General features: G+C 44.6%; 5 protein-coding genes across 5 annotated transcripts in view; all 5 read left to right on the top strand.

The window, feature by feature from the left end:
• The window catches only part of LOC136633619 (sialic acid-binding Ig-like lectin 9), a 49221-nt gene extending 29658 nt beyond the window's left edge, over window positions 1-19563 (top strand). Inside the window, exons 5-7 of the mRNA XM_066609378.1 lie at window positions 12303-12431; window positions 16858-16907; window positions 19473-19563. Coding sequence (XP_066465475.1) covers window positions 12303-12431; window positions 16858-16907; window positions 19473-19523 — 230 coding nt within the window. The 3' untranslated portion in view covers window positions 19524-19563. The remainder of the gene's footprint in view (window positions 1-12302; window positions 12432-16857; window positions 16908-19472) is intronic.
• Window positions 19564-23814: 4251 nt separating this feature from the next.
• LOC136631366 (sialic acid-binding Ig-like lectin 14) lies at window positions 23815-99791 on the top strand. The gene is made up of 9 exons (XM_066605635.1): window positions 23815-23879; window positions 28814-28977; window positions 50268-50639; window positions 53004-53267; window positions 73426-73455; window positions 74905-74934; window positions 91408-91536; window positions 96350-96399; window positions 99614-99791. The coding sequence occupies exons 2-9, from the start codon at window positions 28911-28913 to the stop codon at window positions 99662-99664; spliced, it is 993 nt and encodes a 330-aa protein (XP_066461732.1). The 5' UTR covers window positions 23815-23879; window positions 28814-28910; the 3' UTR covers window positions 99665-99791.
• An 18759-nt stretch (window positions 99792-118550) lies between these two features.
• Window positions 118551-276169, top strand: LOC136633618 (sialic acid-binding Ig-like lectin 14). Its single transcript, XM_066609377.1, has 8 exons — window positions 118551-118611; window positions 122369-122740; window positions 125105-125368; window positions 145700-145729; window positions 169650-169679; window positions 273111-273239; window positions 273638-273687; window positions 275037-276169. The coding sequence occupies exons 1-8, from the start codon at window positions 118551-118553 to the stop codon at window positions 275085-275087; spliced, it is 987 nt and encodes a 328-aa protein (XP_066465474.1). The 3' UTR covers window positions 275088-276169.
• On the top strand, window positions 179041-185987 carry LOC136632279 (TYRO protein tyrosine kinase-binding protein-like). The gene is made up of 3 exons (XM_066607055.1): window positions 179041-179245; window positions 182300-182349; window positions 185810-185987. The coding sequence occupies exons 1-3, from the start codon at window positions 179089-179091 to the stop codon at window positions 185858-185860; spliced, it is 258 nt and encodes an 85-aa protein (XP_066463152.1). The 5' UTR covers window positions 179041-179088; the 3' UTR covers window positions 185861-185987.
• On the top strand, window positions 218647-270589 carry LOC136631690 (myeloid cell surface antigen CD33-like). Its single transcript, XM_066605981.1, has 6 exons — window positions 218647-218713; window positions 221427-221804; window positions 225628-225891; window positions 239678-239713; window positions 266648-266683; window positions 269016-270589. The coding sequence occupies exons 1-6, from the start codon at window positions 218647-218649 to the stop codon at window positions 269030-269032; spliced, it is 798 nt and encodes a 265-aa protein (XP_066462078.1). The 3' UTR covers window positions 269033-270589.
• Window positions 276170-288358: the final 12189 nt, after the last annotated feature.

Here is a 288358-nt window from a genome sequence, read left to right as displayed (position 1 = left end):
ACCTAAAGAATTACCTTATCACAGACAAAAAAATCCCTTTACGATAAAAAGTAACTTTTACTGATCAATTGTTAAACATATCTGAATCAAGACAAACAAACATAAAATAAAATGGAAATCTTAACCTCTCAAATTTACTTATATAGAGGGATCAATCATCTAAGTATGATCAAACCAGAATCAATAACCCTATGTCTTGGTTGTAGTGGCTGTAAAAGCTCAATCCATAGCTCTATTGGCTCCAATAGGTCAAAACAAGGTATACAACAGTCTCTGATACCATTCAGAATATTGGCTATAGTGTAGTGACTCTGTTGCCTTAATCACTAAAGCCCTCCAGAGTAAATACTCTAGTATATTGGCTCTGTTAGCTCGTGTACTGGCTCTATTGGCTCAACGCATTTCCTTTCTTAAAAATGTCATCAGGAACCCCAATTGTAAGAGGCGACATCACAGGAAAATAGCAGAGAGAAAAAAATTTAAAAATGTCATCTAAAAAATAGACAATATGTCTATCAGATCTTGAATAGAACTGGATATCACCCCTATGATAAGTAGTAAATAAAGCCGGTCAGGTAGAAAAATAAACAATGGATGTAAAGGCAGAGAGAAAGAGATAAAGCCACTAACCCTGATGGTGGACTAGTAGCACCTGATTAGTCTCCTGGAAAGTCCTGTTTGTACCCTCCCAGCAGGGAGGACCCAATCAAATTGAGTGGGCATCAATAACTTCTCCATAGCAACCATAGATTGCCATGGAGATCCATTATTTTACCTGACAACAAACAACACCTACCAGATCGCTGCTAATATAGCGCTCAACAGGTAAATAACAATTCTGCTGTAGTGCAAATAGTCATTCCAAGGCAGAATATACTGCCGATCTGTGCACACAATGAGCATAAACAGCGCGACTCCAGGTAGAGGAATTCAATGGTGTATATGTCATTTCAAGGGGCCATCCCCATTGTTAGGTCACATGAGTTGTCATGTGGAACATCACATGATTGGAGGCGCAGTTTCACAGAGTTGGTCATATGATTCATCCCATGACTGGTCACATGACAAGGGGTGTGGCTATCTGTCAGTGACACAATGTAAATGAGATTCCAGATAATGAATCCTATAAGACATCCAGTGACCCAAATAGGCATGGTTTCGTTACGATTTATGAAGATTGCATAGTGCAAGAATTGCTGAAAGCACACATTGATAATATTTAACAGAATCATTAGGAATAAGTAGACGTACAAGATACAGAGCGTATAATATCACTATAACATGTTCTAAAATAGAGAAAGTAGTAGATTTCATTATTATCTCCCCATCAAGAAATGTATAATGAAAGAGGGATATTTAACACTTCTCTTCCCAAAGAAATATAGAAAACTATATATTCCTAAGATTTAAACCCTATTGATATTGGTAAGTTGTATTAGAGTATAGTTGTAAATTTGCAGCATTCGAGACAGCGGATTAGAGTTTGGGCCTTGTCACAGTGGCTCTGCCGTCTCGCACCCGGAGGGTAACCGGTGACATGTCCAAGGGCTGAGGGCAGGTTATTACATGGGGAAACCCAATATTGGATTACCTTCATCTCTTTTGTCATGGGTGATGCCACTGTTTCTTCTGCAGCGGGGAATTTCTAGATGGTGGAGTAAATCTCTAGCGCAGTTTCCGTGGGAGAATTCCTGGTTGTCGGAGTAAATCCACACAAACACAGGTACTTTTTAAGACACGGCCTCTGGAAACAGATGGGTGACCAGTCGTTTAACTCAACTTTAGCAACAAATACAGTTCCGCAGTTAACTGGACAGGCGGTGTGAAAGGGAGAACTCATAGGACGTCAGGAGAAAGCACAGCCACAGTTATCTGTAGGTCCTCCCCGATACCACACTCTCTTCTCTCTCCTAATCCCTACCAGTCCAAACTCACAGTCAGGTTCACGCTCTGGAACTCCTGGGGATAGTAGTTCCTGACAGCAATTAGGTCATTCTCTCTGCCTCTTCCATTTTGCACCACACATGTTGAAGGTACCTGTGTGGAATTCCTGAAGACCTCTCTGCTGCAGGTCCACAACAGAACGCTCCAACAGACACACTCTCACTCCCAGATATATAGTACGGTCACATGACAGACAAAAAGATATATAACCCAATCAGTCAACCCCTCCAGTGCTGCAGCAGGGCAATACACACCATTCTTGCAACACAGAAGACACTGACAAGACAAATGCATGCATACAGTTATGGAGGGGCCCCGTGGTACTGGGCCACTACCAATTCAATAGTTTTTGACAACAAATGCAACAAGGTAAATATGTATCCGGTACCTATTTTATAATGCATCAACCTTAATATAGACGCGTGTAGTTTAATTGTGAAATCTCCTAAATACCCTTCAGTAGCAAGGAGTAGTCTAGAAGGGGATGGGTGTAAATCTACCTGTTAGCAAAGTCCTGTCTATCTAGAGGGGGAGGCATAATTTCCACCTCAATGAAGTTACAGAAATGAATTGAATGACAGTGTTTTATTAAGACCATTAGGGTGGACACAATTTATCCTGTAGATCCAGGCTGTTTCCTTCTGTTGTAATCTCTGGTTGAGATTACCCCGTTTACCAAAGGCGTAACCCTTTATCGTTTCAATACCTTAAAATTTTATTTGACCTAGGTTACCACTATGAACCACTCGCATTTTGGTTGCCAGGGGGTGTTGTCCTCTTTTCTTATGTTCCTTATATGTGCCAAAATACTTCTCCAGAATTGCTGGACCGTTTTACCTACATAATTCAAAGGGCAAGTACATGTAGCAATATACACCACGTTGGAAGAGCTACAGTTAGTAAACTCCCTAATAGTATAGGATGTTTGCATTGAGGCGCTCACAAAGCTGGTTCCTTTTTGAATATGTATACACACAAACAGTCCACACAGGAATAAGTACCCATAGTTTGTGATTGATTTAGCCAAGATGGATTTTTATGAGGACTTAAATGGCTCCTTCAAATTCCTACCCCTACGAATTGTCAAAGCTGGTGTAGCTGGTATTAAATTTTTGATGTCCTTATCCTTCTTTAATACATCCCAGAATCTTTCCATCTCGGGTACCCCATCATCAAATGTACCTATTATTCTCAAATTAGTGTCCGAGTCCTGTACTCGCGGACCAACAGATCAGATGTCTTCAGTCGGCTAGCAAACTGAAAGGTATGTTCCAAGATGTCAGTTAGGTAAATCTCTACCGTTATTTAGAAACTCAGAATCAGTAGTGCAGTTCCTCCTAACCCTTAAAAATTGACCTTTCGGTATCCCTCTTTTTAAAGGGGCTGAATGAAAGCTTCTCTAAGACAAGAGGTTGTTTATGGTGGTACATTTATGATGGAATATCGATACCAATAGGCCTTCTGCTGTTTTATTGATATTGATGTCCCAGAAGGATAGAGAGAAATTATCAATTTCAGATGTGACCCTGAGTTTTAAATTGCTCTTAATTGAGATGTTGTATGAAATTTTTAAATGAAGGGAAGTCACCAGTTCAAAGTAGGAACACATCATCAATGAATCTGAGCCAAGGTGGGATCATATTGGTCCATTGAGCACATTCATCAGAGAAAACAATTTTTTCCTCCCTCCAGCCCAGGTATAAATTAGCGTAAGAGGGAACACAAGGGCTTCCCACCGCAGTACCCCTGAGCTGGTGATAGTACTGACCATTACATAGAAAATAATTGTGGGTTAGGATGAACTTTAGAAGATCCAACATAAACTGTTTGTGCTCTTTATAAAGTGTACCTCTTTGCTTCAGGAGATAACTATTTGCCTCCAAACCCTCCTCATTGGGTATAGAACTATAGAAAGCCTCAATGTCTGAGGCTCGCTAAAATTGTATGCAGCTCCACATAAATATCCTCAATTTGTCACAGGGCATCAGTAGTATTCCTTACAAATGAGGGCAGAGATGTTACAAAAGAACGTAATAGCTTATCAATAGAGATGAGCGAACGTACTCGTCCGAGCTTGATACTCGTTCGAGTATTAGCGTGTTCGAGATGCTCGTTACTCGTAAAGAGTACCACGCGATGTTCAGGTTACTTTAACTTTCCTCTCTGAGACGTTAGCGCGCTTTTCTGGACAATTGAAAGACAGGGAAGGCATTACAACTTCCCCCTGCGACGTTCAAGCCCTATACCACCCCCCTGCAGTGAGTGGCTGGGGAGATCAGGTGTCACCCGAGGATAAAAATCGTCCCCTCCCGCGGCTCGCCTCAGATGCGTTGTGAGATAGCTGAGGGACAGTGGTATCGTGTTGGAGCTGCTGTAGGGAGAGTGTTAGGAGTTAGTGTAGGCTTCAAGAACCCCAACGGTCCTTCTTAGGGCCACATCTAACCGTGTGCAGTAGTGTGGAGGCTGCTTTTAGCAGTGTTGCACATTTTTTTTTTTCGGTATATCGCCCGTGCAGAGCATTGCGCCCTGCAGTAATACTCCAGGGAGAGAATTGTGTAGGCAGGGCCAGAAGACATATATTATAGATTGAATATACGCAGTGGTCCTTTGGAAAAAAATCTTGAAAAAAAATCTATTTGGGCTGCCTGTCACTGTGCTCAGTGTTCTGGGTCTGTGTCTGCTGGGGGTAGTAGTTCTCCAAATAAATACGCAGCCAGCTAAGTGTTACACCAGGCTTGCGCCAAATTATTTCCTGGCTCTGAAATCACCGGTCTGTTGCAGTTAATAACAGTGCAACACTGCAGTTCCGTCACACAGTCTAGGGAGAGAATTGTGTAGGCAGGGCCAGAAGACATATATTATAGATTGAATATACGCAGTGGTCCTTTGGAAAAAAATCTTGAAAAAAAATCTATTTGGGCTGCCTGTCACTCTGCTCAGTGTTCTGTGTCTGTGTCTGCAGTAGTTCTACAGATAAATACGCAGCCAGCTAAGTGTTACAGCAGGCTTGCGCCAAATTATTTCCTGGCTCTGAAATCACCGGTCTGTTGCAGTTAGTAACAGTGCAACACTGCAGTTCCGTCACACAGTCCAGGGCCAGAAGACATATATTATAGATTGAATATACGCAGTGGTCCTTTGGAGAAAAAATATAGGAAATAAATCTATTTGGCCTGCCTGTCACTCTGCTCAGTGTTCTGGGTCTGTGTCTGCTGGGTGTAGTTGTTCTACAGATAAATACGCAGCCAGCTAAGTGTTACAGCAGGCTTGCGCCAAATTATTTCCTGGCGTTCCGTAAGCGAACTCAGCCTCCAACCACAGGCCAATAAGCGGCACATTTAATTACAGTGTTGTGTTTCTGCATTCCTGGTAATACAGCATGCTGAGGGGTAGGGGTAGGCCTAGAGGACGTGGGCGCGGCCGAGGACGCGGAGGCCCTAGTCCGGGTGTGGGCACAGGCCGAGCTCCTGATCCAGGTGTATCGCAGCCGACTGCTGCAGGATTAGGAGAGAGGCACGTTTCTGGCGTCCCCACATTCATAGCACATTTAATGGGTCCACGCGGTAGACCTTTATTAGAAAATGAGCAGTGTGAGCAGGTCCTGTCGTGGATGGCAGAAAGTGCTTCCAGCAACCTATCGTCCACCCAGAGTTCTGCGCCGTCCACTGCTGCAACTCTGAATCCTCTGGCTGCTGCTCCTCCTTCCTCCCAGCCTCCTCACTCCATGAAAATGAGACATTCTGAGGAGCGGGCAGACTCCCAGGAACTGTTCTCGGGCCCCTGCTCAGATTGGGCAGCAGTGGTTCCTCTCCCACCAGAGGAGTTTATCATGACTGATGCCCAACCATTGCAAAGTTCCCGGGGTCCGGGGGATGAGGCTGGGGACTTCCGGCAACTGTCTCAAGACCTTTCAGTGGGTGAGGAGGCCGATGACGATGAGACACAGTTGTCTATCAGTGAGGTAGTAGTAAGGGCATTAAGTCCGAGGGAGGAGCGCACCGAGGATTCTGAGGAAGAGCAGCAGGACAATGAGGTGACTGACCCCACCTGGTTTGCTACGCCTACTGAGGACAGGTCTTCAGAGGGGGAGGCAAGGGCAGCAGCAGGGCAGGTTGGAAGAGGCAGTGCGGTGGCCAGGGGTAGAGGTAGGGCCAGACCGAATAATCCACCAACTGTTTCCCAAAGCGCCCCCTCGCGCCATGCCACCCTGCAGAGGCTGAGGTGCTCAAAGGTCTGACAGTTTTTCACTGAGAGTGCAGACGACCGACGAACAGTGGTGTGCAACCTTTGTCGCGCCAAGATCAGCCGGGGAGCCACCACCACCAGCCTCACCACCACCAGCATGCGCAGACATATGATGGCCAAGCACCCCACAAGGTGGGACGAAGGCCGTTCACAGCCTCCGGTTTGCACCGCTGCCTCTCCCCCTGTGCCCCAACCTGCCACTGAGATCCAACCCCGCTCTGAGGACACAGGCACTACCGTCTCCTGGCCTGCACCCACACCCTCACCTCCGCTGTCCTCGGCCCCATCCAGCAATGTCTGTCAGCGGAGCGTCCAGCCGTCGCTAGCGCAAGTGTTGGAGCGCAAGCGCAAGTACGCCGCCACGCACCCGCACGCTCAAGTGTTAAGCGTGCATGTAGCCAAATTTATCAGCCTGGAGATGCTGCCGTATAGGGTTGTGGAAACGGAGTCCTTCAAAAGTATGATGGCGGCGGCGGCCCCGCGCTACTCAGTTCCCAGTCGCCACTACTTTTCCCGATGTGCCGTCCCAGCCCTGCACGACCACGTTTCCCGCAACATTGTACGCGCCCTCACCAACGCGGTTACTGCCAAGGTCCACTTAACAACGGACACGTGGACAAGCACAGGCGGGCAGGGCCACTATATCTCCCTGACGGCACATTGGGTGAATTTAGTGGAGGCTGGGACAGAGTCAGAGCCTGGGACCGCTCACGTCCTACCCACCCCCAGAATTGCGGGCCCCAGCTCGGTGGTGGTATCTGCGGCGGTGTATGCTTTCTCCACTAAAGCACCTTCCTCCTCCTCCTCCTCCAACGCAACCTCTGTCTCGCAATCAAGATGTGTCAGCAGCAGCAGCACGTCGCCAGCAGTCGGTGTCGCGCGTCGTGGCAGCACAGCGGTGGGCAAGCGTCAGCAGGCCGTGCTGAAACTACTCAGCTTAGGAGATAAGAGGCAAACGGCCCACGAACTGCTGCAGGGTCTGACAGAGCAGACCGACCGCTGGCTTGCGCCGCTGAGCCTCCAACCGGGCATGGTCGTGAGTGACAACGGCCGTAACCTGGTGGCGGCTCTGCAGCTCAGCAGCCTTACGCACGTGCCATGCCTGGCCCACGTCTTTAATTTGGTGGTTCAGCGCTTTCTGAAAAGCTACCCACGCTTGTCAGACCTGCTAGGAAAGGTGCGCCGGCTCTGCGCACATTTCCGCAAGTCCCACACGGACGCTGCCACCCTGCGCACCCTGCAACATCGGTTTAATCTGCCAGTGCACCGACTGCTGTGCGACGTGCCCACACGGTGGAACTCTACGCTCCACATGTTGGCCAGGCTCTATGAGCAGCATAGAGCTATAGTGGAATACCAACTCCAACATGGGCGGCGCAGTGGGAGTCAGCCTCCTCAATTATTTTCAGAAGAGTGGGCCTGGTTGGCAGACATCTGCCAGGTCCTTCGAAACTTTGAGGAGTCTACCCAGGTGATGAGCGGCAATGCTGCAATCATTAGCGTCACCATTCCTCTGCTATGCCTCTTGAGAAGTTCCCTGCAAAGCATAAAGACAGACGCTTTGCACTCGGAAACAGAGCCGGGGGAAGACAGTATGTCGCTGGATAGTCAGAGCACCCTCCTGTCTATATCTCAGCGCGGTGAGGAGGAGGAGGAGGAAGATGAGGAGGAGGGGGAAGACACAGCTTGGCCCACTGGTGAGGGTACACATGCTGCTGGCCTGTCATCCTTTCAGTGTGTATGGCCTGAGGAGGAGGAGGAGGAGGAGGAGGAGGAGGATCCTGAAAGTGATCTTTCTAGTGAGGGCAGCCATGTTTTGCGTACAGGTACCCTGGCACACATGGCTGACTTCATGTTAGGATGCCTTTCTCGTGACCCTCGCGTTTCACGCATTCTGGCCACTATGGATTACTTCGTGTACACACTGCTCGACCCACGGTATAAGGAGAACCTTTCCACTCTCATACCCGAAGAGGAAAGGGGTTCGAGAGTGTTGCTATAGCACAGGACCCTGGCGGACAAACTGATGGTAAAATTCCCATACGATAGCGCTAGTGGCCGAAGGCGCAGTTCCGAGGGCCAGGTAGCAGGGGTGGCGCGGAGATCAGGCAGCATGTACAGCACAGGCAGGCCAACACTCTTTAAGGCCCTTGACAGCTTTATGGCTCCCCAGCAAGACTGTGTCACCGCTCCCCAGACACGGCTGAGTCGGCGGGAGCACTGTAAAAGGATGGTGAGGGAGTACGTAGCCGATCGCACGACCGTCCTCCGTGACGCCTCTGCCCCCTACAACTACTGGGTGTCGAAGCTGGACACGTGGCCTGAACTCGCGCTGTATGCCCTGGAGGTGCTTGCTTGTCCTGCGGCTAGCGTCTTGTCAGAGAGGGTGTTTAGTGCGGCTGGGGGAATCATCACGGATAAGCGTACCTGCCTGTCAACCGACAGTGCCGACAGGCTAACACTGATCAAGATGAACCAAAGCCTGGATTTCCCCAGACTTCTCTTCTCCACCAGCGGACAGCAGCGATACCTAAGCAATACGTATTATGCACCCGCGGATGGAAGCATCGTTCTGTATCCCCATCAAAAACGGGGACCTTTTCGCTTCATCAATCTGTGTATAATATTCCTCCTCCTCCTGCTCCTCCTTCTGAAACCTCACATAATCACGCCGAACAGGCAATTTTTCTTAGGCCCACAAGGCTCAGTCATATAATTTTTCTAAACAATTTTTATACGTTTCAATGCTCATTAAAGCTAGAGATGAGCGAACGTACTCGTCCGAGCTTGATGCTCGGGCGAATATTAGGGTGTTCGGGATGTTCGTTATTCGTAACGAACACCACACGATGTTCGGATGTTCGGGTTACTTTAACTTTCTTCCCTGAGAAATCTTTTCTATATGCGCTCAATGGGGCCGGCGGCAGCAGCGCCAACCCCATTGAGAACATATAGAAGACAAATCCTTCTTCTCTGCCACAGCTGTAACAGCTGTGACAGAGAAGAACGATGTTTGCCCATTGAATTCAATGGAACCGGCAATACAGCCGACTCCACTAAATGCAATGGGCTGCCGGCGATCGCGGGATGAATTGTCGGAAAGGGGTTAAATATATAAGCCCTTCCCTGCAATTCATCCAGAAATGTGTAAAAATAAAAAATATATATATACTCACCTGGTGCCGGCAGACGGAGTTCAGCGCGGCAGGCTGCAGTTCTCCTGAACTGCTCTGAACAGCTGTGAGTAGTATTCAGCAGCCGGGGATTTAAAATCCCCGCCTGCTGAATAAGATGCCTCTGAATGGTCACAGCCTGACCAATCAGAGGCCAGCCCTCACTCACACCCATTCATGAATTCATGAATGGGTGAGTGAGGGCTGCCTCTGATTGGCTCAGGGGCAGGAGAGCTGCCTGATTGTGAGTGAGGCTGGCCTCTGATTGGTCAGGCTGTGACCAATCAGAGGCATCTTATTCAGCAGGCGGGGATTTTAAATCCCCGGCTGCTGAATACTACTCACAGCTGTTCAGAGCAGTTCAGGAGAACTGCAGCCTGCCGCGCTGAACTCCGTCTGCCGGCACCAGGTGAGTATATATATATTTTTTATTTTTACACATTTCTGGATGAATTGCAGGGAAGGAGGAGAACGATCGTTATGCTGACAGTGCGGGGGGGGGGGGGGGTCTCACTCTTGCCGCTATTGTGGCTTAATAGTGGGACCTGTGAACTTGAGATGCAGCCCAACATGTAGCCCCTCGCCTGCCCTATCCGTTGCTGTGTCGTTCCCATCATTTTCTTGAATTGCCAAGATTTTCACACATGAAAACCTTAGTGAGCATCGGCGAAATACAAAAATGTTCCGGTCGCCCATTGACTTCAATGGGGTTCGTTATTCGAAACGAACACCCGAACATCGCGGGAAGTTCGTTTCGAATAACGCGAACCCGTTTTGGTGTTCGCTCATCTTTAATTAAAGCGTTGAAACTTTCACCTCAACCAATTTTTATTTTAACTGGGCTGCTTCTTGGCCTAGTTACCAATTAAGCCACATTAACCAAAGCGATTAATGGGTTTCACCTGCCCTCTTGGTTGGCCATGGCCAATTTTTCTGATGTACATTAGTACTGTTGATACAGCAATTTTTGGGGGCCCTCGCCTACAGTGTAATCAAATTAATTTTTAGCCCACCTGCATTACAGCTGACGTTACATCCGCTGTGTTGGGCAATGCAATGGGATATTTTTATGTACCGCCGGTGGGTTTCAGGGAGCCACCCATGCTGTGGGTCCACAGGGAGTTGTAAATGCATCTGTGTCCACTTCTAAAGAACCCCGGTCTGACTGGGGCATGCAGTGTGGGCCGAAGCCCACCTGCATTTCATCTGACGTTAGCTCTGCTGTCCAGGGCACTGCAATGGGATACATTTATGTACAGCGGGTGGGTTCCAGGGAGCCACCCATGCTGTGGGTCCACAGGGAGTTGTAAATGCATCTGTGTCCACTTCTAAAGAACCCCAGTCTGACTGGGGCATGCAGTGTGGGCCGAAGCCCACCTGCATTTCATCTGACGTTAGCTCTGCTGTCCAGGGCAATGCAATGGGATACATTTATGTACAGCGGGTGGGTTCCAGGGAGCCACCCATGCTGTGGGTCCACAGGGAGTTGTAAATGCATCTGTGTCCACTTCTAAAGAACCCCAGTCTGACTGGGGCATGCAGTGTGGGCCGAAGCCCACCTGCATTTAATCTGACGTTAGCTCTGCTGTCCAGGGCACTGCAATGGGATACATTTATGTACAGCGGGTGGGTTCCAGGGAGCCACCCATGCTGTGGGTGCACACGGAATTCCCATTGCGGAGTTGTACCTGCCTGTGACTATTTATAAAAAAACGCGGTCTGACTGGGGCATGCAGACACCTTGACAGAATGAATAGTTTGTGGCACATAGGTTCCCCATTGCTATGCCCACGTGTGCAGCTCCAGATGGAGGTGGCACAGGATTGGATTTCTCATTGCTTCTGTACAGCATTGTGGACTACCGCCCCGCCCCTTTTAAAGAGGGTCGCTGCCTTGCCGTGCCAACCCTCTGCAGTGTGTGCCTGCAGTTCCTCTGGCAGACGCACTTATAAATAGACATGAGTGTGGCGTGGCATGAGGGCAGCTGAAGGCTGCGCAGGGACAGTTTGGTGTGCGCTGTGGACACTGGGTCGTGCAGGGGGGGGTTGGTCAGCATGTAACCCAGGAGAAGTGGCAGCGGAGTGTCATGCAGGCAGTGATTGTGCTTTGTTGGAGGTAGTGTGGTGCTTAGCTAAGGTATGCCATGCTAATGAGGGCTTTTCAGAAGTAAAAGTTGTTGGGGGGGGGGCCCACTCTTGCCACTATTGTGGCTTAATAGTGGAACCTGTGAACTTGAGATGCAGCCCAACATGTAGCCCCTCGCCTGCCCTATCCGTTGCTGTGTCGTTCCCATCACTTTCTTGAATTGCCCCGATTTTCACAAATGAAAACCTTAGCGAGCATCGGCGATATACAAAAATGCTCGGGTCGCCCATTGACTTCAATGGGGTTTGTTACTCGAAACGAACCCTCGAGCATCGCAAAAAGTTCGTCTCGAGTAACAAGCACCCGAGCATTTTGGTGCTCGCTCATCACTACTTATCAACATAAATGCTAATGTTCTGTGATAGATTGTCCACACCGGAGTCAATTGGTCTACATTTCAATCCTGTATTGTAGTAGTGTCACAGCACATGAAACTCATCATTGCTATCTTTGTTGTTTGTACAGTTAGAGCCGTGGATTTCTCCATTATTTTTTGGATAGTTATTGGGAACATTGCCGCCTTCATTCTCATTAATGTGGCGTCCTATTTCTTCTTCCCAGCACTGGACACATTAGTTGGAAGCTCTTGGTGGGGGGATTTAAAAGAACAAGAGGGAGCTCCATAACAAGAAAATAAGTCATATCTAGAACATTTTATTTTAATTATTCCTATTGAAAAATTATGTATTGTATGATGTAGTAAAAGACTATAATATTAAGTGGTGGGACATCCCCTGTAATCCTGTATTGTATTAGTGTCATACCTGATGAAACTCATCATTGCCATCTTTGCAGATTGTACAGTAAGAGCCGTGAATTACACCATCATTATTGGGATAGTTATCGGGAACATCGCCGCCTTCATTCTCATTAATGTGGCCTCCTATTTCTGTCTGAACAGACACATGGAGAAAAGACAATTAGGTAAGGAAGGACAATATTTGGCTGCACTGAGCACAAAGCTCTATGGTTTTCGATCCATATAAAATGTTGAACAGCTTTTTAAACATTTTGCTAGATGATTATATATAAAGCGGCCATGGACGAGAAAAATGTGTAAAGATAGTTATAGATGTACTAGTAGAAAGCCCGTACAAGGATGGCGACTGCAATATATATTATATATATATATACCCTGTTTCCCCGAAAATAACAGGCGTCTTATATTAATTTTTGCTCCCAAATATGCGCTACGTCTTATTTTCAGGGGGTGTCTTATTTCGCTGCGGCAAATCCGTCTGTGGCCGCTAATCCCTTAATTGGCCAACTTTGTGGACGAAATTTCTCAGAAATCTCGTCCACATGGGACAACGAATCTGTCACGGCAAAGCTGGGAGAAGCCGGTGTTGTGGTGCGGATTCACGGGCCACAGAAACGGAAAAACGTGCAGCCAGGTCGCTTCAAAACAAGCAGCTGAGTGCCGTGGGTTTTGAAGCAGCGCTTTCCCGGCAGAAATCTCGCTTTTTATCGCTGTGGCCCAACTGCGAGATTTCCGCTGGAAATACGCTCTGTGAGAACCCAGCCTTAAGAATCACACACAGGTTGCCTGACTCACACACAGAGCCATAAAAAAATAAGGGCTGTAAAGTAACGTACCTGTCTGCAGACAGAAGTTCCTGTACCACTTGTAAGCAGGGATGGTATTGCAGCTTCCGGCCACCAGGGGGAGCTCATCCCAGCAGACATGTACAGCAGGAACTGAACGTACAGTATGGACTTTTCCAGCCAGCAAGGGGAGCTCACAGCAGCACACTCGTACAGCACAGCAGGGACAGGATAACAGCAGACTGTCTGCAGATCTACCTATACATCTGGAGGTAGGAGACAACGAGGATGGCAGCAGGGGACAGGCCTCTTGACTTGCCTGCACACTTTACTATGACTTACTATCAGGGGGTGCCTTATATTTGGGACTTCTGCAAATTTCAGGGGGTGTCTTATTTCAGGGGGTGCCTTATTTTCGGGGAAACACGGTGTGTATATATATATATATATATATATATATATATATATATATATATATCGATGCTCAGGAGCAACTTGCCTCAGCTTTGCAGCTCTCTGTTCTTCACTTCTGTTGGTTCTTCGTTGCCTCATTCTCCCTGCTTGTGCAGATCAGTGCTCCTACTATTATATATTAAAGAATGTACTATGATTTCACAGAACTTAAAGGGGTTGTCCCACTTCTAGCTGTTTTGCTGCAGGAAGCAGACAGCTCATTGCACAGTGACTCAGGTTGGTACTGCAGGCTGAGTCCCATTCACTTCAATAGAACTCAGTCTGCAGTACCAACTCGGGCCACTGAGCAATGTACACAGCTGTCTGCTTCATGCAGCAAAACAGCTAAAAGTGGAAAAACCCCTTTAGGTTAGGAATATGTTAAATCACGACTCTGCCACTTCATTAAACTATCATTGTAGAATCTCACTAGATGATTGATGAAAAAGTGAATAATTTTTTTATGTAGACTTGTGTGTTTGATTGAGAGAGGCAGCTTTGTGCCGCTTGGGCAAATGTGGTTGTTGTAAGGCATGATGTTTATTGTACAGGATGGACCACACAATGCATATAAAAGCTGTATAAAATAAGATCTTTGTTGCCCATAGCAACCAATCACAGAGCAGCTTTCTTGTTACCTCAGCATGAGGTATAGAGTGTAGTTACATAATGCATCCACATGAGGGAAGAGTTGTTTTTATAACAAACTCACCACATCAAGTTAAGATTTACCTTTTAAGCTGCTTTACAAAAAGTAAATGTAGGAGTGATTGCTAGGAGGAGGGGAAAATATATTCTCTCTCTCTCTCTCTCTCTGGCCGCCTGACGACGGGTGGGTCGGATCCAGCGGCGAGGATTCTCGCCGCGGGACCCGACCGGAGCGCCTGCAGAGAGAGGCGCACTTACCCGCGCCCGCGGCTCCGGCTGCCGGGTGAGTGACGTTTCTGTGCGGGGCTCGCAGAGAAATAGGACATGCCTCGGTTTGTTTGCCGCGTGACATTTTGCGCGGCCAAACCGCGGCCGTCTGCATAGGAGTGCGTATTGTAACGCACTGCTATGCAGGCTTTCAGTGGCGGAAATCCCGCCGCGGGATTTCCGCCCGTGTGCAGGCAGCCTCTCTCTCTCTCTCAATATATACATATAAATATAGGTAATGTCCTTCAGTCAGTAACTTGTAACTAAGTCAGCATGAATGTATTAAGTGTATACTTTTTTAATGGATAAAAGTGAATTCCTTTCCAGACTGTTCCTGTTCCTCCCCTTCCTGGCAGTTGCTCCTCCTCTCCATAGTCTTCCCTTAGCTCCACCTCTTCCTCCTCTCTGGCCCTGCCCATGCTCCCAATTCTTCTTTCCCCTTCTGAAAAGGGTTGAGTATAAGCCATGGGAATTTATTGTTATAAAATCCAGCTGCTGCAGAAACTCTTTCTATAGAGGCTGCCTGACAATCAATAAGTGTGGCACACAACACGCACAATGCCGATCAATCTCAATATTCTGCATAATAAGATAAAATATAATTCATGGCTGTTAGCAAAAATATATAATGTGCCCAGAGCCTAAATACTCCCCTTTCAGCTCTAGACACAAAGGAAACAGAAAGTATCTTGTTTCTCGAACTCAGATTTTCCTGAAAAAGACTCTAGTATAAATAAGGACTCAACGTGTTTCTTTGTTGATGCAGTGAAACGTCATCAGGAGTCGTTTAAATAACCTGTTACTTAGTAAATACAGTAGATCGTAAAAAACAAATAAATGAACAATTCACAGCGGATCCATTAGGGTTCAGTTCGTTGTATGTTGTTTGTCAGGGAAGTCAGCCGATGTACTGGAAACCACGAGGTAAGTACGGTAATCAGACACCTCCTGGAGGCTCACATGGGGCCACCTTGGAAATATTAACGCACAGAAAGTGCTTGTATGGTGTCAGAAAAGAGTAATGTAACAGATCTGTTAGTCCTCAACTAAGGTCATAGATTAAGGTTTAGTAGCCTTTATGCCTTGCAGTGTGAACACACACCATTCACACAGTCAGATGACCAAAAAGGTCCTCTTGATGTACAGCACCAATATGGTGGCCGACAGCAAAATTGGACCTAAAGAAAAACAGCTACAAAAGACTATCAGCTTATACCTCGGCCTATGGCGGGATCCATACGGGCTAGGAAATCTCGCTAGAAAATCATTGCTACAAAATGCATGTATGTGAAGCCCGTGGTTTCCAACAGGTTCTTTCACATGAGAGATGGTTTGTAGCCTGAAAGAATCCATTGGAAACCACGGACTTCACAGACATGGGTATTGTAGCGATGATTTTGTATCAAGATTTTGTAGCCCGTGTGGCTAACTCCCTTTAGCCATACAGCCCTAGTGATAGATTAACAGCATATTAGCGAGGTACTGACTAAACTGAACCCATCTTGTAACAGAGGTCACAGCTTCAAAATGAAAGAAAAAGAGCTACAGCAGAGATAGATGCCAAACAACCATTATGGTTGACTCATAGGCCAGAATCCCAAATACGCACGCAAAAAAAACCCACAGCCAGGGTCCTGTTCATTGAAATGGCTAATTAGCCTGATTAGTTTCATACCTGCAGGAAAATAGAACATGCTGTGTATTTTTTAGTACAATGGAAATGGTAGTAAATATAAGTTGGTGGTAAATACTCATCTAACAATACTGTATGGACATACAACTGACTAAAAAATATACCGTATATACTCGAGTATTAGCCGACCCGAGTATAAGCAGAGTCAACAAGTTTTACCACAAAAAAAACGAGAAAACCATTATATACTGGGTAAAAAAAACAAACCTCCATACTCACCTCCCAGCTTACGTCTATGTCTGTGCGGCAAGCTGCTTGAATTCTCCCCGGTGCCATCCCCACCATCCACTCTGCTCGGCTCTGTGAGCGCTGTGTAAGTAAGCACTGTGATTGGATTGAGCACCAGCCAATCACAGCCGGGCCTCGATCCAATCACAGCCAGTCGGTGAATGTCATTCATTGATTGGCTCTGAATGATTGAGCGCCGGCTGTGATTGGCTGGCGCTCGATCCAATCACAATGTTGATGGCAGGGGATGACAGAGCAGAGAGGACGCTGGGGAATGACAGCGGGTAGAATTCAAGCAGCTTGCCGCAGCGCCCCCGGGAACACAGGAATTCAAGCAGCTTACTGCACCACCGCCGGGAACACAGACGCCGGTTGGGAGGTGAGTATAAAGTTTTCTTTTTTTTTTTTTAAACTCTTACCTGACTCGAATATAAGCAGAGGGCGGCTTTTCAGCACAGAAAAATGTACTGAAAAACTAGGCTTATACTCGAGTATATATGGAACTTTCTTTTCTAGGAAATGGAACTCCTGACTCCAAGACAAAAGATAAGGAATCCACATATCAGGTACGAGCTGCTCAAAGGAAAATATTAATAGGAATCTATTAATTTCTTCCCTTCTCATTGGAACGTGAAACCTCATCTTCTTGTATAGAAAGTATTCCTTAATATACAGATGTGGCCTTCCTTAAAGGGGTTCTGACATAAAAAAAAATTTACTTACCTTGCCTGGCCAGGACCGATCGTTAGGCATGTCCCCTCCATCCGGCATCTTCTTCTGTAGCTTCTAGAAGCAGAGCAGGAGCAGTCAAAATGACCGGTTCCTGCTCTGCTTCATCCATCAGCCTCTTCCAAGGTGAACGGACAGGCGCCACGTCACAAGCAGTGCTTGCTGTGGGCGGCCCGTCCGTCCTGGCTGAACTTCCGAGATTCTGTGCGTACGCAGTGGAGATGTGGCCCGTCCTGACTCCTGTCAGAGGGCACCTCTCCACTGCGCATGCGCACAATCCTGGAGGGGGGTGGACCGTCCTTGGCTCGTCGGAGGAAGAAGACTGCCTGCTGGGAGATGACCCCTGATGACCACAACAACAGAACACAAGGTAAGTATTATGTTTTTATGCTTTAACAGCCAGAAATCGTGGGTTCCCTGTGTCCATTAGGCAGACCAGGGAACAATGGCTGTTAAAAGCATGAAAACATTATTCGTGTCAGAACCCCTTTAAGGCGACCCTCTGGTCCTGGACAAACAAAGATGGCCGACAGGGCCTGACCTATGAAACTGAGATCTGAGGGATATGCTGTCCCTAAGTGCAAGTTCACATGGCAGAAACCGCAGTTTTCTTATGCAAAAGCAATAGAATTTTCTAATGTTAAAAATGCATCGCATCACACTAAAATCACGAGTTTGTGCATTGCGATGCGATAAAAAAGAGGCTCCATATGGAAACATGGGCTAGAAAAAGAAAATTAAAAAAAATCACAAAGCGCAGAAAGATAGGACACACGGCGATTTTCAAATCTCGCAACATCACATTAGTCAAAACATCACAAATGAGAATTGAGCCATTGAAAATCATTGGTTACATAATTCTGCGATTTCACTCTCTCGCAACGCACGGAAATTGCCCAATTTTATCCCAAATATGAAGGTGCCCTAACTTGTCTCTAAACCCCATATATCCTGAGCTGTATGGCACTGAATGTTAGATAAATGTAGTGAATGGAGGTGCGATGCAGGTTTAGGATGGTGCAGCAGCTGACAGACGGAGGCTAGAATTTTATAATAAAATATAACTTTACTGAACTAAACCTGGTAGGCTGGGGTCACACGGGGCGAAATTACAGCAGAATTTCCATGCAGACTTTCTGCACGGAAATTTTGCCTGCAATTTTAATCCTGTGATAAAGCAGCAAAGTTGACGAGATTTGCAAAACTGATCCACTGCCACCAAGCCGCACTAAATTGACATGCCGCGTGAAAATCAAAGCCGCGGCATGCCAATTGTATCGCTTTTTTTCGCTGTGGCCATCTCTCCTGTCTAAGGGCACCTACCTACTTGCGTTTTTTTAACACTGTGATATCGCTGCGTTTTTTAATGCGGATGTCAATGGGAATTTCTAATGTTAAAAACGCATCGCAAGTTTGTGCTTTGCGATTTTTGTGTGATGCGTTTTTACCATTAGAAAGTCCCATTGACAATTGCGTAAAAAAAATGCAGCAATTATGCAACGTTAAAAAACACAAGTGGGTAGGAGCCCCTAAGGGGAGAGCTGACCGCAGGGGAATAAGCCGCTTGAAAACCAGCGACAAATTCCGCAGGACTTCAAACTGTGGAAATCTCGCAGAATTTCCGTGTGGACCCACTGAGGACATTCCGCGAGATTTGAACCCAGCCGTATACTATTTCTGCTCCACTATAGGTGGCCTCCGTACTTAAACATTACATAAGTTTTAACCAGCATTCCATATTAATAAGATGTCTCAATTCTTGAAACGGCAAGGCACCTCTATTTCTCTGGTTACTTTACACACACAGTATTTGTTATGATAGAATATCCAGTTCCCGCCCTGCGCCTCTTACGCCTCCTGTCTACGGGCGAAGACGATACCCTGCAGCAGATCTCCACCGCGGGAACCGCCACCGGAGAGCAGGCAAGAGCTGACAGCTCTGACAGATAGTCTCATCGCGGCTAATCGCAGCATGCTGTGATTTAAATCGCTATGATTCTCTGCTCGTGGACAGTGGGGCTGCGCTTTCCACAGTAAGTCTTAGGAAAGCGTTCACTGCGTTTCCCGCAGCCGGATTGTCGCTGCAGGAAACTCAGTGAAAAAAAAAAATCGCCCGTGGACAGGCAGCCTTACAATATATTTGTCCAAGCGAGTCAGTGCTTGACTTCAAACAAGGGCAAAACGTCTATCATTTATTAGCAGATGACCCTATACTGCACATCACCATCCTTCTATTTATGACCCCGCAGACTGTCTGATTATCTGGGACCGTCATCAGATAGCGGCTCCTAACTATCATCTTTAAAGTCCCATTTAGCTGAATGTGTTTTGCTTGTGAAAAAAGCAGATCTGGATATATTTATCTGCTGATCGGGTTTCTTTTTTCCATTTCTGTTTTCTAGGAATTATCAGGACAGAAAACTGATATCTACTGCAGCTTGAAAGCACGATAATAATAAAGACCTGCACTATTTTATTTCTCATTACACATGGAGCACTAACATGTCCTGTGATAGTTATTAATGACAGCGGCTGTATGTTTGGGGTTCTTGTCCTGCTACAGAATAAATTTAAAGTCGATCATATGCCTTCTTTTTTTAAAAAACTTTTGCTATCTGCAGCATTTTTTCACACCTACTGAAAACTCTTGCACAGTACTCTATGTAACCCAAAATGGTAGCCATAAAAACTACAGCCCATCCCGCCTGCTAGAACCTGGCAGACATTTCTGTGTAGGCGCACGGAGGTGCCAAGATGTGCCTAATACATGCCAAGACACACGGCTCCTCGTATATTAGATTCATCATGTGCCAGGTGAAATTTTACTGAGACCAGTGTTGGGAATGTACGGTTTAGTACATTTTCCCCTAAGGCTTTTGAAAGTGGAGATGCAAATCTCCAAAAATGGTAGGCACCATCTTTAAGAGGTTAATATATGACATCTTGCAACATTCTAGATCATGTCATTGACATACAATGTAACAACCCGTCATGAACAATCTACTATGTGGTCTTTGAATAACTGTACATTTTTTTTTTTTAAACTCAAAGTTTTTTATTGAATTTTTCAGGTTAACATACGCAATAGCCACATTACAAAGAAGAATTATTGGCTTTGTCCATGTAGCACAACTGTTTTTGAAAGATAAGTTCCTTCCTTCCTCAGGCCCCACCCGATGTCGGGGGCGAAACCGAGGGAGGGAATCAACAGAAAACACTATGAAAGATCCCTTTCGGGAGTAGGATGCGGGGAAGCACAGTCCTAGGATCCTCTCTCCCTTACCTTCCGCTCGTCGGAGCCCTATGTCTCAAGGTGCAGGTGCGTCACCGCTCAACGCCCGAGGCCAACCTCCTCGCTCCGAGATACCGTGTTGTCGCCCGTCTCCTCCGCAACCGGCAGGTGCAGGGGCGGGGAACATTTTGTTACAAAATTGCTGGCAGAATTCTGCAATTTTCAGTTCCACACCAAATTCCACACATTAGCTGTGCGGATTTTGAAGCTGAATAATCTGCAGAAGGGCAAATTTTATAATGCTGTTGCAGAATATTCCATCCCTTGTGAAAGGTCCCTGTTGGTTTCTTCAGTGCTTTCTTGTTGATTAATGCCCATTTACACGTGCAGATAAACCGCTCAAAGATCGCTCAAACGACAGTTTGAGCAACAGCTTTGAGCGATTATTTTGCATAAAAAATAATTGGTATTTAAGTAGCTACTCAGCTACTTAAATGACAATTATGTTTGCAAATGAAGCCTTCACTAAACTCAGCTTAATAGCCTAAGCCTTTGTTCTCCATAGGAAACAATGCTATCAGCACTTCCCCATGGAGAACTAATGATAAAAATGAGCAATTATTTTTAGGTGAGCTTGATTTTAAGGATCACTTAAAAGTGCCCAAAATGTGGGTGCCCCGCGCCCATTTACACGCACCGATTATCGCTTAAACAATCGCCGATTAGCGAATTTTTAGTGATAATCGTCCAGTGTAAATGGGCCTTTAGTGTCTGTTTGGATCCTATGTCCTGTTCCCTGATCTGTCCTATTGGTATCTGCTATGTTCTCCATCCAAGCCACCATAACAGTTTCTGCTCTAATTCTATGCCCTGTTCCTGTGTTCTTGCCTGTTTCTAGATTTGTTCCTGTGTGTTATTACTGAGAAGTGTGAAGCTTTATTTTACCAACAGTCCTGCTACATCTGCAGGTGTAGATTGGGAAATCAAAGTGGCCTTGGAAAAAAAATTACAAAGTGGCCCCACATTTTTGGTGGGCTCAAACTCGCTGTAAGTGGGGAGAATATAAGTAGGTAGGAGTCAGCAAATCAGCAAATCAGCCAATAGGGTGGTAGAAGGGGAGGAGCCTATGTGGCATGCATAGCTCACAACAGCACATTTACTATGAAGCACAGAACACATTAGGACTGGAGGTGTACATTAAAGTGTTGCCTATTTCTAACCTGATAAGCCTCCATGATGTAAATGAACATCATAGACTGGCTTGTCTTCAGCTTCTATGACAGACATTTATGTCTTATGCCCTGCGCCCATGTGATTCCTGTGCTGACTGACAGCTGAGATCTCACTGAGAAAAACTCTGTTCCCTGTCATTTAACTCCCTAGATGCCACTGTTAATAGCGACCTTGGTATCTAGGTGATTACACAGAGGGAGGAAGCTCCCTCTGTCTTCATCACCTTCCTCCCCGCACCCCGCCCCCCAAAAGGCAATCCCGGGATGTGGACAGATAACCACGAAAGCCAGAGGTCCAGGAAAGACCAGCAGACATGTCACGGCTTTTGGGCTGTTAGGATGATCCTTTGACACTACCTAATAGATTGCTTTGCAGTTTTAGACACATATGGAATAGTTCTTTGCTATACTGAGCATACAAAAGCTCACATTTTGAGTCTAAAAAAATTATGGAATAAATGTTAATAACGTTTATTAAAAATGTACGCAGTTAAAGAAAATATATAGTGTGTTGAAGTAAAGAAAAATAAAGCACACAGGTGGTGTGACTTTAATTATTATGACCTGCATAATTACCTCCATACTGTCACTGAACACAACTCACTATACCAAGACAACATTACCGATAATAGCACTATATGAGGGACAAATCATCCCGCCACACACTAGACCTACCCCCAGACCGTTACCACATAATACCATCAGTGTGGCTGAAAAAAAAACCCCACAAAGACCAATATTACACCCCCATACAGTAACCATATAGAAGCATTTACTAGATCTACACAGGCACTTTGAAGACTGTATAAGTAATTATAGTACCATTTATATCCAGTGATCACAGGTGATGTCCCCTCTGACTCAATTGCTCACTTTGCCTTTTTCTTCATCTGGCCCAGACCATCATGATGACTTCTTAAAGTCACAACTCGTCTGTTTAGAATCAGATACAGAGATCTTTGATACATCAATTTTCCAGGGAACTGGTTTAATTTTCAAAGCCACGCATAACAGTAATGCCACTAGAGGTAATCTACACAGTAATATTATCCGCCTTTTTGTGCTCCCTGTAGGCCCCACATAGTATCATTTTTTGTGTCCCATACACAGTAAAAGTGCCCCAGCTCAATAATAATGGTCCCCTTATGCCCCCTCTTAGAAATGCCCCATATAGGCCACCATTTAGTAATAATGCCCAATAGAAGCCCCCACTCAGTAATTATGCCTCTCACAGACCCCCACTCAGTGATAATGTCCCATATTGGCCCCATTCCTCAATCAGTAGCAGTGCCCTCATAGCAGCCCTTCCCGAGTGGAAGTGTCAGCTATACATAGTAAGTAAGTAAAACAAAATTACACTCACCCGTGTCACTCCTACCACTGCTGGCCTCTGCAGTTGGCATCCATTTAGCTCACCTGCTGAGATCTGGGTAGAGTGTGCAATCATATACAGGAAATGCCCAGGCTGTAACAGTATGGTCCATATCACTATATACAGGAGATGTTTAACCTATACCAGCTATACATATATTATTATAGTTGTACAGCTGTTATAACATATACATATAGTTGCAATATTATATATCACACACGTTACGGGGATGCTATTAAATTATTGGTAGATGTATGTCAAGTTTTATTACAAAACCTTTACACAGCAATTACATATTTTTCGGACTATAAGACGCACCCAGGATTAGACAATAGAAAATAGGCTAAAAATATTTTATGCTAATTAAAACTTCCCTTGTGGGCTAAAGAAGTGGAAGGGTAAAAACTGATAGATGTGTGGGGTCCAACTGATCTCGGGAATGGCTAACCTGTGACCTCCCTATTTAAGAGTGCAGTACCCTTTTCCTATTTTTGTAACGTAGTTGAGAATGGTCGGCTGGTTGGACACCTGCAGCTGCGGCTCCATTCACCTTAATGGCGCAGACAGATAGCCATGCGCTATTTTTGTCAGTCCCATTGAGATGAATAGTGCAGTGCTAATCCACTGACTGCAGTGAGACTGATGGAAATGGCCAAGCGCTATTAGTTATCTTATCATCATTAGCTATATCTCTACTTAAGCAGAACATGAGGAATACTACAATGCAAATATAATATCTTATGCTTCATAAAACAACCGCAGACAAGATTACAAAAGTGAAGGAAGAGCGGCCGGAGGAAATTACAAAACAGAAGAATGTTAAGCAATGAGTGCAAGCAAGAGCTTTCTCGTAAGCAACATGAGAGGAAGAGAGGAAGCCTGGTAAGAACTTTGTCAGTGGAAGGTAACACAGGACAGAGGGGTCAGTCAGAGATGCCATGCGTTATATTACTGTTATCTTACACATTACCAGGTGAGTGCTCCAGTCTACACTAAGTCATGCGATAATATAGTTTAACGGGATTTCATCTTTGATAAAGAGATGGTTTTCTTTCGACTCAAATAATGGAGCAAAATAAAGACAGATTTATACAGCTGGTATACATTTTAAGGAACCTGTAATGTCTGTCTAGTTTGCTCGTCTAGTGGTTGCAGAAGTATATATGTGTAACAAATCTGTACAAAGAGAAAGAGCAGAATCCATATACTGTAGTTAGATTAGTTTTTATTTTAATGGTATTTATTTGAGTTTTTAATTCCAAAACAGAATGCAAACAGGTAAGCAATCAACTTTCATGGACAGAACATGAATAGCATCGGTCTCAGTATTGCTGAAGTAAAGGGCAATTACACAATATATGCAATACTGTTACCCTACCACCACAATTCCTCCAGCAATTGGCCATGCAGTTGGGGTACATATGGGCCAGACGGATTGGTGTAGAATACTCACGTAAAGTTATTTTTGTTAATGTCTCCAACTGTGAGCTCAACTTAAGCGCTTTGTGTTCAGATAAAAGGATTCTTTCCATTCTTTGTCACTGAATACTTGGTATAACTCCCCCTCTTATTACCTTAGTGGATTTTTGAAAGGTTACATGATCATGCAGTAAGGTGTATATGGGTTTTATCCCTTTGGTGCCTCTGGAAAGCACGCATGTCTATATAAGTTGGAGGTTGTGTCCATACTAGAATCAGAGGCTGCATTAAAGTCGCCGCAGGTAAGAACTTTACCTTGTTCAACTATAGATAAAATGCATAGAATTTTATACGTAAAACTACGCTATTTCGTATTAGGAGCATAGGTTGAGGCTGGCGTGTAGAGAGTATTGTGTATAGATCAGACTATTATGACACCTCTGCCTTGTGTGTCCATTGTTTCATGGATAGGTTGAATGCAGTAGTGTGTATTATGGCGATTAATACTCCTCTGGCCTTAGAGGTGTAATGGAATTGAATTATGTTGGGTGTTTTATACAAAAAGCATTCTTTGAAACTATATGTGTTTCCTGTACACAAAAAATATCTGGAGATAGTGTTTTTACATTTTCCCACATATGCGCCTGTTTTTGTAGGCTATATAATTAATTGTATGATTACAAGGTATAGTTATGTAGCATTTCATGCATTCAGGGTTGTGGAAAGTTACCGTCTTAGGAGTGTCCGTCTTATGCCAAGTGAGTTAAAAGTGAGCAGGACAGCACCTCAGGAAATATTAGTATAAAAAAATATTTTAAAAAATCAAAAGAGGTAGAACAACTTATCCTGGTGCAAGCAGGAAGGCCCTTGGTTGGGGACCAGGCCACTGGCACCTGCAGTCGTGGTGAGCAGTAAGTAACCAACACTTTATATGTCCCACATGGCATCCAGAAAGATAGGAGAACAATAGAAAGACACAAAATTTGACAAAAAATATTGGTGTATAAAATAGAAATCAAACAATAAAACATTCTCTGCGCTCATAAGGGTTGGTAGAAAAGAAATTAATATTCATGTCACTTACATGAAGAGGATGGGGTACGAGACCAAATAGAGAAAACGCCGTCCCTTTTACCAGGCACATCAGGAAGAAATCCAATTATCCATAATTACATTTTTAATCCAGTAACAGGAAACAAAATAACTGGTAGAAATGGCATTCTACCAGGTACTGTGTTGCCCATTTGGAGAGATCATCCCCTATCTTTGTTTTGCAAAAGCAGAAGAAGCCACCAATGCCATGTAGATGTGCAGATGACGATGTTGTTGTGGAGACCCCCACTACTTTCCCTGGAATGCTCTCTGAACCACATTGTTTGGGAGTGATGGGAACAGCATGGCCTACATAGAAAGCTTAGCTTTTCGAAGGAATGGGGCTGTTTCCCTACCAGTGCTCAGCAGAATCCATACCCTCCGGAGATCGGTCTGCAGGCTCCGATACTGGAGAGCCGCCCTTTAAGCTTCCGGCAGCTCCATCTTGGTCTCGTTTAGGTGAACAGGAGAAATAAAAATGAATATGCTTCTCTGGCTTGGCAGATGTCTGCTTCTTCTACTGCAGCAAGGGAGGCCCAAGCAATCATAGATTTTATCACTGTAAAGTCACTTTTTCAGCCCACTTGGATCTGGAGCTTTGCACTAAGCAGCCATTTATTCTAGTGGCGGAACCACATCCCCTAGTTACAATAGTTTTAAATTAATCATGGTAAAATAAAATGTAATCATCGTAATAATGACATAAAATGTTCTGCTTTTTATTTGACTTCTATGTGACTAATAAAGGACTCTCAACAGGACAGACATAAAGTAAGAACTAACTTGTTACAAAGAATCTACAATCCATACATGATATTACCCTAAGGTTCATCTCAGAATCAAGATGAGGCAAATAAAGCACAGCAGCATGTGGGTTGGTTTTGTGATTATACTCAAGTACAGATTGCAGCCTGAGAACGCTATAGCCTGCACGCACGATATACATTAAAAAAAAAGTGCAAAACTGCTCCCAGCTGCCACAATAGTAATGCACACGGTCAGATGTGGCCCTAAGAAGCACCGTTGGGGTTCTTGAAGATGCCAACACTCTCCCTATAGCAGGAACAGCACTCTCCCTAATCTCTGCCAGCGTGTGTCTGAGGCGAGCAGCGGGCGTGACTGCTTTATATACTTGGCTGTCGCTTGATCTCGCCAGCCACTCACTGCAGGGGGGTGGGATAGGGCTATAGCAGGAACAGCACTCTCCCTAATCTCTGCCAGCGTGTGTCTGAGGCGAGCAGCGGGCGGGACTGCTTTATATACTTGACGGTCACTTGATCTCGCCAGCCACTCACTGCAGGGGGGTGGGATAGGGCTGGAACGTCACAGGAGGAAGTTGTAATGCCTTCCCTGCATGTCTATTGGCCAGAAAGTGGCGCAAAACATGCAGGGAAGGAAATGGAATTGACTCGAGTACAGCGCGGTGTTCGCCTCGAGTAACGAGCATCTCGAGTACCCTAATACTCGAGCGAGCATCAAGCTCGGACGACTACGTTCGCTCATCTCTAGTTAATATACCTACATCCTTGATGTAATTAGTGGAACTGAATTTTGGCTTTCAACATCGATCCCATTATATACCCTAATTGGGACTTAACCTGACCACTTCCTTATCCACTATATAAATGGAACTATCCACCCGTGTTACAGAAGCTCTCCTCGGAGTTGCATGCTGTCAAGATGAACCTGCTTCTATGTATATTATATTATATTTGCCGATCCCAATTCACAGGGGGGCCCTAACTAATCTACAGAGACTGACTTTCAAATTTATTTGGGCAAACAAACACCCTAGAATCAAAAGTAATATAATGCACTACCATAAAAGACAGGGGGAACTTTTGGTCCCTAATTTGATGAAGTATTATACAGCAGCTAGAACTGCTGAATGGTTTAAGACATTGGGAGGAGAAAGGGCTCTGCTGTGGGTCAGCCTGGAGGCATCCAGAATAGCTTCACACACATTTCCAAACCTGATATGGACAAATATTCCCATGGTTGCTAATCTGAGCAACACTAGCTTTCTCACCTATTACTCACTGCGAATTTAGAGGAATATTCGTTTCAAATATAATTTTTCTAATAAACCCTCTTGGCTGATGGCTTTGATACCGAATGCGAGCTTCCCACCAAGTCTGGATCTAATTAATTTCCAGTGGAGGAAAATTAATGAAGTGACAGATCTCCATCATTTAGTAGAGAGCTCCCACCTGCTGACAATAGCTTAATTTCAAGCCAAATTTACCCCCCCCCCCCCTCCCCTGTCTGAGAATTATTGGATAAATCAAGTCTTCCACTTTCTAAACTCACAACAGCTACCGAAGGTTTTCCCAGACATACGTTTGAGAGACTGTGTTTCTTGACAAAGGGCACCCTATCCTTAATTTACAGTATCTTGAATAACCCATCAAGAGAAGGTAAATTTTCATTTATGTCAAATGGGAGACGGGTCTGGGAATTAACATGTCAGTGTAAAGATGGGCCCATTGTTGTGAGATGATTTCTAAGGGTAGCTACCAAGTTACTCTAATGGAAACCTCTTTAAAAATAATACATCATACCTATTTGGTGCCAGCTAGAAAACACAAACTCTACATTGCGACTTCACCCTCTTGTTTCAGGGAATGTACAGAGGTGGGAACTCAACTACAGATTTGGTAGACCTGTCCCGAGGTGGCCCGACTGTGAACTCAGGTACATGGACTATTGCACAGACTGTTTATAGGCCCTTTTAGAAAAAAAACCTCAATGTTTCTCTTGGGAGACCGTCAGCCGCGGGTTAAATACCAGGTGCAAACTGATCCAGTTTATCTGCATGGCGGCAAGAGTACATATCGCAGCCAGGTGGAAGCAGCCACACCTCTCGTTTCAGGACATGATGGGTAAAATATCACAGATTGCACTATATGAAAGGCTACATGCTATAGGGTCAGATACGCTAGTAAGATATGGGCAAGTGTGGGGACCCTAGATAGAGCTGGTAGATATTACGGAATTCTTTTGTCTACCTAAAGTGTCCTAAGGGTCCGGATCTAGACCAACATTCTAATCTTAAATCTGTGGAACAGAAATGGATATTTGATAAAGGAAAAACAGAGAGAAGACCTTGATTTGGTTTAGTTAAGTTTTATGGTTTATTGTTAAAAGTTATAAGACAAAGAGAAAAGAAAATGGAGTGGAAAAATACAATCAAAATGCAAGTATAATTGTGCTTGTAGTAATCTTTGCATACGTATCTGTTATGCCCCCTGCGAGGGGACTATTATTGCATAACTGATGTAAGTTCCAAATTTTGCTACTCTAATAAAATCTCTTGAAACTAAAATATGTTGTAGTCCTCATAATAGTGATGTAAGATGTTCTGCCATATATGTTACTCCTGTGTTACTCTTATAGGACTCTCAACAGGACACACATAAAGCAAGAACTAATTTGTTACAAAGAATCTACAATCCATACATGACCTTACCCACGGGTTCATCTCAGAATCAAGATGAGGCACATAAAGCACAGCAGCATGTGGGTGGGTCTTGTGATTATCCTGCCTCTCTTCTGGAAAGGTAAGTACAACATATGGATATCTTGCTGACATAAATTTGGTCTCTTTTGATACCTTTAATAATAATGAAGGTAACGGATATAATCTCAGGGAGGTGAGATCTCCGGTCCTGTCTTGTAGAGTCTCATCTGGAAGAAGCACTTTTCTGTGGGTCAAACAATGAGCTGTACATTAAGGACATACGGACACGGCTTTATTGCAGATCTATATTACACATATATTATGAGCTCCCTGACAAATAGCAGCGTGTATTACAGGTTCCTGGGCCTCTATGTTTATGATTGGGGTGGACGACATGCCAATAACTAGGAATTGCCCTAAACTGTCAAATGTGAATTTTGTTTAGAACACTTTTAGTTTCATTCAGGGAATCTCTGTTATAAAATAAGATTTCTCTTGGAAATACATATGTCAACCCATGCATAAATGAGAGGGGTACCATAATAAAAATCACAATTAGGTGCCCCTCTATGGTACTGGCCTCTGCCCCCAAAACAGAAAGCCTATAGTTTCTGGTGGCCAATTCCTCTTCTCTTTACTTGATGACCTTGAGGTTCCTTTGAAGAAGGGAGTCCAGCATGGGTTCTCTTAATATCAGATTTTATGAGACTAAGCATTGCTGGATTCCTCTTCAAGATATACCCTTATCCAGATAAGTATTTACCGGACTATAAGATGCTCCAATGAGTTTAGCACCGCAGAAAGCTCACATAATATCAGGAATAAATGCCCCCTATAGGCCAAAATTTATAGTCACAGTCACAAAAGTCTTTAGAGATTCACAGGATAGTGTATTTAACATCAAACCCTCATGACCCCACCTGTTAATTTCTCAATATTGGATTATGCTAAGGATGTTCTATGTGCCATGTTGTAATGGAATGTTCCATATCGTAATGGCAAAACAATAATATAAAATATCCAGAAACACATTGCTATAAAGAGTTCATGCACCAAACATATTATTGCATCATTACCAATCCGATGTTACAGATTCCAACATTACATCATGAACGTGAATCATGTGCCTTTACGTGGGTTTTTGCACATATTACTGTACTTTTTGTGCTTGCAGGGCCATTTCACGTAGGCGCGGGACACAACCACACACTGATTTAAAAGGCTTTTTAACCTAATTAGTTCAAGACCTGGACTTCTATACTGCTGTATTTGGCTTGCAGAATGCACAAAAACGGGTGATGTGAATGAACCCATTAAAATCAATGGATTCTAACCCCTGCATATTGTGCATGCAAATTTTGTGTGCGCAAATACACATGCAACCATGCCTGTGTGAGTCCGCCCTAATTGATTTTTTTTGTATGTATTCTTTATTTTTCAATTGGTAGAAAGGGGGAGGGGTTACAACAGAAGTGAAATAAAATCAGTGAATAATCACATTGTAAAACAATTAAAGTTATGCTTAACAAAAGCAATGACAGTTCTGTTGAGAATGCAGTGGGAAACAGCAGATGAAGGAAATTAATCATGTAAAGGATAATCATTCGTGTAGAGCGATCAGATGGTGAAGTAATAGAAACTCAGTGATTAGGGGGCATCAAAAGCTTGTGGTGGTGGGCCAGGGTCTCTGCGTGTGAAGGAGAGCCAGGGGTTCCAGAGATGTGTGAACTTCTCTAAGTCTCCTTCTCGCCCAGCTCTAACTCTCTCAAAGTAACAGATAGTGTTTACCTCTTTATACCATTCCAAGATGGAGGGAAGTGTGCCGTCTCTCCAGTATCTGGGAATTAGGATCTTAGCCGCATTTATGAGAAGCGGGAGACTGGACTTGTATTTAGTTAGAAAGCCTGGAGCATTCAAATTTAAAAGGACAGTCTCAGGTGTAAGGGTGATGTTAGATTTGAAGATAAGACCAAGCAACCTCTGGATCTCTTGTCAGAAAGATCGTAGAAGCGGACATGAAAACCAGATATGGGTGTACGATCCAATACTGTGTGACCATCTCCAACATAGAGGGGAATAGTCTGGGTCTATTTTGTTGAGTAGAACTTGTGTTTTATACCATCTGGAGCAGTTTGGAATTTAATTCTTGGAACCTGCTGGAGGAAGAGGACGAATGTGACCTAGATATGATATCCTTTATCTCATCAGTGGTATTTAATTCAGATTCTCAACGGGGGATAAAGGAGGGTTGCTGTGCGTTCTGTGTCAAGGCCCTATAGATTTTAGAGATTGGGCTCTTGACGGGTTGGAGACTCCAAAATAATTTGTAAAATAAACAAATAGACAGGCATCAGTGCCACGTGTGGGGAAGGAGATACAATAGAATCCAAAATGGATCACACTCACTTGGTGCATGGTGGAATTCCCACGAGTGGGGAATACACCTGCACGTAGTGTCCGGGATTGATATTTAGAAAAAATAAGAATATACAAAACATAATAGCCCCATCACGACCAGAGGACAAGAATAAAAAGAGAAAATCTGAGAATAAAAATTTGGATCCCACCAGACAGAAATCTGTGATTTTTAAATGTTATAAAAGGAAATGTAAATGTAGTCAACATCTAGAGCAAGGAAGAAAAGAGATCGAGATGGGAGAGAATGAAGAAAAAGTGAAAATAAAAACAAGTTACAAATTTAGCTGTGAAAGTCAGTCGATTATGTACCGAATAGAATGCCCGTGTGGCATAAAATACGTAGGGAGAAATATTAATACATTAAGGACGCGCATAGCAAAAAACAGGTTTAATATCAAGAACAAATTTATTAAACATAGCATATCGTGCCATTTTATAGAAGTCCATGGAAGCAAGACTGGGAGACTTAGAATCACTCCATTAGAACATATTTCGGCCAAATCATCTGCGGAGGAAGGAAATGTTCTGGATTTACCAGCTCAAAACATTTACTCCTCGGGGTATAAACGAAGTATTAGAAAAAATTTAGGGGAAAAGTAAGGAAAAAGTATAAAAAGGAAAAAAATATATATGTATATGTGTTTTTAAGGGGAAAAAAAGTAAATTTATATCTTAGTCTGTCACTTTATAATAAGAAATAGGACGCAGTCAATGTAGTCCTATTTTGATAAGGGTCATATTTTGAGCATTTTAGGATGGTTTCTAATTAAGTTTTTATACCCAATATATGCAATTTTCAAGTCCATTTTATTGTGATTTTTTGGCATCATATGGATTTGTATAAAGGTTTATAGATACCTCTTTTTTATATTTATACTATTTACCAGCTGATATATCCGTCTTCACCCGAGTTAATTTGGTACTGGTGTTTATCTGGTGTTCACACGGAAAATCTTATGAAGTCATGGTTACTTTAGAAATACCGGAAAAACATATGTTCACCATTTTGCATAGTTCTCTGCGTTACCCAAGAAACACCACGGTGAGGTAACCATGCGACATTTCCTTTATATAAAATGACATCAGGAAGTGAGAGAATTAGATTCCATACGTAAAATTTGGACGCTAATTCTTTTGCACTTAGAATTGAATAATCGAGGTGGGACCCAATAACTTTTCCTATTTATGACATAATCAATGCCCGTTCCAAATTTCATGTTTCTATGACATCGGGAAGTGAGAGAATTAGATTTTGTACGTAAAATGTGGACGCTAATTCTTTCGCGCTTAGAATTGAACAATCGAGGTGGGACCCAATAACTTTTCCTATTTATGACATAATCAATGCTCGTTCCAAATTTCACATTTCTATGACACCAAGAAGTGAGAGAATTAGATTCCGTACGTAAAATTTGGACGCTAGTTCTTTTGCGCTAGAATTGAATAATCGAGTTGGGACGCATTAGCTTTTCCTATTTATGACATAATCAATGCCCGTTCCAAATTTCATGTTTCTATGACATCGGGAAGTGAGAGAATTAGATTTTGTACGTAAAATGTGGACGCTAATTCTTTCGCGCTTAGAATTGAACAATCGAGGTGGGACCCAATAACTTTTCCTATTTATGACATAATCAATGCTCGTTCCAAATTTCACATTTCTATGACACCAAGAAGTGAGAGAATTAGATTCCGTACGTAAAATTTGGACGCTAGTTCTTTTGCGCTAGAATTGAATAATCGAGTTGGGACGCATTAGCTTTTCCTATTTATGACATAATCAATGCTCGTGCCAAATTTCCCGTCTCTATGACACCGGAAAGTGAGAAAATTACATTCTGTACGTAAAATTTGGACGCTAATTCTTTTGTGCATAGAATTGAATAATCGAGTTGGGACCCATTAGCTTTTCCTATTTATGACATAATCAATGCTCGTGCCAAATTTAACGTTTCTATGACACCGAAAAGTGAGAAAATTACATTCCGTACGTAAAATTTAGACGCTAATTCTTTTGCGCATAGAATTGAATAATCGAGTTGGGACCCATTAGCTGTTCCTATTTATGACATAATCAATGCTTGTGCCAAATTTCCTGTTTCTATGACACCGGAAAGTGAGAAAATTACATTCCGTACGTAAAATTTGGACGCTAATTCTTTTGTGCATAGAATTAAATAATCGAGTTGGGACCCATTAGCTTTTCCTATTTATGACATAATCAATGCTCGTGCCAAATTTCCTGTTTCTATGACACCGGAAAGTGAGAAAATTACATTCTGTATGTAAAATTTGGACGCTAATTCTTTTGCGCATAGAATTGAATAATTGAGTTGGGACCCATTAGTTTTCCTATTTATGGCATAATCAATGCTCGTGCCAAATTTCACGTTTCTATGACACCGGGAAGTGAGAGAATTAGATTCTGTACGTAAAATTTGGACGCTAATTCTTTTGCGCAAAGAGTTGAATAATCGATTTGGGACCCATTAGGTTTTCCTATTTATGAAATAATCAATGCTCGTGCCAAATTTCACGTTCCTATGACACCAGAAAGTCAGAAAATTACTTTCCATATGTAAAATTTGGACACTAATTCTTTTGCGCATAGAATTGAATAATGGAGTTGGGACCCATTAGCTTTTCCTATTTATGAAATAATCAATGCTCATGCCAAATTTAACGTTTCTATGACACCGAAAAGTGAGAAAATTACATTCTATACGTAAAATTTGGACGCTAATTCTTTTGCACATAGAATTAAATAATGGAGTTGGGACCCATTAGCTTTTCCTATTTATGACATAATCAATGCTCTTGCCAAATTTCGAGTTTCTATGACACCGGGAAGTGAGAGAATTAGATTCTGTACGTAAAATTTGGACGCTAATTCTTTTGCGCATAGAATTGAATAATCGAGTTGGAACCTATTAACTTTTCCTATTTATGACATATTCAATGCGCGTGCCAAATTTCCTGTTTCTATGACATTGGGAAGTGAGAGATTTAGATTATGTGCGTAAAATTTCGACGCCAATTCTTTTGTGCTAGAATTGAATAATCGAATTGGGACCCAATTACTTTTCCTATTTTGGAGATAATCTATGCTTGTGCCAAATTTCATGTTTCTACGACATCGGGAAGTTGGAGAACTTTTGGCGAGTCAGTCAGTGAGGGCTTTCGTCTTTTTATATATATATATATATATATATATATATATATATATATATATAGATATGAGAAAGAATCTCATATGTCTCTTTTTTTTAAACTGAGAGTAGTACTACGTGAACCCAGTGCGGTGAGCAGGTTGACAAAAAGAATACACAATAAGTTGTAATTTTACCTTTTTGTAAATGAAAACGTAAGGTGGAACGCACGTAGCGTTTCAAGACACAACTCATGTGATTAAATGTGGGATGCACTTGGTTCTCGGCATGAATGAGAGCAGGAGATGGAACGCATGTAGCGTTACACAATCTGAATCACGTGACTCAGACCCACGTGCAACAATTGCTTCTCCTATAGCATGACGTCACCTCCACCGGACTGGTGTCGGCACCAACGGACGTAAGCACGTTTAATTTGAACAGGTCTATAAATGTATGGTTGCCACTGTTTAATTGTTTTATGCTTGAGAAAGGTGTTGTGTAACGCCGAAACGCGTCGCAGAAATAAAATAGTATTTTATATACAGACCCCTGGTCTATTATAGTCCTAGTCCCAGAGCGTGGGGATTTTTTTCACTTGTGTTAAACTAAAATAATTTGTGGAATAGTAAATTCTGGTCTGTACCTATAATATCTGGAGAATGCAGCACAACTGAATCCCTAATGATTAGAGATGAGCGAACACCAAAATGTTCGGGTGTTCGTTATTCGGAACGAACTTCCCGTGATGCTCGAGGGTTCGTTTCGAACAACGAACCCCATTGAAGTCAATGGGCGACCAGAACATTTTTGTATTTCGCCGATGCTCGCTAAGGTTTTCATGTGTGAAAATCTGGGCAATTCAAGAAAGTGATGGGAATGACACAGAAACGGATAGGGCAGGCGAGGGGCTACGTGTTGGGCTGCATCTCAAGTTCACAGGTCCCACTATTAAGCCACAATACCGGCAAGAGTGGCCCCCCCCCCCCTCCCAACAACTTTTACTTCTGAAAAGCCCTCATTAGCATGGCATACCTTTGCTAAGCACCACACTACCTCCAACAAAGCACAATCACTGCCTGCATGACACTCCACTGACACTTCTCCTGGGTTACATGCTGCCCAACCGCCCCCCCCTCCCCCCCCCACAGCGCACACCAAAGTGTCCCTGGGCAGCCTTCAGCTGCCCTCATGCCACACCACGCTCATGTCTATTTAGAATTGCGTCTGCCATGACGAGGGACCGCAGGCACACACTGCAGAGGTTGGCACGGCTAGGCAGCGACCCTCTTTAAAAGTGGCGGAGCGATAGCCCACAATGCTGTACAGGAGCAATGAGAAATAGAATCCTGTGCCACCGCCATCAGGAGCTGCACACGTGGGCATAGCAATGGGGAACCTATGTGCCACACACTATTCATTCTGTCAAGGTGTCTGCATGCCCCAGTCAGACCGGGCTTTTTAATTCATAGACACAGGCAGGTACAACTCCCTATTGTGAAGTCCCTGTCGACCCACAGCATGGGTGGCTCCCTGGAACCCACCGGCGGTACACAGAAATATCCCATTGCATTGCCCAACACAGCTGAGGTAGTAATGTCGTGCTTAATGCAGGTGGGCTTCGGCCCACACTGCATGCCCCAGTCTGACTGGGGTTCTTTATAAGTGTACAGATGTAGTAAAAAGTCCGTGTGCACCTACAGCATGGGTGGGTGCCAGGAAGCCACCGGCGGTACATAGAAATATCCCATTGCATTGCCCAACACAGCTGAGGTAGTAATGTTGTGCTTAACCCTTTCCAATCCAATTTGTATATGGTTTTCCTAGGGGGCTTACTCTTTTTCTGCTGTTATACAACGGCGCTATATGCTGGCTAAAGCCAGTACTGCATGAGCTGACACGTAGGATAGGCTCCGACAGCAGAGAGGCTGGCAATATACAGTAAGAGAACCCCGACGGACGTCTACCAACAACGGAGCTGTACAGCCTTAAACCCTAATGTCTTCACAGGTCACACAGTGGACTGGAAAGGGTTAATGCAGGTGGGTTTCGGCCCACACTGCATGCCCCAGTCAGACTGGGGTTCTTTACAAGTGGACACATGTAGGTTAAACTCCCTGTGGACCCACTGCCTGGGTGGGTGCCAGGAAGCCACCGGCGGTACATAGAAATATCCCATTGCATTGCCCAACACAGCTGAGGTAGTAATGTCGTGCGTAATACAGGTGGGCTTCGGCCCACACTGCATGCCCCAGTCAGACGGGTTCTTTAGAAGTGTACAGATGTATTAAAAACTCAGTGTGCACCTACAGCATGGGTGGCTCCCTGGAACCCACCGGCGGTACATAAAAATATCCCATTGCATTGCCCAACACAGCTGAGGTAGTAATGTCGTGCTTAATGCAGGTGGGCTTCGGCCCACACTGCATGCCCCAGTCTGACTGGGGTTCTTTACAAGTGGACACATGTAGGTTAAACTCCCTGTGGACCCACTGCCTGGGTGGGTGCCAGGAAGCCACCGGCGTTACATAGAAATATCCCATTGCATTGCCCAACACAGCTGAGGTAGTAATGTCGTGCGTAATACAGGTGGGCTTCGGCCCACACTGCATGGCCCTGTCAGACGGGTTCTTTAGAAGTGTACAGATGTATTAAAAACTCAGTGTGCACCTACAGCATGGGTGGCTCCCTGGAACCCACCGGCGGTACATAAAAATATCCCATTGCATTGCCCAACACAGCTGAGGTAACGTCAGCTGTAATGCAGGTGGGCTAAAAATTAATTTGATTACACTGTAGGTGAGGGCCCACAAAAATTGCTGTATCAACAGTACTAATGTACATCCCAAAAATTGGCCATGGCCAGCCAAGAGGGCAGGTGAAACCCATTAATCGCTTTGGTTAATGTGGCTTAAGTGGTAACTAGGCCTGGAGGCAGCCCAGTGTAACGACAAATTGGTTCAAGTTAAAGTTCCAATGCTTTTAAGCGCATTGAAACTTATAAAAATTGTTCTGAAAAATTATTTGAGTGAGCCTTGTGGCCCTAAGAAAAATTGCCCGTTCAGCGTGATTACGTGAGGTTTCAGGAGGAGGAGCAGGAGGAGGAGGAGGAGGAATATTAGACACAGATTGATGAAGCAGAAATGTCCCCGTTTTGGATGGTGAGAGAGAACGTAGCTTCCATCCGCGGGTGCAGCCTACGTATTGCTTACGTATCGCTGCTGTCCGCTGGTGGAGAACAGAAGTCTGGGGAAATCCAGCCTTTGTTCATCTTGATGAGTGTTAGCCTGTCGGCACTGTCGGTTGACAAGCGGCTACGCTTATCTGTGATAATTCCCCCAGCCGCACTAAACACCCTCTCCGACAAGACGCTAGCCGCAGGACAAGCAAGCACCTCCAGGGCATACAGCGCTAGTTCAGGCCACATGTCCAGCTTCGACACCCAGTAGTTGTAGGGGGCAGAGGCGTCACCAAGGATGGTCGTGCGATCCGCTACGTACTCCCTCACCATCCTTTTACAGTGCTCCCGCCGACTCAGCCGTGACTGGGGAGCGGTGACACAGTCTTGGTGGGAAGACATAAAGCTGGCCAGGCCCTTAAAGACTGTTGCACTACCTGGGATGTACATGCTGCTCGATCTACGCACATCCCCTGCTACCTTGCCCTCGGTACTGCGCCTTCTGCCACTAGCGCTGTCGGCTGGGAATTTTACCATCAGCTTGTCCGCAAGGGTCCTGTGGTATAGCAACACTCTCGAACCCCTTTCCTCTTCGGGAATCAGAGTGGGCAGGTTCTCCTTATACCGTGGATCGAGCAGTGTGTACACCCAGTAATCCGTCGTGGCCAGAATGCGTGCAACGCGAGGGTCACGAGAAAGGCATCCTAACATGAAGTCAGCCATGTGTGCCAGGGTACCTGTACGCAACACATGGCTGTCTTCACTAGGAAGATCACTATCAGGATCCTCCTCCTCCTCCTCAGGCCATACACGCTGAAAGGATGACAGGCAATCAGCCGGTGTACCGTCAGCAGCGGCCCAAGCTGTCTCTTCCCCCTCCTCTTCATCCTCCTCATGCTCCTCCTCCTCCTCCTGTATGCGCTGAGAAATAGACAGGAGGGTGCCCTGACTATCCAGCGGCATACTGTCTTCCCCCGCCCCCGTTTCCGAGCGCAAAGCAGCTGCCTTTATGGTTTGCAGGGAATTTCTCAAGATGCATAGCAGAGGAATGGTGACGCTAATGATTGTAGCATCGCCGCTCACCACCTGGGTAGACTCCTCAAAATTACCAAGGACATGGCAGATGTCTGCCAACCAGGCCCACTCTTCTGAAAGGAATTGAGGAGGCTGACTCCCACTGCGCCGCCCATGTTGGAGTTGGTATTCGACTATAGCTCTACGTTGTTCATAGAGCCTGGCCAACATGTGGAGCGTAGAGTTCCACTGTGTGGGCACGTCGCACAGCAGTCGGTGCACTGGCAGCTTAAAGTGATGTTGCAGGGTGCGCAGGGTGGCAGCGTCCGTGTGGGACTTGCGGAAATGTGCGCAGAGACGGCGCGCCTTTACGAGCAGGTCTGACAAGCGTGGGTAGCTTTTCAGAAAGCGCTGAACCACCAAATTAAAGACGTGGGCCAGGCATGGCACGTGCGTGAGGCTGCCAAGCTGCAGAGCCGCCACCAGGTTACGCCCGTTGTCACACACGACCATGCCCGGTTGGAGGCTCAGCGGCGCAAGCCAGCGGTCGGTCTGCTCTGTCAGACCCTGCAGCAGTTCGTGGGCCGTGTGCCTCTTATCGCCTAAGCTGAGTAGTTTCAGCACGGCCTGCTGACGCTTGCCCACCGCTGTGCTGCCACACCGCGCGACACCGACTGCTGGCGACATGCTGCTGCTAACACATCTTGATTGCGAGACAGAGGAGGAGGAGGAGGAGGAGGGTGCTTTAGTGGAGGAAGCATACACCTCCGCAGATACCAGCACCGAGCTGGGGCCCGCAATTCTGGGGGTGGGTAGGACGTGAGCGGTCCCAGGCTCTGACTCTGTCCCAGCCTCCACTAAATTCACCCAATGTGCCGTCAGGGAGATGTAGTGGCCCTGCCCGCCTGTGCTTGTCCACGTGTCCGTAGTTAAGTGGACCGTGGCAGTAACCGCGTTGGTGAGGGCGCGCACAATGTTGCGGGAGACGTGGTCGTGCAGGGCTGGGACGGCACATCGGGAAAAGTAGTGGCGACTGGGAACTGAGTAGCGCGGGGCCGCCGCCTCCATGATACTTTTGAAGGACTCAGTTTCCACAACCCTATACGGCAGCATCTCAAGGCTGATGAATTTTGCTATGCGGACGGTTAACGTTTGAGCGTGCGGGTGCGTGGCGGCAAACTTGCGCTTGCGCTCGAACACTTGCGCAAGCGACGGCTGAACGGTGCGCTGAACTACACTGCTGGATGGGGCCGAGGACAGCGGAGATGAGGGTGTGGGTGCAGGCCATGAGGCGGTAGTGCCTGTGTCCTGAGAGGGGGGTTGCATCTCAGTGGCAGGTTGGGGCACAGGGGGAGAGGCAGGGGTGCAAACCGGAGGCGGTGAACGGCCTTCGTCCCACCTTGCGGGGTGCTTGGCCATCATATGTCTGCGCATGGTGGTGGTGGTGAGGCTGTTGGTGTTGGCTCCCCGGCTGAGCTTTGCGCGACAAAGGTTGCACACCACTGTTCGTCGGTCGTCAGGCGTCTCTGTGAAAAACTGCCAGACCTTAGAGCACCTCGGCCTCCGCAGGGTGGCATGGCGCGAGGGGGCGCTTTGGGAAACACTTGGTGGATTATTCGGTCTGGCCCTGCCTCTACCCCTGGCCACTGCACTGCCTCTTGCAACCTGCCCTGCTGATGCCCTTGACTCCCCCTCTGAAGACCTGTCCTCCTGAGTAAGCGTTGCACACCAGGTGGGGTCAGTCACCTCATCGTCCTGCTGCTCTTCCTCCGAATCCTCTGTGCGCTGCTCCCTGGGACTTACTGCCCTTACTACTACCTCACTGCAAGACAACTGTGTCTGATCGTCATCGTCCTCCTCACCCACAGAAAGTTGTTGAGACAGTTGGCAGAAGTCCCCAGCCTCTTCCCCCGGACCCCGGGAACTTTCGAATGGTTGGGCATCAGTGACGATAAACTCCTCTGGTGGGAGAGGAACCGCTGCTGCCCAATCTAAGCAGGGGCCCGAGAACAGTTCCTGGGAGTGTTCCCGCTCCTGAGCAGGTGTTATTGTAGTGGAGTGAGGAGGCTGGGAGGAAGGAGGAGCAGCAGACAGAGGATTCGGATTGGCAGCAGTGGACGGCGCAGAACTGCGGGTAGACGATAGGTTGCTCGAAGCACTTTCTGCCATCCAGGACAGGACCTGCTCACACTGCTCATTTTCTAATAACCGTCTCCCGCGTGGACCCATTAATTGGGCGATGAATGTGGGGACGCCAGAAACGTGCCTCTCTCCTAATCGCGCAGCAGTCGGCTGCGACACACCGGGATCAGGAGCTCGGGCTGTGCCCACACCCTGACTTGGCCCTCCGCGTCCTCGGCCGCGTCCACGTCCTCTAGGCCTACCCCTACCCCTCAGCATGCTGTATTACCAGTGATTTGATTTCACAGGCAGGAAATAAATTGGCGCAAGACTGCAGGCCAAATATAATTTTTGCCCTTTTTGGAAAACGAAAGGCCCCACTGCCTCTAGTGAATGAATTATCTAAGTTTAATAACTGTGCTGTGTCCCTGCTTATGTGTCACAGAACGTGAGGGTAGCAGAGTTATTATAACTCTTGGAGAGCAGGTATTTTTTTCCCAATTAAGGAAAGCAAATGGCGAAGCCAGCAGTAAAGCGTAGCTGGGTGCGTCTGATTTAGCAATGTTGTTCAAGCAGCTCACACGTGTCCACCGCCCTTAGGACGGACAGAGGCTGGACAAATAGATTTGTTTTCAGTTTTTTTCCACCAAAAGGCAGCACTGCGTATATTCAATGAACATGAGAAGTTTAATAACTGTGCTGTGTCCCTGCTTATGTGTCACAGAACGTGAGGGTAGCAGAGTTATTATAACTCTTGGAGAGCAGGTATTTTTTTCCCAAATAAGGAAAGCAAATGGCGAAGCCAGCAGTAAAGCGTAGCTGGGTGCGTCTGATTTAGCAATGTTGTTCAAGCAGCTCACACGTGTCCACCGCCCTTAGGACGGACAGAGGCTGGACAAATAGATTTGTTTTCAGTTTTTTTCCACCAAAAGGCAGCACTGCGTATATTCAATGAACATGAGAAGTTTAATAACTGTGCTGTGTCCCTGCTTATGTGTCACAGAACGTGAGGGTAGCAGAGTTATTATAACTCTTGGAGAGCAGGTATTTTTTTCCCAATTAAGGAAAGCAAATGGCGAAGCCAGCAGTAAAGCGTAGCTGGGTGCGTCTGATTTAGCAATGTTGTTCAAGCAGCTCACACGTGTCCACCGCCCTTAGGACGGACAGAGGCTGGACAAATAGATTTGTTTTCAGTTTTTTTCCACCAAAAGGCAGCACTGCGTATATTCAATGAACATGAGAAGTTTAATAACTGTGCTGTGTCCCTGCTTATGTGTCACAGAACGTGAGGGTAGCAGAGTTATTATAACTCTTGGAGAGCAGGTATTTTTTTCCCAATTAAGGAAAGCAAATGGCGAAGCCAGCAGTAAAGCGTAGCTGGGTGCGTCTGATTTAGCAATGTTGTTCAAGCAGCTCACACGTGTCCACCGCCCTTAGGACGGACAGAGGCTGGACAAATAGATTTGTTTTCAGTTTTTTTCCACCAAAAGGCAGCACTGCGTATATTCAATGAACATGAGAAGTTTAATAACTGTGCTGTGTCCCTGCTTATGTGTCACAGAACGTGAGGGTAGCAGAGTTATTATAACTCTTGGAGAGCAGGTATTTTTTTCCCAATTAAGGAAAGCAAATGGCGAAGCCAGCAGTAAAGCGTAGCTGGGTGCGTCTGATTTAGCAATGTTGTTCACGCAGCTCACACGTGTCCACAGCCCTTAGGACGGACAGAGGCTGGACAAATAGATTTGTTTTCAGTTTTTTTCCACCAAAAGGCAGCACTGCGTATATTCTATGAATAATAACTGTGTTGTGGCCCTGCCTATACAATTCTTTCCCTGCAGTATCAATGGAGGGTGCAATGGTCTGCAGAGGCGATTTTGAGAAGCAAAAAAAAATGCAGCACAGCTAACAGCAGCCTGGACAGTACTGCACACGGATAAATATGGCCCTAGAAAGGACCGTTGAGGTTCTTGAAGGCTACACTCACTCCTAACACTCTCCCTGCCTATGCAGCACTTCTGTCCCTAATGCCAGGTGCAACGGTCTGCAGAGGCGATTTTGAGAAAAAAAAATTTGCCACTGCTAACAGCAGCCAACACACAGCTATCAGTGGCCCTAATAAGGACCTTTGGGGGGTCTTGAAGCCTACACTAACTACCAATTCTTTCCCTACAGCAGCTCCGGTACAAACAGCACTGTCCCTCATCTAACTCACACCGCATCTGAGGCGAACCGCGGGAGGGGCCGACTTTTATGTTCGGGTGACACCTGATCTCCCCAGCCACTCACAGCAGGGGGGTGGTATAGGGCTTGAACGTCACAGGGGGAAGTTGTAATGCCTTCCCTGTCTTTCAATTGGCCAGAAAAGCGCGCTAACGTCTCAGGGAAGGAAGTGAAAGTAACCAGAACACCGCATGGTGTTCGTTACGAATAACGAACATCCCGAACACCCTAATATTCGCACGAATATCAAGCTCGGACGAACGCGTTCGCTCATCTCTACTAATGATATAGATATAGATCTCTCTTTGCTTTCAAGTAAAGTGTCCCCTAGGTGGTTTAGAAACTGTAAAACATGGGGTGCAGACTTGTCCTTAACAAGGCAGCTACACTGTAATGTCTTTAAATAGGTATCTCTCATGATTTTCTGTTTAAGTACTCTAAATTTGTTAGGTATTAGTGCAAGGAATGGAGTATAGCTGCTGATCCGAGATACTAGTTTATGCTTCTTGTTTGCTTTACGCTATAAACTTAGGGTTAGTTGAGTGAAAGGGTTTTGGATCTCTTTCAGTTTAACTGTTACGACCGTGTGGGCAAACTAAGCACGGGGCCCACACGATCGCGACCAAAGAGGGATTGGGGAGTGGATGGGATGCACGCACACATGTTGCACCAGGTATTCACACGGGTTTCAGGCAACTGACCCTGTTCTACACGGGAGGATGGCATGGCCCTACCTAAGCGGGGATTCACCCCAATAAGGGGCGGCCCAGCGGTCTTCGAAACTGGGCCCTAGCTGATTCTAGGAACCACGAACCAGAACAGGAGACATACAAATGCCACATAACAGGGACAGAAGAACAGGACACACAGAGCAGAATACAGAGCATACAGCAGCCACAATGCAAACACTAATAGCAGATGATAAGCTGAATATAAATACCAGGTATTAGTTGACATTTTGTACAAAACATGAAAGTTAGCGTGCCACTTCACAGCTCCTGGTTATACCGCTAGTCACTAAACGAACCAGGAGTCCAGCAGAACTGGACAGAGTTCACACAGAACGCTGCAACAGGACAGGACACAGATCGCAGGTCATAAAGCAAACTGACACCAAACTGACAGAATTTAAACGTACAGACGGACATGAACCAGCAAGACACAGATCACATAGCAAGCTTGCATAAGGAACAGGACAGAGCACAGGGCACACAGCAAGCTGACAGAAAACTGACAGGAAATAAACATACAAATGGACATGAACCAACAGGTCACAGATGACACAGCAAGCTTGCAACAGGACAGACCACCAGGGCATGGACTCTACCAGCACGGACTTTACCCAGAGCTCACACGAACACAGATGAAACTCACAGCAAGTCTATATGTCCTCATACCAGGGGGATAGACAGTCAGCCCCAGAGTTGACATAGGGGACTGTGTCAGGGATCCACCAATTGACACACTGGAAGTAGAGAGACACAGACCTACTTGCAAACACAGATCAGAGTGGAAACAAGCTGAACATGACTGATAACAAGTTACAGAACACAGCAGTAACAGAACTGCTCACCTTGGGGCCCAGCCAAAGACTGAGCAGAAGCTGGGTTTATATGTCAGCACAGACCTAGGAGATTGGCTAGCAGGAAGTACCACACCCAGCCAGCTCAATTAACCCTCAACCACCTGTAGCTGTGCTGCTAGGAAACTTAGAACTACAGATCCCAGCAGCACACATGACATTAACTTTGTTATATGGGGTGGACCAGAGTGATAATTTCTGATCATTGTTTATTGACAGGAGTTCCAGCTCCACACTTTTCCTGTTCGGGGCTGACTGAATACTTTCCTCTACTTCCTGAGGGAAGATTGGTTTGAGGAGAGGTTGTAATTGGTTCATAAATACACTAGGGAGTTTGACCGATTCTAGGTAGTCACTTATTTTTTGATGTTTAATTGATAAAGACTCTATGGGGTTTTGATTGTTATATAAATTAGAGTAGAACGCAAGGAAAATATTTGAGATCTGATGTTTTGTGATGTATCGCATTGTTTTTATCTTTTATTTTAGGAACAAATGCTTTTGCGTTCTGTGTGTTTTAATTAGGGCTGCAAGCTTTTTCCCTCACTTATCCGAGAAAGCATAGTGCTTGTATCTTGCGGAGGAGAGGTATTTTTCGGATTTTTGATTTAGACGCTTTTTCAATTTGATACACAGGTTAAATAATTGTTTTTCATATTGAAGTGAGACATTTTTCTTATTACAAGTTTCTATATATTTGATCTGCTCAATGAAAGAAGTGATCTCTCGCTCTCTTTTTCCTTCTTTTGTCTTGCGCCCAGTTCCATAAACAGGCCTCTTATTACCTTATGGGCCTCCTAAAGGGTCACAGGATTGCATGGGTCCAGCGTGTTCTCCTTAAAATAGTGCTGTAAACCTCTTTGTATATATTCAATATCCTCTTTGCTCTTTAGCAGGTTATCATTTAATAGCCAGTTGGACGCAGATCTCCTTTTGGGGGAAATGGTCATCTTCATGAAAATTGGGGCATGGTTAGAGTATAGAATATGGTTGTAGAAAATTTTGGGTGATTGAGTCTAAAAGAGAGTGTTTAATATAAAAATAATCTATTCTCGAGTATTTTTTGTGAACCCGGGAGTAAAAGGAGAAGTCTTTCGAGTCTGGGTTACGAACTCTCCAAGGGTCTACCAGGTGAAGATCAGCCAACAATTTTTTAATTTTAGAAAATGGGACTGCTGAGGAGCCATTAGATGTATCCAGGGTGGAACTGAGCAGCATATTGAAATCCCCGCCCATAATAAAATCCCCCTCAGAAAATTCTTGCAAATGTTTGGTGACTATAGTGAAAAAAGGCGTATTGATGGGAGATAGGGGCATATATATTAGCCAAGGTACATATTCTGTCACCAATTGAGCCCTTGACAGAGATAAATCTGCCCTCCAGGTCAGCTAAGACACTTAACGTTTGAAAAGGAACTCTTTTATGTAAGACAATAGCTACACCTCTATGTCTTTTCAGTGGAGTGGAGGCATTGAACCATTTAGTGAAGGTTTAATTTTTAGTGACAGGGGTGTAATTTTTCTTGAAATGGGTTTCTTGAAATAAAATAATATCCTCACCCTGTTCCTCTAGGTAGTGTAATATTTGAGACCTTTTTTGCGGAATGTTAATACCTTTTACATTAAACAAAGCTAGGTGTATGTCAGCCATAGATAGGATTACGGGAAATATTTTTAGGCAGATAGTGTCAGCAGAACTGTCAGGGGAGTTCAGAACACATAAAAATAGAAACACATAACTATAACAGCTGGTCTTTGTTGGACCAGTAATGAACAAACTCATTATGACCTTTTGCTGCTGGACCAGATTTAGGGATAAGGTCCTATCCGGAGCCAGATTACCAAGCAGAAATTAAATGATTTGCGGGGACGTGGAGAGGGTAGTGCCGACATGGGTATAATTTTCTTTTCTTCTGTGATAATCTTTGTTCTTGTTGGTCTTAAGCAGTCAGGTGAGAATCTTTTAATTACCTTTACGCTTTCTGTTGGTATGTTAGGTGTTTTAGAGTTTTTGCTTGCTTCTGGTTTGGCACTTTTGGTGTTTTTTCTTATTTTATCTGCTTTCTAATGTCACTATGTTGGGAGGAGCGAAATCTTTGTTCACATTGGCAGAATGTTGTCTAGCAGTTGCTTTGTGGAGAAAGTCACTGTCATAGCCAAACGGTTTTTATTGTAAGGGGAGTAGAGCGACTGTGTCCTTCTGTTTGAGTGGCTTATTTATAAGTCCAGAGCTTTCCCTGTCTGGTGGGGTGAGATTAGATTTGTAAAACTTAGGCCGGCTTCCCACGACCGTCACGGCGTCCCCCCACAGACCCCAATACTTACCTCCGGATCCGGCGCCCTCCGTCCCGCATGATGCTTCGGCTGGCGGGGAAGCGGTTTCACGCTATCTTCCGCTGTGCTACAGTGGAAGATAGCGTGACAGACGGCTTCCATTGACTGCAATGGAAGCCGGCCGCGCGTACACCCGCGGCAAATAGAGCATGCCGCGGGTGAGGTCGGGTGATTTCACGGTGCGGAATTCCGCGATGGAATTCCGCACCATGAGGATTGAGCTATTAGGTTCAATAGAACCTAATAGCTGTGGGCAACGCGGCGGATTTTCGCCACGTATTACACTGCTGAAATCCGTCTGTGAGAAGGAGCCCTTAATATGCTCTGAAGAAGGGGTAAATGCAAAAACAAATATTGCATATATCGTTTTCAGCCACTAGATGGTGCTGCGGTCCACTAGCCTGAGGACAAATCTTAAAACTGTTTTCTGCAGATACGTTGAGTTGCTGTCTTGAAAAGGAGGTGTTCCGGGTTAATTACATCCAGCCCTTTTCATGGGACAAGAAAAGGCTTAGCAGAGTTGAAGATGTTGCTGCTTCTGCATAGGCTAGGAGAAGTTTGGAGCAGCACAATATACTAGATTTCAGGCTCTTTCACAGTCTAGTAATAACTTTCTTTATTGGTTGTGTGGCGCAGACTCTCTCTTGCACCTGTGCTGCTGCAGGGGTGTAATGTGTGGCCACAATAAGGAAGCCCTGGGCTGCCGGCTGTAAATGGGAGATCTCTTGTCTATCTCCCATTTACAGCCTGTAGTCCAGGAGATCTCCCTCACAGGACCCAGGGGGTGTTCTCCAAAGCCAAGGACAGAGGGGATTAGTATGTGGGACATTTGATCGACCTCACACAGTCTGGAGCTCATGAGCAGGAAGCTCTGATTATCTCTCCCACCCCCTCCCTCTGAGATGGTGGCTGCTGTAGCATTGGGACCCTCTGCAGGAACCCAAGATTTTACACCCCTGGTGTCAGAGTCCCTGACAGGACGCTCTGACTCCCCAATGGCAGACGGAGGTGCCAACAGTCCGCCCTCTCAGAGTGCCAGCGGCAGATGGAAGTGCCAACTGACCTCTCTCCCCGGTGGCAAGTGGAAGAACCGGCAGTCCTCTATCCCCAGCAGCAGATAGAGAGTCCCGGCAATCTTCTCCCCCCAGCGGCAGTGGAAGTACCGGCAGTCCTCAGACTGGAAACGGAGCCCCGCCGGGGCCGGCGTCTGTTGGGTGCCCGCAGCTACAAGCGGTGAGCAGGCCGCGATGCTCTGGCACTGCCTCGGGACACCGGCAGACACCCTGTGTGTACCTCTCCTCACAGGGTGCAGAAAGGAAGCGTTTGAGGCAGAAAGGGAGCACCGGAGGAGAGGATATCAGTGAGTCTCCTCAGGAGCTGATCTGTCATGCGTCCTTCTCCTGCAGATGCCAGGCCATGCCCACCCACGCTAATTGATTTTAATCATGGCTATAACACTAATGCACACTAGACTAGTAGCCGATGTAGAAGGTTTTCCTCCGGCTGCCTGATTCTCACCAGGCATCAAACTGGTCACATAATCATGAAGGGTCCTTCAGTCCAGGATCTTTCACCTCCTTCTCTGCTGCCGGATTTGTTCCCTTTTGTCCTTCTCAGTGGGATGTCAGTCCTTCTCTGCAGCACCTACCGTATATCTAACAGCTGAATGTGATGCGTCCTCTCCTGCCCAACACTGATTACACAGATCAGTGTCCACTGCTGCACAGTTCTCAAAGGGACCTGGGGGAATGATTGTTGAGGATGTAGTCAGGGTGGTCTGGCAATGGCAGATCCTTGTCACATCGCTGCCAGCTCACACATATTTCAGTTAGTCCTGACTAGTGAGGGTTAAACATCCCCCTATTGCTGTTTAGCTGGAGTTCTAGCTAGTGATTTACAGCTCTGTCAGCTAATCCTCATTAATTATGTCAGCAATCATGCTGTGTAAAGGCCCATTTAGACCCAATGATTCTCGTTAAAAAAATCACTCAGAGCCATCTTCTGAGCGAGAATCATTGTGTCTAAATGCATGGACATTGTGCAGTTTTCATACACGAGTCGTTCATCGTTCAATTCTAGTTTTCTTAAATTGAGCAATGAACTCTTATCAGCGGGGCAGGCTGCTTTCACAGTCGGCAGCGCTGATAAGATTCTTACAGCCCCTGTCTCGCTGGTAAATCACAGTGGGACGCCGGCTGTAATCGCTGAGAACAATTCAGCTGTTTGCTTTTGCAGAACAGCTGTATTGTTCGCCAAGTTATAGCGGCAGTGTCCCGTTCCGCCTACATAGCTCTTAAGTAGCTATTATAGACTATGCAAAGACAATCCTTCAAAACTATCACTTAAACTGTTGTTTGAGAGTCTTTTGAGCGATCATCTGTCAGTGTAAATGGGGTCTTAGAGGGTTGTCAATCAGCAACTTTCCTTTAGTCCTTGCATTCTAGTCCTGTCAGCACTCACAGCGTCCCTGGCTGTTGTCTGGCTTCTACTCTGAATTTCTGTCTGTCTTGTATTCTCTGCATTTTTGTCTATTGTCTGCAGTATATTTGTTTGTTGTCAGTTTTATTGCTGTTCTGCGTTTTATGTTCAGTTCCTCTCTGACTTCAGACCCTATCTCAATCAAGCAGTGGATTTGTCCCTTTTCGAGACGTGTCCTGTCAAAGAGGTTCAAGGTGTTTCATTCAGATCTGTACCCCTTTGTTTCCTCCCTTCCTGCGTCTAGCCACCATTAGTCTCGTGTACGCACACCTGTCCAGACTGCTCCATATCCTTGCTTACCATAGTTTTGTCAGCAGTCTTGGACAGATGTAGTGCAAACTCAAGAGGATTGTCACAAGTCTCTTTGCGCGTGCAATGAACAGAGAACAGGAGCCATTATTTTAATGGGTTCACTCTTATTCTCGCTTTTCCATGCGCATTTCAAAAAAACACAGCAAGTTTTATTTTGGGACATCAAAGGCACCATAGGAGTCTACGGGAGGTGCACAAACACGCACACAATACCCGCGTGATGGCACAATATGCTATGCAATTTTGCGGGGAATCGTAAACATCTGACACTAACTAGACAGCACAGACTTTTAAATCACAGCGCCGATGTGAACAATCCATGGTAGCACAAAAAATACAGAAAATGCAGATATGCGCGCAATTATGTGCGTTTTGCCCTTATGCTCATGTGAAGCCACTCAAAACACGGGCACTTTTAAGCAAAATATAGCACACACTACACTTACTGTGATTAGATTGAGTTTTATTGAGTCATGAAAGAAACAGATTAGGATTAAGAAAATAAATTCTCAATGTCTTTGTGGATTATTGGATAAATGTAAAATACCTGATATGGAATAATGACATATTTTCTCCTTCTACAGGTATCACATGTCAGTTGGCTGGCTATTCTATTAACGTGCCTCCTAGTGTCAGTGTACAGGAGGGTCTCTGTGTCACGATTCCATGTAAATTTACTGCTGATCATAGAAATACATTCAGTAATTCCTTTGGATACTGGAGGCTGGAACCGCCCGATTCATATTATATCGTAGCTAGTAATGATAAATCCAGGCCTGGGAGAAAACCAAACTTCTATCTGACGGGAAATGCAGATTCTGGAGACTGCAGCCTGACAATAATTGATGTCAGGAAAGAAGATAACGGGACATATTACTTTAGATTTGAAGAACGCAAGACCAGTAACGTGAAATATGGTTTTAATAATGATGCACTCACCACGATTATTGTAACCGGTAAGTGTGACAGCAGGGATCCTGCAGTAACAATAAGATGTAATTCATTTGGATCTATATGTACTACACTGTCATGAATGGTTGCAGTAAATTAAAGGAAATTATATTTTTGGAAATTCCTACATTTCTCAGTAAAATCTTTTTGATAAGAAAACATATTTGCTGAATACTGCAGTTTTTCCATAAAACTACAAAATGAGAAAAATATCTCTTGATTCATTCGTGTGTTCACAGACTGTTCTCTTTGTGCATCCGGGCCGTGTACAGACCATGATCTCATATTGTAGTAGACAACTGAGGGACAGAAGTTTTTTTTTATTCTTTAGAACTTCTTGTTTTATCAAATAAGTTGTACGAAATAAAACAAGTAGAACTTTCTATAATACCAGATATTAAGATACTCACTATTACAGATGTATTGATGTAATTGGTTATGCTAACTGGATCAAGCTGTCCAATAAAACATTAACAAAAAAGAAAACAGATGGCAAAAACTAAAAAGAACAATGACTTGTCATAACAAACTGCAGCAAACCCCCAGAACTGCTAGATAATCTGCAGAATACAGACTATGAATCTGGATTCCACAACTCCTTTGGAATGTTTTACTTGGATTATGTTGAATAGTAAACATTTTTCATACATGCAGGTATTGTTGACAATGCAGATGACTTCATTAGAGCGGCTTCACACGGGCATAGTTTCGCATGCAAAATCTGCGTGTGCAATACTCAGACAATAGAACCCATACGCATTTTAACTTCTTTATTGGGAAACCTCGCATCGAGCTTGCATGCACATCGTGTGATATGTTTTCCTGTCCCATTGAAGGCAATGGGCTATGAGTTCCAAGGGAAAACCTGAAGATAGGACATGCCCCCATGCCCCAAAAGAATGGGGTTCATATTTGTGAAAGATTTGTGCGTCTTGCAAAGCACAAATCTTGCGCTATTTTCACAACTGTATGATAGCAGCCTGAGGGCTCTTTCACGCGAGCACATAAACGGCGACAGCGGGTTACGTTTTTACTCCCGCTCCGTATAAGTGCCTGAATGGGCATTTTTTCCGCATTCACAACCAGCATTTTCTCGTCCATTTACACGACCGTGAGAGTGTTTTTTAGCGAAAAAACACGCTGCACACCAGAAATCCCTCGCTCTGCCAAAATCCTTGAGTTGGCTTCCAATGCCAATGTAGAGGTACCTGTAAACTTTTTGCAGCGTTGGTCGCTGCATAAATGCTTCCCCCTCCCTTCTCTTTCTCTGTTCCCATAGGAGTCTATGGAACCCGCCGTCGTATATTTGCCAGAAGATAGTTTGAGAACTATATTTTGGCTGAGCGTATATGCGTCGGCCGTGTATATGTTCTAATTTTCACGCTGCAGGCATATTTACGCGCCGTATATTCGCCTGTGTGAAGGGATGCATTGAAAATCAATGCCTCTCATGGGCTCGCATATGCGCCTGGGCATAAAAGTGCGTCGTATATGCCCTCGTATGAAAGAGCCTTTAATGTGTGGAAGATCAGATCTTTTTCCAGTGTTTAGTTAAGACGTCTTTCGTGAACATCAATAAGGGCTCATTCACAGGGATGTACGCGTATGTGAACGAGCCCTAAGTGGGCAATGACAGTTCTGTATGTTGTTGAAAATATATTTATATTAATGAATAATACGGCTTGACTCAGAGATAGTATCATGTTCAGATGAGTGAGCCTACTGATGAGAGTATTGGTGGTGCTCCATCGCTGTTGGAATAACTTACATTCCCATATAATGAGGACTAAAGAGCCAACAGAGCCCCAATTCTTTCAGCATTAGCAGAGCAAGTGGGCTATATTCAGTGCAGTTGGGTTGTAGTGAGATACCATCCTAAAAGTCTTGCTTAGAGTTTCTTGAGGGTTTGAGCATTTAAAAGTACTGTGTATCAACCTGAATGTTCTGCACCTTTGATCTGAAGAGGAACTGGAATTCAGGTTGATTTCCTCTTTTATCATGTATTTTGGTAGGGGGTTGGTGATTTTTTAGTTTTAGATTGTACAAAAAGGATATTCCTTTACATTTATGGTTGGTAGTAATTAGAAAGTGCAACACAGAGAAGTTGAAGTTGGTGTCATTAAGGGAATTCCATTGTAGAATCAAATTTGTAGAACTCTGTGTTGGGAAGTTGGTATTTTTTGTTGGTTGGTATTAAAAATGCAAAATAGTTTGAATCTGGTAAGTCTTGGATTGATGAAATTCCCTTGTCTCTCCAATTATCCAATCCTAGGTTGGGAATAAATTGATTCAGTAGTGATATAGGTATTTGGGAATTTTTGCATTTTGGGCAGTTTTCACACATATCTCACCGCTTGTTCCTCCTGTAGATCTCACAGAAGAACCAGTCATCTCAGATCCTGGGACAGTAATTGCTGGTATAAATAAGACACTGACCTGCACTCCTCCAGGAAACTGTGCTGCAACATCCTTAGTAATCCAATGGCAGAAGAGTAATGTGGCCGGCGTCTGGGAGAATTCATCTACTGTAACATTTACCCCATCTCTATCTGATCACAAGGAAAACATCACATGTCAGATGAGAAACTCCAATGGGAAGAAAACTGAAAAAACTATTGTTCTTCATGTTTACTGTAAGTACATATTATTTTAACAAATATCCCTCTTCGTGGTTCGAGACCCCCAGAGAGGGTCAGAGGATCCTACCGAGGGCTTGGATACTTAGACAAGAATGAGCCAAATTCCAGGAATGACAACCCTATTTTGAGTTAACTTTGATGCAATCGTTTGCCTCTTGGGTCTATTTCTTATGCAATTATTCACAAATATTCTGCTAGTCCTTATTTATGGTATGTCCTATGTGTACAGCAATAAGAAAATTATGCAATTTAAAATGGACGTCCACATTTAAACGTTGCTGTCCAAATTGACTGTGGCATTTAAAGGGTTAATAGTTCTGATCAGTGGCGGTGCTAATTGCAACTGTTGCTGGTGGGTGTGGACTGTTAGAAACAACTGGCACCCACATTGTATGGAGCATTATTGAATCCCCATCCCCCTCCATACAAACGTTGAACCTCCATGACGTAAATGTACGATCTTATCATCAGTGTGAAGCTGGCCTTAGGCTAATTTCACAAGGGCGAGTGCGACATTGAGCCATGAATCACGGCTCAATATCGCACTCGCCAATATGCGAATTTGCCGTGGATGCGAGGCATTTTTGTATCAAGAACATCTCGTATCACTTTGAGGAAGTAGTTTCAATGGGGAAACTTCACACTGCATCGCATGCACCTAGCACGTGGTACAATGCAGCTGTTGACCCCATTGAAATCAATGGGAAATGCAATGCAAGAGTAGGGCTGCAGAGACCTCATATCTCATGTATATAATTAGACTAGCTGATATAACCAGCTTCGCCCGAGTTAATTTGGTGCTGGTGTTTATCTGGTGTTCACCAGAAAATCTTATGAAGTCGTGGTTACTTTAGAGATACCGAGGAAAAAAATATATGTTCACCATTTTGCATGTTTTTTTGCGTTACCCAGGAAACACCACGTGGAGGTAACCATGCGACGTTTCCTTTATATAAAATGACATCAGGAAGTGAGAGAATTAGATTCTGTATGTAAAATTTGGACGCTAATTCTTTTACACTTAGAATTGAATAATTGAGTTGGGAGCCCTTTACTTTTCCTATTTTGGACATAATCAATGCTCGTGCCAAATTTCATGTTTCTACGACATTGGGAATTTGGAGAATTAGTGGCAAGTCAGTCAGTGAGGGCTTTCGTCTTTATATATATAGATGACATCGGGAAGTGAGAGAATTAGATTCCGTATGTAAAATTTGGACGCTAATTCTTTTGCGCTTAGAATTGAATAATTGAGTTGGGACTAGAGATGAGCGAGCCTACTCGGCCACGCCCCTTTTTCACCCGAATACCCCGATTTTCGAGTACTTCCGTACTCGGGCGAAAAGATTCGGGGGGCGCCGTGGGTGAGTGGGGGTTGCAGCGGGGAGTGGGGGGGGGGGAGAGGGAGAGAGGGCTCCCCCCTGTTCCCCGCTGCTACCCCCGCGCCGCCATGCCTCCCCCCGCCCCCCGGCGCCCCCCGAATATTTTCACCCGAGTACTGAATTACTCGAAAATCGGGGTGTTCGATCGAGCAATTACTTGAAATGAGTAGGTTCGCTCATCTCTAGTTGGGACCCATTAGCTTTTCCTATTTATGACATAATCAATGCTCGTGCCAAATTTCACATTTCTATGACATCGGGAAATAAGAGAATTAGATTCCGTACATAAAATTTGGACACTAATTCTTTTGAGCTTAAAATTGAATAATCAAGTTGGGACCCATAGCTTTTCCTATTAATGACACAATCAATGCTTGTGCCAAATTTTAAGTGAGAGAATTAGATTACATACGTAAAATTTGGACGCTAATTCTTTTGTGCTTCGAATTGAATAATCGAGTTGGGACCTATTAACGTTTCCTATTTATGACATAATCAATGCTCGTGCCAAATTTCAAGTTTCTATGACATCGGGAAATAAGAGAATTAGATTCCATATGTAAAATTTGGACGCTAATTCTTCTGCGCTTAGAATTTAATAATTGAGTTGGGACCCATTAACTTTTCCTATTTATGACATAATCAATGCTCGTGCCAAATTTCATGTTTCTACGACATCGGGAAGTGAGAGAATTAGATTACATACGTAACATTTGGACGCTAATTCTTTTGCACTTAGAATTGAATAATCAAGTTGGGACCCATTAACTTTTCTTATTTATGAAATAATCAATGCTCGTGCCAAATTTCATGTTTCTTTGACATCAGGAATTGAAAGAATTAGATTACGTATGTAAAATTTGGATGCTAATTCTTTTGCACTTAGAATTAAATAATCAAGTTGGGACCCATTAACCTTTCCTATTTATGACATAATCAATGCTTGTGCCAAATTTCAAATTTCTATGACATCGGAAAGTGAGAGAATTAGATTCTGTACGTAAAATTTGGACGCTAATTCTTTTGTGCTTAGAATTGAATAATCGAGTTGGGACCTCTTTTTTTCCCTATTTTGGACATGATCTATTCTTGTGCCAAATTTCATGTTTCTACGACATCGGGAAGTTGGAGAATTAGTGGCGAGTCAGTGAGTGAGTCAGTGAGGGCTTTCGTCTTTATATATATAGATATGTATAGCTGGTATAAGTTATTCATCTCCTGCATATTTTCCAGCAGGATATTGCTCGGCCGCACACACAAGGGGGTCACAGGAATGTGCCTACAACACTTCCATGCCCAGTCGCCAGATTGATATATAGGACCATCTGGGACTCCAACTTCGACAGCCAACGAGTTTGGATGATCTAGAGCAGTTGTTCCCAAACTTTTTCAGCCATGGAGCCTTTTTTGAAGCAAACGTTTATCGTAGAGCCCAGCAGAGGGTGTGGTCAGGAGAGTGGTTGGGGGCGTGGCTTATCACGTCATATGATTTTTATCTCCATTGTTATAAAAGGGACAGGGACATAAAAAAAAAAAAAACAGGGAGGAACGCTGAAGTACTGGATGGACATGTCCCGCACCATGTGTCAAATGCTAATCCACTTTGCTGCTACGGCTACTGTAAATTCTACAGCAAATCTGCCCCATATAGTAATAGTGACCCCATATATAGGTGGTCCCAGTAGTAAAAGCGTCCGTTATATTGGCCTCAGTAGCAATAGTGAGCCCCACAGTGGCCTCAGTAGTAATAGTGACCCCCCTATATTGGTGGCCCCAGTAGAAATAGTGACCCCTATATTGGCCCCAGGATTAATAGTATCCCCTATATTGGCTCCAGTAGTAATAGTGTCCCCCACAGTGGCCCCAGTGGTAATAGTGACCCCAAAGCCAGCACATGTAATCCACGTTGATATGCCGACCACAGTTCCTGCACGCTTATTTCCTCAGTACAGGCTGTCCAGACAGCACTATACCGCTGATTAGTGCCAGGACCCAGACCCTCCACGGAGCCCCTGACAATCACTCTGCGAAGCACACTTTGGGAAACCCTGATCTAGAGGCTCAGTAATGGCAAATGTGGAGCTATATGTGTCAGGATATCATACAGAACCTGTATGCCTCCATGCCCGCCCATATCACATCTTGTATCTAAGCTAGAGTCAGTACAACAGGATACTAGAGCCTCCATGCCTGCCAGTATCACATCTTGTATCCAAGCTAGAGGCGGTGCAACAGGGTACTAGTGCTTCCATGCCCGCCCGTATCACATCTTGCATCCAAGCCAGAGTACAACAGGGTATTAGAGCCTCCATGCCCGCCTGTATCACATTTTGCAGAGCCGAGTGTGTTGCAGCAGCATGTAGTCACAGTGTGTAGAAGAGCTGAGTGTGTGTATATGAGATAACCGGTAGTAAAACTATACCTCTCTGTATATCAGCCATGAAGAAGGGGGGACTTTTTTTCTCACAACATAAACATAGGACAGTCACATGGGACCAGCTCACCTAAACTAGCAGCTGTGACTCCGGAACCAGACCAGCAGGCAGCCACAGTGTGAGAGCAGGGCGTGCAGACGTGGGAGCAGGAACATCATGATGATGTCATCATCTGACTCCGCTCGGTACACTGCACCTGCCTTCCCTCCTCCTTACTCCTCCTCTCCTCTCAACAGGTGTCTGGCAGTCCTACCGGCCAGTAATGCACTCAATGTGCATTCTGTATATGGTGGGTGGGGGTGTTCTTGGCTCTCTCAGCGAAGGGGCCAGGTCGCATTTGCGACCTCTGATAATACGCTTATGCACTGCCGAATTTCCACTGTAAAAAATTCACAGCAAGTTTGCAGCGCAAATTGACCGCAGACCAATTTACACTGTAGATTTCTTCCTAGCTTGTGGATGAGTGTGGATAAATCTAATCCACATCGCTTGTACTGTAAAACATTATGGGTATGTTCATAAGGTGGATACTGCTGTGGACCTTTTCTGCAGAGAATTCATCTGTAAAACCGCGGCAGAAATCCTTGGCTGTTCTGCTGCGTCACTTCTTCATGCTGATCTGCAGTGAAACTCTACAGAAATTCCACGTAGAAGCGGATGAGAAGCCAGCAAGCCGGCACCGTCTTTCTGTTTAGATGCTCTGCACAAGCGCTGATGACTTTAGCTGTGATGTCAGCGCTTGTGCAGTTGTTTAAAAGACTGTCTGCCTCTGTTTAAGGGCCTATATACAGTAAGAGTCTGGTCACATAGGATGTAAATGTTGCCGAAAATCCACATTGAAAATCCACAGCATTTACAGTAAAAATTGCGTGGAAGAAATAAAAAAAAATTGTTCACATGATGCAGAAAAATTCTACACTGGTTAACATAAACTGTGGATATTAAATCAGCAGCGTGTCAGTTTTCTGCTGCTGATTTGAGTGCAGAGTTCACTCTTTACAATGCAAAGGGTGAAACTGTGACAAATCCGCACCATTTGGTACAGACTTGATGGCTGCACTTAGCTGCATATTTGCTGCAAAAAATTTGTAGCAAATATGGATCACATGAACATCTCCTAGGGGCCCAGCAGACAAAACACAGAGTACACCTTACAAGTGCGCAGAGTTACACTCAGGGCTTCTCCACGTGGGCGGGATTTGGTCTGGTTATGCAGCCGTGATAATCATGGCCACATAATGGGATGAAACCATTGATTTCAATGGTTTTGTTCTTAAAAGCAGTATTTCACTTGTTAATAGTACGGGTGAAAAAAGATAGAAATAGCCCCTCTTTTCCACACAAAATTAATACTACGTGCGAGAAAGATCGGGCAGGACTGTCTTCCCACTGTTTTTTCAAACTTGCGCAGAGTTTGAAAAGTCTGAGAAGATGTGTTTTTGCCCTTAGAGGCTAACCATATTGTCTTCGGTGCTATCCGTTCTATTTACAGAGTTTAGATATGTGTCCCAGCCTGACCACGGGTCTCCAGACCTGAACTCAGAGCATCATATGCATGAATGGTGCAGAAGACAGTGTAGTTAGCCCTATAGACATTCACACATATACAGGCACATATACAGTGTATACACACACAGAATACGGTACGCATAGGCGCAGTTTTACACATGAATAGAGTATATACACATAGGCAGGCTTATACATGCGCACACAGAAATACTGTCACATACATTTACCGTCCTGGTGCTTCATCCATCCACTGCCTTTACCAAGGAGGAGGGGGAGGGGATGATCGGTGCCAGTGGTAAGTCTTCATATGTTGAAACTGAAACCCACTGATGGCTATGCCATCGCCCCCGCCCCCTCTTCGCCTCCACTCCCTGGTAACTGCCTGCTGCTTTTACCAATGAAGCGCTGCTCCCTGCTAGACAGCACAGGTTTTTACTTGCCGCCACCGCTGCCTCATTGGATTCGCTCCCCTGAGCCACAAATAAACACCGACACTCGCAGTCACTGGCTCCCACATTGACTTATTCAGTATGGCCAGAAGGACCTGTGGGCCCGACAGCTTAGGGGCCGGGTCGCCACCGCGACCACTATAGATACACCAATGATTGAGACGTTTACAATTCACATCAACTACAATTCTCTAGCCTTTCATGTTAACGTTATTGCCATTTAACTACAATAGTCCATGGATTTATTGCTTATTTATAGTTTATCTTGACTTTGGGTTTACATTTTTATTACTTTAACCCTTGCCCCTTTTCTTTCATATTTCCTTATTTTAGTGTACGGTATACAGTATTGTAAGGATGTATCTTATGTCCTTGTTACGTTTGTGCTTATTGAAGACAATAAAAAGTATTGAAAACTTAAATAAAAACATTTTTTGACCATATTATAGTCAGGGAGGTTATTTTCGTAGAAAGTAACCAAAGAAGCAACCAAGTTTGTTAATTTTGAACAACTCAATTAATGTATTTATGGTAAAATGTTTGCAGGTAGAGAACATTTAGCAAATCAACAAGTGGTTATTGATCAAAGGATGGTAACCCAGCCGTCAGTGTGGTTTGGGTAAAGGGTGAAGTTGACACTGAAACACCTAAAATGAGTAATAGTGAGTTATTGACAATGATAAATGGGTCATCTTCAATGCCTGGTGTTTACCGATGCTTGGCATGGAATGCCCTTTGGCTGAAGGAGCAATGTATTCATGTTGTCATCAATCAGGATAAAACAAATAATATCATTACTATCACATTGTGATTCTAAAGCCAGAGCCACCCGGAATATCTTCTGAACAAAAAGAAATGCTAGTAGGAAACTTTGTAGAATACATAGATGCATATGGGGAAACGTTTTGGCACTATGATAGTGACTGTCTGCCATCTTGATGGGAGCCATCTTGGATTGAGCCCAAAAAGCTTCACAGGCAAGGAGGTCATAGGTATTCAGTTCTGGATTGTTAACAGCACATTCTAGTAGCTGGAAAAATATAGTATTAGTGTTTTCCATACGACAAAATTTATACTTAACAACTTTATGAATACTCAAGTGGACATCATCCATAAGCTGAAAAAGTTGAATAAGTCCTTGGGTCCAGATAGCATTACACCCATAGTTCTTAAAGAACTCCAATCTATTATTTCCAAACCTTCTAACAGGTGATGTTCCTGATGACTGGAGAATGGCCAATGTGGTACCCATCCATAAGAGTGGTAGTAGAAAAGAAGCCGGGAACTACTGACCAGTTAGTTTGACATCTATAGTAGCTAAACTAAAGGATACTCTCCTAAAAAAGGGGATATTTGTCCACTTAACTGTCATTTCAGGAGGATCTCTGTTCTGCAGGAGAGGAACATTACAGTTTTGGGAAAAGAGAGATCATTCTAATTCAAATGGCTGCACTTCTGGTTCTAGCATGTTAAAGCCAAAATTCTTGGCTTTAGAATCACATGAAAAGCATGTTGGTAGAATTTACAGGAGTGGAGCTACAGCTATTTGAAATCAGATGAGGAATACAGAATTTACTGCTGCCACTTTTCAGTTTAGGGTAACGTGGTGTAAATGCCTGCCCTCTTGTATCATTTTATCAGTAAATATGGCCTCTTTCTGCAATTTTTTGTTGTTGTTGTCTGTATTATATTTTCCATTCTGTGATTTTAACTTATGTAAGTGTATGAACCCACAAAAAGAGAGGACCCGTGACGTGGGTTGTTGGCTCACATATTTTGGCCAAAATATCAGTTAATACCTCGCATTTATCAGTATTTATCTATAACATGCAGTGCGGTTTTGAATGCTTGGGAAACCCAGGGTGCCATTGCCAGCGAGGTTCACCTTGGGGTGCAGGGCAACCCACTGGTTTCAAATATGGCGTCACTATAAGGTTGTAAGCCTGCATGGTGCACTACATGTGTCATGTGGTCTGATATCCTGTATCCAATCTTCTGTGCAGGAATAAACACTAAGCAACCACCCCCCTCAATATTAAGCAGGGTTTATGAGTGACTCATCAGTGTCCTCACCTGTGTTTTGCTCCTCCTTTTAGTATTCTGGCTGTCTGTATGTTGGGGGTAGAGTGGTGTATATGCCTGCTCTCTTGTATCATTTTATCAGTAAGTATGGCCACTTTTTTTGTCTGTATTATACTTCCCTTTCTGTGATTTTCACTTTTCAGTTTAGGTGCAGAACAGGAAGGGAGGAGGAGGGGAGACCAGCTGCAGCAGAGATCTGTGATGTTCTTACCTCTCTTACTGTTTCAGGGGAGAAGTGACATTAATTTTTTCTCATGCTATCACCTCACTATAAAACAGACAGCATATGTGCACTTTGTCATATATGTTTTTCCCCTGAAAAGGAGTGAAAAGATTAGGACTTGCTCATCTAATCACTCCTCTACAGCATTTAACCATGCAGATGCTGCAGTCATTACTGACCATTGCATCTATATGTCTGTACAGAAAAAAAAATTAAAGTCCTAGGCTCTCACTCATGACCTGAAGGTTGCAGGTTCAATCTCCATTTGGTTCAGGTAGCTGGCTCAAGGTTGCCTCAGCCTTCCATCCTTACAAGGTCGGTAAAAAAAGTAGCCTTCTTGCTGGGGGTAATGAATAAAGTACCTGAAAGTGCTGCAGAAAAAGTTGGAGTTATACAAATAACAAGTCCCATAATTGGTATAGCCAGGTTCGGTAATAACCTGTACTATGAAATATTGCATTATTTATCCAGCACTGTCTGTAAGGACTGGCGGTTCGCGGGTCCGTCGTGCCCGCACCGCCGGTCCTGTCACACGTGCGGCTGCTGTGCGGCGCAGGGGGGCCCCGGTCCTCGTCACCTCCCCTGGCCGCCGAGCTCCGCCTCGCCGCCGGGTTGCCAGGGACGCGGCAACCAAACATGTGTCTCCTGTCCTGCCTCCTGCAGGGCTGGGGGCGGGTTCCCCAGTGCTGCTGGGTGCAATCAGCTGCTGTCAGGCTCCCCGCCCCAATCAGCTGCTGGTGCGGGAGCTCTGACAGCATTTAAACCTGCTGGTGTCTGCTATCCAGTGCCAGTGTTAGTCTTGGATTTCCTGCTACACCAGCGTACTGCATCTTTCTGACTTCTGACTCCTGTTACCGACCCTCCGCCTGTTGACCTGATGTTGCCTTTGCCTGATCCTCTTGTACCGCGTACCCTCTCATTGCTGACCCGGATTGTCTGACTCTCCTTGCTGTTTTGTTCCAGTGCCTGTCTGTTTGTTAGTCCCCGTGTCCCCCTTCCTTAGTGAGTGTAGGGACCGTCGCCCAGTTGTCGCCCTGGGGCGTAGCCCAGGGGGGCAAGTAGGAAGGGACAGGGGTTGCGGGTATTTTCAGGGACCTCCCGTCTCCCGGACCCCGAGTCCTGACACTGTCAATTTCATTTTAAAATGAAAGAAGAAAATGCCAAAATATCTGTTTTCTGTTTGTTTCACTTTCCCAACACAAAAATAAAAAATAATCAAAAAAGTTCTATATAACACAAACGGTACCAATAAAAACTACAAATTGTCCCACAAAAAGCAAGCCCTCATGCAGCTCTTTCCACTAGAAATTAAAAGTGCTCTAGTTCTGGAATGTGGCCACACACACACACACACACACACGTTCCCTGTAAAACATTGTTTATATTGTGCGAAAGTAGTAAAACATAATAAAACCTCTATACATTTGGTGTTGTCACAATCAGAATGACCCATAGAATAAAGTTAACATAATATTTATACCACATTGTGAAAGCTGTAAAAATAAAAAATAAAGCAATGGTGACATTGCCATTTTTCCATTTGTCTGGGTAAACATTAACCCCTTAGTGACCAAGCCTGTTTGCGCCTTAATGACGTGGCCAAATTTTGCCAGTTAAAGTGTCACTTTAACATGGAAAAACACCAGAAAGGTTTTGCATATCCAAGCAATTCTGACATTGTTTTTTCGCCACATGTTGTACTTCATTTAGGCGTAAAAAATAGACCGATAGAATTTGTGTTTATTTATTAAAAGCGCCAAAATTGGGAAAATTTTGAAAAAAATCGTCATTTTTTCACATTTCCAACTGCAATATCTTAAATATGTGCAAACATAATATAGAAATGTTTGCTAAGATTTATATTTCCACCCGTTTACTTTATTTTGGGCGCACATTGGAAAAACGTTCGTTTTTTTTTAACCATTTAGGAGACGTACAAATTTAACATTACTTTTTAGCATTTTGAGAAACACTTTGTTTTCCTACACCAAGCCAAGATTGGAAATGCTCATAAGTGTCAGAATAATAGATACCCCCACAAATGACCCCATTTTAAAAACTACACCTCTTAGTGTATTCACTGAGGGGTGTTATGAGTATTTTGACCCCACAGTTTTTTTTCAAGAATTAATTCAATTTAGAGGAGAAAAGTAAAATTTCATATTTTTACAATTCTATCATTTTAAAGGCATATTTTTTTTCCTATAGTTTACATGAAAATGAGGATTTACACCCCAAAATGGATACCCCTGTTTCTCCCGTGTTCAGAAATATACCCATTGTGGCCCTAATATTGTATCTGAGTCCACAACGGGGCCAAAACGAAAGGAGTAGTCAGTGTCTTTCAGAACAGAAATTTTGCTTGAAGTCCTTTTAGACCCCATAGCACACATGTAGAGTTCTTGAGCACCTAAAACCATAGAAAACCCCCACAAATGACCCTATTTTGAAAACTAGACCCCTTAAGGAATTTATCTAGGGGTGTACTGCATATTTTGACCCTACAGTGTTTGAATAAATTTAGGCCAAGCAAAAGGAAAAAATTAGGATTTTCGTTTTTTTGGCAATTCTGTCATGTTAAAAACAGCTTTTTTTGTACAGCACACATATGAATGAAGACTTGCACCCAAAAATGGATACCCCTGTTTGTCCCGTGTTCAGAGACTTACCCATTGTGGCCCTAATCTTATGTCTAGATGCACAACAGGGCCCAAAATGAAAGGAGTAGTCAGTGGCTTTCAGAACATAGATTTTGCTTGAAGTCCTTTTAGGCCCCATTGCCCACTTGTAGAGTTCTTGAGCGCCCAAAACCATAGAGAACCCCCACAAATGACCCCATTTTGAAAACTAGACTCCTTAACGAATTTATCTAGGGGTGTACTGTGTATTTTGACCCCACAGTTTTTGAATAAATTCAAGCAAAGCAAAAGGAAAAAATTAGGATTTTTGTTTTTTTGGCAATTCTGTCATTTTAAAAACAGCTTTTTTTGTACAGCACACATATGAAGGAAGACTTGCACCCCAAAATGGATACCCATATTTGTGCTGTTTTAAGAAATATACCCATTGTGGCCCTAATCTTATGTCCGCATGCACAGCGGGGTCCAAAATGAGAGGAGTAATTGGTGGCTTTCGGAACATAGATTTTGCTTGAAGTCCTTTTAGGCCCCATTGCCCACTTGTAGAGTTCTTGAGCGCCCAAAACCATAGAGAACCCCACAAATGACCCCATTTTGAAAACTAGACCCCTTAATGAATTTATCTAGGGGTGTACTGTGTATTTTAACCCTACAATTTTTGAATAGATCTAAGCAAAGCAGTAAGAAAAAATTAAGATTTTCATTTTTTGGGCTATTGCGTCAATTTAAAAACAGGTTTTTTTGTACAGCACACATATAAATGACGACTTTCACCCCAAAACGGATACCCCAGTTTGTCCCGTGTTCAGAAACATACCCATTGTGGCCCTAATAGACTTACAGGACACATGGCTAGGTCTACAATGAAAGGACTACCCGTTGGATTTCAGGGTACAACTGAATAAATTCCAGGCCCCATTGCCCACTTATAGAGCCATTGAGCGGCCAAAACTATAAAGAATCCCCTCAAATGACCCCATTTTGAAAACTAGACCCCTTAACAAATTCATCTAGGGGTGTACTGCCTATTTTGACCCCACAGTATTTGAATGAATCTAAGCAAAGCAGATTAATCAAAGTTATGATTTTCAATGTTTTTGGCAATTTTTTAAATTTAAAAACAGTTTTTTTGTACAGTGCACATAGGAATGAAGACGTTCACCCCCAAATGGATACCCCCATTTGTCCCGTGTTCAGAAACATACCCCTTGTGACCCTAATTTACTTACAGGACCCATAGCAAGGCCTATAAAGGAGGGAACACCCGTTGGATTTCAGGGCACAACTGAATAAATCCCAGGCTCCATTGCTTATTTGTACGGAATAAAAATTGACTCCCTAAAAATTCCCCCCCCCTCCTCCCCCACACACTCCGCGCCCTTTTTAGCGTTCGCAAATCTTAGATAAAAGTAATAATGTGAACTGTGCGGTATTTCCGAAGACGGGTAATCACGGAGGCTGGTTGGTATGGGCCCATGGGGCAATAAAACCGGTATCCCCCTCCTCTTATGCTTTTTGGGGGTCATTTCTTGACCTCAGTAGCGGGTATGGGGTGTAAAAAGTGGCGTTCCATGAGTCTCCGTAAGCTTGATGAGGTGCAGCGGTCTCACATAGAAGGCGCTCAACAAGCTGCTCCTTGAACTGCAGGAAGGTGAGCGTTCCTGGGGCTTCTTGTAAAATACGTATCACAAGTAGCGATCTGAATAGCGCCGGGCTCACGTAGCCGTAGGCGGAATCTGCTTGCGGAGGCCCGCAGCGGATCCCAGTTGTGAGCCCGGCTGTGACCCTGCGTACGGCTGCATAATGTACTGCGCATAACTGCGTACTTACCTGGGCGGTCATGTGCAGTACTTTTTTTTGTTTGTATTTCCCGCACCGTCGCTTAGCGATGATGCGGGTACCCGCAGCCCGTATACAACGTAGTTGCGTATGGGCTGCGGGTATATCTGCGACCATGGAGCACAATGGGCTCTATGTTGCGGATATCCGCGGTAAAATAGAACCTGCTGCGTTCTCTTTTCTGCGAGTGGATTACACAATTCCGACCCACTAATGTGAGCGGAATTGTGTAATCCAATGCGATTTATCTGCGTATTACCGCGGATCAGACGCATGCGGAATCCGTAATTCCTATCCGGTCATGTGAGACCGGCCAAAGGTAGATCTCTACCTTTTTATCACGTGACCGGGGACCGCAGAACGAGGCCACCGGTCACTGCTCCAGGCTCTCGGCGACCGTTGGTCGCTGGGAGCAAGGAGATTTTAAGTTTCCTGGGCTCCCCAACTCCTGCGCATGTGTCCGGTGTTTTGGCAGCGGTCGCATGTGCAGAATCCGGGTAAGTTCATGGATGAGGATCGCGTTGGGGTGAAAATACGGAGGCCTCCGGTAAAAAGTTTCATTTCCTCTCACCTATCGCATCGGTGAGGGAAGATGAAACTTCAATTTTTTTTAAAAACTTTTACGTGATCGCCATTATCCATTGTATAACGGCAAACACGTGACCAGGAACCGCTCACCGCAGCTCCCCGTGAAATCTCCAGGCTCTTGGCTCAGTTTTATAGCCAGGAGCAGGGAGATTTTCAATTATCCTGGCAATCCACAGCTTTTGCGCATGCGACCGCCATTTTGGCGACAGGCGTGTGCGCAGAAGCTGGGAGGTCCGCGGATAAATCTGGGGGCCTTATGTGCGTACTTTCATCCTCCCTCACGGATATGATCCATGAGGGGAGATGAAACGTACGCTTTTAAACTTTTTAAAAACTTTTTAAAACTTTAACTTTTTTTTTTTTTACTTTTTCACACTTTTTTTTTAACTTTACATGATCACTGTCATCCATTGGATGACAGTGATCATGTCCCCAGTGACATCCCTCTGCTCTTGGCTACACATGGCAGCCAGGAGCAGAGGGATTTTGAATTTCCCGGGGATTGAGCCCCTCTGTGCACGCGCCCGATGTCAATCATCGGGCGCGCATGCGCAGAGGGGGACTTCGGGTCCCGGACCATCGGGACATCGGGGAGGACTTAGGTGAGTATTTTCACCTCCCCTCATGGATCCGATCCATGAGGGGAGGTGAAACTAGCACTTTTTTTTAACTTTTTAAACTTTTTCATGATCGCCGCTATCCAAATTTGCCGGGGGCTCCCGGGCTTCTGCGCATGCGCCTGACGTAATCATCTGGCGCGCATGCGCAGAAGGCTACTGGCAGGTCCGGGAGGACCAGATCTCCGGGGGACACCGCCGACAAGCTAGGTGAGAATTTTCAGCTGCTCTGATGGATCCAATCGTAATGCCGGGGGGGGGGGGGGGGGTGTCTCCGCAGCCCGGGATGACAGCTCCATGCTGTCGACTACCTGCGGGCACTGACAGCATGGAGCTGTCACGTCCATAGCCCATGGGGCTTTATTCTCTGTAGGACGCATGTTTTTACGTCCTCGGAGAATAAAGCCCACTTGGGCAGGACGTAAAAACACTATGGGCTGGTCGTTAAGGGGTTAATATAAGTTATTATTATATGTCCCTGAAATTGGTTCCTATGAAAATTAGAACTTGTCCTGTACAATATAAGGTGTCATGCAGCTACACTAACGAAAAAAAAAAAAAAAAAAATATGACCAATGTAAGACAAAAGGGAAAATTACTTACAGGTTCTAAGGAGTAAAATTAGTTATGTTATTAAGGGGTTAAGATACACTTAAGGAAACTAAGTTCTACGCCAAATCTTTATATATAAAGACAAAAGCCCTCACTGACTCGCCACTAATTCTCCAACTTCCCGATGTTGTAGAAACATGAAATTTGGCACAAGCATAGATTATGTCCAAAATAGGAAAAGTGAAGGGGTCCCAACTCGATTATTCAATTCTAGCGCAAAAGAATTGGTGTCCAAATTTTATGTACGGAATCTAATTCTCTCACTTCCCGATGTCATAGAAACATGAAATTTGGTAAGAGCATTGACTATGTCATAAATAGGAAAATCTAATGTGTCCCAACTCGATTAATTCTTTTGCGCTAGAATTGAATAGTGTCGAAATTTTACGGACGCAATCTAATTCTCTCACTTCCCGGTGTCATAGAAACTTGAAATTTGGCACGAGCATTGATTATGTCATGAATAGGAAAAGTTAATAGGTCCCAACTTGATTATTCAATTCTAAGTGCAAAAGAATTAGCGTCCAAATTTTGCGTAAGTAATCTAATCCTCTCACTTCCCAAGTCATTGAAATTTGAACTTTGGCACGGGCATTGATTATGTCATAAATAGGAAATGTTAATGGGTCCCAACTCGATTATTCAATTCTAAGCGCAAAAGAATTAGCGTCCAAAATTTACATACGTAATCTAATTCTCTCACTTCCCCGTGACATATGAAACTTGAAATTTGGCACGGGCAGTGATTATGTCATAAATAGGAAAAGCTAATGGTTCCCAACTCAATTTTTCAATTCTAAGCGCAAAAGAATTAGCATCCAAATTTACGTACGTAATCTAATTCTCTCACTTCCCGATGTCACAGAAACTTGAAATTTGGCACAAGCATTGATTATGTCATAAATAGGAAAAGTTAATGGGTCCCAACTCGATTATTCAATTCTAAGTGCAAAAGAATTAGCATCCACATTTTACGTACGGAATCTAATTCTCTCACTTCCCGATGTGATAGAGATTTGAAATTTGGCATGGGCATTGATCTATATATATAAAGACGAAAGCCGTCACTGACTCACTGACTGACTGTCTGACTTGCCACTAATTCTCCAACTTCCCGATGTCATAAAAACATGACATTTGGCACAAGCATAGATAATGTCCAAAATAGGAAAAGTAAAGGGGTCCTATCTCGATTATTCAATTCTAGCGCAAAAGAATTAGTGTCCAAATTTTATGTACGGAATCTAATTCTCTCACTTCCTGATGTTATAGAAACTTGAAATTTGGCACGAGCATTGAATATGTCATAAATAGGAGAAGTTAATGGGTCCCAACTCGATTATTAAATTCTAAGCACAAAAGAATTAGCGTCCAAAATTTATGTACGGAATCTAATTCTCTCACTTCCCCGATGTCATTTTATATAAAGGAAACATCGCATCGTTACCTCCACGTGGTGTTTTCTGGGTAACACAAAGAACCATGCAAAATGGTGAACATATTTTTTTCCTGGTATCTCTAAAGTAACCACGACTTCATAACATTTTCCATGTGAACACCAGATAAACACCAGTACCAAATTAAAGGGGTTGTCCCGCGATAGCAAGTGGGGTTATGCACTTCTGTATGGCCATATTAATGCACTTTGTAATATACATCGTGCATTAAATATGAGCCATACAGAAGTTATTCACTTACCTGCTCCGTTGCTGGCGTAGCTCCGCCCTCGTAACATGTGCCGATTCCAGCCTCCTGATTGGCTGGAATCGGCACATGTGATGGGGGTGGAGCTACGCGATGACGCGTACAAGGGGGCGGAGCCAGAACACCACTGCTGCCGGACCGAGCCGAAGGGAAAAGACCCATCTGCGCAAGCGCGTCTAATCGGGCAATTAGACGCTGAAATTAGAAGGCACCATGGCGACGGGGATGCCAGCAACGGAGCAGGTAAGTGAATAACTTCTGTATGGCTCATATTTAATGCACGATGTATATTACAAAGTGCTTTAATATGGCCATACAGAAGTGCATAGCCCCAGTTGCTATCGCGGGACAACCCCTTTAACTCGGGCAAAGCCAGGTATATCAGCTAGTATATTTATATGAAACAAATTTAAAATGTACAATAAAAAAAGATAATATTTTCATGAGGGTTTTTTCAAATTTATTGAGACTGTTACGGATTAAAAACCAATAACCTGTTGGGCCCTAAACAGCACATTGTTACTGAGAGCAGATCATGTCACACTAAGCTCACTGAGTGGTAGATGAAGTGATGCCATGGATATCGCCTTTCTGGATTTCAAGAAAGCCTTTGAATTATACATTTTTACATAAAGAACTTATCTATAAGTTATTGAGTATAGGACTTATTCCTTTGATAGTATTATAGATTCACGGTTGGCTAAACGATAGATATTAGAGTGTTGTTGATAATTGAATATATTCTGATTAAGGACGAGTTCCAAGTGGGGACAACAAGGGTCTGTCCTGGGTCCTATTTTTATTAATGTGTTGGTAAGTGACACAGGAGAAGGTATAACTGTTGATGTCTATCTGTCTACTGATACAGAAGTGTATAATAGAGTCGTTACTCCTGATGGTGTCCTGAACATGGAGAATGATTTAGCCTTACAGGATAAATGGTCAAAACAAGGGAAACTGCAGATCAATGTTTCCAGATGTAAAATAATGCACTTGGGGAGAAGGAATCCTCAGATTGAGTATCGTATTGTGTCTTTAGTGTTATCTGGGACTTCAGAAGAAAAGGATTTAGGTGTTCTGATTTCTGGCAGCTTCCAAATGAGTCCACACTGCAGTCAATCAGCTGAGAAAGCAAGTAGGCTGCTCATCTACATAACTAGAGATATAATCAGTAGAAAGATGGAGATTGTATAGAACTCTGGTGAGAGATTTGGAATACTTGTTCAGTTTTGGAGACCTCATTTACTCAAAGACATTGATAAAATAGAAGGAGGGAAGAAGGGAGAGGGGGGACATGACTGAAATGTTTAAAGGGGTTGTCTCGCGAAATCAAGTGGGGTTATACACTTCTGTATGGCCATATTAATGCACTTTGTAATATACATCGTGCATTAAATATGAGCCATACAGAAGTTATTCACTTACCTGCTCCGTTGCTAGCGTCCCCGTCGCCATGGTTCCGTCTAATTTCGGTGTCTTCTTGCTTTTTTAGACGCGCTTGCGCAGATGGGTCTTCTCCCTTCGGCTCCGCTCGGCAGCATCGGTGTTTTGGCTCCACCCCCTTGTACGCGTCATCACGTAGCTATATTACAAGTGCATTAATATGGCCATACAGAAGTGTATAACCCCACTTGATTTCGCGAGACAACCCCTTTAAGTATGTTGAAGCTATAAATAATATTTAGGAGGGAAATGATTTTTATGAAAAAGCTATTGACTAAAACACGACACACAACCTGAGATTAGTTAGGGGTTAAAATTAGAAGCAATGTTAGGAAATTATTTTTTACTGAAAGCATAGTAGATGCTTAGAACAGACTTCCAGCAGATGTGGTTGGAGAATCAACAATGAATGAATTCAAGCTGTCTGGGATAAACATAGATCTATCCTAAGAGAGAAATAAAAAGAAATACTATAAGGGCAGACTAGATAGACCAAGTGCTTTTTTAATGTCATAAATTTTCTATGTTTGAAAGCAGTTGCGTGGATTTAAAAAAAAGCCTGCACCTATCAATTTCTGATAAATTTCTACCCTTAAATCATCTATCCTATGACCCTGTTTCCATTAAAGTTTCTGGGGCTAAATCCAAAATGTCTGCCTCCAAGATAGGCGACAGGCATTACCATGTTGCCAAAATGTTTTTCCATACCTAAGTGTTCTACAGTTTCCTACTGAAATCTCTTTTTATTCAGGACTTTCCGAGTGGCCCAGACCTTTGAATCACCTTGTATTACATCCATACATGGAAAGAAGAAAGCAAAATACCCTAACAAACCTAAGTAGATTTTTGTGATGTTATATACAGAGAATTTTCTAGAATGGATTGCTGATTTTACTGTATATATTGTATCTATGTACAGTAGTTGTGTCAAGCTACCCATTTCTTCTGCCTTCTCCTGAGTTAGTCTCATCTAGTCTACAGTGTGAACCATTTATTCTCATCACCTAAGGCTATCAAATTAATTCTACAAGGTTCCAGTGGTTGGGTAGCCCTTTCCAGGGCTGCAGCACTACTTTTACATATGATCAGTCACAGTCAGAGTAGGGTAAATCTTTGTTTCTTTCCTGCAGTATTTGCGCCAATTCTGCCAGGACTGCCTCATCTGGTCTCTACCCTTCTCATGTGTCCTACACATCTCCTAGTCTTTCAGTTCCCTTTTTCTTTCAGTCAGCGTGTCTCTCAATAAAAGTTCCTTTGGGGCATTGACCCAGGCCAGCACCACCAACATAGCGACACTGCTTTACACAGATATAGGAAACTGCATCCCGACAACAACTGAGGCCATAAAAGAATATAACGGAACATATAATCACATAGAAATAACAACCACTATTACTGTGACTGGTGAAGGTCAGGGAATGTGCAGAAATCCTGCCTTAACAGTCAGACACAATATGTCATATAACGCCTCTCTATACTGTATGTAGACACTTCATGGCAAATATAAGACTTACATGAATAGGCTGATACATAAACTCATATAGTCATTCTACAATATAGGGTAATGCAGCCCCCCTGACATATGTATTTCATATTGTAGGACATCTTGAGCCTCAACTCAAAAATAACGAGGACACAATTCTTGTATGCAAATTCTTCCCCTTCACAGTCCTTTTTGAGGCACAATCCCATAAAATATAGAACTGCTGGTGGATATGGTTAATGGTGGGCTGCATTGTAACAACTGTTCAGATCTGCTATATCTCAAAGAATGAACTTTGCTTCACTTTTGAATAGGTGTGTGGTCAGAATTTATAGAGTATAAGAGCATTCAAATTAGAATTTTAATGTGCTAAACTAGCAGCACACAGAGACAAAGTATACATATGGCTGCTTCTGGTTTAGCTGCTAACCGAGTCATGTTTCAAGGCTCTTAAAGGGATAGTTGTCTTCTATCTAGAAGAGTTGTATGTTGATTTACAGAGTAGTCACTTATAGATGATGCCCAAAAGACCTTTTTTTCCATCTGTAGGAGCTGACCTTTGACTTTTCAGAGTAGGTACCTATACCAGGTGTGTAAGTGGCAGTAGTATCTGGAAGAGAATTTTTTGCATATTTTTCTTGAAGTGACTTTAAGAGGTATTCCCATTTCGGCTTATCATAGCATAGATGGGAGACCGCTGGCATGGCCACCAACCACTTTTCTGCGTGTCTACAGAAAGAGCCGCACGTCTACTTAAAGTGAATGGGAAATATGGAAACAACATAGCACAGCATTGCTGTTTCCATAATGCCACTAGTTATGGCAACAATGTAGTGCACTGTGCTTTGCTGTTTTGTAGCTCCCATTCACTTTAATGAAAGCTACGCTCTCGTCTCCCAGAGATTCTGGGTTTTCTATCATGGCCATGAAAAACTGGGATGGAAATATCCTTTTAAAGTCTCCTAAAACCTTGCTGAATCTCCACCAGGAGAATTAGTTTTCTAGTAAAGCTGTCCTTAGCTGTTAGTTACTAAAAATGGAAACAGCAATAAAGAATACTTTTTGAATCTCTACTTTTTTGCTGTTTAAATCTGATTTTGGCTCTTCCTTTTTTAATTATAACTAATTTTACCTATTTTTGTTGCAGCTTCCCCATCAGACAAGGAGGATTCAAATGGTAATGTCTTACTAATATAATGCTAAATTCTTTCACTGCTTCCCTTCACATCCTCAGTCAGTAAAATGCTATAATTCTATTAACATGAATCCACCAGTAGGTAGAACCAGTGGTGTAGCTAAATTCTTATGGACCGTGGTGCATGTGATATAGAGCAGCCCAAAAATCATCACCCATCTTGCTGTGTCAGTCTATCACCATTCAGGTTCCAGGGAAAGCTGGATGGTCAGACAGCTGTCACTCTGCTATTCCCAGTTTCCACAGAAATCACCTGCATCACCTCCATTGTCTTGGAAGTGTTAATGTCCCTAGGCTGGAGGAGCAGATGTCCGTCTCCTACAAGCAAGGGGGCAGTGATGAGAATCTGCTAATTTGTATATGGCCTTGGCTCTCTTTTGAAGCAAGAAACATGAGGCAGACAAACCGGCACCAGAGATAGATCATTGAGAAAATCCATAATAGGGATTATGGATCACTGGATCACTGTTCCGAGTGCAATAGCAGTTATTTTTTTTATGACTGGGAGGATGCTGAAGACCTAACGCATTCACTCCCGTCATTATGCGACCTTCGAAACCCACCAAATGGCCTATATTAGTAGTAGTTGATCAGTTGCAGATCATGTTTAATACCCTCACAGAGCTGGGATTAGGATATACATCATGGCAGCCATAATTTTCTGCGTGACAAATTAGTGGCAGTAATATGATTTTTAAAATGTTTGTGCCAGAGTTAAGTGATTAACTCTCCTTTAGAGGAGTTGTATGTTGATTTACAGAGTAGTCACTTATAGATGATACCCAAAAGACCTTTTTTTTTCCACCTGGAGGAGCTGACCTTTGACTTTACAGGTTAGGCACCTATAGCAGGTGTGTAAGTGGCAGTAATATCTAGAAGACAATTTTTGCATATTTTTCTTGGAGAACAGTGACTTTAAGGGGTATTCCCATCATGTCTTATCATAGCAGAGATGGGAAACTGCTGGCATGGCCATCGACCACCCGTCTGCGCGTCTACGGAAAGAGCTGAAATTCTAATTAAAGTGAATAGGAGCTACGGGAACAGCATAGCACAGCATTGCCATTTCCATAATGCTACTAGCTATGGAAACATTGTCGTTCACTGTGCTATGCTGTTTTGCAGCTTCCATTCACTTTAATGAGAGCAGCCCTAAGCGCTCATATCTTTCCGACAGATAGAACAGAGATTCTGGGTTTTCTCATCATGGCCATGAAAAACTTGGATGTAAATATGCTTTTAAAGTCTCCTTAAACCTTGCTGAATCTCCATAAGGTGAATACGTTTTCTAGTAAAGCTATTCTTAGTTACTAAAAATGGAAACAGCAATAAAGAATACTTTTTGAATCTCTACTTTGTTTTTTGCTGTTTAATCAGATTTTGGTTCTTCCTTTTTAAATTATAACTAATTTTAACTATTTTTTGTTGCAGATTCTCCATCAAACAATGAGAATTCAAATGGTAATGTCTTACTAATATAATGCTAAATTTTTTCACTGCTTCAATTCATATCCTCAGTCAGTAAAATGCTACAATTCTATCATAGAATGGTAGAGTTGGAAGGGACCTCCAGGGTCATTGGGTCAAACCCGCTGCTCAGTGCAGGATCTAATAAATCATCCCAGACAGATATTTGTCCAGCCTTTGTTTGAACACTTACATTGTAGGATAACTCACCACCTCCCAGGGTAACCTGTTCCACTCATTGATCAACCTCACTGTCAGAAAGTTTTTTTCTAATATCTAATTTGTGTCTTCTCCTTTTCAGTTTCATCCCATTGCTTCTAGTTTTTTCTTGTGCAAATGAGAATAGGGCTGATCTCTCTGCACTGTGACAGCCCTTCAGATATTTGTAGACAGCTATTAAGTCTCCTCTCGGCCTTCTTTTTTGCAAGCTAAATATTCCCAGATCCTTTAACCGTTCTTTATAGGACATGATTTGCAGATCACTTACCATCTTGGTAACTCTTCTTTGAACTTGCTCCAGTTTGTCTATGTCTTTTTTAAAGTGAGGTGCCCAGAACTGGACACAATGTTCCAGATGAGGTCTAACTAAGGAAGAGTAGAGGGGGATACTTACCTCACATGATCTATACTCTATGCTTCTCTTAATACATCCCAGAATTGTGCTTGCCTTTTTGGCTGCTGCATCACATTGTTTACTCATGTTCAGTCTATGATCTGTTAGTATATTCAAGTCTTTTTCACACGTGCTGCTGCTTAGCTCAATTCCTCCCAATCTGTATGTGCTTTCTTCATTTTTCTTGCCTAGATGTAGGACTTTGCATTTCTCCTTGTTAAATACCATTCTGTTAATCGCTGCCCACTGTGCAAGCTTTTCTAGATCTTTTTGAATACTCTCTCTCTCTTCCCTAGTGTTAGCTATCCCTCCTAGCTTTGTGTCGTCTGCAAATTTGATCAGTTTCCCATGAATTCCCTTCTCCAGATCATTTATAAAAATGTTGAACAACACGGGGCCTAGGACAGAACCTTGTGGTACCCCACTTGATACATTTTTCCACTTAGATGTGCAGCCATTTATGACCACTCTCTGAGTACAATCACTCAGCCAGTTGTGAGTCCACCTAAAAGTTACCTTGTCAATCCCATATTTGGTCATTTTTTCAATAAGTATAGTATGAGATACTTTGGCAAATGCTTTACTAAGGTCAAGATAAACGATATCCACCACATTTCCCTGATCAACGCAGTCGGTGATACTGTCAGAGAAGGAACGTAGATTAGTCTGGCATGACTTGTTTGTTACAAACCCATGCTGGCTCTGATTAATTACTCTATTTTCATCCAAGTACTTGCATACATGCTGTTTAATAATTTGTTCAAAGCTCTTTCCTGGTATAAAAGTCAGGCTCACAGGCCTGCAGTTTCCTGGATCCACCTTCTTCCCTATTTTGAAGAAAGGGACAACATTTGCTCTTGTCCAAGCTTCTGGGACTTCTGTTCTCCAGGAATTTTCAAAGATTACGGCGAGTGGTTTAGCAATTACCTCTGCTGCTTCCTTTAGTATCCTAGGATGTAATTTATCTGGACCTTGAGACTTGAATTCATTTAAGTTAGCTAAGTTTTCCCTCACCATCTCTCTGCTTACAGATAGTGTGCATTCTTTTATTACCCCAATAGCACAGGGAAGATCAGTTGATGTTCCATCTACTTTCTCAGAGAAAACAGATACAAAATAGAAATTTAAAAGTTCGGCCTTCTCAACATAATTGTTAACTAATTCACCATTTTCATCTTGTAAGAATCCAATAGCATCTTTGACTTTTCTTTTGCTTTTGACATCCCCCCCCCCCCAATCCTTTCTTATTGCTTTTGGCCTGTATTGTCAGACTCAATTCATTATTAGCTTTAGCTTTTCTGACACTTGCCCTACAGTTTCTGCAGACCACATTATATTCTTCTTTAGATATTCCCCAGGTTAGATATATCAACCTGAAGCCACCAGTAGGTAGAACCAGTGGTGTAGCTAAAGACTTATGGACCATGGTGCATGTGATATAGGGCAGCCCAAAAATCATCACCCATCTTGCTGTGTCAGTCTATCACCATTCAGGTTCCAGGGAAAGCTGGATGGTCAGACAGCTGTCACTCTGCTATTCCCAGTTCCCACAGAAATCACCTGCATCACCTCCATTGTCTTGAAAGTGTTAATGTACCCAGGCTGGAGGAGCAGATGTCCTTCTCCTACAAAGGGGCAGTGACGAGAATGTGCTAATTTGTATATGGCCTTGGCTTTCTTTTGAAGCAAGAGACACAAGGCAGACAAACCGGCACCAGAGATAGATCATTGGAAAATTCTTTAATGGGGATTATGGATCACTGGAAGGTCCAAGCGCTATAGTAGTTATTTTTTTAACGCATCCACTCCCGTTGTTATGCATCCCTCAGAACCCACTGAATGGGGTATATGCATAGTAGTTGATCAGCTGCAGATTGTGTTTTGTACCCCCAGATAGCTGGGTTATGATATGCATCATGGCAGCCATAATTTTCCCATGGGAGCGCCTCCGTAAATTGGGTTTCCAGCAAATTTGGCTGCGCATATATTTAACACACCCCACGATGATGTCGAAAGAAGGCTATTGGGAGTGCTGTCCGAGTAGACCTTAAAGCAGAAAGAATTCCTCTACCATGTGTTAGCTCTCCGAGATTCGCTTAGGCAAAGGGTTGCGGATTGTTCTCATGAATCCGCACAACCAGGACTTGAACCAACCCTCAGACTGGTGTCTTTCTGGTGATTTATCCCCGTCTATTTTAAGCTCTGTTCGTGTATGCCCCTTTTACGCTTATACTCCAGTGCAACAACCTTTTTGTATATCCTTTGTATATCATTATATATGCACTGCTAGTCTTTTTTAGAATAAATCTGCAATTTATTAGTTAAGCCTTGTCCGTTTTAAAATGATTCACACGCCGAAGAGATTGTCGTGGTTATTTAATCCTGTGTCCAGCTCCCTTGAAGAATAAGCTGGTGATGGCAGCGTATGTGTGAATGGCATTGTAGATTTCAGGAGTGTGTTAGATCGGGTTAGATTCTGACCCAGTGGAAGCTGGTTACAAATCCACCTGTAATCTAGTGACTCTACCCTCACAGTTCTGCTAGAGTGATCAGACTCTACCATGACAAATTGGACGCAACAGTTAGAATGATCGTCTCTCCCCTTTCCTCTGCGTGACAAAATGATGGCAGCAAGAGGTTTTTTAAAACGATTTTGTGCCAGGGTTAGGCGATTAACTCTTGTTTAGAGGAGTTGTATGTTGATTCACAGAGTGGTCACTTATAGATGATACCCAAAAGATCTTTTTTTTTCCATCTGGAGGAGCTGACTTAACTTTTCAGGTTAGGTGCCAGTAGCTGGTATGTAAGTGGGAGTAATATCTAGAAGACAATTTTTTGCATATTTTTCTTGGAGAACAGTGACTGTAAGAGGTATTCCCATGATTCTCGTCTTATCATAGCAGAGATGGGAAACCGCTGGCATGGCTACTGATCACCTGTCCACGCGTCTACGGAAAGAGCCGCACTTCTAAGTATTGTAAATGGGAGCTAAGGAAACAACATAGCACAGCATTGTTGTTTCTGTAATGCCACTAGTTCTAGAAACAACGTAGCGCACTGCTTGCCGTCTTTCTTTTTGAGTTACAGAAACAGCTTAGCTTGCCTGCTAGGTCATTTCCGCAAGTCCAAAACACCTCCAGCTGCCAACATTCAGCTGAGCCGGAGGTCAGTGATGCCAAAGCTAGAGATGGGTGTGAGTCTTAGAGGCAGGACTCACATCTATCAGGCTATCATGGCATATCTTGTGGATCTGCCATGAAAGTCTTGGATCTGTTACTCTTTCAAGTACGCACTGTAGTGTATGAAAAACCTGTCATGTTATGTGAAGCACTGAGCGACGCATACATACGTGGCAGTCCACATGATGGAAAAGAGAATGTAATTCATTAGACCCGGCCATCCTCTTCTTCTATTACTTCACGGGTTGGTTCTGAAGATCACGAGCACCAGAGTAGGTGCTTTCTGCAGTGGTCTTCTTTTTCATAATGGTCCCATGATGATGACCTTTTCAATGACAAGAAGAAAGCCAATTCGCAAGTGTACATCACAGTATCCTACAATGTAAAACAAAAATTGTGCTGTCACTTTATATATGGTCTGAGACAACTTGTATACAAATCCATTACTCATAAGAAATGACGATGACTTTTTGATAATCAAAAGCAATCATGGCGTTTAGCAGAGTAATAAGCGGACACCATGACTGATAGGGACAATACAGCTGAAGAGGCAGTCAGAACTGCTACTGTATACTGCCCATGCCTCCCATCTATAGATATTATGTATATGTGCCTATTTTTCAGAAAGAAAACAAAATAATAAAACAGCGTGAAAGGTTTATGTTTACTTTGGATTGATTTTTTAAAAAACTCTAAAAAAAATTAAAAGTGAAACTCACTGAAGGTGCAGGTGATTCATCTGGCACAGTTGTAGACAACACGCGTGATCACAGAGTGCAGCACTAAACTACACTCAGCAAATTTTTCCATATACCATTTTCAGTGTCAATCCACATTACATTGACCATTCTGAGCCACTTCCAAGGTGGCCTGGTCTTTGGTGCCCAAGTAGGATGGCCTAGTATTTCAGAAACTGACATCTTGTGGGTTTTTCTCATGTAAAGCCACTCTCACACATGCTTGGCTGTATTTATAGCTGTGTTGAAAATAGAGTAAACGTAGCGTTTTTAGAAGCACATATGTGACAGTGGCCAGTGGCGAGAGTATACTGAGAATGAAGTGCTCAATGAAAAACATTCTGTGGACGTAAACAACTCATAAAGGGTCAGAGGAGGCTGTCAAGAATCCTTCTGAAGAACACGCGGTGCAGAGCCAAGCAAATCACAAATGAATACAATGCTTGTGCTCCAACCAAATTATCAGCTGTACAGAACATGTCGGCACCTCCCTCTAGTTTTCCACAACTACAAGAAGCTATTCTGTCCGCATCTGCCAATATTTCTGCAGAACAATTATAACACCGATAGGAATCTAAATGATGACAAAATGCTGCGGTTCTGGAAGTTAAAGGAATTCCACTGCACTACTAGAAGGGAAGGGGCCCAGGCTGCTTGGTGAGGTACGGCAGTCGGCCCCAATGATTTTAATTTTAAAATCTGTTTAATGAAATAAAAACAGTACATACTCACGTCCTTTGTCATTTTCCGGCAGCTGCAGTCGGTGCCACTGACCCTGCTGTCTGACTTCCAGGTTATGTAATCATATGTTTGTCACATGATCCCTGCGGATATTCCCCAATCACCCAGATCAAGGATTGTCCACAGCAATCATGTGTGTCACATGATGGCATAACCTGGAAGTCAGACAGTGAGGATAGTGGAGCCGACTACAGCTGCTGGTACATAAGGGCATTGATAGAAAGAGGGGCCCACTGACATATCTTGTATGATCTTAAGGAAAAAAAATATAAAGATGGCATTTAATGGTGGAACAACCCCTTTAATCGTGTATTGTAATACACATCACCGAGTCAGAGAGATCTAAAGAACCTAAAGAATTACCTTATCACAGACAAAAAAATCCCTTTACGATAAAAAGTAACTTTTACTGATCAAGTGTTAAAAATATCTGAATCAAGACAAACAAACATAAAATAAAATGGAGATCTTAACCTCTCAAATTTACTTATATAGAGGGATCAATCATCTCAGTATGATCAAACCAGAATCAATAACCCTATGTCTTGGTTGTAGTGGCTGTAAAAGCTCAATCCATAGCTCTATTGGCTCCAATAGGTCAAATCAAGGTATACAACAGTCTCTGATACCATTCAGAATATTGGCTATAGTGTAGTGACTATGTTGCCTTAATCACTAAAGCCCTCCAGAGTAAATACTCTAGTATATTGGCTCTGTTAGCTCGTGTACTGGCTCTATTGGCTCAACGCATTTCCTTTCTTAAAAATGTCATCAGGAACCCCAATTGTAAGAGGCGACATCACAGGAAAATAGCAGAGAGAAAAAAAATTAAAAATGTAATCTAAAAAATAGACAATATGTCTATCAGATCTTGAATAGAACTGGATATCACCCCTATGATAAGTAGTAAATAAAGCCCTAGTAAATAAAGCTCAATAATCCCCCTTCCCCTGGTCAGGTAGAAAAATAAACAATGGATGTAAAGGCAGAGAGAAAGAGATAAAGCCACTAACCCTGATGGTGGACTAGTAGCACCTGATTAGTCTCCTGGAAAGTCCTGTTTGTACCCTCCCAGCAGGGAGGACCCAATCAAATTGAGTGGGCGTCAGTAACTTCTCCATAGCAACCATAGATTGCCATGGAGATCCATTATTCTACCTGACAACAAACACCTACCAGATGGCTGCTAATATAGCGCTCAACAGGTAAATAACAATTCTGCTGTAGTGCAAATAAATAGTCATTCCAAGGCAGAATATACTGCCGATCGGTACACACAATGAACATAAACAGCGCGACTCCAGGTAGAGGAATTCAATGGTGTATATGTAATTTCAAGGGGCCATCCCCATTGTTAGGTCACATGAGTTGTCATGTGGAACATCACATGATTGGAGGCGCAGTTTCACAGAGTTGGTCATATGATTCATCCCATGACTGGTCACATGACAAGGGGTGTGGCTATCTGTCAGTGACACAATGTAAATGAGATTCCAGATAATGAATCCTATAAGACATCCAGTGACCCAAATAGGCATGGTTTCGTTACGATTTATGAAGATTGCATAGTGCAAGAATTGCTGAAAGCACACATTGATAATATTTAACAGAATCATTAGGAATAAGTAGAAGTACAAGATACAGAGCGTATAATATCACTATAACATGTTCTAAAATAGAGAAAGTAGTAGATTTCATTATTATCTCCCCATCAAGAAATGTATAATGAAAGAGGGATATTTAACACTTCTCTTCCCAAAGAAATATAGAAAACTATATATTCCTAAGATTTAAACCCTATTGATATTGGTAAGTTGTATTAGAGTATAGTTGTAAATTTGCAGCATTCGAGACAGCGGATTAGAGTTTGGGCCTTGTCACAGTGGCTCTGCCGTCTCGCACCCGGAGGGTAACCGGTGACATGTCCAAGGGCTGAGGGCAGGTTATTACATGGGGAAACCCAATATTGGATTACCTTCATCTCTTTTGTCATGGGTGATGCCACTGTTTCTTCTGCAGAGGGGAATTCCTAGATGGTGGAGTAAATCTCTAGCACAGTTTCCGTGGGAGAATTCCTGGTTGTCGGAGTAAATTCACACAAACACAGGTACTTTTTAAGACACGGCCTCTGGAAACAGATGGGTGACCAGTCGTTTAACTCAACTTTAGCAACAAATACAGTTCAGCAGTTAACTGGACAGGCGGTGTGAAAGGGAGAACTCATAGGACGTCAGGAGAAAGCACAGCCACAGTTATCTGTAGGTCCTGGCCCGATACCACACTCTCTTCTCTCTCCTAATCCCTACCAGTCCAAACTCACAGTCAGGTTCACGCTCTGGAACTCCTGGGGATAGTAGTTCCTGACAGCAATTAGGTCATTCTCTCTGCCTCTTCCATTTTGCACCACACATGTTGAAGGTACCTGTGTGGAATTCCTGAAGACCTCTCTGCTGCAGGTCCACAACAGAACGCTCCAACAGACACACTCTCACTCCCAGATATATAGTACGGTCACATGACAGACAAAAAGATATATAACCCAATCAGTCAACCCCTCCAGTGCTGCAGCAGGACAATACACACCATTCTTGCAACACAGAAGACACTGACAAGACAAATGCATGCATACAGTTATGGAGGGGCCCCGTGGTACTGGGCCACTACCAATTCAATAGTTTTTGACAACAAATGCAACAAGGTAAATATGTATCCGGTACCTATTTTATAGTGCATCAACCTTAATATAGACGCGTGTAGTTTAATTGTGAATTCTCCTAAATACCCTTCAGTAGCAAGGAGTAGTCTAGAAGGGGATGGGTGTAAATCTACCTGTTAGCAAAGTCCTGTCTATCTAGAGGGGGAGGCATAATTTCCACCTCAATGAAGTTACAGAAATGAATTGAATGACAGTGTTTTATTAAGACCATTAGGATGGACACAATTTATCCTGTAGATCCAGGCTGTTTCCTTCTGTTGTAATCTTTGGTTGAGATTACCCCGTCTACCAAAGGGGTAACCCTTTATCATTTCAATACCTTAAAATTTAATTTGACCTAGGTTACCACTATGAACCACTCGCATTTTGGTTGCCAGGGGGTGTTGTCCTCTTTTCTTATGTTCCTTATATGTGCCAAAATACTTCTCCAGAATTGCTGGACCGTTTTACCTACATAATTCAAAGGGCAAGTACATGTAGCAATATACACCACGTTGGAAGAGTGACAGTTAGTAAACTCCCTAATAGTATAGGATGTTTGCATTGAGGCGCTGACAAAGCTGGTTCCTTTTTGAATATGTATACACACAAACAGTCCACACAGGAATAAGTACCCATAGTTTGTGATTGATTTAGCCAAGATGGATTTTTATAAGGACTTAAATGGCTCCTTCAAATTCCTACCCCTACGAAATGTCAAAGCTGGTGTAGCTGGTATTAAATTTTTGATGTCCTTATCCTTCTTTAATACATCCCAGAATCTTTCCATCTCGGGTACCCCATCATCAAATGTACCTATTATTCTCAAATTAGTGTCCGAGTCCTGTACTCGCGGACCAACAGATCAGATGTCTTCAGTCGGCTAGCAAACTGAAAGGTATGTTCCAAGATGTCAGTTAGGTAAATCTCTACCGTTATTTAGAAACTCTGAATCAGTAGTGCAGTTCCTCCTAACCCTTAAAAATTGACCTTTCGGTATCCCTCTTTTTAAAGGGGCTGAATGAAAGCTTCTCTAAGACAAGAGGTTGTTTATGGTGGTACATTTATGATGGAATATCGATACCAATAGGCCTTCTGCTGTTTTATTGATATTGATGTCCCAGAAGGATAGAGAGAAATTATCAATTTCAGATGTGACCCTGAGTTTTAAATTGCTCTTAATTGAGATGTTGTATGAAATTTTTAAATGAAGGGAAGTCACCAGTTCAAAGTAGGAACACATCATCAATGAATCTGAGCCAAGGTGGGATCATATTGGTCCATTGAGCACATTCATCAGAGAAAACAATTTTTTCCTCCCTCCAGCCCAGGTATAAATTAGCGTAAGAGGGAACACAAGGGCTTTCCACCGCAGTACCCCTGAGCTGGTGATAGTACTGACCATTACATAGAAAATAATTGTGGGTTAGGATGAACTTTAGAAGATCCAACATAAACTGTTTGTGCTCTTTATAAAGTGTACCTCTTTGCTTCAGGAGATAACTATTTGCCTCCAAACCCTCCTCATTGGGTATAGAACTATAGAAAGCCTCAATGTCTGAGGCTCGCTAAAATTGTATGCAGCTCCACATAAATATCCTCAATTTGTCACACGGCATCAGTAGTATTCATTACAAATGAGGGCAGAGATGTTACAAAAGAACGTAATAGCTTATCAATAGAGATGAGCGAACGTACTCGTCCGAGCTCGATACTCGTTCGAGTATTAGCGTGTTCGAGATGCTCGTTACTCGTAAAGAGTACCACGCGATGTTCAGGTTACTTTCACTTTCCTCTCTGAGACGTTAGCGCGCTTTTCTGGACAATTGAAAGACAGGGAAGGCATTACAACTTCCCCCTGCGACGTTCAAGCCCTATACCACCCCCCTGCAGTGAGTGGCTGGGGAGATCAGGTGTCACCCGAGTATAAAAATCGGCCCCTCCCGCGGCTCGCCTCAGATGCGTTGTGAGATAGCTGAGGGACAGTGGTATCGTGTTGGAGCTGCTGTAGGGAGAGTGTTAGGAGTTAGTGTAGGCTTCAAGAACCCCAACGGTACTTCTTAGGGCCACATCTAACCATGTGCAGTAGTGTGGAGGCTGCTTTTAGCAGTGTTGCACATTTTTTTTTTTTTTTGGTATATCAGCCGTGCAGAGCATTGCGCCTGCAGTAATAGTCCAGGGACAGAAGTGTGGAGGCAGGGAGAGCGTTAGGAGTTAGTGTAGGCTTCAAGAACCCCAACGGTCCTTCTTAGGGCCACATCTAACCGTGTGCAGTAGTGTGGAGGCTGCTTTTAGCAGTGTTGCACATTTTTTTTTTTCGGTATATCGGCCGTGCAGAGCATTGCGCCCTGCAGTAATACTCCAGGGAGAGAATTGTGTAGGCAGGGCCAGAAGACATATATTATAGATTGAATATACGCAGTGGTCCTTTGGAAAAAAATCTTGAAAAAAAATCTATTTGGGCTGCCTGTCACTGTGCTCAGTGTTCTGGGTCTGTGTCTGCTGGGGGTAGTAGTTCTCCAAATAAATACGCAGCTAGCTAAGTGTTACAGCAGGCTTGCGCCAAATTATTTCCTGGCTCTGAAATCACCGGTCTGTTGCAGTTAGTAACAGTGCAACACTGCAGTTCCGTCACACAGTCCAGGGCCAGAAGACATATATTATAGATTGAATATACGCAGTGGTCCTTTGGAGAAAAAATATAGGAAAAAAATCTATTTGGCCTGCCTGTCACTCTGCTCAGTGTTCTGGGTCTGTGTCTGCTGGGTGTAGTTGTTCTACAGATAAATACGCAGCCAGCTAAGTGTTACAGCAGGCTTGCGGCAAATTATTTCCTGGCGTTCCGTAAGCGAACTCAGCCTCCAACCACAGGTCAATAAGCGGCACATTTAATTACAGTGTTGTGTTTCTGCATTCCTGGTAATACAGCATGCTGAGGGGTAGCGGTAGACCTAGAGGACGTGGACGCGGAGGCCCTAGTCCGGGTGTGGGCACAGGCCGAGCTCCTGATCCAGGTGTATCGCAGCTGACTGCTGCGGGATTAGGAGAGAGGCACGTTTCTGGCGTCCCCACATTCATAGCACATTTAATGGGTCCACGCGGTAGACCTTTATTAGAAAATGAGCAGTGTGAGCAGGTCCTGTCGTGGATGGCAGAAAGTGCTTCCAGCAACCTATCGTCCACCCAGAGTTCTGCGCCGTCCACTGCTGCAACTCAGAATCCTCTGGCTGCTGCTCCTCCTTCCTCCCAGCCTCTTCACTCCATGAAAATGAGACATTCTGAGGAGCGGGCAGACTCCCAGGAACTGTTCTCGGACCCCTGCTCAGATTGGGCAGCAGTGGTTCCTCTCCCACCAGAGGAGTTTATCGTGACTGATGCCCAACCATTGCAAAGTTCCCGGGTCCGGGGGATGAGGCTGGGGACTTCCGGCAACTGTCTCAAGACCTTTCAGTGGGTGAGGAGGCCGATGACGATGAGACACAGTTGTCTATCAGTGAGGTAGTAGTAAGGGCATTAAGTCCGAGGGAGGAGCGCACCGAGGATTCTGAGGAAGAGCAGCAGGACAATGAGGTGACTGACCCCACCTGGTTTGCTACGCCTACTGAGGACAGGTCTTCAGAGGGGGAGGCAAGGGCAGCAGCAGGGCAGGTTGGAAGAGGCAGTGCGGTGGCCAGGGGTAGAGGTAGGGCCAGACCGAATAATCCACCAACTGTTTCCCAAAGCGCCCCCTCGCGCCATGCCACCCTGCAGAGGCCGAGGTGCTCAAAGGTCTGGCAGTTTTTCACTGAGAGTGCAGACGACCGACGAACAGTGGTGTGCAACCTTTGTCGCGCCAAGATCAGCCGGGGAGCCACCACCACCAGCCTCACCACCACCAGCATGCGCAGACATATGATGGCCAAGCACCCCACAAGGTGGGACAAAGGCCGTTTACAGCCTCCGGTTTGCACCGCTGCCTCTCCCCCTGTGCCCCAACCTGCCACTGAGATCCAACCCCGCTCTGAGGACACAGGCACTACCGTCTCCTGGCCTGCACCCACACCCTCACCTCCGCTGTCCTCGGCCCCATCCATCAATGTCTGTCAGCGCAGCGTCCAGCCGTCGCTAGCGCAAGTGTTGGAGCGCAAGCGCAAGTACGCCGCCACGCACCCGCACGCTCAAGCGTTAAACGTGCACGTAGCCAAATTTATCAGCCTGGAGATGCTGCCGTATAGGGTTGTGGAAACGGAGTCCTTCAAAAGTATGATGGCGGCGGCGGCCCTGCGCTACTCAGTTCCCAGTCGCCACTACTTTTCCCGATGTCCTGTCCCAGCCCTGCACGACCACGTCTCCCGCAACATTGTACGCACCCTCACTAACGCGGTTACTGCCAAGGTCCACTTAACAACGGACACGTGGACAAGCACAGGCGGGCAGGGCCACTATATCTCCCTGACGGCACATTGGGTGAATTTAGTGGAGGCTGGGACAGAGTCAGAGCCTGGGACCGCTCACGTCCTACCCACCCCCAGAATTGCGGGCCACAGCTCGGTGGTGGTATCTGCGGCGGTGTATGCTTCCTCCACTAAAGCACCTTCCTTCTCCTCCTCCTCCAACGCAACCTCTGTCTCGCAATCAAGATGTGTCAGCAGCAGCAGCACGTCGCCAGCAGTCGGTGTCGCGCGTCGTGGCAGCACAGCGGTGGGCAAGCGTCAGCAGGCCGTGCTGAAACTACTCAGCTTAGGAGATAAGAGGCACACGGCCCACGAACTGCTGCAGGGTCTGACAGAGCAGACCGACCGCTGGCTTGCGCCGCTGAGCCTCCAACCGGGCATGGTCGTGAGTGACAACGGCCGTAACCTGGTGGCGGCTCTGCAGCTCAGCAGCCTCACGCACGTGCCATGCCTGGCCCACGTCTTTAATTTGGTGGTTCAGCGCTTTCTGAAAAGCTACCCACGCTTGTCAGACCTGCTCGGAAAGGTGCGCCGGCTCTGCGCACATTTCCACAAGTCCCACACGGACGCTGCCACCCTGCGCACCCTGCAACATCGGTTTAATCTGCCAGTGCACCGACTGCTGTGCGACGTGCCCACACAGTGGAACTCTACGCTCCACATGTTGGCCAGGCTCTATGAGCAGCGTAGAGCTATAGTGGAATACCAACTCCAACATGGGCGGCGCAGTGGGAGTCAGCCTCCTCAATTATATTCAGAAGAGTGGGCCTGGTTGGCAGACATCTGCCAGGTCCTTCGAAACTTTGAGGAGTCTACCCAGGTGGTGAGCGGCAATGCTGCAATCATTAGCGTCACCATTCCTCTGCTATGCCTCTTGAGAAGTTCCCTGCAAAGCATAAAGGCAGACGCTTTGCACTCGGAAACAGAGCCGGGGGAAGACAGTATGTCGCTGGATAGTCAGAGCACCCTCCTGTCTATATCTCAGCGCGGTGAGGAGGAGGAGGAGGAGGAAGATGAGGAGGAGGGGGAAGACACAGCTTGGCCCACTGGTGAGGGTACACATGCTGCTGGCCTGTCATCCTTTCAGCGTGTATGGCCTGAGGAGGAGGAGGAGGAGGAGGAGGATCCTGAAAGTGATCTTTCTAGTGAGGACAGCCATGTGTTGCGTACAGGTACCCTGGCACACATGGCTGACTTCATGTTAGGATGCCTTTCTCGTGACCCTCGCGTTACACACATTCTGGCCACTATGGATTACTTCGTGTACACACTGCTCGACCCACGGTATAAGGAGAACCTTTCCACTCTCATACCCGAAGAGGAAAGGGGTTCGAGAGTGTTGCTATAGCACAGGACCCTGGCGGACAAACTGATGGTAAAATTCCCATACGATAGCGCTAGTGGCCGAAGGCGCAGTTCCGAGGGCCAGGTAGCAGGGGAGTCGCGGAGATCAGGCAGCATGTACAGCACAGGCAGGCCAACACTCTTTAAGGCCCTTGACAGCTTTATGGCTCCCCAGCAAGACTGTGTCACCGCTCCCCAGACACGGCTGAGTCGGCGGGAGCACTGTAAAAGGATGGTGAGGGAGTACGTAGCCGATCGCACGACCGTCCTCCGTGACGCCTCTGCCCCCTACAACTACTGGGTGTCGAAGCTGGACACGTGGCCTGAACTCGCGCTGTATGCCCTGGAGGTGCTTGCTTGTCCTGCGGCTAGCGTCTTGTCAGAGAGGGTGTTTAGTGCGGCTGGGGGAATCATCACGGATAAGCGTACCCGCCTGTCAACCGACAGTGCCGACAGGCTAACACTCATCAAGATGAACAAAGCCTGGATTTCCCCAGACTTCTCTTCTCCACCAGCGGACAGCAGCGATACCTAAGCAATACGTATGCTGCACCCGCGGATGGAAGCATCGTTCTGTATACCCATCAAAAACGGGGACCTTTTCGCTTCATCAATCTGTGTATAATATTCCTCCTCCTCCTGCTCCTCCTCCTGAAACTTCACATAATCACGCCGAACGGGCAATTTTTCTTAGGCCCACAAGGCTCAGTCATATAATTTTTCTAAACAATTTTTATACGTTTCAATGCTCATTAAAGCGTTGAAACTTTCACCTCAACCAATTTTTATTTTAACTGGGCTGCCTCTTGGCCTAGTTACCAATTAAGCCACATTAACCAAAGCGATTAATGGGTTTCACCTGCCCTCTTGGTTGGCCATGGCCAATTTTTCTGATGTACATTAGTACTGTTGATACAGCAATTTTTGGGGGCCCTCGCCTACAGTGTAATCAAATTAATTTTTAGCCCACCTGCATTACAGCTGACGTTACATCCGCTGTGTTGGGCAATGCAATGGGATATTTTTATGTACCGCCGGTGGGTTCCAGGGAGCCACCCATGCTGTGGGTCCACAGGGAGTTGTAAATGCATCTGTGTCCACTTCTAAAGAACCCCAGTCTGACTGGGGCATGCAGTGTGGGCCGAAGCCCACCTGCATTTTATCTGACGTTAGCTCTGCTGTCCAGGGCACTGCAATGGGATACATTTATGTACAGCGCGTGGGTTCCAGGGAGCCACCCATGCTGTCGGTCCACAGGGAGTTGTAAATGCATCTGTGTCAACTTCTAAAGAACCCCAGTCTTACTGGGGCATGCAGTGTGGGCCGAAGCCCACCTGCATTTCATCTGACATTAGCTCTGCTGTCCAGGGCACTGCAATGGGATACATTTATGTACAGCGGGTGGGTTCCAGGGAGCCACCCATGCTGTGGGTGCACACGGAATTCCCATTGCGGAGTTGTACCTGCCTGTGACTATTTATAAAAAAACGCGGTCTGACTGGGGCATGCAGACACCTTGACAGAATGAATAGTTTGTGGCACATAGGTTCCCCATTGCTATGCCCACGTGTGCGGCTCCAGATGGAGGTGGCACAGGATTGGATTTCTCATTGCTTCTGTACAGCATTGTGGACTACCGCCCCGCCCCTTTTAAAGAGGGTCGCTGCCTTGCCGTGCCAACCCTCTGCAGTGTGTGCCTGCGGTTCCTCTGGCAGACGCACTTATAAATAGACATGAGTGTGGCGTGGCATGAGGGCAGCTGAAGGCTGCGCAGGGACAGTTTGGTGTGCGCTGTGGACACTGGGTCGTGCGGGGGGGGGGGGGGGGGTTGGTCAGCATGTAACCCAGGAGAAGTGGCAGCGGAGTGTCATGCAGGCAGTGATTGTGCTTTGTTGGAGGTAGTGTGGTGCTTAGCTAAGGTATGCCATGCTAATGAGGGCTTTTCAGAAGTAAAAGTTGTTGGGGGGGGGGCCCACTCTTGCCGCTATTGTGGCTTAATAGTGGAACCTGTGAACTTGAGATGCAGCCCAACATGTAGCCCCTCGCCTGCCCTATCCGTTGCTGTGTCGTTCCCATCACTTTCTTGAATTGCCCCGATTTTCACAAATGAAAACCTTAGCGAGCATCGGCGATATACAAAAATGCTCGGGTCGCCCATTGACTTCAATGGGGTTCGTTACTCGAAACGAACCCTCGAGCATCGCGAAAAGTTCGTCTCGAGTAACAAGCACCCGAGCATTTTGGTGCTCGCTCATCACTACTTATCAACATAAATGCTAATGTTCTGTGATAGATTGTCCACACCGGAGTCAATTGGTCTACATTTCAATCCTGTATTGTAGTAGTGTCACAGCACATGAAACTCATCACTGCTATCTTTGTTGTTTGTACAGTTAGAGCCGTGGATTTCACCATTATTTTTTGGATAGTTATTGGGAACATTGCCGCCTTCATTCTCATTAATGTGGCGTCCTATTTCTTCTTCCCAGCACTGGACACATTAGTTGGAAGCTCTTGGTGGGGGGATTTAAAAGAACAAGAGGGAGCACCATAACAAGAATATAACAGTCATATCTAGAACATTTTATTTTAATTATTCCTATTGAAAAATTATGTATTGTATGATGTAGTAAAAGACTATAATATTAAGTGGTGGGACATCCCCTGTAACCCTGTATTGTATTAGTGTCATACCTGATGAAACTCATCATTGCCATCTTTGCAGATTGTACAGTAAGAGCCGTGGATTACACCATCATTATTGGGATAGTTATCGGGAACATCGCCGCCTTCATTCTCATTAATGTGGCGTCCTATTTCTGTCTGAAGAGACACATGGAGAAAAGACAATTAGGTAAGGAAGGACAATATTTGGCTGCACTGAGCACAAAGCTCTATGGTTTTCGATCCATATAAAATGTTGAACAGCTTTTTAAACATTTTGCTAGATGATTATATATAAAGCGGCCATGGACGAGAAAAATGTGTATAGATAGTTATAGATGTACTAGTAGAAAGCCCGTACAAGGATGGCGACTGCAATATATATTATATATATATATACCCTGTTTCCCCGAAAATAACAGGCGTCATATTAATTTTTGCTCCCAAATATGCGCTACGTCTTATTTTCAGGGGGTGTCTTATTTCGCTGCGGCAAATCCGTCTGTGGCCGCTAATCCCTTAATTGGCCAACTTTGTGGACGAAATTTCTCAGAAATCTCGTCCACATGGGACAACGAATCTGTCACGGCAAAGCTGGGAGAAGCCGGAGTTGTGGTGCGGATTCACGGGCCACAGAAACGGAAAAACGTGCAGCCAGGTCGCTACAAAACAAGCAGCTGAGTGCCGTGGGTTTTGAAGCAGCGCTTTCCCGGCAGAAATCTCGCTGTTTATCGCTGTGGCCCAACTGCGAGATTTCCGCTGGAAATACGCTCTGTGAGAACCCAGCCTTAAGAATCAAACACTGGTTGCCTGACTCACACACAGAGCCATAACAAAATAAGGGCTGTAAAGTAACGTACCTGTCTGCAGACAGAAGTTCCTGTACCACTTGTAAGCAGGGATGGTATTGCAGCTTCCGGCCACCAGGGGGAGCTCATCCCAGCAGACATGTACAGCAGGAACAGAACGTACAGTATGGACTTTTCCAGCCAGCAAGGGGAGCTCACAGCAGAACACTCGTACAGCACAGCAGGGACAGGATAACAGCAGACTGTCTGCAGATCTACCTATACATCTGGAGGTAGGAGACAACGAGGATGGCAGCAGGGGACAGGCCTCTTGACTTGCCTGCACACTTTACTATGACTTACTATCAGGGGGTGCCTTATATTTGGGACTTCTGCAAATTTCAGGGGGTGTCTTATTTTCAGGGGGTGCCTTATTTTCGGGGAAACACGGTGTATGTATATATATATATATATATATATATATATATATATATATATATATATATATATCGATGCTCAGGAGCAACTTGCCTCAGCTTTGCAGCTCTCTGTTCTTCACTTCTGTTGGTTCTTTGTTGCCTCATTCTCCCTGCTTGTGCAGATCAGTGCTCCTACTATTATATATTAAAGAATGTACTATGATTTCACAGAACTTAAAGGGGTTGTCCCACTTCTAGCTGTTTTGCTGCAGGAAGCAGACAGCTCATTGCACAGTGACTCAGGTTGGTACTGCAGGCTGAGCCCCATTCACTTCAATAGAACTCCGTCTGCAGTACCAACTCGGGCCACTGAGCAATGTACACAGCTGTCTGCTTCATGCAGCAAAACAGCTAAAAGTGGAAAAACCCCTTTAGGTTAGGAATATGTTAAATCACGACTCTGCCACTTCATTAAACTATCATTGTAGAATCTCACTAGATGATTGATGAAAAAGTGAATAATTTTTTTATGTAGACTTGTGTGTTTGATTGAGAGAGGCAGCTTTGTGCCGCTTGGGCAAATGTGGTTGTTGTAAGGCATGATGTTTATTGTACAGGATGGACCACACAATGCATATAAAAGCTGTATAAAATAAGATCTTTGTTGCCCATAGCAACCAATCACAGAGCAGCTTTCTTGTTACCTCAGCATGTGTAGTTACATAATGCATCCATATGAGGGAAGAGTTGTTTTTATAACAAACTCACCACATCAAATTAAGATTTACCTTTTAAGCTGCTTTACAAAAAGTAAATGTAGGAGTGATTGCTAGGAGGAGGGGAAAATATATTCTCTCTCTCTCTCTCTCTCTCTGGCCGCCTGCAGACGGGTGGGTCGGATCCAGCGGCTCCGGCTGCCGGGTGAGTGACGTTTCTGTGCGGGGCTCGCAGAGAAATAGGACATGCGGCGGTTTGTTTGCCACGTGACATTTTGCGCGGCCAAACCGCGGCCGTCTGCATAGGAGTGCGTATTGTAACGCACTGCTATGCAGGCTTTCAGTGGCGGAAATCCCGCCGCGGGATTTCCGCCCGTGTGCAGGCAGCCTCTCTCTCTCTCTCTCAATATATACATATAAATATAGGTAATGTCCTTCAGTCAGTAACTTGTAACTAAGCCAGCATGAATGTATTAAGTGTATACTTTTTTAATGGATAAAGGTGAATTCCTTTCCAGACTGTTCCTGTTCCTCCCCTTCCTGGCAGTTGCTCCTCCTCTCCATAGTCTTCCCTTAGCTCCACCTCTTCCTCCTCTCTGGCCCTGCCCATGCTCCCAATTCTTCTTTCCCCTTCTGAAAAGGGTTGAGTATAAGCCATGGGAATTTATTGTTATAAAATCCAGCTGCTGCAGAAACTCTTTCTATAGAGGCTGCCTGACAATCAATAAGTGTGGCACACAACACGCACAATGCTGATCAATCTCAATATTCTGCATAATAAGATAAAATATAATTCATGGCTGTTAAAATACAGTATAATACAGTACTATAGTATTGCAGTATAGTCTATAAGTGATCAAATGAATGCAAGTTCAAGTCCACATAGGGACATAGGGTGTTTTCATTATAACAAAAATATTAAAAGGTTTAAAATGCCTCTTTTCCCAGTCGTTGCTTTGAAAAATAAAAATAGCATATAGTTTATTACATCTCTGTAGAGATAGCAAAAATATATAATGTGCCCAGAGCCTAAATACTCCCCTTTCAGCTCTAGACACAAAGGAAACAGAAAGTATCTTGTTTCTCGAACTCAGATTTTCCTGAAAAAGACTCTGGTATAAATAAGGACTCAACGTGTTTCTTTGTTGATGCAGTGAAACGTCATCGGGAGTCGTTTAAATAACCTGTTACTTAGTAAATACAGTAGATCGTAAAAAACAAATAAATGAACAATTCACAGCGGATCCATTAGGGTTCAGCTCGTTGTATGTTGTTTGTCAGGGAAGTCAGCCGATGTACTGGAAACCACAAGGTAAGTACGGTAATCAGACACCTCCTGGAGGCTCACATGGGGCCACCTTGGAAATATTAACGCACAGAAAGTGCTTGTATGGTGTCAGAAAAGAGTAATGTAACAGATCTGTTAGTCCTCAACTAAGGTCATAGATTAAGGTTTAGTAGCCTTTATGCCTTGCAGTGCGAACACACACCATTCACACAGTCAGATGACCAAAAAGGTCCTCTTGATGTACAGCACCAATATGGTGGCCGACAGCAAAATTGGACCTAAAGAAAAACAGCTACAAAAGACTATCAGCTTATACCTCGGCCTATGGCGGGATCCATACGGGCTAGGAAATCTCGCTAGAAAATCATTGCTACAAAACGCATGCATGTGAAGCCCATGGTTTCCAACAGGTTCTTTCACATGAGAGATGGTTTGTAGCCTGAAAGAATCCATTGGAAACCACGGACTTCACAGACATGGGTATTGTAGCGATGATTTTGTATCAAGATTTTGTAGCCCGTGTGGCTAACTCCCTTTAGCCATACAGCCCTAGTGATAGATTGACAGAATATTAGCGAGGTACTGACTAAACTGAACCCATCTTGTAACAGAGGTCACAGCTTCAAAATGAAAGAAAAAGAGCTACAGCAGAGATAGATGCCAAACAACCATTATGGTTGACTCATAGGCCAGAATCCCAAATACGCACGCAAAAAAAACCCACAGCCAGGGTCCTGTTCATTGAAATGGCTAATTAGCCTGATTAGTTTCATACCTGCAGGAAAATAGAACATGCTGTGTATTTTTTAGTACAATGGAAATGGTAGTAAATATAAGTTGGTGGTTAGGGATGAGCGAGCATACTCGGAAAAGCACTACTCGCTCGAGTAAGTTGCTTTATCCGAGTATCGCTGTGCTCGTCCCTGAAGATTCGGGTGCCGCTGCGGCTGACAGGTGAGTCGCAGCGGGGAGCAGGGGAGAGCGGGTGGGAAAGAGGGAGAGAAAGATCTTACCTCCGTTCCTCCCCGCTCTCCCCTGCAGCTCCCCGCTCCGTGCCGGCACCCGAATCTTCAGGGACGAGCACAGCGATACTCGGATAAAGCAAATTACTCAAGCGAGTAGTGCTTTTCTGAGTACGCTCGCTCATCCCTATTGGTGGTAAATACTCATCTAACAATACTGTATGGACATACAACTGACTAAAAAATATACTGTATATACTCGAGTATTAGCCGACCCGAGTATAAGCCGAGTCAACAAGTTTTACCAAAAAAAATGAGAAAACCATTATATACTGGGTAAAAAAAACAAACCTCCATACTCACCTCCCAGCTTACGTCTAGGTCTGTGCGGCAAGCTGCTTAAATTCTCCCCGCTGCCATCCCCACTGTCCACTCTGTTCGGCTCTGTCAGCGCTGTGTAAGTAAACACTGTGATTGGATTGAGCACCAGCCAATCACAGCTAGTCAGTGAATGTCATTCATTGATTGGCTCTGAATGATTGAGCGCCGGCTGTGTTGATGGCAGGGGATGACAGAGCAGAGAGGACACTGGGGAATAACAGCGGGTAGAATTCAAGCAGCTTGCCGCATCGCCGCCGGGAACACAGGAATTCAAGCAGCTTACTGCACCACCACCGGGAACACAGACGCCAGCTGGGAGGAGAGTATAAAGTTGTTTTTTTTTAACTCTTACCTGACTCGAGTATAAGCCGATAGCGGCTTTTCAGCACAAAAAAATGTGCTGACAAATTAGGCTTTTACTCGAGTATATATGATACTTTCTTTTCTAGGAAATGGAACTCCTGACTCCAAGACAGAAGATAAGGAATCTACATATCAGGTACGAGCTGCTCAAAGGAAAATATTAATAGGAATCTATTAATTTCTTCCCTTCTCATTGGAACGTGAAACCTCATCTTCTTGTATAGAAAGTATTCCTTAATATACAGATTTGGCCTTCCTTAAAGGGGTTCTGACACGAAGAAAAAAAAATTAATTACCTTGCCTGGCCAGGACCAATCGCCAGGCATGTCCCCTCCATCTGGCATCTTCTTCTGTGGCTTCTAGAAGCAGAGCAGGAGCAGTCAAAATGACCGGTTCCTGCTCTGCTCCGTCCATCAGCCACTTCTGAGGTGAATGGACAGGCGCCACGTCACAAGCAGTGCTTTCTGTGGGCGGCCCGTCCGTCCTGGCTGAACTCCGAGATTCTGCGCGTACGCAGTGGAGACGTGGCCCGTCCTGACTCCTGTCAGAAGGCACCTCTCCACTGCGCATGCGCGCAATCCTGGAGGGGGGGGCGGACCATCCTTGGCTCGTCGGAGGAAGAAGACTGCCTGTTTGGAGATGACCCCCTGATGACAACAACAACAGAATACAAGGTGAGTATTATGTTTTTATGCTTTAACAGCCAAAAATCGTGGGTTCCCGGTGTCCATTAGGCAGACCAGGAAACAATGGCTGTTAAAGCATAAAAACATTATTCGTGTCAGAACCCCTTTAAGGCGACCCTCTGGTCCTGGACAAAAAAAGATGGCTGACAGGGCCTGACCTATGAAACTGAGATCTGAGTGATATGCTGTCCCTAAGTGCAAGTTCACAAGGCAGAATCCGATGTAGATTTTCTACCTGTAAAACTACAATAGAATTCCGCATCTACGTTGCACAGATCCGTGCACAGAATAAGTTCTGTCAATTGGGCAAAATCCATGAGCAGAATTTTCGATGCGTTTCTGTAGAGAAAAGTGACGAGTCACAGAGAAACGCATTGAAAATTCTGTGGGCAGATTTTGCCAATTGACATGCTGAATCCATGTGCAGATCTGCAGTAAAACGCACAGCAGACTATTAGGACTATTAGGACTGTTTCTCCCATTTCTGCTACCCTTATTTATTTAAAAGGGAGTGTTGGAAATTGGCAAGAGCAAGCACTCAGTGATCGCCAGCGATCCCACTGAAATGAATGGCGACACAACATGCATGCATGACCTCCACTTCATTCATGCCGGTACCTTCAGGACTCCCGTTCTCGAGATCAGTTGGGTCTCAACAGTCACATCCCCTGTGATCATAAACTAATCCCCTATCCGGTAAATAACTTTATAACTTGGCACAACCTCTTTATGGGCTCCTTCACACTTGTGATTGTGATATCGCTGAGAGCAAAGTGCGGCAAAATCAAAATTGTGTTCAAGCGAGCATCATAATGATTTTTCTTGTGAAAAATCGTGCATCACATCGCTGCCGCCCCGCAGTTTTCTCGTGCAAAAGCAATAGAATTTTCTAATGTTAAAAATGCATTGCATCACACTAAAATCGCAAGTTCGTGCATTGTGATGCGATAAAAAATAGGCTCCATATGGAAACATGGGCTAGAAAAAAAAAAAAAAAAAATCACAAAACGCAGAAAGATAGGACACACGGCGATTTTCAAATCTCGCAACATCACATTAGTCAAAACATCACAAATGAGAATTAAACCATTGAAAATCATTGGTTTCATAATTCTGCAATTTCACTCTCTCGCAACGCACAGAAATTGCCCAATTTTATCCCAAATGTGAAGGCGCCCTAACTTGTTTCTAAACCCCATATACCCTGAGCTGTATGGCACTGAATGTTAGATAAAAGTAGTGGGTGGAGGTGCGATGCAGGTTTAGGATGGCGCAGCAGCTGACAGACAGAGGGTAAAATTTTATAATAAAATATAAACTTTATTGAACTAAACCCGGTAGGCTGGGGTCACACGGGGCGAAATTACTGCAGAATTTCCATGCAGACTTTCTGCACGGAAATTCCGCCTGCAATTTTTATCCTGTGATAAAGCAGCAAAGTTGACAAGATTTGCAAAACTGATCCACTGCCAGCAAGCCGCACTGAAATTGACATGCCGCGTGAAAATCAAAGCCGCGGCATGTCAATTGTATTGTCGTTTTCGCTTCGGCCATCTCTCCTCTCTAAGGGCACCTACCTACTTGCGTTTTTTTAACACTGTGATATCGCTGCGTTTTTTAATGCGGATGTCAATGGGAATTTCTAATGTTAAAAACGCATCGCAAGTTGGTGCTTTGCGATTTTTGTGTGATGCGTTTTTACCATTAGAAAGTCCCATTGACAATCGCGTAAAAAAAATGCAGCAATTATGCAACGTTAAAAAACACAAGTGGGTAGGAGCCCCTAAGGGGAGAGCTGACCGCAGGGGAATAAGCCGCTTGAAAACCAGCGACATATTCTGCAGGACTTCAAACTGTGGAAATCTCGCAGAATTTCTGTGTGGACCCACTGAGGACATTCCGCGAGATTTGAACCCAGGCGTATACTATTTCTGCTCCACTATAGGTGGCCTCCGTACTTAAACATTTCATACGTTTTAACCAGCATTCCATATTAATAAGATGTCTCAATTCTCGAAACGGCAAGGCACCTCTATTTCTCTGGTTACTTTACACACACAGTATTTGTTATGATAGAATATCTAGTTCCCGCCCTGCGCCTCTTACGCCTCCTGTCTACGGGCGAAGACGATACCCTGCAGCAGATCTCCACCGCGGGAACCGCCGCCGGAGAGCAGGCAAGAGCTGACAGCTCTGACAGATAGTCTCATCGCGGCTAATCGCAGCATGCTGTGATTTAAATCGCTATGATTCTCTGCTCGTGGACAGTGGGGCTGCGCTTTCCACAGTAAGTCTTAGGAAAGCGTTCACTGCGTTTCCCGCAGCCGGATTGTCACTGCAGGAAACTCAGTGAAAAAAAAAAAACGCCCGTGGACAGGCAGCCTTACGGTATATTTGTCCAAACGAGTCGGTGCTTGACTTCAAACAAGGGCAACACGTCTATCATTTATCAGCAGATGTCCCTATGCTGCACATCACCATCCTTCTATTCATGACCCCGCAGACTGTCTGATTATCTGGGACCGTCATCAGATAGCGGCTCCTAACTATCATCTTTAAAGTCCCATTTAGCTGAATGTGTTTTGGACTTACTCTTGTGAAAAAAGCAGATCTGGATATATTTATCTTCTAATCATGTTTCTTTTTTCCATTTCTGTTTTCTAGGAATTATCAGGACAGAAAACTGATATCTACTACAACTTGAAAGCACGATAATGATAAAGACCTACACTATCTAATTTCCCATTACACATGGAGCACTAACATGTCCTGTGATAGTTGTTAATGACATCGGCTGTATGTTTGGGGTTGTTGTCCTGCTACAGAATAAATTTAAAGTCGATCATATGCCTTCTATTTTTGAAAAACTTTTGCTATCTGCAGCATTTTTTCACACCTACTGAAAACTCTTGCACAGTACTCTATGTAACCCAAAATGGTAGCCATAAAAACTACAGCCCACCCCGCCTGCTAGAACCTGGCAGACATTTCTGTGTAGGCGCACGGAGGTGCCAAGATGTGCCTAATACATGCCAAGACACTGCTCATATATTAGATTCATCATGTGCCAGGCGAAATTTTACTGAGACCAGTGTTGGGAATGTATGGTTTAGTACATTTTTCCCTAAGGCTTTTGAAAGTGGAGATGCAAATCTCCAAAAATGGTAGGCACCATCTTTAAGTGGTTAATATATGACATCTCACAACATTCTAGATCATGTCATTGACATACAATGTAACAACCCATCATGAACAATCTACTATGTGGTCTTTGAATAACTGTACTTTTTTTTTTTTTTAACTCAAAGTTTTTTATTGAATTATTTAGGTTAACATACGCAATAGCCACATTACTCAAGAATTACAAAGAAGAATTATTGGCTTTGTCCATGTAGCACAACTGTTTTTGAAAGATAAGTTCCTTCCTTCCTCAGGTCCCACCCGATGTCGGGGGCGAAACCGAGGGAGGGAATCAACAGAAAACACTATGAAAGATCCCTTTCGGGAGTAGGATGCGGGGAAGCACAGTCCTAGGACTGTGGCTCAAAGTCATAGAATTATGGCTATAGAAGAAAAGGGAAGGGGAGGGTAGGTCAATTGGATAAAAAGGGGAAATTGGGGGAGGAGAGGATGGGTCGGGTTCAGGGGGCTGGGAAGGAGTCCCAAGGCGGCCTGCTTCAGGATCCTCTCTCCCTTACCTACCGCTCGTCGGAGCCCCATGTCTCAAGGTGCAGGTGCGTCACCGCTCAACGCCCGAGGCCAACCTCCTCGCTCCGAGATACCGTGTTGTCGCCCATCTCCTCCGCAACCGGCAGGTGCAGGGGCGGGGAACATTTTGTTACAAAATTGCTGGCAGAATTCTGCAATTTTCAGTTCCGCACCAAATTCCACACATTTGCAGTGCGGATTTTGAAGCTGAATAATCTGCAGAAGGGCAAATTTCATAATGCTGTTGCAGAATATTCCATCCCTTGTGAAAGGTCCCTGTTGGTTTCTTCAGTGCTTTCTTGTTGATTAATGCCCATTTACACGTGCAGATAAACCGCTCAAAGATCGCTCAAACGATAGTTTGAGCAACAGCTTTGAGCGATTATTTTGCATAAAAAATAATTGGTATTTAAGTAGCTACTCAGCTACTTAAATGACAATTATGTATGCAAATGAAGCCTTCACTGAACTCAGCTTAATAGCCTAAGCCTTTGTTCTCCATGGGAAACAATGCTATCAGCACTTCCCCATGGAGAACTAATGATAAAAATGAGCAATGATTTTTAGGTGAGCTTGATTTTAAGGATCACTTAAAAGTGCCCAAAATGTGGGTGCCCCGTGCCCATTTACGCGCACTGATTATCGCTTAAACAATCGCCGATTAGCGAATTTTTAGCGATAATCATCCAGTGTAAATTGGCCTTTAGTGTCTGTTTGGATCCTATGTCCTGTTCCCTGATCTGTCCTATTGGTATCTGCTGTGTTCTCCACCCAAGCCACCATGACAGTTTCTGCTCTAATTCTATGTCCTGTTCCTGTGTTCTTGCCTGTTTCTAGTTTTGTTCCTGTGTGTTATTACTGAGAAGTGTGAAGCTTTATTTTACCAACAGTCCTGCTACATCTGCAGGGGTAGATTGGAAAATCAAAGTGTCCTTGGAAAAAAAAAATTACAAAGTGGCCCCACATTGTTGGTGGGCTCAAACTCGCAGTAAGTGGGGAGAATATAAGTAGGTAGGAGTCAGCAAATCAGCAACTGCAGCCAATAGGGTGGTAGGAGGGGAGGAGCCTATGTGGCATGCATAGCTCACAACAGCACATTTACTATGAAGCACAGAACACATTAGAACTGGAGGTGTACATTAAAGTGTTGCCTATTTCTAACCCGTTAAGCCTCCATGATGTAAATGAACATCATAGACTGGCTTGTCTTTAGCTTCTATGACAGACATTTATGTCATATGCCCTGCGACCACGTGATCCATGTGCTGACTGACAGCTGAGATCTCACTGTAATGGCAAAGATCAGAAAAACTCTGATCCCTGTCATTTAACTCCCTAGATGCCACTGTTAATAGCGACTTTGGTATCTAGGTGATTACACAGAGGGAGGAAGCTCCCTCTGTCCTCATCACCTTCCTCCCCCCACCCCCCAAAAGGCAATCACGGGATGTGGACAGATAACCACGAAAGCCAGAGGCCTAGGAAAGACCAGCAGACATGTCACGGCTTTTGGGCTGTTAGGATGATCCTTTGACACTACCTAATAGATTGCTTTGCAGTTTTAGACACATATGGAATAGTTCTTTGCTATACTGAGCATACAAAAGCCCAAATTTTGAGTCTAAAAAAAATTATGGAATAAATGTTAATAAAGTTTATTAAAAATGTACGCAGTTAAAGAAAATATATAGTGTGTTGAAGTGAAGAAAAATAAAGCACACACATAGTGTGACTTTAATTATTATGACCTGCATAATTACCTCCATACTGTCACTGAACACAACTCACTATACCAAGACAACATTACCGATAATAGCACTATATGAGAGACAAATCATCCCGCCACACACTAGACCTACCCCCAGACCGTTACCACATAATACCATCAGTGTTGCTGAAACCCCCCCCCCCCCCCCACAAAGACCAATATTACACCCCCATACAGTGACCATATAGAAGCATTTACTAGATCTACACAGGCACTTTGAAGACTGTATAAGTAATTATAGTACAATTTATATCCAGTGATCACTGGTGACATTCCCTCTGACTCAATTGCTAACTTTGCCTTCTTCTTCATCTGGCCCAGACCATCATGATGACTTCTTAAAGTCACAACTCGTCTGTTTAGAATCAGATACAGAGATCTTTGATACATCAATTTTCCAGGGAACTGGTTTAATTTTCAAAGCCACGCATAACAGTAATGCCACTAGAGGTAATCTACACAGTAATATTATCCGCCTTTTTGTGCTCCCTGTAGGCCCCACATAGTATCATTTTTTGTGTCCCATACACAGTAAAAGTGCCCCAGCTCAATAATAATGGTCCCCTTATGCCCCCTCTTAGAAATGCCCCATATAGACCACCATTTAGTAATAATGCCCAATAGAAGCCCCCACTCAGTAATTATGCCTCTCACAGACCCCCACTCAGTGATAATGTCCCATATTGGCCCCATTCCTCAATCAGTAGCAGTGCCCTCATAGCAGCCCTTCCCGAGTGGAAGTGTCAGCTATACATAGTAAGTAAGTAAAACAAAATTACACTCACCCGTGTCACTCCTACCACTGCTGGCCTCTGCAGTTGGCATCCATTTAGCTCACCTGCTGAGATCTGGGTAGAGTGTGCAATCATATACAGGAAATGCCCAGGCTGTAACAGTATGGTCCATATCACTATATACAGGAGATGTTTAACCTATACCAGCTATACATATATTATTATAGTTGTACAGCTGTTATAACATATACATATAGTTGCAATATTATATATCACACACGTTACGGGGATGCTATTAAATTATTGGTAGATGTATGTCAAGTTTTATTACAAAACCTTTACACAGCAATTACATATTTTTCGGACTATAAGACGCACCCAGGATTAGACAATAGAAAATAGGCTAAAAATATTTTATGCTAATTAAAACTTCCCTTGTGGGCTAAAGAAGTGGAAGGGTAAAAACTGATAGATGTGTGGGGTCCAACTGATCTCGGGAATGGCTAACCTGTGACCTCCCTATTTAAGAGTGCAGTATCCTTTTCCTATTTTTGTAACGTAGTTGAGAATGGTCGGCTGGTTGGACACCTGCAGCTGCGGCTCCATTCACCTTAATGGCGCAGACAGATAGCCATGCGCTATTTTTGTCAGTCCCATTGAAATGAATAGTGCAGTGCTAATCCACTGACTGCAGTGAGACTGATGGAAATGGCCAAGCGCTATTAGTTATCTTATCATCATTAGCTATATCTCTACTTAAGCAGAACATGAGGAATACTACAATGCAAATATAATATCTTATGCTTCATAAAACAACCGCAGACAAGATTACAAAAGTGAAGGAAGAGCGGCCGGAGGAAATTACAAAACAGAAGAATGTTAAGCAATGAGTGCAAGCAAGAGCTTTCTCGTAAGCAACATGAGAGGAAGAGAGGAAGCCTGGTAAGAACTTTGTCAGTGGAAGGTAACACAGGACAGAGGGGTCAGTCAGAGATGCCATGCGTTATATTACCGTTATCTTACACATTACCAGGTGAGTGCTCCAGTCTACACTAAGTCATGCGATAATATAGTTTAACGGGATTTCATCTTTGATAAAGAGATGGTTTCCTTTCGACTCAAATAATGGAGCAAAATAAAGACAGATTTATACAGCTGGTATACATTTTAAGGAACCTGTAATGTCTGTCTAGTTTGCTCGTCTAGTGGTTGCAGAAGTATATATGTGTAACAAATCTGTACAAAGAGAAAGAGCAGAATCCATATACTGTAGTTAGATTAGTTTTTATTTTAATGGTATTTATTTGAGTTTTTAATTCCAAAACAGAATGCAAACAGGTAAGCAATCAACTTTCATGGACAGAACATGAATAGCATCGGTCTCAGTATTGCTGAAGTAAAGGGCAATTACACAATATATGCAATACTGTTACCCTACCACCACAATTCCTCCAGCAATTGGCCATGCAGTTGGGGTACATATGGGCCAGACGGATTGGTGTAGAATACTCACGTAAAGTTATTTTTGTTAATGTCTCCAACTGTGAGCTCAACTTAAGCGCTTTGTGTTCAGATAAAAGGATTCTTTCCATTCTTTGTCACTGAATACTTGGTATAACTCCCCCTCTTATTACCTTAGTGGATTTTTGAAAGGTTACATGATCATGCAGTAAGGTGTATATGGGTTTTATCCCTTTGGTGCCTCTGGAAAGCACGCATGTCTATACGAGTTGGAGGTTGTGTCCATACTAGAATCAGAGGCTGCATTAAAGTCGCCGCAGGTAAGAACTTTACCTTGTTCAACTATAGATAAAATGCATAGAATTTTATACGTAAAACTCCTCTATTTCGTATTAGGAGCATAGGTTGAGGCTGGCGTGTAGAGAGTATTGTGTATAGATCAGACTATTATGACACCTCTGCCTTGTGTGTCCATTGTTTCATGGATAGGTTGAATGCAGTAGTGTGTATTATGGCGATTAATACTCCTCTGGCCTTAGAGGTGTAATGGAATTGAATTATGTTGGGTGTTTTATACAAAAAGCATTCTTTGAAACTATATGTGTTTCCTGTACACAAAAAATATCTGGAGATAGTGTTTTTACATTTTCCCACATATGCGCCTGTTTTTGTAGGCTATATAATTAATTGTATGATTACAAGGTATAGTTATGTAGCATTTCATGCATTCAGGGTTGTGGAAAGTTACCGTCTTAGGAGCGTCCGTCTTGTGCCAAGTGAGTTAAAAGTGAGCAGGACAGCACCTCAGGAAATATTAGTATAAAAAAATATTTTAAAAAATCAAAAGAGGTAGAACAACTTATCCTGGTGCAAGCAGGAAGGCCCTTGGTTGGGGACCAGGCCACTGGCACCTGCAGTCGTGGTGAGCAGTAAGTAACCAACACTTTATATGTCCCACATGGCATCCAGAAAGATAGGAGAACAATAGAAAGACACAAAATTTGACAAAAAATATTGGTGTATAAAATAGAAATCAAACAATAAAACATTCTCTGCGCTCATAAGGGTTGGTAGAAAAGAAATTAATATTCATGTCACTTACATGAAGAGGATGGGGTACGAGACCAAATAGAGAAAACGCCGTCCCTTTTACCAGGCACATCAGGAAGAAATCCAATTATCCATAATTACATTTTTAATCCAGTAACAGGAAACAAAATAACTGGTAGAAATGGCATTCTACCAGGTACTGTGTTGCCCATTTGGAGAGATCATCCCCTATCTTTGTTTTGCAAAAGCAGAAGAAGCCACCAATGCCATGTAGATGTGCAGATGACGATGTTGTTGTGGAGACCCCCACTACTTTCCCTGGAATGCTCTCTGAACCACATTGTTTGGGAGTGATGGGAACAGCATGGCCTACATAGAAAGCTTAGCTTTTCGAAGGAATGGGGCTGTTTCCCTACCAGTGCTCAGCAGAATCCATACCCTCCGGAGATCGGTCTGCAGGCTCCGATACTGGAGAGCCGCCCTTTAAGCTTCCGGCAGCTCCATCTTGGTCTCGTTTAGGTGAACAGGAGAAATAAAAATGAATATGCTTCTCTGGCTTGGCAGATGTCTGCTTCTTCTACTGCAGCAAGGGAGGCCCAAGCAATCATAGATTTTATCACTGTAAAGTCACTTTTTCAGCCCACTTGGATCTGGAGCTTTGCACTAAGCAGCCATTTATTCTAGTGGCGGAACCACATCCCCTAGTTACAATAGTTTTAAATTAATCATGGTAAAATAAAATGTAATCATCGTAATAATGACATAAAATGTTCTGCTTTTTATTTGACTTCTATGTGACTAATAAAGGACTCTCAACAGGACAGACATAAAGTAAGAACTAACTTGTTACAAAGAATCTACAATCCATACATGATATTACCCTAAGGTTCATCTCAGAATCAAGATGAGGCAAATAAAGCACAGCAACATGTGGGTTGGTTTTGTGATTATACTCAAGTACAGATTGCAGCCTGAGAACGCTATAGCCTGCACGCACGATATACATTAAAAAAAAAGTGCAAAACTGCTCCCAGCTGCCACAATAGTAATGCACACGGTCAGATGTGGCCCTAAGAAGCACCGTTGGGGTTCTTGAAGATGCCAACACTCTCCCTATAGCAGGAACAGCACTCTCCCTAATCTCTGCCAGCGTGTGTCTGAGGCGAGCAGCGGGCGTGACTGCTTTATATACTTGGCGGTCGCTTGATCTCGCCAGCCACTCACTGCAGGGGGGTGGGATAGGGCTATAGCAGGAACAGCACTCTCCCTAATCTCTGCCAGCGTGTGTCTGAGGCGAGCAGCGGGCGGGACTGCTTTATATACTTGACGGTCACTTGATCTCGCCAGCCACTCACTGCAGGGGGGTGGGATAGGGCTGGAACGTCACAGGAGGAAGTTGTAATGCCTTCCCTGCATGTCTATTGGCCAGAAAGTGGCGCAAAACATGCAGGGAAGGAAATGGAATTGACTCGAGTACAGCGCGGTGTTCGCCTCGAGTAACGAGCATCTCGAGTACCCTAATAATCGAGCGAGCATCAAGCTCGGACGACTACGTTCGCTCATCTCTAGTTAATATACCTACATCCTTGATGTAATTAGTGGAACTGAATTTTGGCTTTCAACATCGATCCCATTATATACCCTAATTGGGACTTAACCTGACCACTTCCTTATCCACTATATAAATGGAACTATCCACCCGTGTTACAGAAGCTCTCCTCGGAGTTGCATGCTGTCAAGATGAACCTGCTTCTATGTATATTATATTATATTTGCCGATCCCAATTCACAGGGGGGCCCTAACTAATCTACAGAGACTGACTTTCAAATTTATTTGGGCAAACAAACACCCTAGAATCAAAAGTAATATAATGCACTACCATAAAAGACAGGGGGAACTTTTGGTCCCTAATTTGATGAAGTATTATACAGCAGCTAGAACTGCTGAATGGTTTAAGACATTGGGAGGAGAAAGGGCTCTGCTGTGGGTCAGCCTGGAGGCATCCAGAATAGCTCCACACACATTTCCAAACCTGATATGGACAAATATTCCCATGGTTGCTAATCTGAGCAACACTAGCTTTCTCACCTATTACTCACTGCGAATTTAGAGGAATATTCGTTTCAAATATAATTTTTCTAATAAACCCTCTTGGCTGATGGCTTTGATACCGAATGCGAGCTTCCCACCAAGTCTGGATCTAATTAATTTCCAGTGGAGGAAAATTAATGAAGTGACAGATCTCCATCATTTAGTAGAGAGCTCCCACCTGCTGACAATAGCTTAATTTCAAGCCAAATTTACCCCCCCCCCCCTCCCCTGTCTGAGAATTATTGGATAAATCAAGTCTTCCACTTTCTAAACTCACAACAGCTACCGAAGGTTTTCCCAGACATACGTTTGAGAGACTGTGTTTCTTGACAAAGGGCACCCTATCCTTAATTTACAGTATCTTGAATAACCCATCAAGAGAAGGTAAATTTTCATTTATGTCAAATGGGAGACGGGTCTGGGAATTAACATGTCAGTGTAAAGATGGACCCATTGTTGTGAGATGATTTCTAAGGGTAGCTACCAAGTTACTCTAATGGAAACCTCTTTAAAAATAATACATCATACCTATTTGGTGCCAGCTAGAAAACACAAACTCTACATTGCGACTTCACCCTCTTGTTTCAGGGAATGTACAGAGGTGGGAACTCAACTACAGATTTGGTAGACCTGTCCCGAGGTGGCCCGACTGTGAACTCAGGTACATGGACTATTGCACAGACTGTTTATAGGCCCTTTTAGAAAAAAATCCTCAATGTTTCTCTTGGGAGACCGTCAGCCGCGGGTTAAATACCAGGTGCAAACTGATCCAGTTTATCTGCATGGCGGCAAGAGTACATATCGCAGCCAGGTGGAAGCAGCCACACCTCTCGTTTCAGGACATGATGGGTAAAATATCACAGATTGCACTATATGAAAGGCTACATGCTATAGGGTCAGATACGCTAGTAAGATATGGGCAAGTGTGGGGACCCTAGATAGAGCTGGTAGATATTACGGAATTCTTTTGTCTACCTAAAGTGTCCTAAGGGTCCGGATCTAGACCAACATTCTAATCTTAAATCTGTGGAACAGAAATGGATATTTGATAAAGGAAAAACAGAGAGAAGACCTTGATTTGGTTTAGTTAAGTTTTATGGTTTATTGTTAAAAGTTATAAGACAAAGAGAAAAGAAAATGGAGTGGAAAAATACAATCAAAATGCAAGTATAATTGTGCTTGTAGTAATCTTTGCATACGTATCTGTTATGCCCCCTGCGAGGGGACTATTATTGCATAACTGATGTAAGTTCCAAATTTTGCTACTCTAATAAAATCTCTTGAAACTAAAATATGTTGTAGTCATCATAATAGTGATGTAAGATGTTCTGCCATATATGTTACTCCTGTGTTACTCTTATAGGACTCCCAACAGGACAGACATAAAGCAAGAACTAATTTGTTACAAAGAATCTACAATCCATACATGATCTTACCCACGGGTTCATCTCAGAATCAAGATGAGGCACATAAAGCACAGCAGCATGTGGGTGGGTCTTGTGATTATCCTGCCTCTCTTCTGGGAAGGTAAGTACAACATATGGGTATCTTGCTGACATAAATTTGGTCTCTTTTGATACCTTTAATAATAATGAAGGTAACGGATATAATCTCAGGGAGGTGAGATCTCCGGTCCTGTCTTGTAGAGTCTCATCTGGAAGAAGCACTTTGCTGTGGGTCAAACAATGAGCTGTACATTAAGGACATACGGACACGGCTTTATTGCAGATCTATATTACACATATATTATGAGCTCCCTGACAAATAGCAGCGTGTATTACAGGTTCCTGGGCCTCTATGTTTATGATTGGGGTGGACGACATGCCAATAACTAGGAATTGCCCTAAACTGTCAAATGTGAATTTTGTTTAGAACACTTTTAGTTTCATTCAGGGAATCTCTGTTATAAAATAAGATTTCTCTTGGAAATACATATGTCAACCCATGCATAAAGGAGAGGGGTACCATAATAAAAATCACAATTAGGTGCCCCTCTATGGTACTGGCCTCTGCCCCCAAAACAGAAAGCCTATAGTTTCTGTGGGCCAATTCCTCTTCTCTTTACTTGATGACCTTGAGGTTCCTTTGAAGAAGGGAGTCCAGCATGGGTTCTCTTAATATCAGATTGTATGAGACTAAGCATTGCTGGATTCCTCTTCAAGATATACCCTTATCCAGATAAGTATTTACCGGACTATAAGATGCTCCAATGAGTTTAGCACCGCAGAAAGCTCACAGAATATCAGGAATAAATGCCCCCTATAGGCCAAAATTTATAGTCACAGTCACAAAAGTCTTTAGAGATTCACAGGATAGTGTATTTAACATCAAACCCTCATGACCCCACCTGTTAATTTCTCAATATTGGATTATGCTAAGGATGTTCTATGTGCCATGTTGTAATGGAATGTTCCATATCGTAATGGCAAAACAATAATATAAAATATCCAGAAACACATTGTTATAAAGAGTTCATGCACCAAACATATTATTGCATCATTACCAATCTGATGTTACAGATTCCAACATTACATCATGAACGTGAATCATGTGCCTTTACGTGGGTTTTTGCGCATATTACTGTACTTTTTGTGCTTGCAGGGCCATTTCACGTAGGGGCGGGACACAACCACACACTGATTTAAAAGGCTTTTTAACCTAATTAGTTCAAGATCTGGACTTCTATACTGCTGTATTTGGCTTGCAGAATGCACAAAAACGGGTGATGTGAATGAACCCATTAAAATCAAAGGATTCTAACCCCTGCATATTGCGCATGCAAATTTTGTGTGCGCAAATACACATGCAACCATGCCTGTGTGAGTCCGCCCTAATTGATTTTTTTTGTATGTATTCTTTATTTTTCAATTGGTAGAAAGGGGGAGGGGTTACAACAGAAGTGAAATAAAATCAGTGAATAATCACATTGTAAAACAATTAAAGTTATGCTTAACAAAAGCAATGACAGTTCTGTTGAGAATGCAGTGGGAAACAGCAGATAAAAGAAATTAATCATGTAAAGGATAATCATTCGTGTAGTAGAGCGATCAGATGGTGAAGTAATAGAAACTCAGTGATTAGGGGGCATCAAAAGCTTGTGGTGGTGGGCCAGGGTCTCTGCGTGTGAAGGAGAGCCAGGGGTTCCAGAGATTTGTGAACTTCTCTAAGTCTCCTTCTCGCCTAGCTCCAACTCTCTCAAAGTAACAGATAGGGTTTACCTCTTTATACCATTCCAAGATGGAGGGAAGTGTGCCGTCTCTCCAGTATCTGGGAATTAGGATCTTAGCCGCATTTATGAGAAACGGGAGACTGGACTTGTATTTAGTTAGAAAGCCTGGAGCATTCAAATTTAAAAGGACAGTCTCAGGTGTAAGGGTGATGTTAGATTTGAAGATAAGACCAAGCAACCTCTGGATCTCTTGTCAGAAAGATCGTAGAAGCGGACATGAAAACCAGATATGGGTGTACGATCCAATACTGTGTGACCATCTCCAACATAGAGGGGAATAGTCTGGGTCTATTTTGTTGAGTAGAACTTGTGTTTTATACCATCTGGAGCAGTTTGGAATTTAATTCTTGGAACCTGCTGGAGGAAGAGGACGAATGTGACCTAGATATGATATCCTTTATCTCATCAGTGGTATTTAATTCAGATTCTCAACGGGGGATAAAGGAGGGTTGCTGTGCGTTCTGTGTCAAGGCCTTATAGATTTTAGAGATTGGGCTCTTGACGGGTTGGAGACTCCAAAATAATTTGTAAAATAAACAAATAGACAGGCATCAGTGCCACGTGTGGGGAAGGAGATACAATAGAATCCAAAATGGATCACACTCACTTGGTGCATGGTGGAATTCCCACGGGTGGGGAATCCACCTGCACGTAGTGTCGGGGATTGATATTTAGAAAAAATAAGAATATACAAAACATAATAGCCCCATCACGACCAGAGGACAAGAATAAAAAGAGAAAATCTGAGAATAAAAATTTGGATCCCACCAGACAGAAATCTGTGATTTTTAAATGTTATAAAAGGAAATGTAAATGTAGTCAACATCTAGAGCAAGGAAGAAAAGAGATCGAGATGGGAGAGAATGAAGAAAAAGTGAAATAAAAACAAGTTACAAATTTAGCTGTGAAAGTCAGTCGATTATGTACCGAATAGAATGTCCGTGTGGCATAAAATACGTAGGGATAAATATTAATACATTAAGGACGCGCATAGCAAAAAACAGGTTTAATATCAAGAACAAATTTATTAAACATAACATATCGTGCCATTTTACAGAAGTCCATGGAAGCAAGACTGGGAGACTTAGAGTGACTCCATTAGAACATATTTCGGCCAAATCATCTGCGGAGGAAGGAAATGTTCTGGATTTACCAGCTCAAAACATTTACTCCTCGGGGTATAAACGAAGTATTAGAAAAAATTTAGGGGAAAAGTAAGGAAAAAGTATAAAAAGGGAAAAAAAATATATGTATATGTGTTTTTAAGGGGAAAAAAAGTAAATTTATATCTTAGTCTGTCACTTTATAATAAGAAATAGGACGCAGTCAATGTAGTCCTATTTTGATAAGGGTCATATTTTGAGCATTTTAGGATGGTTTCTAATTAAGTTTTTATACCCAATATATGCAATTTTCAAGTCCATTTTATTGTGATTTTTTGGCATTATATGGATTTGTATAAAGGTTTATAGATACCTCTTTTTTATATTTATACTATTTACCAGCTGATATACCCGTCTTCACCCGAGTTAATTTGGTACTGGTGTTTATCTGGTGTTCACACGGAAAATCTTATGAAGTCATGGTTACTTTAGAAATACCGGAAAAACATATGTTCACCATTTTGCATAGTTCTCTGCGTTACCCAAGAAACACCACGGTGAGGTAACCATGCGACATTTCCTTTATATAAAATGACATCAGGAAGTGAGAGAATTAGATTCCATACGTAAAATTTGGACGCTACTTCTTTTGCACTTAGAATTGAATAATCGAGTTGGGACCCAATAACTTTTCCTATTTATGACATAATCAATGCCCGTTCCAAATTTCATGTTTCTATGACATCGGGAAGTGAGAGAATTAAATTTTGTAAGTAAAACGTGGACGCTGATTCTTTTGCGCTTAGAATTGAACAATCGAGGTGGGACCCAATAACTTTTCCTATTTATGACATAATCAATGCCCGTTCCAAATTTCACATTTCTATGACACCAAGAAGTGAGAGAATTAGATTCCGTACGTAAAATTTGGACGCTAGTTCTTTTGCGCTAGAATTGAATAATCGAGTTAGGACCCATTAGCTTTTCCTATTTATGACATAATCAATGCTTGTGCCAAATTTCCCGTTTCTATTACACCGGAAAGTGAAAAAATTACATGCCGTACGTAAAATTTGGACGCTAATTCTTTTGTGCATAGAATTAAATAATCGAGTTGGGACCCATTAGCTTTTCCTATTTATGACATAATCAATGCTCGTGCCAAATTTCCTGTTTCTATGACACCGGAAAGTGAGAAAATTACATTCTGTATGTAAAATTTGGACACTAATTCTTTTGCGCATAGAATTGAATAATCGAGTTGGGACCCATTAGCTTTTCCTATTTATGACAATCAATGCTCGTGCCAAATTTCCTGTTTCTATGACACCGGAAAGTGAGAAAATTACATTCTGTATGTAAAATTTGGACACTAATTCTTTTGCGCATAGAATTGAATAATCGAGTTGGGACCCATTAGCTTTTCCTATTTATGACATAATCAATGCTCATGCCAAATTTCACGTTTCTATGACACCGGAAAGTGAGAAAAATACATTCCGCACGTAAAATTTGGACGCTAATTCTTTTGCGCATAGAATTGAATAATTGAATTGGGACCCATTAGTTTTCCTATTTATGACATAATCAATGCTCGTGCCAAATTTCACGTTTCTATGACACCGGGAAGTGAGAAAAATACATTCCGCACGTAAAATTTGGACGCTAATTCTTTTGCGCATAGAATTGAATAATTGAGTTGGGACCCATTAGTTTTCCTATTTATGACATAATCAATGCTCGTGCCAAATTTCACGTTTCTATGACACCGGGAAGTGAGAGAATTAGATTCTGTACGTAAAATTTGGACGCTAATTCTTTTGCGCATAGAGTTGAATAATCGAGTTGGGACCCATTAGCTTTTCCTATTTATTAAATAATCAATGCTCGTGCCAAATTTCACGTTCCTATGACACCAGAAAGTCAGAAAATTACTTTCCGTATGTAAAATTTGGACACTAATTCTTTGCGCATAGAATTAAATTAAATAATGGAGTTGGGACCCATTAGCTTTTCCTATTTATGAAATAATCAATGCTCGTGCCAAATTTAACGTTTCTATGACACCGAAAAGTGAGAAAATTACATTCTATACGTAAAATTTGGACGCTAATTCTTTTGCACATAGAATTAAATAATCGAGTTGGGACCCATTAGCTTTTCCTATTTATGACATAATCAATGCTCCTGCCAAATTTCGAGTTTCTATGACACCGGGAAGTGAGAGAATTAGATTCTGTACGTAAAATTTGGACACTAATTCTTTTGCGCATAGAATTGAATAATCGAGTTGGAACCTATTAACTTTTCCTATTTATGACATATTCAATGCGCGTGCCAAATTTCCTGTTTCTATGACATTGGGAAGTGAGAGATTTAGATTATGTGCGTAAAATTTCGACGCCGATTCTTTTGTGCTAGAATTGAATAATCGAGTTGGGACCCAATTACCTTTCCTATTTTGGAGATAATCTATGCTTGTGCCAAATTTCATGTTTCTACGACATCGGGAAGTTGGAGAACTTTTGGCGAGTCAGTCAGTGAGTCAGTCAGTGAGTGAGTCAGTGAGGGCTTTCGTCTTTATATATATATATATATATATATATATATATATATATATATATATATATATATATATATATATATATATATATGAGAAAGCATCTCATATATCTCTTTAAAAACTGAGAGTAGTACTACGTGAACCCAGTGCGGTGAGCAGGTTGACAAAAAAAATACAAAAAAAAAGTTGTAATTTTACCTTTTTGTAAATGAAAACGTAAGGTGGAACGCACGTAGCGTTTCAAGACACAACTCATGTGATTAAATGTGGGATGTACTTGGTTCTCGGCATGAATGAGAGCAGGAGATGGAACGCATGTAGCGTTACACAATCTGAATCACGTGACTCAGACCCACGTGCAACAATTGCTTCTCCTATAGTATGACGTCACCTCCACTGGACTGGTGTCGGCACCAACGGACGTAAGCACGTTTAATTTGAACAGGTCTATAAATGTATGGTTGCCACTGTTTAATTGTTTTATGCTTGAGAAAGGTGTTGTGTAACGCTGAAACGCCTCGCAGAAATAATAGTTTTTTATATACAGACCCCTGGTCTATTATAGTCCTAATCCCAGAGCGTGGGGATTTTTTTTCACTTGTGTTAAACTAAAATAATTTGTGGAATAGTAAATTCTGGTCTGTACCTATAATATCTGGAGAATGCAGCACAACTGAATCCCTAATGATATAGATATAGATCTCTATTTGCTTTCAAGTAAAGTGTCCCCTAGGTGGTTTAGAAACTGTAAATCTTGGGGTGCAGACTTGTCCTTAACAAGGCAGCTACACTGTAATGTCTTTAAATAGGTATCTCTCATGATTTTCTGTTTAAGTACTCTAAATTTGTTAGGTATTAGTGCAAGGAATGGAGTATAGCTGCTGATCTGAGATACTAGTTTATGCTTCTTGTTTGCTTTATGCTATAAACTTAGGGTTAGTTGAGTGAAAGGGTTTTGGATCTCTTTCAGTTTAACTGTTACGACCGTGTGGGCAAACTAAGCACGGGGCCCACACGATCGCGACCAAAGAGGGATTGGGGAGTGGATGGGATGCACGCACACATGTTGCACCAGGTATTCACACGGGTTTCAGGCAACTGACCCTGTTCTACACGGGAGGGTGGCATGGCCCTACCTAAGCGGGGATTCACCCCAATAAGGGGTGGCCCAGCGGTCTTTGAAACTGGGCCCTAGCTGATTCTAGGAACCACAAACCAGAACAGGAGACATACAAATGCCACATAACAGGGACAGAAGAACAGGACACACAGAGCAGAATACAGAGCATACAGCAGCCACAATGCAAACACTAATAGCAGATGATAAGCTGAATATAAATACCAGGTATTAGTTGACATTTTGTACAAAACATGAAAGTTAGCGTGCCACTTCACAGCTCCTGGTTATACCGCTAGTCACTAAACGAACCAGGAGTCCAGCAGAACTGGACAGAGTTCACACAGAACGCTGCAACAGGACAGGACACAGATCGCAGGTCATAAAGCAAACTGACACCAAACTGACAGAATAAACTGACACTTAAACGTACAGACGGACATGAACCAGCAAGACACAGATCACATAGCAAGCTTGCATAAGGAACAGGACAGAGCACAGGGCACACAGCAAGCTGACAGAAAACTAACAGGAAATAAACATACAAATGGACATGAACCAGCAGGTCACAGATGGCACAGCAAGCTTGCAACAGGACAGACGACCAGGGCATGGACTCTACCAGCACGGACTTTACCCAGAGCTCACACGAACACAGATGAAACTCACAGCAAGTCTATATGTCCTCATACCAGGGGGATAGAAAGTCAGCCCCAGAGTTGACATAGGGGACTGTGTCAGGGATCCACCAATTGACACACTGGAAGCAGAGAGACACAGACCTACTTGCAAACACAGATCAGAGTGGAAACAAGCTGAACATGACTGATAACAAGTTACAGAACACAGCAGTAACAGAACTGCTCACCTTGGGGCCCAGCCAAAGACTGAGCAGAAGCTGGGTTTATATGTGAGCACAGACCTAGGAGATTGGCTAGCAGGAAGTACCACACCCAGCCAGCTCAATTAACCCTCAACCACCTGTAGCTGTGCTGCTAGGAAACTTAGAACTACAGATCCCAGCAGCACACATGACATTAACTTTGTTATATGGGGTGGACCAGAGCGATAATTTCTGATCATTGTTTATTGACAGAAGTTCCAGCTCCACACTTTTCCCGTTCGGGGCTGACTGAATACTTTCCTCTACTTCCTGAGGGAAGATTGGTTTGAGGAGAGGTTGTAATTGGTTCATAAATACACTAGGGAGTTTGACCTATTCTAGGTAGTCACTTATTTTTTGATGTTTAATTGATAAAGACTCTATGGGGTTTTGATTGTTATATAAATTAGAGTAGAACGCAAGGAAAATATTTGAGAGCTGATGTTTTGTGATGTATTGCATTGTTTTTATCTTTTATTTTAGGAACAAATGCTTTTGCGTTCTGTGTATTTTAATTAGGGCTGCAAGCTTTTTCCCTCACTTATCCGAGAAAGCATAGTGCTTGTATCTTGCGAAGGAGAGGTATTTTTCGGATTTTTGATTTAGACGCTCTTTCAATTTGATACACAGGTTAAATAATTGTTTTTCATATTGAAGTGAGACATTTTTCTTATTACAGATTTCTATATATTTGATCTGCTCAATGAAAGAAGTGATCTCTCGCTCTCTTTTTCCTTCTTTTGTCTTGCGCCCAGTTCCATAAACAGGCCTCTTATTACCTTATTATCTTATGGGCCTCCTAAAGGGTCACAGAATTGCATGGCTCCAGCGTGTTCTCCTTAAAATAGTGCTGTAAACCTCCTTGTATATATTCGATATCCTCTTTGCTCTTTAGCAGGTTATCATTTAATAGCCAGTTGGACGCAGATCTCCTTTTGGGGGAAAGGGTCATCTTCATGAAAATTGGGGCATGGTTAGAGTATAGAATATGGTTGTAGAAAATTTTGGGTGATTGAGTCTAAAAGAAAGTGTTTAATATAAAAATAATCTATTCTCGAGTATTTTTTGTGAACTGGGGAGTAAAAGGAGAAGTCTTTTGAGTCTGGGTTACGAACTCTCCAAGGGTCTACCAGGTGAAGATCAGCCAACAATTTTTTAATGTTAGAAAATGGGACTGCTGAGGAGCCATTAGATGTATCCAGGGTGGAACTGAGCAGCATATTGAAATCCCCGCCCATAATAAAATCCCCCTCAGAAAATTCTTGCAAATGTTTGGTGACTATAGTGAAAAAAGGCGTATTGATGGGAGATAGGGGCATATATATTAGCCAAGGTACATATTCTGTCACCAATTGAGCCCTTGACAGAGATAAATCTGCCCTCCAGGTCAGCTAAGACACTTAACGTTTGAAAAGGAACTCTTTTATGTAAGACAATAGCTACACCTCTATGTCTTTTCAGTGGAGTGGAGGCATTGAACCATTTAGTGAAGGTTTAATTTTTAGTGACAGGGGTGTAATTTTTCTGGAAATGGGTTTCTTGAAATAAAATAATATCCACAACCTGTTCCTCTAGGTAGTGTAATATTTGAGACCTTTTTTGCGGAATGTTAATACCTTTTACATTAAACAAAGCTAGGTGTATGTCAGCCATAGATAGGATTACGGGAAATATTTTTAGGCAGATAGTGTCAGCAGAACTGTCAGGGGAGTCCAGAACACATAAAAATAGAAACACATAACTATAACAGCTGGTCTTTGTTGGACCAGTAATGAACAAACTCATTATGACCTTTTGCTGCTGGACCAGATTTAGGGATAAGGTCCTATCCGGAGCCAGATTACCAAGCAGAAATTAAATGATTTGCGGGGACGTGGAGAGGGTAGTGCCGACATGGGTATAATTTTCTTTTCTTCTGTGATAATCTTTGTTCTTGTTGGTCTTAAGCAGTCAGGTGAGAATCTTTTAATTACCTTTACGCTTTCTGTTGGTATGTTAGGTGTTTTAGAGTTTTTGCTTGCTTCTGGTTTGGCACTTTTGGTGTTTTTTCTTATGTTATCTGCTTTCTAATGTCACTATGTTGGGAGGAGCGAAATCTTTGTTCACATTGGCAGAATGTTGTCTAGCAGTTGCTTTGTGGAGAAAGTCACTGTCATAGCCAAACCGTTTTTATTGTAAGGGGAGTAGAGCGACTGTGTCCTTCTGTTTGAGTGGCTTATTTATAAGTCCAGAGCTTTCCCTGTCTGGTGGGGTGAGATTAGATTTGTAAAACTTAGGCCGGCTTCCCACGACCATCACGGCGTCCCCCCACAGACCCCAATACTTACCTCCGGATCCGGCGCCCTCCGTCCCGCATGATGCTTCGGCTGGCGGGGAAGCGGTTTCACGCTATCTTCCGCTGTGCTACAGTGGAAGATAGCGTGACAGACGGCTTCCATTGACTGCAATGGAAGCCGGCCGCGCGTACACCCGCGGCAAATAGAGCATGCCGCGGGTGAGGTCGGGTGATTTCACGGTGCGGAATTCCGCGATGGAATTCCGCACCATGAGGATTGAGCTATTAGGTTCAATAGAACCTAATAGCTGTGGGCAGCGCGGCGGATTTTCGCCACGTATTACACTGCTGAAATCCGTCTGTGAGAAGGAGCCCTTAATATGCTCTGAAGAAGGGGTAAATGCAAAAACAAATATTGCATATATCGTTTTCAGCCACTAGATGGCGCTGCGGTCCACTAGCCTGAGGACAAATCTTAAAACTGTTTTCTGCAGATAGGTTGAGTTGCTGTCTTGAAAAGGAGGTGTTCCGGGTTAATTACATCCAGCCCTTTTCATGGGACAAGAAAAGGCTTAGCAGAGTTGAAGATGTTGCTGCTTCTGCATAGGCTAGGAGAAGTTTGGAGCAGCACAATATACTAGATTTCAGGCTCTTTCACAGTCTAGTAATAACTTTCTTTATTGGTTGTGTGGCGCAGACTCTCTCTTGCACCTGTGCTGCTGCAGGGGTGTAATGTGTGGCCACAATAAGGAAGCCCTGGGCTGCCGGCTGTAAATGGGAGATCTCTTGTCTATCTCCCATTTACAGCCTGTAGTCCAGGAGATCTCCCTCACAGGACCCAGGGGGTGTTCTCCAAAGCCAAGGACAGAGGGGGTTAGTATGTGGGACATTTGATCGACCTCACACAGTCTGGAGCTCATGAGCAGGAAGCTCTGATTATCTCTCCCACCGCCTCCCTCTGAGATGGTGGCTGCTGTAGCATTGGGACCCTCTGCAGGAACCCAAGATTTTACACCCCTGGTGTCAGAGTCCCTGACAGGACGCTCTGACTCCCCAACGGCAGACGGAGGTGCCAACAGTCCACCCTCTCAGAGTGCCAGCGGCAGATGGAAGTGCCAACTGACCTCTCTCCCCGGTGGCAAGTGGAAGAACCGGCAGTCCTCTATCCCCAGCAGCAGATAGAGAGTCCCGGCAATCTTCTCCCCCCAGCGGCAGTGGAAGTACCGGCAGTCCTCAGACTGGAAACGGAGCCCCGCCGGGGCCGGCATCTGTTGGGTGCCCGCAGCTACAAGCGGTGAGCAGGCCGCGATGCTCTGGTACTGCCTCGGGACACCGGCAGACACCCTGTGTGTACCTCTCCTCACAGGGTGCAGAAAGGAAGCGTTTGAGGCAGAAAGGGAGCACCGGAGGAGAGGATATCAGTGAGTCTCCTCAGGAGCTGATCTGTCATGCGTCCTTCTCCTGCAGATGCCAGGCCATGCCCACCCACGCTAATTGATTTTAATCATGGCTATAAACACTAATGCACACTAGACTAGTAGCCGATGTAGAAGGTTTTCCTCCGGCTGCCTGATTCTCACCAGGCATCAAACTGGTCACATAATCATGAAGGGTCCTTCAGTCCAGGATCTTTCACCTCCTTCTCTGCTGCCGGATTTGTTCCCTTTTGTCCTTCTCAGTGGGATGTCAGTCCTTCTCTGCGGCACCTACCGTATATCTAACAGCTGAATGTGATGCGTCCTCTCCTGCCCAACACTGATTACACAGATCAGTGTCCACTGCTGCACAGTTCTCAAAGGGAGCTGGGGGAATGATTGTTGAGGATGTAGTCAGGGTGGTCTGGCAATGGCAGATCCTTGTCACATCGCTGCCAGCTCACACATATTTCAGTTAGTCCTGACTAGTGAGGGTTAAACATCCCCCTATTGCTGTTTAGCTGGAGTTCTAGCTAGTGATTTACAGCTCTGTCAGCTAATCCTCATTAATTATGTCAGCAATCATGCTGTGTAAAGGCCCATTTAGACCCAATGATTCTCGTTAAAAAAATCACTCAGAGCCATCTTCTGAGCGAGAATCATTGTGTCTAAATCCATGGACATTGTGCAGTTTTCATACACGAGTCGTTCATCGTTCAATTCTAGTTTTCTTAAATTGAGCAATGAACTCTTATCAGCGGGGCAGGCTGCTTTCACAGTCGGCAGCGCTGATAAGATTCTTACAGCCCCTGTCTCGCTGGTAAATCACAGTGGGACGCCGGCTGTAATCGCTAAGAACAATTCAGCTGTTTGCTTTTGCAGAACAGCTGTATTGTTCGCCAAGTGATAGCGGCAGTGTCCCGTTCCGCCTACATAGCTCTTAAGTAGCTATTATAGACTATGCAAAGACAATCCTTCAAAACTATCACTTAAACTGTTGTTTGAGAGTCTTTTGAGCGATCATCTGTCAGTGTAAATGGGGTCTTAGAGGGTTGTCAATCAGCAACTTTCCTTTAGTCCTTGCATTCTAGTCCTGTCAGCACTCACAGCGTCCCTGGCTGTTGTCTGGCTTCTACTCTGAATTTCTGTCTGTCTTGTATTCTCTGCATTTTTGTCTATTGTCTGCAGTATATTTGTTTGTTGTCAGTTTTATTGCTGTTCTGCGTTTTATGTTCAGTTCCTCTCTGACTTCAGACCCTATCTCAATCAAGCAGTGGATTTGTCCCTTTTCGAGACGTGTCCTGTCAAAGAGGTTCAAGGTGTTTCATTCAGATCTGTACCCCTTTGTTTCCTCCCTTCCTGCGTCTAGCCACCATTAGTCTCGTGTACGCACACCTGTCCAGACTGCTCCATATCCTTGCTTACCATAGTTTTGTCAGCAGTCTTGGACAGATGTAGTGCAAACTCAAGAGGATTGTCACAAGTCTCTTTGCGCGTGCAATGAACAGAGAACAGGAGCCATTATTTTAATGGGTTCACTCTTATTCTCGCTTTTCCATGCGCATTTCAAAAAAACACAGCAAGGTTTATTTTGGGACATCAAAGGCACCATAGGAGTCTACGGGAGGTGCACAAACACGCACACAATACGCGCGTGATGGCACAATATGCTATGCAATTTTGCGGGGAATCGTAAACATCTGACACTAACTAGACAGCACAGACTTTTAAATCACAGCGCCGATGTGAACAATCCATGGTAGCACAAAAAATACAGAAAATGCAGATATGCGCGCAATTATGTGCGTTTTGCCCTTATGCTCATGTGAAGCCACTCAAAACACGGGCACTTTTAAGCAAAATATAGCACACACTACACTTACTGTGATTAGATTGAGTTTTATTGAGTCATGAAAGAAACAGATTAGGATTAAGAAAATAAATTCTCAATGTCTTTGTGGATTATTGGATAAATGTAAAATACCTGATATGGAATAATGACATATTTTCTCCTTCTACAGGTATCACATGTCAGTTGGCTGGCTATTCTATTAACGTGCCTCCTAGTGTCAGTGTACAGGAGGGTCTCTGTGTCACGATTCCATGTAAATTTACTGCTGATCATAGAAATACATTCAGTAATTCCTTTGGATACTGGAGGCTGGAACCGCCCGATTCATATTATATCGTAGCTAGTAATGATAAATCCAGGCCTGGGAGAAAACCAAACTTCTATCTGACGGGAAATGCAGATTCTGGAGACTGCAGCCTGACAATAATTGATGTCAGGAAAGAAGATAACGGGACATATTACTTTAGATTTGAAGAACGCAAGACCAGTAAAGTGAAATATGGTTTTAATAATGATGCACTCACCACGATTATTGTAACCGGTAAGTGTGACAGCAGGGATCCTGCAGTAACAATAAGATGTAATTCATTTGGATCTATATGTACTACACTGTCATGAATGGTTGCAGTAAATTAAATGAAATTATATTTTTGGAAATTCCTACATTTCTCAGTAAAATCTTTTTGATAAGAAAACATATTTGCTGAATACTGCAGTTTTTCCATAAAACTACAAAATGAGAAAAATATCTCTTGATTCATTCGTGTGTTCACAAAATCTTCTCTTTGTGCATCCGGGCCGTGTACAGACCATGATGTGATACTGTAGTAGACAACTGAGGGACAGAAGTTTTTTTTTATTCTTTAGAACTTCTTGTTTTATCAAATAAGTTGTACAAAATAAAACAAGTAGAACATTCTATAATACCAGATATTAAGATACTCACTATTACAGATGTATTGATGTAATTGGTTATGCTAATTGGATCAAGCTGTCCAATAAAACATTAACAAAAAAGAAAACACATGACAAAAACTAAAAAGAACAGTGACTTGTCATAACAAACTGCAGCAAACCCCCAGAACTGCTAGATAATCTGCAGAATACGGACTATGAATCTGGATTCCACAACTCCTTTGGAATGTTTTACTTGGATTATGTTGAATAGTAAACATTTTTCATACATGCAGGTATCGTTGACCGCGGAGATGACTTCCTTAGAGCGGCTTCACACGGGCATAGTTTCGCATGCAAAATCTGTGTGTGCAATACTCAGACAATAGAACCCATACGCATTTTAACTTCTTTATTGGGAAACCTCGCATCGAGCTTGCATGCACATCGTGTGATATGTTTTCCTGTCCCATTGAAGGCAATGGGCTATGAGTTCCAAGGGAAAACCTGAAGATAGGACATGCCCCCATGCCCCAAAAGAATGGGGTTCATATTTGTGAAAGATTTGTGCGTCTTGCAAAGCACAAATCTTGCGCTATTTTCACAACTGTATGATAGCAGCCTGAGGGCTCTTTCACGCGAGCACATAAACGGCGACAGCGGGTTACGTTTTTACTCCCGCTCCGTATAAGTGCCTGAATGGGCGTTTTTTCCGCATTCACAACCAGCATTTTCTCGTCCATTTACACGACCGTGAGAGTGTTTTTCAGCGAAAAAACACGCTGCACACCAGAAATCCCTCGCTCTGCCAAAATCCTTGAGTTGGCTTCCAATGCCAATGTAGAGGTACCTGTAAACTTTTTGCAGCGTTGGTCGCTGCATAAATGCCTCCCCCTCCCTTCTCTTTCTCTGTTCCCATAGGAGTCTATGGAACCCGCCGTCGTATATTTGCCAGAAGATAGTTTGAGAACTATATTTTGGCTGAGCGTATATGCGTCGGCCGTGTATATGTTCTAATTTTCACGCTGCAGGCATATTTACGCGCCGTATATTCGCCTGTGTGAAGGGATGCATTGAAAATCAATGCCTCTCATGGGCTCGCATATGCGCCTGGGCGTAAAAGTGCGTCGTATATTCCCTCGTATGAAAGAGCCTTTAATGTGTGGAAGATCAGATCTTTTTCCAGTGTTTAGTTAAGGCGTCTTTCGTGAACATCAATAAGGGCTCATTCACAGGGATGTACGCGTATGTGAACGAGCCCTAAGTGGGCAATGACAGTTCTGTATGTTGTTGAAAATATATTTATATTAATGAATAATACGGCTTGACTCAGAGATAGTATCATGTTCAGATGAGTGAGCCTACTGATGAGAGTATTGGTGGTGCTCCATCGCTGTTGGAATAACTTACATTCCCATATAATGAGGACTAAAGAGCCAACAGAGCCCCAATTCTTTCAGCATTAGCAGAGCAAGTGGGCTATATTCAGTGCAGTTGGGTTGTAGTGAGATGCCATCCTAAAAGTCTTGCTTAGAGTTTCTTGAGGGTTTGAGCATTTAAAAGTACTGTGTATCAACCTGAATGTTCTGCACCTTTGATCTGAAGAGGAACTGGAATTCAGGTTGATTTCCTCTTTTTTCATGTATTTTGGTAGGGGGTTGGTGATTTTTTAGTTTTAGATTGTACAAAAAGGATATTCCTTTACATTTATGGTTGGCAGTAATTAGAAAGTGCAACACAGAGAAGTTGAAGTTGGTGTCATTAAGGGAATTCCATTGTAGAATCAAATTTGTAGAACTCTGTGTTGGGAAGTTGGTATTTTTTGTTGGTTGGTATTAAAAATGCAAAATAGTTTGAATCTGGTAAGTCTTGGATTGATGAAATTCCCTTGTCTCTCCAATTATCCAATCCTCGGTTGGGAATAAATTGATTCAGAAGTGATATAGGTATTTGGGAATTTTTGCATTTTGGGCAGTTTTCACGCATATCTCACCGCTTGTTCCTCCTGTAGATCTCACAGAAGAACCAGTCATCTCAGATCCTGGGACAGTAATTGCTGGTATAAATAAGACACTGACCTGCACTCCTCCAGGAACCTGTGCTGCAACATCCTTAGTAATCCAATGGCAGAAGAGTAATGTGGCCGGCGTCTGGGAGAATTCATCTACTGTAACATTTACCCCATCTCTATCTGATCACAAGGAAAACATCACATGTCAGATGAGAAACTCCAATGGGAAGACAACTGAAAAAACTATTGTTCTTCATGTTTACTGTAAGTACATATTATTTTAACAAATATCCCTCTTCGTGGTTCGAGACCCCCAGAGAGGGTCAGAGGATCCTACCGAGGGCTTGGATACTTAGACAAGAATGAGCCAAATTCCAGGAATGACAACCCTATTTTGAGTTAACTTTGATGCAATCGTTTGCCTCTTGGGTCTATTTCTTATGCAATTATTCACAAATATTCTGCTAGTCCTTATTTATGGTATGTCCTATGTGTACAGCAATAAGAAAATTATGCAATTTAAAATGGACGTCCACATTTAAACGTTGCTGTCCAAATTGACTGTGGCATTTAAAGGGTTAATAGTTCTGATCAGTGGCGGAGCTAATTGCAACTGTTGCTGGTGGGTGTGGACTGTTAGAAACAACTGGCACCCACATTGTATGGAGCATTATTGAATCCCCATCCCCCTCCATACAAACCTTGAACCTCCATGACGTAAATGTACGATCTTGTCATCAGTGTGAAGCTGGCCTTAGGCTAATTTCACAAGGGCGAGTGCGACATTGGGCCATGAATCACGGCTCAATATCGCACTCGCCAATATGCGAATTTGCCGTGGATGCCAGGCATTTTTGTATCAAGAACATCTCGTATCACTTTGAGGAAGTAGTTTCAATGGGGAAACTTCACACTGCATCGCATGCACCTAGCACGTGGTACAATGCAGCTGTTGACCCCATTGAAATCAATGGGAAATGCAATGCAAGAGTAGGGCTGCAGAGACCTCATATCTCATGTATATAATTAGACTAGCTGATATAACCAGCTTCGCCCGAGTTAATTTGGTGCTGGTGTTTATCTGGTGTTCACCAGAAAATCTTATGAAGTCGTGGTTACTTTAGAGATACCGAGGAAAAAAATATATGTTCACCATTTTGCATGTTTTTTTGCGTTACCCAGGAAACACCACGTGGAGGTAACCATGCGACGTTTCCTTTATATAAAATGACATCAGGAAGTGAGAGAATTAGATTCCATATGTAAAATTTGGACACTAATTCTTTTACACTTAGAATTGAATAATTGAGTTGGGAGCCCTTTACTTTTCCTATTTTGGACATAATCAATGCTCGTGCCAAATTTCATGTTTCTACGACATTGGGAATTTGGAGAATTAGTGGCAAGTCAGTCAGTGAGGGCTTTCGTCTTTATATATATAGATGACATCGGGAAGTGAGAGAATTAGATTCCGTATGTAAAATTTGGACGCTAATTCTTTTGCGCTTAGAATTGAATAATTGAGTTGGGACTAGAGATGAGCGAGCCTACTCGGCCACGCCCCTTTTTCACCCGAATACCGCGATTTTCGAGTACTTCCGTACTCGGGCGAAAAGATTCGGGGGGCGCCGTGGGTGAGTGGGGGGTTGCAGCGGGGAGTGGGGGGGGGGGTAGAGGGAGAGAGAGAGGGCTCCCCCCTGTTCCCCGCTGCTACCCCCGCGCCGCCATGCCTCCCCCCGCCCCCCGGCGCCCCCGAATATTTTCACCCGAGTACTGAATTACTCGAAAATCGGGGTGTTCGATCGAGCAATCACTTTAAATGAGTAGATTCGCTCATCTCTAGTTGGGACCCATTAGCTTTTCCTATTTATGACATAATCAATGCTCGTGCCAAATTTCACATTTCTATGACATCGGGAAAGAAGAGAATTAGATTCCGTACATAAAATTTGGACACTAATTCTTTTGAGCTTAAAATTGAATAATCAAGTTGGGACCCATAGCTTTTCCTATTAATGACACAATCAATGCTTGTGCCAAATTTTAAGTGAGAGAATTAGATTACATACGTAAAATTTGGACGCTAATTCTTTTGTGCTTCGAATTGAATAATCGAGTTGGGACCTATTAATGTTTCCTATTTATGACATAATCAATGCTCGTGCCAAATTTCAAGTTTCTATGACATCGGGAAATAAGAGAATTAGATTCCATATGTAAAATTTGGACGCTAATTCTTCTGCGCTTAGAATTTAATAATTGAGTTGGGACCCATTAACTTTTACTATTTATGACATATTCAATGCTCATGCCAAATTTCAAATTTTGTTGACATCAGGAAGTGAGAGAATTCGATTCTGTACATAAAATTTGGACGCTAATTCTTTTGCGCTTCGAATTGAATAATCGAGTTGGGACCCATTAACTTTTCCTATTTATGACATAATCAATGCTCGTGCCAAATTTCATGTTTCTACGACATCGGGAAGTGAGAGAATTAGATTACATACGTAACATTTGCACGCTAATTCTTTTGCACTTAGAATTGAATAATCAAGTTGGGACCCATTAACTTTTCTTATTTATGAAATAATCAATGCTCGTGCCAAATTTCATGTTTCTTTGACATCAGGAATTGAAAGAATTAGATTACGTATGTAAAATTTGGATGCTAATTCTTTTGCACTTAGAATTAAATAATCGAGTTGGGACCCATTAACCTTTCCTATTTATGACATAATCAATGCTTGTGCCAAATTTCAAATTTCTATGACATCGGAAAGTGAGAGAATTAGATTCTGTACGTAAAATTTGGACGCTAATTCTTTTGTGCTTAGAATTGAATAATCGAGTTGGGACCTCTTTTTTTCCCTATTTTGGACATGATCTATTCTTGTGCCAAATTTCATGTTTCTACGACATCGGGAAGTTGGAGAATTAGTGGCGAGTCAGTGAGTGAGTCAGTGAGGGCTTTCGTCTTTATATATATAGATATGTATAGCTGGTATAAGTTATTCATCTCCTGCATATTTTCCAGCAGGATATTGCTCGGCCGCACACACAAGGGGGTCACAGGAATGTGCCTACAACACTTCCGTGCCCAGTCGCCAGATTGATATATAGGACCATCTGGGACTCCAACTTCGACAGCCAACGAGTTTGGATGATCTAGAGCAGTTGTTCCCAAACTTTTTCAGCCATGGAGCCTTTTTTGAAGCAAAAGTTTATCGTAGAGCCCAGCAGAGGGTGTGGTCAGGAGAGTGGTTGGGGGCGTGGCTTATCACGTCATATGATTTTTATCTCCATTGTTATAAAAGGGACAGGGACATAAAAAAAATCAAAAAACAGGGAGGAACGCTGAAGTACTGGATGGACATGTCCCGCACCATGTGTCAAATGCTAATCCACTTTGCTGCTACGGCTACTGTAAATTCTGCAGCAAATCTGCCCAATATAGTAATAGTGACCCCATATATAGGTGGTCCCAGTAGTAAAAGCGTCCGTTATATTGGCCTCAGTAGCAATAGTGAGCCCCACAGTGGCCTCAGTAGTAATAGTGACCCCCCTATATTGGTGGCCCCAGTAGAAATAGTGACCCCTATATTGGCCCCAGGATTAATAGTATCCCCTATATTGGCTCCAGTAGTAATAGTGTCCCCCACAGTGGCCCCAGTGGTAATAGTGACCCCAAAGCCAGCACATGTAATCCACGTTGATATGCCGACCACAGTTCCTGCACGCTTATATCCTCAGTACAGGCTGTCCAGACAGCACTATACCGCTGATTAGTGCCAGGACCCAGACCCTCCACGGAGCCCCTGACAATCACTCTGCGAAGCACACTTTGGGAAACCCTGATCTAGAGGCTCAGTAATGGCAAATGTGGAGCTATATGTGTCAGGATATCATACAGAACCTGTATGCCTCCATGCCCGCCCATATCACATCTTGTATCTAAGCTAGAGTCAGTACAACAGGATACTAGAGCCTCCATGCCTGCCAGTATCACATCTTGTATCCAAGCTAGAGGCGGTGCAACAGGGTACTAGTGCTTCCATGCCCGCCCGTATCACATCTTGCATCCAAGCCAGAGTACAACAGGGTACTAGAGCCTCCATGCCCGTCTGTATCACATTTTGCAGAGCCGAGTGTGTTGCAGCAGCATGTAGTCACAGTGTGTAGAAGAGCTGAGTGTGTGTATATGAGATAACCGGTAGTAAAACTATACCTCTCTGTATATCAGCCATGAAGAAGGGGGGACTTTTTTTCTCACAACATAAACATAGGACAGTCACATGGGACCAGCTCACCTAAACTAGCAGCTGTGACTCCGGAACCAGACCAGCAGGCAGCCACAGTGTGAGAGCAGGGCGTGCAGACGTGGGAGCAGGAACATCATGATGATGTCATCATCTGACTCCGCTCGGTACACTGCACCTGCCTTCCCTCCTCCTTACTCCTCCTCTCCTCTCAACAGGTGTCTGGCAGTCCTACCGGCCAGTAATGCACTCAATGTGCATTCTGTATATGGTGGGTGGGGGTGTTCTTGGCTCTCTCAGCGAAGGGGCCAGGTCGCATTTGCGACCTCTGATAATACGCTTATGCACTGCCGAATTTCCACTGTAAAAAATTCACAGCAAGTTTGCAGCGCAAATTGACCGCAGACCAATTTACACTGTAGATTTCTTCCTAGCTTGTGGATGAGTGTGGATAAATCTAATCCACATCGCTTGTACTGTAAAACATTATGGGTATGTTCATAAGGTGGATACTGCTGTGGACGTTTCCGCAGAGAATTCATCTGTAAAACCGCGGCAGAAATCCTTGGCTGTTCTGCTGCGTCACTTCTTCATGCTGATCTGCAGTGAAACTCTACAGAAATTCCACGTAGAAGCGGATGAGAAGCCAGCAAGCCGGCACCAAGTCTTTCTGTTTAGATGCTCTGCACAAGCGCTGGCGACTTTAGCTGTGATGTCAGCGCTTGTGCAGTCGTTTAAAAGACTGTCAGCCTCTGTTTAAGGGCCTTTATACAGTAAGGGTCTGGTCACATAGGATGTAAATGTTGCCGAAAATCCACATTGAAAATCCACAGCATTTACAGTAAAAATTGCGTGGAAGAAATAAAAAAAAATTGTTCACATGGTGCAGAAAAATTCTACACTGGTTAACATAAACTGTGGATATTAAATCAGCAGCGTGTCAGTTTTCTGCTGCTGATTTGAGTGCAGAGTTCACTGTTTACAATGCAAAGGGTGAAACTGTGACAAATCCGCACCATTTGGTACAGACTTGATGGCTGCACTTAGCTGCATATTTGCTGCAAAAAATTTGTAGCAAATATGGATCACATGAACATCTCCTAGGGGCCCAGCAGACAAAACACAGAGTACACCTTACAAGTGCGCAGAGTTACACTCAGGGCTTCTCCACGTGGGCGGGATTTGGTCTGGTTATGCAGCCGTGATAATCATGGCCACATAATGGGATGAAACCATTGATTTCAATGGTTTTGTTCTTAAAAGCAGTATTTCACTTGTTAATAGTACGGATGAAAAGAGATAGAAATAGCCTCTCTTTTCCACACAAAATTAATACTACGTGCGAGAAAGATCGGGCAGGACTGTCTTCCCGCTGTTTTTTCAAACTTGCGCAGAGTTTGAAAAGTCTGAGAAGATGTGTTTTTGCCCTTAGAGGCTAACCATTTTGTCTTCGGTGCCATTCGTTCTATGTACAGAGTTTAGATATGTGTCCCAGCCTGACCACGGGTCTCCAGACCTGAACTCAGAGCATCATATGCATGAATGGTGCAGAAGACAGTGTAGTTAGCCCTATAGACATTCACACATATACAGGCACATATACAGTGTATACACACACAGAATACGGTATGCATAGGCGCAGTTTTACACATGAATAGAGTATATACACATAGGCAGGCTTATACATGCGCACACAGAAATACTGTCACATACATTTACCGTCCTGGTACTTCATCCATCCACTGCCTTTACCAAGGAGGAGGGGGAGGGGATGATCGGTGCCAGTGGTAAGTCTTCATATGTTGAAACTGAAACCCACTGATGGCTATGCCATCGCCCCCGCCCCCTCTTCGCCTCCACTCCCTGGTAACTGCCTGCTGCTTTTACCAATGAAGCGCTGCTCCCTGCTAGACAGCACAGGTTTTTACTTGCCGCCACCGCTGCCTCATTGGATTCGCTCCCCTGAGCCACAAATAAACACCGACACTCGCAGTCACTGGCTCCCGCATTGACTTATTCAGTATGGCAAGAAGGACCTGTGGGCCCGACAGCTTAGGGGCCGGGTCGCCACCGCGACCACTATAGATACACCAATGATTGAGACGTTTACAATTCACATCAAGCACAATTCTCTAGCCTTTCATGTTAACGTTATTGCCATTTAACTACAATAGTCCATGGATTTATTGCTTATTTATAGTTTATCTTGACTTTGGGTTTACATTTTTATTACTTTAACCCTTGCCCCTTTTCTTTCATATTTCCTTATTTTAGTGTACGGTATACAGTATTGTAAGGATGTATCTTATGTCCTTGTTACGTTTGTGCTTATTGAAGACAATAAAAAGTATTGAAAACTTAAATAAAAACATTTTTTGACCATGTTATAGTCAGGGAGGTTATTTTCGTAGAAAGCAGCCAAGTTTGTTAATTTTGAACAACTCAATTAATGTATTTATGGTAAAATGTTTGCAGGTAGAGAACATTCAGCAAATCAACAAGTGGTTATTGATCAAAGGATGGTAACCCAGCTGTCAGTGTGGTATGGGTAAAGGGTGAAGTTGACACTGAAACACCTAAAATGAGTAATAGTGAGTTATTGACAATGATAAATGGGGCATCTTCAATGCCTGATGTTTACCGATGCTTGGCATGGAATGCCCTTTGGCTGAAGGAGCAATGTATTCATGTTGTCATCAAACAGGATAAAACTAATAATATCATTACTATCACATTGTGATTCTAAAGCCAGAGCCACCCGGAATATCTTCTGAACAAAAAGAAATGCTAGTAGGAAACTTTGTAGAATACATAGATGCATATGGGGAAACGTTTTGGCACTATGATAGTGACTGTCTGCCATCTTGATGGGAGCCATCTTGGATTGAGCCCAAAAAGCTTCAAAGGCAAGGAGGTCATAGGTATTCAGTTCTGGATTGTTAACAGCACCTTCTAGTAGCTGAAAAAATATAGTATTAGTGTTTTCCATACGACAAAATTTATACTTAACAACTTTATGAATACTCAAGTGGACATCATCCATAAGCTGAAAAAGTTGAATAAGTCCTTGGGTCCAGATAGCATTACACCCATAGTTCTTAAAGAACTCCAATCTATTATTTCCAAACCTTCTAACAGGTGATGTTCCTGATGACTGGAGAATGGCCAATGTGGTACCCATCCATAAGAGTGGTAGTAGAAAAGAAGCCGGGAACTACTGACCAGATAGTTTGACATCTATAGTAGCTAAACTAAAGGATACTCTCCTAAAAAAGGGGATATTTGTCCACTTAACTGTCATTTCAGGAGGATCTCTGTTCTGCAGGAGAGGAACATTACAGTTTTGGGAAAAGAGAGATCATTCTAATTCAAATGGCTGCACTTCTGGTTCTAGCATGTTAAAGCCAAAATTCTTGGATTTAGAATCACATGAAAAGCATGTTGGTAGAATTTACAGGAGTGGAGCTACAGCTATTTGAAATCAGATGAGGAATACAGAATTTACTGCTGCCACTTTTCAGTTTAGGGTAACGTGGTGTAAATGCCTGCCCTCTTGTATCATTTTATCAGTAAATATGGCCTCTTTCTGCAATTTTTTGTTGTTGTTGTCTGTATTATATTTTCCATTCTGTGATTTTAACTTATGTAAGTGTATGAACCCACAAAAAGAGAGGACCCATGACGTGGGTTGTTGGCTCACATATTTTGGCCAAAATATCAGTTAATACCTCGCATTTATCAGTATTTATCTATAACATGCAGTGCGGTTTTGAATGCTTGGGAAACCCAGGGTGCCATTGCCAGCAAGGTTCACCTTGGGGTGCAGGGCAACCCACTGGTTTCAAATATGGCGTCACTATAAGGTTGTAAGCCTGCATGGTGCACTACATGTGTCATGTGGTCTGATATCCTGTATCCAATCTTCTGTGCAGGAATAAACACTAAGCAACCACCCCCCTCAATATTAAGCAGGGTTTATGAGTGACTCATCAGTGTCCTCACCTGTGTTTTGCTCCTCCTTTTAGTATTCTGGCTGTCTGTATGTTGGGGGTAGAGTGGTGTATATGCCTGCTCTCTTGTATCATTTTATCAGTAAGTATGGCCACTTTTTTTGTCTGTATTATACTTCCCTTTCTGTGATTTTCACTTTTCAGTTTAGGTGCAGAACAGGAAGGGAGGAGGAGGGGAGACCAGCTGCAGCAGAGATCTGTGATGTTCTTACCTCTCTTACTGTCTCAGGGGAGAAGTGACATTAATTTTTTCTCATGCTATCACCTCACTATAAAACAGACAGCATATGTGCACTTTGTCATATATGTTTTTCCCCAGAAAAGGAGTGAAAAGATTAGGACTTGCTCATCTAATCACTCCTCTACAGCATTTAACCATGCAGATGCTGCAGTCATTACTGACCATTGCATCTATATGTCTGTACAGAAAAAAAAATTAAAGTCCTAGGCTCTCACTCATGACCTGAAGGTTGCAGGTTCAATCTCCATCTGGTTCAGGTAGCTGGCTCAAGGTTGCCTCAGCCTTCCATCCTTCCAAGGTCGGTAAAAAAAGTAGCCTTCTTGCTGGGGGTAATGAATAAAGTACCTGAAAGTGCTGCAGAAAAAGTTGGAGTTATACAAATAACAAGTCCCATAATTGGTATAGCCAGGTCGGTAATAACCTGTACTATGAAATATTGCATTATTTATCCAGCACTGTCTGTAAGGACTGGCGGTTCGCGGGTCCGTCGTGCCCGCACCGCCGGTCCTGTCACACGTGCGGCTGCTGTGCGGCGCAGGGGGGCCCCGGTCCTCGTCACCTCCCCTGGCCGCCTCGCTCCGCCTCGCCGCCGGGTTGCCAGGGACGCGGCAACCAAACATGTGTCTCCTGTCCTGCCTCCTGCAGGGCTGGGGGCGGGTTCCCCAGTGCTGCTGGGTGCAGTCAGCTGCTGTCAGGCTCCCCGCCCCAATCAGCTGCTGGGGCGGGAGCTCTGACAGCATTTAAACCTGCTGGTGTCTGCTATCCAGTGCCAGTGTTAGTCTTGGATTTCCTGCTACACCAGCGTACTGCATCTTTCTGACTTCTGACTCCTGTTACCGACCCTCCGCCTGTTGACCTGACGTTGCCTTTGCCTGATCCTCTTGTACCGCGTACCCTCTCATTGCTGACCCGGATTGTCTGACTCTCCTTGCTGTTTTTTTTCCAGTGCCTGTCTGTTTGTTAGTCCCCGTGTCCCCCTTCCTTAGTGAGTGTAGGGACCGTCGCCCAGTTGTCGCCCTGGGGCGTAGCCCAGGGGGGCAAGTAGGAAGGGACAGGGGTTGCGGGTATTTTCAGGGACCTCCCGTCTCCCGGACCCCGAGTCCTGACACTGTCAATTTCATTTTAAAATGAAAGAAGAAAATGCCAAAATATCTGTTTTCTGTTTGTTTCACTTTCCCAACACAAAAATAAAAAATAATCAAAAAAGTTCTATATAACACAAACGGTACCAATAAAAACTACAAATTGTCCCACAAAAAGCAAGCCCTCATGCAGCTCTTTCCACTAGAAATTAAAAGTGCTCTAGTTCTGGAATGTGGCCACACACAAAGTCTTTTATATAACCCCCCCCCCACACACACACACACACACACACACACCCGTTCCCTGTAAAACATTGTTTATATTGTGCGAAAGTAGTAAAACATAATAAAACCTCTATACATTTGGTGTTGTCACAATCAGAATGACCCATAGAATAAAGTTAACATAATATTTATACCACATTGTGAAAGCTGTAAAAATAAAAAATAAAGCAATGGTGACATTGCCATTTTTCCATTTGTCTGGGTAAACATTAACCCCTTAGTGACCAAGCCTGTTTGCGCCTTAATGACGTGGCCAAATTTTGCCAGTTAAAGTGTCACTTTAACATGGAAAAACACCAGAAAGGTTTTGCATATCCAAGCAATTCTGACATTGTTTTTTCGCCACATGTTGTACTTCATTTAGGCGTAAAAAATAGACCGATAGAATTTGTGTTTATTTATTAAAAGCGCCAAAATTGGGAAAATTTTGAAAAAAATCGTCATTTTTTCACATTTCCAACTGCAATATCTTAAATATGTGCAAACATAATATAGAAATGTTTGCTAAGATTTATATTTCCACCCGTTTACTTTATTTTGGGCGCACATTGGAAAAACGTTCGTTTTTTTTTTTAACCATTTAGGAGACGTACAAATTTAACATTACTTTTTAGCATTTTGAGAAACACTTTGTTTTCCTACACCAAGCCAAGATTGGAAATGCTCATAAGTGTCAGAATAATAGATACCCCCACAAATGACCCCATTTTAAAAACTACACCTCTTAGTGTATTCACTGAGGGGTGTTATGAGTATTTTGACCCCACAGTTTTTTTTCAAGAATTAATTCAATTTAGAGGAGAAAAGTAAAATTTCATATTTTTACAATTCTATCATTTTAAAGGCATATTTTTTTTCCTATAGTTTACATGAAAATGAGGATTTACACCCCAAAATGGATACCCCTGTTTCTCCCGTGTTCAGAAATATACCCATTGTGGCCCTAATATTGTATCTGAGTCCACAACGGGGCCAAAACGAAAGGAGTAGTCAGTGTCTTTCAGAACAGAAATTTTGCTTGAAGTCCTTTTAGACCCCATAGCACACATGTAGAGTTCTTGAGCACCTAAAACCATAGAAAACCCCCACAAATGACCCTATTTTGAAAACTAGACCCCTTAAGGAATTTATCTAGGGGTGTACTGCATATTTTGACCCTACAGTGTTTGAATAAATTTAGGCCAAGCAAAAGGAAAAAATTAGGATTTTCGTTTTTTTGGCAATTCTGTCATGTTAAAAACAGCTTTTTTTGTACAGCACACATATGAATGAAGACTTGCACCCAAAAATGGATACCCCTGTTTGTCCCGTGTTCAGAGACTTACCCATTGTGGCCCTAATCTTATGTCTAGATGCACAACAGGGCCCAAAATGAAAGGAGTAGTCAGTGGCTTTCAGAACATAGATTTTGCTTGAAGTCCTTTTAGGCCCCATTGCCCACTTGTAGAGTTCTTGAGCGCCCAAAACCATAGAGAACCCCCACAAATGACCCCATTTTGAAAACTAGACTCCTTAACGAATTTATCTAGGGGTGTACTGTGTATTTTGACCCCACAGTTTTTGAATAAATTCAAGCAAAGCAAAAGGAAAAAATTAGGATTTTTGTTTTTTTGGCAATTCTGTCATTTTAAAAACAGCTTTTTTTGTACAGCACACATATGAAGGAAGACTTGCACCCCAAAATGGATACCCATATTTGTGCTGTTTTAAGAAATATACCCATTGTGGCCCTAATCTTATGTCCGCATGCACAGCGGGGTCCAAAATGAGAGGAGTAATTGGTGGCTTTCGGAACATAGATTTTGCTTGAAGTCCTTTTAGGCCCCATTGCCCACTTGTAGAGTTCTTGAGCGCCCAAAACCATAGAGAACCCCCACAAATGACCCCATTTTGAAAACTAGACCCCTTAATGAATTTATCTAGGGGTGTACTGTGTATTTTAACCCTACAATTTTTGAATAGATCTAAGCAAAGCAGTAAGAAAAAATTAAGATTTTCATTTTTTGGGCTATTGCGTCAATTTAAAAACAGGTTTTTTTGTACAGCACACATATAAATGACGACTTTCACCCCAAAACGGATACCCCAGTTTGTCCCGTGTTCAGAAACATACCCATTGTGGCCCTAATAGACTTACAGGACACATGGCTAGGTCTACAATGAAAGGACTACCCGTTGGATTTCAGGGTACAACTGAATAAATTCCAGGCCCCATTGCCCACTTATTTAGCCATTGAGCGGCCAAAACTATAAAGAATCCCCTCAAATGACCCCATTTTGAAAACTAGACCCCTTAACAAATTTATCTAGGGGTGTACTGCGTATTTTGACCCCACAGTATTTGAATGAATCTAAGCAAAGCAGATTAATCAAAGTTATGATTTTCAATGTTTTTGGCAATTTTTTAAATTTAAAAACAGTTTTTTTGTACAGTGCACATAGGAATGAAGACGTTCACCCCCAAATGGATACCCCCGTTTGTCCCGTGTTCAGAAACATACCCATTGTGACCCTAATTTACTTACAGGACCCATAGCAAGGCCTATAAAGGAGGGAACACCCGTTGGATTTCAGGGCACAACTGAATAAATCCCAGGCTCCATTGCTTATTTGTACGGAATAAAAATTGACTCCCTAAAAATTCCCCCCCCCCTCCCCCACACACTCCGCGCCCTTTTTAGCGTTCGCAAATCTTAGATAAAAGTAATAATGTGAACTGTGCGGTATTTCCGAAGACGGGTAATCACGGAGGCTGGTTGGTATGGGCCCATGGGGCAATAAAACCGGTATCCTCCTCCTCTCATGCTTTTTGGGGGTCATTTCTTGACCTCAGTAGCGGGTATGGGGTGTAAAAAGTGGCGTTCCATGAGTCTCCGTAAGCTTGATGAGGTGCAGCGGTCTCACATAGAAGGCGCACAAGCTGCTCCTTGAACTGCAGGAAGGTGAGCGTTCCTGGGGCTTCTTGTAAAATACGTATCACAAGTAGCGATCTGAATAGCGCCGGGCTCACGTAGCCGTAGGCGGAATCTGCTTGCGGAGGCCCACAGCGGATCCCAGCTGTGAGCCCGGCTGTGACCCTGCGTACGGCTGCATAAAGTACTGCGCATAACTGCGTACTTACCCGGGCGGTCATGTGCAGTACTTTTTTTTGTTTGTATTTCCCGCACCGCCGCTTAGCGATGATGCGGGTACCCGCAGCCCGTATACAACGTAGTTGCGTATGGGCTGCGGGTATATCTGCGACCATGGAGCACAATGGGCTCTATGTTGCGGATATCCGCGGTAAAATAGAACCTGCTGCGTTCTCTTTTCTGCGAGTGGATTACACAATTCCGACCCACTAATGTGAGCGGAATTGTGTAATCCAATGCGATTTATCTGCGTATTACCGCGGATCAGACGCATGCGGAATCCGTAATTCCTATCCGGTCATGTGAGACCGGCCAAAGGTAGATCTCTACCTTTTTATCACGTGACCGGGGACCGCAGAACGAGGCCACCGGTCACTGCTCCAGGCTCTCGGCGACCGTTGGTCGCTGGGAGCAAGGAGATTTTAAGTTTCCTGGGCTCCCCAACTCCTGCGCATGTGTCCGGTGTTTTGGCAGCGGTCGCATGTGCAGAATCCGGGTAAGTTCATGGATGAGGATCGCGTTGGGGTGAAAATACGGAGGCCTCCGGTAAAAAGTTTCATTTCCTCTCACCTATCGCATCGGTGAGGGAAGATGAAACTTCAATTTTTTTTAAAAACTTTTACGTGATCGCCATTATCCATTGTATAACGGCAAACACGTGACCAGGAACCGCTCACCGCGGCCCCCCGTGAAATCTCCAGGCTCTTGGCTCAGTTTTATAGCCAGGAGCAGGGAGATTTTCAATTATCCTGGCAATCCACAGCTTTTGCGCATGCGACCGCCATTTTGGCGACAGGTGTGTGCGCAGAAGCTGGGAGGTCCGCGGATAAATCTGGGGGCCTTATGTGCGTACTTTCATCCTCCCTCACGGATATGATCCATGAGGGGAGATGAAACGTACGCTTTTAAACTTTTTAAAAACTTTTTAAAACTTTAACTTTTTTTTTTTTTACTTTTTCACACTTTTTTTTTAACTTTACATGATCACTGTCATCCATTGGATGACAGTGATCATGTCCCCAATGACATCCCTCTGCTCTTGGCTACACATGGCAGCCAGGAGCAGAGGGATTTTGAATTTCCCGGGGATTGAGCCCCTCTGTGCACGCGCCCGATGTCAATCATCGGGCGCGCATGCGCAGAGGGAGACTTCGGGTCCCGGACCATCGGGACATCGGGGAGGACTTAGGTGAGTATTTTCACCTCCCCTCATGGATCCGATCCATGAGGGGAGGTGAAACTAGCACTTTTTTAAAACTTTTTAAACTTTTTCATGATCGCCGCTATCCAAATTTGCCGGGGGCTCCCGGGCTTCTGCGCATGCGCCTGACGTAATCATCTGGCGCGCATGCGCAGAAGGCTACTGGCAGGTCCGGGAGGACCAGATCTCCGGGGGACACCGCCGACAAGCTAGGTGAGAATTTTCAGCTGCTCTGATGGATCCAATCGTAATGCCGGGGGGGGGGGGGGGTCTCCGCAGCCCGGGATGACAGCTCCATGCTGTCGACTACCTGCGGGCACTGACAGCATGGAGCTGTCACGTCCATAGCCCATGGGGCTTTATTCTCTGTAGGACGCATGTTTTTACGTCCTCGGAGAATAAAGCCCACTTGGGCAGGACGTAAAAACACTATGGGCTGGTCGTTAAGGGGTTAATATAAGTTATTATTATATGTCCCTGAAATTGGTTCCTATGAAAATTAGAACTTGTCCTGTACAATATAAGGTGTCATGCAGCTACACTAACGAAAAAAAAAAAAAAAAAAATATGACCAATGTAAGACAAAAGGGAAAATTACTTACAGGTTCTAAGGAGTAAAATTAGTTATGTTATTAAGGGGTTAAGATACACTTAAGGAAACTAAGTTCTACGCCAAATCTTTATATATAAAGACAAAAGCCCTCACTGACTCGCCACTAATTCTCCAACTTCCCGATGTTGTAGAAACATGAAATTTGGCACAAGCATAGATTATGTCCAAAATAGGAAAAGTGAAGGGGTCCCAACTCGATTATTCAATTCTAGCGCAAAAGAATTGGTGTCCAAATTTTATGTACGGAATCTAATTCTCTCACTTCCCGATGTCATAGAAACATGAAATTTGGTAAGAGCATTGACTATGTCATAAATAGGAAAATCTAATGTGTCCCAACTCGATTAATTCTTTTGCGCTAGAATTGAATAGTGTCGAAATTTTACGGACGCAATCTAATTCTCTCACTTCCCGGTGTCATAGAAACTTGAAATTTGGCACGAGCATTGATTATGTCATGAATAGGAAAAGTTAATAGGTCCCAACTTGATTATTCAATTCTAAGTGCAAAAGAATTAGCGTCCAAATTTTGCGTAAGTAATCTAATCCTCTCACTTCCCGTGTCATTGAAATTTGAACTTTGGCACGGGCATTGATTATGTCATAAATAGGAAATGTTAATGGGTCCCAACTCGATTATTCAATTCTAAGCGCAAAAGAATTAGCGTCCAAAATTTACATACGTAATCTAATTCTCTCACTTCCCCGTGTCATATGAAACTTGAAATTTGGCACGGGCAGTGATTATGTCATAAATAGGAAAAGCTAATGGTTCCCAACTCAATTTTTCAATTCTAAGCGCAAAAGAATTAGCATCCAAATTTACGTACGTAATCTAATTCTCTCACTTCCCGATGTCACAGAAACTTGAAATTTGGCACAAGCATTGATTATGTCATAAATAGGAAAAGTTAATGGGTCCCAACTCGATTATTCAATTCTAAGTGCAAAAGAATTAGCATCCACATTTTACGTACGGAATCTAATTCTCTCACTTCCCGATGTGATAGAGATTTGAAATTTGGCATGGGCATTGATCTATATATATAAAGACGAAAGCCGTCACTGACTCACTGACTGACTGTCTGACTTGCCACTAATTCTCCAACTTCCCGATGTCATAAAAACATGACATTTGGCACAAGCATAGATAATGTCCAAAATAGGAAAAGTAAAGGGGTCCTATCTCGATTATTCAATTCTAGCGCAAAAGAATTAGTGTCCAAATTTTATGTACGGAATCTAATTCTCTCACTTCCTGATGTTATAGAAACTTGAAATTTGGCACGAGCATTGAATATGTCATAAATAGGAAAAGTTAATGGGTCCCAACTCGATTATTAAATTCTAAACACAAAAGAATTAGCGTCCAAAATTTATGTACGGAATCTAATTCTCTCACTTCCCCGATGTCATTTTATATAAAGGAAACCGCATCGTTACCTCCACGTGGTGTTTTCTGGGTAACACAAAGAACCATGCAAAATGGTGAACATATTTTTTTCCTGGTATCTCTAAAGTAACCACGACTTCATAACATTTTCCATGTGAACACCAGATAAACACCAGTACCAAATTAAAGGGGTTGTCCCGCGATAGCAAGTGGGGTTATGCACTTCTGTATGGCCATATTAATGCACTTTGTAATATACATCGTGCATTAAATATGAGCCATACAGAAGTTATTCACTTACCTGCTCCGTTGCTGGCGTAGCTCCGCCCTCGTAACATGTGCCGATTCCAGCCTCCTGATTGGCTGGAATCGGCACATGTGACGGGGGCGGAGCTACGCGATGACGCGTACAAGGGGGCGGAGCCAGAACACCACTGCTGCCGGACCGAGCCGAAGGGAAAAGACCCATCTGCGCAAGCGCGTCTAATCGGGCAATTAGACGCTGAAATTAGAAGGCACCATGGCGACGGGGATGCCAGCAACGGAGCAGGTAAGTGAATAACTTCTGTATGGCTCATATTTAATGCACGATGTATATTACAAAGTGCTTTAATATGGCCATACAGAAGTGCATAGCCCCAGTTGCTATCGCAGGACAACCCCTTTAACTCGGGCAAAGCCAGGTATATCAGCTAGTATATTTATATGAAACAAATTTAAAATGTACAATAAAAAAAGATAATATTTTCATGAGGGTTTTTTCAAATTTATTGAGACTGTTACGGATTAAAAACCAATAACCTGTTGGGCCCTAAACAGCACATTGTTACTGAGAGCAGATCATGTCACACTAAGCTCACTGAGTGGTAGATGAAGTGATGCCATGGATATCGCCTTTCTGGATTTCAAGAAAGCCTTTGAATTATACATTTTTACATAAAGAACTTATCTATAAGTTATTGAGTATAGGACTTATTCCTTTGATAGTATTATAGATTCACGGTTGGCTAAACGATAGATATTAGAGTGTTGTTGATAATTGAATATATTCTGATTAAGGACGAGTTCCAAGTGGGGACAACAAGGGTCTGTCCTGGGTCCTATTTTTATTAATGTGTTGGTAAGTGACACAGGAGAAGGTATAACTGTTGATGTCTATCTGTCTACTGATACAGAAGTGTATAATAGAGTCGTTACTCCTGATGGTGTCCTGAACATGGAGAATGATTTAGCCTTACAGGATAAATGGTCAAAACAAGGGAAACTGCAGATCAATGTTTCCAGATGTAAAATAATGCACTTGGGGAGAAGGAATCCTCAGATTGAGTATCGTATTGTGTCTTTAGTGTTATCTGGGACTTCAGAAGAAAAGGATTTAGGTGTTCTGATTTCTGGCAGCTTCCAAATGAGTCCACACTGCAGTCAATCAGCTGAGAAAGCAAGTAGGCTGCTCATCTACATAACTAGAGATATAATCAGTAGAAAGATGGAGATTGTATAGAACTCTGGTGAGAGATTTGGAATACTTGTTCAGTTTTGGAGACCTCATTTACTCAAAGACATTGATAAAATAGAAGGAGGGAAGAAGGGAGAGGGGGGACATGACTGAAATGTTTAAAGGGGTTGTCTCGCGAAATCAAGTGGGGTTATACACTTCTGTATGGCCATATTAATGCACTTTGTAATATACATCGTGCATTAAATATGAGCCATACAGAAGTTATTCACTTACCTGCTCCGTTGCTAGCGTCCCCGTCGCCATGGTTCCGTCTAATTTCGGTGTCTTCTTGCTTTTTTAGACGCGCTTGCGCAGATGGGTCTTCTCCCTTCGGCTCCGCTCGGCAGCATCGGTGTTTTGGCTCCACCCCCTTGTACGCGTCATCACGTAGCTATATTACAAGTGCATTAATATGGCCATACAGAAGTGTATAACCCCACTTGATTTCGCGAGACAACCCCTTTAAGTATGTTGAAGCTATAAATAATATTTAGGAGGGAAATGATTTTTATGAAAAAGCTATTGACTAAAACACGACACACAACCTGAGATTAGTTAGGGGTTAAAATTAGAAGCAATGTTAGGAAATTATTTTTTACTGAAAGCATAGTAGATGCTTAGAACAGACTTCCAGCAGATGTGGTTGGAGAATCAACAATGAATGAATTCAAGCTGTCTGGGATAAACATAGATCTATCCTAAGAGAGAAATAAAAAGAAATACTATAAGGGCAGACTAGATAGACCAAGTGCTTTTTTAATGTCATAAATTTTCTATGTTTGAAAGCAGTTGCGTGGATTTAAAAAAAAGCCTGCACCTATCAATTTCTGATAAATTTCTACCCTTAAATCATCTATCCTATGACCCTGTTTCCATTAAAGTTTCTGGGGCTAAATCCAAAATGTCTGCCTCCAAGATAGGCGACAGGCATTACCATGTTGCCAAAATGTTTTTCCATACCTAAGTGTTCTACAGTTTCCTACTGAAATCTCTTTTTATTCAGGACTTTCCGAGTGGCCCAGACCTTTGAATCACCTTGTATTACATCCATACATGGAAAGAAGAAAGCAAAATACCCTAACAAACCTAAGTAGATTTTTGTGATGTTATATCTAGAGAATTTTCTAGAATGGATTGCTGATTTTACTGTATATATTGTATCTATGTACAGTAGTTGTGTCAAGCTACCCATTTCTTCTGCCTTCTCCTGAGTTAGTCTCATCTAGTCTACAGTGTGAACCATTTATTCTCATCACCTAAGGCTATCAAATTAATTCTACAAGGTTCCAGTGGTTGGGTAGCCCTTTCCAGGGCTGCAGCACTACTTTTACATATGATCAGTCACAGTCAGAGTAGGGTAAATCTTTGTTTCTTTCCTGCAGTATTTGCGCCAATTCTGCCAGGACTGCTTCATCTGGTCTCTACCCTTCTCATGTGTCCTACACATCTCCTAGTCTTTCAGTTCCCTTTTTCTTTCAGTCAGCGTGTCTCTCAATAAAAGTTCCTTTGGGGCATTGACCCAGGCCAGCACCACCAACATAGCAACACTGCTTTACACAGATATAGGAAACTGCATCCCGACAACAACTGAGGCCATAAAAGAATATAACGGAACATATAATCACATAGAAATAACAACCACTATTACTGTGACTGGTGAAGGTCAGGGAATGTGCAGAAATCCTGCCTTAACAGTCAGACACAATATGTCATATAACGCCTCTCTATACTGTATGTAGACACTTCATGGCAAATATAAGACTTACATGAATAGGCTGATACATAAACTCATATAGTCATTCTACAATATAGGGTAATGCAGCCCCCCTGACATATGTATTTCATATTGTAGGACATCTTGAGCCTCAACTCAAAAATAACGAGGACACAATTCTTGTATGCAAATTCTTCCCCTTCACAGTCCTTTTTGAGGCACAATCCCATAAAATATAGAACTGCTGGTGGATATGGTTAATGGTGGGCTGCATTGTAACAACTGTTCAGATCTGCTATATCTCAAAGAATGAACTTTGCTTCACTTTTGAATAGGTGTGTGGTCAGAATTTATAGAGTATAAGAGCATTCAAATTAGAATTTTAATGTGCTAAACTAGCAGCACACAGAGACAAAGTATACATATGGCTGCTTCTGGTTTAGCTGCTAACCGAGTCATGTTTCAAGGCTCTTAAAGGGATAGTTGTCTTCTATCTAGAAGAGTTGTATGTTGATTTACAGAGTAGTCACTTATAGATGATGCCCAAAAGACCTTTTTTTCCATCTGTAGGAGCTGACCTTTGACTTTTCAGAGTAGGTACCTATACCAGGTGTGTAAGTGGCAGTAGTATCTGGAAGAGAATTTTTTGCATATTTTTCTTGAAGTGACTTTAAGAGGTATTCCCATTTCGGCTTATCATAGCATAGATGGGAGACCGCTGGCATGGCCACCAACCACTTTTCTGCGTGTCTACAGAAAGAGCCGCACGTCTACTTAAAGTGAATGGGAAATATGGAAACAACATAGCACAGCATTGCTGTTTCCATAATGCCACTAGTTATGGCAACAATGTAGTGCACTGTGCTTTGCTGTTTTGTAGCTCCCATTCACTTTAATGAAAGCTACGCTCTCGTCTCCCAGAGATTCTGGGTTTTCTATCATGGCCATGAAAAACTGGGATGGAAATATCCTTTTAAAGTCTCCTAAAACCTTGCTGAATCTCCACCAGGAGAATTAGTTTTCTAGTAAAGCTGTCCTTAGCTGTTAGCTACTAAAAATGGAAACAGCAATAAAGAATACTTTTTGAATCTCTACTTTTTTGCTGTTTAAATCTGATTTTGGCTCTTCCTTTTTTAATTATAACTAATTTTACCTATTTTTGTTGCAGCTTCCCCATCAGACAAGGAGGATTCAAATGGTAATGTCTTACTAATATAATGCTAAATTCTTTCACTGCTTCCCTTCACATCCTCAGTCAGTAAAATGCTATAATTCTATTAACATGAATCCACCAGTAGGTAGAACCAGTGGTGTAGCTAAATTCTTATGGACCGTGGTGCATGTGATATAGAGCAGCCCAAAAATCATCACCCATCTTGCTGTGTCAGTCTATCACCATTCAGGTTCCAGGGAAAGCTGGATGGTCAGACAGCTGTCACTCTGCTATTCCCAGTTTCCACAGAAATCACCTGCATCACCTCCATTGTCTTGGAAGTGTTAATGTCCCTAGGCTGGAGGAGCAGATGTCCTTTTCCTACAAGCAAGGGGGCAGTGACGAGAATCTGCTAATTTGTATATGGCCTTGGCTCTCTTTTGAAGTAAGAAACATGATGCAGACAAACCGGCACCAGAGATAGATCATTGAGAAAATCCATAATAGGGATTATGGATCACTGGAAGTTCCGAGCGCAATAGCAGTTATATTTTTATGACTGGGAGGGAGCTGAGGACCTAACACATCCACTCCTGTCATTATGCGACCTTCGAAACCCACCAAATGGCCTATATTAGTAGTAGTTGATCAGTTGCAGATCATGTTTAATACCCTCACATAGCTGGGATTAGGATGTGCATCATGGCAGCCATAATTTTCTGCGTGACAAATTAGTGGCAGCAATATGAATTTTAAAATGTTTGTTCCAGAGTTAAGTGATTAACACTCCCTTAGAGTAGTTGTATGTTGATTTACAGAGTAGTCACTTATAGATGATACCCAAAAGACTTTTTTTTTCCACCTGGAGGAGCTGACCTTTGACTTTACAGGTTAGGCACCTATAGCAGGTGTGTAAGTGGAAGCAATATCTAGAAGACAATTTTTTGCATATTTTCCTTGGAGAACAGTGACTTTAAGGGGTATTCCCATCATGTCTTATCTTAGCAGAGATGGGAAACTGATGGCATAGCCATGGACCACCTGTCTGCGCGTCTACGGAAAGAGCCGAAATTCTAATTAAAGTGAATAGGAGCTACGGGAACAGCATAGCACAGCATTGCCATTTCCATAATGCTACTAGCTATGGAAACATTGTCGTTCACTGTGCTATGATGTTTTGTAGCTTCCATTCACTTTAATGAGAGCAGCCCTAAGCGCTCATCTCTTTCCGACAGATAGAAAAGAGATTCTGGGTTTTCTCATCATGGCCATGAAAAACTTGGATGTAAATATGCTTTTAAAGTCTCCTAAAACCTTACTGGATCTCCACAAGGGGAATACGTTTTCTAGTAAAGCTATTCTTAGTTATTAAAAATGGAAACAGCAATAAAGAATACTTTTTGAATCTCTACTTTGTTTTTTGCTGTTTAATCAGATTTTGGTTCTTCCTTTTTTAAATATAACTAATTTTAACTATTTTTTGTTGCAGATTCTCCATCAAACAATGAGGATTCAAATGGTAATGTCTTACTAATATAATGCTAAACTCTTTCACTGCTTCAATTCATATCTTCAGTCAGTAAAATGCTACAATTCTATCATAGAATGGTAGGGTTGGAAAGGACCTCCAGGGTCATTGGGTCCAACCCGCTGCTCAGTGCAGGATCTAATAAATCATCCCAGACAAATATTTGTCCAGCCTTTGTTTGAACACTTCCATTGTAGGATAACTCACCACCACCCATGGCAACCTGTTCCACTCATTGATCACCCTCACTGTCAGAAAGTTTTTTTCTAATATCTAATTTGTGTCTCCTCCCTTTCAGTTTCATCCCATTGCTTCTAGTTTTTTCTTGTGCAAATGAGAATAGGGCTGATCCCTCTGCACTGTGAGACCCCTTCAGATATTTGTAGACAGCTATTAAGTCTCCTCTCAGCCTTCTTTTTTGCAAGCTAAATATTCCCAGATCCTTTAACCGTTCTTTATAGGACATGATTTGCAGACCGCTCACCATCTTGGTAACTCTTCTCTGAACTTGCTCCAGTTTGTCTATGTCTTTTTTAAAGTGAGGTGCCCAGAACTGGACACAATGTTCCAGATGAGGTCTAACTAAGGAAGAGTAGAGGGGGATAATTACCTCACATGATGTATACTATATGCTTCTCTTAATACATCCCAGAATTGTGTTTGCCTTTTTGGCTGCTGCATCACATTATTTACTCATGTTCAGTCTATGATCTGTTAGTATATCCAAGTCTTTTTCACATGTGCTGCTGCTTAGCTCAATTCCTCCCAATCTGTATGTGCTTTCTTCATTTTTCTTGCCTAGATGTAGGACTTTGCATTTCTCCTTGTTAAATACCATTCTGTTAATCGCTGCCCACTGTGCAAGCTTTTCTAGATCTTTTTGAATACTCTCTCTCTCTCTTCCCTAGTGTTAGCTATCCCTCCTAGCTTTGTGTCGTCTGCAAATTTGATCAGTTTCCCATGAATTCCCTCTTCCTGATCATTTATAAAAATGTTGAACACTGGGCATAGGGCAGAGCCTTGTGGTACCCCAATTGATACATTCTTCCACTTGGATGTGCAGCCATTTATGACCACTCTGAGTACAATCACGCAGCCAGTTGTGAATCCACCTAAAAGTTACATTGTCAATCCCATATTTGGTCATTTTTTCAATAAGTATAGTATGAGATACTTTGGCAAATGCTTTTCTAAGGTCAAGATAACAATATCCACCACATTTCCCTGATCAACCCAGTCGGTGATACTGTCATAGAAGGAAAGTAGATTAGTCTGGCATGACTTGTTTGCTACAAACCCATGCTGGCTCTGATTAATTACTCTATTTTCATCCAAGTACTTGCATACATGCTGTTTAATAATTTGTTCAAAGATCTTTCCTGGTATAAAAGTCAGGCTCACAGGCCTGCAGTTTCCTGGATCCACCTTCTTCCCTATTTTGAAGAAAGGGACAACATTTGCCCTTGTCCAAGCTTCTGGGACTTCTGTTCTCCAGGAATTTTCAAAGATTACGGCGAGTGGTTTAGCAATTACCTCCGCTGCCTCCTTTAGTATCCTAGGATGTAATTTATCTGGACCTTGAGACTTGAATTCATTTAAGTTAGCTAAGTTTTCCCTCACCATCTCTCTGCTTACAGATAGCGTGCATTCTTTTATTACCCCAATAGCACAGGGAAGATCAGTTGATGTTCCATCTACTTTCTGAGAGAAAACAGATACAAAATAGAAATTTAAAAGTTCGGCCTTCTCAACATCATTGTTAACTAATTCCCCATTTTCATCTTGTAAGAATCCAATAGCATCTTTGACTTTTCTTTTGCTTTTGACATACCCCCCAAATCCTTTCTTATTGCTTTTGGCCTGTGTTGTAAGACTCAATTTATTATTAACTTTAGCTTTTCTGACACTTGCCCTACAGTTTCTGCAGACCGCATTATATTCTTCTTTAGATATTCCCCAGGTTAGATATATCAACCCGAAGCCACCAGTAGGTAGAACCAGTGGTGTAGCTAAAGACTTATGGACCATGGTGCATGTGATATAGGGCGGCCCAAAAATCATCACCAATCTTGCTGTGTTAGTCTATCACCATTAAGGTTTCATGGAAAGCTGGGTGGCCAGACAGCTGTCACTCTGCTATTCCCAGTTCCCACAAAAATCACCTGCATCACCTCCATTGTCTTGAAAGTGTTAATGTACCCAGGCTGGAGGAGCAGATGTCCTTCTCTTACAAAGGGGCAGTGACGAGAATGTGCTAATTTGTATATGGCCTTGGCTTTCTTTTGAAGCATGAGACACAAGGCAGACAAACCGGCACCAGAGATAGATCATTGGAAAATTCTATAATGGGGATTATGGATCACTGGAAGGTCCAAGCGCAATAGCAGTTATTTTTTTAACGCATCAACTCCCGTTGTTATGCAACCCTCAGAACCCACTGAACGGGGTATATGCATAGTAGTTGATCAGCTGCAGATTGTGTTTTGTACCCCCAGATAGCTGGGTTATGATATGCATCATGGCAGCCATAATTTTCCCATGGAAGCACCTCCGTAAATTGGGTTTCCAGCAAAGTTGGCTACGCATATATTCAACACATCCCACGATGATATCGAAAGGAGGCTATTAGGGGTGCTGTCCGAGTAGACCTTAAAGCAGAAAGAATTACTCTACCATGTGTTAGCTCTCCGAGATTCGCTTAGGCAAAGGGTTGCGCATTGTTCTTATGAATCCGTACAACCAGGACTTGAACCAACCCTCAGACTGGTGTCTTTCTGGTAATGTATCACTGTCTATTTTTAGCTCTGTGCGTGTATGCCCCTTTTACGCTTATACTCCAGTGCAACAACCTTTTTGTATATCCTTTGTATATCATATCATATCATATATATATATATATATATATATATATATATATATGTACTGCTAGTCTTTTTTAGAATAAATCTGCAATTTATTAGTTAAGCCTTGTCCGTTTTAAAATGATCCACACTCCGAAGAGATTGCGGTGGTTATTTAATCCTGTGTCCAGCTCACTTGAAGAATAAGCTGGCAGCGTGTGTGTGAACAGCATTGTAGATTGCAGGAGTGTGTTAGATCGGGTTAGATTCTGACCCCGTGGAAGCTGGTTACAAATCCACCTGTAGACTAGTGACTCTACCCTCACAGTTCTGCTAGAGTGATCAGACTCTACCATGACAAATTGGACACAACAGTTAGAATGATCGTCTCTCCCCTCTCCTCTGCGTGACAAAATGGTGGCAGCAATAGATTTTTAAAAACGATTTTGTGCCAGAGTTAGGCGATTAACTCTGGTTTAGAGGAGTTGTATGTTGATTCACAGAGTGGTCACTTATAGATGATACCCAAAAGATCTTTTTTTTTTTCCATCTGGAGGAGCTGACCTTTAACTTATCAGGTTAGGCACCTGTAGCTGGTATGTAAGTGGCAGTAATATCTAGAAGACAATTTTTTGCATATTTTTCTTGGAGAACAGTGACTGTAAGAGGTATCCCCATGATTCTCATATTATAGCAGAGATGGGAAACCGCTGGCATGGCTACTGATCACCTGTCCACGCATCTACGGAAAGAGCAGCACTTCTAAGTATTGTAAATGGGAGCTAAGGAAACAGCATAGCCCAGCATTGTTGTTTCTGTAATGCCACTAGTTATATAAAAAACAACGTAGCGCACTGCTTGCCGTCTTTCTTTTTGAGTTACAGAAACAGCTTAGCTTGCCTGCTAGGTCGTTTCCGCAAGTCCAAAACACCTCCAGCTGCCAACATTCAGCTGAGCCGGAGGTCAGTGATGCCAAAGCTAGAGATGGGTGTGAGTCTTAGAGGCAGGACTCACATCTATCTGGCTATCATGACATATCTTGTGGATCTGCCATGAAGGTCTTGGATCTGTTACTCTTTCAAGTATGCACTGTAGTGTATGAAAAACCTGTCATGTTATGTGAAGCACTGAGCAACGCATACATACCTGGCAGTCCACATGATGGAAAAGAGAATGTAATTCATTAGACCCGGCCATCTTCTTCTTCTATTACTTCACGGGTTGGTTCTGAAGATCACGTGCATCAGAGTAGGTGCTTTCTGCATTGGTCTTCTTTTTCATAATGTTCCCATGATGATGACCTTTTCAATAACAAAAAGAAAGCCAATTCGCAAGTGTACATCACTGTATCCTACAATGTAAAACAAAAATTATGCTGTCACTTTATATATGGTCTGAGACAACTTGTATACAAATCCATTACTCATAAGAAATGAGGATGACGTTTCGATCATCTAAAGCAATCATGGCGTTTAGCAGAGTAATAAGCGGACGCCATGACTAATAGGGACAATACAGCTGAAGAGGCAGTCAGAACTGCTACTGTACACTGCCCATGCCTCCCATCTATAGATATACTGTATACAGATAGTCCCCGACTTGCGAACATTCGAGTTACGAATTTCGCTAGATACGAACTATCTGTACAGCACAGTATGACGTAATGCTATGGCATTACATCATACTGTGCAGGGAGCGGAGAGGCTTCTATCAAGCCTGATAGAAGCCTGTCCGGTCACATCGCGGTTGCTGGGCAGCCGGGGGTCTTCTGAAAGGCCCTAGGGCTGTCTATGCAGAGCGCCTAGCAAGCCATGCGCTTGATAGGCACTCTGCATAGGCAGCCCTGGGGCCTTTCAGGAGGTCCCCGGCTGCCTAGCAACTGCACAGCGTCCCGCGATCTCATCGTGGGACGCTGTACGGGCCCCCTGAACGTCGGGTGCAGGCTGTTTCTTACAGCGGGCACCCGGCGGCAGCAGTTCCGACGAGCCGCGTCGCTCGTCAGAACTGTTAACACTTTAAATACCGCTGTCAGAGCGGTATTTAAAGTGTTAACAGTTCTGACAAGCGGCGCGTCGGAACTGCTGCCGCCGGGTGCCCGCTGTAAGAACAGCCGTCAACCGACGTTGTATGGAGCGGGATCCACCCGCGATCCCGCTCCATACTACCATTTGTTCGACTTGCGAACAAAACGGACTTGCGAACGGGCTCCTGGAACGGAACCTGTTCGCAAGTCGGGGAGCACCTGTATGTGCCTATTTTTCAGAATGAAAAAAAAATAAAATGGCGTGAAAGGTTTATGTTTACTTTAGATTGTTTTTTTAAAAAACTCTAAAAAAAATTAAAAGTGAAATTCTCTGAAGGTGCAGGTGATTTATCTGGCACAGTCTGTAGACAACACGCGTGATCACAGAGTACAGCACTAAAGTACACTCAGCAAATTTTTCCATATACCATTTTCAGTGTCAATCCACATTACATTGACCATTCTGAGCCACTTCCAAGGTGGCCTGGTCTTTGGTGCCAGAGTAGAATGGCCTAGTATTTTAAAAACTGACATCTTGTGGGGTTTTCTCATGTAAGGCCACTCTCACACATGCTTGGCTGTATTTATAACTGTGCTGAAAATGCAGTAAACGCAGCGTTTTTAGAAGCACATATGTGACAGTGGCCAGTGGCGAGAGTATACTGAGAATGAAGTGCTCAATGAAAAACATCTTCTGGACGTAAACAACTCATAAAGGGGTCAGGGGAGGCTGTCAAGAAACCTTCTGAAGAACATGCGGTGCACAGCCAAGCAAACAAATGAATACAATGCTTGTGCTCCAACTAAATTGTCAGCTGTACAGAACATGTCGGCACCTCCATCTAGTTTGCCACAACTGCAAGAAGCTATTCTGTCCGCATCGGCCAATATTTCTGCAGAACAATTATAACACCAATAGGAATCTAAATGATGACAAAATGCTGCGGTTCTGGAAGTTAAAGGAATTCCACTGCACTACTAGAAGGGAAGGGGGCCAGACTGCTTGGTCAGGTACGGCAGTCGGCCCCAATGATTTTAATTTTAAAATCTGTTTAATGAAATAAAACCAGTACATACTCACGTCCTTTGTCATTTCCCGGCAGCTGCAGTCGGTGCCACTGACCCTGCTGTCTGACTTCCAGGTTATGTAATCATATGTTTGTCACATGATCCCTGCGGACATTCCCTAATCACCAAGATCAAGGATTGTTCACAGCAATCATGTGTGTCACATGATGGCATAACCTGGAAGTCAGACAGTGAGGATAGTGGTGCCGACTACAGCTGCTGGTACATAAGGGCATTGATAGAAAGAGGAGCCCACTGACATGTCTTGTATGATCTTAAGAAAAAAAATATAAAGATAACATTTAATGGTGGAACAACCCCTTTAATCGTGTATTGTAATACACGTCACCGAGGCAGAGAGATCTAAGGAACCTAAAGTATTACCGTATCCCAGACAAAAAAATCCCTTTACTATAAAAAGTAACTTTTACTGATCAATTGTTAAACATTAGAGATGAGCGAGCACCAAAATGCTCGGGTGCTCGTTACTCGGGACGAAATTATCGCGATGCTCGAGGGTTCGTTTCGAGTAACGAACCCCATTGAAGTCAATGGGCGACCCGAGCATTTTTGTATTTCGTCGATGCTCACTAAGGTTTTCATGTGTGAAAATCTGGGCAATTCAAGAAAGTGATGGGAACGACACAGCAACGGATAGGGCAGGCGAGGGGCTACATGTTGGGCTGCATCTCAAGTTCACAGGTCCCACTATTAAGCCACAATAGCGGCAAGAGTGGGCCCCCCCCCCCCCCCTCCCAACAACTTTTACTTCTGAAAAGCCCTCATTAGCATGGCATACCTTAGCTAAGCACCACACTACCTCCAACAAAGCACAATCACTGCCTGCATGACACTCCGCTGCCACTTCTCCTGGGTTACATGCTGCCCAACCCCCCCGCACGACCCAGTGTCCACAGCGCACACCAAATTGTCCCTGCGCAGCCTTCAGCTGCCCTCATGCCACGCCACACTCATGTCTATTTATAAGTGCGTCTGCCATGAGGAGGAACCGCAGGCACACAGTGCAGAGGGTTGGCACGGCTAGGCAGCGACCCTCTTTAAAAGGGGCGGGGCGATAGCCCACAATGCTGTACAGAAGCAATGAGAAATAGAATCCTGTGCCACCGCCATCAGGAGCTGCACACGTGGGCATAGCAATGGGGAACCTATGTGCCACACACTATTCATTCTGTCAAGGTGTCTGCATGCCCCAGTCAAACCGGGCTTTTTAATTCATAGACACAGGCAGGTACAACTCCCTATTGTGAAGTCCCTGTGGACCGACAGCATGGGTGGCTCCCTGGAACCCACCGGCGGTACATAAAAATATCCCATTGCAGTGCCCATCACAGCTGAGGTAGTAATGTCATGTTTAATGCAGGTGGGCTTCGGCCCACACTGCATGCCCCAGTCTGACTGGGGTTCTTTACAAGTGGAAACAGATGCATTTATAATTCCCTGTGGACCCACAGCATGGGTGGGTGCCAGGAAGCCACCGGCGGTACATAAAAATATCCCATTGCATTGCCCAACACAGCTGAGGTAGTAATGTTGTGCTTAATACAGGTGGGCTTCGGCCCACACTGCATGCCCCAGTCAGACTGGGGTTCTTTACAAGTGGACACATGTAGGTTAAACTCCGTGTGCACCTACAGCATGGGTGGCTCCCTGGAACCCACCGGCGGTACATAAAAATATCCCATTGCATTGCCCAACACAGCTGAGGTAGTAATGTCGTGCTTAATGCAGGTGGGCTTCGGCCCACACTGCATGCCCCAGTCTGACTGGGGTTCTTTACAAGTGGACACATGTAGGTTAAACTCCGTGTGCACCTACAGCATGGGTGGCTCCCTGGAACCCACCGGCGATACACAAAAATATCCCATTGCATTGCCCAACACAGCGGATGTAACGTCAGCTGTAATGCAGGTGGGCTAAAAATTCATTTGATTACACTGTAGGCGAGGGCCCACAAAAATTGCTGTATCAACAGTACTAATGTACATCCAAAAAATTGGCCATGGCCAACCAAGAGGGCAGGTGAAACCCATTAATCGCTTTGGTTAATGTGGCTTAAGTGGTAACTAGGCCTGGAGGCAGCCCAGTTTAACGAAAAATTGGTTCAAGTTAAAGTTTCAACGCTTTTAAGAGCATTGAAACATATAAAAATTGTTTAGAAAAATTATATGAGTGAGCCTTGTGGCCCTAAGAAAAATTGCCCGTTCAGCGTGATTACGTGAGGTTTCAGGAGGAGGAGCAGGAGGAGGAGGAGGAATATTAGACACAGATTGATGAAGCAGAAATGTCCCCGTTTTGGATGGTGAGAGAGAACGTAGCTTCCATCCGCGGGTGCAGCCTACGTATTGCTTAGGTATCGCTGCTGTCCGCTGGTGGAGAAGAGAAGTCTGGTGAAATCCAGGCTTTGTTCATCTTGATAAGTGTAAGCCTGTCGGCACTGTCGGTTGACAGGTGGGTACGCTTATCCGTGATGATTCCCCCAGCCACACTAAACACACTCTCTGACAAGACGCTAGCCGCAGGACAAGCCAGCACCTCCAGGGCATACAGCGCGAGTTCAGACCACGTGTCCAGCTTCGACACCCAGTAGTTGTAGGGAGCAGAGGCGTCACGGAGGACGGTCGTGCGATCGGCTACGTACTCCCTCACCATCCTTTTACAGTGCTCCCGCCGACTCAGCCTTGACTGGGGAGCGGTGACACAGTCTTGCTGGGGAGCCATAAAGCTGGCAAAGGCCTTGGAGAATGTTCCCCTGCCTACGCTGTACATGCTGCCTGATCTCTGCGCCTCCCCTGCTACCTGGCCCTCGGAACTGCGCCTTCTGCCACTAGCGCTGTCGGATGGGAAGTTTACCATCAGTTTGTCCACCAGCGCCCTGTGGTATAGCATCATTCTCGAACCCCTTTCCTCTTCGGGAATGAGAGTGCAAAGGCTCTCCTTATACCGTGGATCGAGCAGTGTGTACACCCAGTAATCCGTAGTGGCTAGAATGCGTGTAACGCGAGGGTCACGAGAAAGGCATCCTAACATGAAGTCAGCCATGTGTGCCAGGGTACCTGTACGCAACACATGGCTGTCTTCACTTGGAAGATCACTTTCAGGATCCTCCTCCTCCTCCTCTTCCTCCTCCTCAGGCCATACACGCTGAAAGGATGACAGGCAAGCAGCATGGGTACCGTCAGCAGTGGGCCAAGCTGTCTCTTCCCCCTCCTACTCATGCTCCTCCCCCTTCTCCTCAACACGCTGAGATATAGACAGGAGGGTGCTCTGACTATCCAGCGACATACTGTCTTCCCCCGGCTCTGTTTCCGAGCGCAAAGCGTCTGCCTTTATGCTTTGCAGGGAACTTCTCAAGATGCATAGCAGAGGAATGGTGACGCTAATGATTGCAGCATCGCCGCTCACCACCTGGGTAGACTCCTCAAATTTTCCAAGGACCTGGCAGATGGCTGCCAACCAGGGCCACTCTTCTGTAAATAATTGAGGAGGCTGACTCCCACTGCGCCGCGCAAGTTGGAGTTGGTATTCCACTATAGCTCTACGCTGCTCATAGAGTCTGGCCAACATGTGGAGCGTAGAGTTCCACTGTGTGGGCACGTCGCACAGCAGTCGGTGCACTGGCAGATTAAACCTGGTGGGTAGGACGTGAGCGGTCCCAGGCTCTGACTCTGTCCCAGCCTCCACTAAATTCACCCAATGTGCCGTCAGGGAGATATAGTGGCCCTGCCCGCCTGTGCTTGTCCACGTGTCCGTTGTTAAGTGGACCTTGGCAGTAACCGCGTTGGTGAGGGCGCGTACAATGTTGCGGGAGACGTGGTCGTGCAGGGCTGGGACGGCACATCGGGAAAAGTAGTGGCGACTGGGAACCGAGTAGCGCGGGGCAGCCGCCGCCATCATGCTTTTGAAAGCCTCCGTTTCCACAAGCCTATACTGCAGCATCTCTAGGCTGATCAATTTTGCAATGTGCACGTTTAACGCTTGAGCGTGCGGGTGCGTGGCGTCGTACTTGCGCTTGCGCTCAAACTGTGGCACTAGCGACGTCTGGACGCTGCGCTGAGAGACATTGCTGGATGGGGCCGAGGACAGCGGAGGTGAGGGTGTGGGTGCAGGCCAAGAGACGGTAGTGCCTGTGTCCTCAGAGGGGGGTTGGATCTCAGTGGCAGGTTGGGGCACAGGGGGAGAGGCAGTGGTGCAAACCTGAGGCGGTGAACGGGCATCGTCCCACCTTCTGGGGTGCTTGGCCATCATATGCCTGCGCATGCTGATGGTGGTGCCTCCCCAGCTGATCTTGGCGCGACAAAGGTTGCACACCACTGTTCGTCGGTCGTCAGGCGTCTCTGTGAAAAACTGCACACCGTAGAGCACCTTGACCTGTGCAGGGTGGCATGGCGCGAGGGGGCGCTTTGGGAAACAGTTGGTGGATTATTCGGTCTGGCCCTGCCTCTACCCCTGGCCACCGCACTGGCTCGGCCTGTGCCCACACCCTCATTTGGCCCTCCGCGTCCTCGGCCGCGTCCACATCCTCTAGGCCTACCCCTACCCCTCAGCATGCTGTATTACCAGTGATTTGATTTCCCAGGCAGGAAAGAAATTGGCGCAAGGCTGCACTCAACCGTAGCTGGTTGCGTCTGATTTTTGTACGTTCTCCACGCAGCACACACGTACACGGAGACCTTAGGACTGACACAGGCTGGCCAAATATAATTTTTTCGCTTTTTTGCAAAGGGAAGGCCCCACTGCGTATATTCAATGAACAATACGTTTAATAACTGTGGTGTGGCCCTGAAAAAGTGTCACACAACTTTAGTGTAGCAGAGTTATTAACTCTGGCAGAGCAGGTATTTGCCAGTCAGGAAAGACAATGGCGCAAGCCTGCAGTAAACCGTAGCTGGTTGCGTCTGATTTTTGTACGTTCTCCACGCAGCACACACGTACACGGAGACCTTAGGACTGACACAGGAAGGCCAAATATAATTTTTTCGCTTTTTTGCAAAGGGAAGGCTCCACTGCGTATATTCAATGAACAATAACTGTGTTGTGGCCCTGCCTACGCAATTCTGTCCCTGTAGTATCAATGGAGGGTGCAATGCTCTGCACAGACGATTTTTAGAAAAAAAAATAAATGCAACACTGCTAACAGCAGCCAGCACAGTACTGCACACGGTTAAATTTGGCCCTAGAAAGGACCGTTGAGGTTCTTGAAGGCTACACTCACTCCTAACACTCTCCCTGCCTAAGCACCACTTCTGTCCCTAATGCCGGGTGCAATGCTCTGCATCGCCGATTTTGAGAAAAAAAAAAAAAAAGCAACACAGCTAACAGCAGCCTGCACAGTACTCCACACAGTTAAATGTGGCCCTAGAAAGGACCGTTGAGGTTCTTGAAGGCTACACTCACTCCTAACACTCTCCCTGCCTAAGCACCACTTCTGTCCCTAATGCCGGGTGCAATGCTCTGCACTGCCGATTTTGAGGAAAAATTTAAAAAAAAAAACACTGCTAGCAGCACCCTGCACACAGGTAGATGTGGCCCTAAGAAGGACCTTTGGGGTTCTTGAAGCCTACACTAACTCCTAATGCTCTCCCTACAGCAGCTCCAGCACGATAGTACTTTCCCTCAGCTAAGTCACAAGGCATGTGTGGCGAGCCGCACGAGGGGCCGATTTTTATACTCGGGTGACATCAGATCTCCCCAGCCACTCACAGCAGGGGGGTGGTATAGGGCTGGAACATCACAGGAGGAAGTTGTAATGCCTTCCCTGTCTTTCAATTGGCCAGAAAAGCGCGCTAACGTCTCAGAGAGGAAACTGAAAGTAACCAGAACACTGCGTGGTATTCGTTTCGAGTAACGAGCATCCCGAACACCGTAATATTCGCACGAATATCAAGCTCGGACGAGTACGTTCGCTCATCTCTATTAAACATATCTGAATCAAGACAAACAAACATAAAATAAAATGGAGATCTTAACTTCTCAAATTTACTTATATAGGGGGATCAATCATCTAAGTATGATCAAACCAGAATCAATAACCCCATGTCTTGGTTGTAGTGGCTCTAAAAGCTCAATCCATAGCTCTATTGGCTCCAATAGGTCAAAACAAGGTATACAACAGTCTCTGATACCATTCAGAATATTGGCTATAGTGTAGTGACTATGTTGCCTTAATCACTAAAGCCCTCCAGAGTAAATACTCTAGTATATTGGCTCTGTTAGCTCGTGTACTGGCTCTATTTGCTCAACGTATTTCCTTTCTTAAAAATTTCATCAGGAACCCCAATTGTAAGAGGCGACATCACAGGAAAATAGCAGAGAGAAAAAAATTTAAAAATGTCATCTAAAAAATAGACAATATGTCTATCAGATCTTGAATAGAACTGGATATCACCCCTATGATAAGTAGTAAACAAAGCCGTAGTTCCCTGCCTGCCTAACCAAAGCTCAATAATCCCCCTTCCCCCAGTCAGGTTGAAAAATAAAAAATGGATGTAAAGGCAGAGAGAAAGAAATAAAGCCACTAACCCTGATGGTGGACTAGTAGCACCTGATTAGTCTCCTGGAAAGTCCTGTTTGTACCCTCCCAGCAGGGAGGACCCAATCAAATTGAGTGGGCGTCAGTAACTTCTCCATAGCAACCATAGATTGCCATGGAGATCCATTATTCTACCTGACAACAAACACCTACCAGATCGCTGCTAATATAGCGCTCAACAGGTAAATAACAATTCTGCTGTAGTGCAAATAAATAGTTATTCCAAGGCGGAATATACTGCCGATTTGTGCACACAATGAACATAAACAGCGCGACTCCAGGTAGAGGAATTCAATGGTGTATATGTCATTTCAAGGGGCCATCCCCATTGTTAGGTCACATAAATCGCCATGTGGAACATCACATGATTGGGGGCACAGTTTCACAGAGCTGGTCATATGATTTATCCCATGACTTGTCACATGACAAGGGGTGTGGATATCTGTCAGTGACACAATGTAAATGAGATTCCAGATAATGAATCGTATAAGGCATCCAGTGACCCAAATGGGCGTGGTTTTGCTCCGATTTCTGAAGATTGCATAGTGTAAGAATGGCTGGAAGCACACATTGATAATATTTAACAGAATCATTAGAAATAAGGAGAAGTTCTACTTACAAAGAGTATAATATCACTATAACATGTTCTAAAATAGAGAAAGGAGTCAATTTCATTATTATCTCCCTATCAAGAAAGGTATAATGAAAGAGGGATATTTAATAGAGATGAGCGAACGTACCCGTCCGAGCTTGATACTCGTTCGAGTATTAGCGTGTTCGGGATGCTCATTACTAGAGGCGAGCACCACGCGATGTTCGAGTTACTTTCACTTTCATCTCTGAGACGTTAGCGCGCTTTTTTTGGCCAATAGAAAGACAGGGAAGGCATTACAACTTCCCCCTGCGACGTTCAAGCCCTATACCACACCCCTGCAGTGAGTGGCTGGCGAGATCAGGTGTCACCTGAGTATATAAATCGGCCCCTCCCGCGGCTCGCCACAGATGCGTTCTGACAGAGATCAGGGAAAGTGCTGCTGATGCCGGAGCTGCTATAGGGAGAGTGTTAGGATTGATTTTAGGCTTCAAGAACCCCAACGGTCCTTCTTAGGGCCACATCTGACCGTGTGCAGTACTGTTTAGGCTGCTTTTTGCAGTGTTGCACTTTTTTTTTTTTTTGTATATCGGCCGTGCAGAGCATTGCGTCCTACAGTAATTTTACATAGTCCAGGGCCAGTAGTGGTGAGGCAGGGACAGTGAAAGACATATACAGTCTATATAGGCAGTGGGCTTTTCCAAAAAAATTTGGGAAAAAAAATCTATTTGGGCTGCCTGTGACCGTCCTCAGTGTACTGCGTCTCAGCTGGGGGTAGTTGTCCTAATTCATACGCAGCCAGATAAGTGTTACAGCAGGCTTGCGCAAAATTCTTTCCTGGCTCTGCTGTGCGTTCCGTAAGCGAACTCAGCCTCCTACCACAGGCCAATAAGTGGCACATTTAATTACAGCGTTCTGTTTCTGCACTACTGGTAATACAGCATGCTGAGGGGTAGGGGTAGGCCTAGAGGACGTGGACGGGGGCGAGGACGCGGAGGCACAAGTCAGGGTGTGGGCACTGGCCGAGCTCCTGATCCAGGTGTATCGCAGCCGACTGCTGCGGGATTAGGAGAGAGGCACATTTCTGGCGTCCCCACATTCATCTCACAATTAATGGGTCCACGCGGTAGACCTTTATTAGAAAATGAGCAGTGTAAGCAGGTCCTGTCGTGGATGGTAGAAAGTGCATCCAGCAATCTATCGACCACCCAGACTTCTGCGCCGTCCACTGCTGCAACTCTGAATCCTCTGGCTGCTGCTCCTCCTTCCTCCCAGCCTCCTCACTCCATTACAATGACACATTCTGAGGAGCAGGCAGACTCCCAGGAACTGTTCTCGGGCCCCTGCCCAGAATGGGCAGCAATGGTTCCGAATCCTCTCCCACTGGAGGAGTTTGTCGTGACCGATGCCCAACCTTTGGAAAGTTCCCGGGGTCCGGGGGATGAGGCTGGGGACTTCCGGCAACTGTCTCAAGAGCTTTCAGTGGGTGAGGAGGACGATGACGATCAGACACAGTTGTCTATCAGTGAGGTAGTAGTAAGAGCAGTAAGTCCGAGGGAGGAGCACACAGAGGATTCGGAGGAAGAGCAGCAGGACGATGAGGTGACTGACCCCACCTGGTTTGCTATGCCAACTGAGGACAGGTCTTCAGAGGGGGAGGCAAGTGCAGCAGCAGGGCAGGTTGGAAGAGGCAGTGCGGTGGCCAGGGGTAGAGGCAGGGCCAGACCGAATAATCCACCAACTGTTTCCCAAAGCGCCCCCTCGCACCATGCCACCCTGCAGAGGCCGAGGTGCTCAAAGGTCTGGCAGTTTTTCACTGAGAGTGCAGACGACCGACGAACAGTGGTGTGCAACCTTTGTCGTGCCAAGATCAGCCGGGGAGCCACCACCATCAGCCTCACCACTACCAGCATGTGCAGACATATGATGGCCAAGCACCCCACAATGTGGGACGAAGGCCGTTCTACGCCTCCGGTTTGCACCGCTGCCTCTCCCCCTGTGCCCCAACCTGCCACTGAGATCCAACCCCCCTCTGAGGACACAGGCACTACCGTCTCCTGGCCTGCACCAACACCCTCACCTCCGCTGTCCTCGGCCCCATCCACCAATGTCTCTCAGCGCACCGTCCAGCCGTCGCTAGCGCAAGTGTTGGAGCGCAAGCGCAAGTACGCCGCCACGCACCTGCACGCTCAAGCATTAAACGTGCACATAGCCAAATTTATCAGCCTGGAGATGCTGCCGTATAGGGTTGTGGAAACGGAGGCTTTCAAAGGTATGATGGCGGCGGCGGCCCCGCGCTACTCAGTTCCCAGTCGCCACTACTTTTCCCGATGTGCCGTCCCAGCCCTGCACGACTACGTCTCCCGCAACATTGTACGCGCCCTCACCAACGCGGTTACTGCCAAGGTGCACTTAACAACGGACACGTGGACAAGCAGAGGCGGGCAGGGCCACTACATCTCCCTGACGGCACATTGGGTGAATTTAGTGGAGGCTGGGACAGAGTCAGAGCCTGGGACCGCTCACGTCCTACCCACCCCCAGAATTGCGGGCCCCAGCTCGGTGGTGGTATCTGCGGCGGTGTATGCTTCCTCCACTAAACCACCCTCCTCCTCCTCCTCCAACGCAACCTCTGTCTCGCAATCAAGATGTGTCAGCAGCAGCAGGTCGCCAGCAGTCGGTGTCGCGCGGCACGGCAGCACAGCGGTGGGCAAGCGTCAGCAGGTCGTGCTGAAACTACTCAGCTTAGGAGAGAAGAGGCACATGGCCCACGAACTGCTGCAGGGTCTGACAGAGCAGACCGACCGCTGGCTTGCGCCGCTGAGCCTCAAACCGGGCATGGTCGTGTGTGACAACGGCCGTAACCTGGTGGCGGCTCTGCAGCTCAGCAGCCTTACGCACGTGCCATGCCTGGCCCACGTCTTTAATTTGGTGGTTCAGCGCTTTCTGAAAAGCTACCCACGCTTGTCAGACCTGCTCGGAAAGGTGCGCCGGCTCTGCACACATTTCCGCAAGTCCCACACAGACGCTGCCACCCTGCAACATCGGTTTCATCTGCCACTGCACCGACTGCTGTGCGACGTGCCCACACGGTGGATCTCTACGCTCCACATGTTGGCCAGGCTCTATGAGCAGCGTAGAGCTATAGTGGAATACCAACTCCAACATGGGCGGCGCAGTGGGAGTCAGCCTCCTCAATTCTTTACAGAAGAGTGGGCCTGGTTGGCAGACATCTGCCAGGTCCTTGGAAACTTTGAGGAGTCTACCCAGATGGTGAGCGGCGATGCTGCAATCATTAGCTTCACCATTCCTCTGCTATGCCTCTTGAGAAGTTCCCTGCAAAGCATAAAGGCAGACGCTTTGCGCTCGGAAACAGAGGCAGGGGAAGACAGTATGTCGCTGGATAGTCAGAGCACCCTCCTATCTATATCTCAGCGCGTTGAGGAGGAGGAGGAGCATGAGGAGGATGAGGAGGAGGGGGAAGAGACAGATGGCCCACTGCTGAGGGTACCCATGCTGCTTGCCTGTCATCCTTTCAGCGTGTATGACCTGAGGAGGAGGAGGAGAAGGAGGAGGATCCTGAAAGTGATCTTCCTAGTGAGGACAGCCATGTGTTGCGTACAGGTACCCTGGCACACATGGCTGACTTCATGTTAGGATGCCTTTCTCGTGACTCTCGCGTTACACGCATTCTGGCCACTACAGATTACTGGGTGTACACTCTGCTCGACCCACGGTATAAGGAGAACCTTTCCACTCTCATACCCGAAGAGGAAAAGGGTTCGAGAGTGATGATATATCACAGGACCCTGGCGGACAAACTGATGGTAAAATTCCCATCCGACAGCGCTAGTGGCCGAAGGCCAGGTAGCAGGGGAGGCGCAGAGATCATGCAGCATGTACAGCACAGCCAGGGGAACACTCTCCAAGGCCTTTGACAGCTTTCTGGCTCCCCAGCAAGACTGTGTCACCGCTCCCGAGTCAAGGCTGAGTCAGCGGGAGCAGTGTAAAAGGATGGTGAGGGAGTACGTAGCCGATCGCACGACCGTCCTCCGTGACGCCTCTGCCCCCTACAACTACTGGGTGTTGAAACTGGACACGTTGCCTGAACTCGCGCTGTATGCCCTGGAGGTGCTTGCTTGTCCTGCGGCTAGCGTCTTGTCAGAGAGGGTGTTTAGTGCGGCTGGGGGAATCATCACGGATAAGCGTACCCGCCTGTCAACCGACAGTGCCGACAGGCTTACAATCATAAAGATGAACAAAGCCTGGATTTCCCCAGACTTCTCTTCTCCACCAGCGGACAGCAGCGATACCTAAACAATACGTAGGCTGCACCCGCGGATGGAAGCATCGTTCTCTATCACCATAAAAAACGGGGACCTTTTAGCTTCATCAATCTGTGTATTATATTCCTCCTCCTCCTCCTGCTCCTCCTCCTGAAACCTGACGTAATCACGCCGAACGGGCAATTTTTCTGAGGCCCACAAGGCTCAGTCATATAACTTTTGTAAACAATGTTTATACGCTTCAATTCTCAATTCAATAAAGCGTTGAAACTTGCACCTGAACCAATTTTTATTTTAACTGGGCCGCCTACAGGCCTAGTTACAAATTAAGCCACATTAACCAAAGCGATTAATGGTTTCACCTGCCCTCTTGGTTGGGCATGGGCAATTTTTCTGAAGTACATTTGTACGGTTGGTACACCAATTTTTTGGGGCCCTCGCGTACATTGTAATCCTAGTAATTTTAAGCCCACCTGCATTAAAGCTGACGTTACCTCAGCTGTGCTGGGCACTGCAATGGGATATATTTATGTACCGCCGGTGGGTTCCAGGGAGCCACCCATGCTGTCGGTCCACACAGAGTTGTAACTGCATGTGTCCACATCTAAAGAACCCCAGTCTGACTGGGGCATGCAGTGTGGGACGAAGCCCACCTGCATTAAACCTGACGTTAGCTCTGCTGAGCAGCGCACTGCAATGGGATTTATTTATGTACCGCCGGTGGCTTCCTGGGACCCACCCATGCTGTTGGTCCACACGGAGTTGTAACTGCATGTGTCCACTTCTAAAGAACCCCAGTCTGACTGGGGCATGCAGTGTGGGCTGAAGACCACCTGCATTTAATCGTATGTTACCTCAGCTGTGATGGGCAATGCAATGGGATATATTTATGTACCGCCGGTGGCTTCCTGGGACCCACCCATGCTGTCAGTCCACACGGAGTTGTAACTGCATGTGTCCACTTCTAAAGAACCCCAGTCTGACTGGGGCATGCAGTGTGGGACGAAGACCACCTGCATTTAATCGGACGTTACCTCAGCTGTGATGGGCAATGCAATGTGATATATTTATGTACCGCCATTGGCTTCCTGGGCCCACCCATGCTGTCGGTCCACACAGAGTTGTAACTGCATGTGTCCACTTCTAAAGAACCCCAGTCTGACTGGGGCATGCAGTGTGGGCCGAAGCCCACCTGCATTAAACCTGACGTTAGCTCTGCTGAGCAGGGCACTGCAATGGGATTTATTTATGTACCACCGGTGGGTTCCAGGGAGCCACCCATGCTGTCGGTCCACACGGAGTTGTAACTGCATGTGTCCACTTCTAAAGAACCCCAGTCTGACTGGGGCATGCAGTGTGGGCCGAAGACCACCTGCATTAAACCTGACGTTACCTCAGCTGTGATGGGCACTGCAATGGGATTTATTTATGTACCGCCGGTGGGGTCCAGGGAGCCACCCATGCTGTCGGTCCACACGGAGTTGTAACTGCATGTGTCCACTTCTAAAGAACCCCAGTCTCACTGGGGCATGCAGTGTGGGCCAAAGCCCACCTGCATTAAACCTGATGTTACCTCAGCTGTGATGGGCACTGCAATGGGATTTATTTTTGTACCGCCGGTGGGTTCCAGGGAGCCACCCATGCTGTTGGGCCACACGGAGTTGTAACTGCATGTGTCCACTTCTAAAGAACCCCAGTCTGACTGGGGCATGCAGTGTGGGCCAAACACCACCTGCATTAAACCTGACGTTACCTCAGCTGTGATGGGCACTGCAATGGGATTTATTTATGTACCGCCGGTGGGTTCCAGGGAGCCACCCATGCTGTGGGTCCACAGGGACTTCACATTAGGTATTTGTACCTGCCAGTGTCTATGTATTAAAAACCCCGGTCAGACTGGGGCATGCACTGTGGGCCGAAGACCACCTGCATTAAACCTGACGTTACCTCAGCTGTGCTGGGCACTGCAATGGGATATATTTATGTACCGCCGGTGGCTTCCTGGGACCCACCCATGCTGTCGGTCCACACGGAGTTGTAACTGCATGTGTCCACTTCTAAAGAACCCCAGTCTGACTGGGGCATGCAGTGTGGGCCGAAGCCCACCTGCATTAAACCTGACGTTACCTCAGCTGTTATGGGCAATGCAATGGGATTTATTTATGTACAGCTGGTGGGTTCCAGGGAGCCACCCATGCTGTGGGTGCACACGGAATTCACATTGCGGAGTTGTACCTGCCTGTGACTAATTTATAAAAAGCCCCGGTCTGACTGGGGCGTGCAGACACCTTGACAGAATGAATAGTGTGTGGCACATGGGTTCCTAATTGCTATGCCCACGTGTGCAGCTCCTGATGGAGGTGGCACAGGATTGGATTTCTCATTGCTTCTGTACAGCATTATGGGCTATCGCCCCGCCCCTTTTAAAGAGGGTCGCTGCCTGGCCGTGCCAACCCTCTGCAGTGTGTGCCTGTGGTTCCTCCTCATGGCAGACACGCTTATAAATAGACATGAGGGTGGTGTGGCATGAGGGCAGCTGAAGGCTGCGCAGGGACACTTTGGTGTGCGCTGTGGACACTGGGTCGTGCGGGGGGGGATTGGGCAGCATGTAACCCAGGAGAAGTGGCAGCGGAGTGTCATGCAGGCAGTGATTGTGCTTTGTTGGAGGTAGTGTGGTGCTTAGCTAAGGTCTGCATTGCTAATGAGGGTTTTTCAGAAGTAAAAATTGTTGGGAGGCGGGGGCACTCTTGCCGCTATTGTGGCTTAATAGTGGGACCTGGGAACTTGAGATGCAGCCCAACATGTAGCCTCTCACCTGCCCTATCCGTTGCTGTGTCGTTCCCATCACTTTCTTGAATTGCCCAGATTTTCACAAATGGAAACCTTAGCGAGCATCGGCGATATACAAAAATGCTCGAGTCGCCCATTGACTTCAATGGGGTTCGTTACTCGAAAAGAACCCTCGAGCATCGCGAAAATTTCGTCTCGAGTAACGAGCACCCGAGCATTTTGGTGCTCGCTCATCTCTAATCATCACCCATCTTGCTGTGTCAGTCTATCACCATTCAGGTTCCAGGGAAAGCTCGATGGCCAGACAGCTGTCACTCTGCTATTCCCAGTTTCCACAGAAATCACCTGCATCACCTCCATTGTCTTGGAAGTGTTAATGTCCCTAGGCTGGAGGAGCAGATGTCCTTCTCCTACAAACAAGGGGGCAGTGACGAGAATCTGCTAATTTGTATATGGCCTTGGCTCTCTTTTGAAGCAAGAAACATGAGGCAGACTGGCACCAGAGATATTTCATTAAGAAAATCTATAATAGGGATTATGGATCACTGGAAGTTCCGAGCGCAATAGCAGTTATATTTTTATGACTGGGAGGATGCTGAAGACATAACACATCCACTCCCATCATTATGCGACCTTCGAAACCCACCAAATGGCCTATATTAGTAGTAGTTGATCAGTTGCAGATCATGTTTAATACCCTCACATAGCTGGGATTAGGATATGCATCATGGCAGCCATAATTTGCCCATGGGAGCACCTCCTGGGGAAATATGTCCAAAAACTTAAATTAGGTTTCCATCGAAGGGGGCTGTGCATATTTTCAACCTACCACTAAGTGATGTCAAAAGGAGGCTGGAGGGGGTGTTCTCCGAGGAGACCTTAAAGCAGAGAGAAATCCTCTCCCATGTGTTAGACCTCGGAGATTTGCTCAGGGGAATGGCTGCCCATTGTTCCTATGATTCGGCACAACCAGGCCTTGGACCAACCCTCAGTCTGGTATCTTTCTGGTAATTTATCCCTGTTTATTTTTAGCACTGCTTGTGTGTATGCCTGTATACTCTTATACTTCAGTGTAACAGCCTTTTTATATATCCTTTGTGTATATATATATATATATATATATATATATATATATATATATATATATATATATATATATACACTGTTAGTCTTTTTAAACATAAATCTGCAATTTATTAGTTAAGCCTTCTCTGTTTTAAGACGATTTACACTCCAAAGAGATTGTCGTGATTATTCAATCCGGTTTCCAGCTCACCTGAAGAATAAGTGGGTGGTGGCAGCATGTGTGTGTGAGTGGCATTGTAAAGTGCTGGAGTGCATTACACTGGGTCAGAAGGAGATTTGTGCTTTCGGTCTACATGTGGCAGGACCCAGTGAAAGCTGGTTACAAATCCACCTTTATTCTGGTGACACCACACTCGCAATTCTGCTAGAGAAATCAGACTTTGCCATGACAAATTGGATGCAACAGTTAGAGCGATTGTCTCTCCCCTCTCCTCTGCAGGACAAATTGGTGGCAGCAATATGATTTTTAAAATGTTTGTGCCAGAGTTAAGTGATTAACACTCCTTTAGAGTAGTTGTATGTTGATTTACAGAGTAGTCACTTATAGATGATACCCAAAAGACCTTTTTTTTTCCACCTGGAGGAGCTGACCTTTGACTTTACAGGTTAGGCACCTATAGCAGGTGTGTAAGTGGCAGTAATATCTAGAAGACAATTTTTTGCATATTTTTTGGAGAACAGTGACTTTAAGGGGTGTTCCCATCATGTCTTATCATAGCAGAGATGGGAAACTGCTGGCATGGCCATCGACCACCCATCTGCGCGTCTACGGAAAGAGCCGAAATTCTAATTAAAGTGAATAGGAGCTATGGGAACAGCATAGCACAGCATTGCCATTTCCATAATGCTACTAGCTATGGAAACAACGTCGTTCACTGTGCTATGCTGTTTTATAGCTTCCATTCACTTTAATGAGAGCAGCCCTAAGCGCTCATCTCTTTCCGACAGATAGAACAGAGATTCTGGGTTTTCTCATCATGGCCATGAAAAACTTGGATGTAAATATGCTTTTAAAGTCTCCTAAAAGCTTGCTGGATCTCCACAAGGGGAATAAATTTTCTAGTAAAGCTATTCTTAGTTACTAAAAATGGAAACAGCAATAAAGAATACTTTTTGAATCTCTACTTTGTTTTTTGCTGTTTAATCAGATTTTGGTTCTTCCTATTTAAATTATAACTAATTTTAACTATTTTTTGTTGCAGATTCTCCATCAAACAATGAGGATTCAAATGGTAATGTCTTACTAATATAATGCTAAATTCTTTCACTGCTTCAATTCATATTCTCAGTCAGTAAAATGCTACAATTCTATCATAGAATGGTAGAGTTGGAAGGGACCTCCAGGGTCATTGGGTCCAACCCGCTGCTCAGTGCAGGATCTAATTAATCGTCCCAGACAGATATTTGTCCAGCCTTTGAACACTTCCATTGTAGGATAACTCACCACCACCCATGGCAACCTGTTCCACTCATTGATCACCCCCACTGTCAGAAAGTTTTTTTCTAATATCTAATTTGTGTCTCCTCCCTTTCAGTTTCATCCCATTGCTTCTAGTTTTTTCTTGTGCAAATGAGAATAGGGCTGATCTTTCTGCACTGTGAGACCCCTTCAGATATTTGTAGACAGCTATTAAGTCTCCTCTCAGCCTTCTTTTTTGCAAGCTAAATATTCCCAGATCCTTTAACCGTTCTTTATAGGACATGATTTGCAGATCACTTACCATCTTGGTAACTCTTCTCTAAACTTGCTCCAGTTTGTCTATGTCTTTTTTAAAGTGAGGTGCCCAGAACTGAACACAATGTTTCAGATGAGGTCTAACTAAGGAAGAGTAGAGGGGGATAATTACCTCACATGATCTATACTCTATGCTTCTCTTAATGCATCCCAGAATTTTGTTTGCCTTTTTGGCTGCTGCATCACATTATTTACTCATGTTCAGTCTATGATCTGTTAGTATATCCAAGTCTTTTTCACATGTGCTGCTGCTTAACTCAATTCCTCCCAATCTGTATGTGCTTTCTTCATTTTTCTTGCCTAGATGTAGGACTTTGCATTTCTCCTTGTTAAATACCATTCTGTTAATCGCTGCCCACTGTGCAAGCTTTTCTAGATCTTTTTGAATACTCTCTCTTCCCTAGTGTTAGCTATCCCTCCTAGCTTTGTGTCGTAGGCAAATTTGATCAGTTTCCCATCAATTCCCTCCTCCAGATCATTTATAAAAATGTTGAACAACACTGGGCCTAGGACAGAGCCTTGTGGTACCCCACTTGATACATTCTTCCGCTTGGATGTGCAGCCATTTATGACCACTCTTTGAGTACAATCACTCAGCCAGTTGTGAATCCACCTAAAAGTTACCTTGTCAATCCCATATTTGGTCATTTTTTCAATAAGTATAGTATGAGATACTTTGGCAAATGCTTTACTAAGGTCAAGATAAACGATATCCACCACATTTCCCTGATCAACCCAGTCGGTGATACTGTCATAGAAGGAAAGTAGATTAGTCTGGCATGACTTGTTTGTTACAAACCCATGCTGGCTCTGATTAATTGCTCTATTTTCATCCGAGTACTTGCATACATGCTCTTTAATAATTTGTTCAAAGATCTTTCCTGGTATAAAAGTCAGGCTCACAGGCCTGCAGTTTCCTGGATCCACCTTCTTCCCTATTTTGAAGAAAGGGACAACATTTGCCCTTGTTGGAGCTTCTCGGACTTCTGTTCTCCAGGAATTTTCAAAGATTACGGCGAGTGGTTTAGCAATTACCTCCGCTGCTTAGGCACCTCGCTTAGGTAAAGGGTTGCGCATTGTTCTCATGAATCCGCACAACCAGGACTTAAACCAACCCTCAGACTGGTGTCTTTCTGGTAATTTATCCCCGTCTATTTTTAGCTCTGTTTGTGTATGCCCCTTTTACGCTTATACTCCAGTGCAACAACCTTTTTGTATATCCTTTGTATATCATATATATATATGCACTGCTAGTCTTTTTTATAATAAATCTGCAATTTATTAGTTAAGCCTTGTCCGTTTTAAAATGATTCACAGAGTTTGTGGTGGCTATTTAATCCTGTGTCCAGCTCACTTGAAGAATAAGCTGGTGATGGCAGCGTGTGTGTGAACGGCATTGTAGATTGCAGGAGTGTGTTAGATCGGGTTAGATTCTGACCCCGTGGAAGCTGGTTACAAATCCACCTGTAGACTAGTGACTCTACCCTCACAGTTCTGCTAGAGTGATCAGACTCTACCATGACCAATTGGATGCAACAGTTAGAATGATCGTCTCTCCCCTCTCCTCTGCGTGACAAAATGGTGGCAGCAATAGGTTTTTTAAAACGATTTTGTGCCAGGGTTAGGCGATTAACTCTTGTTTAGAGGAGTTGTATGTTGATTCACAGAGTGGTCACTTATAGATGATACCCAAAAGATTTTTTTTTTCCATCTGGAGGAGCTGACCTTTAACTTTTCAGGTTAGGCGCCTGTAGCTGGTATGTAAGTGACAGTAATATCTAGAAGACAATTTTTTGCATATTTTTCTTGGAGAACAGTGACTGTAAGAGGTATTCTCATGATTCTCGCCTTATCATAGCAGAGATTGGAAACCGCTGGCATGGCCACTGATCACCTGTCCGCTTGTCTACAGAAAGAGCCACACTTCTAAGTAATGTAAATGGGAGCTAAGGAAACAGCATAGCCCAGCATTGATGTTTTTGTAATGCCACTAGTTATGGAAACAACGTAGCGCACTGCTTGCCGGCTTTCTTTTTGAGTTACAGAAACAGCTTAGCTTACCTGCTAGGCCGTTTCCGCAAGTCCAAAACACCTCCAGGTGCCAATATTTAGCTGAACCTGAGGTCAGTGATGCCAAAGCTAGAGATGGGTGTGAGTCTTAGAGGCAGGACTCACATCTATCAGGCTATCATGACATATCTTGTGGATCTGCCATGAAGGTCTTGGATCTGTTACTCTTTCAAGTATGCACTGTAGTGTATGAAAAACCTGTCATGTTATGTGAAGCACTGAGCGACGCATACATACCTGGCAGTCCACATGATGGAAAGGAGAATGTAATTCATTAGACCCGGCCATCTTCTTCTTCTATTACTTCACGGGTTGGTTCTGAAGATCACGTGCGCTGGAGTGGGTGCTTTCTGCAGTGGTCTTCTTTTCATAATGGTCCCATGATGATGACCTTTTCAATGACAAAAAGAAAGCCAATTCGCAAGTGTACATCACAGTATCCTACAATGTAAAACAGCAAAAATTGTGCTGTCACCTTATATATGGTCTGAGACAACTTGTATACAAATCCATTACTCATAAGAAATGAGGATGACGTTTTGATCATCTAAAGCAATCATGGCGTTTAGCAGAGTAATAAGCGGACACCATGACTGATAGGAACAATACTGCTCAAGAGGCAGTCAGAACTGCTACTGTACACTGCCCATGCCTCCCATCTATAGATATACTGTATATGTGCCTATTTTTCAGAAAGAAAAAAAAATAAAACAGCGTGAAAGGTTTATGCTTACTTTAGATTGATTTTTTTTAAAACTCTAAAAAAAATTAAAAGTTAAATTCACTGAAGGTGCAGGCGATTTATCTGGCACAGTCTGTAGACAACACGCTTGATCACAGAGTGCAGCACTAAAGTACTCACATTGCATTGACCATTCTGAGCCACTTCCAAGGTGGCATGGTCTTTGGTGCCAGAGTAGAATGGCCTAGTATTTCAGAAACTGACATCTTGTGGGGTTTTCTCATGTAAGGCCACTCTCACACATGCTTGGCTGTATTTATAACTGTGCTGAAAATGCAGTAAACGCAGCGTTTTTAGAAGCACATATGAGACAGTGGCCAGTGGCGAGAGTATACTGAGAATGAAGTGCTCAATGAAAAACATCCTGTGGACGTAAACAACTCATAAAGGGGACAAAGGAGGATGTCAAGAATCCTTCTGAAGAACATGCGGTGCACAGCCAAGCAAACAAATGAATACAATGCTTGTGCTCCAACCAAATTGTCAGCTGTACAGAACATGTCGGCACCTCCATCTAGTTTGCCGCAACTGCAAGAAGCTATTCTGTCCGCATCTGCCAATATTTCTGCAGAACAATTATAACACCAATAGGAATCTATATGATGACAAAATGCTGCGGTTCTAGAAGTTAAAGGAATTCCACTGCACTACTAGAAGGGAAGGGGCCCAGCCTGCTTGGTCAGGTACGGCAGTCGGGCCCCAATGATTTTAATTTTAAAATCTGTTTAATGAAATAAAACCAGTACATACTCACGTCCTTTGTCATTTCCCGGCAGCTGCAGTCGGTGCCACTGACCCTGCTGTCTCCCTTCCAGGTTATGTAATCATATGTTTGTCACGTGATCCCTGCGGACATTCCCCAATCATCCAGATCAAGGATTGTCCACAGCAATCATGTGTGTCACATGATGGCATAACCTGGAAGTCAGACAGTGAGGATAGTGGTGCCGACTACAGCTGCTGGTACATAAGGGCATTGATAGAAACAGGGGCCCAGTGACATGTCTTGTATGATCTTAAGAAAAAAAATATAAAGATAACATTTAATGGTGGAACAACCCCTTTAATCGTGTATTGTAATACACGTCACCGAGGCAGAGAGATCTAAGGAACCTAAAGAATTACCTTATCGCAGACAAAAAAATCCCTTTACTATAAAAAGTAACTTTTACTGATCAATTGTTAAACATATCTGAATAAAGACAAACAAACATAAAATAAAATGGAGATCTTAACCTCTCAAATTTACTTATATAGAGGGATCAATCATCTGAGTATGATCAAACCAGAATCAATAACCCTATGTCTTGGTTGTAGTGGCTGTAAAAGCTCAATCCATAGCTCTATTGGCTCCAATAGGTCAAAACAAGGTATACAACAGTCTCGTATACCAATTCACATATTTGCTATAGTGTAGTGACTCTGTTGCCTTAAAGGGGTTGTCCCGCGGCAGCAAGTGGGTCTATACACTTCTGTATGGCCATATTAATGCACTTTGTAATGTACATTGTGCATTAATTATGAGCCATACAGAAGTTATCAAAAGTTTTATACTTACCTGCTCCGTTGCTGGCGTCCTCGTCTCCATGGTGCCGACTAATTTTTGGCCTCTAATGGCCAAATTAGCCGCGCTTGCGCAGTCTGGGTCTTCTGCTGTCTTCAATGGGGCCGCTCGTGCAGAATGCCGGCTCCGTGTAGCTCCGCCCCGTCACGTGCCGATTCCAGCCAATCAGGAGGCTGGAATCGGCAATGGACCGCACAGAAGAGCTGCGGTCCACGGAGGGAGCAGACCCCAGCGGCCATCTTCAGCAGGTGAGTATGAAGACGCTGGACCGCCGGGATTCAGGCAAGCACTCTCCGGTTTGTTTTTTTAACCCCTGCATCGGGGTTGTCTCGCGCCGAATGGGAAGGGGGGTTAAAAAAAAAAAAAAAACCCGTTTCGGCGCGGGACAACCCTTTTAATCACTAAAGCCCTCCAGAGTAAATACTCTAGTATAATGGCTCTGTTAGCTCGTGTACTGGCTCTATTGGCTCAACGCATTTCCTTTCTTAAAAATTTCATCAGGAACCCCACTTGTAAGAAGCGACATCACAGGAAAATAGCAGAGAGAAAAATTTTTTTTAAATGTCATCTAAAAAATAGACAACATGTCTATCAGATCTTGAATAGAACTGGATATCATCCCTATGATAAGTAGTAAATAAAGCCGTAGTTCCCTGCCTGCCTAACCAAAGCTCAATAATCCCCCTTCCCCCTGGTCAGGTGAAAAAATAAAAAATGGATGTAAAGGCAGAAAGAAAGAAATAAAGCCACTAACCCTGATGGTGGACTAGTAGCACCTGATTAGTCTCCTGGAAAGTCCTGTTTGTACCCTCCCAGCAGGGAGGACCCAATTAAATTGAGTGGGCGTCAGTAACTCCTCCATAGCAACCATAGATTGCCATGGAGATCCATTATTCTACCTGACAACAAACAACACCTACCAGAACGCTGCTAATATAGCGCTCAACAGGTAAATAACAATTCTGCTGTAGTGCAAATAAATAGTCATTCCAAGGCAGAATATACTGCCGATCGGTGCACACAATGAACATAAACAGCGCGACTCCAGGTAGAGGAATTCAATGGTGTATATGTCATTTCAAGGGGCCATCCCCATTGTTAGGTCACGAGTTGTCATGTGGAACATCACATGATTGGAGGAGCAGTTTCACAGAGCTGGTCATATGATTCATCCCATGACTTGTCACATGACCAGGGGTGTGGCCATCTGTCAGTGACACAATGTAAATGAGATTCAAGATAATGAATCGTATAAGACATCCAGTGACCCAAATGGGAATGGTTTCGTTACGATTTATGAAGATTGCATAGTGTGAGAATGCCTGAAAGCACATATTGATAATATTTAACAGAATCATTAGGAATACGTAGAAGTTCAAGATACAGAGCGTATAATATCACTATAACATGTTCTAAAATAGAGAAAGGAGTCGATTTCATTATTATCTCCCCATCAAGAAAGGTATAATGAAAGAGGGATATTTAACACTTCTCTTCCCAAAGAAATATAGAAAACTATATATTCCTAAGATTCAAACCCTACTGATATTGGTAAGTTGTATTAGAGTATAGTTGTAAATTTGCAGCATTCGAGAAGCGGGCCACGGCCTACGGGACAGCGGATTAGAGTTTGGGCCTTGTCACAGTAGCTCTGCCGTCTCCCACCCGGAGGGTAACCGGTGACACGTCCAAGGGCCGAGGGCAGGTTATTAAATGAGGAAACCCAATATTAGATTACCTTAGTCTCTTTTGTCATGGGTGATGCCACTGTTTCTTCTGCAGCGGGGAATTCCTAGATGGTGGAGTAAATCCTCTCTCGCGCAGCTTCCGTGTGAGAATTCCTGGTTGGCGGAGTAGATCCACACAAACACAGGTACTTTTTAAGACACGGCCTCCCGAAACGGGCGGGTGACTGGTAATTTTACTCAACTTTAGCAACAAATACAGTTCAGCAGTTTCCTGGACAGGCGGTGTGACAGGGAGAACTCATGGGACATCAGGAGAAACCACAGCCACAGTTATCTGTAGGTCCTGGCCCGATACCACACTCTCTTCTCTCTCCTAATCCCTACCAGTCCAAACTCACAGTCAGGTTCACGCTCTGGAACTCCTGGGGATAGTAGTTCCTGACAGCAATTAGGTCATTCTCTCTGCCTCTTCCATTTTGCACCACACATGTTGAAGGTACCTGTGTGGAATTCTTGAAGACCTCTCTGCTGCAGGTCCAGAACAGAACGCTCCAACAGACTCACTCTCACTCCCAGATATATAGTACGGTCACATGACAGACAAAAAGATATATAACCCAGTCAGTCAACCCCTCCAGTGCTGCAGCAGGGCAATACACACCATTCTTGCAACACAGAAGACACTGACAAGACAAATGCACGCATACAGTTATGGAGGGGCCCCGTGGGCCACTACCAATTCAATCGTTTTTGACAACAAATGCAACAAGGTAAATATGTATCCGGTACCTATTTTATAGTCATCAACCTTAATATAGATGCGTGTAGTTTAATTGTGAAATCTCCTAAATACCCTTCAGTAGCAAAGGGTAGTCTATAAGGGGATGGGTGTAAATCTACCTGTTAGCAAAGTCCTGTCCATCTAGAGGGGGGAGGGATAATTTCAACCTCGATGAAGTTACAGAAATAAATTGAATGACAGTGTTTTATTAAGACCATTAGGGTGGACACAATTTATCCTGTAGATCCAGGCTGTTTCCTTCTGTTGTAATCGTTTCAATACCTTAAAATTTAATTTGACCTAGGTTACCACTATGAACCACCCGCATTTGGGTTGCCAAGGGCTGTTGTCCTCTCTTCTTATGTTCCTTATATGTGCCAAAATACTTCTCCAGAATTGCTGGACCATTTTACCTGCATAATTCAAAGGGCAAGTACATGTAGCAATATATACCACGTTGGAAGAGCGGCAGTTAGTAAACTCCCTAATATTATAGAATGTTTGCATTGAGGCGCTCACAAAGCTGGTTCCTTTTTGAATATGTATGCACACCAAACAGTCCGCACAGGAATAAGTACCCATAGTTTGTGACTGATTTAGCCAAGATGGATTTTTATGAGGACTTAAATGGCTCCTTCAAATTCCTACCCCTACGAAATGTCAAAGCTGGTGTAGCTGGTATTAAATCTCTGATGTCCTTATCCTTCTTTAATACATCCCAGAATCTTTCCATCTGGGGTACCCCATCATCAAATGTACCTATTATTCTCAAGGTAGTGTCCGAGTCCTGTACTCGCGGACCAACAGATCAGATGTCTTCAGTCGGCTAGCAAACTGAAAGGTATGTTCCAAGATGTCAGTTAGGTAAATCTCCTTTGTAAATCTCTACCGTTATTTAGAAACTCAGAATCAGTAGTGCAGTTTCTCCTAACCCTTAAAAATTGACCTTTCAGTACCCCTCTTTTTAAAGGGGCTGAATGAAAGCTTCTGCAAGACAAGAGGTTGTTTATGGTGGTACATTTATGATGGAATATCGATACCAATAGGCCTTCTGCTGTTTTATTGGTATTGATGTCCAAGAAGGATAGAGAGAAATTATCAATTTCAGGTGTGACCCTGAGTTTTAAATTGTTCTTATTGAGATGTTGTATGAAATTTTTAAACGAAGGGAAGTCACCAGTTCAAAGTAGGAACACATCATCAATGAATCTGAGCCAAGGTGGGATCATATTGGACCATTGGGCACATTCATCAGAGAAAACAATTTTTTCCTCCCTCCAGCCCAGGTATAAATTAGCGTAAGAGGGAACACAAGGGCTTCCCATCGCGGTACCCCTGAGCTGGTATAGGTACTGACCATTACATAGAAAATAATTGTGGGTTAGGATGAACTTTAGAAGATCCAACATAAACTGATTGTGTTCTTTATAAAGTGTACCTCTTTGTTTCAGGAGATAACTATTTGCCTCCAAACCCTCCTCATTGGGTATAGAACTATAGAAAGCCTCAATGTCTGAGGCTCGCTAAAATTGTATGCGGCTCCACATAAATATCCTCAATTTGTCACAGGGCATCAGTAGTATCTCTTACGTATGAGGGCAGAGATGTTACAAAAGAACATAATATCTTATCAACATAAATGCTAATGTTCTGTGATAGATTGTCCACACCGGAGTCAATTGGTCTAACTTTCAATCCTGTATTGTAGTAGTGTCACAGCACAGGAAACTCATCATTGCTATCTTTGTTGTTTGTACAGTTAGAGCCGTGGATTTCACCATTATTTTTTGGATAGATATTGGGAACATTGCCGCCTTCATTCTCATTAATGTGGCATCCTATTTCTTCTTCCCAGCACTGGACACATTAGTTGGAAGCTCTTGGTGGGGGGATTTAAAATAACAAGAGGGAGCGCCATAACAAGAATATAAGTCATATCTAGAACATTTTATTTTAATTATTCCTATTGAAAAATTATGTGTTGTATGATGTAGTAAAAGACTATAATACTAAGTGGTGGGACAGCCCCTGTAATCCTGTATTGTAGTAGTGTCATACCTGATGAAACTCATCATTGCCATCTTTGCAGTTTGTACAGTAAGAGCCGTGGATTACACCCTCATTATTGGGATAATTATTGGGAACATCACCGCCTTCATTCTCATTAATGTGGCGTCCTATTTCTGTCTGAAGAGACACATGGAGAAAAGACAATTAGGTAAGGGAGGACAATATTTGGCTGCACTGAGCACAAAGCTCTACGGTTTTCGATCCATATAAAATGTTGAACAGCTTTTTAAACATTTTGCTAGATAATTATATATAAAGCGGCCATGGGCGAGGAAAATGTGTATAGATAGTTATAGATGTACTAGTAGAAAGCCCGTACAAGGATGGCGACTGCAATATATATATATATATATATATATATATATATATATATATATATATATATATATATATAAATCTCGATGCTCAGGAGCAACTTGCCGCAGCTCTACGGCTCACTGTTCTTCATTTCTGTTGGTTCTTCGTTGCCTCATTCTCCCTGCTTGTGCAGATCAGTGCTCCTACTATTATATATTAAAGAATGTACTATGATTTCACAGAACTTAAAGGGGTTGTCCCACTTCTAGCTGTTTTGCTGCAGGAAGCAGACAGCTCATTGCACAGTGACTCAGGTTGGTACTGCAGGCTGAGTCCCATTCACTTCAATAGAACTCAGTCTGCAGTACCAACTCGGGCCACTGAGCAATGTACAGAGCTTGTGTGTTTGATTGAGAGAGGCAGCTTTGTGCCTCTTGGGTAAATGTGGGTGTTGTAAGGCATGACGTTTATTGTACAGGATGGGCCACACAACGCATATAAAAGCTGTATAAAATAAGATCTTTGTTGCCCATAGCAACCAATCACAGAGCAGCTTATCTTGTTACCTCAGCATGAGGTATAGAATGTATTTACATAATGCATCCACATGAGTGAAGAATTGTTTTGACAACAAACTCACCACATCAAGTTAAGACTTACCTTTTAAGCTGCTTTACAAAAAGTAAATGTAGGAGTGATTGCTAGGAGGAGGGGAAAATATATTCTCTCTCAGCTGCTGCAGAAACTCTTTCTAGAGAGGCTGCCTGACAATCAATAAGTGTTGCACACAACACGGACAATGCCGATCAATCACAATATTCTGCATAATAAGAAATAATATAATTCATGGCTGTTAAAATACAGTATAATACAGTACTATAGTATTGCAGTATAGTCAATAAGTGATCAAATGAATGCAAGTTCAAGTCCACATAGGTTGAAGTCCAAAAGTAAAAATAAATGAAATAAGGGTGTTTTCATTATAACAAAAATATTTAAAAGTTTAAAATGCCTCTTTTCCCAGTCGTTGTTTTGAAAAATAAAAATAGCATATGGTTGATTACATCTCTATAGAGATAGCAAAAACTTATAATGTGCCCAGAGCCTAAATACTCCCCTTTCAGCTCTAGACACAAAGGAAACAGAAAGTATCTCGTTTCTCGAACTCAGATTTTCTGAAAAAGACTCTGGTATAAATAAGGACTCAACGTGTTTCTTTGTTGATGCAGTGAAACGTCATCGGGAGTCGTTTAAATAACCTGTTACTTAGTAAATACAGTAGATCGTAAAAAACAAATAAATGAACAATTCACAGCGGATCCATTAGGGTTCAGTTCGTTGTATGTTGTTTATCAGGGAAGTCAGCCAATGTACTGGAAACCACCAGGTAAGTACGGTAATCAGACACCTCCTGGAGGCTCACATGGGGCCACCTTGGAAATATTAATGCACAGAAAGTGCTTGTATGGTGTCAGAAAAGAGTAATGTAACAGATCTGCTAGTCCTCAACTAAGGTCATAGATTAAGGTTTAGTAGCCTTTATGCCTTGCAGTGTGAACACACACCATTCACACAGTCAGATGACCAAAAAGGTCCTCTTGATGTACAGCACCAATATGGTGGCCGACAGCAAAATTGGACCTAAAGAAAAACAGCTACAAAAGACTATCAGCTTATACCTGGGGCTAAGGCCAGATCCATACGGGCTAGGAAATCTCGCTAGAAAATCATTGCTACAAAACGCATGTATGTGAAGCCCATGGTTTCCAACAGGTTCTTTCACATGAGAGATGGTTTGTAGCCTGAAAGAATCCATTGGAAACCATGGGCTTCACAGACATCCGTCTTGTAGCGATGATTTTGAATCAAGATTTTGTAGCCCGTGTGGCTAACTCCCTTTTGCCATACAGCCCTAATGATAGATTGACAGCATATTAGCGAGGTACTGACTAAACTGAACCCATCTTGTAACAGAGGTCACAGCTTCAAAATGAAAGAAATAGAGCTACAACAGAAATAGATGCCAAACAACCATTATGGTTGACTCTTAGGCTGAATCCCAAATACGCACGCAAAAAAACCTCGCAGCCATGGTCCTGTTCATTGAAATGGCTAATTAGCCTGATTAGTTTCATATCTGCAGGAAAATAGAACATGCTGTGTATTTTTTAGTACAATGTAAATGGTAGTAAATATAAGTTGGTGGTAAATACTCATCTAACAATACTGTATGGACATACAACTGACTAAAAAATATACCGTATATAGTCGAGTATTAGCCGACCCGAGTATAAGCCGAGTCAACAAGTTGTACCACAAAAAAAATGAGAAAACCATTATATACTGGGCATAAAAAACAAACCTCCATACTCACCTCCCAGCTTACGTCTATGTCTGTGTGGCAAGCTGCTTGAATTCTCCCCTGTGCCATCCCCACCGTCCACCTTGCTCGCTCTGTCAGTGCTGTGTAAGTAAGCACTGTGATTGGATTGAGCACCAGCCAATCACAGCCAGGCCTCAATCCAATCACAGCCAGTCGGTGAATGTCATTCATTGATTGGCTCTGACTGATTGAGCACCGGCTGTGATTGGCTGGCGCTTGATCCAATCACAGTGTTGAGATGGCAGGGGATGACAGAGCAGAGAGGATGCTGGAGAATGACAGCGGGTAGAATTCAAGCAGCTTGCCGCATCGCCGCCGGGAACACAGGAATTCAAACAGCTTACTGCACCCCCGCTGGGAACACAGACGCCGGCTGGGAGGTGAGTATAAAGTTTTCTTTTTCTTTTTTTTTTTTTAACCCTTATCTCATTCGCGTATAAGCCGAGGGCGGCTTTTCAGCACAAAAAAATGTACTGAAAAACTAGGCTTATACTCGAGTATATATGGTACTTTCTTTTCTAGGAAATGGAACTCCTGACTCCAAGACAGAAGATAAGGAATCCACATATCAGGTATGAGCTGCTCAAAGGAAAAAATTAATAGGAATCTATTAATCCAAACGTGAAACCTCATCTTCTTGTATAGAAAGTATTTCTTAATATATAGATGCGGCTTTCCTAAAAGGGGTTCTGACATGAAAAAAAAAATTACTTACCTTGCCTGGCCAGGACGTTCGCCAGGCATGTCCCCTCCATCCGGCATCTTCTTCTGTGGCTTCTAGAAGCAGAGCAGGAGCAGTCAAAATGACCGGTTCCTGCTCTGCTCCGTCCATCAGCCACTTCCAAGGTGAACAGACGGGTGCCACGTCACAAGCAGTGTTTGCTGTGGGCGGCCCATCCGTCCTGGCTGAACTCCGAGATTCTGCGCGTACGCAGTGGAGACGTGGCCCGTCCTGACTCCTGTCAGAGGGCACCTCTCCACTGCGCATGCGCGCAATCCTGGAGGGGGGCGGACCATCCTTGGCTCGTCGGAGGAAGAAGACTGCCTGCTTGGAGATGACCCCCTGATGACAACAACAACAGAACACAAGGTAAGTATTATGTTTTTATGTTTTAACAGCCACAAATCGTTGGTTCCCTGTGTCCATTAGGCAGACCAGGGAACAATGGCTGTTAAAGCATGAAAACATTATTTGTGTCAGAACCACTTTATGGCGACCCTATGAAACTGAGATCTGAGGGATATGCTGTCCCTAAGTGCAAGTTCACATGGCGGAATCTGATATAGATTTTCTATCTCTAAAACTACAGCATAATTCCGCATCTACGTTGCACAGATCCGCACACAGAATAAGTTCTGTCAACTGGGCAAAATCTATGAGCAGAATTTTGGATGCGTTTCTGTAGAAAGAAGTCATGGGTAACAGAGAAACGCGTCTGAAATTCTGTGGGTAGATTTTGCCAATTGACATGCTGAATCCATGTGCAGATCTGCAGTAAAAAGCACAGCCGACTATTAGGACTATTAGGACTGTTTCTCCCATTTCTGCTTCCCTTATTTATTTAAAAGGGAGTGTTGGAAATTGGCAAGAACAAGCACTCAGTGATCGCCAGCGATCCCACTGAAATGAATGGCGACACAACATGCATGCATGACCTCCACTTCATTTATGTCGGTACCTTCAGGACTCCCATTCTCGAGATCAGTTGGGTCTCAACAGTCACATCCCCTGTGATCATAAACTAATCCCCTATCCGGTAAATAACTTTATAACTTGGCACAACCTCTTTATGGGCTCCTTCACACTGGTGATTGTGATATCGCCGAGAGCAAGGTGCGGCAAAATCACAATTGTGTTCAAGCGAGCGTCATACTGATTTTTCTTGTGAAAAATCGTGCATCACATCGCTGTCGCCCGCTGTTTTCTCGTGCAAAAGCAATAGAATTTTCTAATGTTAAAAATGCATCGCATCACACTAAAATCGCAAGTTTGTACATTGCGATGCGATCAAAAATAGGCTCCATAGGGAAACATGGGCTAGAAAAAAAAAATTTAAAATCACAAAACGCAGAAAGATAGGACATACGGCGATTTTCAAATCTCGCAACATCACATTAGTCAAAACATCACAAATGAGAATTAAACCATTGAAAATCATTGGCTTCATAATTCTGCGATTTCACTCTCTCACAACCCACGGAAATTGCCCAGTTTTATCCCAAATGTGAAGGCGCTCTAACTTGTCTCTAAACCTCATGTACCCTGAGCTGTATGGCACTGAATTTTAGATAAATGTAGTGAGTGAAGATGCGATGCAGGTTCAGGATGGCGCAGCAGCTGACAGACATAGGCTAGAATTTTATAATAAAATATAACTTTATTGAACTAAACCTGGTAGGCTGGGGTCACACGGGGCGAAATTACCGCAGAATTTCCGTGCAGACTTTCTGCACGGAAATTCCACCTGCAATTTTTATCCCATGATAAGGGCGAGCACCCACTGGCGATTGCGTTTTCGCCGCATTTCCCGCGATTTTTCCGCGCGTTTTTCGCGGCGTTTTCGCGGCTTTTCCGTTAATTTCCATTGAGAAAAATAAGGACACATATGCAACTGACAGTTCCTATGTTAAAAACGCAAACGCAACGCAAAAAAAACGCCAGTGGACAGGAACACATGTTATCTCTATGCCTGTGCAGGAAAAACGCAAAACGCAAAACGCAGGTAAAAAAACGCCAGTGGGTGCTCGCCCTGAAGCAGCAAAGTAGATGAGATTTGCAAAACTGATCCACTGCCACCAAGCCGCACTGAATTTGACATGCCGTGTGAAAATCAAAGCCGCGGCATGTCAATTGTATCGCCGTTTCCGCTGCGGTCATCTCTCCTCTCTAAGAGCACCTACCTACTTGCGTTTTTTTAACACTGCGATATCGCTGCGTTTCTTAATGCGGATGTCAATGGGACTTTCTAATGTTAAAAACGTATAGCAAGTTTGTGCTTTGCGATTTTTGTGTGATGCTTGTTTAACATTAGAAAGTCCCATTGACAATCACGTTAAAAAAACGCAGCGATTATGCAATGTTAAAAAACGCAAATGGGTAGGAGCCCCTAAGGGGAGAGCTGACCGCAGGGGAATAAGCTGCTTGAAAGCCCGCAACAAACTCCGCAGGACTTCAAACTGTGGAAATCTCGCAGAATTTCCCTGTGGACCCACTGAGGACATTCCGCGAGATTTGAACCCAGGCGTATACTATTTCTGCTCCATAGGTGGCCTCCGTACTTAAACATTTCATACGTTTTAACCAGCATTCCATATTAATAAGATGTCTCAATTCTCAAAATGACAAGGAATCTCTATTTCCCTGGTTACTGTCCTTCTGCAAACTAGTACTGCATAGGTCATTTCCTGGAGGTCCGCAACACAGACTAAAATCTCGGCCTCATGACTCTGTAGGTGCCGTCGTCTGCAACTAATGCAAACCGTATCGCTTATATTTTACACACACAGTATTCGTTATGATAGAATGTCCAGTTCCCACTCTGCGCATCTTACGCCTCCTGTCCACGGGTAAAGACGATATCCTGCAGCAGATCTCCACCGCGGGAACCGCCGCCGGGGAGCAGGGGAGAGCTGACAGCTGAGAGCTGACAGACAGAATCGTGGCTAATCACAGCATGCTGTGATTTAAATCCCGCTAGCGGAGAATCGCTATGATTCTCTGCTCGTGGACAGTGGGGCTGTGCTTTTCACAGTAAGTCTATTTGTCCAAAAGAGTCAGTGCTTGACTTCAAACAAGGGCAACACGTCTATCATTTATTAGCAGATGACCCTATACTGAACATCACCACCCTTCTATTTATGACCCTGTAGACTGTCTGATTATCTGGGACCGTCATCAGATAGCGGCTCCTAACTATCATCTTTAAAGTCCCATTTAGCTGCATGTGTTTTGGACTTACTCTTGTGAAAAAAAGCAGATCTGGATATATTTATCTTCTGATCGGGTTTCTTTTTTCCATTTCTGTTTTCTAGGAATTATCAGGACAGAAAACTGATATCTACTACAACTTGAAAGCACGATAATAATAAAGACCTGCACTGTTTTGTTTCCCGTTACACATGGAGCACTAACATGTCCTGTGATAGTTGTTAATGACATCTGCTGTATGTTTGGGGTTGTTGTCCTGCTATAGAATAAATTTAAAGTCGATCATATGCCTTCTATTTTTGAAAAAAATTTGCTATCTGCAACATTTTTTCACACCTACTGAAAACTCTTGCACAGAACTGTATGTAACCCAAAATGGTAGCCATAAAAACTACAGCCCACCACGCCTGCTAGAACCTGGCAGACATTTCTTCGCAGGCGCACGGAGGTGCCAAGATGCGCCTAATACATGACGAGACACTCAGCTCCTCGTATATTAGATTCATCATGTGCCAGGCGAAATTTTACTGAGAAAAGTGTTCGGAAAGTAGGGTTTAGTACATTTTCCCCTAAGGCTTTTGAAAGTGCAGGTGCAATTCTCCAAAAATGGTAGGCACCATCTTTAAGAGGTTAATATATGACATCTTGCAACATTCTAGATCATGTCACTGACATACAATGTAACAACCCGTTATGAACAATCTACTATGTGGTCTTTTGAATAACTGTAGATTTTGTTACAGAATTGCTGGCAGAATTCTGCAATTTTCAGTTACGCACCAAATTCCTCACATTAGCAGTGCAGATTTTGGGGCTGAATAATCTGCAGAAGGGCAAATTCCATAACGCTGTTGCAGAATATTCCATCCCGTGTGAAAGGTCCCTGTTGGTTTCTTCAGTCCTTTCTTGTTGGTTAAAGGGGTTGTCCCGCGGCGAAATCCAATTTTTTTTTTAAACTTACCCCCGCATTCTGCCCCGTTAAAATCAATTCTGTTAGTTATTTAAAAAAAAAATCACTTACCTGCATCCCCGTTCGCGCAGCATCTTCTTTTCTTCTTTTAAAGATGGCCGCCAGTCCTTTCCCATGGTGCACCGCGGTTTTCTCCCATGGTGCACCATGGATTGTCTTCTCCTTCCTTGCGTTCCACTGCCTATTACAGCCACCTAATCGGCTGATCGGCACCATGTGACGGGGCGGAGCTACGATGACGACGAGCAGACCAGCTCTCCGGCGCGAGCACACAGCAGAAGACCGGACTGCGCAAGCGCGTCTAAAGAAGCAAGAAGACACCGAAATTAGACGGCTCCATGGAGACGGGAACGCCAGCAACGGAGTGGGAAAGTGAATAACTTCTGTATGGCTCATATTTAATGCACGATGTACATTACAAAGTGCATTAATATGGCCATACAGAAGTGTATAACCCCACTTGCTTTCGCGGGACAACCCCTTTAAGGCCCATTTACACATGCAGATAATCGCTCAAATATCGCTCAAATGACAGTTTGAGTGAGAGCTTTGAGCGATTATTTTGCATAAAAAATAATTGGCTACTCAACTACTTAAATGCCAATTATGTATGCAAATGAAGCCTTCCCTTAATAGCCTGAGCCTTTGTTGAGAAACAATGCTATCAGCACTACCCCCTGGAGAACTAATGATAAAAGTGAGCAATGATTTTTAGATGAGCTTGATTTTAAGGAACACCTAAAAGAGCCCGAAATGCGGGTGCACCTGCCCATTTACACGCACCGATTATCGCTAAAACAATCGCCGATTAGCGAATTTTTAGCGATAATCATCCAGTGTAAATGGGCCTTTAGTGTCTGTTTGGATCCTATGTCCTGTTCCATGATCTGTCCTATTGGTATCTGCTGTGTTCTCCACCCAAGGCACCATGACAGTTTCTGTTCTAATTCCATGCCCTGTTCCTGTGTTCTTGCCTGTTTCTAGTTTTGTTCCTGTGTGTTATTACTGAGAAGTGTGAAGTTTTATTTTACCAACAGTCCTGCTACATCTGCAGGGGTGGATTGGGAAATTACAAAGTGGCCCCACATTGTTGGTGGGCTCAAACTCGCAGTAAGTGGGGAGAAAATAAGTAGGTAGGAGTCAGCAAATCAGCAACCCCAACCAATAGGGTGGTAGGAGGGGAGGAGCATATGTGGCATGCATAGCTCACCACAGCACATTTACTATGAAGCACAGAACACATTAGGACTGGAGGAGTACATTAAAGTGTTGCCTATTTCTAACCCGTTAAGCCTCCATGATGTAAATGAACATCATAGACTGGCTTGTCTTCAGCTTCTATGACAGACATTTATGTCATATGCCCTGCGCCCATGTGATCCCTGTGATGACTGACAGCTGAGATCTCACTGTAATGGCAAAGATCAGAAAACAAGAAGACAACATTACCGATAATAGCACTATATGAGGGACAAATCATCCCGCCAAACACTAATAATAATACCCCCAGACGGTTACCATATAATATCATCAATGTTGCTAGAAAAAAAACACTATACAAAGACCAATATTACACCCCAATACAGTGACCATATAGAAGCATTTATTAGATCTACACAGGCACTTTGAAGACTGTATAAGTAATTTTAGTACCATTTATATCCATTGATCACAGGTGACGTCCCCTCTGACTCAATTGCTCACTTTGCCTTTTTCTTCATCTGGCCCAGACCGTCATGATGACTTCTTAAAGTCACAACTTGTCCGTTTAGAATCAGATACAGACATCTTTGATTCATCAATTTTTCAGGTTTAATTTTCAAAGCCACGCATAACAGTAATGCCACTAGAGGTAATCTACACAGTAATAGTATCTGCCTTTTTGTGCTCCCTCTAGGCCCCACATAGTGTCACTTTTTGTGTCCCATACACAGTAAAAGTGTCCCAGCTCAATAATAATGGTCTTCTTATGCCCCTTTTAGAAATGCCCCATATAGGCCACCATTTAGTAATAATGCCCCATAGAAGCCCCCACTCAGTAATTATGCCTCTCACAGACCCCCACTCAGTGATAATGTCCCATATTGGCCCCATCCCCCAATCAGTAGCAGTGCCCTCATAGCAGCCCTTCCCCTCAGTAGAAGTGTCAGTTATACGTAGTAAGTAAGTAAAACAAAATTACACTCACCCGTGTCACTCCTACCACTGCTGGCCTCTGCAGTTGGCACCCATTTAGCTTACCTGCTGAGATCTGGGTAGAGTGTGCAATCATATACAGGAAATACCCAGGCTGTAACCGCATGGTCCATATCACTATATACAGGAGATGTTTAACTTATACCAGCTATACATATATTATTATATTTGTACAGCTGTTATAACATATACATATAGTTGCAATATTATTAGAGATGAGCGAGCACCAAAATGCTCGGGTGCTCGTTACTCGGGACGAAATTATCGCGATGCTCGAGGGTTCGTTTCGAATAACGAACCCCATTGAAGTCAATGGGCGACCAGAGCATTTTTGTATTTCGCCGATGCTCGCTAAGGTTTTCCTGTGTGAAAATCTGGGCAATTCAAGAAAGTGATGGGAACGACACAGCAACGGATAGGGCAGGCGAGGGGCTACATGTTGGGCTGCATCTCAAGTTCACAGGTCCAACTATTAAGCCACAATACCGGCAAGAGTGCCCCCCCCCCCCTCCCAACAACTTTTACTTCTGAAAAGCCCTCATTAGCATGGCATACCTTAGCTAAGCACCACACTACCTCCAACAAAGCACAATCACTGCCTGCATGACACTCCACTGCCACTTCTCCTGGCTTACATGCTGCCCAACCCCCCTTCCCCCGCACGACAGTGTCCACAGCATACACCAAATTGTCCCTGCCCAGCCTTCAGCTGCCCTCATGCCACGCCACCCTCATGTCTATTTATAAGTGCGTCTGCCAGAGGAAAAGCAGGCACACACTGCAGAGGGTTGGCATGGCTAGGCAGCGACCCTCTTTAAAAAGGGCGGGGCGATAGCCCACAATGCTGTACAGAAGCAATGAGAAATCCAATCCTGTGCCACCTCCATCTGGAGCTGCACACGTGGGCATAGCAATGGGGAACCCATGTGCCACACACTATTCATTCTGTCAAGGTGTCTGCATGCCCCAGTCAGACCGCAGTTTTTTATAAATAGTCACAGCCAGGTCCAACTCCGCAATGGGAATTACGTGTGCACCCACAGCATGGGTGGCTCCCTGGAACCCACCGGCGGTACATAAATATATCCCATTGCAGTGCCCTACTCAGCAGAGCTAACGTCAGATACAATACAGGTGGGCTTCGGACCACACTGCATGCCCCAGTCAGACTGGTAATATGTACCTTAACAGTAACCTCGTTGGTGGTAATGTGGTGGTGACTGCGGACGTGGTAGCACGGTTTTATGTAGTTGGTTTTCGGAATGTGGCCAGGATTAAGTGGGCTGTGGCGGGGGGATGGTGGTGGTGCTCTCTTGTTGTGTCGTTAAAGGTGAAATTCTTGGACTGCCACCAGACGGACCAATGCAAAGGTATTTGCCAAGAATGTTTTCATTGTTGGAGGAGGAGGGGGATGTTTTGGAGGCACTATGTGTCCTCTACACGTGTCCGTGGTTATATGCACCTTAACAGTAACAGCGTTGGTGGGAAATGGCCTCGCAGCCATCATGTCTTTGTGAAGCCTCTGTTTCCACACCCCAGGGACATACCATTAGCAGCGGTATAGGCAGAGCCCAGAATTATTAACATTTCAGCTGTAGCATTAGGGACAGGCCCCACTAACATATCACTAGCAGCAGTATAGGGGGAGCGCAGTCTTAGTTCCATTTCAGTAATAGTAGCACTCAAGACAGGCCCCAGTAACATTCCCATTGCAGCAGTTTAGGGAGATAACAGTCTCTTTCACATTTCAGTAGCTGCAGTATAGACAAGGCCCCAGTTACATTTATGTAGCTAAAGTGTAGGCCAACCCCACACACCTTTCTGTACCATGAGTGCAGGCGAAGAACATAGAAATTACTATGATTACACTGTAGGTGAGGGCCCACAAAGATTGGTGTACCAACTGTAGCAATGTACCTCAGAAAAAATTGGCCATGCCCAACCAAGATGGCAGGTGAAACCCATTAATCGCTTTGGTTAATGTGGCTTAAGTGGTAACTAGGCCTGGAGGCAGCCCTGTTTAATGAAAAATTGGTTCAAGTTAAAGTTTCAACGCATTTAAGAGCATTGAAACGTATAAAAATTGTTTAGAAAAATTATATGAGTGAGCCTTGTGGCCCTAAGAAAAATTGCCCGTTCGGCGTGATTACGTGAGGTTTCAGGAGGAGGAGCAGGAGGAGGAGGAGGAATATTATACACAGATTGATGAAGCAGAAATGTCCCCGTTTTGGATGGTGAGAGAGAACGATGCTTCCATCCGCGGGTGCAGCCTACGTATTGCTTAGGTATCGCTGCTGTCCGCTGGTGGAGAAGAGAAGTCTGGCGAAATCCAGTCTTTGTTCATCTTGATGAGTGTAAGCCTGTCGACACTGTCGGTTGACAGGCGGGTACGCTTATCTGTGATGATTCCCCCAGCCGCACTAAACACCCTCTCTGACAAGACGCTAGCCACAGGACAAGCAAGCACCTCCAGGGCATACAGCGCGAGTTCAGCCCACGTGTCCAGCTTCGACACCCAGTAGTTGTAGGTGGCAGAGGCGTCACGGAGGACGGTCGTGCGATCGGCTACGTACTCCCTCACCATCCTTTTACAGTGTTCCCGCCGACTCAGCCTTGACTGGGGTGCGGTGACACAGTCTTGCTGGGGAGCCATAAAGCTGTCCAGGGCCTTAAAGACTGTTGCACTGCCTGTGCTGTACATGCTGCTCGATCTCCGCACCTCCCCTGCTACCTGGCCCTCGGAACTGCGCCTTCTGCCACTAGCGCTGTCGGATGGGAATTTTACCATCAGCTTGTCCGCCAGGGTCCTGTGGTATAGCAACACTCTCGAACCCCTTTCCTCTTCGGGAATGAGAGTGGGAAGGTTCTCCTTATACCGTGGGTCGAGCAGTGTGTACACCCAGTAATCCGTAGTGGCCAGAATGCGTGTAACGCGAGGGTCACGAGAAAGGCATCCTAACATGAAGTCAGCCATGTGTGCCAGGGTACCTGTACGCAACACATGGCTGTCTTCACTAGGAAGATCACTTTCAGGATCCTCCTCCTCCTCCTCCTCCTCAGGCCATACACGCTGAAAGGATGACAGGCAAGCAGCATGGGTACCGTCAGCAGTGGGCCAAGCTGTCTCTTCCCCCTCCTCCTCATCCTCCTCATGCTCCTCCTCCTCCTGAACGCGCTGAGATATAGACAGGAGGGTGCTCTGACTATCCAGCGACATACTGTCTTCCCCCGCCTCCGTTTCCGAGCGCAAAGCATCTGCCTTAATGCTTTGCAGGGAACTTCTCAAGATGCATAGCAGAGGAATGGTGACGCTAATGATTGCAGCATCGCCGCTCACCACCTGGGTAGACTCCTCAAAGTTTCGAAGGACTTGGCAGATGTCTGCCAACCAGGCCCACTCTTCTGAAAATAATTGAGGAGGCTGACTCCCACTGCGCCGCCCATGTTGGAGTTGGTATTCCACTATAGCTCTACGCTGCTCATAGAGCCTGGCCAACATGTGGAGCGTAGAGTTCCACCGTGTGGGCACGTCGCACAGCAGTCGGTGCACTGGCAGATTAAACAGATGTTGCAGGGTGCGCAGGGTGGCAGCGTCTGTGTGGGACTTGCGGAAATGTGTGCAGAGCCGGCGCACCTTTCCGAGCAGTTCTGACAAGCGTGGGTAGCTTTTCAGAAAGCGCTGAACCACCAAATTAAAGACGTGGGCCAGGCATGGCACGTGCGTGAGGCTGCCGAGCTGCAGAGCCGCCACCAGGTTACGCCCGTTGTCACACACGACCATGCCCGGTTGGAGGCTCAGTGGCGCAAGCCAGCGGTCGGTCTGCTCTGTCAGACCCTGCAGCAGTTCGTGGGCCGTGTGCCTCTTCTCTCCTAAGCTGAGTAGTTTCAGCACGGCCTGCTGACGCTTGGCCACCGCTGTGCTGCCACGCCGCGTGACACCGACTGCTGGCGACGTACTGCTGCTGCTGACACATCTTGATTGCGAGACAGAGGTTGCGTTGGAGGAGGAGGAGGAGGAGGAGGAGGGTGCTTTAGTGGAGGAAGCATACACCGCCGCAGATACCACCACAGAGCTGGGGCCCGCAATTCTGGGGGTGGGTAGGACGTGAGCGGTCCCAGGCTCTGACTCTGTCCCAGCCTCCACTAAAATCACCCAATGTGCCGTCAGGGCGATGTAGTGGCCCTGCCCGCCTGTGCTTGTCCACCTGTCCGTTGTTAAGTGGACCTTGGCAGTAACCGCGTTGGTGAGGGCGCGTACAATGTTGCGGGAGACGTGGTCGAGCAGGGCAGGGACGGCACATCGGGAAAAGTAGTGGCGACTGGGAACTGAGTAGCGCGGGGCCGCCGCCGCCATCATACTTTTGAAGGACTCCGTTTCCACAACCCTATACGGCAGCATCTCAAGGCTGATAAATTTGGCTATGTGGATGGTTAACGCTTGAGCGTGCGGGTGCGTGGCGGCGTACTTGCGCTTGCGCTCAAACACTTGCGCTAGCGACGGCTGGACGGTGCGGTGCGAGACATTGCTGGATTGGGCCGAGGACAGCGGAGGTGAGGGTGTGGGTGCAGGCCAGGAGACGGTAGTGCCTGTGTCCTCAGAGCGGGGTTGGATCTCAGTGGCAGGTTGAGGCACAGGGGGAGAGGCAGCGGTGCAAACCGGAGGCGGTGAACGGCCTTCGTCCCACCTTGTGGGGTGCTTGGCCATCATATGTCTGCGCATGCTGGTGGTGGTGAGGCTGTTGGTGGTGGCTCCCCGGCTGATCTTGGCGCGACAAAGGTTGCACACCACTGTTCGTCGGTCGTCAGGCGTCTCTGTGAAAAACTGCCAGACCTTAGAGCACCTTGGCCTCTGCAGGGTGGCATGGCGCAAGGGTGCGCTTTGGGAAACAGTTGGTGGATTATTCGGTCTGGCCCTGCCTCTACCCCTGGCCACCGCACTGCCTCTTGCAACCTGCCCTGCTGCTGCCCTTGCCTCCCCCTCTGAAGACCTGTCCTGAGTAGGCGTTGCAAACCAGGTGGGGTCAGTCACCTCATCGTCCTGCTGCTCTTCCTGAGAATCCTCTGTGCGCTCCTCCCTCGGACTTACTGCCCTTACTACTACCTCACCGATAGACAACTGTGTCTCATCGTCATCGGCCTCCTCACCCACTGAAAGGTCTTGAGACAGTTGCCGGAAGTCCCAAGCCTCATCCCCCGGACCCCGGGAACTTTCCAATGGTTGGGCATCAGTGACGATAAACTCCTCTGGTGGGAGAGGAACCACTGCTGCCCAATCTGAGCAGGGGCCCGAGAATAGTTCCTGGGAGTCTTCCCGCTCCTGAGCATGTGTCATTGTAGTGGAGTGAGGAGGCTGGGAGGAAGGAGGAGCAGCAGACAGAGGATTCGGATTTGCAGCAGTGGACGACGATAGGTTGCTCGAAGCACTTTCTGCCATCCAGGACAGGACCTGCTCACACTGCTCATTTTCTAATAAAGGTCTCCCGCGTGGACCCATTAATTGTGCGATGAATGTGGGGATGCCAGAAACGTGCCTCTCTCCTAATCGCGCAGCAGTCGGCTGCGATACACCTGGATCAGGAGTTCGGCCTGTGCCCACACCCTCACTTGGGCCTCCGCGTCCTCGGCCGCGTCCACGTCCTCTAGGCCTACCCCTACCCCTCAGCATGCTGTATTACCAGTGATTTGATTTCCCAGCCAGGAAATAAATTGGCGCAAGACTGCTGTTAAACTTAGCTGGCTGCGTATGATTTTTGTTTAAGTTCTCCACCCAGCACACACGTACCCAGAACGCTGAGGACTGTCAGAGGCAGGCCAAATAGAATTTTTTGCCCCTTTTTTTTAAAAGGAAAGGCCCACTGACTATATTCAATCAATAATGTGTTGTGGCCCTGCTGTGTGTCACAGAACTGCAGTGCTATTAACTGCAGCAGAGCGGTGATTTCCCAGCCAGGAAATAAATTGGCGCAAGCCTGCTGTTAAACTTAGCTGGCTGCGTATGATTTTTGTTTAAGTTCTCCACCCAGCACACACGTACCCAGAACGCTGAGGACTGTCAGAGGCAGGCCAAATAGAATTTTTTGGCTCTTTTTTTTTAAAGGAAAGGCCCACTGACTATATTCAATCAATTAATAAATGTGTTGTGTGGCCCTGCTGTGTGTCACAGAACTGCAGTGTTATTAACTACAGCAGAGCGGTGATTTCCCAGCCAGGAAATAAATTGGCGCAAGCCTGCAGGCCAAATAGAATTTTTGCCCTTTTTTTTTAAAGCAAAGGCCCACTGACTATATTCAATCAATTAATAAATGTGTTGTGTGGCCCTGCTGTGTGTCACAGAACTGCAGTGCTATTAACTGCAGCAGAGCGGTGATTTCCCAGCCAGGAAATAAATTGGCGCAAGCCTGCTGTTAAACTTAGCTGGCTGCGTATGATTTTTTTTACCTTCTCCAACCAGCACACGTACCCAGAACGCTGAGGACTGTCAGAGGCAGGCCAAATAGAATTTTTTGGCCCTTTTTTTTAAAAGGAAAGGCCCACTGACTATATTCAATCAATAATGTGTTGTGGCCCTGCTGTGTGTCACAGAACTGCAGTGCTATTAACTGCAGCAGAGCGGTGATTTCCCAGCCAGGAAATAAATTGGCGCAAGCCTGCTGTTAAACTTAGCTGGCTGCGTATGATTTTTGTTTAAGTTCTCCACCCAGCAGACACGTACCCAGAACGCTGAGGACTGTCAGAGGCAGGCCAAATAGAATTTTTTGGCTCTTTTTTTTAAAAGGAAAGGCCCACTGACTATATTCAATCTATATATATAAAAATGAATGTATGTCTGTGTGCGTGCGTGCGTGTCTGTTTGTCCTTTATGCGCTACTACACCATTCATCCGATCGCCATGAAACTTTGGGAAGTTGTTGAGTACACTCCTGGGAAGATTATAGGCATAGTACAACTATCCTACGATAAATGGCGCGCGTGCGAGCGTCGTCGAAAGTTACGACCCCCCCCACGTAGATCGAATAAGTAAGCCACCTGCTATTGTGATGTCATCACTGATGTCATCAACATCGTACGCCCTTGAACATGCCCCAACATGTTCTATAAAGCTGCATTGTGAGACCTCCTGCTCATATACTAATATATTAAACAGACGACCTCCTCCTCATATACTAATATATTACACAGACGACCGCCTCCTCATATACTAATATATTACACAGACGACCTCCTCCTCATATACTAATTCTATGCGCAAAAGAATTAGCGTCCAAATTTTACGTACGGAATCTAATTTTCTCACATAGAAACTTGAAATTTGGCACGGGCATTTAATATGTCATAAATAGGAAAAGCTAATGGGTCCCAACTCGATTATTCAATTCTATACGCCAAAGAATTATCGTCCAAATTTTACCTACGAAATCTAATTTTCCCACATAGAAACTTGAAATTTGACACGGGCATTGATTATGTCATAAATAGGAAAAGTTAATGGGTCCCAAGTCGATTATTCAATTCTATGCGCAAAAGAATTAGCGTCCAAATTTTACGTACGGAATCTAATTCTCTCACTTCCTGATATATATAAATGAATGTATGTCTGTCTGTCTGTCTGTCCTTTATGCATTACTACACCATTCATCTAATCGCCATGAAACTTTGGGAAGTCGTTGAGTACACTCCTGGGAAGATTACTGGCATAGTACATCTATCCTACGATAGGTGGTGCGCGTGCGAGCATCGTCGACAGTTATGCCCCCCAGACAAAGATCGTTTGATTTCCATCTCAAGCACGAAAGCAAAAGGCATTACGAGCAACGGGATGAGTGTTCAACTACAAAATGATGCATCCGCCGATCGTATCACAAGACAATTGCTGGATATTGAGAATGCAGAGGTAAAATAAAAAAGCTGTGCTGTGATTGGTTGCTATTTCTTATACTGCTGAGGTAACATGAAAGCTGTGCTGTGATTGGTGGCTACTTCTTATACTACTGAGGTTGCATGAAAGCTGTGCTGCGATTCGTTGTTACATATTATACCACTGAGGTAACATGAAAGCTGCACTGTGATTGGTTGCTATATATAATACCGCAGAGATAACATGAAAGCTGCGCTGTGATTGGTTGCTATATATAATACCGCAGGGGTAACATGAAAGCTGCGCTGTGATTGGTTGCTATTTTTTATATTGCTGAGGCAGAATAAAAGTTGCGCTGTGATTGGTTGTTATTTCTCTTACTGCTGAGGTAACATGAAAGCTGCGCTGTGATTGGTTGTTATATTTTATACTGCTAAGGTAACATGAAAGCTGCGCTGTGATTGGTTGTTATATTTTATACTGCTAAGGTAACATGAAAGCTGCGCTGTGATTGGTTGTTATATTTTATACTGCTAAGGTAACATGAAAGCTGCGCTGTGATTGGTTGTTATATATTATACCACTGAGGTAACATGAAAGCTGCGCTGTGATTGGTTGTTATTTAGATATATAAAAACGAATGAATGTATGTCTGTCTGTCTTCGCAGCAACGCGCGACGGGTACGCTAGTCAATTAATAAATGTGTTGTGTGGCCCTGCTGTGTGTCACAGAACTGCAGTGTTATTAACTGCAGCAGAGCGGTGATTTCCCAGCCAGGAAATAAATTGGCGCAAGCCTGCAGGCCAAATAGAATTTTTGCCCTTTTTTTTTTTAAAGGAAAGGCCCACTGCGTATATTTAATCAATAAAATATGTCTTCTGGCCCTGCCTACACAATTCTGTCCCTGGAGTATTACTGCAGGGCGCAATGCTCTGCACGGCCGATTTGGAGAAAAAAAAAATGTGCAACACTGCTAACAGCAGCCTCCACAGTACTGCACACTGTTAGATGTGGCCCTAAGAAGGACCATTGGGGTTCTTGAAGCCTATACTAACTCCTAACACTCTCCCTGCCTAACCACCACTTCTCTCCCTGTAGTATTACTGCAGGGCGCAATGCTCTGCACGGCCGATTTGGAAAAAAAAAAAAGTGCAACACTGCTAACAGCAGCCTCCACACTACTGCACACTGTTAGATGTGGCCCTAAGAAGGACTGTTGGGGTTCTTGAAGCCTACACTAACTCCTAACGCTCTCCCTACAGCAGCTCCAACACTATAGCACTGTCCCTCAGCTATCTCACAAGGCATCTGAGGCGAGCCACGGGAGGGGCCGACTTTTATACTCCGGTGACATCTGATCTCCCCAGCCACTCACAGCAGGGGGGTGGTATAGGGCTGGAACATCACAGGGGGAAGTTGTAATGCCTTCCCTGTCTTTCAATTGGCCAGAAAAGCACGCTAACGTCTCAGAGATGAAAGTGAAAGTAACCCGAACATCGCGTGGTACTCGTTACGAGTAACGAGCATCTCGAACACGCTAATATTCGCCCGAGCATCAAGCTCGGACGAGTACGTTCGCTCATCTCTAAATATTATACATCCCACATGTTACGGGGATGTTATTAAATTATTGGTAGATGTATGTCAAGTTTTATTACAAAACCTTTACACAGCAATTAGCGTATTTTTCGGACTATGAGACGCACCCAGGATTAAACAATAAAAAATAGGTTAAAAATATTTTATGCTAATTAAAACTTCCCTGATGGGCTAAAGAAGTGGAAGGGTAAAAACTGATAGATGTGTGGGGTCCAACTGATCTCAAAAACGGCTAACCTGTGTCCTTCCTATTTAAGAGTGCCGTACCCTTTTCCTATTTCTGTAATGTAGTTGAGAATGGTCGGCTGGTTGGACACCTGCAGCTGTGGCTCCATTCCCCTTAATGGCGCAGACAGATAGCCATGCACTATTTTTGTCAGTCCTATTGAGATGAATGGTGCGGTGCCAATCCACTGACTGCAGTGAGACTGATGGAAATGGCTGAGCAGTAGAGATGAGCGAGCACCAAAATGCTCGGGTGCTCGTTGCTGGAGTCGAACTTTCCGCAATGCTCGAGAGCTAATTTCGAGTAATGAACCGCATTGAAGTCAATGGGCAACTCGAGCATTAGGTCTTCACTTGTGAAACTCTGGATAACATCCGAAAGTCATGGAAACACCACAGAAACGGATAGGAAAGGGCAGGGGCAGCATGCATGGCTGCATCTCAGGCTCCCAGGTCCCACTATTAAGCGACAATAGGGGCAAGAGTCTGCCCCCCCCCCCAACAATTTTTACTTCGGACAAACCCTAATTAGCAAGGCACACCTTAGCTAAGCACCACACTACCTGCAACCAAGGACAATCACTACCTGGGGGTCACACCACTGCCTCTTCTCCAGGGTTACATGCTGCCCAACCCCCCGCATGACCCTGCGTCCACAGCGCACACAAAAGTTTCCCTGCGCAGCCTTCAGCTGCCCTCATGCCACACGCTCGCTTCATAGCCACACCACCCTTATGTCTATTTCTAAGTGCGTCTGCGATGAGGAGGAACCGGAGGCACACACTGCAGAGGGTTGGCAGGGCCAGGTAGAGACCCTCTTTTAAAGGGGGGGGGGGGGGCGATAGCCCACAATGCTGTTGAGAATCGATGATAAATTGATGTACGATCATCATTCCAATCCCGTGCCACCTCCGTCGCAAAATTGTCAGGAGCCGCAAACGTGGGCATAAAGGGGACTCAGGTGCCAGCCCAGCACTTCTACACAACTCCACAATGCAGCAATACTCTGTGTGGGAGGTATGTGAGTGGGCCCTGGGTCAGGCTCGGTCCTAGCAAACACCTAGTGTGGCCCAAGGTGCTGCGAGTGACATAGCAACGGGGAATTCATGTGTCCACACACTACTCATTCTGTTTGGGTGTCGGATACCTCATCGACAATGCAAGGGGAAAGCCATCTGCACTCTGCACCCTACCCAAGTCAGCCAGTGTCTTTGTGCCAGACAGGTAAAACACCGCAATGGGAAGTCTGTGTGCACACACAGCATAGGTGGGTCCTAGGAAACCCAAGACATGAACCATGAGGAAATCAGAGTGCCCAAACATGGCAGACTTTCACTGCACCGAGGATATAGGCCTCTGCACAAACTCTCAGCAATCACGGGCATAGAGCGGACTCCAATGCTAGTGCAGCTGTGAACGTCTCATTTGTGCAGTATCGCTCTTCTTGTTTGTCCCAAACCAGTGCCGCGGATAACTGTGGTAACGCGAGAGAAAATACATGTTGGCCTCGGCCCACAATTCATGCCCTAGTCAGTCAGTGTTTTTGGGCCAGTAGAGGTGAGGACAGTAGAGGTGAGGGTGTGGGTGCAGGCCGGGAGGCGCTCGTGCCTGTGTCCTGAGAGGGGGGTTGGATCTGAGTGGCAGGTTGGGGCACAGGGGAAGAGGCAGTGGTGTGACCTTGTGGGGTGCTTGGCCATCATATGCCTGCGCATGCTGGTAGTGGTGAGGCTGGTAGTGGTGGCTCCCCGGCTGATCTTGGTGCGACACAGGTTGCACACCACTGCTCTCACTGAAAAACATCCACACCTTTGAACACCTAGCCCTCTGCATGGAGGCTTGGCACGAGGGGATGCTTTGGGAAACAGTTGGGGGATTCTTGGCTCTGGCCCTGCCTCTACCCCTGGCCACTCCATTGCCTCTTCCAAGCTGTCCTGCTGCTGCCCTTGCCTCCCCCTCTGAAGCCCTGTCCTCAGTAGGCTTAGCAAACCTGGTGGGGTCAGTCACCTCATCGTCCAGCTGCTCTTCCTCCGAATCCTCTGTGCACTCCTCCCTCGGACTTACTGCCCTTACTACTACCTCACTGATAGACAACTGTGTCTCATCATCATCATCATCCTCCTCACCCACTGAAAGCTCTTGAGACAGTTGCCGGAAGTCCCCAGCCTCATCACCCGGACCCCGGGAACTTTCCAAAGGTTGGGCATCGGTCACGACAAACTCCTCAGGTGAGAGAGGAACCATTTTTTCCCACACATGGCAGGGACCCGAGAACAGTTCCTGGGAATCTGCCTGCTCGTCAGAATATGTCATTTTCATGGAGTGAGGAGGTTGGGAGGAAGGAGGAGCAGCAGCCAGAGGATTCAGAGTTGCAGTCCCTAAGTCGGGAGTAGTGGACTGCGTAGAAGATTGGGTGATCGATACATTGCTGGATGCATTTTCTGCCATCCACGACAGGACCTGCTCACACTGCTCTGTTTGTAATAAAGGTCTACCACGTGGACCCATAAATTGTGATATGAAGCTGGGGACCCCAGAAACTTGCCTCTCTGCTAATCCCGCAGCAGCCGTCTGTGATTCACCACGACCGCATCCACGCCCACGTCCTCGACCCTTACCCCTACTCCTCATCATGGCGGATTAAGAATAGAACAGGGGCCAAATAAATTACCCCACTGTACAGCAGTGACAACTGGGCCTTAATTCACCGCACACACAGACTTGTAGATAGCGGAGGCTCTATGCTGTGACTAGGAAAAAGTAACCCACTGTCTTGCGCTGATACCTAGGGGTAATTTAGTGCTCGCAAAGACTTGTAGATTATAGAGGCTGTGTGGAGTGGGAGAATACTCTAAAGCCAGTGGATAGTGCTGGTAACTGCGGCGATCTCAACCCCACCAACGGAAATGGTATTGTGAGACGCTCTGCACAGCGGCTGAGCTGAAATACTGTGCAATGGCCCCGGTAATATTACAGTACTATTTATCTGTGAGAGCGGTATTTTACTGCACACTCCAGCCAGAAAAAAAAAGACGGAAAGCTGCAAACAGGCCTAGCTGCATAATACTAAAATGGAAGCACTACAACTCCCAGAAGGAGCTTTTGGTTTTTTTGCACAGAGGATACAGGCTGTATAGTGTATATCACTTTCCCTCTAGAAGTGGCTGTGGCCCTACGCTCTGCATCTAATTCACTGCAGATACAGAACGGTATAAATAAGTATGGAATTATTTGCGTGCACTTTCACGCTGAGAGTAGTATTTTAATGCACACTCCAGCCAGAAAAAATATTACGGAAGGCTGAAAAACAGGCCTAGCTGCGTAATACTAAAATAGAAGCACTACAGCTCCCAGCAGCCACCCAGTAAAATGCACACAGTTAGATGTAGCCCAACAAAGGAGCTTTTGGTTTTTTTGCACAGAGGATACAGACTGTATAGTGTATATCACTTTCCCTCTAGAAGTGGCTGTGGTCCTACGCTGTGCGTCTAATTCTCTGCAGACACAGAACGGTATAAATAAGTATGGAATTATTTGCATGCACTTTCACACTGAGAGCGGTATTTTAATGCACACTCCAACCAGAAAACAAATATTACGGAAGGCTGCAAACAGGCCGAGCTGCGTAATACTTACTAAAATGGAAGCATTACAACTCCCAGCAGCCACCCAGTAAAATGCACACGGTTAGATGTAGCCCAACGAAGGAGCTTTTGTTTTTTTTGCACAGAGGATACAGGCTGAATAGTGTATATCACTTTCCCTATAGAAGTGGCTGTGGGGAAGGAAATGGAATTGACTCGAGTACCACGTGGTGCTCGTCTCGAGTAACGACCATCTTGAGTACCCTAATGCTCGAACGAGCATCAGGCTCAGACGAGTACGCTCGCTCATCTCTACTGAGCACTATTAGTTATCTTATCATCATTAGCTATATCTCTGCATAAGCAGAATATGAGGAATACTACAATGCAAATATTATCTCTTATGATTTATAAAACAAATGCAGACAAGATTACATGTAAAAAAGTGAAGGAAGAGCGGCCGGAGGAAATTACAAAACAGGAATGTTAAGCAAGAAGTGCAAGCAAGAGCTTTCTCATAAGCAAAATGAGAAGAAAAGAGGAAGCATGATAAGTACTTCGTCAGTGGAAAGTAACACAGGACAGAGGGGTCAGTCAGAGGTGCCGTGTGTTATATTACCGTTATATCACACATTACCAGGTGAGTGCTCCAGTCTACACTAAGTCATGCGATAATATAGTTTAACAGGATTTCATCTTTGATAAAGAGATTGTTTCCTTTCGGCTCAAATAGGAAGCAAATTAAAGACAGATTTCTTCAGCTGGTATACGTTTTAAGGAACCTTGTCTGTCTAGTTTCCTCGTCTAGTGGTTGCAGAAGTCTATGTGTATAACCAATCTGTACTAAGAGAAAGAGAGCAGAATCCATATACTGTAGTTAGATTAGTTTTTCTTTTAATGGTATTTATTTAAGTTTTCAATTCCAAAACAGAATGCAACAGATGAGCAATTAACTTTCATGGGCAGAACATGAATAGCATCGGTCTCAGTATTGTTGAAGTAAAGGGCAATTACACAATATATGCAATAGTGTTACCCTACCACCACAATTCCTCCAGCAATTGGCCATGCAGTTGGGGTACATATGGGCTAGACGGATTGGTGTGGAATACTCACGTAAAGTTATTTTTGTTAATGTCTCCAACTGTGAGCTCAACTTAAGCGCTTTGTGTTCAGATAAAAGGATTCTTTCCATTCTTTATCACTGGATACTTTGTATAACTCCCTCTCTCATTACCTTAGTAGATTTTTGAAAGGTTACATGACCATGCAGTAAGGTATATATGGGTTTTATCCATTTGGTGCCTCTGGAAAAGACGCATGTCTATATGAGTTGGAGGTTGTGTCCATATTAGTATCTGAGGCTGCATTAAAGTCGCCGCAGGTAAGAACTTTACCTTGTTCAACTCTGGATAAAATGCATAGAATTTTATACGTAAAACTACGCTATTTCGTATTTGGAGCATAGGTTGAGGCTGGCGTGTAGAGAGTATGGTTTATAGATCAGACTATTATGACACCTCTGCCTTGTGTGTCCATTGTTTCATGGATAGGTTGAATGCAGTAGTGTGTATTATGGCGATTAATATTCCTCTGGCCTTAGAGGTGTAATGGAATTGAATTATGTTGGGTGTTTTATACAAAAAGCATCCTTTGAAACTATATGTGTTTTCTGTACACAAAAAATATCTGGAGATAGCGTTTTTACATTTTCCCACATATGTGCCTGTTTTTGTAGGCTATATAATTAATTGTATGATTACAAAGTATAGTTATGTAGCATTTCATGAAATCAGGGTTGTATAAAGTTACCGTCTTAGGAGCGTCCGTCTTGTGCCAAGTGAGTTAAAAGTGAGCAGGACAGCACCTCAGGAAATATTAGTATAAAAAAATATCAAAAAAAATCAAAAGAGGGAGAACAACTTATCCTGGTGCAAGCAGGAAGGCCCTTGGGTGGGGACCAGGCCAATGGCACCTGCAGTCCTGGTGAGCAGTAAGGAACCAACACTTTATATGTCCCACATGGCATCCAGAAAGATAGGAGAACAATAGAAAGACACAAAATTTGACAAAAAATATTGGTGTATAAAATAGAAATCAAACAATAAAACATTCTCTGCGCTCATAAGGGTTGGTAGAAAAGAAATTAATATTCATGTCACTTACATGAAGAGGAGGGGGTACGAGACCAAATCGAGAAAACCCCGTCCCTTTTACCAGGCACATCAGGAAGAAATCCAATTATCTATAATTACATTTTTAATCCAGTAACAGCTAACAGGGTAAATGGTAGAAATGGCATTCTACCAGGTACTGTGTTGCCCATCTGGGGAGTTCATCCCCTATCTTTGTTTTGCAAAAGCAGAAGAAGCCACCAATGCCATGTAGATGTGCAGATGACGATGTTGTTGTGGAGACCCCCACTACTTTCCCCTGGAATGCTCTCTGTACCACATTGTTTGGGAGTGATGGGAACAGCATGGCCTACATAGAAAGCTTAGCTTTTCGAAGGAATGGGGCTGTTTCCCTACCAGTGCTCAGCAGAATCCATACCCTCCGGAGATCGGTCTGCAGGCTCCGATACTGGAGAGCCGCCCTTCAAGCTTCTGGCAGCTCCATCTTGGTCTCGTTTAGGTGAACAGGAGAAATAAAAATTAATATGCTTCTCTGGCTTGGCAGATGTCTGCTTCTTCTACTGCAGCAAGGGAGGCCCAAGCAATCATAGATTTTATCACTGTAAAGTCACTTTTTCAGCCCACTTGGATCTGGAGCTTTGCACTAAGCAGCCATTTATTCTAGTGGTGGAACCACATCCCCTAGTTACAATAGTTTTAAATTAATCATGGTAAAATAAAATGTAATCATCGTAATAATGACATAAAATGTTCTGCTTTTATTTGACTTCTATGTGACTCTTAAAGGACTCCCAACAGGACAGACATAGAGTAAGAACTAATTTGTTACAAAGAATCTACAATCCATACATGATATTACCCTAAGGTTCATCTCAGAATCAAGATGAGGCAAATAAAGCACAGCAACATGTGGGTTGGTTTTGTGATTATACTCAAGTAGAGACTGCAGCCTGAGAACGCTATAGCCTGCACGCCCGATATACATTAAAAAAAAAGTGCAAAACTGCTCCCAGCTGCCACAATAGTAATGCGCACGGTCAGATGTGGCCCTAAGAAGCACCGTTGGGGTTCTTGAAGATGCCAACACTCTCCCTATAGCAGGAACAGCACTCTCCCTAATCTCTGCCAGCGTGTGTCTGAGGCAAGCAGCGGGCGTGACTGCTTTATATACTTGGCAGTCACTTGATCTATCCAGCCACTCACTGCGGGGGGGGTGGGATAGGGCTATAGCAGGAACAGCACTCTCCCTAATCTCTGCCAGCGTGTGTCTGAGGCGAGCAGCGGGCGGGACTACTTTATATACTTGACGGTCACTTGATCTCGCCAGCCACTCACTGCAGGGGGGTGGGATAGGGCTGGAACGTCACAGGAGGAAGTTGTAATGCCTTCCCTGCATGTCTATTGGTCAGAAAGTGGCGCAAAATATGCAGGGAAGGAAATGGAATTGACTCGAGTACAGCGTGGTGCTCGTCTCGAGTAACGAGCATCTCGAGTACCCTAATACTCGAGCGAGCATCAAGCTCGGACGACTACGTTCGCTCATCTCTAGTTAATACACCTACATCCTTGATATAATTAGTGGAACTGAATTTTGGCTTTCAACATCGATCCCATTATATACCCTAATTGGGAGTTAACCTGACCACTTCCTTATCCACTATATAAATGGAACTATCCACCCGTGTTACAGAAGCTCTCCTCGGAGTTGCATGTTGTCAAGATGAACCTGCTTCTATGTATATTATATTAGCCGATCCCAATTCACAAGGGCCCTAACTAATCTACAGAGACTGACTTTCAAATTTATTTGGGCAAACAAACACCCTAGAATCAAAAGTAATATAATGCACTACCATAAAAGACAGGGGGAACTTTCGGTCCCTAATTTGATGAAGTATTATACAGCAGCTAGAACTGCTCAATGGTTTGAGACATTGGGAGGAGAAAGGGCTCTGCTGTGGGTCAACCTGGAGGCATTCAGAATAGCTCCACACACATTTCCAAACCTGATATGGACAAATAGTCCCATGGTTGCTAATCTCACTGCGAATTTAGAGGAATATTCGTTTCAGATATAATTTTTCTAATAAACCCTGTAGGCTGATGGCTTTGATACCGAATGTGAGCTTCCCACCAAGTCTGGATCTAATTAATTTCCAGTGGAGGAAAATTAATGAAGTGACAGGTCTCCATCATTTAGTAGAGAGTTCCCACCTGATGACAATAGCTTAATTTCGAGCCAAATTTAACACCCCCCCCCCCCTCCGGTCAGAGAATTATCGGATAAATCAAGTCTTCCACTTTCTAAACTCACAACAGCTACCTTAGGTTTTCCCTGACATACGTTTGAGAGACTGTGTTTCTGAGACCCCTTGACAAAGGCCACCCTATCCTTAATTTACAGTATCGTAAATAACCCATCAAGGGAAGGTAAATTTTCATTTAAGTCAAATGGGAGACGGGTCTAGGAATTAACATGTCAGTGGAAAGATGGAGCCACTGTTGTGAGACAATTTCTAAGGGTAGCTACCAAGTTACTCTAATGGAAACCTCTTTAAAAATAATGCATCATACCTATTTGGTGCCAGCTAGAATACACAAACTCTACATTGCGACTTCACCCTCTTGTTTCAGGGAATGTACAGAGGTGGGAACTCAACTACAGATTTGGTAGACTTGTCCTGAGGTGGCCTGTCTCTGAACTCAGGTACATGGACTATTGCACAGACTGTTTATAGGCCGTTTTAGAAAAAAAAACCTCAATGCTTCTCTTGGGAGACCATCAGCCGCGGGTTAAATACCAGGTGCATAAACTGATCCAGTTTATCTGCATGACGGTGAGAGTACATATCGCAGCCAGGTGGAAGCAGCCACACCTCTCGTTTCAGGACATGATGGGTAAAATATCACAGATTGCACTATATGAAAGGCTACATGCTATAGGGTCAGATACGCTAGTAAGATATGGGCAAGTGTGGGGACCCTAGATAGAGCTGGTAGATATTACGGAATTCTTTTGTCTACCTAAAGTGCCCTAAGGGTCCGGATCTAGACCAATATTCTAATCTTAAATCTGTGGAACAGAAATGGATATTTGATAAAGGAAAAACAGAGAGAAGACCTTGATTTGGTTTAGTTAAGGTTCATGGTTTATTGTTAAAAGTTATAAGACAAAGAGAAAAGAAAATGGAGTGGAAAAATCGAAATGCAAGTATAATTGTGCTTGTAGTAATCTTTGCATACTTATCTGTGACTAGCTGATATACCCGGCTTCGCCCGAGTTACTTTGGTACTGGTGTTTATCTTGTGTTCATACGGAAAATCTTATGAAGTCGTGGTTACTTTAGAGATACCGGAAAAACATATGTCCACCATTTTTCATAGTTCTCTGCATTACCCAGGAAACACCACGGGGAGGTAACCATGCGACGTTTCCTTTATATAAAATGACATCAGAAAGTGAGAAAATTAGATTCCATACGTAAAACTTAGACGCTAATTCTTTTGCACTTAGAATTGAATAATCGAGTTGGGACCCATTAACTTTTCCTATTTATGACATAATCAATGCCCGTTCCAAATTTCATGTTTCTATGACACCAAGAAGTGAGAAAATTAGATTCCATACGTAAAATTTGGACGCTAGTTCTTTTGCGCTAGAATTGAATAATCGAGTTGGGACCCATTAACTTTTCCTATTTATGACATATTCAATGCTTATGGCAAATTTCATGTTTCTATGACATTGGGAAGTGAGAGATTTAGATTATGTACGTAAGATTTCAATGCTAATTCTTTTGCACTTAGAATTGAATAATCGAGTTGGGACTCATTCGTTTTTCCTATTTATGACCTAATCAATGCTTGTGCCAAATTTTACGTTTCTATGACACCAGAAAGTGAGAAAATTACATTCCGTACGTAAAATTTGGACGCTAATTCTTTTGCACATAGAATTGAATAATTGAGTTGGGACCTATTAGCTTTTCCTATTTATGACATAATCAATGCTTCTGCCAAATTTCACGTTTCTATGACACTGGAAAGCGAGAAAAATACATTCCGCACAAAAATTTGGACGCTAATTCTTTTGCGCATAGAATTGAATAATCAAGTTGGGACTCATTAGCTTTTCCTATTTATGACATAATCAATGCTCCTGCCAAATTTCGAGTTTCTATGACACTGGAAAGTGAGAAAATTACATTCCGTACGTAAAATTTGGACGCTAATTCTTTTGCGAATATTATTGAATAATCGCATTGGGACCCATTAGCTTTTCCTATTTATGACATAATCAATGCTCGTGCCAAATTTCACATTTCTATGACACCGGAAAGTGAGAAAATTACATTATGTACGTAAAATTTGGACGCTAATTCTTTTGCGCATAGAATTGAATAATCGAGTTGGGACCCATTGCTTTTCCTATTTATGACATAATCAATGCTCGTGCCAAATTTCGAGTTTCTATGACACCGGGAAGTGAGAGAATTAGATTCCGTACGTAAAATTTGGGCGCTAATTCTTTTGCTCATAGAATTGAATAATCAAGTTGGGACCTATTAACTTTTCCTATTTATGACATATTCAATGCGTGTGCCAAATTTTAAGTTTCTATGACATTGGGAAGTGAGAGTTTTAGATTATGTATGTTAAATTTCGACGCTAATTCTTTTGCGCTAGAATTGAATAATCGGGTTGGGACCCAATTACTTTTCCTATTGTGGACATAATCTATGCTTGTGCCAAAATTCATGTTTCTACGACATCGGGAAGTTGGAGAACTTTTGGCGAGTCAGTCAGTCAGTGAATCAGTGAGTGAGTCAGTGAGGGCTTTCGTCTTTATATATGTAGATAATATAACATATAATAGTGCAAAGAAATACCCGTTAAATAACAAATTTAGCTCAGAAACTTTTATTCTTCTTGATTATTTGACAAGTCGGCGGTACAAATTGGTCTTTGGAAGAGTAGCGGTGAAGCATGAGGACCTTACTGTCATCTGACTACATGCACCAAAATCTACAGACGTAGCAGTCATCAGAATGACTGACACATCATGATTACTCCATTTACAGTATTTTTGTATATTGTAGTTAAGTTATCATAACACGCTAATATTAGCTATATCTGTACAAGCAGATTACAAGGAATGTTATTATGCAAATATCATCTATAATGCTTCATAAAACAAATGCAGAGAAGATAACATGTAAAAAAGCAAGGAAGTAAGGAAGTGAGGCTAACTTCACATAGGCAAGCGCGATATGGCGCAGTTAGTCCCGCCTCCATACAGCGCTCGCCATCCTTGTGAAAGCTCCTTGGATGCGAGGCATTTTCATGTAAAAGCAGCTTTGAATCACTTCAGTGATAAAGGGAATCCCCCGCTGCGGCTGTCAGTCATAATGTGGGATGGCACATGCACATGGTGCGATGCTGCTACCGGCCCCATTGAGAACAATAGGCGCTGCGATGCGAGAGCACGCAACATGATAGAACATAGCATCAGTGCCATGCAGGGAAACATTGCTCATGTGTATGACCTCATTCAAAAGATACCCAATTCCTCCCACATGAAGGAATCTCCTGTCTGATAATCTCTTTAAGGTTTTGGGGGATATTAATTGCTAATATTTGAGATTTATTGGAATTTAGTTTATAATAGGAAACATTTCCAAATTGATCTACTAACGTTGGAACTTGTCTTAAGGAGCTAGGTGGCTGGCTCAGCATTAAACTAATGTTGTCCGCAAATAAACCAATTTTGTGCTGCCTAAAAGACATTGGTATCCCTCTTATATTGCTGTTGGCTCCTATAGCTTCTGCCAGTGGCTCTAATGTCATAATAAATAAGATAGGAGATAGTGGGCCTTCTTGCTGTGTCCCATCTGTTATATTGAAAGAGCCTGTATATCATTTATTAGAACTCAGGATTGTCCAATTTTTTGTAATACTGCAAATGCAAAATCCCAGTGTATCCTGTCCGACATCTTCTGTGCATCCAGCGTGAGGAACAGAAAAAGCGTTCAAACAGTCCCTGCCCTATACATTAAATCAATAACGTGTTGTACGATCCGGGGCTTATCAGCCCGTTTACGAACCCTGCCTGGTCACTATGAATTAAAGAGGAATTATTTTTAAGTCTTTGGGCTAAGATCTTGGCATATAGTTTAGTATCACTGTTGAGAAGTGAGATTGACCTAAAGTTTGCTTGGAAAGTTGGGGCCTTGCCTGGTTTGGAGATCACAGTTATTCTTGCTTGGAGCATTTCTTTCTGGAAATTGCCTGTTACCCTGGCTTTGTTAAACATCTTTACTAGGTGTGGAACCAGGGTGTCTTTATGAATCTTGCATTACTCATTCGAGAACCTATCCGCTCCTGGGGCCTTGTCTTTTTTAGATGCATTTATGGTCTCTAATACCTCTTGTGGGTTGAAAGACAAATTTAAGGAGGTAATTTGTTCTGTAGTTAGCTTGGGCAGTTGTATGAGATCAAGGAATGCTTTTATTAGGTTGCCTCAGGGTCCTCTCTCAGGTTGTATAGTTTTTGGTAGAAATTACATAACATTTCTGCAATATCTTGTGGGTTACATATCTTGTGCTTGGAGCTAGGTTCTATCAGATATTAGACCTTCGCTTTCAATCTTTTTTGTTTGACTCTATGTGCCATCAACCTACTGCATTTATTGTAAGCTGAGTAGTAGGATAATTTCAGGGTTTTTATCTGCCTATCATAATCCGCCATCAACAAGTCCCTGCACTCATGTCGCTTCTTCATCAGTTCTTTATGTCAGGCCTTAGTGGGTTTATCCCTAACCTGACCCTCTATTTCTTTAATCAATGCTAGAAGAGAGGCTACTTTCCTGCCTTTTTCTCTTTTCTAGATAGATCCCTGTTGAATCATAATGCCTCTAACTACAGACCTGTGAGCATTCTACAGTATAAATGGGTTAGTTTCTGGTAGATCATTAAGAGCAAAATATTCCTACAAGGATTGTTCAATTTTCTCCTGCTGCACAGGGAGCCCCATCAGGTACATGTTATTGTGCCAGATCTTATCTATATGGGAAGACATGGACATGGTTAATGTCAAGATGACGAGGGTGTGGTCCGACTAGGAGATTTTTCCAATAGAAGCTTTTCTCATTCTCTGTGCCAGGAAAAAATCAACCAGGACCATGTCAATTCTAGAAAAGAATAGAAAGAGTATTAAGGCACCTAAACGAGTCATACAGTTCCTCTTTGTTTATCCATGGAGACAGTGAGGGTGCAGATATCCTGCCCCGGCTACTGGAATCTATTTCCCTGTCGGCTCCTAGGTTAAAGTCTCTACAAAACAGTAGAGTTTTTTGTTTATTGCTATATTCAAAGTCCCCTAACATTTTTTCTTTTTTTTGTCGATCGTCTTGTGAAAGAGGTTTTTTTGAGTTGTACTTTTTAACAACACCACTTTTTGATTAATGTAATGTTTTGATCACTTTCTACTCCATTTTTTGTAAAGTGAGCTATTTTCCTCATTTTTTTGTAAGTTTTTTCATGGCATGAACTGTGCGGGTTAAATATTGTACAAACTTTTTTCTCTGGGTCATTACAAACACAGCGATACTACATGGAGTTTTGACATTTTGACTTTTATTTTTTTTTTACTATTTTTCATACTTTTTTAAAACTTTTTATTTTTGTCCTACTTGGGAACTTTAATATCAGCATCTTTTATCTGCCTTTTATCGTACTGAGCCTCATAGGCCAATGACAGACCCAGAGGCTATATTCAAGCCTCCAGGTGCCATAGCAACCCAACGGGACCCCGTGATCACATCACAGGGGTTCAATGGGTGATAGAGGGAACCACCTCAATCCAATCAAGCATCTGTGGGATGAAAAAACAAGTGCAATCCTTGGAGGCCACAATTTACAGGATTTAAAGTACCTGCTGCTAATGTGTTGGTTTCAGATTATTGTAAGGGATTTCTCCTAAGGAGTTAAAATTTTTGCATAGAAATTGCCCGGCTGTGAAATTTTGCAACAAAATGTGTGACAATTTAAAATGAGCATGCTCCTCAGCCTATGTTTGATTGGGCATTACATAGTATGTAAAAAACTTGATTTTTAAGCTGCATCAGTGGTGATGGTGTTGTGCCGCTTCCAGAGAGCAGCCTATTGTGGGCAGTGTTACTGCTCTGGCAGGGGCAGAGGCTTTCAAGAGAGCAGGACTGCTTTGTGGCAGAAGAGATAGCTGAGTGAAATAGCTTACAGAGTTGTTATAGAACAGCAGGCTGAGAAGCTGGAGCTGCTGACGGGATGCAGGTACCCCTAGTTATATGACTGGAGAACGTCTGGGTCTGTGAAATATAGCAACAGAGAGTTCCTAAAGCGTGCAGAAGGGCTTAAAATTGAGGAGCAACGATCTGTAAGATAAAGGATTTGGTACTGCACTGTGGATACAATGAATCAGAGCGCACTGGAGGACATCAAGAGTTTCTCCAGCATTGTGTTGTAAGTGAGGTCAGACTCATTAAAAGTTGAACATTGTGCACATCAATGGTGACTTTTTAGGGACTAAGCAGACTTGTTAACTAGTGTAACACAACAAAGGCTTAACTTTAGGACAATGTTAATTGTAAGGCTTGAATACATACTTGCTATTTGAAACTGTGACTTCTGTCAAAATGGAGCCTGGAATTATTGGATGACAGCATTAGAGGCCCAAAAAGTGATTCCACCCTTGACCTATAAAAATTCTCTCAGAGTCTACTCAAATATGTGTACTGGACCCCTTTTTCCACTTATGTAAAGCTAGTTGACCACTAGACATACCTCTATGAAGGATCAAAAATATTTAGCCCAGTTAAATGACTTTGAGAGAGGCAGATTATTGGAATGTGAGGAGCTGAATGGTCATATCAACAAATCTCCGCCTCCTGGGCTGTTTTCCGACCAGACTGTTAGAAAGTGTTGTGACCACTAGATGTGCGAGAGCGTGCAGAAAAGGCGATTACACCTGGGACGTCCTCAACAAACCAACTGTAGAGAGGATCATCTGATCGTTCGATAACATTAGCAACTCAAACTGCTTCATTGTCTGCCATCCAGAGACAGGTGGAACCCTTGTTACAGGACCCCATGTCTGTTGGAACCATTTGCAGGCACTTGGCTGAAGTACATTTGGTCTCACAGCACCCATTACATGTACTACCTTTGACACCATCACCATCACCTCCATTTGCAGTGGTGTCATGAATGACAAAACTGGACTACTAGTGGAACTGGGTTGTCTTCAGTAATGAATCCAAGATTAGTTTGGGCACTGACGACGGCTGTGTTCGTGTCTGGAAACCTAGCGGTGAGCTCTTCAATCCTGCCTTTGCTGTGAAACGGCACACTGCCCCCTGCTGGTGTGATGATCTAGGGTGGCCATCACATACAACAGTCGGTCACCCCTAGTAGTGGTACAAGGGACAATGACAGCTCAGTGATTTGTTTAGGACATCCTGCAGCCACATGTGTTCCTCTCATGGCTGCTTCTAAGAGGCATTTTCCAGCAGAATAATGTTCGGTCACACACACAAGGGGTCATAGGAATGTCCCCACAACATTGCCACATTTCCGTGACTTGCCTGGTTGCCTAGTTTATTGCCAATAGAACACGTATGGGACCATCTGGGATGTCAACTTAGACAGCCTATGAGTTGGCATAATCTAGAGGCTCATTAACAGCAAATGTGGATGGTATGCTTCAGGATATCATACAGCACTTTTATGCCTCCATGCCCACCTGTATCACATCTTGCATCCAAGTTAAAGGTGATCCAACAGGGTCTTAGTGCCTCCATGCCCGTCCATATCACATCTTGAATCCAAGCTAGAGGTGGTACAACAGGGTACTTAAACCTCCATGCCCACCCGTATCATATCTTGTATCCGAGCTAGAGGCGGTACAACAGAATACTATAGCCTCCATGCCCCCTGTATCACATCTTGTACCCGAGCTAGAAGCGGTACAACAAGGTACTAGAGCCTCCATGCCGGCCCGTATCACATCTTGTATACAAGCTAGAGGCGGTACAACAAGGTACTAGAGCCTTCATGCCGGCCCGTATCACATCTTGTATACAAGCTAGAGGCAGTACAACAGGGTACTAGAGTCGCCCTACAAGGGGTTAGTTTTCCGTAATAAATTATCCTCTTGCTCTGATATTGTAATCACTTAATTATGTCACTGTTACAATCACATGTGAAAATTTTCAGTTAATTCCGACAACTCCTGCTAGGGGCTTGATGTTTTTTGAGAACGAGGGTTCCTAAACACAGATATATGCACGGTTGTGTACGCTTCAGCACAATGTATTTGTGCTATGAATTAGGTACGTTTGCGTGAATTTGCACATTTTACTGTACTTTTTTGCACATGCAGGGCATGTTCACATGCGCAAAGGGCATCCCCCTCCCTGATTTAAAAAGCATATTTAGCCTAATGAGATCCAAAATTGATCTTTCCCCTGTGGTTTTGTGCTGCATTTCACGCATACCTTTGTATATTGCGTGTACATTTGTGCATAGTCAAAGACTTCTTTGGGGCCCTTAGTGTGCAAATAGAGCATGTTCTATTTTTTTGCACACAGAAGAAATGCGTGCACAAAAAGGGAATGTAAATGAACCCAGTGAAATCAATGGGTTATCCTCTCTGCATTTTGTGCACACAATTCTTGTGTGCACAAATACGCCTGTGTTAAGGAGCCCTGAGTGTGATACTATAGTGTAATAGATGCCCTTCTGCTGCATTGATCGTAAGCACACATTTATTAGATATATTTTGGCATGAAATTGGCAAATAGGGGAGTTAATTGAAGACAGATTTATCCAGCTGGTGCAGATTGTAATGGCCCTGTAATAACTCTGTACGGTTCGCTCCTCTAGTGGTTGCACAAATAACGTGTAACCAATCACCACACAGAAGTAATGGCGGCACGCTGCAATATCTCAGCCGTCTCACTATTCTGGGGTTTGTAGGTTCTGGTGGAGATCAGCAAACAGCGTTCAGAGCAGAGTTTACAGCACATCTAGAGCAGGGGTCCCCAACCGCCGGGCCGCGGACCGGGGCCGGGCCGTTGGGTGTTTAGCGCCGGTCCGCGGCACCGCCGGGAACTTTTACTCTAAACACAAGGCCCGCGGGCCGAATCCGGCCCGCTGCCTTGTGCTATGTGGCCCGCGGCGTGCCGACGCCGCTGACCACCGAAGCGATTACCAGCGAGGGCGCCGCAGCTCCCCGCTGGTAATCGCGCTGATGCCGGCGCACACTGACGTCTGTGCAGCCAGGATACTCTTCCCCGAGTCCCCTGCTCATTAGTTCCGCAGGAGAGGACTCGGGGAGGAAGCGTTCCGGGCTGACGTCAGGGCAAGCAGACAGAGAGCGACAGCAGGGAGGAGGTAAGTATATGGGTTGGGGGGCTGCCTGGCTGCCTATTACTGGGGGGGGGGGGGGGGGGCTACTTATTACAGGGGAAGGGGCTGCCTATTACTGGGGGGGGGGGGGGGGGCTACTTATTACAGGGGAAGGGGCTGCCTATTACTGGGGGGGCTGGTTATTACAGGGGAAGGGGCTGCCTATTACTGGGGGGGGGCCACTTACTACTGGGGGACCTGCTTATTACAGGGGGGACCTGCTTATTACTGGGGGGTTGCTTACTGGGGGGGTGCTTATTACTGGGGGGGAGGGCTACTTATTACAGGGGAAGGGGCTGCTTATTACTGGGGGGGCTACTTATTACAGGGGAAGGGGCTGCCTATTACTGGGGGGTGGGGGCTACTTATTACAGGGGAAGGGGCTGCCTATTACTGGGGGGGGGGCCACTTACTACTGGGGGACCTGCTTATTACAGGGGGGACCTGCTTATTACTGGGGGGTTGCTTACTGGGGGGGTGCTTATTACTGGGGGGGAGGGCTACTTATTACAGGGGAAGGGGCTGCTTATTACTGGGGGGGCTACTTATTACAGGGAAGGGGCTGCCTATTACTGGGGGGGGGGGGCACTTACTACTGGGGGACCTGCTTATTACAGGGGGGACCTGCTTATTACTGGGGGGTTGCTTACTGGGGGGGTGCTTATTACTGGGGGGGAGGGCTACTTATTACAGGGGAAGGGGCTGCTTATTACTGGGGGGGCTACTTATTACAGGGAAGGGGCTGCCTATTACTGGGGGGGCTGCCTATTACGGGGGGGGGCTGCCTATTACTGGGGGGGGACCTGCTTATTACTGGAGGGGTTGCTTACTGGGGGGGCTGCTTATTACTGGGGGGGGGGGGCTACTTATTACAGGGGAAGGGGCTGCCTATTACTGGGGGGGGGGGGGGCTGGTTATTACTGGGGGGGTGGGGGCTACTTATTACAGGGGAAGGGGCTGCCTATTACTGGGGGGGGCTGGTTATTACAGGGGAAGGGGCTGCCTATTACTGGGGGGGGGGCACTTACTACTGGGGGACCTGCTTATTACAGGGGGGACCTGCTTATTACTGGGGGGTTGCTTACTGGGGGGGTGCTTATTACTGGGGGGGAGGGCTACTTATTACAGGGGAAGGGGCTGCTTATTACTGGGGGGGCTACTTATTACAGGGGAAGGGGCTGCCTATTACTGGGGGGGCTGCCTATTACGGGGGGGCTGCCTATTACTGGGGGGGGACCTGCTTATTACTGGAGGGGTTGCTTACTGGGGGGGCTGCTTATTACTGGGGGGGGGCTACTTATTACAGGGGAAGGGGCTGCCTATTACTGGGGGGGGGGGCTGCCTATTACTGGCTGGGGGAACCTGCTTATTACTGGGGGGGGGGCTGCTTATTACTGGGGGGGTGTTCTTATTACAGGGGAATGGGGTTGCTTATTACTGGGGGGCTGGTTATTACTGGGGGGGACCTGATTATTACTGGGGGGGGACCTGCTTATTACTGGGGGGGCTGCTTATTACTGGGGTGGGGGCTGCCTATTACGGGGGGGGGGCTGCCTATTACTGGGGGGGGGACCTGCTTATTACTGGAGGGGTTGCTTACTGGGGGGGCTACTTATTACAGGGGAAGGGGCTGCCTATTACTGGGGGGGGGGGGGGAGAAGCCTATTACTGGCTGGGGGAACCTGCTTATTACTGGGGGGGTGTTCTTATTACAGGGGAATGGGGTTGCTTATTACTGGGGGGGCTGGTTATTACTGGGGGGGACCTGGTTATTACTGGGGGGGGGGGGGACCTGCTTATTACTGGGGGGGAATTGCTTACTGGGGGGGGGGCTGCTTATTACTGGGGTGGGGGGCTACTTATTACAGGGGAAGGGGCTGCTTATTACTGGGGAGGCTGCCTATTATTGGGGAGGCTGCCTATTACTGGGGGGGGGCTGCCGCCTAGTACTTGGGGGGGGGGCTGCCTATTACTTGGGGGGGCGCTGCCTGTTACTGGGGGTGGGGCGCTGCCTATTACTGGGGGGGGGGGGACCTGCTTATTACTGGGGGGGGACCTGCTTATTACTGGGGGGGGGACCTGCTTATTACTGGGGGGGGGACCTGCTTATTACTGGGGGGGGGGCCTGCTTATTACTGGGGGGGGGGGGCCTGCTTATTACTGGGGGTGGGGGGGCGACCTGCTTATTACTGGGGGGGGGGACCTGCTTATTACAGGGGGAAGGGCTGCTAATTACTGAGAGGTGGGGGCTGTCTATTACTGAGGGATGGGGGCTGTCTATTACTGGGGGGGGGGGGGGAGATAAATTATATGCTGCCCTATGTGTGTGCTGGGGGGGGGGGAGATTATACACTGCCCTATGTGTGTACTGCCAGGACATTCTAATGTCATAACTAAATAAGAATGCACTAAACTCCAACCCCCTTCATAACCCCGCCCCCTATAACCAAAGCCCCGCCCATGTCCCGCCCAACCCTGACGGGCCTTGTAAAAATGGTCTTGCTTGAAGCCGGTCCCTGGTGCCAAAAAGGTTGGGGACCACTGATCTAGAGGAATGAGTTTGCGGCTCTCAGCGGTACCTAAAATGTTGTAGTTACTTTATTCTATTACTTAGTGGGAACAGATCTGTTGCCTCGTCTGTCTCTGGTCCCACTAAGTAATGGAATAAAGTAACCACAAAATCTGTACGAGCAGAGAAACAATCTCAGTGCAAAAAAAGCTGCAGAAGCCGTATAGTTACAGCAGTTTCATATCAGCCATAGTAGAATATGATGTAGTCATCATAATAGTGATGTAAGATGTTCTGCCATATATGTTACTCCTGTGTTACTCTTATAGGACTCCCAACAGGACAGACATAAAGCAAGAACTAATTTGTTACAAAGAATCTACAATCCATACATGGTCTTACCCAAAGGTTCATCTCAGAATCAAGATGAGGCACATAAAGCACAGCAGCATGTGGGTCGGTCTTGTGGTTATCCTGCCTCTCTTCTGGGAAGGTAAGTACAACATACGGATGTCTTGGTGATATATAATAGGAAAATAATATTCCATAGTAATTAAAACCTCTGCAGTGGTCCAAGGAAGTCAAGGGGTCAATGTTACTAATGTTGGTGGTCTTGGATAAGGCCTCCGTTTCTGGTATGCTACACTAGGGGCCGAGGTTAATAGCCAACAGTAAGCTCCTGTTAAACTTAATGTGTCCTCAACTCCTCATCTTTTGACCAATGAAATAAATTGCAGCGGTGCATGTAGATACCTCATTACATTTTGCTGTCCACATTAGGCCTCCTGCACACGGACAGATTTGCATTGCGAAATCTGGAGCGGAATTCCGCCTCCAGACTCTGCAGTAAATGCAGCCGATAGCGTGCTATGAGAAAACGCGATTTTCTGCCCATGAGCGGAAATCGATTGCGATTTTCCGCTCGCGGGGGAGAAATATCAGCATGCTGCAATTTTGTGCAGGCTATGGACGGCTGGCTTCCATTGAAGTCAATGGAAGCCACCAATCCCATGCCCATTCTGCAATCATCAATGCAGAATGGCCGCATTAACCACGTCATCGCTATAACGGCGGCGCAAACTCCTCTCACTTGCGCATATGTGCTGGCGCTCCGTCTGGCAAATTTGCAGCAGAGGAGAGGATGGTGGAGAGCTAAGCTGGGGTCACCGGTCGGGCACTGGTCAAACTACACTGGGAATCCCGCATGTGGGGTCCGACCTGACCGTGTGCAGGTGGCCTAAATGTCTGCATTACATGTCTCCGTGTCCTGCTTTGTCTTTTCTCCTTTGCTGTATTTTTATGATGTATAGTATTTTATAATCCCTTTATGACATTATGCACACACTATACACACACACAGCACTGCTGCATATGCAGTATATATATATATATATATATATATATATATATATATACACACACAGCTCTGCTACTCGTAAAATTTAAATACACACACAACTCTGCTGCACACAAGATAAGGCCTCATGTCCACGGGAACGCACGGTGGATTCCTGCAGCAGTTTTCACCCGTGCCCGCAGCCATGAGGCCAAAAATGACACTTTACTCACCTGCCCGGTTGCTGCGGGCTCTCCTCTGTCGTGGCCGGATCTTCTTTCTTCAGCACGGCGAATGTGCACGGCAAATCGGCAGCGTGCTGTGTGCATGCGCCGTGCACACTTTTTTCTTTTGAATCTTCTGCTCTCCCACAAATTCACGGCACGGCACAATGACAGCTGCGGGTGTGCCGCGGGTCTGGACGACTTCCATTGTCTTCAATGGAAGCCGCGGGAGACGTCCATATGGGAGATCCGCAGGAAAATAGAGCATGCTGCAATTTCTCCTGGCGCGTGCGACCGGCATGCCGGGAAAAAAAAAAATCACATCCGCATGCATTTATTTGCCCTGAGGATACTAATGCATCACTATGGGCTTCTGGAGCTGTGGATCTCCCACGCGGGAGACACATGGATTTTATTATTAAAATCTGCACGTGGACAGCAGGCCTAAGTCGGGAGGATCTGGCTCACATACACAAACAGTTCTGCTTATTCATTTTAATCATGGCTATAAACACTAATGCACACTAGACTAGTAGCCGGGGTAGAAGGTTTTCCTCCGGCTGCCTGATTCTCACCAGGCATCAAACTGGTCACATGATCATGAAGGGTACTTCAGTCCAGGATATTTCAGCTCCTTCTCTGCTGCCGGCTGTGTTCCCTTTTGTCCTTCTCAGTGGGATGTCAGTCCTTCTCTGCAGCACCTACTGTATATCTAACAGCTGAATGTGATGCTTTTTCTCCTGCCCAACATGGATTGCACAGATCAGTATCCGCTGCTGCACAGTTCTCAAAGGCATCTGGCGGAATGATTGTTGGGGATGTAGTCAGGGTGGTCTGGCACTGGCAGATCCTCTTGAGTTTGGACTATAAGGCTGGCTTCACACTGGCGATGGCGATATTCGGCTGTGATTCACGGCCTAATATCACTCTAGCAATCCTCCTGAAATACCCTGGATGCGAGTGGTTTGGGGCTCCCTTCATCCCTGGCATGGCTATCAGAGCCGTGATGGGAGATCGTGATGTTCTCTCACTGTTTTCAATGGGGTCGGCACTGCTACTGCCAGCCTCTTGGAAAAAATGTGGATACCCCTGGATGTGACAGCCTGTGACAGGCTGAACTAGATGGACATTGTCTTCATTCGGCCATACATACTATGTTACTATCACTGCGGGGCTGAAGGAATCCCCACCGCAGCTGTCACAGCTGCAGCAGGGGATCGCAATATTCTCCCATTGTTTTCAATGGGGCTGGCGCTGTGGCCACTGGCCCCATTGAAAACAATGGGCGATATCGCAAATAGAAAGGACGTTTTTATTTTTTTTCATGCAGGATTGCAGGAGTGAAAACACCGCAAATGAGAATGAAACCATTGAAAATCATTGGTTTCATAACGATGCGTTTTCACTCACTCTCGCATCGGAACGAAATCATGCAATTTTCGCGCCAGTGTGAAGGAGCCCTAAGACACAGGCACTTTTTGGTAAAGTATAGCACATACTATACTTAGTGGGATGAGGTTGAGTTTTATTGAGTTATGAATGAAACAGATTAGGATTAAGAAAAAAAACTGTCAATATCTTTGTGAATTATTTGATAAATGTAAAATACCTGATATGGAATAATGACATATTTTCTCCTTCTACAGGTATCACATGTCAGTTGGCTGGCTTGTCTATTAACGTGCCTCCTAGTGTCAGTGTACAGGAGGGTCTCTGTGTCACGATTCCATGTAACTTTACTGCTGCTTATAGAAATACCTTCAGTAATTCCTTTGGATACTGGAGGCTGCTCCTAAACAACAATCCAAGTACTATCGTAGCTAGTAATGATAAATCCATTCCTGGGACAAGAACAAACTTCAATCTGACAGGAAACCCAGATTCTGGAGACTGCAGCCTGACAATAACCGATGCCAGGAAAGGAGATGCCGGGACATATTGCTTTAGATTTGATGAAAACAAGCCAAATAACGTGAGATTTAATTATATCAATGGTTACGTAACACCTATTATTACTGTGACCGGTAAGTTTTCAGGAATCTTACAGTATTATCAGACATCATTCATATGTACTACAGTGTGGTGATTGGTTGGAGCAAATGAAATGAAATTTAATTTTTGGGAAATTTTCACGTTTGTCAGTAAAATCAATTACTGATAAGAAAATGCAGATTTGTTGAGAGCTGCAACTTTTTCGGCCCACTACATCCGAGTGTATGTGTATTTGCGGAATGAACAATGCTTTTTTGCACGCACCGGCATATTTTACTGCACTTTGCGCCCGCTATGCAGGTTCATTTGCGCTCAGTAAACAAAGACACACCTATATAAATGGCTAATCAGTCTGAGCTCCAGATTTGTTCTTTTTTCTACACAATTAGGGCGAGCACCCACTGGCGTTTGCGTTCTCCGCGGGAAAAAAACGCAGCGTTTTCGCCGCGTTTCTCGCGGTTTTTCCGCGCGTTTTTCGCGGCGTTTTTCGCGGCGTTTTCGCGGCGTTTTGCGTTAATTTCCATTGACATTCATGGGTGCATTAGGAGAAAAATAGGGACACATATGCAACTGACAGTTCCTATGTTAAAAACGCAAACGCAATGCAAAAAAAACGCCAGTGGACAGGAACACATGTTATCTCTATGCCTGTGCAGGAAAAACGCAAAACGCAAAACGCAGGTAAAAAAACGCCAGTGGGTGCTCGCCCTTAAGCAGTATTCCATGCTTCTCTTACAGCAGTGATGGCGAACCTTTTAGAGACCGAGTGCCCAAACTGCAACCCAAAACCCGCTTGTTTATTGCAAAGTGCCAACATGTCAGGGGGCGGGGCTTATCACGACGTATGATTTTACCCCCGTCGTTCTAAAAAGGACAGGGCCGCTTCAAAATAGACAGGGTGCAGATTGTGACTGCTTTTTGGAAGCAGAAATGCTGCAGAATGTCCTCAGTGGAAAATACTGTGGAAAATTCTTCGCATTTCCACATCCAAAAGGCAGTCAAAATCTGCACACTGTCTATTTTGAAGCGGCTCTGCCCATTTCTGCCACATGTAAACATACCCCAGCGGTAATGATGCTAACCCCCCTCAGTGGTAATAGTGACCCCCAAGCAGTAGTAGTGACCCCCTCCTGGCAGCGTCCCCCAGTATAATAGTGACCCCCTTCCAACAGCGTCCCTTGGTGCAATAGTGACCCCCTCCTGGCAGCGGTCTCTGGTACAATAGTGACCCCCTCCCGGCAGCGGCCCCAGTAGAATAGTGACCCCCTCCCAGCAGCGGCTGGCAGTACAATTATGACCCCCACCCAGCAGCGCCCCTCGGTACAATAGTGACCCCCTCCCGGCAGCGTCCCCCGGTACAATAGTGTCCTCCTCCCGGCAGCGGCCCCCAGTACAATAGTGACATGCTCCCAGCAGCAGCCCCCAGTACAATAGTGACCACCTCCCGGCAGCGTCCCCCGGTACAATAGTGACACCCCGCAGCATCCCCCAGTACAATATTGACCCCCCCGACGGCGGCCTCCGGTACAATAGTGACACCCCACGGCGGCCCCCGGTACAATAGTGACACCCCACAGCAGCCCCCGGTACAATAGTGACACCCCATGGTGGCCCCCAGTACAATAGTGACATCCCAAGCAAAATTAAATGCATACCATCGGGTGTGGTGCTGCCACTGGCGCTCAGTGTCCGCTGCCAGCGACTCTGGTCCTACTGCCGCCGCTCTCTGTCCTCATCCCACCGGCACTGCATGTGCTGCTGCTGCCGCCACCCCAGCCTCTTGTGATGCCGCCAATGCCTCCGCTGTCAACACTTTCTCTCCTCAGGCCACAAACGCCCGAAGCCAATCACAAGCTGGGGGCGTTACATGTCAAATTCATGTATTATGTTGCCAACCCTAACTTCCGGTGGCGACATAATACAAGAATACCGACGTCGGGAGAGGGAAGAAGGATTCTGGCTGCACACTGATGTCATAGTGTGCACCGGGATCAGCGCTGCTAGCTGCGCAGCTGAGAGAAAGCTGGCAGGGGAGCCACGGCCCCTGCCAGTATTTACTAAAGTGGTGAGCGGCCAATGGTGGCGCGTGCCAGCAGGAAGGGCTCTGCGTTCCGCCTATGGCATGCGTGCCATAGGTTCACCACCACTGTCCTAGTGTATTTTGAGTACATTTGCACATCCCCTTTGACTTTTATGGCAACTGTGGGTGCACAATTGCGCAGGTATGTAGAGCATACTAAGGCCTCATGTCCACTAGGAAATTCGGGCCCGCGCGGATTCTCCATGCAGAATCCCGCAGCGGGACCCTCCTTTCCCACGCACATGAGGCCTAAAAAAAGATTGAACTCACCTGTCCGGACGTTGCAGGTTCCCGTCCGTTGCGGCCGGATCTTCTTTCCTTCTACCCGGCGGATGCGCTCGGCATGCCGGCAGCGTGCCGCGCGCATGTGCCGTGCATTTATTTTTGTTTTCTTTTTGAACTCCTGCTCTCCCGTGCCGGAGAGCAGAAATTCAGCTGTGGGTGTACCGCGGGACCAGACGGCTTCCATAAGCTTCTATGGAAGCCTGCGGGAGCCGTCCGCACTGGAGACCCACAGAAAATGGAGCATGCTGCTTTTTTTTTCTCCCGCACGTGAGAAAACGCAAATCCATTAAAATGCCATCCGCGGGTGCAAATTTCAATTTAATTGACCGCGGATGGCTAATGGATCCCTATGGGCAAAATTGAATGCGGATTCTGCAGCGGTAATCCGCAATTCAATTTTGCTAGTGGACATGAGGCCTAAGGGCTCATGTCCACGGGCAAAATAAGAATTAAAATCCGCAGCGGATTTTAACTCTTCTTCTGCCCGCGGATCCGCACCCCATAGGGATGCATTGACCACCCGCGGGGTAGATAAATACCCGCGGATGGTCAATAAAAGAGATTTTTTAAAAAATGGAGCATGAAAAAATCTGGACCATGCTCCATTTTCGTGCGGGTCTATTGAAGGCTATGGAAGCCGTCCGGATCCGCGGGAGACAAAAAATAGGAATTTAAAAGAATTACTCACCCGGAGCGGGCGCGGAAGGTCTTCTCTTCCTCACGGCCGGATCTTTCTTGCTTCGGCTCGGCGGATGTGCCCGGCGCATGCGCGCGGCACGTCGGTGACGTGCCGGCGACGTGCCGCCGGCGTGACGAATTCATCCGCCGGCCGAAAATGAAGATCCGGCCGTGAGGAAGAGAAGGCTTTCCCCGCCCGCTACGGATGGGTAAATGCTTTTAAATTGCTATTTTCAGCGCTCATGTCCGCGGGGCAGGAGGGACCCGCTGCAGATTCTCCATGGAGAATCTGCAGCGGATCTGATTTTCCCCGTGGACATGAGGCCTAAGGGTTTTTCTGTGTGACTGAAATGTGCATGAAAAATACACACATGTGAGTAAACCCATTGAAATGAATGGGTTCTATCCCTTGTGTATTGCGTGTGCAAATTTTGCATGCACAGACACACCTGTGTGAAGGAGGCTTTAAACTATAAAAAAGACCTAAATATTTCTAGAGGCAGTTGTGTGTTCACAAAATATTCCTATTATGTGCCTCTAGGTCATGTGCATGGCATGACATTATCTGGCTTGGCAGCAGCTGCCTTGCGCTAGTTGCTACAGTTCAGTTCCAAATCTTTCTCTACGTTAGTTTTTCTCAGTAACATTAATATGACATTATAGATTTCTTCATTTTTCTCTTTTTAAAATGTAAAAGTATACAGAATGTAACTGTTGAGTCACTATTATTCCTCTGCATACATTGTAGCAGGCATAGTGTGATATATGTCTTTACACATTCCTACATATCTCACCGCTTGTTCCTCCTGTAGATCTCACAGAAGAACCTGTCATCTCAGATCCTGGGACAGTCATTGCTGGTATAAGTAAGACACTGACCTGCACTCCTCCAGGAAACTGCTCTGCAACATCCTTAGTAATCCAATGGAGGAAGAGTAATGTGGCCGGCGTCTGGGAGAATTCATCTACTGTAACATTTACCCCATCTCTAAATAATGTCCAGGAGAGCATCACATGTGAGATGACAAACGCCAGGGGGAAGACCACTCAGAGAACTATTCTTCTTCATGTCTACAGTAAGTTTATGTTAGTTTTACGAATATCCTTCTTCATGGTTGGGAAGACCCAACAAAGAGGATCAGAGGATCCTACAGAGGGCTTAGACTCTTGTATACAATAATGGACCAGAATGTTCCAAATAACGTAATAGTCCTGTGTGTATAATGATTAACCTATTAGTCTTGTGTGATAAGAGTTTATACCATTAAAAGTGGGTGTAATGGGTGGGCGTGGCCTGACCGAGCACCAAGATGGCCGCATAGCCGAGGAGCTCCGAGTACAGAGGCACCAAAAGCTACTACTAAGCAGCCTAAAAACGGCCGACAATCACCCAGCACAGCGAGACTCAGCACTGCCGAGAACAGCTGTGTGCAGCTGAGCCGCCGTAAGTCTTCTCATCCCCCGCACAGACGCCTGGAAGACTTCTTCTCCCCGCGCGGCAGCCCATACACTGCGGACCCCGAACCTCCAACACAGCCAGCATCTCCGGCGGAGAAGACCAGCTTGCATGCACCCAGAGCCTGTGAAAGCCTGCATCCACAGACCACTGCAAGCCGGAGAGGAGATACAGCGGTGAGTGACACTCCAGCCCTGCTTAGCAATCCCCTGCCCTCCGCTACTAATATCATGGCGGCCATTAGAGGAAAAGCACCTCAAAAAAGCAGGCCACAGACAAACAAAATGGCTGGGAGCTCAGCACAGAATAAAAAAGCTCAACCTTCTCCTACTGCTAGCCCTCTAAAACAGCGCGCTAAACTGGCGGAGGATCAGCTAGAAGACCCACAAAGTCCTCTGATGGGAGACTTTATCACCTCCATGCCCTCAACAGATAAACCAGCTACAAAGGCATTTATGAAAGAAATGCTTTTAGCCCTAAAAGACTCCCTACAAGTTAATTTTGACTCTCTAAGTTCAACACTAAAATCCTCTATGGAGGAGATGGAGGAAAGAATATCCCATACTGAAAATAAAATAAGCGAAACAACTCAATCCCACAACAATCTTATTGATGAACACTACACTTTGACAGAAGAGGTCGATGCTCTCAAAATAAAGCTCGCAGACATGGAAGATAGAAACCGACGTAATAACGTCAAATTTAGGGGTATTCCAGAGTCGATCCAGGCGTCAGAAATCACCAAATATATTCAGCAAATGATCAAAACAATCCTTCCAGAATCTACAACAATGGATCTAACCATAGACAGGGCACATAGACTGCCAAAACAAAAATTTGTTCCCGATTCTATGCCCAGAGACGTGATTGCTAGATTCCACTTCTTCCACATTAAAAAGGCTATGATGCAGGCTTCTCGCAAAATAGACCAGATGCCGGCCCCCTACAACACAATCCGCCTCTACACAGACCTTTCGCAGATGACACTACAAGCAAGAAGAAAATTCTCCCTAATTACTAACGCTCTTCGCCAGGCAAAAATGCCCTACAAATGGGGCTTCCCCCCGAAACTCCTAATCCATAAAGATGGAGCAAATCACATATTCTCTAACCCAGAAGATGCTACAGTAACACTGAAATCCTGGGGCATCTCCATTCCATCCCCGGACGACAACCCTAGGGGACCAACTAGAAGACAAAGACCGGAAAAAACTCTTATGCCCTTTGAACCAGGCCGCTGAAAAAATGCTTAATCTCTAGTCACGAGACTTGTCTCGACATAGCCTGCCTCTGGCTCTCACCCACTCAGGTGAACTTTACCCCCCCCCCCCCCCCCCACTGTACAAGTCAACACCTTTCTCGGACTTGAAGTTATATTTTACCCGTCAACTGTTTGATGGCTTATAATACCTTGCTAACGTGTTATATATTGTTTCCCCTTGTTATGCTTAGACATCACAATTTTTTATTACTGCTCCATGACATCTACTGTCCTCTTACTTATCACCGTGGCAACAGTATACTTCCAAACAAAATTCAAATTTTATCCCCGAGAAGAACTGTCTGACTAATACATAAAACGTAACGTTTATTAAATAATTATATAAAATTCGTGGACGAGTACATACACAAAGTATTTAAAAGAAAATAAATCTAACACCCAAGGGTGATGAGCGCAACCTTGTGTTTGAGACCTGAGTAACTCAACGAACTCCTTGGAGACAAGGTGCTTGAATATACATCACCTACTGTCTATATGTCATACGTCATCGTGATGTAATCACGTATGGCTACAGACCTCTAATTGTAGTGTATATATGAGAGGTATTATTCAAAGTTATAAAGAGGCAATACATCAATAGATTATGCCTCCTTCATCTCCCCTTGTATTGGGTGGGATATATCAAAGTTCACTTATACAGGGCAAAGCAGAAATCTGTTATCCCCTCTAAGGTTCGCAGTAAGTTAACCCTGAGGTGAACTTCCTAGATAGTAGATGCTCAAAGAGGTGAAAGGTGGAATCAGGTTGTCAATTAATCCTCTTGATCTATACCCATGGGATTATACGGATATACCGGGGGTTACTGAATATATTTCGCAACTCCTCACCAACTATCCCAGGTATAGTAGTCAGTTGGAATTCCTATCTGTCATATGTTATTGAGTGTAGTTTTACTTCTCTCAATAATAGATCCTGGTCAGGATTCCTCTATATGACATGTATCTCCATTGAGTGTGTTTTTATTCCACCAGCCCTGGGTAACGATGCTAGTGTACCATTATGCGAATTAATATTACTGCATTAGGTACACCTATTCAGCATGTGTATTTATATTACTGCACTAAATGTACCAACATGCCGACTGATACTGCTGCATTCAGTGCACTCCTTATTATTACTGCACCAAATATATGAAAGATTCTATCTTTCTAGTCTATTTCTAGTCAATCTCTTTCTAATCAACGCGTTTCCGCAACAGGTCCTTTTGCCTGTTGTTTCATCAGGACAGAAAGCAATACTATAAGGCTGGGACTTAGATGAATAATCTCTCAGTCTCAAGCAATTTTTGACCTAACTTGTAGATTTAGATAACATACGCCCAAAACTCCACCAAATGCAGCAGTGGAGAGTAAGGGTTAAATTGATTTAAGTGCAACAGCCCATAGATTCAGGGCACAACTTGTAGCACAAGCAGCTACATAGATAGAGGCAGCAATGGTAAGTGAAACTAATGCTCCAACTTAAATACTAATAGCTCCGCCCACATTGGTCATATGGGGATGTCTCTGGCCCCAATCAGGTCCTTAGGAATCCAACACACCCTCCCTGTGACGTCAGTCCGTCATTGCGTGATCAGGTGACCATTCCGAGTGCCTCCCACTCATCTCATCAATTCATGCAACGTGACCGCGTCATCACGCACGGCCGTGCCACGTCATGACGCCAGCGTCATATCCCACTATAGGGGATGCGTTGCCACGACGTAGCGTGATGACGCGAACATACCGCGACGATTTCCGTCGCGGCGTCGATGTCATCGATATCCACAGCCAATGGGAGTAGGTAGCTGACCCCTCCCATATCTCGTGTCTTAGCGCATGCGCAGACCCTCCGATTGTGGACTTAGTCTTTAATAGGTTGGCGCATGCGCATAGAGTTTTATGCTTGGACTTAGTTTATTGTCCGGTACTCAGACACATCCCTGATGCCGGAGATGTCCTGTGTTGATGAAGATGACATGGAGGGGTAAGTGTTGTGCCTAGAGACATCTAGGTCCACAGTCCAATAATAAAAGAGGTCACAAATCTCCGTGTCTTGGTTTCTTTGATTTAAATTCATATCGGAATACCTGCACAAGTTAAGGTAAGTATATTAATCCAGCACTTTTATGACTAATAGCTGGAATAACCCACCAGAGTTTTAATTTTATTCTCTACATCATTGATCTAATATATAATACCCTCACTAGGGAGAATGGAGCAACACACGTGAGTTGAGATGGAATCTTAGAAGGGTCCTTTTTGTGGACACCGATACAGATGTGTGTACATTATAGATCATAGCACTATGGTCTCAGCAGATTTTCATAGAGTAGTATACATTCATGGAACAGGAGACAGATTACCCCCATTTCCATAGCATCATTACGAGGACTCTTATATGGGCCGTACAAAGAATGCACGGTAAAATGCAGGGAACAATGCATGTAAGGATGGAAATACTTAGTATGATGTTATTGTAATTTTCAAATGAATGAGGTAAATGAAAGGGTCTCATTAAGGCCCTTGGGTGCACATGTATCCAATCTGTATATCCATGTGCATTCTTTCTGTAATAGCCTTTTATTCAAATTACCTCTTCTTCCATTGTCCCTAACGCATTCAATGCCTCGAAATGTCACCAGATCTGGGTTACTGTCATGTACCTCTTTCATATGTACTGCTAAGCTTGTTTGCTCCTTTCTATTGATGTTCCCAATATGAGCTAACACACGACGCCGTAGTTGCTGTTTAGTCTTCCCTATGTATACCAACGGGCAAGGACATGAAGCCAGATAGATCACTCCGCTCGTACGACAATTAATGAACTCTCTGATGCTGTACATTTTCTGTATAGAAGGGCTTGTAAAGGTAGTGCTTTTTTGCATGTACTTACATGCTTTACAGCTACCACATGGGAAAGAGCCCTTTGGTGCTTCTACTGGAAGCCATGTTGGACTTATTGGTACATGGGACAGATGACTGTGTACGAGTCTGTCCCGCAGATTTCTACCTCGTCTGTAGGTTACAAGTGGCCTACTGGGCAAAAATTCTCTCAGATCACCATCCTTCATGAGGATATCCCAATGTCTCATGAGTATGTTTCGAACATCTTGTGATCTATCATCGAAGCAACCGATAATTCGTGTCAACTCAGATATAGATTTTTGTTTAGGTTCCAGTAGATCTTCTCTCCTCAGTTCGGTAACTATCATCTCTGATTTCTTAATGACTCCTTCTGGGTACCCTCTGTCTCGGAATCGTCTATGCATCTCCGCAGCCTTGAGATTGTAATCGCTCTCATTGGAGCAGTTACGCCTTGTTCTAATAAATTGGCCTTTCGGTATTCCACGCTTTAGCTGGATCGGATGATGGCTTTAGCTGATCCTCATGAAGGATGGTGATCTGAGAGAATTTTTGCCCAGTAGGCCACTTGTAACCTACAGACGAGGTAGAAATCTGCGCTGGCGTCATGACGTGGCACGGCCGTGCGTGATGACGCGGTCACGTTGCATGAATTGATGAGATGAGTGGGAGGCACTCGGAATGGTCACCTGATCACGCAACGACGGACTGACGTCACAGGGAGGGTGTGTTGGATTCCTAAGGACCTGATTGGGGCCAGAGACATCCCCACATGACCAATGTGGGCGGAGCTATTAGTATTTAAGTTGGAGCATTAGTTTCACTTACCATTGCTGCCTCTATCTATGTAGGTGCTTGTGCTACAAGTTGTGCCCTGAATCTATGGGCTGTTGCACTTAAATCAATTTAACCCTTACTCTCCACTGCTGCATTTGGTGGAGTTTTGGGCGTATGTTATCTAAATCTACAAGTTAGGTCAAAAATTGCTTGAGACTGAGAGATTATTCATCTAAGTTCCAGCCTTATAGTATTGCTTTCTGTCCTGATGAAACAACAGGCAAAAGGACCTGTTGCGGAAACGCGTTGATTAGAAAGAGATTGACTAGAAATAGACTAGAAAGATAGAATCTTTCATATATTTGGTGCAGTAATAATAAGGAGTGCACTGAATGCAGCAGTATCAGTCGGCATGTTGGTACATTTAGTGCAGTAATATAAATACACATGCTGAATAGGTGTACCTAATGCAGTAATATTAATTCGCATAATGGTACACTAGCATCGTTACCCAGGGCTGGTGGAATAAAAACACACTCAATGGAGATACATGTCATATAGAGGAATCCTGACCAGGATCTATTATTGAGAGAAGTAAAACTACACTCAATAACATATGACAGATAGGAATTCCAACTGACTACTATACCTGGGATAGTTGGTGAGGAGTTGCGAAATATATTCAGTAACCCCCGGTATATCCGTATAATCCCATGGGTATAGATCAAGAGGATTAATTGACAACCTGATTCCACCTTTCACCTCTTTGAGCATCTACTATCTAGGAAGTTCACCTCAGGGTTAACTTACTGCGAACCTTAGAGGGAATAACAGATTTCTGCTTTGCCCTGTATAAGTGAACTTTGATATATCCCACCCAATACAAGGGGAGATGAAGGAGGCATAATCTATTGATGTATTGCCTCTTTATAACTTTGAATAATACCTCTCATATATACACTACAATTAGAGGTCTGTAGCCATACGTGATTACATCACGATGACGTATGACTTATAGACAGTAGGTGATGTATATTCAAGCACCTTGTCTCCAAGGAGTTCGTTGAGTTACTCAGGTCTCAAACACAAGGTTGCGCTCATCACCCTTGGGTGTTAGATTTATTTTCTTTTAAATACTTTGTGTATGTACTCGTCCACGAATTTTATATAATTATTTAATAAACGTTACGTTTTATGTATTAGTCAGACAGTTCTTCTCGGGAATGACATCTACTGTACTCAAAAATGGCGATTAAACTTCTCTTCATAAACACTAATGGGTTAAACTCACTATTCAAACGCTCATCATTATGGTGAGAAGGGTTAACCCAAAAGGCTGATATACTATGTGTGCAGGAAACACACTTCGATGCTTCCGCATGTCCAAAAATAAACCACACTAAATTCCCCAAGATAATCTTAGCTTGCGCTCCAAATAAAAAGGCAGGAGTGATGATCGCGTTTAGAGACACGATTAGTGTACAAACCACCTCAATTCTTCAAGACCCTAGAGGAAGATTTATTCTGGTGACAGGGACTTTGAATTCTGTCCCGTTCACACTATTGAACATTTACGCACCAAATGAAGCACAGATATGCTTCCTAAATAAAACAATTAAAAAACTGCGGAAGCATGGAAGAGGTAGGGTGATAGTCTGTGGGGACTTCAATCTCGTTCCTAATGAAACCATGGACACAACAAGCCAGACACGTAGAAGATATCCAAATCTAAACCCCTGGCTATAAAAAGAAGCCCTCTACAATAGCTTTCGATGCATGAATGCTTCAGCACAGATGCTTCAATTGATAAAGCCACATGGTCAGACCATGCTTCCATCGCAGCCACCTTTCGTGGGGAGAGGAGGGAGGGGAGAGACGCACGTGGAGGAATAACACCTTTTTGATGGGGATCCCTCAACACACAAAAACCATAAAAGACGCTCTCACGGAGTACTTTAAAATCAACGCTACTCCGGAGATGTCTCCCACAACTGTATGGAATGCGCATAAAGCGTATATTAGGGGAATCCTCATCAAAATTAGCGCAAAGCACAAAAGAGACAAGAAAAAACAGCTCAACGATATTCTCATTCAAATTACAAAAACTGAATCTCGCTTACAAAGCATCCAGTCAGACAAGCTACATAAAAAACTCTTTGATCTAAGACATAAGCTATGTTCCCTTCTAATTGACAACTTTGACAAAGCCATTAAAAACACAAAAATAGCATATTACTCCACGATGAACAAACCATCCAAACTGATGGCAAACTTAGTCAAAAAAACTAGAGTTAAAACTAAAATCCCTTACATAATTGACCCAGAAAACAAAGAAATTAAAATATCGCACCCAAAACAGATTGCAGAGTGCTTTCGCAAATTCTATGAAAAACTATACAACCTTAAAGAGGACCCCTCCACCCCTCAGCCAAACCAAAAAGAAATATCATCCTTCCTTAAAACATTAAACCTCCCGAATATCTCAGTCTCAAAATAAAAACCTAAACAAACCCATAACAACCCAAGAAATTACCAACGCTATAAAAATACTAAAACTTCAAAAATCCCCAGGCCCAGACGGCTTCTCCAATGAGTACTACAAATCCTTTAAAGAAATCCTAGCCCCACATATGTCCCAAATGTTTAATTCGGCAATACAACAAAGCAAACTTCCAAGAGAAATGCTCGAAGCCACAATCCCGCTAAACCTGGTAAAGACTCGTCATCCTTAACTTCCGTCCTATATCTTTGCTCAATTGCGATACTAAATTGTACTCAAAAATTATTGCCCAGAGACTACAGACAGTTTTATTATCCATAGTCCACTCAGACCAGGTGGGCTTTATAAAAGGACGACAAGCCTCCGATGCTACAAGGAGAGTGATTGACCTCCTCTCCATGCTAGAATCGTCTCATACCCCGGCCATACTCCTAGCCTTAGACGCAGAAAAGGCTTTTGACCGTCTCCACTGGGACTACACTTTTTCTGTGCTAGAAAAATTTGGCCTTACAGGCAATATCATTAATGCTATAAAAGCATTATACTCTTCCCCTTCAGCCAGAGTCCTAGTAGACGGTACACTATCCGAGACATTCCTCATTACTAATGGGACCCGTCAGGGCTGCCCACTTTCACCCCTAATATTCATCTTAGCAATGGAACCCCTGGCTGAGTTCATAAGACTAAACCCTAATATAAAAGGAATACCCACAAAAACTAGACAACACAAAATCAGCTTATTCGCAGATGACACTCTAATTATGATAACTAACCCTATAACCTCCTTGAGATATGTATGCTCCACTCTAACTCTATTCTCAAAAATTTCGTACTACAAATTGAATGTTTCCAAGTCACAAATATTGGACATTCATATACCAAATGACTTAAAAAATGATATAAAGCAAGAATTTCCCTTCCAGTGGCAGCCTCAAAACATTCCATACCTCGGAATCCAAATTTGCTTCCCCCTGTCCAGTACCATCTCAGCCAACTACTCTCCACTATTGAAGTCACTACAGGAAGACCTAAATGACTTTAAAAAACAGCAAACCACATGGTTCTTCCAAAAATCCTATACTACTTTAGAACACTCCCCATACCAATTCCCCAAGCAACACTACAAAACTTTCAAAGTCAGATGTCAGAGTACATTTGGAATGGTAAACCACCCAGAGTGGCACGTTCTATTTTGACCTTACATAAAACTCAGGCGGGAGTTGATCTGCCCAACCTAGAATCTTCTTATCTGGCAATACTACTTAACCAGTCAAGGGAGTGGCTCACCCACTCTGCATCGACAGGTTGGGTCAATTTGGAACGAGAACAAACTAACTTTAAATCCCTAAAATCTCTAATATATGCAACCATCCTGGCAACACTATCTCCACAGTTGAGGTCGAAACTACATTCCCCACCTGCCTCACCAACAATCACCGTGACTATTGAGGCATGGACCAAATACACACAAATCATAGAACACACTAAGACTCAAAACAAAAACAAAATTCCGTTGGATACTTTAGAGCATTTCATACCGGGCCTGCGGCTAACCACATAGTCTGAGGCGGGGATAGAATAAATAACGGATCTCTTTGAGCGGGATACTTTGAAGTCCTTCTCTCAACTGGTCCAGCAATTTAATCTATCAACGACCGAGATGTACAGATATCTCCAACTAAGATCCATACTACAAACCATCCAACCTCAAAACATACCGCTCCCACACACAACAATCATAAACATAACGAAACTACAAAAAGGAAACAAAAGCACAACTAGAAGTTTCTATGACCAGATGACCAGCAACCTTCGATCAGGCAAGAGATGCCACCTTTTGAATTGGGAAAAGGACCTAAAAACAAAGATCCCACTAGATAACTGGCTGGACTCTTTTAAAAGAGCCAAGCAAGCGACAAAAAGTGCCAACCTAATAGAAACTCACCTAAAAACCCTCACAAGGTGGTATCTCACACCAGACCAACTAAAGAAAAGACGGATGGCCCCTGAGGCCCTATGATGGAGGGGATCTGGACAAGAGGGATCCCAACTCCATATTCTTTGGTCTTGCCCCCTGATTGTCCCATACTGGTCCACTGTCTACTCATTAATTAATAAAATCTCAGCCACCAAAATCCCTGAACTCCCTGCCACGGCACTTTTGCTTTTGGACCTCGGGGTAATCAGACCCGAAAAGAGACAGTTAATCTGCCATATATTGATGGGGGCAAAACTACTCCTAACCAGAAAATGGCAAACCATGGAAATTCCCCATATAAATGATTTAATACAGCTTATAACTGAACATGGGATATTTGAAAAAAGTATTGCGCTCAGAAACGACACATATTCTAAATACACGACAGTATGGAACCAATGGTATAGCATCTTTCCATCTTGATGTCTAAAACTGTTATTATCTTTGTTTTCCCTTCCCCAACCTCCCTATAAACCCCTATGTTTTTTCACCTCCCCCCTCCCCTCTCTACCCTCCCCCCATACCTTGCCCTACCCAAAACTACTACCTGTGATTCATATAATTACAAACGGTTTCAAGCAGAAATAAGATTGTATGATTACAATTGCTACTGTAATAATTCTTGCCTAATTGTAATCATACTCATGCATACCTGTAAACTCTGCTTTTAAAACTAATAAAAAATTTAATGAGAAAAAAAAGTGGATGTAATGAATGCACGGAGCTGTTCTTGCCTATAAGCAATGCCTAAATATCTTTGAACATATAGAATCCAATGGAACATGCCATGATTTGTTTTCTATCTGATTTATATGTATGCAGTCATCGGCTACAGACAGACAGCAGAATCCCCATACACCGATATGGTAGTACTATGATGGCTGCGTACAATGTGAAGCCATACTACGTCTGTTTACATGAGACCTTACATACCAAGTAATGTAAAGTATCCAAGAACTGTGAGAAGTTCCAGTTTCAGGTAAAAATGCAGAAAAGAAAAGTAAGAGGGCTCCATAGTAAAATACTAGAGTTAGATTCTTTCCGGTGTCAGTTAGAACCACCATACCCCTCACCAACTGGACCAGGAGGACTTAAAGTAAACATATCACCCAGATTTTTTGCTCATTAAAACCAGATATTGAAACAAATTCAATTTTTCTAATTTGTTTACATTTTCTATTTATAGATTTTTTATTCGATTGTCTATACGTGACTATGGGTCGGCCAGCTAGCCTGAGCTGCAGTTAAGAGCATTTAAAGATATGCTTTACAGCAGAACTCATGGGCCAGTCTCACAATGGACAGTACCTGACTATTAACTTCTGTAGGATAATGTTGTGGCAATGCACTATGACATGTGTAGAGGTCATTGTGGGGACATTCAATCACATTGAATGGGTGTTATTGGTTCATTGAGTGCTGGCTCTGTTTGGCTGAGCCATGGCGCTCGAAAACCAATCAGAGCCAGCGCTTACTGGAGGCGGGATTTTGAACCTCCAATTTAGGAAGCGCTTAGAGAAGAGTTCAAACAAGTGCCGAAGACCTGCTAGGAGAAGTGCGGAGGAGCGGAGGGGCCTCTTAGGTGATGTATTGTGTTTTTTAAAATATTTTTTAATGCGGCTAGTGCTTAATTTCAGGGTAGGGCTTATAATTCAAGCCCCCCCCCCCAAAAAAAAAATCTTGGCAAAAGAGCGCTACAAAGTAGTGTGACTTTGTAGTGACACAACATCACACAGAGAGAGCACAGATGCGTTATTGCTGCGATTTTCTCGCTGCGATATCACCGTCGCCTGTGTGGAAGGGGTCTTACAAAAATATAGGAGACTGCACCCTGACAACAATTGAGGCAAGAGAAGAACATGAGGGGACATATAATTATCACATAGAAGTGACAACCACTATTACTGTGACTGGTGAATGTCAGGGAACGTGCAGAAATGCTGCATTAGGCCTCATGTCCATGGGGAAAATCAGGCCCGCTACGGATTCTCCATGGAGAATCTGCAGCGGGTCCCTCCTGCCCCGCGGACATGAGCGCTGAAAATAAGAATAAATCAGAATTAACTCATCTCTCGCACGCTCCGGATCCTTCCTTCGCTGCCGCGTCATCTTCTCTGCGTCGCGGCCGGATCTTCTTTCTTCGGCTCGGCGGATGTGCAGGATGACGTCGGTGACGTGCCCCGCGCATGCGCCGTCCCAAAGCAAAATGATCCGGCCGCGACTGAGAGAAGATGGCGCCGCGGCGAAGAGAAGAAATGGAGCGGGGTGAGTAAAATCCGATTTTTGTCTCCCGTGGGAGACCCGCACGAAAATGGAGCATGGTCCAGATTTTTTCTTGCTCCATTTTTTTTAAAATCACTTTTATTGACCATCCGCGGGTATTTATCTACCCGCGGGTGGTCAATGCATCCCTATGGGGCGCGGATCCGCGGGCAGGAGAAGAGTTAAAATCTGCTGCGGATTTTAATTCTTCTTTTGCCCGTGGACATGAGGCCTTAAGGCCCAATGTCCACATGTGGATTTTATTTATAAAATCCATGTGGATGTGCTTTTTTCCCGGCGTGCGAGTCGCACACACGGGAAGAAATCGCAGCATGCTCCATTTTCCCGTGAGTCTGCCGCACGGACGGCTCCCGCTGCTTCTATTGAAGCCTATGGGAGCCGTCCGTATCCGCAACACGGCTGCAGCTGTTTTTGTGCTGTGCTGCGGATACACGGGAGAGCAAGAATTTTTTTTTTTAAATGGTGTGCACGGTTCATGCGCACGGCACACTGCCGGCATCCCGAGCACATCTGCTGGCCGGAAGAAAAAAGATCTGGCCTGCACAGAGGAGAGCCCCACAGCACCCAGAGATGTGAGTATAATGTATTCTCCCTCTCCATGGCCGCGACACACACGTATTTCACTGTGGGATTTAGCAGTGAAATCCGTGCGTGCAAGTGGACATGAGGACTAACAGTCAGACACAATATGTCATGTAAAGGCCTCTCTATACTGTATGTAGACACTTCATGGCAAATATAAGACCGACAGGAAGAAGCTGATACATAAACTTCTAATCATTCTACATGCAGACCCCATGACATATGAGTATCAAATTGCAGCACATTTTAAGCCGCGCTCCAAAAATAACAAGGACGCAACTCTTGTATGCAAATCTGAACCAATTCTTCCCCTCCCAGTCCTTTTCGAGGGACAATCCCATAAAATATAGAACTGCTGGCGGATATGGTTAATGGTGGGTCGCATTGTAACAAATTTCACATCCATTATATATAACCATCAGAGATGAGAGAGTATCGTCCTTACCGAGTACCTGCCTGCTCGCCCGCAAAGATTCGGGTACCGGCGGGGGGCGGGGAGCAGCGGGGGAGAGCAGGGAGGTCTCTTAAAGGGGTTGGACATTAACCTATAGGGTTGTCATCTATCTTGACTTTTCAGGTTAGGCGCCTATAGGAGGTGTGTAAGTGTCAGTAGTATCTGGAAGACACTTTTTTGCATATTTTTTTGGAGACCAGTGACTTTAAGGAATATTACTATCTCTGCTTTTCATAGCTGAGATTGGAAACGGCTCCTATGGCTACCAGCCACCCGGACGGAGCCTACTGAAAGAGACGCAATTGAAGTGAATGGGAGCTACAGAAACAACATAGCACAGCTGGTTATGCTGTTTCCCTAATACTACAAGTTACAGAAATCACGTAGTCTGCTGTGCTACACTATTTCCATAGCTCCCATTCACTTCAATGAGCGCTACAGAAAGAGCGCAACCCTAAGCGCTCGGCTCTTTGCGACAGATAGTCGAAACAGAGATTCTGGGTTTTCTCATCTCAGTCATGAAAAACCAGATAGGAATATCCCTTTATACCTTGCTGGATCTCCACAAGGAGAATCAGTTTCCTAGTAAAGCTGTTCTTAGTTACTAAAAATGGAAACATGGCAATAAAGGATACTTGTTGAATATTTACTTTTGGCTTTTGCTTTTCTATTACTATAACTTCTTTTAACTTTATTTTTTGTTCCAGATTCTTCATCCATCCCAGACAAGGAGGACACACGTGGTAATGTCTTACTAATATAATATTAAATTCTTTCACTACTCCCATTCACATCCTCAGTCAGTAAAAGGATGGAGAATAGAGATGAGCGAGCACCAAAATGCTTGGGTGCTCGTTACTCGAGACGAAATTTTTGCGATGCTCGAGGGTTCATTTCGAGTAACGAACCCCATTGAAGTCAATGGGCGACTCGAGCATTTTTGTATTTCGACGATGCTCGCTAAGGTTTCCATTTGTGAAAATCGGGGCAATTCAAGAAAGTGATGGGAACGACACAGAAACGGATAGGGCAGGCGAGGGGCTACATGTTGGGCTGCATCTCAAGTTCCCAGGTCCCACTATTAAGCCAAAATAGCGGCAAGAGTGCCCCCCCTCCCAATAATTTTTACTTCTGAAAAGCCCTCATTAGCATGGCATACCTTAGCTAAGCACCACACTACCTCCAACAAAACACAATCACTGCCTGCATGACACCCCGCTGCCACTTCTCCTGGGTTACATGCTGCCCAACCCCCCCCCCCCCCCCTCACGACCCAGTGTCCACAGCGCACACCAAAGTGTCCCTGCGCAGCCTTCAGCTGCCCTCATGCCACACCACCCTCATGTCTATTTATAAGTGCGTCTGCCATGAGGAGGAACCGCAGGCACACATTGCAGAGGGTTGGCATGGCTAGGCAGCGACCCTCTTTTTTTTTTTTTTTTAAACTCCTTTTTATTGTCAATTTTTCATATTAACAAAGGTAACAGTATCACATTGATCATATAACGTTACATTGTTATCTTACTTCTGGACCATTGTCACATATGTAGAGATTCCATCTTGCATTGGTTACACATAGAGAAAAGAAAGATAAGTGGAAAAGCACAACATACTTATATGGTTCCCGAATTTCACATAGTAGCCATTGTCAGCTGTGGCTTGGTTCACGTGGTCCAATTAAGATAACAAAAATTCGACAAAGTCAACCTCAAAATTAAACTTAACAATCGTATACATAAAAATAAGAATATAGGTGGTAAATTACTAATGTATCCTCTTAGTCTCATCTTTGTTTGAAGTTAAATTAAATTGAAGCTGCAATAATAACTGGCATCTCAAGGTTTATACATTTGTCGTCTAGAGCATCTCATGTATATTCGAACGCCCCTAGTTATGTTATTTTTAGTTTCCCCAGGCGGTCCGCACCATCTTGAATATAATACCAGGTTGTGTTGCTGAACGGCCTCATACATTCAATGATTTCGTTTGAGTCTAGGAACTTTTCTATAAATGTCCGCCACTTTTCAAAAAAGCCCTCAGCCTGAGATTCTGCACACCTCTCCAGCTCTAGTCTCTCCATCCGTAAAAGATATTTCAACTGTTGTAGGATATCTGATACTGATGGGGTTTTGGCTTGCAGCCATTTTGTCAATAAGCATCTCTTACTTATTAAAAGTATAGTATGTGTCATTTTGAGACTTTTTGGTTGCTCACGGAAAGAGTGAAATATACATTCTTGTGGTAATAACTGTATTGTGTGACCCCCAATTACGTTCACAAGCTTCTGAGTATCTTTCCAAAATGTTTTTATTTCAGGGCAGTGCCAAATACCGTGTAAGAAGTCAGATTTGGGTTCGGAACATTTAGGGCATGCGTGCAGTCTTGTCGGGCCTCCAGGTTGTGGGGGGATATTGAATCCATATATTGCTCCATGTATAATTTTAAAATATGTTTCTCGCCATCTCTTATTTTTAATAGCCTTTCTTACGGAGGCCCACCCGTCTACTATTCCCTGTGGTATATCAGGGTCCTGTAACTCTCGTGCCCACTTCTTGAATACCTGAGAGTCATTCTGTTGCGTCCATCCGTCCCTGAATCTAGAGTACAAGTCTGAAATTGAGTGCCTCTGCTGGGGACCTTTTATAATTATATCCATAGGGTTAATTATTGCCTCCCTGGTGATATCTCTAAGTCTGGATCGCAAGAAATTTTGTACTTGTGCGTAGGGTAGGAAGTGTGATGCAGGAAGGTCATATGTGTCACACAGCTCTTTAAATGTTCTATATCTAGGTTGTACTGGATGAAGGAGATGTTGGACCGTCTCTATGCCTTTACCTCGCCATACTGCAAACATTTTATTTACCTGCCCTTCCCTAAATTCCGGATGCCCCCATAGATCCATATATTTTGACATTTTAAACGAAAGGCCATATGCTTTACGAGATGCTTTCCAAGCGGCGATAGTATCTTTTATCATGATAGAATGCTTAACCTCTGGTGGAAGACTAGAGAATCCCGTGTGTAGGAGAGCATTTGGGCTCCACGGATGAGATAGTTCTGCTTCAAGTTCATAATTGGAAAATTTGTCAGCCCTCTGCAGCCAGTCTAGGGAATGTCGCATGAGGCTTGCCACGTTGTATGTGCGTATATCCGGGAAGTCAAGTCCCCCCCTATCCTTGGAGAGCATGAGCTTTTTCAAAGCAATACGTGGGCGCCTGTGGGCCCAGATAAATGCAGAGAAAGCGGAATACAGCTTTCCCAAATCTTGTCTATGTATCAGAAGTGGGATAGTTTGTAGAGGGTAAAGGAGCTTTGGGAAACTGATCATCTTGATCAATTGGCAGCGGCCCAAAAATGAAAGTGGAAGGTTATTCCATCTTTTGAGTTCATTTGTAATTTTATGTATAATTGGGGGATAGTTCAGCCTGTATAGACTTTCGGAGCTCTTGCCTATGTTTATCCCAAGATATTTAATAGAGGTCTTTGCTACGTTGACAGGGACTCTTTCAGTATCTAAGGTATTTGTTCTGTTCCCGGGGGAGATGTCCAATAATTCGCACTTCGTGGTGTTAACCTTGAAGCCTGATTGCCCTCCAAATGACTCAAGTAAATTGAAGACCTTTGGTAAGTCTCTATTCGGTTTTGCGAGTGCTAGTAAGATATCGTCAGCAAACAGCATCGTTTTAACAGTCTTATTACGTATCCTAATGCCCTCTAACTCTCCATTTCCCTCTAGCGTACGGGCCAGTGGTTCAATAGCGATATTAAATAACAATGGGGAGAGGGGGCATCCTTGCCTGGTACCTTTCTGCAAGGGAAATCTCGAGGAGAGAAAGCCAGGGGTGTATATTTGCGCCTGAGGGTTTGCGTATAAGTTCCATAAATAGGTACAAAAAGGGCCTTTAAAACCCATTCTATCCATCACTGCTTCCAACCATTTCCATGAAACGTTATCAAACGCCTTCTCTGCGTCTATTGTAAGCAGCGCCGCGCTAGGATGGTCTGATGGGTTAATTTTAATCTCATCCAGGATGGTCAGAATCTTCCTTATCTTTGCAATTGCTGATCTACCCTTTACGAAACCCGATTGCAGAGGGGAGATCAGTTGCGGCATCACGACGGCAAGTCGGTCGGCCATGATTTTCGCCATCAGCTTCAGATCAATATTTATCAGGGAAATTGGTCTATATGACTTTGCATTGCTGGGATCTTTGCCAGGTTTAGGGAGTAGCTTGATGTGCGCAGTATTAGTTTCGGGCGGTATAGGGGAATTTTGCATATATCCATTAAATAAAGATTCTAATAATGGGGTTGTCTGGTCTTTAAGGATTTTAAGGAACTCTCCCGTATATCCATCTGGACCCGGGGCCTTGTTATTTTTTAGATTTGAGATGGCATCTTTTATTTTTAACTGAGAAATAGGGGAGTTTAAAAACTCGCATTGTTCTGTGGTCAGGGTCGGTAGTTCTATATCTGGAGGAATCACTATAGGGGTGACGTGTGGCATTGGTTTTTGTGTGTATAGTTGTGCGTAAAACTCGAGAAATATATCGTTTATTTTCTTTGGATGGGAGTGAAATCTACCGCTTTGATCTTTCAGCCCTGAGATATTTGACGTATTAAATGGTCCTCTTGCCAGATTGGCCATAAGCTTGCCTGCCTTATTTCCAAATTTGAACAAATGTGCCTCCCTACGAGAATGTATCAATTGTTCTCGTTTTTGTAGCCAGTGTTCGTACGCTTCCTTTGCTTCCACCCATTTCTGCTTACTTTGCGAATTTGGTTTTGATTGGAATTGGGTATATGTTTCTCGTAGGAGTGAGCTAAAATGTTCTATCTTCTCGTTAGTCTTCCTCTTTAGTGAAACTACATATGAGATCAGTCTGCCCCTAAGGACTGCCTTGGCTGTATTCCAAAGCAGCTGGGGATTATCAGAGTGCGCCTCGTTATCTGAGGTAAATTCCAGCCACCATCCCCGCAACATTGATTGGAAGGTTTCATCCTCCGCTAGGTATGAAGGGAACCTCCATATGTAGTCGGCACCCCTGGGGACCTTGTCGCGTATTGCCAGCACTACTGGGGAATGATCAGAGATCACCATTTCCCCGATATCAATTTTGGCGACTCTAGAGATCAAGTTAGGTGACACCAGTATATAGTCGATTCTCGACCAGGAGTTGTGTGCATGGGAAAAATGGGTGAACTCGCGTCCCTCTGGATTACGGTCTCGCCATACATCGCTAAGCTGTTGTGTCTCATAGAATTTTTTGAATGTGTTGTCCAGATATCTAGGAGTGGTGCTATGCGTTGCCTGGCTACGGCGATCTTCAGTATCATTGAGGACTGAGTTAAAATCTCCTCCTACTATTTTAAGTGTCCCGGTGTCTGTCAGTAACCGGTCAGACAATTCCATGAAGAATTGCTTGCTGCTGCTATTAGGGCCATAAATGTTATAAATACTGAATTCTTCCAAACAATTTTTGACGCGTATGTGGAGGATCCTCCCGTTAGAGTCGTGCCAATGCTCCTGAACTGTCAGTCCCACACCTTTTTTAATAAGTATCAACACTCCTGCCTTTGAGTGTACTGAGGGTGACCCATAGACCTCCCCCACCCATAGCCTGCGCATGCGATAGTAATCCGCCTCATTTAGGTGTGTTTCTTGAAGTAGCGCGATATCTATTTTTAGCCGTTTCAGATGGCGCAATATCATTGTGTGTTTCTGTGGGGACCTAAGTCCTTTTACGTTCCAAGAGATAATTTTCATATTAAATGTTTGTCTATCTAAAACTGATAAAGGTTTTGCAAGTCGCTAGAAAAACCACCAAATAACACCTTAGGTTTAAACAAAGACAAAAAGAAAAGAAAGAAGAGAAGGAAAAAAAAAAAAGAGGGGAAAAAGAAAGGGGGAAAGAAAAACAAATCCCTAAACTATTACTAAACTGGAGTTCTCTCAAGTCGCGTAAAGTACGAATTAGAGAACAAAAAAGAGAAGAAGAATGCGGCCTCTTTTAGGGAAAAATGCCTTGCATTGGCCTAAAAAGAGGGTGCATGAATTGACTTCCCTTACTTCCACTTCGTGAACAGCGTCAGGAAAGACGAGAAAAAAACACTTTATCTATCACAATCTGTGTGCAATGGTGGAGATATCACCTCACATCTCCTCTTTTTTTGCTCCTTTTTTTTTTTTTTTTTAACATATTTAAGGAGAGAAAGATAGTATAACAAAGTGGAGCAAACCGTTTCTCTTAATTAAATCTGTATCTCCGCTCCAGAATCTTAAACTATGCATCAATATCAGGAATGTAAATCTAATGCGAAATTGTGCTTAGAGTCCTGCAACAGTTCACCTTTCAATTAGCGCATTCGTTTGAGTCGTCATACTCACTACACGTCGCTCAAACTTTAAGTAGCTGGTGTCGGTGCTGGTACATGTCTGCGCCGTTGTTCCTTTGGTGTCGCGGAAGAGGCCGAGATGTCCTCTCTCCAGTTCATATCATCTCGTGAGAGCGCGGGGGGGCGTTCTTCCAGTCGGCCTGGTGAGGTTCTGGGTGACGACAGTCGCAGCTCTCTCTCCGCTTTCTCCGGATCCTGAAATGTTAGGCAAGAGCCGTCTGGTTGGTAGACTTTCAAAATCGCCGGATATAGGAGCGCGAACTTCTGTTGTTTTCTGTACAGAGCCGTGCATATTGGTGAGAATGTCTTTCTTTTCCATTGGACTTCTGCCGAAAAATCTGCAAAGATTAAGATTTTTCCTCCCCCAATGTCCAGTTGGTTTTGTCGGCTTTTAAAATTACGTAAAATAGAGGTCTTATCAGTATAGTCCAAATATTTCACGATGACCGGTCTAGGTCGCTTCTTTGTGGGTGAGTAGTTACTATCTCTGGTGGCCCGTTCGTCTGGCCCCAGTCTATGCGCACGTTCGACTTTGCATGCATGGGTGATCCCTAGTGCGTTGGGGATCGTGGATTCACACAGTTGGCGTAAGTCTTTTTGTAAAACTGATTCAGGGATCCCTATAATTCTCAGATTGTTTCGTCTGGATCTGTTTTCTAAGTCCTCTAGGCGATCCCATAATTTTTTGTTGTCGCTTAGAAGGTTGTCAATACAGTTAGATTTGGAGCTTTGCTCCGCTGACAAAACTTCAATCTCATGTTCTATATTCTCCAAACGATTGCCATGTTGCGCCACCACCTCGTGTAGCTGATGCAGAGTGCCTGCAACTGTCGCCGCCAAAGTTTCTTGTAAGTCAGGGGATATTAGTTTTGCCACCTCTATCGCCAGCTTTTTATAATCTATTACTGATGCTTCCTTTTCTGTGAGACTGTTGTTTTCTGATGTTGCCGGGGAAGGCGGGGGCGCAGTAATCGAAGTTCCTTCCTTATTTATAGCGACTTTTTCTGGGATTGTGTTTGGTGTCGTATCAACTTGCTTTGCCTTAGTACGACCCATTTTGATGACAAAGTCCTCCATGCAATGTAGTAATGTTTGTGTGTGTGTGTGTATATATATATACGGAAGGATCCCTGAATTCTCAATTGAGCGTATGGAATTCCGAGGGTCAGCGACACGGGGCTGGGCTGGATGGAGATGTGGCTTCTGGTACGCTGTATGGGTGTGAGTCCTGGTTTTCAAGTGCAGTTTTTGCACATAAGATTTTTTTTTTTTTTTTTCTTCTTTTATTATTATTATTTTTTTTCCCCTCTGCTTAGTATAGCAGAGTTATATTGGTGGCACTGTTATCAGGGACTGGGTTATGCTGTGGTCGTGTGTTATGTGCAGTACTTTCTCCAGCAGTGCAGGCTATACAGTTCTGCACTGCTTTGGCTTGGTGATTCAGCTTCTCCTTTTTCACTGCTGCCTGTCCCTGCACGTGTGTCCCTCGATAGCTACAGCTGCCTCGGGGGGAGGGGGGAGGAGGGAAGGCACGTCTCTTCTCCTCTCTGTGTAGCTTCCTTCCCAGCACCTCCGGCGGGTAAGTGAGGGACAGGGAGCGGGACCCGTTGTTATTGAGCAGTGGCCTCGGCAGATGCAGACCAGCGCTGCTCACTGCCGCTCCTCGGAGCAGGGTGAACGGAGCGGTTAGCGCCGCTTAGTTACAGCGCCCCAGCCACTGACAGTTCCTACCGACCTAACGGAGGTTGTTCCCGGGCTGTAGCGCGATCCGCGGCTGTGTGGGGTTCTTTTCTGGAGCGGTGGGGTCGGAGCTCGTCTCCTCCGCTACTTCACTACATGGCGCCGGAACCGGAAGTCGACCCTCTTTAAAAGGGGCTGGGCGATAGCCCACAATGCTGTACAGAAGCAATGAGAAATCCAATCCTGTGCCACCTCCATCAGGAGCTGCACACATGGGCATAGCAATGGGGAACCTATGTGCCACACACTATTCATTCTGTCAAGGTGTCTGCATGCCCCAGTCAGACCGCGTTTTTTTATAAATAGTCACAGGCAGGTACAACTCCGCAATGGGAATTCCATGTGGACCAACAGCATGGGTGGATCCCTGGAACCCAGCGGCTGTACATAAATATATCCCATTGCAGTGCCCAACACAGCTGAGGTAATGTCGTGCTTAATGCAGGTGGGCTTCGGCCCACACTGCATGCCCAGTCAGACTGGGGTTCTTTAGAAGTGGACACATGCAGTTACAACTCCGTGTGTACCCACGGCATGGGTGGCTCCCTGGAACCCACCGGCGGTACATAAATATATCCCATTACAGTGCCCAACATAGCTGATGTAACGTCAGCTGTAATGCAGGTGGGCTAAAAATTCATTTGATTACACTGTAGGCGAGGGCCCCCAAAAATTGGTGTACCAACAGTACTAATGTACCTGAGAAAAATTGCCCATGCCCAACCAAGAGGGCAGGTGAAATCCATTAATCGCTTTGGTTAATGTGGCTTAATTGGTAACTAGGCCTGGAGGCAGCCCAGTTAAAATAAAAATTCGTTGAGGTGAAAGTTTCAACGCTTTAATGAGCATTGAAACGTATAAAAATTGTTTAGAAAAATTATATGACTGAGCCTTGTGGGCCTAAGAAAAATTACCCGTTCGGCGTGATTATGTGAGGTTTCAGGAGGAGGAGCAGGAGGAGGAGGAGGAATATAATACACAGATTGATGAAGCAAAAAGGTCCCCGTTTTTCATGGGGATAGAGAACGATGCTTCCATCCGCGGGTGCAGCCTACGTATTGCATAGGTATCGCTGCGGTCCGCTGGTGAAGAAGAGAAGTCTGGGGAAATCCAGGCATTGTGCATCTTGATGAGTGTAAGCCTGTCGGCACTGTCGGTTGACAGGTGGGTACGCTTATCCGTGATGATTCCCCCAGCCGCACTAAACACCCTCTCCGACAAGACGCTAGCCGCAGGACAAGCAAGCACCTCCAGGGCATACAGCGCGAGTTCAGGCCACGTGTCCAGCTTCGACACCCAGTAGTTGTAGGGGGCAGAGGCGTCACCGAGGACGGTCGTGCGATCGGCTATGTACTCCCTCACCATCTTTTACAGTGCTCCCGCCAACTCAGCCTTGACTGGGGACCGGTGACAGTCTTGCTGGGGAGCCAGAAAGCTGGCAAAGGCCTTGGAGAATGGTCCTCTGCCTGCGCTGTACATGCTGTCTGATCTCTGCGCCTCCCCTGCTACCTGGCCCTCGGAACTGTGCCTTCGGCCACTAGCGCTGTCGGATGGGAAGTTTACCATCAGTTTGTCCACCAGCGCCCTGTGGTATAGCATCATTCTGGAACCCCTTTCCTCTTTGGGAAAGAGAGTGGAAAGGTTCTCCTTATACCGTGGGTCGAGCAGTGTGTACACCCAGTAATCCGTAGTGGCCAGAATGCATGTAATGCGAGGGTCGCGAGAAAGGCATCCTAACATGAAGTCAGCCATGTGTGCCAGGGTACCTGTACGCAACACATGGCTGTCCTCACTAGGAAGATCACTTGCAGGATCCTCCTCCTCCTCCTCCTCCTCCTCCTCTGGCCATACACGCTGAAAGGATGACAGGCAAGCAGCATGTGTACCCTCAGCAGTGGGCCAAGCTGTCTCTTCCCCCTCCTCCTCATGCTCCTCCCCCTCTTCCTCCTCCTCAACGCGCTGAGATATAGACATGAGGGTGCTCTGACTATCCAGCGACATACTGTCTTCCCCCGCCTCCGTTTCCGAGTGCAAAGCGTCTGCCTTTATGCTTTGCAGGGAACTTCTCAAGAGGCATAGCAGAGGAATGGTGACGCTAATGATTGCAGCATCCCCGCTCACCATCTGGGTAGACTCCTCAAAGTTTCCAAGGACCTGGCAGATGTCTGCCAACCAGGCTCACTCTTCTGTAAATAATTGAGGAGGCTGACTCCCACTACGCCGCCCATGTTTGAGTTGGTATTCCGCAATAGCTCTACGCTGCTCATAGAGTCTGGCCAACATGTGGAGTGTAGAGTTCCACTGTGTGGGCACAGCAATCAGTGCACTGGCAGATGAAACCGATGTTGCAGGGTCCGCAGGGTGGCAGCGTCCGTCTTGGAGTTGCGGAAATGTGCGCTGACCCGGCGCACCTTTCCGAGCAGGTATGACAAGTGTGGGTAGCTTTTCAGAAAGCGCTGAACCACCAAATTAAAGACATGGGCCAGGCATGGCACGTGCATGAGGCTGCCGAGCTGCAGAGCCGCCACCAGGTTACGGCCGTTGTCACACACAACCATGCCCGGTTGGAGGCTCAGCGGCGCAAGCCAGCGGTCGGTCTGCTCTGTCAGACCCTGCAGCAGTTCGTAGGCTGTCTGCCTCTTCTCTCCTAAGCTGAGTAGTTTCAGCACGGCCTGCTGACGCTTGCCCACCGCTGTGCTGCCATGCCGCGCGACACCGACTGCTGGCGACGTGCTGCTGCTGACACATCTTGATTGCGAGACAGAGGTTGCGTAGGAGGAGGAGGAGGGTGGTTTAGTGGAGGAAGCATACACCGCCGCAGATACCACCACCGAGCTGGGGCACGCAATTCGGGGGGTGGGTAGGACGTGAGCGGTCCCAGGCTCTGACTCTGTCCCAGCCTCCACTAAATTCACCCAATGTGCCGTCAGGGAGATATAGTGGCCCTGCCCGCCTGTGCTTGTCCACGTGTCTGTTGTTAAGTGGACCTTGGCAGTAACCTCGTTGGTGAGGGCGCGTACAATGTTGCGGGAGATGTGGTTGTGCTGGGCTGGGACGGCACATCGGGAAAAGTAGTGGCGACTGGGAACCGAGTAGTGCGGGGCCGCCGCTGCCATCATGCTTTTGAAAGCCTCCGTTTCCACAAGCCTATACGGCAGCATCTCCAGGCAGATCAATTTGGCAATGTGCACGTTTAACGCTTGAGCGTGCGGGTGCGTGGCGGCGTACTTGCGCTCGCACTCAAACAGTGGCGCTAGCGACGTCTGGACGCTGCGCTGAGAGACATTGCTGGATGGGGCCGAGGACAGCGGAGGTGAGGGTGTGGGTGCCGGCCGGTAGGCACTCGTGCCTGTGTCCTCAGAGGGGGGTTGGATCTCAGTGGCAGGTTGGGGCACAGGGGGAGAGGCAGTGGTGCAAACCGAAGGCGGTGAACGGCCTTCGTCCCACCTTGTGGGGTGCTTGTCCATCATATGCCTGCGCATGCTGGTGGTGGTGGCTCCCAAGCTGATCTTGGCACGACAAAGGTTGCACACCACTGTTCGTTGGTCGTCAGGCGTCTCTGAAAAACTGCCACACCGTTGAGCACCTTGACCTCTGCAGGGTGGCATGGTGCGTGGGGGCGCTTTGGGAAACAGTTGGTGGATTATTCGGTCTGGCCCTGCCTCTACCCCTGGCCACCGCACTGGCTCGGCCTGTGCCCACACCCTGACTTGGGCCTCCGCGTCCTCGCCCGCGTCCACGTCCTATAGGCCTACCCCTACCCCTCAGCATGGTGTATTACCAGTAGTGCAGAAACAGAACGTTGTAATTAAATGTGCCGCTTATTGGCCTGTGGTTGGAGGCTGACTTCGCTTACGGAACCCCAGGAAATAATTTTGCGCAAGCCTGCTGTAACACTTAGCTGGCTGCATATGAATTTGGAGGACTACTACACGCAGCAGAGATCCAGAACACTGAGGATAGTCACAGGCAGCCCAAATAGAATTTTTTCCCCAAATGTTTTTGCAAAGGCCCACTGCCTATATTCAATCAATATGTCTTCTGTCCCTGCCTCACCGCTACTGGCCCTGGAGTATGTCAAAGAACTGCAGAGTGTTGCACTGTGGACTGCAATACAGCGGTGATGTAACAGCCAACACAGAGCCAGGAAATAATTTTGCTCAAGCCTGCTGTAACACTTAGCTGGCTGCGTATGAATTTGGAGGACTACTACACGCAGCAGAGACCCAGAACACTGAGGACAGTCACAGGCAGCCCAAATAGATTTTTTCCCCAAATGTTTTTGCAAAGGCCCACTGCCTATATACAGTGTATATGTCTTCTGTCCCTGCATCACCAGTACTGGCCCTGGAGTATGTCAAATAACTGCAGAGTGTTGCACTGTGGACTGCAATACAGCAGTGATGTAAGAGGCAACACAGAGCCAGGAATTAATTTTGCGCAAGCCTGCTGTAACACTTAGCTGGCTGCGTATGAATTAGGAGGACTACTACACCCAGCAGAGACCCAGAACACTGAGGACAGTCACAGGTAGCCCAAATAGATTTTTTTCCCCAAATGTTTTTGCAAAGGCCCACTGCCTATATTCAATCAATATGTCTTCTGTCCCTGCCTCACAATATATGTCTTCTGTCCCTGCCTAACCACCACTTCTGGCCCTGGAGTATTACTGCAGGGAGCAATGCTCTGCACGGCCGATATACCAAAAAAAAAAAAAGTGCAACACTGCAAAAAGCAGCCTCCACAGTACTGCACACGGTTAGATGTGGCCCTAAGAAGGACCGTTGGGGTTCTTGATGCCTAAAATACTCCTAACGCTCTCCCTATAGCAGCTCTGGCACCAGCAGCACTTTCCCTCCTCTATGTCAGAACAAATCTGTGGCGAGCCGCGGGAGGGGCCGATTTTTATACGCGGGTGACACCTGATCTCCCCAGCCACTCACTGCAGGGGGGTGGTATAGGGCTTGAACGTCGCAGGGGGAAGTTGTAATGCCTTCCCTGTCTTTCTATTGGCCAGAAAAGCGCGCTAACGTCTCAGAGATGAAAGTGAAAGTAACTCGAACATCGCGTGGTACTCGTCACGAGTAACGAGCATCTCGAACACGCTGATACTCGAACGAGCATCAAGCTCGGACGAGTACGTTCGCTCATCTCTACTCTCTATACTGTAAGTAGACATTTCATGACAAATCTAAGACCGACAGGAAGAAGCGGATAAACTCATAATCATTCTACAATATAAGGTAATGCAGTCCCCCCTGATAAATCTATATATATAAAGCTGAAAGCCCTCACTGACTCACTGACTGACTGACTGACTCGCCAAAAGTTCTCCATCTTCCCGATATCGTAGAAGCATGAATTTTGGCATGAGCATAGATCATCTCCAAAATAGGAAAAGTAATTGGGTCCCAACTTGATTATTCAATTCTAGCGCAAAAGAATTGGCGTTGAAATGTTACGTACGGAATCTAATTTTCTCACTTTCCGGTGTCATAGAAACGGGGAATTTGGCACGAGCATTGATTATGTCATATATAGGTAAAGCTAATGGGTCCCAACTCGATTATTCAATTCTATGCGCAAAAGAATTGGCGTCAAAATTTTACGTGCGGAATGTAATTTTTTCACTTTCCGGTGTCATAGAAACGTGAAATTTGGCACGAGCATTGATTATGTCATAAATAGGAAAAGCTAATGGGTCCCAACTCTATTATTCAATTCTAGCGCACAAGAATTGGCGTTGAAATTTTACGTGCGGAAGGTAATTTTTTCACTTTCCGGTGTCATAGAAACGTGAAATTTGGCACGAGCATTGATTATGACATAAATAGGAAAAGCTAATAGGTCCCAACTCGATTATTCAATTCTATGCGCAAAAGAATTAGCGTCCAAATTTTACGCACGGAATGTAATTTCTTCCCTTTCCGGTGTCATAGAAACAGGAAATTTGGCACGAGCATTGATTATGTCATAAATAGGAAAAGCTAATGGGTCCCAACTCGATTATTCAATTCTAGCGCACAAGAATTGGCGTTGAAATTTTACGTGCGGAAGGTAATTTTTTCACTTTCCGGTGTCATAGAAACGTGAAATTTGGCACAAGCATTGATTATGTCATAAATAGGAAAAGCTAATGGGTCCCAACTCCATTATTCAATTCTATGCGCAAAAGAATTGGCGTCCAAATTTTACGTGTGGAATGTAATTTTTTCACTTTCCGGTGGCATAGAAACGGGAAATTTGGCACGAGCATTGATTATGTCATAAATAGGAAAAGCTAATGGGTCCCAACTCGATTATTCAATTCTAGCGCAAAAGAATTGGCGTCGAAATTTTACGTACGGAATGTAATTTTTTCACTTTCCGATCTCATAGAAACGGGAAATTTGGCACGAGCATTGATTATGTCATACATAGGAAAAGCTAATGGGTCCCAACTCGATTATTCAATTCTAGCGCAAAAGAATTGGCGTCAATATTTTACGTGCGGAATGTAATTTTTTCACTTTCCGGTGTCATAGAAACGGGAAATTTGGCACGAGCATTGATTATGTTATAAATAGGAAAAGCTAATGGGTCCCAACTCGATTATTCAATTCTAAGGGCAAAAGAATTAGCGTACAAATTTTACGTATGGAATCTAATTCTCTCACTTCCTGATGTCATTTTATATAAAGGAAACGTCGCATGGTTACCTCCCGTGGTGTTTCCTGGGTAACGCAGAGAACTATGCAAAATGGTGAACATATGTTTTTCATCGGTATCTCTAAAGTAACCACGACTTCATAAGCTTTTCCGTCTGAACACCAGATAAACACCAGTAGCAAATTAACTCGGGCGAAGCCGGGTATATCAGCTAGTCTATATATATAAAGCTGAAAGCCCTCACTGACTCACTGACTGACTCACTGACTCACTGACTGACTGACTGACTCGCCAAAAGTTCTCCAACTTCCCGATATCGTAGAAACATGAATTTTGGCACAAGAATAGATCATCTTCAAAATAGGAAAAGTAATTGGGTCCCAACTCGATTATTCAATTCTAGCGCAAAAGAATTGGCGTCGAAATTTTAGGTACATAATCTAAATCTGTCACTTCCAAATGCCTTAGAAACTTAAAATTTGGCACGAGCATTGATTATGACATAAATAGGAAAAGCTAATGGGTCCCAACTCGATTATTCAATTATATGTGCAAAAGAATTAGCGTCAAAATTTTACGTGCGGTATGTAATTTTTTCACTTTACGGTGTCATAGAAACGGGAAATTTGGCACGAGCATTGATGATGTCATAAATAGGAAAAGCTAATGGGTCCCAACACGATTATTCAATTCTATGCGCAAAAGAATTAGCGTCCAAATTTTACGTACGGAATGTAATTTCTTCCCTTTCTGGTGTCATAGAAACAGGAAATTTGGCACGAGCATTGATTATGTCATAAATAGAAAAAGTTCATAGGTCCCAACTCAATTATTCAATTCTAGCGCAAAAGAATTGGCGTCCAAATTTTACGTACGGAATGTAATTTTTTCACTTTCCGGTGTCATAGAAACTTAAAATTTGGCACGAGCATTGATTATGTCATACATAGGAAAAGCTAATGGGTCCCAACTCGATTATTAAATTCTAGCGCAAAAGAATTGGGGTCGAAATTTTACGTGCGGAATGTAATTTTTTCACTTTCCGGTGTCATAGAAACAGGAAATTTGGCACAAGCATTGATTATGTCATAAATAGGAAACGCTAATGGGTCCCAACTCGATTATTCAATTCTAGCGCAAAAGAATTGGCGTCAAAATTTTACGTGCGGAATGCAATTTTTTCACTTTCCGGTTGCATAGAAACGGGAAATTTGGCACAAGCATTGATTATGTCATAAATAGGAAAAGCTAATGGGTCCCAACTTAATTATTCAATTCTATGCGCAAAAGAATTAGCGTCCAAATTTTACGTACAGAATGTAATTTTTTCACTTTCCGGTGTCATAGAAACGGGAAATTTGGCACGAGCATTGATTATGTCATAAATAGGAAAAGCTAAGGGGTCCCAAGTCGATTATTCAATTCTAAGCGCAAAAGAATTAGTGTCCAAATTTTACGTATGTCATCTAATTCTCTCACTTCCTGATGTCATTTTATACAAAGGAAATGTCGCATGGTTGCCTCCCCGTGGTATTTTTCTGGGTAACGCAGAGAACTATGCAAAATGGTGAACATATTTTTTTTCCTCAGTATCTCTAAAGTAACCACGACTTCATAAACTTTTCCGTGTGAACCCCACATAAACACCAGTACCAAATTAACTCGGGCGAAGCCGGGTATATCAGCTAGTGTATTATAAATTGGAGAACATTTTAAGCTTTGCCCCAAAAGTAACAAAGATACAACTCTTTTATACAAATTTGAACAAATCCTTTCCACTTCACAGTCCTTTTTGATGGATAACCCCATGTAGTGTAGAACTGTCAGCACATTTGATTAATGGTAAACTGCAATGTCAAATTTCATATCCATATATTTGAATGGTTGTCATTAGAGATGAGCGAACGTACTCGTCCGAGCTTGATGCTCGCTCGAGCATTAGGGTACTCGAGATGCTCGTTACTAGAGACGAACACCATGCGATACTAGAGTCAATTCCATTTCCTTCCCTGCATGTTTAGTGCAATTTTCTGGCCAATAGACATGCAGGGAAGGCATTACCACTTCCTCCTGTGACGTGCCAGCCCTATCCCACCCCCCTGCAGTGAGTGGCTGGTAAGATCAAGTGACGGCGGAGTATTTAAAGCGGTCCCGCCCGCTTCTCGCCTCAGACACATGCTGGTAGATTAAGGAGAGTGCTGTTCCTGCTATAAGGAGAGTGTTAGGCTACTGTTAGCGTCTTCAAGAACCCCAACGGTCCTTCTTAGGGCCACATCTGACCGTGTGCATTACTGTTGTGGCTGCTGGGAGCAGTTTTGCACAAAAAATTTTTTTTTTCATCTCGGGCTGTGCAGGCCATTACAGCTATAGCGTTCTCAGTCTGCAGTCAAATATACAAAGTATAGGGGCAGTACTGGTGAGGCAGGGACAGTGGTAGTGTAGAATCCTGCCTAAAAGAACCCCAACGGTCCTTCATTGGGCTACCTGTGACTGTGTGCATTTTACTGCCTGGCTGCTGGGAGTTGTAGTGCCTGACTATTACGCAGCTAGGCCTTTTTGCAGCCCTGCGTATAATTTTTTTGAGACTGCAGTTTGCGTTACACAACCGCTGTCAGCCTCCAACTACACGCCAATAATTCCATAATTTTTTACACTGCTCTGTGTCTGACGTCAACTTCACGCACAGTGTACGGCCACAGCCCCTAAGAGAGGGAAAGTCATATAGACGCTATATAGCCTGTATTCTTTTTAAATTTTTTTTTAAAGAAAAGCTCCTTCATTGGGCTATCTCTGACCGTGTGCATTTTACTGCCTGGCTGCTGGGAGTGGTAGTGAATCACTATTGCATGGCTAGGCCTGTTTGCAGCCTTCCTTATTCGTTGTTTCTGCCTGGAGTTAGTGTAACATAACCGCTGTCAGCCGCCAACTGTACGCCAACAATTCCATAATTATTCACACCGCTCTGTGTCTGCTCTATTCGTAATACACCATGCTGAGGGGTAGGGGTAGGGCTAGAGGACGTGGATGTGAACGCGGGCAAGGACGTGGAGGTCCAAGTGAAAGTGTGGGCACAGGCCGAGTTTCTGGTGCAGGTGAATTGCAGCCGGCTGCTGTGGGATTAGGAGAGAGGCAAGTTTCTGGGGTCCCCAGCTTCATATCACAATTTTTGGGTCAACGTGGTAGACCTTTATTACAAACAGAGCAGTGTGAGCAGGTCCTGTCGTGGATGGCAGAAAAGGCATCCAGCGATGTATCGACCACCCAGTCTTCTACGCCGTCCACTGCTGCAACTCTGAATCCTCTCGCTCCTGCTCCTCCTTCATCCCAGCCTCCTCACTCCATGAAAATGACGCATTCTGATCAGCAGATAGACTCTCAGGAACTGTTCTCGGGTCCTGTCTTGATTGGGAAAAAATGGCTCCTTTCTCACCTGAGGAGTTTGTCGTGACCGATGCCCAACCTTTGGAAAGTTCCCGGGGTCCGGGTGATGAGGCTGGGGACTTATGGCAACTATCTCAAGAGCTTTCAGTGGGTGAGGAGGACGATGATGATGAGACACAGTTGTCTATCTGTGAGGTAGTAAGGGCAGTAAGACCGAGGGAGGAGCGCACAGAGGATTCGGAGGAAGAGCCGCTGGACGATGAGGTGACTGACCCAACTTGGTTCGCTAAGCCAACTGAGGACAGGTCTTCAGAGGGGGAGGCAAGTGCAGCAGCAGGACAGCTTGGTAGAGGCAGGGCCAGAGCGAAGACTCCACCAACTGTTTCCCAAAGCACGCCCTCATGCCAAGCCACCCTGCAGAGACCTAGGTCTTCAAAGGTGTGGATGTTTTTCAGTGAGAGCACGGACGACCGACGCACAGTGGTGTGCAACCTGTGTCGCGCCAAGATCAGCCGGGGAGCCACCAGTACCAGCCTCACCACCACCAGCATGCGCAGGCATATTATGGCCAAGCCCCTCACAAGGTGGGACGAAGGCAGTTCACCGCCTCCGGTTCACACCACTGCCTCTCCCCCTGTGCCCCAACCTGCCACTCAGATCCAACCCCCCTTTCAGGACACAGGCACGAACACCTCCCGACCTGCACCCACACCCTCACCTCCACTGTCCTCGGCCCCATCCAGCAATGGCTCAAAGTGCAGCGTCCAGCTGTCGCTAGCGCAAGCATTGGAGTGCAAGCGCAAATACGCCGCCACGCACCCGCACGCTCAAGCATTAAACGTGCACATTGCCAAATTAATCAGCCTGGAGATGCTGCTGTACAAGCTTGTGGAAATGGAGGCTTTCAAAAACATGATAGCGGCGGCGGTCCCACGCTACTCGGTCCCCAGTCGCCACTGTTTTTCCGGGTGTGCCGCCCCAGCCCTACACCAGCACGTCTCCCACAACATCAATTGTGCCCTCACCAACGCGGTTACTGGGAAGGTTCACTTAACCACGGACATGTGGACAAGTACTGGCGGGCAGGGCCACTATATCTCCCTGACGGCACATTGGGTGAATTTGGTGGAGGCTGGGACCGAGTCAGAGCCTGGGACCGCACACGTCCTACCCACAACCAGAATTGCAGGTCCTTCCTCGGTTCTGGTATCTGCGGCGGTCTATGCCACCTCCTCTAAACCCTCCTCATCCTCCTCCTCCTATGCAACCTCTACCTCTCAATTAAAAAATGTGAGCAGCACGTCGCCAGCAGTCGGTGTGGCGTGGCACGGCAGCACAGCGGTGGGCAAGCGTCAGCAGGCCGTGCTGAAACTACTCAGCCTAGGTGACAAGAGGCACACGGCGCCCGAGCTGTTGCAGGGTCTGACAGAGTAGACCGACCTCTGGCTTTCGCCGCTGATCCTCCAACCGGGCATGGTCGTGTGTGACAATGGCTGTAACCTGGTGGCGGCTCTGCAGCCTGGCAGCCTCACACAGGTGCCATGCCTGGCCCACGTCTTCAATCTGGTGGTTCAGCGGTTTCTGAAAAACTACCCGCACTTATCTGACCTGCTCGGCAAGGTGCGCCGCATCTGCGCACATTTCCGCAAGTCCACCACGGACGCTGCCACCCTGCGGACTCTGCAAAATCGGTTTAATCTGCCAGAGCACTGGCTGCTGTGCGACGTGCCCACAAGCTGGAATTCTACGCTCCACATGTTGGCCAGGCTGTATGAGCAGCGTAGAGCAGTAATGGAATACCAACTCCAACATGGGCGGCGTAATGGGAGTCAGCCTCCCTAATTCTTTACCGAGGAGTGGGCCTGGATGGCAGACATCTGCCAGGTCCTCGGAAACTTTGAGGAGTCTACCCAGATGGTGAGCGGCGATGCTGCAATCATTAGCGTCACCATTCCTCTGCTATGCCTGCTGAGAAGTTCGCTGCAAAGCATAAAGGCTGACGCTTTGCGGTCGGAACAGGAGACAGGGGAAGAGAGTATGTCGCTTGATAGTCAGAGCACTCTCAAGTCTATATCTCTGCGTGTTTTGGAGGAGGGGGAGGGGGAGGAGCAGGAGAAGGAGGGGGAAGAGACAGCTGGGCCCACTGCAGAGGGTACCCATGCTGCTTGCCTCCCATCTGTTCAGCGTGTATGGCCTGTGTGAGGAGGATCCTTAAAGTGATCTTCCTAGTGAGGACAGCGATGTGTTGCGTACTGGTACCCTGGCACACATGGCTGACTTCATGTTAGGCTGCCTTTCTCGTGACCCTCGCGTTAGACGCATTCTGGCCACTACGGATTACTGGGTGTACACCCTTTTAGACCCCCGGTATAAGGAGAACCTTTTCACTCTCATTCCCGAAGGGGAAAGGGGTTCGAGAGTGATGCAATACCACAGGGCCCTGGTGGACAAACTGATGGTAAAATTCCCATCTGCCAGCGCTAGAGGCAGAAGGCGCAGTTCCGAGGGCCAAGTAGCAGGGGAGGCGCGGAGATCAGGCAGCATGCTCAGCGTTGGCAGGGGAACACTCTCCAAGGCCTTTGCCAGCTTTCTGGCTCCCCAGCAAGACTGCATTACCACTCCCCAGTCAAGGCTGAGTCGGAGGGGGCACTGTAAAAAGATGGTGAGGGAGTACGTAGCCGATCGTACCACCGTCCTCCGTGATGCCTCAGCTCCATACAACTATTGGATGTCAAAGCTGGACACGTGGCACGAACTTGCGCTGTATGCCCTGGAGGTTCTGGCTTGCCCTGCCGCTAGCGTCTTGTCAAAGAGGGTGTTTAGTGCATCTGGGGGAATCATCACGGACAAGCGTACCCGCCTGTCAACTGCCAGTGCCGACATGCTTACACTCATAAAGATGAACAAAGGCTGGATTTCCCCAGACTTCTCTTCTCCACCGGCGGAGAGCAGCGGAACCTAAAGATTCGTTTCGCTGCAATCTCAGATAAACGCACTCTTCTCTATCATCGGGAAAACGGGGCATTTATCTTTGACAATCTGTCTCTGACATTACTCCTCTTCCTGCTACTCCTCCTCCAGAAACAACATGTCATCGCGCTGAACGGCCAATTTTTCTGCGGCCCAAAAGGCTCATCTACATCTACCAATGTTTTGACAATTTTTCTAAGTTTCAAAAGTATTGAGACTGTAACATGAACCAATTTTTTAAACAGGGCTGCCTACAGGCTCTGTTACAAATTAAGCAACAGTGAGCTGTATCTTTAAAAAAAATGTTTATGGGTTTCACCTGCCCTCTCGGTTGATAAATTTTTCACAGGTACACTTGTACTCTTCAAATAAGGGAGATGGAATAAATCCTCCACAGTGCCACCTATTGAAAGGCAGCATTCCTTCAAGTCAAAGTCAGACTTTTTATACAAGCCTTGTTACAATGACTGGGAATTAAAAGCAAAGCCAGACCCCATGTACATACAGCTGTTTCCGGGTTATTGCCCTTCATCAGTGTACAGTAGGAGTCTGGCTTTTGCTAGTGAGAGGCCTGGGACGGGGGTCAGAAACGCTCTTTTCTCCTTAGGGAGAGCAACTACATACTATAAACTAAGTGAGGAGACTCAAATGGCCAATGTACTATTCGTACACTTATTTTTGGGGCCCACGCCTACACTCTTATCCAACTAATTTTTCCGGCTTTCGCCTACACTCATGGTATCCCGATGTTTCAGAGGTTGGCCTATACTATTACTACAGAAATTTTACTGGGGTATACCTGCCTATACTTCTGCTACAAGAAAGTTACAGGGGCCTGCCTATACTGCTGCTACAAAAATGTTATACTGCTGCCACTTGAATGTTACAGGGGTCTGCCTATACTTCTGCCACGTAAATGTTAGAGGGGTCTGCCTATACTGCTGCTACAAGAATTTTAGAGGGGTTTGCCTATACTGCCGCCACAAGGATGTTACTGGGGTCTGCCAAAACTGCTGCCACGTAAATGTTACAGGGGTCTGCCTATACTTCTGCTACAGAAATGTTACTGGGATCTGTTTATAGTGTTACTACAGAAATGTTACAGGGGTCTGCGTATACTTCTGCTGCAAAAAAATGGAACTGGGGTCTGCCTATGCTTCTGCTACATAAATGTTAAAGGGGTCTGCTTATACTGCGGCGACAGACATGTTACTGGGGTTTGACTTTACTTCTACAGAAATGGTACTGGGGTCTGCCTATACTGCTGCTACAAAAATGGTACTGGGGTCTGCCTATGCTTCTGCTACATAAATGTTACAGGGGTCTGCTTATACTGCGGCGACAGACATGTTACTGGGGTCTGCCTTTACTTCTACAGAAATGGTTCTGGGGTCTGCCTATACTGCTGCTACAAAAATGGTACTGGAGTCTGCCAATGCTTCTGCTACATAAATGTTACAGGGGTCTGCTTATACTGTGGCGACAGACATGTTACTGGGGTCTGCCTTTACTTCTACAGAAATGGTACTGGGGTCTGCCTATACTGTTGCTACAAAAATTGTACTGGGGTCTGCCTATGCTTCTGCAACATAAATTTTTCAGGGGTCTGCCTATACTGCTGCTACGGAAATGTTTCAGGGGTTTGCCTATACTGCTGCTACTGAAATGTTACAGGGGTCTGCCTATACTGCTGCTACTGAAATGTTACAGGGGTCTGCCTATACTGCTGCTACTGAAATGTTGCTGGGGTCTGTCTATACTGTTACTACTGAAATGTTACAGATACTGGGCTCTGCCTGTACTGCTGCTACTGAAATGTTACAGGGGTCTGCATCTACTGCTGCTACACAAATGTTACAGGGGTCTGCCTATACTGCTGCTACAGAAATGTTACTGGGGTCTGCGTATACTTCTGCTACTAAAATGTTACTGGGGTCTGCCTATACTTCTGGCACGTAAATGTTACAGGGGTCTGCCTATACTTCTGCTACAGAAATGTTACAGGGGTCTGCCTATACTGCTACTACAGAAATGTTACTGGGGTCTCCCTTGACTTCAGCAACTTAACTGTTACTGGGGTCAGCTTATATCTTTGCTACATGAATTTTATAGGGGTATGTGTATACTATGGGTGCACTAAGTCTTCCTATCGCGGTGTTCTACCTATCTGGCCCCCCCAAAAAACAGACTGACTAGGGCATTGAGTGTGGGCCGAAGCCAACATGTATTTTCTCTCACGTAACCTCAGCTATCCTGAGCTTTATGTACCGTCTGTGGGTTCCTGCTAGCCACCTATGCTGTGGGTGCACACTGACTTGCCATAGCGGAGTTGTACCTGCCTGTCCCCAAAACACTGACAGACTTTGGTAGGGTGCAGAGTGCAGATGGTTTACCCCTTGCGTTGTCGGTGAGGTATCTGACACCCAAACAGAATGAGTAGTGTGTGGACACATGAATTCCTCATTGCTATGTCACTCGCAGCACCTTGGGCCACACAAGGTGTTTGCTGGGACAGAGGCTGACCCAGGGCCCGCTCATATACTTCCCACACCGAGTATTGCTGCATTGTGGAGATGTGTAGAAGTGCTGGGCTGGCAGCGGAGTCCCCTTTATGCCCACGTCTGCAGCTGCTGACGAAGGTGGCCCGGCATTGGAATGAAGATCGAACATCTATCTATTATCAATTCTCAACACCATTGTGGGCTATCGCCAGCCCCCCCCCTCCCCTTTCAAAGAGGGTCGCTGCCTGGCCCTGCCAACCCTCTGCAGTGTGTGCCTCCGGTTCCTCCTCATGGCAGACGCACTTATAAATAGACATGAGGGTGGTGTAGCTATGAGGTCAGCGTGTGGCATGAGGGCAGCTGTGTCATGCGGGGGGGTTGGGCAGCATGTAACCCAGGAGAAGAGGCAGCGGTATGTCCCGCAGACAGTGATTGTGCTTGATTGGAGGTAGTGTGGTGCTTAGCTAAGGTGTGCCTTGCTAATGAGGCATTGTCCAAAGTAAAAATTGTTAGGGGGGGCGGGGGCCCACTCTTGCCGCTATTGTGGCTTAATAGTGAGATCTGGGAACCTGAGATGCAGCCCTGCATGTTGCCCCTCGCCTGCCCTATCCGCTCCTGTGTCGTTTCCATCACTTTCGTAGGTTTTGCAGATTTTCACAAATGAAAACCTTAGCGATCATGGGTCATATACAAAAATGCTCGAGTCGCCTATTGACTTCAATGGGGTTCATTACTCGAAACGAACTCTCGAGCATCGCGGAAAGCTCGACTCGAGCAACGAGCACCTGAGAATTTTGGTGCTCGCTCATCTCTAGTTGTCATGTATTGTTCCATTTCCCTGGCTACATTGGTAATGTATGGAGGAGCTGAATTTTGGCTTTTCAGGTTAGGCGCCTATATGACGTGTGTAAGTGGCAGTAGTTTCTGGAAGACATTTTTTTTAAAAATATTTTTCTTGGAGAACAGTGACTTAAAGGGGGATTCCCACTGTAGTGGCCAAGAACACCATCCTGGTCCCCTCCATAAATGTCATACATGTTTTGTCGTATGTAGATGCACTGTGCAAAACTTGTCTTGTCATATCCAGTGTGTGTGTTGCACAGCTTTGATGCTTGAGAGGTTAACGGTAATAAAATCATTGCCTGCATGTAGATGTATTAGTTTGTCATGTCATGTGGTGTGAGTGAAAATATACATAGGATTGTTTGAGAGCGGGAAAGGGTCCATCTTATCTTCAAACTGAGAGAGTGCTAACGCAGAGCTACATGGGAGCACCTTCAGACTCTATGTAGGTGAAGATTGAGGAAGAGGAGCGATATCCTGTAGCGGTTGGATGTGAATGGAATGAGTCCCAAGATCTTAGAGCGAGAGCAAGTTTCCGTAGTTCTATATAGAGGAACCCATCGTACAGGTACCACTTCATACTGCAGGCTTTTCCTGTGCGGTCGTCCATAGTCAGGATCACCGCGCAGAGGTACACTACTGAGTCACACCCATGCGCCAGCCATGCGGGGCATTATTGTTAAGCCATTTATTCTGAATAATTGTTTGCCGGCGTGTCTGTGGAGCGACCCCTACCCCCTCCCTCCTCTGGAATGCTCTCAGTCAATGAGCGGTACTGTACAGATAATATGGACTGTAGGACCATATTTATACTTTGTATCCTCCCTGACCTCTGAGCTTTAGCCTGCTTGCACTTAAAGAGAACTGTACCTGCATTGCTTTGAATCCTGTTGTTGTAAACCTTTATTATTTAAGTAAAGTTATACAGGGCCCTAACCGTTCCTGGAAACCCGAGTTACTATACACAAGTCTCAGTGTTATTTCTCCGCTGAGTAGCATACCAGTGTGTGGGAACAGTGGCGTCATGAGTGATAACTACTAATACCCCCCTGTTTATTGGCACTCGCTATTCTAGGGGTGTCAAAGGTATCTTGCAATCCTACTCTGGCCTTGGCTACGTAATATCCCTCCGGGACCACAGCTTGGTAAGTGCCACAATGATAAGCCAACACTTATCCCTCCCAGCTCTGCACTGTGGTCAGGAGTCCGGGTCACCCCTCTGGGGTGTTGCACCACCTCATCATTCCATAACCGAGATAGGGAACCGCTGCTATGGTTACCGGCCATCCGGCCCGGCCTACTGAAAGAGCCATGCTTCTTATTGAAGTGAATGGGAGTTACGGAAACAGCACAGCACAGCTATGCTGTTTCAGTAATTCCATAGCTCTCCTTCTCTTTAATGAGAGATACAGAAAGAGTGCAGCCCTAAGTGCTTGGCTCTTTCTTACAGATAGTCAGAACAGATATTTGGGGTTTTCATATTTCGGCCATGAATAATTAGGATGGAAATATCTCTTTAACCCCTTAGTGACGGCACTATCGTAAAACTACGTCCTGCTGTTTCAGGACGTGTATGGAGGGAGGTAGCGCCGCTATAGCCGCAATAGCCGCACTCGTCAAATCTGACAGCGGCATTTAAATCGCCTGAACGCTGTTCGGGGGTCCCACACGCCCCCCCTGCCCCCACGGTGAGATCGGGGGAGCCGTGCAGGGGTCATGGCAGCCGGGGGCCTTTAGAAAAGCAGAAAAGCCCCAGGGCTGCCTTAGCAGACTGCCTACCAATCCATCCCCGTGGGCTGGCTTGACAGACTGCCTGTGAAAAAGCAATATGACGTAATGCTATAGCATTACGTCATTCTGCAGGAGCGATCAAAGCATCGCATGTTAAAGTCCCCAAGGGGGACTTCAAAGTAAAGTAAAAAAAAAAAAAAAAAATCAATAAAGTTTTTTCAATTGTAAAAAAAAAGTTATAAAAGTTAAAATCACCCCCTTTTGCCATATCTATTATTAAAAAATCTAAATCCTAAAATAAAAATATGTATTTGGTATCGCCGTGTCCGTAAAAGTCCGATCTATCAAAGTAACACATTATTTTTTCTGCACAGTGAACCTCGTCCAAAAAAAAAGAGAAAGAATGCCAGAAATACACTTTTTTAGTTACCCTGTCTCCCAGAAAAAACGCAATAAACAGTTGTATGTATTCCAAATTGATATTATCAGAAACTACAGGACATCCCGCAAAAAAATGAGCCCTTGCTCAACTACGTCGACGAAAAAAAAAAAAAGTTATTGCGCGCACAATATGACCGCAGAAAATAATTGAAAAAACAAGTACTACAGCAAAAAAAAATACTATATAAGTTTGGTATCGTAGTAATCGTTCTGAACCATAGAATAAAAATATCAGGTCGTTTTTAGAGATGAACGAACGTACTCGGCCACGCCCCTTTTTCGCCCGAGTACCGCGATTTTCGAGTACTTCCGTACTCGGGCGAAAAGATTCGGGGGGCGCCGTGGGTGAGTGGGGGGTTGCAGCGGGGAGTGGGGGGGGAGAGGGAGAGAGAGAGTGCTCCCCCCTGTTCCCCGCTGCTACCCCTCATGCTGCCACGCCTCTCCCCGCCCCCCGGCGCCCCCCAAATCTTTTCACCCGAGTACTGAAGTACTCGAAAATCGCGGTGCTCGATCGAGTAATTACTCGAAACGAGTACATTCACTCATCTCTAGTCGTTTTTGTTGCAGGTTTTTGCGCCGTAGAAACAGGATGCAACGAAAGATGGTGGAATGTCGGTTTTTTTTCCATTTCTCTCTGCTTAGAATTTTTAAAAAGTTTTTCAGTAAATTATATGGTACAATAAATAGTGCCATTGAAAAATACAACTCATCCCGCAAAAAACAAGCCCACATACAGCTACGTCGATGGATAAATAAAGGAACTACGATTTTTTTTAAAAGGGTGTAGGAAAAAACAAAAATGGCAAAAAGCAAAAAAGCTCCGTCACTAAGGGGTTAAAGTCTCCTTAAACCTTGCTGATTCTCCACAATATGAATCAGATTCCTAGTAAAGATGTTCTTAGTTACTGAAAATGGAAACATGGCATTAAAAAGTACTTTTTGAATCTCTACTTTGTTTTTACTGTTTAATCAGATTTTGGTTCTTTCATTTCTATTATAACTAATTTTAAGTTTTTTTTTATCCAGATTTTCCATCCTTTACAGACAAGGAAGATACATGTGGTAATGTCTTGCTAATGTAATACTAAATCCTTTTCACTGCTTCCTTTCACATTATAAGTGAAATTATACAATTCTTTCGACCTGAAGTCACCAGTAGGTAGGACTTATGGGCCCTGGGCAAAAGTTCAGCTTGGGCCCCCCGACCCCTTCCCCCGCACAATTATTCATTATGACTGGCAGCTGTTTTCCATCCGTAACTTTTCACTGCATCACTGGGTCTCTTACGTGGCCCATTGATGCAGCTCTAGCAGTCATGAACATTGCTGGCACAATCCCTGAAATGTGTTTAGCTGCCCTCCTCCAAAAATAAAATTATATATATGGCATATCTATAGCACAACTTTTATAAAATGATGGATTAGATTCAGTGGCTCAGCTCTAGTATACCTCTAAATAATGCAGTCACCACAAAATAGTCAGATACCAGTTCCACACAATGATAGTGATTACAGTGCAGTTACCTCCAATGATCACTGGTGAAGTAATCTACAATTGGTGTAATTCCTTTTTCTTTTTCTTCTTTACCTGGACCCAAAGCAGGGAGATTTCTTCCAGTCAAATTTTGCATATTCTCCCTGTAAAGATGCTATCTCCAGTGCTCCCATAGTAATAGTGCCCCATTTTATGCCTCAAACTAGTGTTCTCTTTTCTACCCCACAAAGTGTCCCCAAACAGTAACAATTCCCCCGTAGTGCCCATTACAAGAAGTAATGCTTCCTTTGTACCCTATAGTAATCTTGTCCTGCTTTTTACATCCTTAGGCTGGATTTAGACGACCGTATATCGGCTGGGTTTTCACGCCCAGCCGATATACATCGTCTCTCTCTGCAGGAGGGGAGCCTGGAAGAGCCAGGAGCAGTGCTCTGAGTTCCCGCCCCCATCTCCACCCCTCTGTACTATTTGCAATGGAGTGAGGCGGGATGGGGCGGGGCTAATTCAAAGCTGTTGACCCCGCCCTGTCCCGCCTCCTTTCATTGCAAATAGTGCAGAGGGACGGAGAGGGGGTGGAGAGGAGTCAGAGAGGGGGCGGGAGCTCAGTTCCTGCTCCTGGCTCTTCCATCCCCCCCCCTGCACACGAGGGCAACGTATATCGGCTCGGCGTGAAAACCGAGCCAATATACGTTCGTGGGAATGCAGCCTTAGAGTAATAATTCTGCTTTGTTCCCCCCACAAAATAATAATGTCTACTTTGTGCCTCCAGAAACCAATGGGAACCCATCTGGCATAGGATCCTGTAGAGAAAGGTCGAAACGCAGCGCAGCTATCTGTATGGAGGAATAAAAACTTCAAAATTTTATTGCATCTCTTCTGCTGCCGCGGGTTTCATGTTTTATGATATAAGATCCTGGTTGCAGATTATGGCCCCTATTTCAATGCCACTGGCTAGAACTTAATTCTCAAAGTTTAATAAATCTACAGTATAAGCAGTGATCTCTACCTAGTAGGGACTACAGGCAGCCAGATTGTCCTTCTCCCTTTTGTTAAAGGGGTCTGTTCTGAGGTTTGCTATGGAGCTCTATGATTTCTGTGTATGATCCTGGTTCACAGCATTGGATGCCTTCTTAGAGATGCTAATGTAGGTCATGAAAGAGAAATTCAAGAGAAGAAAAGGGGGAAACAAAGAAAAAGCTTCAATAGAACAGGAAGTAAACGCAGTGGTCTTCTTTTTCATAATTGTCCCAATATGATGACCTTTTGAATGGCAAAAAGAAAGCCAATTAAAAAGTGTAAGTTAGCATATCCTACAAGGTAAAACAACAAAAATTGCGCTGTCCCTTTATATGTGATCTCAGGCAACATATATACAAATCCATTATTCAAAAGAAATGAAGATGGCATTTTGATCATCTAAAGCAATCATGGCATCAGGTAGAGTAATAAGCTGACGCCATGACTGTTAGGGGCAATGTAGCAGAATTGTCAGTCAGAACTGCTACTGTACACTGGACTGCCCATGCCTTCCATCTATAGATATACTGTATGTGCGCGTGCCTGTTTTTCAGAAAAAAAGAAATAAAACAGCATAAAAGATTCATGTTAACTTTAAAATAAACTTTTAAAAGAACTCTACAAAAATTAAAATTAAAAAGTGAAATTCACCGGAGGTGCAGGTAATTGGTCTGGAACCATCTGCACTCTGATCACGTGTCCTGGGTGCAGCACAAAATTGCACTCAGCAAATTTTTCCATGCACCATTTTCAGTGTCAATCCACATTACAATGGCCATTCTAAGCCACTTCCAAGGACGCCTGGTCTTTGGTGCTGGAGTAGGTAGGGCCAGTATTTCAAAAACAGACACTTTGTGTGGTTTTCTCCTGTATTGTGTTTCAGGAAAAGCATTCATTTAGTGACAGGGGACTCCTGTGGGAAAAAAAAACAGCTCATCGACGGAAGGCGTCAGAGGAGGCTATCAAGAATCCTTCTGAAGAGCAGGCGGTGCACAGCCAAGCAAATCACAAATGAATAGAATGCTTGTGCTCCAACCAAATTGTCATCCTCCTGTCAGCTGTACAGAACATGTCGGCACCTCCATCTACTTTGCCACAACTGCAAGAAACTATTCTGCCCGCTTCGGCCAATATTGCTGCAGAACGATTTCAACGCCAACAGGAATCTATACGATGACAAAATGTTGTCGTTCTGAAGGTCAATAAATTCCACTACACTACTAAATGGGTGCATGGCCATCGCCAGCATGAGGCAAACTTGGGCAGGTGTCAGGGCCCACAGCGCACAGGGGTCCAGGAAGGGAAGGGGCCCAGGCTGCTGGATCAGGTACAGCAGTCGAAAAAAAGGCATCATATCTAAAGGAGGCGATATTTTTAAAAGGGGCCATTATTTCTAAAAATCGACAAGAGAAGGTATTATTATTGACTGGGGCATGATGGGCATTGATAGGAAGAGAAGCCCAATGAGACTATCGCCTGAGGGCCCACATGACCCTGAAGCCATCCCTGGATCGGTGCCACTAGTAAAGTATCCATTCAATGTATATTCTCCACACATGGTTAGGTATGGCACAAAATTTGCTGTTAAATTCACAGTGCATTTTGTTTTCATTTTTATAAGGCAGGAGAAAAATGCATTTAAAGAACAGCTGTAAAAAAAAGAATGGACAGCCAATAGATGCATCACCAAACAGTGGCAGTTTGTGGTAAACATGTGCATTTTAAATGCACTTGTGTCCCTGCCCTTAAATGAGGGAAGAAAATGCACCACGTGAACAGAGGAGAAAGAGAGGGAGAAAAAGGAAAGAAAAAAAAATGTAGTACCATATCATAAAAAAAGAGGTGGAAGTCAGAGGACCCCAACTGTGTCCCCTTGATATAAAAAAAACATGAAAATAGCCAGCGCTCCTAAACATTTGGTACAAATAGCCAGATACTTTCTTAACTTCTATGTGTGACGTCTCAGCCCTAATTCATTGCGGGCCATGATTGAGGGCTGAAACGTCGAACATGTGAGAAATAAAGTGTACAGCTCTGGTTTTGCTGAATCCTTTGGAGCGCCGCCTGTTTTTGCATGTCTGATGCCATAGACAATTGACCCTTGTGACAAGTGATTGACTCTAAAGTCAGCTCTAATGGGGTTGCCTACACTAGTTCCCTGAGGCCCATTACTATGTCAGATCCTGGGCGCATGGGAGGATTCCCTGGAACTCCATTGGGATAATCCAATCCTATCTGGGAGGAATGGAGAATTAAAACAAAGGCAGCACTCCAAGGTTCAAAAGTGTAAAAGAAGCAAGTCCCCTAGCAGGAGGTGACGTATCTGTTGTGATCAATCTAGCCACGGTGGGCAGCCCGTCACGCCTTAATCTAGGATTGCCTTTTAAAATTAATTCCATCGCATGAAGACCCCGCTTTTTCTCAAGATATCCACGAGGAAAGAGCGTCTGCAGGATCTCCGAAGGGTGAAAACTAGAGATGAGCGAACGTGCTCGTTTAGAGCAATTACTCGATCGAGCATCACTTTTTTTGAGTAACTGCCTAATTGGGCGAAAAGATTCAGGAAGCGCCGAGGGTGAAAGGAAGAGCACTCCCCTGTTCCCCCAGCGCCCCTCGAATCTTTTCGCCCGAGTAGGCAGTTACTCGAAAAAAGCGATACTCGATCGAGTAATTGCCCTAAACGAGCATGTTCGCTCATCTCTAGCGAAAACGTCTCAGTCGTATATAAGTGAAACAAAAATAAGAAATAAGTCCCACTGCTCCAGGGGTTGAAAATAGCAAAAGCAGTGTGTGTTAAAATAGGATAAAATATGTTACAATGAAACTTAATTCATAGAGGGGCCCCCAAAAAAGAGGACCTCCCCTAAAATCCAAGTGCGTCTTGAGCACACTGTCGATGTTGTATTTTGAAATCCAGATCTACAGTAATAGGCTTATGCCATTTTATTCTGAATAAATAGGGTACAGGACACAGAAATGCAATGCATTTCAGAGAGTAAGATGTTTTTAATCAAGCATAGATTGATCAAATACAGGAGCTATATTTATATACAGTTTTTTACCGGCATATTTTCCTTCCCATCTGCATTAGTGGCTTAAAGTGGTTTAACTTTCCCTCCAGTTCAGTTTAGCGCTCACTCCGCTGTGGAGCAGAGCATACCCACCCACTGGAAGTGTTGGCATGAGTTGCATGTCTGGAGTGCAGCATTACATCCAAAGGTCTCAATGAGGCGCTGGAAAATACCTAATCTCTGCGGAGCACATTGGGGACTTGGTAGGGGGTATCCATACATATGGAGTCTTTTACGATAAATTATCGAACACATTTATTGGGTTTTAATTTATTAATATTTTATGCTCCCTTAGTACCCGACTTGGTAATCCATCCCTTGGTCGTATACCCTGAAACACATTGCCTTTCTGTTTCCTGTACCCTACTTATTCCAAATAAAATGGCATTAGATTATCACTGTGGATCTAGATTTTGGAATACAAAGTTGAAAGTGTGCTCAAGACGCACTAGGACTTCAGGGGGTTCTCTGTTTTGGCGCCTCCCTATGGAGTAAGTTTAATTTTAACATAATTTAGGTAATTTTAATACACATTGGTTTTACTATCTTCAACCCTTGGAGCTCTGGGACTTATTTCTCATTCTAGGAGGAATATAAAGTACTGGTCTTGGATATTTCTGTTAGATAGTAGTAGTTGCAAATTACGAATATGGACTGTAGATGATCAAACCAAATCAGAGAGAAGATGGCGGCAAAAAGGAGAAGGTTCCACTTTGAAAGAGACAATACAATGTATCATCGAACCTCAGTGATTAAAGGAATGTCTCATGATTAACTATTACTATTCTTCCTCGCTAGGTCTTGCTTCACCCCCCCCCCCCCCCAAAAAAAAACCAAAAAAAAAACCACGTGTCTAGATATTGATGTTGCATAAATTGTATGGTTCCCCCTAACAGAGAGTCCACCTAATTTGTGCTGGAGATCACACATGATCATTCCCATCATCTCCATTGTCTTATACGCGAGTGGCAGTGTGATTCTTGCATTATTGCATTATTTTACATAGCCAATAAGAATCCACACACTAGAAGCAGCTGTCACGTTCGTCCTGGACTGCCAACATGAACCTGATAGGGGGGGCAGCCAAGACAAACTCAGGAAAGTGCTGGCACAGGTGGCTAGATGCAGAATGGACAGAGAGCACCTCTGCAGGAGGGTAAAGACCTGTATATCTCGACCAGCCAACGTATATGCAGAATAAACTAAGTGAAATCCTTTCCTTGCAAACCCCTACCCCGGGAGGGAGCCCTGGCTAATCGGTTGCTTCTGACAGGTGCGGACCCACACTCGTACCTGGGCTACTACAAATCCCTACCAGGGAGCCCTGAACACACAGGGTACAGTGCACAGATATAAAGAGAACAGGTACAGACAAACAATAGACGCAAACAGGGAACAAACCAAAGTACCAGAGCCAGACACACAGCAGCTCTGAGCAGGCTGACTGCTCAGGGATCACTGAAAATTAATCAACAACTCTCAGGCACCAAGAACTGGGTCTTATAGGGAGGAGGGAGAAGCCGATTGGTTGACAGACAAGTCAATCACCAGCCACACCTCTCAGACAGTAGCAGGACTAATTACCCTACACTGGAAAGCACAGGAGCTGTTAACCTTGGCTAGTCTGGCTGAACCTACAGAAACTAGGTGTACTGGCAAATAATTAACTATGTGTTGACTGAGACGTGACAGCAGCTTCTTCTTACCAGCTGGAACAAGAGGGAGCGCCATAACAAGAATATAACAGCAATATCCAGAACATTTTATTTTAATTATTTCTATTGAAAATCTGTTATGTCTTGTGTGATCTAATGAAAAACTATAATATTTAGTGTTGGGACAACTCCTGTAATCCTGTATTGTAGTAGTGTAATACCTGATGAAACTCATCATTGCCATCTTTGTAGTTTGTACTGTAAGAGCCGTGGATTCCACCATCATTATTGGGATAGTTATTGGGAACATCGCCGCCTTCATTCTCATTAATGTGGCGTCCTATTTCTTTCTGAAGAGACACATGGAGAAAAGACAATTAGGTAAGGGAGAACAATATTTGGCTACACTGAGCACAAAGCTCTACGGTTTGGATTTCAAATCTATATAAAATAAAATGGCCGGATTCACACGAGCGTATGCGTACTTGTGCCACGTCTCTTGCGCATGAGGCGTTGCGTATTCGCATGCAACTATGTTTTTTACTGTACATTTGCATGCGCAAATTGTGCACATTTACACATGCGAAAAACCCCGCAGCCATGGTCCTGTACATTGAAATGGATAATTAGCCTGATTAGTTTTATATGTGCAGGAAAATAAAACATGCTGTGTATTTTTTTGCACAACAGAAGCGGTAATAAATATAAGTGGGGGTAAATACTTATCTAACAATACTGTATGGACATACAAATGACTAAAAATATACATTCTTTTCTAGGAAATGCATCTCCTGACTCCAAGGCACAAGATACGGAATCCACATATCAGGTATGAGCTGCTCAAAGGAAAATATTAAGGAGTTGTTCTTTTCCTTCCCTTCTAATTGGAATGTGAAACCTCATCCCCTTGTATAGAAAGTATTTAGGAGGAATAATTCCTTAATATACAGATATGTCCTTGCTTAAAGCAACCCTATGATCCAGAGCAAACAAAGATGGCCGACAGAGGGATCTGAGGTATATGCTACCCTCACTCTCCACCTCGCCATACCGTGCACATCTCCAGCCCTTTACTTTTTTTATCACCCCACAATTTGTAGTATGTAAGCTCGTTGGAGCAGGACCCTCACCCCTACTGTCTCCATCAACAGATTACTACATGTGGTTTTTGTATTTTGTCTTTCTGTATCCCCCTGTTTTGTAAGCGCTGTGAAATGTGTTAGCATTGTATAGCGCTATATACCCAAAGATTATTATTCTTAAGGCCTCTTCCACAAGGGCAACACGATATGGATGCAAGAAAATTGTAGAGAAATTGCAGCCATTCATGGAATGGCTGTAATTGGTTCATCGAACATTGGCTATGATTGGCTGAATACCATGGTAGGGAATTACAAATCCCTGACCAGGGAGATATGCCAGAAGACAACTAATGGGGACTGGGGAGAACACACGCCGGAGCCGACAGCACTTCTTAAGTGATGTATGTGTTTCTTTAGTTGCAAATAAATTCGTTAAAAATCAGACAATGTGATTTTCTGGATGTGTTTTCTCATGTTGTCTCTCATAGTTGAGGTCTACCTATGATGTCAATTAAAGGCCTCTCTCATCTTTTTACGTGGGAGAACTCGTACAATTGGAATCTGACTAAATACTTTTTTTCCCCACTGTAACTTTATTGAACTAAAACCAGTATCCTATTTCCACCCCATGGAAGGGCTCCGTACTTCAATGTTTCATAAGTTTTAACCAGCATTCCATGTCAACAAAATGTCTCAATTCTTGAAACAGCAAGGCACCTCTATTTCTCTGGTTACTGTCCGTCTGCAAACTAGTACTGCATACTCCATTTCCGGAGGTCGGACACACACACTAATATAATAATACAGCCTCATGACTCTGTAGGTGCCGTTGTCTGCAAGTAATGCAAACCGTATCACTCATATTTTACACACACAGTATTCGTTATGATAGAATGCCCAGTTCCATCTCTGCACCTATTACAGAATACTGTCTGATTATCTGGAACCGTCAGTAGATAGAGGATCCCAACTGCCATCTTTAAAGTCCCATTTAGCTGCATATTGGTGTTCTGACTTTTGCAAAAACAAAAAAAAAGCAGATCTGGATATATTTATCTTTTGATCGGGTTTCTTTTTTTCCATTTCTGTTTTCTAGGAATTATCAGGACAGAAAACTGATATCTACTACAACTTGAAAGCACAATAATAATAAAGACCTGCACTGTTTAATTTCCCATTACACATGGAGCGCTAACATGTCCTGCGATAGTTATTAATGACATCGGCTGTATGTTTGGGGTTGTTGTCCTGCTACAGAATAAATTTAAAGTCGATCATATGCCTTCTATTTTTGATAGGAATTTGCTCTTTGCAGCATTTTTTCACACCTGCTGAACTCTTTTGCACAGAACTGTATGCAACCCAAAATGGTAGCCATAAAAACTACAGCCCACCACACAACAAGCCCTCACACGGCTACATCAACAGAAGAATAAAAAGATTATGGGGGACATTTATAAAGACTTTTATTTCAGTTTCTGGTATATAAAAGTCTCTAATTTTTGCACAAGTGGGGGTTTGCACAAAATTTGCAACTTTTTATTTTTTTGCGATGGCCTTTCCACGTTTGTAAAAAGTGGGCGAGGTTCGTTGGGAGTGGGCATGCCTGCCACAGACCGACAGATTTATGTAGAATTTACACCAGAAATGTACGCCTAGTCGGACCTGGCAGACGTTTCTGTGCCTGCGCAAGGAGGTGCCAAGATGCGCCTAGTACATGAAGACATACGTGGCTCCTCATATATTAGATTCATCATATACCAGGTGAAATTTTATTAACCTCTAAAGGACGTCGTCTACTAGGGCTCTTTCCCACTTGCATTTTTTTAACTCGATTGTCAATGGGACTTTCTAATGTTAAAAACGCATCACCCAAAATTTACAAAGCACAAACTTGTGACGCGTTTTTAACATTAGAAAGTCCCATTGACAATTGCGTTAAAAAAAAAGCAACAATATCGCAGTGTTAAAAAAACTCAAGTGTGTGGGAGCCCTTAGGTGGAAAATTCACTAATCCATGCATTCTCAGCGTTGGGAATGCATGGCTAAGTGGACTTTTCCCTAAGGCTTTTGATAGGTGGAGGTGAAAATCTCAAAATATAGTAGGCGACTTCCTTTAGAGGTTAATATATGACATCTTGCAACATTCTAGATTGTCACACAATATAACAACCCGTCATGAACCATTTACTATGTGGTCTTTGATACAGGAGGCTCTGCTGTTCTGTTCTCCAGCACTGCTGCATCTCATCAGTCAAAGAACAATAAATGCTTTCCTGCTTTGGACTCTACCTCTCATCACCTGTTTGCTGTTTTCAGTTTAGCTTATGTGATATATACCCTGTAGGACTGATCACACAGGACAGAATAGAATGAAATATACTACAACAGTCTTGAGGAATACATTGTATGTGAACTCCACACCAAAATCCACAGAGGTGTCTGCACCTCCGAGTCTTCTGCCAAAGGTGTCTGCTTCTGTGCCAAGTCAACGGTCAAAGGTGCCTGCTTCTATACCAAGCCCCCCACTAGAGGGGCCTGCAGTTCCTTGTCAGCTGCCAATGTCTTTCAAGCCTTCTCTGCGAGGACACATTGAGGAGGCCCTAAAGGTGGGGAGTGGGGGGGAAGGGGGAGGTGTAATGTTATGAGCTCATTTTTCTGTGTGGTCTTTGATCCAGGAAGATCTGATGTTTTGCACTTCGGTTCTGCTACATCTCATCAGTCAATGAACAGTTAGGGTTAATGTAGATGGCTGGATTGGATTCCAACTGCGAGAATTCTAGCAGCGGGATGCAACCCGGGCCCCTGCAGGACCCGCGGCTCACCTCCCCTGATGTCTTCTCTCTGCTCTGCAATGTGCCAGCTGCTGCACAGTCGTACATGTGCAGAGCAGAGCCAGAGCGTCAGTGGTGACGCTTCTGTGCAAACCTCTGCGAGGCTCACACAGAAATAGGACGATTTTATTACTGCGCAAGTCTTCACACGGTCAAATCCTAGCTGTCTGCATAGCATTGCATAAACTAATGCAATCCTTTGGCAGCGTGCAATGGCGGAAATTCTGAGCGAAATCTCGCGGCAGAATTTACGTTCGTGTGCATTCACACTTAGTCCTTTTCCTGCTTTGCTGTGTTCCTGCCTGTTTCTAGTTTTGTTCCTGTGTATTATTACTGTGAAGATTAAAGCGCTCTTTTACCAAGTATCCTGCTGCACCGGTCACCCTGTGAGGTCTCACCCTAGAGAGGACCACATCCAGCACCCGGAGAACCCAGGTCCCTAAGACACAAGCATCCTATGGGAAACTTTATTTGGGCTACTTTTACTCATCTGAGTGAACAGATAAGTTACAGTATATTTTTCTACAATTGTCTGTATATAGAATAGGGGAGAAGAAGTTGATAAGAAATGGTTGGGACGATCAGACTAAAGAGCACAGAGAGAAGTGAAGGGAGTTGGTGTATATAATGCTGGATGTTAGAGACATACAGGGGTATTGTTGTGGTGTTTATGGGATTGCTGCATTGCTGATAGTCTGGTGCAGGTTCTGGAGTTGTTTCTAGATCTTCTGGCTCAGTGGGTATGGTATTAGGTGTGATGTAGTTAGTGGCACCTGTGCGTAAGTAACAGGGCTATTTGGCTTGGCCTGATGCGGAGCCGAATTGCTGTTGAACTTTCAGTATCTTTCTGACTTAACTAGCAGTTAGAGCTTGGTCCTGATATCACAGTTACCTGTTGCATCTCTGAGCTAAGTACTGTGTTTGTATTCCTATTTATTTGCTTGATTTCCCTTTCCCACATAGGGTCAACTAAGGGCCAAGGCATGTGGTCAGGGCCATCCTTATCGGCACGATTGCCCTGCTTGCAGGCAGGTCCCTCCACTGTGTTAGTTATACCAAGGACAGTGTTCCCCATTTTTTGATTCTGTTTTGTTTTGACACTGCTTGCTATCAATTGTGGGAGCTCTACAGGTGACAGATCCAGCGCGATCTGGTTGGACAATACTGGTTAATTATGTGGTAAAGAAGCCTTTGGGTACCCTAAGGTGCCAGAACTCAAGTGTGACTGCTAACTCTATACCCATGGGCATAGATAAAGACTCAGGGGCCCAGATGCAACAGTTTAGCTAGGACGCCCCCATACCTGTACCAGTATCAATAGCTAATCAGTGCTGCATACACCTGCAAAACACATTTACATACATGATCTAGTCCCTTGGCATAAGCTTTCCAAAGATGACTCATTTTATGAAAATGCCCCTTACGTTGTGTTCATTTTTTCTGCTGCATTTTTGAACCACAATTAAGACACATGAAAAGTACATGCGGTATTCAAAAACTACATGCATTTTTAAGAAACTACATACGCTATTAAAAAACGCATGTGGTTTTAAACACATTACAGGGATTTTTTTAAACCAAATGCAGGTTTTTGATTCATTGTTTGTGTGTGAAGTGTGCAATCATATGCAGGAAATACCTGTATAACATATCAGCTGCCATATATAATTATACTAGCTGATATACCCGGCTTCGCCCGAGTTATCTGGTGTTCACACAGAAAATCTTATGAAGTCATGGTTATTTTAGAGATACCGGGAAAAAAATATGTTCACCATTTTGCATAGTTCTTTGCGTTACCCAGGAAACACCACGTGGAGGTAACCATGTGACGTTTCCTTTATATAAAATGACATCAGGAAGTGAGAGAATTAGATTACGTATATAATTAAGTGAATAATTGAGTTGGGACCCATTAACTTTTCCTATTAATGACATATTCAATGCTTATGGCAAATTTGTATGTTTCTATGACATTGGGAAGTGAGAGATCTAGATTATGTACATAAAATTTCGACGCCAATTCTTTTGCGCTAGAATTTAATAATCGAGTTGGGACCCATTAACTTTTCATATTTATGACACAATCAATGCCCGTGCCAAATTTCAAGTTTCTATTAAACCAAGAAGTGAGAGAATTAGATACCGTACGTAAAATTTGGACGCTAGTTCTTTTGCGCTTAGAATTAAATAATCGAGTTGGGACCTATTAACTTTCCTATTTATGACATTATCAATGCTCATGCCAAATTTCATGTTTCTACGACATCGGGAAGTGAGAGAATTAGATCCCATACGTAAAATTTGGATGCTAATTTTTTTGCGTTAGAATATAATAATCGAGTTGGGACCCATTAGGTTTTCCTATTTATGACATAATCACTGCTTTTGCCAAATTTCATGTTTCTACGACGTCGGGAAGTTGGAGAAATAAATTCTGTACGCAAGATTTGGACGCTACTTGTTTTGCCCTAAAAATTGAATAGTCGAGTTGGGACCCATTAGCTTTTCCGATTTATGACATAATCAATGCTCGTGCCAAATTTCATGTTTCTATGACACCGCAAAGTGAGAAAATTACATTCCGTACGTAAAATGTGGACGCTAATTCTTTTGCGCATAGAATTGAATAATCGAGTTGGGACCCATTAGCTTTTCCTATTTATGACATAATAAATGGCTCGTGCCAAATTTCCTGTTTCTATGACACCGGAAAGTGAGAAAATTACATTCCGTACGTAAAATTGGATGCTAATTCTTTTGTGCATAGAATTGAATAATCGAGTTGAGACCCATTAGCTTTTCCTATTTATGACATAATCAATGCCCATGGCATATTTCAAGCTTCTATGACACCGGGAAGTGAGAGAATTAGATTACGTATGTAAAATTTGGACGCTAATTCTTTTGCGCTAGAATTGAATAATCGAGTTGGGACCCATTAACTTTTCCTATTTATGACGTAATCAATGCCCATGGCATATTTCAAGCTTCTATGGCACCGGGAAGTGAGAGAATTAGATTACGTATGTGAAATTTGGACGCTAGTTCTTTTGCGCTTAGAATTGAATAATCGAGTTGGGAACTATTAACTTTTCCTATTTATGACATAATCAATGCCCGTGCCAAATTTCAAATTTCAATGACATTGGGAAGTTGGAGAATTAGATTCCGTACATAAAATTTGGACGCTAATTCTTTTGCGCGAGAAGTTGGAGAATTAGTAGTCAGTGAGTGAGTCAGTGAGTGAGTCAGTGAGGGCTTTTGTCTTTATATATATAGACTAGCTGATATGCACGGCTTCGCCCGAGTTAATTTGGTACTGGTGTTTATCTGGTGTCCACACGGAAAATCTTATGAAGTCGTGGTTACTTTAGAGATACCGATGAAAAACATATGTTCACCATTTTGCATAGTTCTCTGCGTTACCAAGGAAACACCAAGGGAGGTAACCATGCGACGTTTCCTTTATATAAAATGGCATCAGGAAGTGAGAGAATTAGATTCCATACGTAAAATTTGTATGCTAATTCTTTTGCACTTAGAATTGAATAATCGAGTTTGGACCCATTAACTTTTCCTATTTATGACCTATTCAATGCTTATGGCAAATTTGTATGTTTCTATGACATTGGGAAGTGAGAGATCTAGATTATGTACATAAAATTTCGACGCCAATTCTTTTGCGCTAGAATTTAATAATCGAGTTGGGACCCATTAACTTTTCATATGTATGACACAATCAATGCCTGTGCCAAATTTCAAGTTTCTATTAAACCAAGAAGTGAGAGAATTAGATACCGTACGTAAAATTTGGACGCTAGTTCTTTTGCGCTTAGAATTAAATAATCGAGTTGGGACCTATTAACTTTCCTATTTATGACATTATCAATGCTCATGCCAAATTTCATGTTTCTACGACATCGGGAAGTGAGAGATTTGGATTATGTACGTAAAATTTGGACGCTAATTCTTTTGCGCATAGAATTCAATAATCGAGTTGGGACCCATTCGCTTTTCCGATTTATGACATAATCAATGCTCGTGCCAAATTTCCCGTTTCTATGACACCGGAAAGTGAGAAAATTACATTCCGCACGTAAAATTTGGACGCTAATTCTTTTGCGCATAGAATTGAATAATCGAGTTGGGAACCATTAGCTTTTCCTATTTATGACATAATCAATGCTCGTGCCAAATTTTCCGCTTCTATGACACCGGAAAGTGAGAAAATTAGATTCCGTACGTAAAATTTGGACGCTAACTCTTTTGCGCATAGAATTGAATAATCGAGTTGGGACCCATTAGCTTTTACTATTTATGACATAATCAATGCTCGTGCCAAATTTCCTGTTTCTATGACACCGGAAAGTGAGAAAATTAGATTCCATACGTAAAATTTGAACGCTAATTCTTTTGCGCATAGAATTGAATAATCGAGTTGAGACCCATTAGCTTTTCCTATTTATGACATAATCAATGCTCGTGCCAAATTTCCTATTTCTATGACACCGGAAAGTGAGAAAATTAGATTCCGTACGTAAAATTTGGACGCTAATTCTTTTGCGCATTGAATTGAATAATCGAGTTGGGACCCATTAGCTTTTACTATTTATGACATAATCAATGCTTGTGCCAAATTTCCTGTTTCTATGACACTGGAAAGTAAAGAAATTACATTCCGCATGTAAAATTTCGACGCCAATTCTTTTGCGCTAGAATTTAATAATGGAGTTGGGACCTATTAACTTTTCCTATTCATGACATAATCAATGCTCGTGCCAAATTTCATGTTTCTATGACACCAGAAAGTGAGAAAATTACATTCCGTACGTAAAATTTGGACACTAATTCTTTTGCGCATATAATTGAATAATCGAGTTGTGACACATTAGCTTTTACTATTTATGACATAATCAATGCTCGTGCCAAATTTCCTGTTTCTATGACACCGGAAAGTGAGAAAATTACATTCCGCACGTAGTGATGCTTAGGCAGGGAGAGTGTTAGGAGTGAGTGTAGCCTTCAAGAACCTCAACGGTCCTTTCTAGGGCCACATTTAACCGTCTGCAGTACTGTGCTGGCTGCTGTTAGCTGTGTTCCTTTTTTTTTCTTCTCAAAATCGGCGGTGCAGAGCATTGCACCCTGCATTGATACTACAGGCACAGAATTGTGTAGGCAGGGCCACAACACAGTTATCAGTCATTGAATAAGCACAGTGGGCCTTTCCTTTTAAACAAAAGGGAAAAAATTATATTTGCCCTGCCTCTGACAGCCGTCAGGGCTCTGTGTACGTGTGTGCTGCGTGGAGAACGTAAAAAAATCAGACGCAACCAGCTACGGTTGGGTGCAGCCTTGCGCCAATTTCTTTCCTGCCTGGGAAATACCTGCTCTGCCACAGTTAGTAACTCTGCAACAGTAAAGTTCTGTGACAGTTTTGCAGGGCCGCAACACAGTCATTAAAATTATTATTCAGTGAATAGACGCAGTGGGCCTATGCTTTTAAACAAAAGGGAAAAAAGTATATTTGCCCTGCCTCTGACAGCCGTCAGGGCTCTGTGTACGTGTGTGCTGCGTGGAGAACGTAAAAAAATCAGACGCAACCAGCTACGGTTGAGTGCAGCCTTGCGCCAATTTCTTTCCTGCCTGGGAAATACCTGCTCTGCCACAGTTAGTAACTCTGCAACAGTAAAGTTCTGTGACAGTTTTGCAGGGCCGCAACACAGTCATTAAAATTATTATTCAGTGAATAGACGCACTGGGCCTATCCTTTTAAACAAAAGGGAAAAAAAGTATATTTGCCCTGCCTCTGACAGCCGTCAGGGCTCTGGGTACGTGTGTGCTGCGTGGAGAACGTAAAAAAATCAGACGCAACCAGCTACGGTTGAGTGCAGCCTTGCGCCAATTTCTTTCCTGCCTGGGAAATACCTGCTCTGCCACAGTTAGTAACTCTGCAACAGTAAAGTTCTGTGACAGTTTTGCAGGGCCGCAACACAGTCATTAAAATTATTATTCAGTGAATAGAGGCAGTAGGCCTATCCTTTTAAACAAAAGGGAAAAAAGTATATTTGCCCTGCCTCTGACAGCCGTCAGGGCTCTGTGTACGTGTGTGCTGCGTGGAGAACGTAAAAAAATCAGACGCAACCAGCTACGGTTGAGTGCAGCCTTGCGCCAATTTCTTTCCTGCCTGGGAAATACCTGCTCTGCCACAGTTAATAACTCTGCAACAGTAAAGTTCTGTGACACATTTGCAGGGCCGCAACACAGTTATTAAACTTAGTAGTATTCATTGAATACACGCAGTGTGGCTTGTCCTTTGAAAAACAAGGGAAAAAATTGTATTTTGGCTGCAGGCTTGCACCACTTTCTTTCCTGCCTGGGAAATCAAATCACTGGTAATACACCATGCTGAGGGGTAGGGGTAGGCCTATAGGACGTGGACGCGGGCGAGGACGCGGAGGCCCAAGTCAGGGTGTGGGCACAGGCCGAGCCAGTGTGGTGGCCAGGGGTAGAGGCAGGGCCAGACCGAATAATCCACCAACTGTTTCCCAAAGCGCCCCCTCGCGCCATTCCACCCTGCACAGGTCAAGGTGCTCTACGGTGTGGCAGTTTTTCACAGAGACGCCTGACGACCGACGAACAGTGGTGTGCAACCTTTGTCGCGCCAAGATCAGCGGGGGAGGCACCACCAACAGCATGCGCAGGCATATGATGGCCAAGCACCCCACAAGGTGGGACGATGCTCGTTCACCGCCTCCGGTTTGCACCACTGCCTCTCCCCCTGTGCCCCAACCTGCCACTGAGATCCAACCCCCCTCTGAGGACACAGGCACTACCGTCTCCTGGCCTGCACCCACACCTCACCTCCGCTGTCCTCGGCCCCATCCAGCAATGTCTCTCAGCGTAGCGTCCAGACGTTGCTAGCGCCACTGTTTGAGCGCAAGCGCAAGTACGACGCCACGCACCCGCACGCTCAAGCGTTAAACGTGCACATTGCAAAATTGATCAGCCTAGAGATGCTGCCGTATAGGCTTGTGGAAACGGAGGCTTTCAAAAGCATGATGGCGGCGGCGGCCCCGCGCTACTCGGTTCCCAGTCGCCACTACTTTTCCCGATGTGCCGTCCCAGGCCTGCACGACCACGTCTCCCGCAACATTGTACGCGCCCTCACCAACGCGGTTAATGCCAAGGTCCACTTAACAACCGACACGTGGACAAGCACAGGCGGGCAGGGCCACTATATCTCCCTGACGGCACATTGGGTGAATTTAGTGGAGGCTGGGACCGAGTCAGAGCCTGGGACCGCTCACGTCCTACCCACCCCCAGAATTGCGGGCCACAGCTCGGTGGTGGTATCTGCGGCGGTGTATGCTTCCTCCACTAAAGCACCTTCCTCCTCCTCCTCCTCCTCCAACGCAACCTCTGTCTCGCAATCAAGATGTGTCAGCAGCACGTCGCCAGCAGTCGGTGTAACGCGGCGTGGCAGCACAGCGGTGGGCAAGCGTCAGCAGGCCGTGCTGAAACTACTCAGCTTAGGAGAGAAGAGGCACATGGCCCACGAACTGCTGCAGGGTCTGAAAGAGCAGACCGACCGCTGGCTTGCGCCGCTGAGCCTCCAACCGGGCATGGTCGTGTGTGACAACGGCCGTAAGCTGGTGGCGGCTCTGCAGCTCGGCAGCCTCACGCACGTGCCATGCCTGGCCCATGTGTTTAATTTGGTGGTTCAGCGCTTTCTGAAAAGCTACCCCCACTTGTCATACCTGATCGGAAAGGTGCGCCAGCTCTGCGCACATTTCCGCAAATCCCACACGCACGCTGCCACCCTGCGGACACTGCAACATCGGTTTAATCTGCCAGTGCACCGACTGCTGTGCGACGTGCCCACACAGTGGAACTCTACGCTCCACATGTTGGCCAGACTCTATGAGCAGCGTACAGCTATAGTGGAATACCAACTCCAACTTGCGTGGCGCAGTGTGAGTCAGCCTCCTCAATTATTTACAGAAGAGTGGCCCTGGTTGGCAGCCATCTGCCAGGTCCTTGGAAAATTTGAGGAGTCTACCCAGGTGGTGAGCGGCGATGCTGCAATCATTAGCGTCACCATTCCTCTGCTATGCATCTTGAGAAGTTCCCTGCAAAGCATAAAGGCAGACGCTTTGCGCTCGGAAACAGAGCCGGGGGAAGACAGTATGTCGCTGGATAGTCAGAGCACCCTCCTGTCTATATCTCAGCGCGTTCAGGAGGAGGAGGAGGAGCATGAGGAGGATGAGGAGGAGGGGGAAGAGACAGCTTGGCCCACTGCTGACGGTACCCATGCTGCTTGCCTGTCATCATTTCAGCGTGTATGGCCTGAGGAGGAGGAGGAGGATCCTGAAAGTGATCTTCCTAGTGAGGACAGCCATGTGTTGCGTACAGGTACCCTGGCACACATGGCTGACTTCATGTTAGGATGCCTTTCTCGTGACCCTCGCGTTACACGCATTCTGCCCACTACGGATTACTGGGTGTACACACTGCTCGACCCACGGTATAAGGAGAGCCTTTGCACTCTCATTCCCGAAGAGGAAAGGGGTTTGAGAATGATGCTATACCACAGGGCGCTGGTGGACAAACTGATGGTAAACTTCCCATCCGACAGCGCTAGTGGCAGAAGGCGCAGTTCCGAGGGCCAGGTAGCAGGGGAGGCGCAGAGATCAGGCAGCATGTACAGCGCAGGCAGGGGAACATTCTCCAAGGCCTTTGCCAGTTTTATGGCTCCCCAGCAAGACTGTGTTACCGCTCCCCAGTCACGGCTGAGTCGGCGGGAGCACTGTAAAAGGATGGTGAGGGAGTACGTAGCCGATCGCACGACCGTCCTCCGTGACGCGTCTGCCCCCTACAACTACTGGGTGTCGAAGCTGGACACGTGGCCTGAACTCGCGCTGTATGCCCTGGAGGTGCTTGCTTGCCCTGCGGCTAGCGTCTTGTCAGAGAGTGTGTTTAGTGTGGCTGGGGGAATCATCACGGATAAGCGTACCCACCTGTCAACCGACAGTGCCGACAGGCTTACACTCATCAAGATGAACAAAGCCTGGATTTCCCCAGACTTCTCTTCTGCACCAGCGGACAGCAGCGATACCTAAGCAATACGTAGGCTGCACCCGCGGATGGAAGCATCGTTCTCTCTCACCATCCAAAACGGGGACATTTCTGCTTCATCAATCTGTGTATAATATTCCTCCTCCTCCTCCTCCTGCTCCTCCTCCTGAAACCTCACGTAATCACGCCGAACGGGCAATTTTTCTTAGGGCCACAAGGCTCACTCATATAATTTTTCTAAACAATTTTTATACGTTTCAATGCTCTTAAAAGCATTGAAAGTTTAACTTGAACCAATTTTTCGTTAAACTGGGCTGCCTCCAGGCGTAGTTACCACTTTAGCCACATTAACCAAAGCGATTAATAGGTTTCACCTGCCCTCTTGGTTGGGCATGGGCAATTTTTCTGAGGTACATTAGTACTGTTGGTACACCAATTTTTGTGGGCCCTCGCCTACAGTGTAATCCAATTAATTTTTAGCCCACCTGCATTACAGCTGACGTTACATCAGCTGTGTTGGGCACTGCAATGGGATATTTATGTACCGCCGGTGGGTTCCAGGGAGCCACCCATGCCGTGGGTCCACACGGAGTTGTAACTACATGTGTCCACTTCTACAGAGCCCCAGTCTGACTGGGGCATGCAGTGTGGGCCGAAGCCCACCTGCATTAAGCACGACATTACTACCTCAGCTGTGTTGGGCACTGCAATGGGATATTTCTATGTACCGCTGGTGGCTTCCTGGCACCCACCCATGCTGTGGGTCCACAGGGAATTATAAATGCATCTGTTTCCACTTGTAAAGAACCCCAGTCTGACTGGGGCATGCAGTGTGGGCCGAAGCCCACCTGCATTAAGCACGACATTACTACCTCAGCTGTGTTGGGCAATGCAATGGGATATTTTTGTGTATCGCCGGTGGGTTCCAGGGAGCCACCCATGCTGTCGGTCGACAGGGACTTCACAATAGGGAGTTGTACCTGCCTGTGTCTATGAATTAAAAAGCCCGGTCTGACTGGGGCATGCAGAGACACCTTGACAGAATGAATAGTGTGTGGCACATAGGTTCCCCATTGCTATGCCCACGTGTGCAGCTCCTGATGGCGGTGGCACAGGATTCTATTTCTCATTGCTTCTGTACAGCATTGTGGGCTATCGCCCCGCCCCTTTTAAAGAGGGTCGCTGCCTAGCCGTGCCAACCTCTGCAGTGTGTGCCTGCGGTTCCTCCTCATGGCAGACGCACTTCTAAATAGACATGAGGGTGGTGTGGCATTAGGGCAGCTGAAGCCTGCGCAGGGACACTTTGGTGTGCGCTGTGGGGGGGGGGGGGGCGGTTGGGCAGCATGTAACCCAGGAGAAGTGGCAGTGGAGTGTCATGCAGGCAGTGATTGTGCTTTGTTGGAGGTAGTGTGGTGCTTAGCTAAGGTATGCCATGCTAATGAGGGCTTTTCAGAAGTAAAAGTTTTTTTTGGGGGGGCGGCCCCACTCTTGCCGCTATTGTGGCTTAATAGTGGGACCTGTGAACTTGAGATGCAGCCCAACATGTAGCCCCTCGCCTGCCCTATCCGTTGCTGTGTCGTTGCCATCACTTTCTTGAATTGCCCAGATTTTCACACAAGGAAACCTTAGCGAGCATCAGCGAAATACAAAAATGCTCGGGTCGCTCATTGACTTCAATGGGGTTCGTTACTCGAAACGAACCCTCGAGCATTGCGAAAAGTTCGTCCAGAGTAACGAGCACCCGAGCATTTTGGTGCTCGCTCATCTCTAGTTGAGACCCATTAGCTTTTCCTATTTATGACATAATCAATGCTCCTGCCAAATTTCAAGTTTCTATGACACCGGAAAGTGAGAAAATTGCATTCCGTCCGTAAAATTTGGATGCTAATTCTTTTGTGCATGGAATTGAATAATCGAGTTGGGACCCACTAGCTTTTCCTATTTATGACGTAATCAATGCTCGTGCCAAATTTCGAGTTTCTATGACACCGGGAAGTGAGAGAATTAGATTCCATACGTAAAATTTGGACGCTAATTCTTTTGCGCATAGAATTGAATAATCGAGTTGGGACCCATTAACTTTTCCTATGTATTACATATTCAATGCCCGTGCCAAATTTTAAGTTTCTATGACATTGGGAAGTGAGAGATTTAGATTATGTACGTTAAATTTCGACGCTAATTCTTTTGCGCATAGAATTGAATAATGGAGTTGGGACCCAATTACTTTTCCTATTTTGGAGATAATCTATGCTATTGCCAAAATTCATGTTTTTACGACATCGGGAAGTGGGAGAACTTTTGGCGAGTCAGTCAGTCAGTCAGTCAGTGAGTCAGTCAGTCAGTGAGTCAGTGAGGGCTTTCGTCTTTATATATATAGATGATCTCCTTTATGGTTATCTCTGTATAATCATTTATATTGAATAAGTTGGATTCACAAATATATGCCTGTTTGTATAAATGCATTGATAATTCTTTGGAAGAGACTCTTGTTAATCTAAGGCTC

Source organism: Eleutherodactylus coqui, chromosome 6 (assembly GCF_035609145.1).
Source record: "Eleutherodactylus coqui strain aEleCoq1 chromosome 6, aEleCoq1.hap1, whole genome shotgun sequence".
NCBI classification, from domain to species: Eukaryota; Metazoa; Chordata; class Amphibia; order Anura; family Eleutherodactylidae; genus Eleutherodactylus; species Eleutherodactylus coqui.
The sequence above is the reverse complement of the archived record's forward strand: the minus strand, read 5'-3'. Positions and strand labels throughout refer to the sequence as shown.

Excerpts from the sequence above, each read along its gene's own strand:
- LOC136633618 (XM_066609377.1), top strand. The coding sequence starts at position 118,551 with ATGGGTATAATTTTCTTTTCTTCTGTGATAATCTTTGTTCTTGTTGGT. Across the intron at positions 122,741-125,104 it reads CACCACGATTATTGTAACCG|ATCTCACAGAAGAACCAGTC; the intron begins GTAAGTGTGACA and ends TTCCTCCTGTAG. Across the intron at positions 169,680-273,110 it reads AAACAATGAGGATTCAAATG|TTTGTACTGTAAGAGCCGTG; the intron begins GTAATGTCTTAC and ends CCATCTTTGTAG.
- LOC136631690 (XM_066605981.1), top strand. The coding sequence starts at position 218,647 with ATGAGGCACATAAAGCACAGCAGCATGTGGGTCGGTCTTGTGGTTATC. Across the intron at positions 225,892-239,677 it reads TATTCTTCTTCATGTCTACA|ATTCTTCATCCATCCCAGAC; the intron begins GTAAGTTTATGT and ends TTTTTGTTCCAG. Across the intron at positions 239,714-266,647 it reads AGACAAGGAGGACACACGTG|ATTTTCCATCCTTTACAGAC; the intron begins GTAATGTCTTAC and ends TTTTTTATCCAG.
- LOC136631366 (XM_066605635.1), top strand. The coding sequence starts at position 28,911 with ATGAGGCACATAAAGCACAGCAGCATGTGGGTGGGTCTTGTGATTATC. Across the intron at positions 28,978-50,267 it reads CCTGCCTCTCTTCTGGAAAG|GTATCACATGTCAGTTGGCT; the intron begins GTAAGTACAACA and ends CTCCTTCTACAG. Across the intron at positions 91,537-96,349 it reads CATGGAGAAAAGACAATTAG|GAAATGGAACTCCTGACTCC; the intron begins GTAAGGAAGGAC and ends TTTCTTTTCTAG.
- LOC136632279 (XM_066607055.1), top strand. The coding sequence starts at position 179,089 with ATGAAACTCATCATTGCCATCTTTGCAGTTTGTACAGTAAGAGCCGTG. Across the intron at positions 179,246-182,299 it reads CATGGAGAAAAGACAATTAG|GAAATGGAACTCCTGACTCC; the intron begins GTAAGGGAGGAC and ends TTTCTTTTCTAG. Across the intron at positions 182,350-185,809 it reads ATAAGGAATCCACATATCAG|GAATTATCAGGACAGAAAAC; the intron begins GTATGAGCTGCT and ends TCTGTTTTCTAG.